The sequence below is a fragment of the Pleurodeles waltl genome, chromosome 11 (genome assembly GCF_031143425.1).
Source record: "Pleurodeles waltl isolate 20211129_DDA chromosome 11, aPleWal1.hap1.20221129, whole genome shotgun sequence".
NCBI classification, from domain to species: Eukaryota; Metazoa; Chordata; class Amphibia; order Caudata; family Salamandridae; genus Pleurodeles; species Pleurodeles waltl.
In genome coordinates this window covers 430,314,321-430,602,678 of record NC_090450.1, presented here as the reverse complement: position 1 = coordinate 430,602,678, position 288,358 = coordinate 430,314,321, and the positions used below count along the sequence as shown (strand labels likewise).

The following is a 288,358-nucleotide window of genomic DNA, read 5'->3' as shown; positions in this document are numbered from 1 at the left end:
CCAGAACTCAGGAGAAGTACGCGCCAATACCATTACAGTGACTGATTACTACAACTGACAGGGTCTGCCTGTGCACCACACTCTGCTGTCACCACGCACCAGCACAAAGGGTGGGAGGCACAGCCATCATTTAGGGCAAGTACCTGTTTTTGTCATATTGTTGTCATATTGTCCTATATGTAATTGCGTGCACTATTCACCATTGTTGTATTACCTGTGTGTCACCCGCCACGGATCTGGTCTGGGTTCTAATCCCATACAGCCGCACCCTGCCTCAGGGCAGGAAAACAAGGGTGTGGGATCCTTGCCGTTCTCTCTTGAACTTTCTGTAATCTTTTATTCACTTAAATGACGCCGGTGTACGCCGTCACCAGCACCTTGGCACTGTTTTCATTCCAACTTGTGCATGCTTGCGGTTGACAAGGCTGTGTGTACTGTTGTGTGATTGAAGACAAGCTCTCCGCTTCACTAATAACAAATGCGGTTGGCAGTGCTGATCTGAGTGCGTGAAGGTACCCACTGTTGTCTCCCTGATGTGTCATTGGGTATGAGCGGCAAGGATAGCCTGACAACCCCCTGGTGTTTCCTGGTGTGACCAAATTTTTTGCGTGAAGTGGTAAGGGAAAGCGGTGACCCTTATTTCTCCTCTCTCATTTAGCTATGGGGAACCCCTTTAGCAAGGAACATTTGAACACACACCAACCCACACCCCCGAGGGATAGTCCTGCATACCAGGTTGAAGTACTGGGTTTTTCAGAACCCAGCGGTGCCAGGGAACACACCCTAAGACTTCGAGTCCTTCCTGTTTCAGACTACAGAAACACAGAGTCTTCTTGGTGAAGTCAAAGATCTTGTTTATTGGCTGCAGCCAGTAACAGGTATCCTAGAAGTACAACACTGTGTATATTCTCAGGAGACTGCTCCCTTTGCAAAGCTAACCTTCTCTTTTATACAAAATATTATGCTTTGGACAAACATTCCTTATTTTACAGTTGACCATTCACATATTTTCACTACAAAGAAATAGCAGGTTTATGATGACAAGCCCATATTCCAGTTTGTCCAGCCCTCAATCAATTACCCGGCAAGGCTTAGTACTTTCATCAGATATCGACGGACCCCCAATATAAACGGGCAGCCCTTCCTTGTAAAGCAAGTCATAAAGAAAGAAACAGGGACAGGTGTGTGTAAGATTAGGCATGGTTTGTGTGTGATGAAAGGTTTATGATGTGTTGTGCCTTGATACTAATCTCATTCGGCCACTGGGAAAGAAACTGGCCGAACAGGTTTGGCTTCAGGCAGTGGAGTCAGCTTGCCCAGGTCACAGAGGAGTCAGCAAAGATGTATGTGTCCTTCAGACTCGTTTTCAGCATTAGACATTGGCCTATGTGAGGGCAATCATAAAATGGCTGTCGTTTAAATGGAACACGAGGGTTCAGGACGGAAACTCTGATATTTGGGTGATTTTGTTACCCGAATATGAATACAATGCTTGTGCATACTATTCTAATCATTCCCGGTCTGCTGATACCAAAATCGTTGTGATACGACGACGTTTATAACACGGGTCCAGAATTTTCAGTACCACAGACCCTCCTTTTGCCCTTACATAGGCAATAACCTATACTCACTCTAATCTGAGTCCAGGTCTATATTCATAAAGTCGTTGAGATGTTGCTGTAGCATCATCCTATTACTTAGCTCGTCCCTTGATACAGGTTTCCTTACACACGATGTAGCACAGAGGCCACATATTGCAGGAGCACACTGTACACACAGGCAGGACAGGAAAAGAATGGCTAAGATCATCCCAATGACTATCAGAGTCTTCCATCCCCAGGCCGATATCAGCTCCCAGAACCACCCCATCAATGACCAATCTCCTTTATCCACGTGAATAGACTCGGAGATCTTATGCAGTTTGGAAATGGCCTGGTAGACTGTCGGAGCGTTATCTGGGATGAAAACACAGCAACTTGATTGGATCACTTTACATACCCCACCTCGGTCTGCAAGTATGACGTCTAATGCGACCCTGTTCTGAAGAGTCATAAGGCAATCCGACTGGAGCTCAGCAGTCAAATTACTAAGGGCACCAGCGGTTTCAACTACCGTGGATTCAACCACCCTTGTCAATTGCCTTATGTTCCTGCTGTTAACCATAGGACCCCAAAACGGCAGAAATCCCTTTACGAAATCTCAAAATTCTTGTCCTGTAGTGTCTTCTTTACTTATGACACCTCTAACTATCCTTGTCTTATGGTAATCTGCCGCGGCCGTGTAGGTGGGAGGTAACAGGAACGAAACAAAACATGTGCCTGAGAACTCAACCATGTATAGGCTCTATTATGGCAGATGAAATAGGTTCCCTTAGCTGCTAAGAACGAAGGAGAAGTCTGAGACGCAAAAACATATGTTTCAGTGCAGATACTTTTCCCTAACTGAGCTCTGGGATTCTTGCCATTACCTTGCAGACATAGGTGACCCTGATGGGGTACAATCCAAATCGGGGAGGATCTCTTTGCTCGCTGGTTCCCACTCAGAGTAACTCCATATCCTGTTATGTTCCATCCAATATATGCTAGTGTCTCATCTCTCGGGATAGTCTCATAGGAAATATCTTCCCTAATCATATCTACTATACCCTTAGCTAGAGCACTATTCTTAGGATTATCTTTCACAGAACGTACGGGGTTGGCTTCATACGCGTATATGAACACCGTTCTATATGCCCATACAGAACCATTATGGCTGAAAGGCAGGACCAGATAAGGGATACCTTTATCAGTAGTATGGGGCATAAGACCACACACCCAACAGTTAGTTGTGTTCACTACTAATTGGTGTTGGTGTAGAAGCTGAATGAATGAATTGTTGACAAACTCTAATCTTCTGGCAGACTCGTGTTCAGGCAGGGGGTGAAAAGAATGCGAGGAAACAGTAGAAGGAGGTATGGGCTGAGTAATGGGTGCAAATGTCACTTGAAAAGAGAATAAAACATATCCTACTAAAAACGTCATTACACTAAGCAACATGAAAATACATAATATCAAAAATCGTTTCTTTGTCATTATTATACCCATTCTGGCTTTAAAGTCCATCTGTCTGGCAGGTCTCTCATTCTTGAAAAACTCAATCCTCTCTAATTGCTGCTCGTGGTGGTAGGGTGTTCTATGCTAGGGAATGCTTCTGTCAGTCCAGGGCAACTCCCTTAGACCGACCAGAACTGTCGACCTAACGTCTTCAGCTGCACTCCAAAGACTTGGGCAACCACGACCCTACAGCTGAACCCGGATGGCAGTTCGAAAAGAAAAAAAACAAAAATAAGAAAGTTTCTCAGATGAGAGAGCCGCACTTTTAAAAAAATAGCAAAGGAAATTAAAAAAAAATTATTTGTCCTTAGTTCTTGGTCTCAAATTATAATGGCTTTTTCCAGGTACTGTCTGGTTCTGGAACAAGAGTTCAGGCTCTGTAGTGTTCAATCGAATTGACGGGGGCACAGCGTCTTGCAAATTATTGTCACTTTCTTGTTCAGAAATTGTTCCTTTTACACGTGCATCGCTAAATGGCAAAAAACGAGGCACAGTCTCAGTTTCAGAGTCAGCGATCCCCTCCTGGACCCACCGGTCGTACGGTAGAGGAAAAGGGACCTTCTTGCAGTGTACGCCGTGGATCCAGTTCTTTTTCCCTTCCACTCGAACAGCTGATCTTGTTGAGAGAAGGACAAGGTAGGGGCCGGTCCAACGGGGCTGGTCATTCTTTGTCCGCTGGAAGTTCTTGACCAGTACCCATGATCCAGGATCGATAAGATGTCCTAGAGCTTCAGAGACCTGAGGCAGAGTATCGTGAACCTGTTGGTGTAGAACACGCAATTTAGCCGTCAATTCATACAAATAATCAAGCAGTACAGGGTGTTCGATCTCACTGAATTTTGTTGGTCTTGGCACTCCCCATATGTTGGCCGGGCGGCCGAACACAATTTCATAGGGACTAAGTTCCACTCGCGAATGCACAGTCATTCTTGTTGATAGGAGTGCTAAGGGCAGAGCGTCAGGCCATTTAAGACCAGAGCTCGCTTGTATCTTTGCCAACTTCAGTTTTAGCTTGCCATTATAGCACTCTACTAGTCCAGCTGATTGGGGGTGATTTGCAGCGTGGAATTTTTGCTGGATACCTAGCCCTTCACATACTTTTTTCATCACTCGACCCACAAATTCACTCCCATTATCACTCCAGACCATTCTCGGCATTCCAAACCTAGGAAAGAATTCTTTGACAAGGGCTTTAGCTGTGGATAAGGCAGTGTTGTCTTTTAAGGGATATGCTTCTACCCATCTTGAAAAAGCACAAACAACAACGAGTACGTATTTCAGATTGTTGCACCTTTCCATGTGGATGAAATCTAGCTGCAAAACCTCGAACGGATACGTTGGAGGTGCAAAATGACCAGCTGGAGTTGGGGTTCCCCTACCAGGATTGTATTTCAGACACACCATGCAATTCTTGACCACATTCTCTGCACATTTAGGAATTCCAGCATTTTGCCATACTGGAGCCAACAACTTACAAATCCCTTTCACACTGATATGGGCCATTCATGAAGCCATTGTCACCACTGCAAGCACATACGCATTGGGTAACAACCATCGCTGATGTTCTGACAAGTCAACCCAACAACCATTTTCATCCAATTTACCCGTACTTTCTTTCCACACACTCAACTCTTTCTCTGTAGCTTCAGCTTGAATAGACTTCACACACTCTATCGTATCTTCACATATTCCAACGTCACCAACCCATCTTGCGGAGCCTGCAACATACATTCGATTCATCACATCTTTTGCTGTTTCTTTTGCGATTTCGTCAGCAAATGCATTGCCACGACCGACATCATCAGTAACCTTCTTGTGTGCACTGCATTTCACAATCGCAACTTGTAATGGCAAGGTCAGTGACTCAAGAAGCTCATTCACCAACTGACCATGCTGAATTTTAGTTCCATGCGAAGTCAGGAACCCACGTTCTTTCCACAATCGTCCAAAACTATGGGCCACACCAAACGCATACTGGCTGTCGGTATATATGGTCACTTTCATTCCTTTCGATAACACACATGCTCTCGTAAGTGCAATCAGCTCTGCTGCTTGAGCTGAATTATGTGGTATACGTGCAGCTTCAACAATCGTATGCAAAGTTGTGACAGCATATGCTGCAGTCGTATCACCATTCGGAAGCTTGAAGCATGAACCATCCACCATAATGTACCATCACATTTTACAAGAGGAGTATCTTTAAGATCTACTCTTCCTTTTGTTTCTTCTTCTGTCCTAAGAAAACAATCATGTTGTTCAACATCATCTGTTTCTACTGAAATTGGCAATAACGTGGCTGGATTCAACGTATTGCACCTCTTTATGGGCACATGACTCGCTAACAGTGTCATCTCGTAACCTGACAATCGAGCACTAGTTAAATGCTGTGTATTGGTCCTGTTTAACAACGTGTCCACTGCATGTGGAACCATCACAATCAACATATTATTCATCACTAACCCAGCAGACTGTCGAATAGAAACAGCTGCTGCCGCTGTGGCTCTCAAGCAACTCGGCAATGCTTTAGCTACCGGATCCAAAGTCGACGAAAAATATGCGCATGGGCGCTGCTTGTCTCCAAAAGACTGTGTCAGCACTGACAATGCACAACCCTCTTTCTCATGGACATACAGTGTAAAGGGCTTACTGTAGTCGGGGGTACCCAACACAGGAGCCGAACACAATGCATTACGCAATTCGGAAAAACTTTTCTGACAATCTTCAGACCACGGAACGGGGTTTGGTGTATCTTTATAGGTCAATGCTACCAAAGGTTTGGCCAGCAAAGAAAAATTTGGTATCCATTGTCTGCAGTATGATGTAATGCCCAAGAAAGCACGTACTTCTCTCTGTGTCCTTGGCACACTCAATTTTGCAATTGCCTGAATTCTTTCTGAGGTCAGTTTCCTTCCCTCCTTCGATAAGAGATGACCTAAGTAGGTCACTTCTTGTCAACAATATTGCAGTTTTGAAAGGGACACTTTGTGATGTAAATCAGACAAATGACGCAACAACAACAAGGTGGCTTCTTTACAAATCTCTTTAGTAACTGTAGCGACTAGCAAATCATCAATGTACTGAATAAGGGTAGCGCCGTCAGGTAAAACAATTGCATCAAGCTGTGTTTTTAAAGCCTGACTACATATTGATGGACTTTCACAGTAGCCTTGTGGAGCGCGTTTGAAGCGGAAACTTCGGCCTCCTAAACTGAATCCAAAAATATCCCTGCTCTCCTCTGCAATCGGGATGCTGAAGAAAGCATTCTTTAAGTCAATCACCGAGAACCAGGTGGCGGAAGCTGGAATCATAGTCAATATGGCAGTGATATCAGGAACAACTGGAAACTGTGGCACAACTATTTTATTTACCTCTCTAAGATCAATCACAAGCCTGTAAACAGGTGGCTTAGAGGGGACAGTACGTTTCAAAACAGGCAGAACAGGACTATTACAAACGTTGCCTCTTGTCTCTTCAATTACATCTTTTTCAATTAAATCATAAATGATCGCTAGCAACGCCTTTTCACCTTCACTAGAGATCTTGTATTGTTGAATGCGTGGTAATTTAACATTGGCTTTCAATGTCACAACATAAGGCGGTATTTCCAAAAGATCCACATCATTAGGACCAGTAGCCCAAATGATATCAGGAAGAAACGACAATTCGGTCGGAAGTTTATCCTTTGACAAATACATTGGAGAGACCACTTTCCTACCCAGTGTAAGTTGTACTCCTGAAGGAGAACAATATAATGTTGCATACAATCTTTTCAACAAATCCAATCCTAACAAGTTTTCACCACAACCTGTCGTCAGAATAAGGGGTGCTTCCAATTCACAAGGTCCAACAGAAAGGGACATAGGACTAGAAATCGGGTTCCTAACCGGGGCGCCAGAAAAACCTACTGAAACATTCATCTCGCCAGACAAAGGTGCGCCAGGGAGTTTTGAGTGCATAATAGAACTCTTTGTAGCACCAGTATCCAACAGAAAAGGCTCCGACACACCTGAGGTAATTACCTTAACATAAGGTCCATTCTGATCCACTGGAACTAAAAAAACTCCCTCTCTTCGTCTATGGCTGTCCTAGCAATTATTACCTTCCAAGTTCTCATCTTCTCCATAGTAGTCGTCAGCATAGTACTGAGCCGTCCTACCAGACGCGTTATGTTGCTGGTCAAAACTATTCATTGAGTTTCGAGACGGAAAGGAACGCGTGTTCTTGGGAAAACTTCCACGTCCTCTACCTCTAGGAGCTTGTTGAACACCTCGACCTCTTGCGCCAGAAGCACCATTCGTACGCTGTAACAAAATAGGACAACTATACTTGAAATGACCCTCTTCTTTACAATATGAACACTGATTGGGACCTACAGGAACACGTGGTTGAGAAAACTCCAACCTTTGCGAGTTTCTCTGGAACTGTTGAGGTTGCTGATAGTTACTCTGACCACCACGTGGCGGATACGCCTGTTGTAAAAGAACCTTCGTCTTTAATTCTTTAGTTTTCTTGTCTGCTCTATCCTTCTCATCTTTATCCCTATTTTCGTAGTACTGTGCAGTAGCCAATATTTGTGCTGAAGAGGAAACGGCCCAAGAACTCTCTGAATCCTTCAATTTCTTACACAGCTCTGCAAGCAAATTGTGCACAAACTTGTCAACGAACAACCGTTGACCACCTTCTGTACTCATATCTTGACCACTGTGGTCGATAAACGTTTCCTCAAACCTGGTGAAGAAACCAGACACTGTTTCATCTTTCTTCTGCTTACACGCAGATAGTTTATCCCAATTCACACGCATCGCAGGCATTAAAGTCTTCATGTAAGTAATGATCCTAGCAGGCAGTTCTGCTACCAAAGGCTTGGCACCACCAACTTGTCTATCATTTGCAGCACTAATATTAGCCCATGAGTCACCTAACTCTTGCGCATGATCTGTATGGCGAATCAATCCCCACAAAGGCTGTGGAACAACATTCCCAAATAACATGTCTATGTCGGCTAAATTCATAATGCATGAGTCTGCAGTCTGTGATAATTCCTTATAATACCCTGCAGGGTTTTTACGGGGATCAGGCAAAGTCTGCTTAAGGGCTAAAACTTCAGCTCGCTTCAACGGAACATGTACCCAAACACGCTGAAAATGAGCTGGGACAGCATCAATTTGATTAGCAACATCAGCCTCAACGGCGTCCTTCCATACCGGAGGGACTTCTCTCATTGGGTACTGTTGCACCTTTTTTTAACAGAAGAGTCATGTTGGAACAATGACTGAGAAGGATCCTTATTCCTAAAGGACAACAACGTCGCAACTGCTGTCTCAACATCGGGACCCACAATCGTGCCCTTTGCAAACTCAAACCGTACACGGCACAAATCAGGCGGATTTGTTTCCAAATCATTATCTTCCAATTCCTCACAAAGGAAAGCACACATTTTCTCAAAAACGTATCTTTGTTTTGGTGCTCCCCATTGACGGAAGACATCCATAACAGACTCTACATCGTATCTTAAAGGGTAAACAACCCATTTACGTGCCATACGGTCAAACATTTCTCTCTCATGAGAATTAGGCAGTTGACTACGCGACTGCTTACGCTCCGAATCTGGGGTCACACCAGACGACCCAAAGAGAGGAAATATAAGGCTGGCAACAGTATCTGTCATTCTCTGTCGGACAGAAGGAAAAGTTGATGAAAGAACAGGAGGAAAAACAGAGGGAGGCAAGGCAGACGCAGAAGCAGACGCAGAGGCAGTATCAGGAAGAACACCAGAAGAGGCAGTCGATGTAGTACATAAAGTCATAGGAGGTACAGATGGAGCAGGTAGCGAAGTCGGCGGCCCTTGAAGGGGCTGCGCCATAGTAGTAGGAGCCAACTGAAAAGGAGCTGGCGGCTGTGGAAGAACCTGAGGCACAATAACCGGAGGTTGCACAGCTAAAGGTTGCGGAGGTGCTGTAGCATTCTGCGCATAAGGGGGTGGCGACCCCAACAAGTGCGACATTAAAGGATCTTTCTCAAGTTCTTTTGCTGCATCTTGCTGAAGAAGCGGAAGAACTGGATAACATTTATCGGTCACCAATTTACGTTGCCTGTGCAACTGCTCATTCATCTGTTCTTCTTCATCATCTTTAAACTGCATAGCAGCTTGCATTATCGAGATACCCTCTTCCCTCTTATTTCTCTTTGCTAATTTAATTTCCTTCTGTTTGGCTTCCTTACGCCATAGGCGGAAAGAGTCAAACATCGCCGGCCGGGCTTTCTTCTTAAAAAGTTTAACCTCCAGATTATTCAGAATCTCTGTGTCAAAACTACCATATTGGGGCCATTTTAAAACTCCATCTTTCCTGGTGTATCGGATCCATACTTCATTATATGTGAGGGGTCCTATGTCATGTTTCACATATAGTTCATAGGTTGGAGTTCCAATCGGAGGAACCAGACACGAGTCCTCCAATCGGGAATCCCTATTATAACCAAGACAAAACAAATTTCCATATCTGCTAAGACCAGGCATCTTCGCTCTCTAGTCTAGCTTCAAACTTCAAAGGATTATCGAATACGATAGTCTCGTGAATACACGAATCCCTCGGCTTTGGTACTTGCAAGTTCCAAATCAAAGATCCCAAGGGGATACCAAACTAAGAACCAAACTAAGGACTGGGAGACGCTCCACTTATACTTAACTGAGGTATCGATGACGTCACCAGAAGACTTGTTTATCGTTTCGCTCTACCAAATCATCAAGGGTCCAAAACAGGGCGATAGTCAGGGCAGCAGTCCTTCGTAGCCGTCGGGAAGCGGGGAACCTCGCAGCAAAGACTTTCGGACCATGTCGACATATAGGGGTCGATGAAGTGGCGGCCTTCCTCCAGAATTTTCACACGAAGCTCCTCACGAACCTCTGGCTTGGACCGGTACCGCTGAAATCGCCCCACGTTGGGCGCCAACTGAAGTACTGGGTTTTTCAGAACCCAGCGGTGCCAGGGAACACACCCTAAGACTTCGAGTCCTTCCTGTTTCAGACTACAGAAACACAGAGTCTTCTTGGTGAAGTCAAAGATCTTGTTTATTGGCTGCAGCCAGTAACAGGTATCCTAGAAGTACAACACGGTGTATATTCTCAGGAGACTGCTCCCTTTGCAAAGCTAACCTTCTCTTTTATACAAAATATTATGCTTTGGGCAAACATTCCTTATTTTACAGTTGACCATTCACATATTTTCACTACAAAGAAATAGCAGGTTTATGATGACAAGCCCACATTCCAGTTTGTCCAGCCCTCAATCAATTACCCGGCAAGGCTTAGTACTTTCATCAGATATCGACGGACCCCCAATATAAACGGGCACCTCCTCCTTGTAAAGCAAGTCATAAAGAAAGAAACAGGGACAGGTGTGTGTAAGATTAGGCATGGTTTGTGTGTGATGAAAGGTTTATGATGTGTTGTGCCTTGATACTAATCTCATTCGGCCACTGGGAAAGAAACTGGCCAAACAGGTTTGGCTTCAGGCAGTGGAGTCAGCTTGCCCAGGTCACAGAGGAGTCAGCAAAGATGTACGTGTCCTTCAGACTCGTTTTCAGCATTAGACATTGGCCTATGTGAGGGCAATCATAAAATGGCTGTCGTTTAAAGGGAACACGAGGGTTCAGGACAGAAACTCTGATATTCGGGTGATTTTGTTACCCGAATATGAATACAATGCTTGTGCATACTATTCTAATCATTCCCGGTCTGCTGATACCAAAATCGTTGTGATACGACGACGTTTATAACACGGGTCCAGAATTTTCAGTACCACAAGGTAGCTGTTAAGCAAGGACTACATGCATTAATGTTTCTTGACAAATGGCATGGACTGACTGCCAGGCGACCTGACTTACAGTTTCCAAGAAATGGCACATATGACATGAACAAGTTGTCATACTTGAGACAAATGCTGATTCTAAAGGGACAGAAAATCCGGAACTTAGAATGGGACGCCTTCTATTTCTGGGATTTTTGCCTAAGGGAGCTCAGAGCAACCAACAACGTCAAAGCTAAGGTGTGCAAGGAATTGGTCGTGCTGAAAGACGGATTTTATTCTGAAAGACAGAGGAATGACAAAAGGGAGAACCGGAGGGATAAAATGCTCGAAGTGGTAGGGACATTCCCCTGTCTTCCTGTGGTAGGTGCACCATCACAGGAACACAGTATGCAAGGAACAACAAAGGAAGAGGCCGAGGACGCACTCATTGAAGACATACTGATGGGGAGATTAGGTGATAAAAAGTGAGGTCGGGGGAAAAAGTGCATGTTGAGCAGCCCGTGAACTCGCACATGGTTTAATAAAAGATGAACTAGCAAAAATGAACCTTGAACAAGTAACAGACTTTCAAATGCTGCAAAAAATAAGAGAGGAAGCAGCCCACATTGCTCAGAAAACGAGCAAGGAAAGTGACAGTTTGTTCGCGCAGGCTACAAAGAAAGGCAGTGGACCAAAATTGTTGAATACACATTGGAAACAGAAGTTCCAAGATGCCTCCAGGGACAGTAGTGTAGGAACAAAGGAATTGCATGAGATAATATGGGAGATATGTGTTTTCACACACCACAGGAAGCATAACATTGATATTATGACAAGGTTTTTAGAAGGAGGCTTGTCAGGGAATAGGAAGAGCAGCCTCACGGGGGCACAGGCGAAGGGGTATTCACCATACAGTACACCGAGTGGTTCCCCCAGCACACTAAGAAAGACTAAGTTCCTGAAATCAGATGGGAAAAATTGTTGTGCCATACTTACCGATCTCATTGATAAAAAACAGACATTTTCAGAGGTAGAATGAGATAACAATAGGGAATACAGGGAGGAACTACTGGCCATGGAGCGATGAGAACTGATGGCCCTAGGCCCTGAGGTACACCAGATATATGCACAATACACCAACGGGCACGAGTCCCCTGCCAACAGAATACAGTTGAGACACTTCTCAAATGAGTTTCACAGATGCAGATGTGCCATCCTGGGGTAACGATAAATTGTCTGAAAAACTGGAATACGCCATATTAAAATTACAGAAATGGAAGGAATTGAATGAAGGGTTAAAAACAGCTCAGGTCCTGCAGAGCCTAGAGAAAAACAAGGAAGGGACAGAACAGGTACAGACAAAGATGATGCCTCTGAGAGAAGTACCTTTGTCCTCCATAGGAGAGGATGGCCATACACCAACATATGTCTATGTACCTTGGCACAGAGCTGACCTGTTTTCCTTCACCAAAGACTTCCCAAAATTATGCGATGAGCCACACAAATGGAACACAGAATTGAATAGAATAGTGGCAATGGGAGAAATGCTCTGGATGGATTTGAACATGTTATTCAGTATAATAATACCACAAGATTTAAGGGAGGATTGCAAGAAAGTGGTAGGATGGCCAACAGAGGAGCCAGTGAGGGGGAAGGAGGAGCACCAGGAGACGAGGTAGAGGCAGCAAGAGACAAGGTGATAAAATACATACGAGAAAAAGTACCAGAGGAAAAGGTAGATTGGTCTAAAATAATTCATACAAAACAGGACAAGAATGAGAATGTAACATATTACTATGACCGCCTTCTACAGGTCTACCAGCAGAGTAGTGGAATGAAGAACCCACTGGGTGAGGAAATGCCTGTGTTTGTGACCAACTTTGTATACGGATTACAGCAGCCCATACAAACTCATTTACAGACGTCTTTTGTGTGCTGGCAACAAGAACCTATTGACAAAGTGTTAGCAGCGGCAAGGTATTGCGCGGACTATCAAACAAATATCCAAAAGGCAGACAATGAGAAATTGAAAAAGGATAAGGTAAAGCTAATGGTGGCACAAGAACGGTTTTACAGCAATAGTCAAAGCAGGGGTAGGGGAAGGGGCAGGGGACAGAGTGAACAGGTACCTTTCACGCCCCCACCAGGTACCACCTGTTTCTACTGTAACCAACAGGGACACTGGAAGGCAGATTGCCCCCTTTTAGCTAGGGGACAAAGAGGTAGGGGTCAGCAGAGACAGCAACAGGGCAATATACAACACAGGACACAACAGTTGCCCCCACCTTATACTAACAATACATATGACGCCGCCCCGGTAAATTACCATGCTTGTGCGGGTTGGGGTACATATCAAGACGTACCACAGGCACCTCAGGGGCAGCATGGGTTTCCATATCCACCTCCTGTTGAGGCGCATTTCACAGGCCCAGTACTGTCAGTTGATCAAGAAGGCCCATATGTAGATGGAACAGTGCTAAGCAAAACTGTGCCATTCTTAGTTGACACTGGGGCCACTAGGTCAATGCTGAAGGCCTCTGATGTATCCAACGCACCATTATCAGGAACACAAATAACAGCCATAGGTTTGACAGGACAACCTATGAATGAATACTTAACACAACCATTGAAATTCAAAGTAGGCCCTATTATTGTAAATCGCCAATTCATTTTTGGGAGACACTGTCCAGTAAATTTGCTAGGAAGGGATCTCCTATGTAAATTACAGTGCACCATCAGCTGCTCACCTGAAGAGATCTTCCTGGAAAGCAAGTAGAATGGGATAGCATTGCAGGCTTTCATGAGATGTGACCCCTGAGGCAAGGGGTAAGAGCAAAGTCTCCCACAAGAGTTACAAGACTCGGTCCCCAGTGAAGTGTGGGCAAGGGGGCCAAATGATGTGGGAAGAATATTAGATTGTTCCCCAGTGCGAGTGACACTGCGCCCTGGAGCCCCTCTACCACAGGTGCCACAATACAAAATAGCCAAAGAGGGAGAGGAGGGGATACCTCCAGTAATAGAAGAGCTTCTAAAGAAGGGAATACTGCAGGAGGTACGACACAGCCCGTGCAACACCCCTATTCTCCCTGTGAAAAAGGCAATGAAAGGGCCAGATGGATCCCTGGAATACCGATTTACTCAAGATCTTAGGGAGCTGAACAAGGCAGTCATACCATCATTCCCTGTGGTTCCCAACCCGGCCACCATTATATCAAACATTCCCAGTACAGCTACACAATTCACAGTCCTGGATCTCAGTAATGCATTTTTCTCACTGCCTCTTCATAGGGAATCTCAGGGTCTATTCTATTTCACATTCAAAAATAGAAAACTAACATACACTTGTCTTCCACAGGGGTACATAGACAGCCCGACATTATTCTCTGACGCTTTAAGAGCAGACTTGGCATCATTGCACTTTTCAGGAGGATCAACTTTGATACAATATATTGATGATTTGTTGCTAGCCTCACCATCACGGGAAGTGTGTGTCCAGGACACCGTGGCCCTGCTCTGTCACCTTGCCAGAAAAGGACATAAGTTCTCCCCAAAGAAGTTGCAGTTTTGCCAATCAAGGGTGAGGTACCTAGGGCACGAACTATAACCAGGGTCCAGGAGATTGCTACCAGATAGGATAGCAACAATAACTCAGTACCCCAGGCCACAAACACAGAAGGAGGTGAGAGCTTTCCTTGGGGTGGCAGGTTACTGCAGGCATTGGATACCGAATTTCTCCCAGGTTGCGTAACCACTTTTAAATTTAACACACAAGGATGTGTCAAAGTACCATGGTCAGAAAACTGTGAGGAGGCTTTTCAGAAATTAAAGTTCGAATTGTGTGCGGCACCAGCGTTAGGCCTCCCAGATTACACCAAAGATTTCCACTTATTTTGCCATGAAAAGGGGGGTTGCTCCCTATGGGTTTTGGCACAAAAACACGGCACCTTCTACTGCCCAGTGGCTTACTATTCGGCCAACCTGGACCCAGTAGCAGAAGGTCTTCCCCCGTGTCTGAGGGAGGTAGCAGCGTCCGCCTTAGCAGTGGAACAATCAGAGACCATTGTCCTGGCTCATACTTTGGTGTTACATGTCCCACACGCAATTGACACATTACTAACTACCACTAAGACCATGCACCTAACAAATGCTCGCCCCTCACGCTATGAGTTGACACTATTGGCACCACATATAAGGATAAAGAGATGCACAACATTGAATTCCTCCTGCCTACCGAAAAGGATCACGATGATCCCACCATAGATAATTCTTTACACAATTGTATTATGGCAGCCGACACACACACCAAGGTGAGGCCGGATCTCAGAGACACCCCATTCCCAGAGGCCGAGGGCGATTTGTTTGTGGATGGTTCAAGCATTAGGGACCACACTGGGATGCTACAAGCAGCCTATGCCGTGGGGACGGCCAAAAGACTACTTGAAGGAGGAAGGCTACCAAACATTAAAAGTGCCCAGGCAGCAGAATTAGTAGCACTAATCAGAGCATGCAAATTGGCAGCAGGAAATACAACGAACATTTACACAGACAGCCAATATGCTTTTGGGGTCCCTCATGATTTCGGTCAACTGTGGGCGATGAGGGGATTCCTCACTTCAGCAGGCCAACACATACAACATGCGTCATTGATTGTTGCCTTGTTGCAAGCTCTACTACTGCCAAGAAAAGTTGCAATTGTAAATGTGCAGCCCACACCTCTGCTAAAGACTATGGGCCTGATTCTGACCCCGGCCAGGGTCGGCGGGAGCACCGCCAACAGGCTGGCGGTGCTCCTCAGGACATTCTGACCGCAGCGGTTCAGCCGCGGTCAGAACAGGAAAACCGGCGGTCTCCCGCCGGTTTTCCGCTGTCCTGCAGAATCCTCCATGGCGGCGCAGCTTGCTGCGCCGCCATGGGGATTCTGACACCCCATACCGCCATCCTGTTCCTGGCGGGTCGCCCGCCAGGAACAGGATGGCGGTATGGGGTGTTGTGGGGCCCCTGGGGGCCCCTGCAGTGCCCATGCCAATGGCATGGGCACTGCAGGGGCCCCCGTAAGAGGGCCCCACAAAGAATTTCAGTGTCTGCTGAGCAGACACTGAAATTCGCGACGGGTGCAACTGCACCCGTTGCACATCCTCCACTCCGCCGGCTCCATTCGGAGCCGGCATCCTCATGGAGGGGTGTTTCCCACTGGGCTGGCGGGCGGCCTTTTGGCGGTCGCCCGCCAGCCCAGTGGGAAACCCAGAATCACCGCAGCGGTCTTATGACCGCGGAGCGCTGTTCTGGAGGGGGGAACTCTGGCGGGCGGCCTCCGCCGCCCGTCAGAGTTAGAATGACCCCCTATGTTTCTATGGGCAATGCTTTTGTTGATAAAAAGGCACAAAGAATAGCACTCAGTGGGTGTGAATATGTAATGGTCCAGGTCAAACCCACCACAATAGCTAAGGAGGAAAGTACATATTTTGATACAAAAAGTGTTCAACAGCAGGCTGACGAGTCAGAACTAACAGATTGGGAAAAGGGTGGTTGCAAGACAGATGTGGGAGGGTGTGTGGGTGGGACTCAACAGCAAAATATGTCTACCATCCACGTTACTGTCCTCTATGGCACACATTTTCCATGGTACATGTGGGTAGGGATGGAATGATACGACTGTTTTCACAATGTTGGTTTAATACCAAATTTCGGCAATGTGCAGAACATTTATGTAAGAGATGCACCATTTGTGCACAGTACAACACTGGCAAAGGTACACCAACTGCTTCAGGCCACGTCCCACCACCACATGGACCCTTGGAAAGCCTCCAAATGGACTTCTTTGAGATGCCTCCGGTATACAAGCTAAGATATGTTTTGGTAATAGTTTGCATGTTCAGCAAATGGACTGAGGCATACCCCAACAGGAACTGTGATGCACAAACTGTGGCTAAGTGCCTTTTAAAAGAGTTAATACCACGTTTTGGGGTACTGATTCTTTTAAGTTCAGACAATGGACCGGGATTCATTTCACATGTTATTCAGGGCCTTTGCAAAGGGCTGGGATTAACACAAAAGTTGCATTGCGCATACCATCCACCCGCAGCAGGGGCAGTAGAGAGGAAAAATGTGGTGTTGAAAAACAGAATAGGGAAGATATGCGCGGTGACTGAACTATCTTCGATTGATGCATTACCATTAGCGCTCCTTGCTATGAGAAGTACCCCTGATAGAGTCACAAAATTGAGTCCCCATGAGGTGCTATTTGGGCACCCCATGAACATTCCAGGTCACATGTCAGTTGCCCCATTGGCAATAAGAGATGATCTTTTGTTACAATATTGCAGGAAAATAACAGAGACGTTACGCCGTCTTCACCGCCAGGTACTGCAGGCCTTGCCAGAAGGAGGAACGCTACGAGAACACGGACTACAGCCTGGCAACTGGGTTTGGGTCAAGGCCCACACTAGACGCCATTGCCTTCAACCACGGTGGAAAGGGCCTTACCAAGTCCTACTGACAACAGCCACAGCGGTCAAGTGTGAGGGTCTCAAATATTGGATCCACAGCTCGCACACCAAGAGAGCCTTTGGACCTGAGGACATCCAGCCACCACCTGCAGTACCCATGAAGATCACACCCTCACTGCAGGGGTACAACCTTCGATCATCAAGCAACACCAGACGGCACTGACAGGGCTGCTCGTGCTGCACTCCTACAGGAGTCAGGAGGTGCAAGCGGGTCCTGCTGTGAGACTGCTAGGGACTGCTCGTGCTGCGCTCATACAGGAGTCAGGAGATGCAAGCAGGTCCATCAAGGAGTTCTACATAGACTGCTCGTGCTGCACACCTCAGGAGAGGGAAGGGTGCAAGCAGGTCTTATCTGAATATCTACATATATCATGCAAGTGGTTTCAAGTGCTAGTAACCTCTGTCACCACTCTGTGAAGTGCCAACAAGAAGATACAAAGAATAAGAGAGTAACAGACAAGGACTAAACGGTGCAATTTGTGACACCTGGAGTATAATAATGCTTGGAAGAAGAAAAGAGGAAAAAAAGTGGCCTATGGTACTAACTGCCATATGTACCCCAGTTCCAGCAATAATTATCACCATAGTGATTATTATATATCATGATGAAATACAAATCCCATATCTGGACCAAGAACATGATATCAATAACAGTATAAATGAAATAGAGATTACAACTGCTGTGAAGAAAGAACAAGGGGAGAACTCTAGTGTGGTAGAAAGGGTGGGGAACAGGACCCAGTGTTTAAAATATACCAAATGGGAGGAAGATGGGATCAATTACAAGGATAATGCATTTGTGCAAATGGTGAAATGTTATAAGGAATAAGTAAATGTGTTGGATTGCTATATGTGTACACACTTACCCTCCTCCACACAGGGAAGGACAGATTACACTCAGATTCCCCTTTCCCAGTATGTTTCATGTCACATACTAAACAGCATGTTTGCGAAGGAAGTGAATGGGACTATAAAGAGAAGGCCACCTGAAATGAAGAGGAAGGTTGGAAAAGGGAGAATAAAGAAGGGAAAAAGTAGGGGGGAAGAGAAAGTAAAGGAGGGGGTAGGATAGGTGTGTGTGGACAACTAGTACCGGAAAAAGGTGAAACACAGCTGCTGGAAGCATACAACATAGGAAGAGATAAGGGTTATGCACAGGGGGAGAAGAACATAGATATATCAAGAATGTCCCTTTCTATACATATGGAGAAAAAGGGGTCATGGTGTTTTCGATACCTCAAAGGCAGCATCCCAAGGCCAAATACATTTTATGATAAGGTGTGTTGAATGTACACCAGTTATGAAATGCCCTAGCATACACCTCCCCGACTATAACAATAGCAGCATAAAGGTAGGAGATAGCACCTGCTCCAAATACTCTGATTTGGAGAACATATGGAAGGGCCCAGAAGGTTTGTCTATAGGTCTCTCAGCTTCAAGGGGAATATTCATAGTATGCAGGACATCTGCATATTTTAGACTGCCTGCAGGATGGCAGGGCTCCTGCTACCTGGCGTTCGTACTACCCTGAATGTTGCATATAACCAATTTAACCAATGCAACACACGGGGCACCCAGAAGGGTACGAAGAAGAAAGGACACCTACTTGGGTGGATAGGTTCATAGCAGTGGAAGGAATATTTGTGATGCCATTAGGGATAGCGCATTCAGAAAATCAAATACACAAATTGGCAGAATTGGTGGAAACATTAGCAAGTTCTACAGCAGCAGCCCTAGGTAACATTGCTGAACAACTTACAGACTTAAGAGCTGTTGTAATACAGAACAGACTTGCGTTAGACATCATTTTAGCGAGCGCCGGTGGTGTATGTCATGTGATCCACCAGGAATGTTGTGTATATATACCGGTCAACAGTGGGAATGTGAGGAAGGCAATAGGGGCAATAGAGGAGGCAGAAGAGGGAGCAAGGAAAGTGGCGGATGTGACGGACGTAGGAGGAATACTAAATGACATTGCAGCATGGTTCCATGGTTGGGGAGCCTGGCTGACAGAAGTATTGATGGTGGGAATAGTGGGATTATTAACACTGTGTGTGTTGATAAGGGTGTGCCCTTCCTGTTTGAACATGTTAAGAAGAAAATGTGTCATAAGGACACTGAGCACCATCGCAAGAGAAGGCATGAGGATGAGGCCAGGAAAGATGATGCTATTGAAATGACACCTGTCCATCAGGATAATTAGACTGTCAATGAGTGTTTTCATTGGGTATCAGAGGGAGGAATGAGGAATCACATTCTCCTGGATCCATTTTGGGCCTAGTGGGCCATGAGATACACAATGAAAATACAGGCCTGCTTCTGTTGGACAACTTACAATATTGAATTAGCTAGGCCCTGAAGAAATGTCTATTGTGCTTGAAATGCATTATGTTGCAAGGCTTGCTAAACTGACGGCCATCACAAGACACCACCGCATGCTAGCTTGCGAAATCCTCACTGCTAAAAGTAATAACGTATGCACTTATGGTTCCTCTGTCTCCACATATAGATGTATCACAAGACATTTGATTCAAAGGACATTGTGCAAGCTTCTTGTCTATGATTCTAACCCTTATATGGAGCGTTATGAAGAATAAATGATAAATCACGTGTGTTGTATAGCAAAATAAATCATACGTCAATATCAAGAACCAATGAAATGTATTAATGTGTCTGCGATTTAATGCTATAAAAGATCAGGCATTACTTCCTTGTTCAGACTGTTCGAGCATGGTTTGCATGTTCAGTCTCCATGTACACGTATTTTTGTGATTATCATTAAAGCATATATTTCTTTGGAGCTGCAGGTTGGTCTATGGTTTTGTATCCTGATTCCCCGTGGACAGAATTGGCTTCAACACTCTTAGCTAGATGTTTTTCCATATTCATGTTCCAAGTTGTTTTCGCATGAAGTCCTACATGCTAATGCTAATCTGGCTTAGGTAAGGTTCCTTTGGGTGACGTTGACAGTGACTAATGATTGATGAACTGATTGCTGAACTCTGCTATTAATGCTGATATATTAATTAATGCTGGCTTATTCTGAAGCATTAGAGCATATGTTTTCTCAAGTTCTGATTAGAATATGTTATTGTTGGTCACTAATGAGTTAATTCTAAGCGGATTGAATAAAGCTTTATCTAACCTGATGACTTAGTATTGTAACAAATAGGGAAATACAATTGTTAAACTGTATATTGAGTTGTGGATATTCATGAAATATTGATACAATTGTGTAATGATGAATGATTCTCTTAGTGGTTGTTGAGTGGTTATATTGAATATTGATAACATTGGTCACTACATGGCTAGGATACTCCATGCGATCCAAAAGGTTCATCAGCCTATACGCGTCCCCTTGTATGTTTACTTATTAAGGACCAGGCGCGCTAGCAGTTTTTGGAAGTAGCCTGATGGTTAGTTTCCTTGGAGAACTAGTTATGTGGTGATTAATGGTTATGGTGGTAGTTTGAGTTAAGGTTAATTGTTCATTATTATTGTGATTTGGATTTTGTTTTTCGTAATGGCAATTGTGGTAAGCATGATGTCCCCTTAATCCCAGAAATCACATTCCCAGATCCTGGATCCCGCAAGTAAAGTTGGGTATGTTCTCAGCGTTCTAGTGATAGTGTGAAAGTGGTAGGTTGCGCTTGCAAAACCTTATGCAGATCGCAGGTGAATTATGACATATGTGAGGGAAGTAGGGAGTCTGCGTAATCCAGTTGAGGTATAGTAGGAGTGTGTGTACTCCGCAGTATGAGAGTAGGGAAGTCGTCGAACTTCATGTGTGGCGCTTTGTGCTCAAAACAATTGTCCACGTGGTTGTTGGTGATGTACGGACCCTGTGTGGTCTAAGACTCCGTAGTATATTGACAAGTGTAGGAGACACTTGGTTATATGTTGTAATCTGTCTGGTTTAGTAGGTTGATCGGGCGTGGTCAACAAGTCAGTGAGTGAGTTAAGTGAGTAAGAGAAATTTTCGACTGAGATTTGGTGTGTCCTATGTCCACCAGGACATACCCATTGATCAGCTGAGAGTGGAATTGCCAGGTCAAATTTTGCTTGTGAATGTGACTGAGAAAGAGGAATCGCTGCATGAGTGAAAGGGCCATCAGTGAAAATCCATAAGGTCTCTGAAGCGATTGCGTACCTTCCTGTAGTAAACCAGCAGGTTGTTTTTGGTTATTGGTTTTTGGTTAAGTGCTCACAATAATTTTGCATTAGTTTTGTGTGAATTGAAGATTAGGAGGACAAGCAGCAAGACTTTGTCAGCCGCAGTGTGTGAGTGTGACTATGAGTGAGCCGCGCTGGGATAGGTATGTTAGTAAAAAAGAGTTGTGAGCGGATTGGCAGCCGTCTGCAAGAGACAATTGGTTGAGTAAGAGGGTGAAAGAATCTTCGGAGTAAAAGTCATTTCCTTATTGAATCGAACACACAAAAAATAGAAAAGATTAAGTTTTTCAAAGCATTTAGAAGTGCCATGAAGGGTGATTCTTACAATCAGGCAACAGTTGGGGAGCCAGCCCCACTGGAAAATTCTCTGGAATTTATTGTGATGGAGGAGCAAGGTGTTGCGCCATGTCTTTGGTTAAAGCAGTGGTGCAAATTGACAGAGAAACAGGGAGCTTTAGCGTTTCCAGAGCATGGAAAGTTTAATTTGAGAATTTTGGATCAGTTGCGAATGACATTATATGAGACGAAACCACTTCTGAGGTCAGCACAGTTTGAGGCATTAGCAGTTTGGGAGCTCATAGCAAGACAGCAGCAAGAGATGAAATTCCAGAGGAGAATAAGGAAGGTAGATAAGTCTTTAGCAGAGGCGAGATGGGATTGGGAACAGAAAAAGTGGCGAATGGCGACACTGCAGTTTGTTAAGTTGTTTCCTGCAATTACAGAAGAAGAAGAGTCGGAAGAAACAGAGGATACTAGCAGGGGTAAAAAAAGTTCAGGAGGTAAGAAAAAGAAAAAGACACACCTGGAAGAAGAAGATTCAGATGTTGAGGATCTTATTACTCAGGTGTTGAAAGACTGTCCGCCACCTTATGCAACACATGAAGGGGGTCCAAGTACTAGTTCTGCTCCAACTGCCCCACCTCAAGTGTCAGGGACATTGGGACCAGTGCAGATAGAAAATGGACAGCTACAAGGGGTAGTGCAGAGTACTCCTAATGCAGTGACTAATTCGGTGGTCCAAGCGCAGATGCACCCACCACCGATGCAGAGAATTTATCCAGAAGTACCAATTCTTGAGACAACTTCGAACTTAGTGGTTCCTCTGGAGCAAGTGGTTCTGAGGCCAATGTTAGTTCAGACCGAGCCAACTCCAATGTTGTTGTATCTTTTAATCTTTTTGTCTTCTAGGGTGACCTGACTTTGACTTAGCCAGTTTACTTAAATGTAAGTGACCGTTTTTTCTAATCCTAAATTAAGGTTTTTTCTTTATTGGAAAAGAGGTGATTAAATCTTTTGTTTCTGGTCCTGATGAAGCATCAATGGATCCGGTTGGACCGTAAGACGCGAAACATGTCGACCCCGGTTTAGAGGCACTATAATAGTTATAGTCCTCTGAGGTTTGCTGCTCTTTGAGAGTAATTGAGCATCATAACTCAATCTGTTACTTTCATTCCTGTTTTTAATCTTGGTCTTCATCCTTTTGTACTGATTAAAATTATGATGTGTATTGTGAGATGAATAACCAATTTTAAGTATTTTTTCTGTTCTCTCCTACATGTGCTGGTGCCTGAATGCAGGCATCCCTGTCTGTATAGTTTGAACCCACCAGTCACTATCAGAGCAGTACGGCTTAGAGCCCCCTTTCGGGGAGCCCGTCAGGCGTTGCAGTGCCGGCCTGGCGAGGAGCATTTCCCGATGATGATGCCAGTCATCCATTGTGATGCTTTAGGGCTCTTGCTCCTGAGATTTTAGGTCTCCTAGGTCGTAAGAGAAATTTGGAACAGTGTACCTTTTTTTATATTACTATAAATGGGAGATTGTACACTGGACCATATAACCTCCCGGTCCCTCCCCCCCTTGAATTTAGAGTGTTATCAGCAGACAGATAGATTTGTGAAGCTTTCTAACTGTCAGTGGGAAGACTTGAATACTCTGTTGGAGATAGTGGTTCCAGCTGACTTGTGGGTTGAGTGCAAAAGAGTAGTGGATTGGCCAACGAGTGAACTGGAAAGAGATAGAGTTACAGCTGCACCATCACCTGAGGTGATGAAACATTATTATAAGGTGATTGAGTTCCTGAAGATGAGAATTTCGCCTAAAAAATTGATTGACAGAGGACTGATAGGACAGTGCAGGAAGTAAAGGAGTCGGTACATACCTACTATGGGAGATTACTAAAAGCGTTCAAGGAGTACAGTGGCAAGGAAGCGGTCGAGCCGAAAGACATGTTGCACTTTGTATTCAGGTTCATGGAAGGATTGAGACCTGAAGTAGGTCAGACGATTAAGAGTCATTTGATTTGTTGGCAAACGAGCCGATTGATGAGGTGTTACAGTATGCAAAATACTGTAGTGATGAGATCAAACTGAAACAGAAAAAGTTGAAGGAGAAGGCGATGGTGATGCAAATTAAGGCAGCTCAAACTGGAGTGCAAGGAGGTTTAGTGCAACAGATACCGCAGCAGCAGGGAACTGTTATGTTCCAACCTCAGGTGAGAGGTAGGGGTCGTGGAGTCAATATGAATCGTAGTCCAGATTTGAGTACTGTACTGGTCCCGAATGATGTGCAAGGGATGAAAAAGATGTTACCGTGTCATCTTTGCGGAAATGTGGGGCACTGGAAGACGGAGTGTCCGTTAATGGTGCATGATGGTGTTGTTCAGCAAAGTGGTGATGTCACTACATTTCAAACTGTGAAAGTCCCTAGAATGAGAGGACTTAATCCAAGTCCTCAGAATCAAGGGCCGAATTTTCAACCCATGCAGCAGATGCAAATGCCATGTGCACAATTGACACAGTTGCAACCAATGCAGCAGCAGGTTCCTATGGTACCTAGACATCAAATGCACATACCTCGAGCCCTGATGGAACAGCAACAGATGATGCTTACTCAGCAGATCACAGGTCAGAGACAAGGCAGAAGTAATGACACAGTGCACCAATTCCCATTACATAGTGAGAATGAAATAAACGATGAATGGATGAGTATTAGTTCGGATGAAGAGCCATGTATGCTTGCTGCTTCATAAGAAGTAGATCAACGAGGACCCTTTACGAAAGAAAAGGTAATGGTTCACAGGGTCTCATTCTTGGTGGACACAGGAGCTACACGCTCTACAGTAAGGAGTGCTGAAGTGCCAAACTTACTTCTTTCTGGCAGAACAGTTCAGGTTGTGGGAGTAGGAAACAGACAGTTGATAAATCCAATTACAGATCCAGTGCAGGTTGAGATTGGCAACTTCTAGGGACTACATAAGTGTGTAGTTTGTGACTTATTGTGCATGACCAGATGTTCAATAACTTGTTCAACTGCTGGAATAGCGGTTCAGACAAATAGTGATGATGAGGAAGAACAAACTCCTGAAACTGAGAATGAAGGCATTAATGAAGAGTACCCATTGATTTAGTTTTTCCTGATGTTTACTGTGAAGGAATTGCATGCAGACTTACAGGGAACAGTGCAGGAAAATGCATGGGACCTGACAGGTAAAGAAGTGGGTTTGATCAAGGGAGTGGAGCCGATTAAGATCACTCTGAAGCCGAAAGTAGTGTTCACGCAGCTTCCACAGTATAACATGGCACAAGATGTTCTGATGAAAGTGGCGCAAATAATTGGAGATTTTCTGAAACAAGGGGTTTTGAAAGAAGTGTTGAGCAGTCCATGTAATTCACCGATAATGGGCTTAAAGAAGCTGTGTGGGAAAGTGCGCATTGTGCAGGACTTGTGAAAAGTGAATGACATGGTGGTCAAGTGTTGTCCTGTAGTGCCCAACCCAGCAGTAATATTGTTTCAGATTCCATGCGATGCAGAGTGGTTCGGAGTGGTTGACTTGTCACAAGCTTTCTTTTCTGTGCCTCTGCATGAGGATAGTCAGTTTCTTTTTAGTTTCAAATTCCTAGACAGAGTCTACAGCTGGTGCAGGCTTCCTCAAGGGTACACAGAGGCACCGTCTCTGTTCAATCAGATTTTTAAAAAGAATCTGGAGTCATTGGAACTACCGTACCAATCGACTCTAGTGCAGTACAGTGATAATTTGCTGATTGTGCCCACGACAAGGGACAAGTGTAAGTACGACTCAATTGCCCAGTTGAATAATTTGGGAAAATTTGGACGTAAGGTGTCACATTTGAAATTGCAGTACTGTCAGAAGTCAGTAAAATACCTGGGACACCAAATTGAGAAAGGGTCAAGGAGAATTTCCAGAAAAGGATTACAATGATTTTGCAGAGAAGTCCACCGACTACACAGAGAGATGTCAGAATGTTTCTGGGAATGGTAGGTTATTGTCATCAGTGGATTCCAATTTTTTCTGAGATTGCCAAACTATTGCAGCAGCTGACACATAAGGAGATTACAGATCCCAAAACCTCAGATGAATATCAGATGAAAGCATTTACTGAGTTGAGAGAGAGTTTGAGCAGAGTTCTAGCGTTGGGAATACCTGATTACAAGAAACCATTCACATTGTTTTGTCATGAACATGATGCTTGTTCTTTGTCTGTCTTGACACAGGTCCATGGAGGTGCTTATCACCCAGTAGCCTATTTTTCAGCTACCTTGGACCCAGTCGCAGCAGCTTTACCAGGTTGTCTGCATGCAGTTGCCGCAGTTGGTCAAAGTCTTTCTCAATGTGAGGGAGTAGTGATGAGATACCCTCTGACGGTAATGGTTCCTCAATCTGTTAAGATTTTACTGACAAGAATGAAAACCCAGTATTTGACTGGTGCCAGACTGACAAGGTATGAGACAAGCATACTAGGTGCTCCAAATGTAACATTGAAAAGATGTACAATGCTGAACCCGGCAACATTGCTTCCAAGTGATACTTTTGAAATGGAAAAGAGGAACACATTGAGCACGATTGTCTCAAGGTAACTGAACTGTGTACAAAACTAAGACCAGACATCAGAGATACATGATTGGAAGAAAATTACCAAATTGTTTTTGTTGATGGCTCATGTCTCAGAGATGGTACATGGACTTTGAGAGCAGGATATTCTGTATATACAATCACAGGTGCATTAGAAGCTTCCTGGCTACAAGATCTCCAGAAAAGACCGCACCAACCAAGTAGGAGGAGGTGTCGCCATCATCTTCAAAGACTCCATCAGCGTCACCACCTCCACCGAAGACCCCCCCCTCGCCGCTGAACACCTGCATTTTCAGATTCGCACCGACCCAAGGACCACCCTCAGAGGATCCCTCGTCTACCGTCCTCCCGGACCTCGCGCCTCTTTCAGCGACGCCATCGCCGACTTCATCTCCCCGCACGCCCTCGCCTCACCGGACTACATCCTCCTAGGCGACCTCAACTTCCATCTGGAACAAAACAACGACCCCAACACCACCACCCTGCTCGACAACCTCGCCAACCTCGGCCTCAAACAACTGGTGAACACCGCCACCCACATCGCCAGACACACGCTCGACCCTATCTTCTCCGCCAGCAAACACGTCTTCTTCAGCCACACCTCTGCCCTACACTGGACCGACCACAGCTGCGTCCACTTCACATTCCGACGCGAGACCTCCCACCTCCGCACTCAACCCATCCCTCGTCGACAGTGGAACAAGATCCCTGAAGAGCAACTCTTCTCCGCTCTCGCCGCCAACCAACCCACCCTCACCACCGACCCCAACGACGCAGCTCTCAACCTCACAAACTGGATCTCCAACTGCGCTGACAACCTTGCTCCCCTCAAACGCACGCATCGACAGACCAACACCAAAAAACCTCTCTGGTTCTCTGACACCCTCAAAGAATCAAAGAAAACTTGTCGTGCCCTTGAGAAGGCCTGGCGCAAGGACCACACCGCTGACAACATGACCGCCCTCAAGAACGCTACACGCGAACACCACCACCTGATCCGCACTGCCAAAAGGAACTTTTTCACCGACAGACTAGACAAAAACAGCCACAACAGCAGAGAACTCTTCAGCATCGTCAAAGAGTTCTCCAACCCCAGCGCCAGCGCCAACGCCGTCACGCCCTCACAGGATTTGTGCGAATCCCTCGCCACTTTCTTCCATCGCAAGATCAGCGACCTCCTAGACAGCTTCGGACACCAGACCCAACCATACACCACTGAACCCGCTTCCCCGGACATCACCCTCAACAACTGGACCCACATCAACACGGAAGAAACCAAATCCATCATGAACTCTATCCACTCCGGCGCCCCTTCGGACCCCTGCCCGCACTTCATCTTTAACAAAGCCGACGACATCATCGCCCCGCACCTCCAGACCGTCATCAACTCTTCTTTTTCTTCTGCTACCTTCCCCGAATGCTGGAAGCACGCTGAAGTCAACGCCCTACTAAAGAAACCTACGGCTGACCCAAGCGACCTGAAAAACTTCCGCCCCATCTCTCTTCTACCTTTCCCAGCCAAGGTAATACAAAAGACCGTCAACAAACAGCTGACCACCTTCCTGGAAGACAACAACCTGCTCGACCCTTCACAAACCGGATTCCGAACCAACCACAGCACGGAAACCGCCCTCATCTCAGTCACAGACGACATCAGAACCCTGATGGACAACGGTGAAACAGTCGCCCTCATTCTCCTCGACCTCTCGGCTGCCTTTGACACCGTCTGTCACCGCACCCTAATCACCCGCCTACGCTCCACCGGGATCCAAGGCCAGGCCCTGGACTGGATCGCCTCCTTCCTCGCTAACCGCTCCCAAAGAGTTTACCTCCCTCCGTTTCGCTCAGAACCCACCAAGATCATCTGCGGCGTACCTCAAGGCTCATCGCTCAGCCCGACACTCTTCAATGTCTACATGAGCCCCCTCGCCGACATCGTACGTAAGCACGACATCATCATCACCTCCTACGCCGACGACACCCAACTTGTACTCTCCCTCACCAAGGACCCCGCCAGCGCCAAGACCAACCTACAAGAGGGTATGAAGGACGTCGCAGATTGGATGAGGCTCAGCCGCCTAAAGCTGAATTCTGAAAAAACGGAAGTCCTCATCCTCGGCAACACCCCGTCCGCCTGGGACGACTCCTGGTGGCCCACGGCCCTCGGCACCGCACCGACCCCCGCAGACCACGCCCGCAACCTCGGCTTCATCTTGGACCCTCTTCTCACCATGACCAAGCAAGTCAACGCCGTGTCCTCCGCCTGCTTCCTCACTCTCCGCATGCTCCGCAAGATCTTCCGCTGGATCCCCGCCGACACCAGAAAAACCGTGACCCACGCCCTTGTCACGAGTCGCCTGGACTACGGCAACACCCTCTACGCCGGGACCACCGCCAAACTCCAAAACCGCCTGCAACGCATCCAAAACGCCTCGGCCCGCCTCATCCTCGACGTACCCCGCAACAGCCACATCTCCGCACACCTGAGACACCTGCATTGGCTCCCAGTCAGCAAAAGGATCACCTTCCGTCTTCTCACCCACGCACACAAAGCCCTCCACAACAAGGGACCGGAATACCTCAACAGACGCCTCAGCTTCTACGTCCCCACCCGCCCCCTCCGCTCCGCTGGCCTCGCACTTGCTGCCGTCCCTCGCACCCGCCGCTCCACGGCGGGTGGGAGATCTTTCTCCTTCCTGGCGGCCAAGACCTGGAACTCCCTCCCCACCAGCCTCAGGACCACCCAGGACCACTCCGCTTTCCGGAGACTCCTAAAGACTTGGCTGTTCGAGCAGCGATAACCCCCCCTTTCCCCCCTAGCGCCTTGAGACCCGCACGGGTGAGTAGCGCGCTTTATAAATGTTAATGATTTGATTTGATTTGATTTGATTTGATCTGGCTTCGAGGCATATATTCTGCACAAGTAGCAGAATTGGTAGCTCTTACTCGAGCATGCTATGTTTCTGCGAGACTGAGAGTCACTATCTATACTGACAGCCAATATGAATTTGGAATTGTTCAAGATTTTGGTCAATTATTATTGACTTAAAGATTAAGGCCCTCATCCTGACCTTGGCGGGCGGCGGAGGCCGCCCGCCAAAGTCCCGCCGTCAGGTTACCGTTCCGCGGTCGAAAGACCGCGGCGGTAATTCTGACATTCCCGCTGGGCTGGCGGGCGGCCGCCTTCAGGCCGCCCGCCAGCCCAGCGGGAAAGAGGCTTCCACGATGAAGCCGGCTCGGAATCGAGCCGGCGGAGTGGAAGCTGTGCGACGGGTGCAGTTGCACCCGTCGCGTATTTCACTGTCTGCGCAGCAGACAGTGAAATACATTTAGGGGCCCTCTTACGGGGGACCCTGCAGTGCCCATGCCAGTGGCATGGGCACTGCAGGGGCCCCCAGGGGCCCCGCGACCCCCCCTACCGCCATCCGGTTCCCGGCGGGCGGACTGCCGGGAACTGGATGGCGGTAGGGGGGGTCGGAATCCCCTCGGCGGCGCAGCAAGCTGCGCCGCCTTGGAGGATTCCAAGGGGCAGCGGAAAACCGGCGGGAGACCGCCGGTTTTCCTGCACTGACCGCGGCCAAAGCACCGCGGTCAGAATGCCCTGCGGGGCACCGCCGGTCTGTCGGCGGTGCTCCCGCCGACCCTGGCCCCGGCGGTCTAAGACCGCCGGGGTTAGAATCACCCCCTAAGGGTATTGTCAAACCCCTTATGGTAAAAATTGATCAGCTAACCGCGGAGGTTAATAGATTAGGCGATCTCCTCAAAAAAACACTGGTGGAAGCAGATAGTGTGTCAGCCCCAATAACAATAAGCAATCATGATACTCAGGTTGCTCCTCCCGGTGATGTTACAGGTTTAGATATTAGTAGGAGTGTTGTACAGAACTACTCGACAGCACAGTCCTTAGCCTGTAATGATAGCCAGGTTGTTTTAATACCTGATAGAAAAGAGGATTGGACTGAGGTAAGGCGAAGGCGCGCCATTAATCTCCCTCCTGATTGCGCACCATATGTGGTAGTTTTAGCTAATGTTCCCCCTGTTGCAAAGGGGAATCATCAGGAAACCCACGAGTCTTTAAAAAATAAAACCGTTTCCTGGATGCACAGGCATTGTGGATTCCCAACTGAACTCTCAGATCAAGTTCTGACTACCAGAAGGGTAAATTGGATAGGGAGCTCTAAGAAAAGTTTTAGTGGTGACTGTGTCATTATAAACTTTAAACACCCTCAACATGCTGCCACTGTATTATTAAGAGCTGCCTCATTACCAATTACTGATAATAATGTGTGTGCCCGCTCGCTTGCTTTCTTTTACAGCCATCATAATAATGCCCCTTATGGGAGTAGAGGAAGTAGATTATGCCCTGCTACACACAGGCTATACCCTGATATTTCAATGCAAAACCGGTTTCAACCCCTAAGTTCTCTGGATGCAAATGATTGACTTAATGAGGGAGGGCAGTTCTTACCCCAGGTGATTATTATTCCCTGTGTGGATATCGGTATAGACAATACCATGGCCCAAGAGATGCCCAACAACACAGAAATTGAATTGGTGGTGGATATAAGGGCACCGCCCGATTGTGGGGACATAAGCAATTCAAACCAGAATGCGAATTGGGGACGAAACAATGGTATGGTGCCTGATAGTAATTGTGTTAGGGGTAAGGATACTATTACTATTGTTTGTTGGAATGTGGCAGGGCTGAAATCGAAGGAGAGGGATCCGGGATGGTTAACGTTTGTTAATGCCCATGACATTTTATGTCTTCAAGAAACATGGTGTAAAGATGAAGTTAACTATGAGGGATTCGTTTCTTACAATTTACCGGCGTTGGGAGGTGGTATAGGTAGAGCGAAAGGCGGTCTCCTTATACTTGTAACGATCTGTCGTCCTATTGTGGTTAAAAAGTATATACCTGTAGGGGACCTTGTGCAGATCCTCTGGCTTGTGGATGACAAAGATCATAATGTTTTATTGATTAACTATTAAAATAACATTTTTGATGTTACCCGGGTCAAAGTAGTAACAGACTTAGCCGGCGCTGTCGAAAATCTATGTCTGGAACAGAATGTTGTATTTGACTTCATCTGGGTAGGGGACTTCAATACTACTTTGTGCGATTTGTCTACACAAAGGGTTTGTGGGGTTACTAACAGTGCCGGCTGGGATGTCCCGCATTTTGGACATAACAGTTATGGGGAAGCACTGCATAAGTTCATGGGCTGCTATGACCTGGAAATAGTGGAGTGCTGTAAAGATGTTAATGGTTTACCCATTCCCACTTTTAAAAATTGGCACACCAGCTCGGTCATTGACCATGTGATCACATCTTCTAATATTAGTTCTTACTGTGATCCACCAAGAATTGAAGTAACTACCCTAAGTGACCACAACCGTATTATTCTGGACACTACCCTTTGGGCCGGTAGTTCGGTGGATGTGGGAATTATTATTTCTAATGTAGAACCACATAGGACTAACGGTGTAAGGCTAAGATGGATTGGTGAAAGAGCCGATGATTTAACTAGCTCCATAATTAATGAGAGCCTGCTGGACATTGCTTCTATTTTAAAAAATAGTTCTGACTCTGAGGGGGTTTTATATTGTTTTAACCAAATTAATAAAGCTATTGATGCCAAGTTTACCAGTCGCAATAGTAGGCAAAGTAGGAACGGACCGAGATGGTTTAATCACCTTTGCACTTCCGCACTAACTGGCCTCAAGCAGGCTTTAGCAGCGAGGCCCAGGGACAAAAAACTGGTAAATAAATTAAGAATGGAATATAAATGTGCGCTCAAACAGAGGAAGGGTGAACTGCAGCAACAGGCTTGGGATTCCCTCAACCAAGCTGCTGAATTATCAAATTGTACATTATTTTGGGCCACGGTCAACTCGCCTTTTCTAAGGGATGAAAAAACACCACAGTTGACTTCTAATGTTTCTAGAGAGGGTTGGATTGCACATTTCTCCAGCATTTTTGACTCTGATAAAGACAATGATCCTAGTCCCAATAAGTGGCCTACTCTGCCTTTGGATATATCTGTTAGTGAGGTCAAATATGGTATACGGGCTAGCAAAGGAGGGAAAGCTCAGGGCCCGGACGGGGTACCTATAGACGTTTATAAAGCTGCGCCAGATGTCTGGGGCCCCCTTTTAACCATTGTTTTTAATGTTGCCGTGTGTGCCGAGGCCCCTGTAACTTGGGGTGAATCAATCATTGTGCCAATTCATAAAAAGGGAAGTAGATCTGATGCCAAGAATTACCGCCCGATCTCTCTCCTTGACTCTTCAGTCAAGGTTATGAGTAGAGTGATGTTAGTAAGATTAGAGGAATGGGCTGAGCAGGATAGCATACTGGCTGATAGCCAGTATGGTTTTAGGAAGGGACGAGGTACGCTCGACCAGTGCATCAATCTTGATCTACTGATCGGGAAGTATACTGAAGCGAAACCCGGTTCCCTGTATCTTTGTTTTGCTGACCTGAGCAGCGCATTCGATATGGTAGATCATTCCATTTTATGGCCAACTCTGTTAAATTTAGGAGCCCCAGAAGGCATAATCTTTTTCCTCGCTAGGTTATACGAGAAATTGAAAACCAACGTACGTTTTGGAACCAGAGGAGAATGTACTCCAAAAATCTGTGTTACACGAGGAATTAGACAGGGTTGTGTTTTGGCACCTCTCTTATTTATTTTATTTATTAATGGAATTGATGATATTTTAAAAAAGGTTAATGCTGATGCTCCTCAGATCAACGGTGTTCTGGTGCCGGTGTTACTATATGCCGACGACGCTGTTTTACTCTCTCGAACACCTGTCGGATTACAACGACTAATGGATAGTTTTTCCTCCTTTATTAAAGATAGAAAACTAGTAATTAATAAGGGAAAAACGCATACCATGACCTGCGGAGCTAAAGCCAAAACGTTAAATGCCTTTTTTATAGACGGCGAAAAGGTGCAACAGGTGGATACATTTTGTTACCTAGGTATTACCTTCTCTAACGACAGGAAATGGAACAATGAATTTAATAACATCCGGAATAAAATGGCAAAAAATGCTTATGGTATTTATAGATTTGCTGCAAAAGTTGGGGATCGTCGAACCAGGGATATGCTCAAGATTTACCAAGCTAGATGTGTGACTATTGCTCTGTATGGGGCAGGAGTATGGGGTTATAGCTGTACCTACAACTTACAGTTGGAGGAAAATATGTTTTTAAAAAAGCTCCTGTTTTTGCCCATCTCTGCCTCAACTGAATTAAGCCATCGCGAATTAGCCATTAATTATTTAACTGATCTGATATCACTTAAACCATTGATGATCTGGCGGTCTTTTTGGCTTGGCGATGAGAAGCTACTTAACAGAACTATTGCTGAGGATTGCCTACGTTTGGATAAATATCGAGATATTCCCTGGGTTAAATATGTTGTTGTCTGTTTTTCAGACATTTTTAATTTGAATATTTTAAATAATCCTAGTGCAGCAACCACGATCTCCAAATCAGAAATGAAAAGTATATTTCTAACTTATGCAGAAAGGAAACGAGCAACCATAGCCGGATCACTGTCCTCTGTCATTTTTTATAATAGATACAATCTAATGGAGGGTTTTCCATCTTACCTAACTATGGTGACTAGGAATTCACATAAAGTTGTGCTAACCAGACTAAGATTTGGGATGGCACATTGTTTAGTAGCCCATCCAAACATTAAGAAACACCCGATTGGGCCATGTAGGTGCGATAATGTATCTACACAGAGCACTGTGCACCTTCTGCTGTTCTGTAAACTGTATACATGTTTTCGTATAGTATTTTTGAAACCTCTGTTTGTTAAATACGGAACACGTACAGTTAAACATGCCATGGCTTTAATTTTTAATCTGCAATCGGCAGATATTTGTTTTTATACTGCCACCTTTTTAAATCAGTGCATCAATTCCAGGAAAAGTATGAGTTTTTAATGTATTTTATTATTCATTTTATATATTTATGAATGACCATATGTATTACTCAATGAGCCATTAGCTATAATTAATAACTGTAAGTTTTAATTGCAATGTCTCTGTAAATATGTACTGTTGTCTTTTTTTTCTTCTTTGTTCATGCTTTTATGGTCATTTATATGTGCCGAATAAAGTTTTATGAATTGAATTGGTCAATTGTGGGTGCAAATAGGTTTTCTGACCTCTACTTGTTCACCAGTAAGAACTGGCGACAGAATAAAGGAATTGCTGTATGCAACACAGTTGCCTTAAGAAATTGCCGTGGTGAAATTCAGTGACCATCAAAAGACACAGGACTACATCTCTCTGGGAAATGGATATGCGGGTCAAGTCACAAGGTTTTGCGCATTAAACTGTATAGCATTCAAAGTCAAGTGGGAATTAATGTCAGAAGAAGATAATCCATGTACAAGTTTTGCATTGAAAGTGATCGATAATTTGAAAGAGTTGAAAACATTGCAAAGTAATGTTGACAAGGAAGAGAAAAGACTGTGGTCTAAATTAGAATGTGTCCAACGTCGTGATGAGATTTGGGTTTCTGAGGAAGGTCAGATGGTCCTGCCCAATAGTTTATTGAAACAAATGGCCTGTTATAATCATGGTCAGGCACACATTGGGAGGGATGCCATAGTTTGTTTGTTCAAGATCGACTAGTTTTATCCCAAGTTTAGGCAGGCGGCAGAGGCAGTATGTCATTGCTGTATAATTTGTCAGCAGCTAAATGTGGGAAAAGGGACAGTAGTGTTTTTGAGCCACATTGGAAGAGCAGGCGGTCCATTCAGTAGAATGCAATTGGATTTCATTGAGATGCCTGCATGTGGAGGTTTGAGGTATGTGTTGGTGATTGTGCACGTTTTTAGTCATTGGATTGAAGCATACCCTACAAGAAGGAATGACAGTCTCACAGTAGCAAAGTTGTTGCTCAGGGAGTTGATACCACGTTTCGGGTTTCCGGTCTCTTTAGAATCAGATAGGGGAACCCACTTCAATAATGAGGTGATTAAACTCTTATGTGCAGCACTAAACATCAAGCAAACGTTTCAGTGTAGCTATCGTCCTGAATCATCAGGACTAGTGGAACAGATGAATGGTACCTTGAAATCAAGAACTGCAAAGATGTGCGCAGCTACGAATCTGAAATGGCCAGATGCATTGCCTCTGGTGTTGATGTCGATGAGAAATAAACCTGACAGGAAGACAGGGCTGTCTCCCTATGAGATCCTCATGGGCAGAGCAATGAGATTACCAGCAGTTCCAATGCGCTTGTAAACATTACAGATGATATGGCATTGGCCTACGGCAAGGGTCTGGCTGATGTGGTTCGCTCTTTCTCTCAGCAGGTGCAGGCCACCACTCTGCCACCCATCCACGATCCAGAGCACATTCTCAGAGTTCATGTCTTTTTGTTTCGATAGAAAAGTTCTGAGTCAGTACTTTGATGTAACCTGAAGGTGATCAAGAAGCTGAATTGTTGAGCTAATCTGGAGAAACCATAAAAGGGACTGTTGAAATTAAACTGAAAAAGACATTGATAACCTGATGTGACATTGATAACCGGATGTGACAAGCTGCTAATCGATTTTGACAAGGAAAGGGTTTCCTGAGTGTAGCACTGAACTGGGAGAGAATAATTTTTCTTTTTGATTTTCACTGCACTTTATACAAGAGTTACTTCTGCTTTCTGATTCTTTACAGATCATGGCTGAGTTAAATAATCAAGGTAGAAATGCTAGGCGCTGTAGATATATGAGTGTTGGATTGGCAATTAAGTGTGGAATGTTGTTTATGGTGGTGATTGTGGGAATGTCTGTTCTTGATGTGAAAAGAGCCACTCATACTTCTGCTCTTGAGACTACTACACTAACGGCTTTAGAGAAGTTTAAGTTGGATAAGAACTATTTGCATAACTATACTAATGCTCAGGGAGAGCTTTTTTCTAATGTCTTCTATCGATTGTTGAATGAGTATGTTGAAACGATGGATTCAAGGGATTGTCTTGTATGTACGCAAATTCCTTTGTCAGTAGAGGAAGGCGTTACGTACCACAGCTTACCATTAACCTACGGACTAGGCTGTAGCTTGCTACTAACAAGGCTTTATAATCAAGAGTACATACAGTATTTTTATTCCAATTATGATTTGGTGTTCTCGTTTGTTCCTATTATTAGATATTTGAGTAGAGTAGCTAAAGAGCATGATATAGTATTAGATAGAGGATTCTTTGAGCCCACACTAACATTTGCAGCCGCCTATGCGCTTAAGAACAAACTTGCATGCTTGCTTACACCTTTGGAGAAGAGCTTCCTAGGGCATACTGATGACAGGAGAAAAGCATTAAAAGAAAAATTAGAAAAAGGTTTAGAGAAAAGGACTTATTAGAATGATTATGCTTACACTGCAATTAAAACGCAAGGGAAATTAGCATTAGATGCATTACATGTAGGGAAGCTTTGTATATATAGGCCAAAATCACGCACTGCCACTTTATTTGTGGGAACGAGTGAATGTAGGCATGTGTTTCTGTTTCAGAGTAAGTGGACTTTTATCTTGAATGATCAGGACCCTGCCATTCCTGGTATCTATAATATTTGTGGACTTAATGCATATTACTGTCTTCCAAGAGGATGGTATGGGACATATTATTTGGGGATAGTTTTCCCAAAGATTTATCAGATAGATGACTTAAAGAAGTTTCTGAAATTGACTGAAATACATCATAAGTGACAGGGGAGGGAAGTCTCTTCTGCAGTTGTTGGAAATATCTTTGGTGCAGTGATTCCTTCAGTGGGAGTCATCCTAAATTCGATCAAGATACAAAAGTTGTCTACCATTGTGGATAACATGCTGAAAAACTTTAGAGGGCAATACTCCTAATAGATATTGAATTAGCCACAGATAAAGCTATGATGCTTCAGAATCGGCATGCTTTAGACATTATTTTAGCGAAGGACGGTGGAGTCCGTAAAATGATTAACTCTAAGCATTGTTGTTCTTAAATACCAGATAATAGTAAGGAAATAAGAGACTTAGGGCCCGATGTAGCAAGCCGTTTTGCCCATTCTGTGTCTATGGGAAAATGTGTTGGTACATATGGCCCTTACTCACTAACCTGACTAACTCAAGTAAGGATTTGAAAGAATTGAAGGAACCAGGTTTTTGGGAAAAGGTTGGAAAAGGATTTGCATCAGTGGGAAATTGGCTTAGTAACATTTGGAATGGGGTATTATAAAAAATCATACAGGGAATATTAATTGTGATTGCTTGCAAATTAGGATTATGGGATTTATGTAAATTGTGTCAAAAGATTAAATTATGCGTTTTGCTTAACAAGAAAATGATAGAAAAATTAAATGTAGAAAAATTAATGTGGACGTTTGAAAATGTGCCCACGGAGACTGGTCACCAAGATTCACAGATTATATTAAAATGGCTAAAAATGTGTGAAATAATGAAAATGTGTAATAATAATGTAGTAGTATGCCATATTAGGATGTAAAATCTATGTTTGCATTATATTGTAGAAGTTAAATTAGCCAAAGTTGTGGCCTAATTTTGCTAGGCCTCGTGCAGCAACGGAAAAACCATGTTCTGTAGAGAAGCAAATGTATTGAACTGACCCTGACCACTTGTGTTAATAAAATCTGCTTAGCTAGAATACTCTGCAAAGTACTGAAGGACAGGGGATGATGGACCTAGGAATATGACAACATTGGTGTAAAGCAGACGAAGTGTACTTTCCCAGGGCTTGAACAATAGAGACACTGACTGGAGAAGAAGATGCAACATTTTTGATACCTGATGAGCTGGATGATGAGGACATCGTACAGTGAAGCAATCAACAAACTGAGAAAAGTGTAATATTAGAATTCATAGATTTGCAAAATTAATATTATTGGGTAGAGTCATATCTGGAGACTAATTGACCAATTAGGAATTAGGGGGATGGACTGGGTAAACTTAATAAAATGTCATGACTCAGGGTGAGTTTTTCAGAAATCAGGCAGATGTGAGGGGTGAATTGATGATGTCAGAAGCCGTGATTCAAGATTCTGTCATTGGGCTCATGATCTTGAGAGCCTGATGCGTTGCTGATCGATGGATGACCTGAAGACGAAGACTGACTTTGTTGCTGATCCATTCCGTGGATAGGTAGCTATGACAATGTGACCATTAACTTTTGTGCCTTTCTTTCTAGGTACCAACTGCGCTGTCTAAATAGTTTTCCTCTTAGCTAGATGTTTTTCCAAAGAGAGGACCAGTAGTTGTCTGTAGTCGCTATCTTTTAAGGAAAACTGACAGTGAATATGCCACTAACTTCTCTTAAAGGAGGCATCTCAAGGCAACTAGGGTGACTTCCACCAGGAAATGTACACGACTGACTGGAGGTGGCCTGAGGGATATCAGCATCAATCGGCTAAATAATGGCAAATGAAAAACAAGCATTGGCAACACCAATAGGTCTTTCCAATGGGTGAGCTACTGGCTTTGGCAATTGGGTGGGGGTGGCTAACGGGGATAGAGGAGAAACAGAGGCAAGGTAGGTGGGAGGGGGAAGAAGACACAGGGCGGGGAGAAGACAGGAACAGAAAGAAGACACAGGGAGGTGGTGACAATATGTTTAAAATAAAAAGAGACAGGGCGGAGGAAGCATGAGAAGAAACATGGGAGGGAGATGAGAAAGAGGGACAAACAAATAAACAAGGAAGACGTGGTGATAGTTAAAAAAAAAGAGCTATGATGTGGCCAGCGTTGACCACGTCACAGCACAGAAATAGTACCTGAATCACAGCGCAAGAATCAGATGGCCAGTGGAGAGCCACTAATCAAAACAAATTATTCTGATGCAATGTGTTTAACCTTTTGCAAAATTCAAAAAAATAAGGTCATACTTTCCCTGGGAGGCATTACTTGTGCCCTCCTTTAAAACTCACCCTTAGCCAGAAGATTGACTGTCATGTGATGCAGATGAGAATGGAGGAACCTTGTTTGCAGCAGCAGAGAAGCAGTATTTTAGGGTCGAGTGCACACCAGCGCTCTGGACCATGTAGTAATCTCTTTGTGGCCTTCTAACCATGCCCATGTCACGCCCGTCACTTTCATTAGTTTGTGGGCTTGCCTTTTAAAAATCGATTGATTCCATTTGTGAAAGGCATGCATACGTCATGCCTTTTCCGGTGTTTAGCCCTTCTCGAGCACACCGGTAAACTACTGAAAACAAACAAGGCTCCTTGTTTTCCACTGGTTTCTGGAATACTTTATTGTTTAATTTCCTGCGCAGCGCGATCTTGCTCGGCAGAAGTCGAGCGCTTTGTATGACATCAACCCTGTTACATGGATAATTGCACTTTTTCTGGTTACATGGATAACTGCACTTTTGCCGGTAACATGGATAATTGCACTTTTGCCGATAAGTTTCACTGCGAGCTAACTTCTCTTTACTTTTCTGTGTCTCCTTCACACTAATGGCGACCATCGGCTTGCATATGTTAAACTGTTTTACTTTTCATTATTAGTGTATGTGGCAAGCAAAGTCCGGTCAGGAGTTAACAACGCTAATAGCTCTAACACGAACAAACCCGAGACCCGTTGTATTCGCAAATGCTTGTTTAATGAAGCTGCCAGAAGAGTGCCAACTTGGAAAGTCCTACTTGCACTGCGAAGTAATTTGGCAGTGGATCACGAATATAGAGAAACATGTTCTAAATTTCACAGTAAAGTTGTGTAGTCTCAGAGTTGAACTGGGAAATACAATTCCAAACGTTAGGCGTTGAAACACAAGTTTCCCAAATTTACCATAACACAAATTGGCAGATTTATTTTCTACAGTCACAGTGGAAATTAGTGTGCTTCAACATAGCAGATCAGCGTGATTTTACGGAAGCAGATGCGATGCTGTGGTGTACAGATACATGAACGACATATCAGGAATAGAATTCCTCATATATAATTTTCCAGGTGTCAACCTTTCAGCTCCATGTTGCTAACATTTGTCACTGTAAACCCCCTGCATGCGGCCTATTCCCACAAAAACGTAACACAGAGGCTTTTTTAGGTTGGAAGATAATGGCCAATGGTAATTTTTAACAGGTGCGTCATCAATCATCTCAACATTTTTATGACCCTTGGGTGGTCATAAATCGTTTTGACTGACCTTCATGAACTAGTTTGACATTTTAAGATGGACCAACGTCTTCAAAACCATAGATCACTTTCTGCATTATGGCCATGCTATTACCTGTCAATCACAAATCAATTTGCCATAAATCATCCAAACGTTTTGTGAGGAATAAGAGTCTTTACTCTGGTGTTTGTCCTTTGGTGTGTGGGGTTACTCCTTTTAACTCTTTTAGGATCAACTCTCTACCTTTGCTGGTTTGATGCGACCCGGGGTGCGAGCGTCGTGTTTTATGTACCCCTCTCCACTGACTGTCCTACCCTGCTGTAAGGCGTCCCAAGGTAAGTAGTCCTGGCACCCACAGATTTGGGTGTGGCCTCCCCCTCAATCTTGAGTTCCTTTCCTGCCATGTCTGCGAAAATCCAGGACTCTCGTCCCCTAAGTATATGTAGGATTTTTTTCTTCTTGCTGCTCAGCTGCCCAGTCGAATATGGGTGTCCAGCTGTGGCATCTCCTTTGAATTTGTTAACACCCCCTCAGGGTGCATCTTTAAAATTTGAAAGTACACCAGGCCTGCCTTTGGTACTTGGTGTTTCGTGCCTTTGGCCACCCTTTTGGCGCTTCTTGTCACTTTCTGCCCCTCATCTCAGTCGAGGGGCCAGGGGTGCCATTTCCTGGGCCCCCTTTGTTCTATTTTGCGCACTTCTTCTACTGCATATACTTTTCAGGCCTTAGTGGGGTTTCCACTCTGGTCTCTAGCCCCCTTCATGGGTAGCCTTCGCCCCATCTTCAGGCCCCTGCAGACATAAAACTGTTGGTATCTGGCTGCAAACAGCTTGCCCTAATGGTATGCCAGTGGTCTGAGAGGAGAATGCACAATGCGTCCCTTACATCTCAGAAGTGACACAGATTAAAAGACGTTCATAGCTCGAAAGGCCTACGTGAGCCCAGGTGAACTCGAACTCTGGCATGTTGCCATTGCGCTCATCTGGGACTGCTGGAAATATTGGATCCTGTTTGTGAACTGTGAACGTAACTCACAAAATCACAAGACAGTACAAGAAAAGGGAGACCCCCCTCACCCACCACATCTCCCCTCCATGTAGAGGCCTTCTTGATCATTATGTTGTACCTGTAAACAGAGCTTGATATTAGCAAGTCCACTTGCACAGAAAGTTCTCCCCAACGGGGGACAACTGGCTCAAAAATTGTTCCAGGCTCCAAAAGGAAACATGGATGGATTTTTCTACACTCCACATCTGCTTCGTTTTCCCTCCTGCTTGCTGGCGGTGTTGGTGGTGTTATCATGGAAGTACATGAAGTCTATTTTTTGCATTCATGTTCATGGTGTGACATCTGGCTAGCAGGATGGCATCTCTCAGTCTCCCATTCCTTCAGCCTCGTTGCCCTGTGCCCTCGTGAAGGAGCAAGTAATCCTTCAGAGACCCTGCTTTTTTGATGCGTCCCAGAAATATGACCTGCTGCAGAATCTGCTTTCCAGCAGACTTTGTGACAATGTGTCTGGGGCTGGCCTGCAGGGAAGGGGCTCCTGGAGCTCAGCATGAGGGGCGCAGGAAGAGGCGTTTTTAAACCTAAGCACTACTACTGGGATTGCTAAATATATGCCTTTCCCTGACAGTGAAACAAGAGACTACAAATGCACAGCAATGCTTATCAGTGAGGAAATCAGACCACAGCCTAAAGGTGCTAGAAACCACAGGGGAGCAGCAGGTGGCCAGAGAGGGGCACTAATAAAAACAAATGACTCTATACTTCGTTGGTGCACCACAGAATGAAAAGTGAGTGGTGTATGCCAAGCACTGCCCTATGAGAGGGTAGCAAAGAAGAGGGACAATGTTGACAACAAATGGTCAACTACCGGTGGGTTTCAAACCCATTACTGAATACAAGAATCTCACTCAGGCGAAACCTAATACCAGAAAACTTTAAGAAGATGCAGTCGGCAAATTGGCTGGGGCCAGAGATGGTGGCCTCTGAGTTGGTAATACAGGACTCTGCCTTTCAGTTAATGGAAGCCATTGGACCCCCTGAAGCTGGGCTCAATACTGGCAAGATTAGTGGCCCTCTGCTTGGGAGAAGAGTGAAAAGTAGGAACAGTGGGGGAGGAGCAGCTGCCTGCTGCAGTTCATAGGGGGAATGGTGCATACTGTGGCTAAGAATGGAGACACTGGTTTAGCATCCTATTAGAGAGGAGAAGGGCATTCTTACATTGCACTCTGCTGGGTCACTAACTTAAACGGAGATGCCTCTGAACAGCAGGGCTGCAGAATTCTTCCCACTCTTTCAGACCAAATCGAGGACCTTAAGCAGCATAAACATCTCGGGCCTGGGGACAGGTACGGAGACAGCTCCCTTCACCCCCTTGAACTCTGCTAGGCCATCAGGGTGAGTAGAGTTCAATGGACAGTCCTCTAAGGGAGATCAGCATTTGACAACTGCAGAGGGCCCAGTACATCCAAGATTTAGGTGGAATATCATTCCAGCAGAACTGTTAAAAGTGATTGAAGTTTCTGGCATCCTACAAGGGGTTATATGTGAGATTTTGGAGGAAATGAAATAAATGAAAGCTACACAACAAATAATGGCTAAGCAGGTAGAAAACCTGAGTAGCCAGTCTATAGGGGAACATTTTTCAAACTCTTGATATATTGGAAGAGATGGAACAAAGTAGTGGTGAGGATACGCTGTTGTTGGCCTCTGTGACTATATTGCAAATTGAAAAACAGTTAGAGATACTTAGGATAAAGCAGGATTTGATCCATTATTGTCTCAGGTAATTTGCCCAGTCACATCAAAGGGGTTCTGTTTGTATCCAAAGAAGTGTGGGAACACTGGGTGGTATACATTTTGTGGATCTCTGCAGATTCAGGAACTTGCTCTCATAGAAATGTGAGGAGAATGTGTGGTTTTACCCAAGGTTTATTGTTTGCATGGCATTCTTGGAAAGAAAATGTAGTGAAATCCAAACAAGCCACACGCCCTGGATTTGCCTGTGCCTCTAGGATTCATAAATGCCCAGGGTGTGTAGAGTTCTCTGGTTGCTGACTGATCCAGTGCCCAAATACTGCAGTCATTTACTATGGCAGGTGAAATAAAATTGGGATTTGCCCCATTTATGATTGTCCAGATGTCATCACTAAACCCAAAAGTATCCAAATTTCCTCTTGCTTATGATGGAGATTGGTATGCTGCAGGTACCAGTGGGGCAGACAGACTGTTGGGGTTTTAGGGATGTGGTTGTAACCTGATATTAAGATGGGTCACTCCCACCACATTTTTTAGATCCCTGCCATCCAGTATGCTTTCTGCTCCCCCAGGGACAGATTGGTGTTAAGTCTTTTGAGGGACAGGTGGGGCAGAAAAACTGTTGCAGCTTTTTAGGTGTGAGTATGGTCTGGCACAGGCCAGCTCCCAGCTGTTCTTTTTTCTAAAACAAAATCTATGGGTGTAATGGGTAAACCAATTTGTTCTCCCAGTGTGGTAGAAAGGCTGTAGGGTCCATTATGGGGTAGGTTTCACAGCCCAATGCCAGGCAGGCTCCCCACCACCTTTTCTTCACTGTTTTCTCTGGTGGCTAGTGGACATTCTGCATCTGGGAGGTAGATTAGGGGGTATTTCACACCCTTAATACTATAGAAATACTATTGGGCCCTGTAGGAGGTGAGGTATGGCCAGATGCCTGGATGGGATGACTCCATACCTTTTGATTTAACTGGGGGCAGAAAGACTGCGTGGTCCACTATGGGTTGGTGGCATGGCAAATGCCCAGACAGGCTGCACTCACCCCTTCTTTTTTGCTTTCTGCTCTCCCTTATCTCTCACAGACAGGGGGGATTGTGGATAAAACCCCCAATCTACCCCCCATTTGGACAGTATGACTATTGAGCATAATATGGTGTCTAATGTGCTTTCTGCTGGGGGGAGGATTAAGGTGTGTCCCCAATTGCCACCCCATAAGGGCAGAAAGACTGGTTCTTTTTTGTAATGGAGAGCACTTGCCCATCCCTGGGGAGTTGCTCCTCGATTCCCTAGTGTCTCGAGGGTGGATCTCCGCTTGGGGGATTGCAGACCTGTAGTGCTATACAAGCATGGATCCACTGGTATGAGGTACAGCTGGAAAGGGGACATAGTTCCCTTTCTAGCAACATTTCTCCCACCTGGATCAGTGCTTAGGGGGCCTAGAAATGCCCCTAAGCACTGATCAAGGTTAAGTGAATCCACACTAATGGCGGTGACTGGTTTCACTTTCTATCAGTGTGATGTCAGCACGTTGTATGCACTGTGAATCACACTGATTTAAAATATATATATAAATTCCTGTGAAACAGGGGAAGCATTGCCCTTACATCCCAACAGTTTTAAAAAGACAATCTTTCAGGTGCAAGCAAGAGAAGGATTTCTCACTGAATGTGGAGGATAAGGCGTTCATGTCCTCTGTATTCCAGAGGAAATAAAGAAGATGTAAATATTCCTCCTCCTCATGGAAGTGGTTAAGGGTAGGATGTTATTGCACAATTTTAAAACTGGCAGACCTGTATTTTGTTACATAAAATCTCAAAGATTTTATTTGTAGGCAGCAATTTTGGTGATGATTACACTCTGACAAATCTGAGAGGTAAATGATTTTTTTGATTGAACCCCCTTCAAAGACCTAACAGGCTTGATATAGAATTTGGTGGACAAGGTGCTCCATCACAAGCATGACAGGACACCCTGCCCTCCAAACCCTTGGTGCCTCACCTCATCTACAGATAAGCAGACCTTAAGTATTCCGTCAACAGAATGCTTCCTAGTCTATTGGGACATAACAGAAAGGGCATTACACTGACAAACCTATTTAGAGTGGACAGTGTAATGCTGTAATTCTACCCTGTCTGTCACCACCTGAAAAAAACTGGCATTAAGGGGCAGGAAAAGTTCTCAGAATGTGGGGACATTACGTTTTTTTTTTTTTTTCAAAAACCTACCCTTGCTTTAGGAGAATGTTTCTAAAAAACAAATACAATTTCAAAGGTTTGGTGGACAGCTGTCAAAACAGATGGTGGCTTTCCACCAAACTCTTAGTTTATTGAAATAAACTGCCAAGGCAATGGTTCCCTTAATAGTATAGAGATGACTGGTAGGCTGGCGGTCATCTCCAAATTTGGCTTGTGGATTATACTGCTTTGATGGTGGAGGTTTTACCTTCCACAATCACAACGGAAACTACTCTTTCTCACAAATGCTAAATCAAGTACTTAGTTGTTTGCCAGGATCCTATAATAAAAACATTTAATTAAAAACACATACATACACATAAAGATGTATATACATAGAGGGCTTTGGGTCAGCCCCCTTCTGCTTTTTGTCTGTATGAGTGTCATTTACAGTCTGGATATATCCATGACAACATAGAGCAGGATGTTGAGAAGCATGGACACAGCTCAGGAAGTGAGTATGCTGATAGGGCAGCAGGGACTTGGCAGACAGCTGCCCAGAATTCAGTGTACATTTGTGGACCAATTGCTTAATTTGTGCAGCTTGTGGCAGGTAGTGGGCCCTGGCACTCATCTTCGGGGACTCAAATTTGCTCATCATCAAACTTTGACTTAGACCAACAGAGAGACATGCAGAAAAGAAATGATGATGAATCGATAATAAGAAAATACAGATAAAGAAAGAAAGCATGGATGAAATAGATTCTGCAGGAGTAATAAAATGTGGCAGACAGTGTTGGGTGGTGGAAGGAAGAGGCATGAAGTGGAATCAAAACTAAGCAGCCTTGGTATTCAACACTCTGCAATTGTAGCAGACTTAACCTGATTCAAGCCCCTTTGCACTGTGACAGCAGAAGCATGTGGCCTTTTTCATTTCTGCAGAACATAAAATTGTATTCTGTCAATTCACACTGGAAAAGGCAGAGATTGGGGTTATTTATTTTAGGCAGGGCTGAGGGGAGGACTGCTGATAGGCAGCCTAATTATCTCAAGAATAATGGTTACGAAGTACTGCAGATCAGGGCCAGCTTTAGGGCTGGTATCACCCAGTGCAACAATCTTCGTTGTGGCCCCTCTAGTGGCCTCCTTCTCCACTGAATCCCTCTCTGTCACCCACCATGGGTGTCCCTCATCTCTCCATATCCCCTCTCTCACATGTATTTAATTTGTTTTATAGTGCTACTCACACCATTGTAGGGAGTCAGAGGACTTTACATCTCATATACACATTATACAGAGACTGAATCATACAGCAGGTAAATCAATGTATAGGACTTGTTACATAAGATAATAAGAACTACAAGGTGTAGGAATCACATGTTTTCCATACTGGTAGTAGTATGTATTAAGAGTCCTTGGTCTGGAGAAGCACAAACTCAAGGTTTATAACGTAACACAAAGGATTGGATTGGCTTTACTAATGAGAATTAATTTCTCCCCAAACAACATCAGTGTATTGGTGTCAGTGTCTCCTATCTGTATTCATGTGCAAGTCTTGGTGTCTCAGTGCATGTATTCAATTGGTAAGTGCCTCAAAGCTTGTGTCCTTTTTGGCAGGCATGTCTCAGTTTTAATGTCAGAATCCAGGTGTTGTAGCCTCCCTGTGTCAGTCTCCCAAATACTGACACCCTTGGGTCAATATCTCAGCATTAATGTTTGTGTACTCGTCACTGTTCCTGGGTCAGTGTCCCCATGTCAATGTTAGTGTTTATGTATAAAGGCCCCTCTGTTTCCCATCATTAGTGTTGCAATAACTGTGTCAGTGTACCCATTTCTACATCTAACCGGGTACCATTATCAATACATGGTGTCATTATTCTAGTGTCAAAGATCCCATATCAGTTCTTCTCTGCCATTGTCCATGTTCCAATGTCAGTATCCCAATGTCAATGTCCCTTGTTAGTTTCAGTGTCTCTGCATCATTTTCTGCTGATCCCAGTGTTTATTTTTGCACACAAGCAGATATGTTGTGGCAGTAACCTTAGGCAGTATTGCAGTGCAAAACGTCCACGTCAGTGTCCCTCTGTCAATTACCATGCCTATGACCCTATGTCAGTGTCTACAGGTCAGTGTCCTCAAGTCAGTATCCCAGTGTCAGTGACCCATGCCAGCAACCACAGATCAGTACCTGAGTACTGTGTTTACCCATATAAGTGACCCTTGTGTTATTGTGTTTGTCTAGCCTGTTGTATTCAATCACCGGTATATGTGTCAATACCCTACCGTCACTCTATAAGGCTTGCAATGTCACTGTTCTTGCCATTTTCCTGGTATCAATGTTTGAATCACTCTCCGTCCCAAAGTCAATATCTATAAGTTAGTGCGAGTTCCATTATCTGTGTCCCAGTGGAAGTGCCTGTGTGTTGGCATCACTGTGTGATTGCTGGTGTTGCTGTATTAGTGCCCTAATCTCACTGATGGCACCCCTTAGTCAGTGTCCCAGCGTCAATGTTTGTGACACAATTAAAAGATCAAATGAGACTATCCACATAAGAACACCCTCATGCCAGTGTTGGTGTCCCTCCGTCACAGCTCTAGTGTCTGTGTGCTAGTGGCAATGTGGCTCCATGTCAGTGTTCTTCAGTTAGTACCCTCTGTGAGTTTCGACGTGTACAATAGTGATATGTCCCCAGTCGGTGTCCTTGTGCTGGTATACCATGTCACAGTTCTGACATTTTGTCCTGGCGTCATTAATTTAGTGTCAGCATCCTTGTGTTCATCTTATGTTCTAGCATCCCTGTGACAGTGTCACGATGAAACTCTAAATGACGGTGTCTCAGCATTACTGTATGTGTCCCATACCACTGCTCCCAAATTAGTACTGATGATCCTGTTTCACTGATCCCTGTGTCAGTGACCTAGTGTCAGTGTTGCTACGCCTGCATCAGTGTTCTTGTAACAGCACCCATTTCCCAGTGCACCTACACTAGTGTTCTTTTGTCAGTGTCCCTGTGTTAGTGCCTCTTTGTCACTATGCGCTTGTCAATAGCCCCATGTCACTGTTGGTACTCCATGACAGTGTGCCAGTGCTGGAGCCCCTTTCATTGTTAGTACAGCTGTGTCAGTTTCCTAATGTCTGTGAGAACCCCACTACTTGAGTGTACCAGCCTTTGTGTCTCACACGATGCTCAAGTTCGCTAATCAAGTGCGTATTTCATCCTAGGTACACTTCAAAGCACTAAGGGGATGGAGGAGCGCTGAGGGCTGGGGTAGAGGTGGACAAGGAATCTCTGTTATCTGAAAAGTGAATCAGGGAAGGTAATCTGTTTACCTAAGGATGACTTAAAAAAATATGTGAAATAACATTTAAGCAACAGGGATATGCACTTCAAAAAAGGAGAGTTGAAAAGCTAAAAAAAAACATTTAATTAACGGATACCTTAAAGTGACTCATGCAGTACTGCAATTATCCCCACAGAAGAGCGATGCTAATTTGTGAAGCGGTCCAGACGGGGCCAGTTGCGCGGATCATTTGAAAATTAAAGAAACACTTGTTTCATAACGCAGTGCAGCAGTGCAGTCGTCCACAATGTTTATTAGGATGTTGCCGCCCAACTCTGTTCATCTCTGGCGCAGCCCACTTCTACCATTACTGCAGCCCACTTTCAATACTGCATAAACACTGCTCAAAACCAGATTGCTGTAAGCGAGTCCACGTTCTTCAAGAGGGTCAGATAGTGAATATTACAGCCCTTGACAAATTTTCAGTTACATTTGATAGAAAGTCAGTTCTTCAAAATAGCCCTCAAATAATAGTTCACTGCTTTGATGGATAGGATTGGTTGGGTGGTGAGTGCAATTCATGTACACCACTAATGATTCAACTAATATGTCTATTATTATTTGGGCTCTTGGTTGTATGGGATTTATTTTTTATACATTCGAATCTGTAATTATTCATATTTAATTTTTGCTCTTTTATCTGTATTTATTTGTATTGGGGAGAGGGTGTGGCAGTACAGCCAGAGCTGCTGCCTTTCGGAACTGGAGAATCAGGTTCAAATCTCGGCGTTGGTGTAACATCATGTGATTCTGGGCAAATCACTTAGGCCCATATTTATACTTCAATTGCGCAAAATTCGCATATTTTTTTGTTTTACGCAAATTCGGTGCAAACCTAACTCCATATTTATATTTTGCCATTAGACATGTGTAGCATCAAAATATAGGCGTTTGCACCATTTTTTGAATGCGTGCACCTACCTTGCGTCAGTGAGATGCAAGGTCGGCAGTCCCATCTAAAAAATGGTGCTATCCCCATAGCCCCATATTTATCCCCCATGCTAAAATGATGCACGGGTGGGAGGAAGGGCTAAATGGTGCAAAGCTTGGGTCAGACCAGGTGTTAGGGTACCTGTGGACCCATTTAAATGGTTAAACACCATGTAATGGGTCCACAGGTGCCCTCACCAAGCCCTAGGAACACCCCCACCCACACTAGAGGGACAACAGAGGATGGAGGACCTCATCCCAGGCGAGTAGGGTAAGTGTAGATAAGTATTTTTTTTATTTTTTTTAAAGTGCCATTGGGGGTCCCTAACTTGAGGCCACCTACATAGGCACAGTGTGCAAAGGCCATGCCCAGAGGAGACTTGTCCCCTGTGCTGGCCATTGGGGTGGTGGGCATGACTCCTGTCTTTCCTAAGACAGGAGTCATGTTTTTGGTGGTTGTGCGCAAGAAAATGGCGCTAGTCTGGTTAGAGAATTTATTTTCCTGCAACCAGGATAGCATCATTTTTAATGCACAACCTCCTCCTTCCCTACTGCCACCCCCACCCTGCTAGCGTCTTTTTTTAAGATGCTAGCCCAAGTTTAGCTCCGGCTTGCACCATTCCTATAATATGGTGCCCAGCTGGTGCTGTGGAATGGAGCAAGCCGGCACTATACTTTTCACTTCAAAACTGCAGTTGTGCAGTTTTGTGGCAAAATGTATAATTCTGGACCTTAATCTCCCAGTGCCTAAAAATACAATAAATAAAACGAATCTGACCTTGTATATTGAAACTGATGCTCATGTAAAGTGCACTAATGAGCTAGGGCAGACTTTGTATACAATTCCAATAATAAATAACTGAAAGCATCCATTATTATTTAGAGTATTTTTGAAAATGAAGTGGAAATAGTGTATTTCCACATTTATTTAACCACTAAAAGTACCCTTATGTTTGGATGCCTCATGGTTTTTAGTGCAATAAAAAGTCATACATAATGCATCGTTATTGTGCAATACACTTTATGACAATAGCATTTTAGTAGAGATGCACATATGCAACAGCTGTTTAAAGTTTCATTAGAAAACTTGTCGTTTTTAATTTCCTTGTGTGTAAGTCCGCACACCTATTTGGCTAGCAGTCATGATATGCAGCATCATAGATCATCCAAAAGAACCCTTATTTTCAGGTTTTTTTTAATATATTTTGTAAAAAATACAGGGGGTCATTACAACCCTGGCGGACGGTGTTAAAGCGGCGGTAAGACCGCCACAGGCTGGCAGTCTTTTTTTGAGGATTATGACCATGGCGGTTACCGCCATGGTCATCCGCCGCTTCTCCGTTCCGCCCGCCAGGGCGGAGACGACCGCTGGGCTGGAGACCTGGGTCTCCAGCCCGGCAGCCGTCACAATACCGCTGCCGGTATTTTGACCTGGCTTACCGCCGTGAATTTCCAGCGGTAGGAACCGCCATGAAATCCATGGTGGTAAGCACTATCACTGCCAGGGAATTAATTCCCTGGCACTGATAGGGGTCTCCCCCACCCTCCACCCCCACCCGACTCCCTCCCCTACACCCCCACCACCCCTGCCACCCCCCAAAGGTGGCAGGGCCCCCCTCCCCACCCCGACCCCCGACATTACCTTACACATACACACCCGACACGCACGCAGGCACCACCAACACACATACACACACACACACCGACATACATCCACTCACACAGTCAGACACGTACACCCACATTCACACATCTGCGCACACATCCACACAGACATACCTACAGACATACACGCACTCATTCCCAAAACACGCAACACCCCTGCAAGCATTCACGCACTCACACCCCCCTACATACACACACCCCCCCGCCCCATGCACCCACACAACACATCCCCACCCCCCTCCCCTAACGGACGATCGACTTACCTGTTCCGTCGATCCGCCGAGAGGGGACAGGAGCCATGGGGGCAGCTCCGCTGAAACCACACCGCCAACAAAACACCGCTGCGCAGAATCACTGGACGTGATTAGCTGGGCGGTGTTCTGTTGGCGTGGCGGTGGAGGTGGAGCAACCTCCACTTCTCCGCCCGCAAGTATGGCTGTTGGCGGCTCTCCGTCGGAAAACGACGGAGGGCAGCCAACGGTCATAATACGCCGAGTGGCAAACTGCCACTATTGGTGGTCTTCCGCACTGCGTTCCCTCGGCGGTCTTGTTAAAAGACCGCCGAGGTTGTAATGACCCCCACAGACCTCTGGGGAATATTCTGTCTGTAATTATCTGTAAAAATCATAAAAACTGAAAACTGGGACCCTTACTTAATATTGAGAGTAGACTAGACATACAAATTCTAAAGAAGCTTTGGCCACTGTGTGTACTGCATGACATGAGTGGAAGAGATATTTGCGCTGGCCTGTAAAAGAGAGGGAGGGGCATTGTCAGGAGTGATGCCTTGTGGGCAGAGGTACTAGCCAGACAGGTCCTGAGGGCTATGGAAATTGTGAGCTATGTATTTTTCAAAGCTCATACATTATTCTATAGACTGTATAATGCTCACCTACTAACTAGGTTTACTAATACACCCCCAATGACAGTGAAGATTCAAAATGAGACAGGTGTGTAAATTAGAGCAATTAAAAGTGATACACACGTTTCAATGAAGTGTTAGCTGATTCTATGGAGGAGCTGTCTTTACACATGAATTAATTAGGGAGAGAAATAAAGTGCAGCTGATAATATACTGTGCTTGATGCATGTGTGTAATGCTGTGTTGCAGTCTGTTTGCTATATGTTTAGTATACGCGTCCTCTGTCTATGTGCTGCAATAGCCATCACCCATATGTGTGTCTGTGGTTTGCTTTGCGTAACATATGTGCTGTGCTTTGTGTTGTGTTATAATTTGAAATCTGTGTACACTGCATTTAGGTTGGTACATGAACGTTGGATGACATGAGTAGTCATGAAACCTTCAACAGTAGCTGGTCAAGCAAGAAGCACTGTGTGTGTTCTGCTTCTTTTGAGTCTGATGAGCTGGACGTGAAACATGCATGCCCATATTTATACTTTTTGGCGCAAAACTGCGCAAACGCAGTTTTGCTTCAAAAAGTATTTCTCCGGCTTGCGTCATTCTAGAGCGCAAACCAGGCACCAAATTTATGGAATCCTGAAAGCTGCCGCAAAGGGTGGGCTAGCGTAAAATAAAAAATGACGTTAGCTGGGTGGGGGTATGGGAGAAGGGGGTTTTGCACCAAAAAATGACGTTAGGCTAGTTAGAGGCAAAAAAAAATGCCTTTAACCATCCTAGCGTCATTTTCTGAGGCAAAACCATCCATACCACATAGCTCCTGTCTTATAAAAGAGATGAGTCATGCCCACCACTTGAATGGCCAGCGCAGTGGACAAGGGTCCCCTGGGCATGGCTGTTGCACCCTGTTGCGTCTGGGCATACTGGACCCACTTAGGGGCATATTTATATTCTGTCTGCGCCGTATGTGCGTCAAAAAGTTTGACGCACATTTGGCGCAAACCTTGCCCCATATTTAAACTTTGACGCCTGAGCCCCAGACATCAAAATCCCACCGTGTGCGTCATTCTCTGGATGCGGGAAACCGCCTTGCATTAATCACAGCAAGGTAGGCGTTCCCGTCCAAAAAATGACTTAAACGCCCATGCGTCGTATTTATGCTTCTGTGCAAAAATCCTGCATGGCAGGGAGGCAGAGTCGGAAAATGACGCACAGCCCAATTTGCATCAAAATTTAAAGCCTGGGTCAGGGCAGGCGTTAAAATGCGGCAAACACACCTGTATTTAATCAGAACACACAGAAGCAACAGCAGAGCAGCAAAAGGGAGACATGGAGGTGCTTCTCATCCAGCATGCACGCAGAAGCAGAGCACAGCAACAACAACAGCAGCTACCACAACACCAGCAGGGACCCCAAAGGCAAAGCAGAAGGCAGGAGAGGATATTCCGCACCAGGACAACCCTTCATGGCCTCAGAGAACATGACATCATGCAGAGGTACAGGTTGAACTGGCAAGCCATTCAGCAGCTGCTGCGCAACATTGAGCCACAGTTGGCACCCAGCTTGCTGACACCCACACCATCCCAACAGTAACCAAGCTGGTAGCTGTACTACACATGTTGGCAAGTGGCTCCTTTCAAACCACTGGCGCCCTGGTTGCTGGGATGTCACAGCCATCATTCTCTGCCTTCTTGCCCAAAATACTGGATGCCATCATTGGACTCACACCGCGCCACATCTACTTCCCAAACACACAGCAGAAGCAGCAGGAGAGAAAACAGGGGTTTTACCTCATTAATGGATTCCCACACGTCCTTGGTGCCATTGACTGCACACATGTACGCCTTGTGTCACCTGCTGCAACTGAACACCTATACCGCAACAGGAAGCACACACACTCCATCAATGTGCAGGCCATTGTGGATCACCAAGGATTGATCACCAATATCGTGGCAAAGTATCCTGGGAGTGTCCATGACTCATTCGTCTTCCGTCACTGTACCATCAATCAACACTTCCAGGATGGACGATATGGCAATGGACTACTTGTTGGTAAGTACAGAAACCTACTTATATACACACTGCACAGCAACCCTCTAGGACAAACAACAAATACACCACAACATCGACATGTGGACAGGAACACACTGAGGTTATGACACTGCTAGGCATGTTTGATAGGTCTGCAGTGAATGTGTCACACATCTGAAATTAGTGTACAGTCTAATGTCAAGACATCAATGATCACAAAGTATGGAGAGGTTTGGCTAATTGTCACCTTGCAAAATGTAAACATCTGACTGATGTTTAAATGAATCCATTGCATATGTCTAAAGGTATGGGATGTCCAGGGTACATAGATGCTAACGGGTTACCACCATTGTCAAATTGAATCTGTGTATGGAACTATCATCTCACCCCCAGTGAAGACTCAGGAACACCTGTATCACAAGTCACAATGCTAGGGAGTGCACACTGTACTCCAAAACCCAAAACATACTGCTGACAACCGGTCAGCAGGCAAACACTTGTTCAGCCAAGGAAACAACCCAATGCAGATGGTACATCCTAGAAGCCTAGGAATCAACACAATAACACAAAAGAGTCACTGAGAACACAAGACAACTACTGCCATGCAAGGTGATATTAATGGGGCAACCTACATCAGCAGGATCCCAATCATTTTCTTTTTCAGCTGATCAGGGGTATGGGATCCAGCCATGGATTATGACACCATTTGGCAACCCAAGCACTGCAGCAGAGCGTGCCTACAATGAGTGACATAGGAGGACACGCACCATAGTCGAGAGGACCTTTGGCATCCTCAAGTCAAGATTCAGATGCCTTGACATCACTGGTGGCAGCCTCCTATATTCACCAGAAATGGTCTGCAAGATCATTTTAACATGTGCCATTTGTGTATGAAGGAACATTCCCCTATTAGAACCAGAACCAAAAATGCCTGAAGAGGAGTAAGAGGAGGATGCTGGCCTGCAACATGAGGGGGAACAACAAAACACAGCTGCTGGATTGCGTAGGTGCCAACATATTGTGGAACAATTTATTTTGAAACAACTCACCATCACCACTGTATCAACATTTGTAAATAAACACTGATAATAATCACCATATCATGGTCTGGCTAATAATTTTTGTTCACCTTTATCTCTAACTATCAGAATAAGAGTGTAGCCTCATGGAGCATTGCTGACATACCGATCAGGACACAGAAATTTCCAAAGCAATTTTGATGCGTATTATACAACAGTCACATTCACACACACTGTAAATGACATATGTCCTGTACATTTCACCTTTGAAGGGCAATAGCAGAGGACCACACCTATTTCACACATACATGTTGGCAACATGGTTCATCGTAGCATATGGCACACAACTAAGACACCATCAGTCAATAAGGGAATAAAATGTCTCATACATGAGGCAGTGGATGTGCTATTGCATTGGTAACAGGAATGTATGACCAGACCCTTGACAGCAGTAAGTCGTAAAGCACCTATCTTTGCAAGGACTATCTGTGACTAGAGTTCCATATAAGCAGAACATAGACAGCACAAGTGTTACACCTATGACAAGCATTGCGCACATGACATTCCATGTACATGTCAGCCCATGTCCTAACTCCTGACACACCCATGCTCCTGTCACCCCACCTGTCTTAAGAGGGCCCTGGAAAGGTAATATGTGTACCCAGATATTCCCTCCTCTACACACACACAGACTAACAATAGTAATCCAGTGTGCTTCACCCTTTCGTATGGCATGCCATAGTCATAGTACGTCTGTCTGCATGGACGTCAGGTCAAATAATGCACTGGCTTGTAGTTTCTAAGCCCTGTTATCACCTGTAGATTGCTTCCCATGTGAAATGTACTGTTGTCCATTTGAACTCAAATCTCACCTACAAGACTTGTGAGAAACTGATGCAGCACACACCTGTTAGCACCTCCATGCAGACCACCCATTTGAACATGCACTGCCCTTGCAGATGCTTGGAACAGCATAGAACCTGCCATTTTGTCGATTACACTGTTATGCATTGCTAGAAAAATAAGCTGTGTAACACAGCCCTTGGGTTTATGTGTCACCTTCCAAAACACAGGACAAACACAGTGTTCCATGTCAACTGTCTTGTTCTTCCTCCGACCAGTCTTAGTCAAACCACTGAGTATGTACCTTGTGAAATTGCTGGATCCTGATTGACCCTGCATCCTGTCAGCCTGACTGGCACCTGTCTGTGCGTTACCCTAAAGGTTCCTTGTGGCTACATATGTAGCATACTTGCTTTCCCAACCCTCACATTCCTCCGGGGTTATTTTGTCAGGTGCTTCCTCAATGCATACTCAAATACATTGTATAGCATAATATGCTTTTTTATTGTACCATAATTGTGAACTTGTCTCCAAATACCCAAATCACGGCCTATCCCTTGTCTGGGTCACATGTATGCATGAGCAACAAAGTGTGACAGTGTACCTGGGCCATATGCAGGGATTGGGTACGGTGCCTCCAGCAGAACCAGCAACCTCTGATAGTGTGCATGAAAAGGCCACACATGTTAGGACCCTGACAGTTCACACGCTGAATCACATTGCTCACAACATATTGATGGTCTGTGCGTGCTGAATAGCTGCAAGATTAATCAACACAGAGGCTATGATGTTCCCAGATGCAGTGGGAACTTTACGGGTCAACCTGTGTACAAATGTTGTAATGACACCTGCTGGAACATGACTCCTGAGATATGATCTCACTCAGCACACCAAGGTTGCCCTGTTGACAGTCTCATAACACGTCTGCAGTGACAGGGTGGGATCATCCCCATGTAGGTCCTTATGTTCTCATTGGCTTTACTTCCATTGATCTCCGAAGGATACTCAGTAGATACAGGAATAACCGCCACTGACTCATGATGAGACCTGGACGTAACTGTGACAACAAAGACCCCTAAAAATATACAGGATCAACATTGGACCACACACATGAACCAGACACCTCTGTGCAATTGATAATTGGAAATATGTGGCCACGTGCTGTCTTGTTTGCTGGTCCACCACTGCCACAGAAGAGTTGTGGCTCAGTCATATGACCACAATTGTGGGGTGATATTAAATTTGTGGTTCACCTTTGGCTTTCCGTGTCAATAACATGGTACCCACATAGGTGGTCATTACAACCCTGGCGGTCAGTGTTAAAGCGGCGGTAAAACCGGCAACAGGCCGGTGGAAAAAAAACTGGAATCACGACAGTGACGGAAACCGCCAACATAGACAGCCACTTTAACACTTCGACCGCCAAGGCAGTACAAACAAACACCGCGGCAGTAACCGCCAACAGACAGGCGGAGGACAATGTACCGCCCACAGAATTACAACAGTCCAATCCACCACCTTTTGCGGGGTGGATTCACCGCGAACAAAAACACAGCGGAAACAGGACTTGGAAGGGAAAACGCTCACCTCTACACACCCCACAAGGAACCAGGACGGCATGGAACCCCAGCTCCAGATTCTTCCAGCCTTTATCTTCCTGCTCCTCTACCAGGAGCACGAACGCCGGCGGCGAAGACCACGGTGAGTACTGCACCTACGACAAAGGGGAGGGTGGAGGGAAAAGAGAGTGACACACACACGCAACACCCCCACCCCCACCCTCACCCACTACAACACACACACAAATACATCTTGACACAGTACATTTACACCCCCCAAGCTCCGCGGAAGAATGCAAGGACAAAAGGGACTAAGTCGAATGATTGTAATATATTCAAATACATGAATCAAAAATATATACATATATAAAGATATTCACACTATAAACAAATATATACACCAAGAATACAAGTCCAAGGGATTCCACCATCATAGTCCGTTGACCACTGGGCCCAAAATGCATGGGCGAGGCCCACACAAGATACCCGAACAAGACGGAAAGAACACTGATGGGGGCATCAGATAGAAATAAAACAGGCACCTCAGGGGGAAGGGAAGGGGGGGCACCGCAGCCGGATGAGTGCACAATGCCAGATCCACGAGGGGGCTCCATGCCCATTGATGTATCCTGGGGAGTGCAAAGCCACAGTCTCTCAAGTCTCTACAGTGGGTGGTTTGCCCACTGCTTTATCCTGGGGAGTGCAAAGCCACAGTCTCTGAAGTCTCTCCAGTGGGTGGTTTGCCCACTGCTTTATCCTGGAGAGTGCAAAGCCACAGTCTCCTGAGTCTCTCCAGTGGATGGTTTGCCCACTGCTTTATCCTGGGGAGTGCAAAGCCACAGTCTCTCAAGTCTTTCCAGTGGGTGGTTTGCCCACTGCTTTATCCTGGGGAGTGCAAAGCCACAGTCTCTCAAGTCTCTCCAGTGGGTGGGTTTCCTACTGCTTTATCCTGGGGTGTGGAAAGCCACAGTCTCTCAAGTCTCTCCAGTGGGTGGTTTGCCCACTGCTTAATCATGGGGAGTGCAAAGTCTCTCAAGTGGATACCACTGGTTCTGGATGGGGCTTTGTGCCCAGAGTGGTTCATCCTGCCAAGGACTGAGATAGTGGATGTCATTCTCCACTGGTTCTGGAGGGGGCATTGTGCCCAGAGTGCTTCATCCTGCCAAGGACTGAGATAGTGGATGTCATTCTCCACTGGTTCTGGAGGGGGCTTTGTGCCCAGAGTGCTTCATCCTGCCAAGGACAGAGGTAGTGGATGTATCTCTCCACTGGTTCTGGAGGGGGCTTTGTGCCCAAAGTGCTTCATCCCTCCTAGGACAGAGGTAGTGGATGTCATTCTCCACTGGTTCTGGAGGGGGCTTTGTGCTCACAGTGCTTCATCCTGCTTGTGGTGGCCTCAGTAGCGTCGGAAGCTTTGGTGCTCAGTGGCCTGCGGTGCTGGTGGCGGCAGTGTCCTGTTCAGCGGTGCTGGTGGCGGTGGTGTCCTGTTCAGCAGTGCTGGTGGCGGCGGTGTCCTTGGCAGCGGTGCTGGTGGCGGCGGTGTCCTGTTCAGCGGTGCTTGTGGCAGCGGTGTCCTTGGCAGCAGTGCTGGTGGCGGCGGTGTCCTTGGCAGTGGTGCTGGTGGTGGCGGTGTCCTGTTCAGCGGTGCTTGTGGCGGCGGTGTCCTTGGCAGCGGTGCCTGTGGTGGTCTTGTCCGCCGTGCAGGTTTTCCCAGACTTGCCAGTTTTAGTGTGCCCCTTCCCCACCTTGGATGGTGGTGCAGCTGGATCCACACTCCCACCTGTACCCCTGGGAGTGGCTTTGTTTGAAGATTTTTTTCCTCTCTCCTGCTGGGCACTGGCCAACGTTTTGTGTTTTTGAGGTGGGGGACTGTCCGTGCTCTGGCTCCTTGGCACATTGGCTGCCCTGCTGCCTGGCGCACTCTAGAAGCCGTTCACTACTGGCACCATTGCTCCGCTGATGTTGTGGCTGAGGCGCTGGGTTGGGACCTGGAGAAGCGGGCCCTAAGAGACTGAAGGGGTGGGGGAGGTGAGGGGAAGAGGTCAAGGTTGGACAGGAAAAGTTTTTGGGACACACTGGGACGGGTAGATGGAGGGGGTTTGGGAGTGGAGGAAGAGGTAGTGGTTGTAGGAGGTGTACGTTTGCTGACTTTGGGTGAAGGTGCATGGGCTGGAGGCTGTTGAGAGGTGGATGGTGGGTGTGTGGCTGCGTTTGTGTACCTTGGGAGGTGGGCTCACAGACACACTGGGAGAGGACACAGGGGATGTGTGAATGGTAGTGGGGGTGGTGACTGCACGTGAGTGGGGTGTCGTGGTGGGTGTGCTGGTTATGGAGGTAGTGGCTGAGGATGTAGTGCATGCAGGTGTGAGTGGAGACGAGACAGGGAGGGAGAGGGAGACAAGGAGGAGGGGGACACAGTGGAGGCAGTGGCTGTTGGTATGTCTGTATTGGTATGATGCTTGCCTGAGTGCCTGTGGGATGTGTGATGCTTATGTTTGCCTGAGCTTTCCTTGTGTGTTGAGGTGTGTGCATGGTGGTCTGAGGGTGTGCATGGGATACGCTGAGGTACAGGGGTTTGGGTCTGGGTGGAGGAAGTTGGAGGGGGGAGGCTAGAGACAGGGACAATGGCTGCCATCAGTGCAGAGGCCAGAGTCTGAAAAGCTCGCTGATGGGCTGCCTGACCAGAATTAATGCCCTACAGGTATGCATTGGTTTGTTGCAACTGCCTCTCTACACCCTGGATGGCATTCAAAATGGTAGACTTCCCAACAGTGAGGGACCTGAGGAGGTCAATATCCTCCTCACTGAGGGCAGCAGGGGTGACAGGGGCAGGGGCTGAGGTGCCTGGGGCGAAGGAGATGCCCACCCTCCTCGGTGAGTGGCCACGGGGCAAACAATGAGGGGCTGCTGGGAGGGCGGTGCAGGTGGCGGGGTGGCGGCTGTACCTGTAGATGCGGGGGGCAAAGAGGGGCCCTCCACCGCAAGGGAGCTCCCATCAGAGGAGGAGTCCGTGTCGCTGGTCTCAGCTCCTGTCCATGACGTGACGCTCCCCTCGCCCTCCGTCCCACTGGTGAATTCTGACTCCATTGTCTGGCCCTCCAGGGCCATGTGGGATGCAGCTCCCTCCTGCTCCGGTGGCACAGCTCTTCCGCCTGATGATGCTAATGCACACAAGCACAGGGAGACCACAAAAAGGGGGGGGAAACAGAAGAAAGACATGTTGAGTGCATGCAATACCGCTACCGTTGGCAGACACTGCAGACACAGAGGCCCCCTGCACTACGCCGTGCACTTGGTGTTCCCTAATCAATCCCAGGGACATGGTTTACAAGGCTATGCCCGATTGCTGCACACATGGATGTCACAGGAGCCTGACTAGGTGTAATTGGCTCTGTACACAGGTGTGGTGGGGTGCCACAGGACCTGCCTTAAGAAGGGACCCTGCCTACTAAACTCGCCCTGGCCTAGGGGAACCCACAGCCCACCTCCCCCACCCAGACACCTCCACTGCACACTGAATCAGCTGAATGAGAGTGTACTCACCCCCTTGTGGTGGCTGTGATGCCCTCAAGCGCCCATCCAACTCTGGGTACTCTACCGCCAGGATCCGGAACATCAGGGGGGTCATGGTGCGACCGGCACCCCTCCCACATTGGGAGGCCATCCCCAGCTGGGCTTCCGCCATACTCTTGCTCCAGCTGCGAATGTCCTCCCATCATTTTCGGCAGTGGGTGCTCCGTCTGTGGTAGACCCCCAGGGTCCGGACTTCCTTGGTGATGGCACGCCGAATATCCTTCTTCTGGTGGGCGCTGACCTACACGAATAGTACAGGGGAAAAGGAGAAGATATAAGCGCCCGCAACATCACAGCCATTGGCCCGCATCCCTACCCTTGCCATGTTGCACATGCACTCAGCGTCGTTTCAAGCACGCCTCATTCTCCCCCCCATTTTTCATCCACACCACTCCAAACAGCCATTGCCCATACAGCATGCTCAGAGTGTACTCACCTGTTTGTCTGGAGGACTGTAGAGTACGGTGTACTGGGGGAGGACCCCATCCACTAGTTTCTCCAACTCCTCTGTGCTGAAGGCAGGGGCCCTTTCCCCAGACACACGAGCCAGACTGAGGTCACAGCAGCACTTGCAGTGTAGGTCCTCTCCTGTCGAAGATCAGGTATCAAGTGATTGAACAGAGAGAAAGTGGCGGTCACGTCTGCGGCGGTGCGTACCGTCACCGCCGGCGTACATCGTCATTGGCTCCTGGGACCAATAGGGTCCAATGTTAACAAATGCAGGTTTGCGCTGCAGTCTTCGACCGCCTACCGCAACAGTGTACAACGCCAGCGCAATTACCTCATATCCCCTTGTCCCACCTTACAGGTCAGGTAGCCGCCATTTCAGGGGTCCACATGGCATTAATTTGAAATGTGTCACACATATGTAGGCCTTCATTATACACTAAGACAGCCATATGTCGATTTAAAAAAAGTTCCTATAAAGTTGTGTTTACGTACCTCAGTGTTGGTTGACTCTCTGCTAGCTGTTCTCCTCCATAGAGCACGTCCTCTGGGGCAGGTGAGGAGATGGCGGCATCCTCCGGTGTACAGACCGCTGGTGGACCTGCTGACAATGAAAGAGCGACATGTGATCATCAACTACAGACTTGATCGTGCCACAATCCAGGAACTGTGTGCCCAGTTGGAGCCAGACCTGATGTCAGCTATCCGCCATCCCACAGGGATCCCTCCTCTAGTGCTGGTGCTGTCAGTACTCCATTTCCTAGCAAGTGGGTTTTTTCAAACAACAGTAGCCATAGCATTAGGGATGTCCCAGCCTACGTTTTCCAATGTGTTGTCCAGAGTGTTGTCTGCCCTGCTGAAACACATGCGGAGCTACATCGTTTTCCCTCAGGTGGAGGATTTGCCTACAGTGAAAGGTGACTTCTATGCCCTGGGACATATCCCCAACGCCATTGATGGGACACATGTGGCCTTGGTCCCCCACGCAGGAGTGAACAGGTGTACAGAAACCGGAAGAGTTTCCATTCTATGAATGTGCAGATGGCGTGTTTGGCAGACCAGTACATCTCCCATGTGAATGCCAAATTTCCTGGCTCAGTGCATGACGCTTACATTCTGAGGAATAGCAGCATCCCTTATGTGATGGGGCAACTCCAGAGGCACTGTGTGTGGCTATTAGGTGAGGACATGGACCCAATACAGTGTGACTAGGTGTCTGGGTCTGGGGATGTCCCTAAGAGTTAGTGTGTGTCTAACAGTTGTCCCTCGATATTTGCAGGTGACTCTGGTTACCCCAACCAGTCATGGCTACTGACCCCAGTGAGGAATCCCAGGACAAGGGCAGACGAATGCTACAATGAGGCACATGGTCGAACTAGGAGGATTATAGAGAGGACCTTCGGCCTCCTGAAGGCCAGATTCAGATGCCTTCATATGACAGGTGGTTCCCTATTCTACTCACCAAAGAAGGTGTGCCAGATCATCGTGGCCTGCTGTATGCTTCACAACTTGGCTTTGCGACGACAGGTGCCTTTTCTGCAGGAGGATGGTCCAGATGGAGGTGTTGTGGCAGCTGTGGAGCCTGTTGACAGTGAAGACGAGGAAGCAGAAGAAGAGGACATGGACAACAGGAACTCGGTGATCCTGCAATATTTCCAGTGAGACACAGGTAAGAATGCAGACCTACCTACTATATGTACTTTAACACTACTACCTCTCTACTGTCTGTCTTTTCCACCCAGTGTATGGTCACTGAGTTGTCACTTTCCCTTACGATTTCACAGATGTGGGTCCCACTGTGTGACATCTGCTTTGTTTCCTCATGGACTAGAGCTGTGTGACATAGGTATGTTGACATTACAATTGAAAGAGCATTTTGTCACTGTAATTGCTTATACACTATTTCGAAATCACAGACTGACTCCAGATTGTTTTGTGCTTCAAGGGTGTTTATTTAAGTGCTCAATATTGGAGGGGGTTGTAAAATGGCGAGGGGTGATGGTGGAGGAATGTCCATGGCAGAGTCCAGTCTATTAGACTCACAGGTGCATTGCCCAAATGGGCATAAGAAGTGGAGCTGGGGCAGTTTGAGGATGGACAGGGTGACAAAGTGGGACAGAAAGATGACATTCAGGGTGGTCTCATTTCTTGGCGGGGGTCTTGGCATTGTTCTCTGTCTTTGTCCTGGATGTCAGGGACCGTTTGCAGGGTGGTTCTCCCTCTGCAGGGGGTGGGGTGCTGGAGTGGTGGTCCTGTGGCAGGGCGTCCTGTCCACTGGCACCGGCGGAGGTGGTGGGCAGTTCATCGTCCATGCTAGTGTCAGGGGCCCCTTGTTGTGCCACAGTGTCCCTCCTGGTGTTGAGTACTTCCTTCAGCATCCCTACGATGGTGCCCAGGGTGGAATTGATGGTTCTGAGTTCCTCCCTGAAGCCCAAATACTGTTACTCCTGCAGGCGCTGGGTCTCCTGAAACCTGGCCAGTACCGTTGCCATCATCTCCTGGGAGTGGTGGTAGGCTCCCATGATGGAGGAGAGGGCCTCGTGGAGAGTGGGTTCCCTGGGCCTGTCCTCCCCCTGTCGCACAGCAGCCCTCACAGTTCCCCTGTGTTCCTGGGCCTCTGTCCCCTGGACCGTGTGCCCACTACCACTGCCCCTAGGTCCCTGTTGTTGTTGGGGTGGTGGGTTAGCCTGGGTTCCCTGTAATGGTGGACACACTGCTGCTTGACGTGTCCTGGGGACAGAGGTATGGGCCCGTGGGTGGGTGCTGTGCTGGTGTTTCCAGAGGGGGGAAGGTCTGTAGTGGCCTGTGACTGTGTGAGGGGAACCAACTGACCTAAGGTCCCCGATGGGCCAGGCTGGTCATCTAGATCCAGTTGGACAGAGCTGCTGTCATCTCTGTGGACCTCTTCTGTTGGTGGTGTGGACATGTGTGGAGCCTCCTGTCCGGTGACGTTGGGTAGGGGTCCTGCGGGGGTATAAAAGGATGTTTATTACATCTATGTGTGCCATGGTGTGCAATGGGTGGGTGACCGTGTACCCCAGTGCTTGCATTCCTGTGTTTGACCTTGTGTGATGGTGGTTTAGGGGGGTGTATGGGTATGTGCAGTGGCCATGCTTTGGTGATGGGTGTCCATGCTTTGTTGTTGCATGCAGGGCTTGGTGTTGGGATGGGTGGGTTGTGATAGTGGGACATTTGTGAGGAGTAGGAGTGATGGGGTGAGGGCGAGGGTGGGGGTATGTGATGGCATGCAGGTAGGGTGGGGGATGTAATTGTAAAGCTTTGACTTACCAGAGTCCATTCCTCCATCTACTCCTGCGAGGCCCTCAGAATGCAGAATCGTCAAGACTTGCTCCTCCCATGTTGTTAGTTGTGGGGAGGAGGTGGGGGTCCGCCGCCAGTCTGCTGAACCGCAAGGTGGTGTCTTGATACCACAGAACGCACCTTCCCCCGTAGGTTGTTCCACCTCTTCCTGATGTCATCCCTATTTCTTGGGTGCTGTCCCACTGTGTTTACCCTGTCAACTATTCTTTGCCATAGCTCCATCTTCCTAGCTATGGAGGTGTGCTGCACCTGTGATCCGAATAGCTGTGGCTCTACCCGGACTATTTCCTCCACCATGACCCTGAGCTCCTCCTCAGAGAACCTGGGGTGTCTTTGCCGTGCCATGGGGTGGTGTGGGTGATGTGTGGGGTGGTGTGTATAGTGATACGTGTGGTGATATTTAGTGGTGTGTAGTGTGAGGTGCGTGGAAGTTCTGTGGGTGATGGTATTGTGTGCCTGTGGATGCTTGGTAGTTGTTTGTGGTGTCTCTCTCTGGCCTTCTCTATGTAATTGTGGACGTAGGGGTTTGTGGGTGTGTGTTTTATATTGTAATGGGTGTGTGGGAGTGGTGTGTGTATGTGTATCAGGTGTGTGTATTTGGAATTGTCCAATGTGGCTGTGTTTTGTAAATGTGTGTGTATTTTGAGCGTGGCGGTGTGTACCGCCAATGGAATACTACGGTTGAAAGACCGCCGCGTGGATTCGTGGGTCGTGATAGTGTGAGCGTATTTCTGTTGGCGTGACGATAGAGGATTTGTTTACGCCAGTTTATCACTGACCTTTGGTGTGGCGGACTTGTGTAGGTGTCTGAATTTTGGCGGATTCCATGCTGTGGGTCATAATAGCTGTGGCGGAATTCCGTGGCCGCGGCGGTGTGTTGGCAGTCTTCTGCACGGCGGTAAGCGGCTTTTACTGTCAATGTTGTAAAGACCGCCTTAATCTTTAAAAATTCATACCCTTGCTTGTGTACATTGGATTTTCATAGTTTCAACAGTATTTTGTTCAAATAAATATTATCTATTTTTCTAAACCTGTGTGGTGTATTCTGTGGTGTTTTCACTGTGTTAATGTATCATTTATTACACTAATACTTTACACATTGCCTTCTAAGTTAAGCCTGACTGCTCAGTGCCAAGCTACCAGAGGGTGGGGACAGGATAATTTGGATTGTAGTGTGACTTACCCTGACTAGGACTGTGGTACCTCCTTGGACAAGGGTGTATACCTCTGCCAACTAGAGACCCAATTTCTAACATCCGACAATTAATAAGAGGTGCCTTCTGTGCAAATAAATTAGGCCATTTTCAAAGTGTATTGTTAGACCTGACAGCCTTAGGGTGGTCTCCCCTAACTTTTTTGCCTGCCTCCCTTCACTTTTTGGATACTGTTTTTGCTGATTTTAGGACTCTGCACACTTTACCACTTCTAACCAGTGCTAAAGTGCATATGCTCTCTCCTTTTAAACATGATGACATTGGATCATACCCAATTGGATTATTTAATTTACTTAAAAGTCCCTAGTAAAGTGCACTATGGGGGTCATTCTGACCCTGGCGGTCATCGACCGCCAGGGCCAACGACCACGGAAACACCGCCAACAGGCTGGCGGTGCTTCCTGGGCCATTCTGACCGCGGCGGTAAAGCCGCGGTCAGAAAAGGGGAACCGGAGGTTTCCCGCCGGTTTACCCCTGGCCCACGGAATCCTCCATGGCGGCGCTGCTTGCAGCGCCACCATGGGGATTCCGACCCCCTTCCCGCCAGCCTTTTTCTGGCGGTTTTCACCGCCAGAACCAGGCTGGCGGGAACGGGTGTCGTGGGGCCCCCTAACAGGGCCCCACAAAGATTTTCAGTGTCTGCTTTGCAGACACTGAAAATCGCGACGGGTGCCACTGCACCCGTCGCACCCCTGCAAATCCGCCGGCTCCATTCGGAGCTGGCTTCCTCTTTGCAGGGGCTTTCCCGCTGGGCCGGCGGGAGCGATCTTTTGGAGATCACCCGCCGGCCCAGCGGGAAAGTTAGAATGACCCCCGCGGTCATTTGACCGCGGTGCGGTCTTTGGGCGGTTTCGCCCGCCGGGGTCGGAATGACCCCCTATATGTGCCCAGGGCATGTAGATGCTACTAGTGGGCCTGCGGCACTGATTGTGCCATACACTTAAGTAGCTCCTTAACCATGTCTCAGGCCTGCCTTTGCAAGGCCTGGGTGCAGTTTCACTGCCAATTCGACTTGGCATTTAAAAGTACTTGCCAAGCCTAAAAACTTCCCTTTTTCTACATATAATTCACCCCTAAGGTAGGCCCTACGTAACCCGTAGGGCAGGGTGCTGTGTAAGCAAAAGGCAAGACATGTACCTGTGTAGTTTACATGTCCTGGTAGTGTAAAACTCCTAAATTAGTTTTTACACTGCTGTGAGGCCTGCTCCTTTCATTGGCTAACATTGGGGCTACCCTCATATTATGTTTGAGTGGTAGCTGCTGATCTAAAAGAAGTAGGAAGGTCATATTTAGTATGGCCAAAATGGTGATACAAAATCCTGCTGACTGGCGAAGTTGGATTTAACATTACTATTTTAGAAATGCCACTTTTAGAAAGTGAGCATTCCTCTGCACTTAAATCCTTCTGTGCCTTACAATCCATGTCTGGCTGGGTTCAGTTGACAGGTCCCATGTGCATTCACTCAGACAAGCCCCAAACACAGGATGCTCAGCCTCACTTGCATACATCTACAGTTTAAATGGGTCTTCCTGGGCTGGGAGGGTGGAGGGCCTGACACTTACATGTCAAAGGGCAGTAGCCTGTCCTCACACAAAGGACTGCCACACCCCCTACTGAGACCCTGGCAGACAGGTTTGAACTGAAAGGAACCGCAGTAAACCATTGGCAGTACACACCCCTGCACTCAAAATACACACACACTAACAAAACACCATCACATTGGACAATTCTAAATACACATACCTGACACACATACACCACACCTACACACTCAGACCACTATAAAACACACACCCACATTACCTACAAACCTTTCAACGATAAAAAAAACTTGCCAACAGAGAGAGACAAGCCAGGAGCACCCACTCAATTTGAAACACAGAACTCCATCACCCATACACCATCCATTCACCTCGCAGCACACACCACAACACATCACCCCACACATCCTCACACATATCACTCACACCACATCCATGGCACCCCAAAGACACCCCAGGTTTTCAGAGGAGGAGCTAAGGGTCATGGTGGAGGAAATCATCCGGGTAGAGCCGCAGCTATTCGTATTACAGGTGCAGCAGACGTCCATTGCTAGAAAGATGTACCTATGGCGGAGATTCGTGGACAGGGTCAACGCCATGGGACAGCACCCAAGAACAAGGGATGACATCAGGAAGAGGTGGAACAATCTACGGGGGAAGGTGCGTTCCGTGGTTGCAAGACACTAGGTAGCTGTACAGAGGACTGGGGGTGGACCCCCACCTCCTCCCACACAACTAACAACATGGGTTGAGCAAGACTTGCCAATAATGCATGGCCTCACAGGAGTAGCAGGAGGACTGGACTCTAGTAAGTCAAATCTTTACTACTATATCCCCCACCCTACCTGCATGCCATCACAAACTCCTACCCCTACCCTCAACCCCATCACTCCACCACCTCACATATACCCCACTATCACAACCCACCCATCCCAAAACCAAGCCCTGCATGTAACACCAATCCATAGACCCCCATCACAGACCTGCATGGACACCCATCAGCACAGCATGCCCATTAGAGAGAATCACCTAGCCCACAAAATCACCACGCACACATGGCAAAGCTGACAGGGCAATCACAACCATACAGGGAAACACACCCATGCACAAGATGGCACACGCAGATACAATAGCACTGCATTTTCATCCCCACAGGACCCCTACTCAACGTCACCGGAGAGGAGTTGCCAGCAACAGTGATGACAGCAGCTCTGCACGCCTGGATCAGGATGACCAACCTGGCCCATCAGGGACCTCTGGACAGTCGGTTCCCCTGCCACAGTCCCAACCCACCACAGAGCCTCCCTCCTCAGGAAACACTAGTACAGCACCGAACCAGCGGGCCCATGCCACTGTCCCCAGGACATGTCAATGAGCAGTGTGTCCACCACTACATGGACCCCAGGCAACCCCACAAACACAGGACGATCAGGGACCTGGAGTCAGTGGCAGTGGGCACACGGTTCAGGGGACAGAGGCACAGGACAACAGGGAAACTGGGAGGACTGCTGTGCGACAGGGGGAGGACAGGCCCAGGGAACCCACTCTCCAGGAGGCACTCACCAATATCCTGGGAGTATTCCACCATTCCCAGGAGACCATGGGCCAGATACTGTACAAGTTGCAGGAGACCCAGCGGCTGCAGGAGGGACAGTACCTGGGGATCAGGGAGGACCTAAAAAAACATCTACACAATCCTGGTCACCATTGCAGGGGTGCTGGCTGACATGATCAACACCATGAGGGAGGCAGTGGAACACCAACGGGCCCCTGACACTAGCCACACCGAAGGACAGCCCTCCACCTCCACCAGCGCTAGTGGGCAGGAGGCCCCGTCACAGGAACAACTGGCCACCAGCACCCCACCCCCTGCAGAAGGAGAACCACCCCGCAAACGGTCCCTGCGATTCAGGCAGAAGCCAAAGAACATTGCCAAGACCCCCGCCAGGAAATAAGACTCTCCTGATTGTCACCCTTCTGTCCCACTCTGTAACCCTGTCCACCTTGAACTGCCATTACTCCCCTTCCTATGCCACATTGGACAATGCACCTGTGATGCCAAGAGACTGGACGCTAACTGGACATTCCTCCACCATCACCCCAGCCCATTGCACATCCTCCTCTACGTATGAGCACTTAAATAAACACCTTTAGAACAAATACAAATCTGAAGTCTGTCAAATGATTGAAATATGTATTAGTACAACATTTTGAAAACATTGCAAGTCATATGTACAGTTATATATACATTGGTATGACCTTTAGTGGGTAGCAGTAAACATACCAGGAGCCAGAGTGGGCCACAGAGACCTGAAAATAGAGATGCCAAAGAGTACAGAAAGTGGCCATAGACATAGGGAAATCAGGCTGCTATGTACAATGTCCAACTGAAAACTGAAATGTAAAGTGAAGTTACAGTGTCTTACCTGTGTGTCACTGGAAGTACTGCTATATTATATTGCTTCTGTTGTCCACATCTTCTTCCTCTGCCTCCTCTTCCTCACTGTCCACAGGCTCCACCACTGCCACAAGACCATCTCGAGGCTCATCCTCCTGCAGAAAAGGCACCTGGTGTCTCAAGGCCAGGTTGCGCAACATTCAACATGCAAAAATGATCTGGCACACCTTCTTGGGTGAGTAGTACAAGGATCCACCTTTCAGATGGAGGCACCGGAACCTGGCCTTCAGGAGGGCAAAGGTCCTTTCAATTATCCTCCTTGTTCGCCCATGGTCTCATTGTAACATTCCTCTGCCCTTGTCCTGGCATTCCTCACCTGGGGTCAGTAGCCATGAGAGTTTGGGGTAACCTGAGTCACCTGCAAATATCAAGGGATCCCTCTTAGACACACACTAACCCTTAGGGACAACCCCATACTCAGACACCAACTTATACTGGGTGGGGGCCTTGGGCTCACCTATTAGCCACACCGAGGCCTCTGGAGTAGGCTCATCACATATGGGATGCTGCTATTCCTCAAGATAAATGCAGCATAAAAGTCAGCTTTCACTGTGGCCAAATCGTCCACCTGGGGGAATACGATGTAGCTGTGCATGTGTTTCAGCAGGTCTGACAACACTCTGGTCAGCACGTTGGAGAACATTGGCTGAGACATCCCTGATGTCATGGCCACTGTTGTTTTGGTAGGAACCACTTGCCAGGAAATGGAGCACTGACAGGACTTGCACTAGAGGGGGATACTTGTGGGCTGGCGGATAGCTGACATCAGGTCTAGCGCCAATTGGGCACACAGTTCTTGGATTGTGGCCCGATGAAGTCTGTATGTTAGTATAATGTGTCTGTCCTCCATTGATGCAAGGTCCACCAGGGGTCTGTACACCGGAGGATGTCGCCATCTCATATTCATTCTCAGCGGTTGAAGCCTATGGAGGAAAACGGTGAGCAGAAGGTCAGATTCACACATCAATTGAAATAATGTTGCATCTTTTCCTTTACAGAACCTGTATGTGAATCTGAGAGTCAGTTGCTGTGCCAATGTCTGCTGTAACGCAGCTAGGTGACATGGCCTGTGCCCCCCTGAAATGGCGGTTGCCTGACCTGTAAGGAGGGACAAGTAGAAATTAGGTAATTCCGCTGGCGTTGTGCACCGTTGCTGTAGGCGGTCGATGACCGCTGCGCAACTTTGCATTGGTTATCATTGGGCCCTATGGGTTCCAGGGCCCAATGGCGATGTACACCGGCGGTGATGGTACATACCGCCGCAGACGTGACCACCATTTTCTATCTATTAACTCACTTGCTACCTGACCTTCAACAGGAGAGGACCTACACTGCAAGTGCTGCTGTGACCTGTGTCTGGAAGCGACAATGGCTCATGTGTCTGGGGAAAGGGCCCCTGCCTTCACTGGGGAGGTGTTGGAGAAACTGGTGGATGGGTTCCTACCCCAATACACGTTACTCTACGGTCCTCCAGACAGGTGAGCACACTGTGAGAATGATGCGTGAGCCATGAATGTATGGATTGCTGTGTGTGTAAGTCACATGTATGCGCGTCAGGGGATGGGAGGGATCTGGTGGGCCAAGAGTGCGACGGTCTGGATGGTTAACTAATTCCCTTTTCTGCTGTCTTTTCCATGCAGGTCAGCGCCCATCAGAAAAAGGGTATTTGGCGTGCCATCACCAAGGAGGTGCGGACCCTGGGGTTCTTTGACAGGCGGAGCACCCACTTCCGCAAACGGTGGGAGGACCTGGGCTGCTGGGCAAGGAAGACGGCGGAGGCCCAGCTGGGGCTAGCCTCCCAACGAGGAAGGGGTGCCCGTCGTACCCTGACCCCCCTGATGTTCCGCATCTTGGCGGTGGCCTATCCGGAGTTGAATGGGTGCTTGAAGGCATCACAGCAGCCACAAGGGGGTTAGTACAGATTCAGAATCATGACTGTGCGCGCTTTAAGTTTTATCTCGGTGGGGGATGTGGGCTGTGGGTGCCCCTAGGCCAGGGCGAACATGGCAGTGTAGGTCTCTTGTTGGGCGGGCTCTGAAGCACTCCAACCCCAATAGTGTTAGTGGGGATCTACTACTGGGCAGGGTCCTGTGGGTTTCAGGTGTGCAGCTAATGGCGTTAGGCATTGTATCCCATGGGCTGGTGACTATCTTAGTAACTGGTAGTGCATGGCCTAGTGAATAGAGCTGCTCCCTGTGTGTTGTGTACGTCAATGGTAGTGTTGTTGCTGGAATTGACCAAGTGTATCCTCTGTCTCTCCCCTACATTTTTGTTTTGTCACCCTGTCCTTGTTTGCATTAGCATCATCTGGCGGAGGAGCAGAGGCACCAGCGACGGAGGGAGCTGCATCCCACATGGGCCTGGAAGCCGAATCCACAGACGGTGAGGGCACCAGTGGGATGGTGGGCGAGGGGAGCACCACGACAGGGACAGGAGGGGCATCACAGACATCGACTCCTCCTCCGATGGAAGCTCCCTGGTGGTGGCGGACACCTCTGTGCCCACCCCGACAACAGGTACAGCCGCCACCCCACCTACCAGCACCACCCTCCCAGCAGCCCCTCAGCGTGTTTCCAGTGCCTGCTCACACAGGAGGGTGGGCATCTCCTTCGCCCCAGACAGCCCTGCTGCCCTCAGTGAGGAGGCTACTGACCTCCTGAGATCCCTCATTGTTGGGCAGTCAACCATTCTGAATGCCATCCAGGGTGTCGAGAGGAATTTGCAACAAACAAATGCATTCCTGGAGGGCATTCACTCTGGCGTGGCGGCCCAACAGAGAGTATTTCAGGCTCTGGCCTTCTCACTGATGGCAGCCATTGTCCCTGTGTCCAGCCTCCCCACTCCAACTTCCTATACCCAGTCCCAACCCCCTCAACCCCAGCCTATCACAAGCACACCTTCAGACCAGCATTCACCCAAATCAACAAACAAAAGTGGCTCAGGCAAACACAAGGACCACACTTCATCTCACAGGCACTCAAACAAGCACCATCCCCATGCAGGCACACCAACATCCACTGCCTCCACTGTGTCCCCCTCCTCCTGGTCATCCACCTCCTTCCCAGTAGCGTCTCCACTCACACCTGCATGCACTACATCCTCATCCACTACCTCCATCACCAGCACGCCCATCCCAACACACCCTTCACTGGCAGTCACCACCCCCACATCCATGCACACGTTCCCTGTTTGCTCTCCCAGTATGTCTGTGACCCCTCCTCCCAGAGTACACAAACGCAAGCACCCACCCACCCAACAGCCATCTACCTCACAATGGCATAAAGCCCATGCACCCAAACTCAGCAGACAGACACCTCCTACAACCACTCCCTCTTACTCCACTTCCAAACCCTCTCCCTCTTCCTGCCCCAGTGTCCCTAAGAAGCTTTTCCTGGCAAACATTGACCTGTTCCTTACCCCCCCCATCCTTCCTCTCAGGCCAGGGTAGCCAGAACCCAGCCCAGCACCTCAGCCACCAAGTCGACGACCGCTGTGGTTCCTGCAGCTATCAGAGGCTCAAAGGGGGCACCCGTCAGCCCAGCCAGTGTGCCACCAACCCCTGACAAGGCCAAAGCCATTCCACCACCTGGCAAGGTGAAGAGGGGGACAGCATCCAGCAAGGGGAAGAAGCCACAACCACCCAGCAAGGCCACCTCAAAGACTACAGCTGCCAGACCCAAGGTCACACCATCATCTGCCAAGGTGAGGAAGGGGAACAAAACACCAGGCAAGGCACTTCAGCCATACGAGGCTGCAGGTGAAGGCCTGGTGGCTACAAGCACAACCACCAGCACCGCTACCTGCACCGCGGTCAGCACCGCCAGCAGCCCCGCTGCTAGCACCGCTGCAAGCACCACCACCTGCACTGTCACCTGCACCGCCGCAAGCACCACTACTGTCAGCAGCAGCAGCCCCAGTTGGCAGCAGTCCGAGGATGCAGGAGAAGGGCTGGAGCCTCCCTCCACCACTGGCAGCACCGGCACTTGCAGCACAGCCAGCACCGCCACCTTCACCGCCGCTAGCACCGCTGCAGCCACCGCCGCAAGCACTGCCACCTGCACCACTGACAATAGCACCACTACCAGCAGCAGCAGCCCCAGTGGGCAGCTGTCCGAGGCTGCAGGAGAAGGGCTGGAGCCTCCCTCCACCACTGGCAGCACCCCTACCAGCACCTGCACTACCACCAGTTTGCAGCCGTAGCCGCCGGCGGATGGAGTCCAACCCTGCCTCCATGGAACCATGCAACCTGGACCCTGCAAATCTTGTGCCTCAGACACCCAGGTGAGGTACTGTGAACTGCCACACCCCAAGTGTTGCATCACTGGCCACAAAGCCCCCTCCAGAACGAGTGGAGAAAGGCATCCACTCACCCTATACTTGGAAGGATGAAGCACACTGGGCACAAAGCCCCATCCAGAACCAGTGGAGAAAGGCATCCACTCACCCTATCCTTGGCAGGATGAAGCACACTGGGCACAAAGCCCCCTCCAGAACCAGTGGAGAAGCCATCCACTTGAGGGACTGTGGCGTTGAACTCCCTAGGATCAAGCAGTGGGCAAACCACCCACTTGAGAGACTGTGACCTTGCACTCCCCAGGACCAAGCAGTAGGCAAACCACCCACTAGGGAGACTGCGGCTTTGCACTCCCCAGGACAAAGCAGTGGGCAAACCACCCACTTGAGAGACTGTGGCCTTGCACTCCCCAGGACATCGCTGTGGAAATGGAGCCCCCTCCAGGAGCAGTGGCGTTATGCCATCTTCCGACCTAGGTGCTCTCCCTTCCCCGTCCCCCTGAGGTGCCTGTGTGTTTTCGACCTGATGTCCCTGCAGTGTTCTCTCCGTATTGAGGCAGGAGTTAAGTGTGGGCTTGGCCTATGAGTTTTGGCCCAGTGGCCCACAGACATTTTGAGTGGACAACGTACTGCCTTATGTACATATTGTATATTTTTGTAAATACTGTTTTTAACATTATTACGTATATCTGACTATTTATAAAATATCACTGATTCCTTTTGTCCTTGCGTTCTTCCAGGGGGTTACGGGGTATAAATGTAATGTTGATGCATGTGTTTGTGTGTATGGTGTTGTGGGTGAGGGTGGGGGTGGAGGTGTTGCGTGTTGCCTGTGTGTGTCACTCTCTTTTTCCTCCCCCCTCCCCCGTGTACTAGGTGCAGTACTCACTGTGGTGGTCGCCGCTGACGTTCGTACTCCTGGTAGATGAGGAGGTAGACCTGCATGGGGAGGACCTGCAGCTCTGGCTCTATGGCGTCCTGGTTCTTTGTTGAGTGTCGAGAGGTGAGTGGTTCCCCTTCTGGGTACTGTTTCTGCCGTGCTTTTGATGGTGTTGGTACCGCCCCGGAAAAGCTGGCGGATGGGCGGGTTGTGATGGAGTGGGCGGTACATTGACTTCCGCCTGTCTGTTGGCGGTTACCGCCGCGGTGTTTGTTGCTACCGCCGTTGTGGTCGGAGTGTTAAAGTGGCTGTACGTGTTGGCGGGTCCGCCGTGGTCGTGATCCCATTTTTTTCCCGCTGTCCTGTTGGCGGTATTACCGCCGCTTTAACACTGACCGCCAAGGTTGCAATGAGGGCCAATATGATTTGATTCTGAGAGAGGATATGCTCAGTATTTGTTTTACAGAGTTGTGCCAGCACTTAGTAGCAGTAAGCAGACTGATCATAGAAAGCTTGCTGAGGAGGCGGACCTCTGAGTTAGCACCAGAGTATCCAAAAAGGTATCTGGGGGGACACCCATAAAGGCGTCAGGGTTCCCAACAGAAGAAAGAGGGGGGGAGAAAAACTTAAAAATAAGGAACTCTCAAAAGGCCCCCAAAACAATTCCCAAGGTGGGGGTGTGGTAACCATTCCTTATCTAAATTTGGGAAGAAGCCAGTGTACTTTGATAAGAAGTTAGAGAAGCTCATCCCCAAATGCTTAGAGTGCTACCAGCATGGACACTCTTAGGGCGACTCCCAGTGTCCCAAGAGGGCACAGCCCATCACTGGAGGGCATACACCTGAGTTTGCTAGTGTAGCGCTCTGGGGGAGACAGTCACAGTTGATTTTGGGGGGCAGATAGAGTTGTCCCTAATATTCATGGGAGATAAGGAGATGGTGCCATAAGCCCACATGCCTGCCAATACTTCCAATTATAGGCAGTGGGTCCAAATGGATGGGCAAAGTGTGGAAGCTCTGCGTGACACAGGACCCAGTATGACTACTGTCAAGAGTCAGCTGGTGTCAGCAGACCAGATAGTTCCTAATACATTCCACGAGGTCATAGTCGCTGACAATCGAGAGTCACCTACTGGTGGCTCTGGTTTCCTTTGAGTGGGGGGGTCTCTGGTACTCTAAAGGTATATGTGAGTCCTGCCATGCCTATAGATGGTCTGTTAGGCAATGATCTTGAGCATACTGCCTGGAAAGAGGTAGAGCTCAGATCCCACCTGGAGATGTTAGGTTTGCCTGAGTGGGTCCGCATGATCACAAGGTCCATGGATGCCCGGGAAGGGAGTCAAGGGCGTCTGGAGCCTGGAACAATGGCCCAGACAGCAGCACAGAGGAAGGACAAGAGGCGCGGGAAACCCACCTCAGATATTGTCCCAGTGGTGGACGGGGTCCCAGAGGAGGAGGCCCTTGATCCAACTGGAGAGGATATTGCTGACCTGGGCATCCTGCCTGAACTTGCTGGCTGGCAAGTAGATGGTGGGACAACCGGGGACGAATTCTGCAAGGCGTTGTAGAAGTGCCCCACCCTAGAGGGTCTGAGACAACTGGCCGAAGCACAAGCAGCAGGTGAAGCCGCTGGTGATCACCATATCTATTGGGAGAATGATCTCCTTTACAGTGAGCCTAAGGCTCTGGCCATTGGGGCAGCACATGTCCTGGTGGTCACCCAGTGTTATTGGGCCTTCCTACGGGGCCTGGCTCACGACATCCCCCTGGAAGGACATTTGGGCCAAGACAAGACCTTTATCAGGCTTGTCACCCACTTCCATTTGCCTAGAATGCAGGTAGCCTCATATAGTTTCTGCAGGGCCTGCTCCACCTGCCAGGCTAGGAGGACGACAGGGAAAAGGCTTAAGGCCCCCCTGATCCCACTCCCCATCGTTGGCACCCCCTTTGAAAGGGTGGGCCTCAACGTCATTGGTGCCTTGGACTCCAAAACTGCCTTGGGCAACAGGTTTATCCTGGTTTTGGTAGACCATGCCACCCGCTATCCAGAGGCAATCCCTTGGAGAACAGTGACCACACAGGTGGTGACCAGAGCCCTGATGGGAATATTTACCCGTGTGGGGTTCCTAAAGGAGGTGGTGTCTGACAGAGGCACAAACTTTATGTCGGAGTACATGAAGTCCATGTGGGATGAGTGTGGGGTAACCTACCGGTTTACCACCCCTTACCATCCTCAATCCAACGGGCTTGTTGAGAGATTCAACAAGACCCTAAAAGGCATGATCACTGGCCTACCTGAGGTCATGAGGCTTAAGTAGGACATCGTTTGCAATGCCTTCTCTTTGCTTATAGGGAGGTGCCACAGAAAGGGGTGGGGTTCAGCCCCTTTGAGCATCACTATGGTCACCCTGTCAGGGGACCACTAAGCATAGTGAAAGCGGGCTGGGAGAAAGCTCCCAAGACACCTCCCCAGGATGTGGTCAGTTACATGCTGGCCCTCCGCAACTAATCGCAATGCTTCTGGAAGCAGACCAAAAGTAACCTTGAGGCCAGTCAAGAGGTGATGAAGGAATGGTATCACTGGAAGGCCACTCTGGTTAAATTCTCACCTGGAGACAAAGTTTGGGTAATGGAGCCATTAGAGCCTAGAGCTCTCCAGGACCGCTGGTCTGGCCCATTTGAGATCAAGGAGCGGAAGGGGAAGGCCACTTACCTAGTGGACCTCAAGACCCCTAGGCACCCTCTAAGGGTTCTCCACCATAACCAACTCAAGCCTCATTTTGAGAGGTTTGAAATCAGTATGCTCCATGTGACAGATGAGGGCATGGAAGAGGAGAGTGAACCTCTCCCAGACCTCCTCTCTGCCAAAGAAGGTGATGGGTCAGTGGAGGGTGTCAATCTCGCTGACTTCCTGACTCTAGATCAGAGAGGAGACTGCTACGAGTTATTGGAGCAGTTCTCTTCCATGTTTTCCCTTACTCCTGGACTCACCCATTTGTGCATCCACGATATTGACACAGGAGACAGTCCCCCAGCAAAGAATAAAATGTACAGGTTGTCAGATAAGGTGAAGGTCAGTATCAAGGAGGAAGTCGCCAAGATGCTGTCCCTAGGGGTTATTCAGAGGTCCAGCAGTCCCTGGGCCAGCCCTGTAGTGCTGGTACCCAAGGCTGCTGCACTGGGTGTCAAGACAGAATTCCGGTTATGTGTGGACTACTGGGGTCTCAACTCAATCACACGGACGGATGCTCACCCCATCCCCTGAGCTGATGAGCTCAAAGACAAACTAGGCGCTACCAAATTCCTCAGTACTTTTGATCTCACATCAGTGTACTAGCAGATCGTCTTGACTGAGGGGGCTAAAGAGAGATCTGCATTTTCCACACCTGAGGGCCATTACCAATTCTGGGTGATGCTCTTTGGGTTGAAAAATTCCCCCGCTACCAACAGTTGGTCAACTGGGTCCTAGCTGGCAAGGATGCCTTCTGCGCAGCCTACTTAGATGACATAGCCATCTATAGTTCCAGCTGAGAGGAACACCTGCCCCACCTCAAGGAAGGGCTTCAGGCTCTGCAACAGGCAGGCCTGACCATCAACAATAGTAAGGGACAGATTGGGCAGGGTTCCATGGTGTACTTTGTGCACCTAGTAGGTGGTGGCAAGGTGCAGCCACTCCAGGCCAAGATGGAAACTATCAAGGCCTGACAACCACCTAGAACACAGACAGAGGTGAGAGCCTTCTTAGGCCTCATGGATACTACCGTAGGTTTGTCAAGGGCTATGGATCCATTTTGACACACTTGACAGAACTTACTTCCAAAACGCAACCTAGGTTGGTGAATTGGTCAGAGGCTTGTCAGAAAGCCTTTGACTCCCTGAAGGAAGCCATGTGCATGGCCCCCATGCTCAAGGCCCCTGACTACTCCCAGGAATTTATTGTGCAAACAGACGCTTCAGAGCATGGCATAGGGGATGTTCTAGCACAGCTAAATGAGGAGGGCCTTGACCAACCAGTAGTCTTTATTAGAAGAAGACTATTATAACGGGAACAGAGGTTGAGTGCTATTGAGAGAGAAGCACTTACTGTGCTCTGGGCACTGAAGAAGCTGAGACCATACCTGTTTGGGACTCACTTCCGGGTTCAGACAGACCACAGGCCCCTAAGATGGCTCATGCAGATAAGGGGTGAGAATCCTAAACTATTGAAGTAGTCCATTTCCCTACAGGGCATGGACTTTACGGTGGAGCATCACCCCAGGATTGACCACGCCAACGCTGATGGTCTCTTCAGATACTTCCACCTTAGTGATGAGAGCTCCCAGGAGGTTGGGTAGCTCTCCCCACTTTCAGCTGGGGGGGACACATGTTAGACCTGACAGCCTTAGGTTGGTCACCTCTAACTTTGTGCCTGCCTCCCTCCACTTTTTGGATACTGTTTTTGGTGGTTTTAGGAGTCTGCACACTTTACCACTCTAACCAGTGCTAGAGTGCATATGCTCTCTCCCTTTAAACATGATGACATTGGATAATACCCAATTGGATTATTTAATTTACTTATAAGTCCCTAATAAAGTGCACTATATGTGCCCAGGGCCTGTAGATTGAATGCTACTAGTGGGCCTGCGGCACTGATTGTACCACCCACTTAAGTAACTCCTTAACCATGTCTCAGGCCTGCCATTGCAAGGCCTGTGTATGCAGTTTTACTGCCAATTCGATTTGGCATTTAAAACTACTTGCCAAGCCTAAAACCTCCCCTTTTTCTACATATGTCACCCCTAAGGTAGGCCCTAGGTAACCCATAAGGCAGGGTGCTGTGTAAGAAAATGGCAGGACATGTACCTGTGTAGTTTATATGTCCTGGTAGTGTAAAACTCCTAAATTCATTGTTACACTGCTGTGAGGCCTGCTCCTTTCATAGGCTAACATTGGGGCTACCCTCATAGACTGTTTGAGTGGTAGCTGCCTATCTGAAAGCAGTAGGAAGGTCATATTTAGTATGGCCAGAATAATACAAAATCCTGCTGACTGGTAAAGTTTTATTTAATATTACTATTTTAGAAATGCCACTTTTAGAAAGTGAGCATTTCACTGCACTTAAATCCTTCTGTGCCTTACAATCCACGTCTGGCTGGGTTCAGTTGACAAGTCCCTTCTGCATTCACTCAGTGTAAAGAAATGGCTCCCTGTTGCAGTTACCCCCCACTTTTTGCCTGATACTGATGCTGACTTGACTGAGAAGTGTGCTGGGACCCTGCTAACCAGGCCCCAGCACCAGTGTTCTTTCACCTAAAATGTACCATTGTATCCACAATTGGCAGACCCTGGCATCCAGATAAGTCCCTTGTAACTGGTACTTCTAGTACCAAGGGCCCTGATGCCAAGGAAGGTCTCTAAGGGCTGCAGCATGTCTTATGCCACCCTGGAGACCTCTCACTCAGCACAGACACACTGCTTGCCAGCTTGTGTGTGCTAGTGAGAACAAAACGAGTAAGTCGACATGGCACTCCCCTCAGGGTGCCATGCCAGCCTCTCACTGCCTATGCAAGTATAGGTCAGTCACCCCTCTAGCAGGCCTTACAGCCCTAAGGCAGGGTGCACTATACCATAGGTGAGGGTACCAGTGCATGAGCACTGTACCCCTACAGTGTCTAAGCAAAACCTTAGACATTGTAAGTGCAGGGTAGCCATAAGAGTATATGGTCTGGGAGTCTGTTTTACACGAACTCCACAGCACCATAATGGCTACACTGAAAACTGGGAAGTTTGGTATCAAACTTCTCAGCACAATAAAAGCACACTGATGCCAGTGTACATTTTATTGTAAAATACACCACAGAGGGCACCTTACAGGTGCCCCCTGAAACTTAACCAACTATCTGTGTAGGCTGACTGGTTCCAGCAGCCTGCCACACTAGAGACATGTTGCTGGCCCCATGGGGAGAGTGCCTTTGTCACTCTGAGGCCAGTAACAAAGCCTGCACTGGGTGGAGATGCTAACACCTCCCCCAGGCAGGAGCTGTAACACCTGGCGGTGAGCCTCAAAGGCTCACCCCTTTGTCACAGCCCAGCAGGGCACTCCAGCTTAGTGGAGTTGCCCGCCCCCTCCGGCCACGGCCCCCACTTTTGGCGGCAAGGCTGGAGGGAACAAAGAAAGCAACAAGGAGGAGTCACTGGCCAGTCAGGACAGCCCCTAAGGTGTCCTGAGCTGAGGTGACTCTAACTTTTAGAAATCCTCCATCTTGCAGATGGAGGATTCCCCCAATAGGGTTAGGATTGTGACCCCCTCCCCTTGGGAGGAGGCACAAAGAGGGTGTACCCACCCTCAGGGCTAGTAGCCATTGGCTACTAACCCCCCAGACCTAAACACGCCCTTAAATTTAGTATTTAAGGGCTACCCTGAACCCTAGAAAATTAGATTCCTGCAACAACAAGAAGAAGGACTGCCTAGCTGAAAACCCCTGCAGAGGAAGACCAGAAGACAACAACTGCCTTGGCTCCAGAAACTCACCGGCCTGCCTCCTGCCTTCCAAAGAACTCTGCTCCAGCGACGCCTTACAAGGGACCAGCGACCTCTGAATCCTCTGAGGACTGCCCTGCTTCGAAAAAGACAAGAAACTCCCGAGGACAGCGGACCTGCTCCAAAAAGACTGCAACTTTGTTTCAAGGAGCAGCTTTAAAGACCCTGCAATCTCCCCGCAAGAAGCGTGAGACTTGCAACACTGCACCCGGCGACCCCGACTCGGCTGGTGGAGAACCAACACCTCAGGGAGGACCCCCGGACTACTCTACGACTGTGAGTACCAAAACCTGTCCCCCCTGAGCCCCCACAGCGCCGCCTGCAGAGGGAATCCCGAGGCTTCCCCTGACCGCGACTCTCTGAAACCTAAGTCCCGACGCCTGGAAAAGACCCTGCACCCGCAGCCCCCAGGACCTGAAGGACCGGACTTTCACTGGAGAAGTGACCCCCAGGAGTCCCTCTCCCTTGCCCAAGTGGAGGTTTCCCCGAGGAAGCCCCCCCTTGCCTGCCTGCAGCGCTGAAGAGATCCGTTGATCTCTCATAGACTAACATTGAAAACCCGACGCTTGTTTCTACACTGCACCCGGCCGCCCCCGCGCTGCTGAGGGTGAAATTTCTGTGTGGGCTTGTGTCCCCCCCGGTGCCCTACAAAACCCCCCTGGTCTGCCCTCCGAAGACGCGGGTACTTACCTGCAAGCAGACCGGAACCGGGGCACCCCCTTCTCTCCATTCTAGCCTATGCGTTTTGGGCACCACTTTGAACTCTGCACCTGACCGGCCCTGAGCTGCTGGTGTGGTGACTTTGGGGTTGCTCTGAACCCCCAACGGTGGGCTACCTTGGACCAAGAACTGAACCCTGTAAGTGTCTTACTTACCTGGTAAAACTAACAAAAACTTACCTCCCCCAGGAACTGTGAAAATTGCACTGTGTCCACTTTTAAAGTAGCTATTTGTCAATAACTTGAAAAGTATACATGCAATTGAAATGATTCAAAGTTCCTAATGTACTTACCTGCAATACCTTTCAAACAAGATATTACATGTTAAATTTGAACCTGTGGTTCTTAAAATAAACTAAGAAAATATATTTTTCTATAACAAAACCTATTGGCTGGATTTGTCTCTGAGTGTGTGTACCTCATTTATTGTCTATGTGTATGTACAACAAATGCTTAACACTACTCCTTGGATAAGCCTACTGCTCGACCACACTACCACAAAATAGAGCATTAGTATTATCTATTTTTACCACTATTTTACCTCTAAGGGGAACCCTTGGACTCTGTGCATGCTATTCCTTACTTTGAAATAGCACATACAGAGCCAACTTCCTACATTGGTGGATCAGCGGTGGGGTACAAGACTTTGCATTTGCTGGACTACTCAGCCAATACCTGATCACACGACAAATTCCAAAATTGTCATTAGAAATTGATTTTTGCAATTTGAAAAGTTTTCTAAATTCTTTAAAGTCCTGCTAGGGCCTTGTGTTAGATCCTGTTTAGCATTTCTTTTAGAGTTAAAAAGTTTGGTAAAAGTTTGAATTAGATACTAGAACTAGTTTTTAGATTCTAAAAAAGTATTCCAACTTTTAGAAGCATAATGTCTAGTACAGATGTGACTGTGGTGGAACTCGACACCACACCTTACCTCCATCTTAAGATGAGGGAGCTAAGGTCACTCTGTAAAATAAAGAAAATAACAATGGGCCCCAGACCTTCCAAACTACAGCTCCAGGAGCTGTTGGCAGAGTTTGCAAAGGCCAACCCCTCTGAGGATGGCAACACAGAGGATGAAGATAGTGACTTGGAGGAAAATTCCCCCCTACCAGTCCTATTTAGGGAGAACAGGGTCTCTCAAACCCTGACTCCAAAAATAGTAGTCAGAAATGCTAGCTCCCTCACAGGAGGGTCCAGCCTCTCTGAAATCACTGAAGGTAACTCCAGTGAAGAGGACATCCAGTTAGCCAGGATGGCCAAAAGATTGGCTTTGGAAAAACAGATCCTAGCCATAGAAAGGGAAAGACAAGAGATGGGCCTAGGACCCATCAATGGTGGCAGCAACATAAATAGGGTCAGAGATTCTCCTGACATGTTGAAAATCCCCAAAGGGATTGTAACTAAATATGAAGATGGTGATGACATCACCAAATGGTTCACAGCTTTTGAGAGGGCTTGTGTAACCAGAAAAGTGAACAAATCTCACTGGGGTGCTCTCCTTTGGGAAATGTTCACAGGAAAGTGTAGGGATAGACTCCTCACACTCTCTAAAAAAGATGCAGAATCTTATGACCTCATGAAGGGTACCCTGATTGAGGGCTTTGGATTCTCCACTGAGGAGTATAGAATTAGATTCAGGGGGGCTCAAAAATCCTCGAGCCAGACCTGGGTTGATTATGTTGACTACTCAGTGAAAACACTGGATGGTTGGGTAACTGGAAATGAAGTGTATGACTATGTTGGGCTTTATAATTTGTTTATGAAAGAACACATTTTAAGTAACTGCTTCAATGAAAAGTTGCATCAGTATCTGGTAGACCTAGGTCCAATTTCTCCCCAAGAATTGGGAAAGAAGGCAGACCACTGGGTCAAGACTAGGGTAACCAAAACTTCCACTGGGGGTGACCAAAAGAAAGGGGTTACAAAGCCTCCCCAGGAGAAAGTGGGTGACACTAGAAACAAAGAAAAAGAGTCCCCTGTAGGCCCCCAAAAACCAGACCAGGTGGGTGGGCCCAGAGACACAACCCAAAACAAAGGTGGGTACCAGGGTAAGAGCTGGGATGCCACTAAGGCATGGTGCCATAACTGTAAACAGACAGGGCACCACACCAAGGACACTTCTTGTCCCAAAAACAAACCCCCTAGCAAAATCCCAGGGGTGACCAGTGTAGCCATTGGGGATGACTCCTCAGATGAGGAGGTCTTCATAGCCTTAAACTGGAAAAAGGGCCCAACAGGTGAGTTGGAGATTCCAGAGGGAAGTAGACACTTCCACCACCTACAGGTGAATGGAATCCCAGCCACTGCCCTGAGAGACACTTGTGCCAGTCACACTATTGTGCATGACAGGCTGGTGTTCTCAAACCAGTACATCTCAGGTGAGATGGCCAGAGTAAGAGTTAGCCCAGACAGGGTCACTAATAGGCCTGTGGCTTTTGTGCCCATAGAAGTGGGTGGAACTTTTAGCTGGAGAAGGGTGGTAGTCAGTACAGACCTCCCCCTTGATTGTCTCCTTGGAAATGACTACCCAGAGGTTAGTCAGAGCCTAAGAGAAGAACTGGTCCAGGGCCAGACCTCTCCCAAGGATTCTGGAGTGCCTACCTCTGCAGTAAATGCAAGTAGGCCCCAGAAGAAAAAGAAAAGGAAACAGAGTAGGAAAGGTGGACAACCTTTAGCCAAGGTTCCAGCAAGCCAAGGAGATTCTGCTCCAGTAGGGTAGAACTCCAAAAGTGGCTCTGATAAAGTCCAACCTGACCCACAAGAAGTCCTGACTAGTCAGGCAACTGTTAAGCCTGAGTGGGTGGCTCCTCAGCTAACAGAAGAAAGAGTGGAAGAAGGGTGTTTACTACAAGATGTGGTAACCCCCCACTCTAATACAGCAGACAGGCACCCTGAACCCAAAGAAGCCTGTAACTTAGCCCCTTCCCTTGTAGGTGAAGAGCTAAAGGTGTGGTTCTGGGCACTGACAGCTGTCAGTGGCCTCTGCTGGGTGTTAGCCTTTATGGCTGCACTATCCTTGGCATGGTGGTCTGACCCCATGCCAAATAGCAAGTTAGGCCCCCTGACCCTGTTGGTCATGGTGGGGTTACTCCAGCTCTGGGTAACCTCTTTGGGTAAGCTAGGGGTGACCCTGGCTAAGATAAGATTAGCAGAGGTGGATACCTCTAACCCCAAAATAGAGAGAATGGGTGAAGACATAAAAAGCACAGACAAGAGGCAGTTCAGACTAGGTCCTATCACTGTGGAAGTGGGTCAGTTCCCCAGAGGGAATGACCTGAACAGGAGGATGTAAGGCAGAGTAGGCCCTGCAACAAACCAGCCCATTTCCTCTACTCTTCCTCGCCTGACAGACTAGGAAGACTCTCCCAGCTTTGGCTGAGTCTCCTGGCCTGTGGGCTGGGGGGGGCTTGTGTAAAGAAATGGCTCCCTGTTGCAGTTACCCCCCACTTTTTGCCTGATACTGATGCTGACTTGACTGAGAAGTGTGCTGGGACCCTGCTAACCAGGCCCCAGCACCAGTGTTCTTTCACCTAAAATGTACCATTGTATCCACAATTGGCAGACCCTGGCATCCAGATAAGTCCCTTGTAACTGGTACTTCTAGTACCAAGGGCCCTGATGCCAAGGAAGGTCTCTAAGGGCTGCAGCATGTCTTATGCCACCCTGGAGACCTCTCACTCAGCACAGACACACTGCTTGCCAGCTTGTGTGTGCTAGTGAGAACAAAACGAGTAAGTCGACATGGCACTCCCCTCAGGGTGCCATGCCAGCCTCTCACTGCCTATGCAAGTATAGGTCAGTCACCCCTCTAGCAGGCCTTACAGCCCTAAGGCAGGGTGCACTATACCATAGGTGAGGGTACCAGTGCATGAGCACTGTACCCCTACAGTGTCTAAGCAAAAACTTAGACATTGTAAGTGCAGGGTAGCCATAAGAGTATATGGTCTGGGAGTCTGTTTTACACGAACTCCACAGCACCATAATGGCTACACTGAAAACTGGGAAGTTTGGTATCAAACTTCTCAGCACAATAAAAGCACACTGATGCCAGTGTACATTTTATTGTAAAATACACCACAGAGGGCACCTTAGAGGTGCCCCCTGAAACTTAACCAACTATCTGTGTAGGCTGACTGGTTCCAGCAGCCTGCCACACTAGAGACATGTTGCTGGCCCCATGGGGAGAGTGCCTTTGTCACTCTGAGGCCAGTAACAAAGCCTGCACTGGGTGGAGATGCTAACACCTCCCCCAGGCAGGAGCTGTAACACCTGGCGGTGAGCCTCAAAGGCTCACCCCTTTGTCACAGCCCAGCAGGGCACTCCAGCTTAGTGGAGTTGCCCGCCCCCTCCGGCCACGGCCCCCACTTTTGGCGGCAAGGCTGGAGGGAACAAAGAAAGCAACAAGGAGGAGTCACTGGCCAGTCAGGACAGCCCCTAAGGTGTCCTGAGCTGAGGTGACTCTAACTTTTAGAAATCCTCCATCTTGCAGATGGAGGATTCCCCCAATAGGGTTAGGATTGTGACCCCCTCCCCTTGGGAGGAGGCACAAAGAGGGTGTACCCACCCTCAGGGCTAGTAGCCATTGGCTACTAACCCCCCAGACCTAAACAAGCCCTTAAATTTAGTATTTAAGGGCTACCCTGAACCCTAGAAAATTAGATTCCTGCAACAACAAGAAGAAGGACTGCCTAGCTGAAAACCCCTGCAGAGGAAGACCAGAAGACAACAACTGCCTTGGCTCCAGAAACTCACCGGCCTGCCTCCTGCCTTCCAAGGAACTCTGCTCCAGCGACTCCTTCCAAGGGACCAGCGACCTCTGAATCCTCTGAGGACTGCCCTGCTTCGAAAAAGACAAGAAACTCCAGAGGACAGCGGACCTGCTCCAAAAAGACTGCAACTTTGTTTCAAGGAGCAGCTTTAAAGACCCTGCAATCTCCCCGCAAGAAGCGTGAGACTTGCAACACTGCACCCGGCGACCCCGACTCGGCTGGTGGAGAACCAACACCTCAGGGAGGACCCCCGGACTACTCTACGACTGTGAGTACCAAAACCTGTCCCCCCTGAGCCCCCACAGCGCCGCCTGCAGAGGGAATCCCGAGGCTTCCCCTGACCGCGACTCTCTGAAACCTAAGTCCCGACGCCTGGAAAAGACCCTGCACCCGCAGCCCCCAGGACCTGAAGGACCGGACTTTCACTGGAGAAGTGACCCCCAGGAGTCCCTCTCCCTTGCCCAAGTGGAGGTTTCCCCGAGGAAGCCCCCCTTGCCTGCCTGCAGCGCTGAAGAGATCCGTTGATCTCTCATAGACTAACATTGAAAACCCGACGCTTGTTTCTACACTGCACCCGGCCACCCCCGCGCTGCTGAGGGTGAAATTTCTGTGTGGGCTTGTGTCCCCCCCAGTGCCCTACAAAACCCCCCTGGTCTGCCCTCCGAAGACGCGGGTACTTACCTGCAAGCAGACCGGAACCGGGGCACCCCCTTCTCTCCATTCTAGCCTATGCGTTTTGGGCACCACTTTGAACTCTGCACCTGACCGCCCTGAGCTGCTGGTGTGGTGACTTTGGGGTTGCTCTGAACCCCCAACGGTGGGCTACCTTGGACCAAGAACTGAACCCTGTAAGTGTCTTACTTACCTGGTAAAACTAACAAAAACTTACCTCCCCCAGGAACTGTGAAAATTGCACTGTGTCCACTTTTAAAGTAGCTATTTGTCAATAACTTGAAAAGTATACATGCAATTGAAATGATTCAAAGTTCCTAATGTACTTACCTGCAATACCTTTCAAACAAGATATTACATGTTAAATTTGAACCTGTGGTTCTTAAAATAAACTAAGAAAATATATTTTTCTATAACAAAACCTATTGGCTGGATTTGTCTCTGAGTGTGTGTACCTCATTTATTGTCTATGTGTATGTACAACAAATGCTTAACACTACTCCTTGGATAAGCCTACTGCTCGACCACACTACCACAAAATAGAGCATTAGTATTATCTATTTTTACCACTATTTTACCTCTAAGGGGAACCCTTGGACTCTGTGCATGCTATTCCTTACTTTGAAATAGCACATACAGAGCCAACTTCCTACACTCAGACAAACCATAAACACAGGATGCTCAGCCTCACTTTCATACATTTGCATTTTGAATGGTTCTTCCTGGGCTGGGAGGGTGGAGGGCCTGACACTTACATGTCAAAAGACAGTACCCTGCCCTCACACAAAGGACTGCCACAACCCCTACTGGGACCCTGGCAGACAGGATTGAACTGAAAGGGGACCTTGTGCACTTCTAAGCCACTCTTTGAAGTCTCCCCACTCCAAAGGCACAATTGGGTATTTAAACAGGGCCTCTGCCCCTACCAACTCAGACACTTACTGGAGAAATGAACTTGAACCAGAACCTGCAACCTGTCAAGAAGAACTGCCTGGCTGCCCAAAGGACTCACCTGACTGTTTTATGTGAAGGACTGCTGCCTCGCTGTTGCCCTGCTGCCTTGATACTCTCTGGCTGTGCTGAGAAGTGCTCTCCAAGGGCTTGGATAGAGCTTGCCTCCTGTTTCCTGAAGTCTCAGAACCAAAAAGACTTCATCTCTGCAAGAAGAACTCCTTGTGCAGCATAAATCGACAGATATCCTTTCGAAACTACGCACAGCCTGCATCTCAGTGAACCGGAACGACGTAGACCGACTGCACAAGAGAAGATCGATGCAGTGCCAGTGCAGTGACTGGAAATTTGAAGCACAGCCCACTGCATCGAGGCACAGCTGAGCCGGAATGACGCAGCGCGACTTCCAGAGAGGAATCGACGCAGTGCCTCCCGTGCGTTAGAAACTTCCACGCAGCGCCCACCGGATTGACGCAGCCCCTGTAACTTTGTACTGTCAGCGCAGGATTTCAATGTATCGTCCCGGGGGTGTCTGAAAACCCCGTAACCCGAAGAAGATCCTAGATCGAGCACTGGAAATTGACGCAAAGCCCTCCCTGTGTGAAAAAATAAACAACGCATCATTGTGTGCGGCCCGAGAAATCGACGCACACCTCCCTCTTTTCCACACATCTCCTCCTCTGCAGTTCTTTGCGGAGATTTTGAGCACAAACCAGGTACTTTGTGCTTTCAAGAGACATTTATTGCTTTTAAGAGACTAAAGGCACTTTATATCATTTTTACAGTGATATCTCAACATATACTTATTGCATTTTTATAGTTTTGACCTGCATCTTATCAGATAAATATTATATATTTTTCTAAACACTGTGTGGTGTATTTTTGTGGTGCTATACTGTGTTATTGCATGATTTATTGTACAAATACTTTACACATTGCCTTCTAAGTTAAGCCTGACTGCTCAGTGCCAAGCTACCAGAGGGTGGGCACAGGATAATTTGGATTGTGTCTGATTTACCCTGACTAGAGTGAGGGTCCTTACTTGGACAGGGGGTAACCTGACTGCCAATGGAAGACCCAATTCCTAACATGTATGTAACAGTAATAGACAATCCATGAAAATTAGTAATGTAGATGTTGATTCATGTAAGGAATCTTGTCACAATGTGGTGCTGATTTTAGAATGCACTGAGCAACCCTAGTGTGTTAAAGTTCCCTTGTGTGTAGCTCAAATTGATGATGTTTCATTAACAATTATGGCAGATTCTGGTTTACCAATTACATTCTAAAAGATACTACATTTTTTGAGAAATGGGGCACTAATTGCATGTAAATATCATAAATGATAAATATCAATCCTAAAGCGTTTGGCAAAAGTGATATTGACATGCTTGGTTAGTTTACAGCTAATGTCACATGTCTAGGCAGAAGAACACATACTAAAGTAAATGAAGTTGTAAAAGGTAGAAATATTATTGGTTGGCAAGATCTGGCCAGAATGGGTTTGTAGCAAATCCCAGGTTCTGACAACCCTGTAGTGGTTGAGAGTGCCCATGTGTCACTCGTGGAACAAACAAAAAAGTCAGTCAATGATTTACTGAAGGAATTCAAACCTCTTTTTGGTACACGTGTTTGCAAAGTTATAGGATTTGAGCATCATATAACGTTAGCACCAAATGCTCAGCCTATTGCTCACAAGGTATGCCCTGTACCATTAAGTATAAGGGAAGAACTCAAGAAACCCCTTGATGATGTACATGGCATAATTCAATCTACTAACTTCTCCCAATGGTTGGCACCCATTGTGGTGGCACGTAAAAAATCTGATGAGGTCAGGCTACGACTTGTGTGCCCTCAACAAAAAAATCATGGTGGATTTCCATCCACTTCCAAAAATTCAGGATTTGTTTGCTAGATTGGGTGGTGCATCATGGTTCTCTGATATTGGTCTCAGAGCTCCTTACCACCAGGTCATGTTGTGTAAGGAGTCACAGGAGTTAACAACTTTTGTGACCCCTTATGGGGCATACAAATTTCTCAGGTTACCATTTGGGCAAACAACTGCTGCCAGTGTGTTAAAAAAGATTATTGATAATTTATTTGGAAACATCTCTGGCATGCAGGCGTACCAGGCTGACATTTTAATCTTTGCCAAAAATTTGGAGGTGCTCAACAAGGTTTTGAAAAAAGTTTGAACAATTTAAAAGAACATGGTATGACAATAAAGTTGGACAAGTGTATGTTTGCAACTAATGGATTGAAGTATCTTGGCCATATTGTTTCAAAGGACGGTAAAAACCTAAATCTTCACTTGTTAGGGCACGAGTTATAGTTACTTGCGGTAACTCTAACTATAAATGGTAAATTACTATGGTTTTGTATGTTTAAAATGTGAGCCTAACTATAACGTCCCTGTAGCCTTTGGTATTTTAAGTGAATTTCTAATATTTGTTAAATTTTATTTCCTAACTATAACATCCCTGTAACCTTTGTTTTTTTCAGTAATTTCTATGAATTTTTTAACGTATAGTAATTTTCATTGCTATACGTTAATCTAACCACCGCCATTGGGACTGGCCTGCGGCGAGGCCCTGAGGCCAACCCCTATAAGCACCCGACCTTGCATCAATCACGGCCTTCACCTGTGGGCAGCAGAGGTTGCCTGCAGGACCTGGCCCGCAGCCAGACCCTGCGGCCAACTACCTTAACCCCCCAACCCCATGTTGTGCACAGCACTTTGGCCATGCACAGTGAAAGTTGGCCGCAGCCTTTCTGGGTGTCAGAATAGATATGAAAGGGTGTATTTGGGGGTGTGAGATGCTGTGAGATTGTCTGCCTGGGTGTAAGAGTGCGTACATCATGTTCTAGTGGGTATGTCAGTGTGTGCACGGGTCTGTGAGTGGGTGCATGAGGCTGTTAGTGGGTCTGTGATTTGGGTGTGTGAGAGTCTGAGTGGGTGTGTGAGTGGGTGTGCAACTATCTGAGTGGGTCTGTGAGTAGGTGTTTGAGTGTCTGAGTGAATCTGTGAGTAGGTGCCTAAGGGTCTGAGTGAGTGAGTGCGAGAAAAAGATTGAAAGAGAGAGAGAAAAAGAGCAAGAGGGAGAGAGATAGAGTTTTTTTAGGTTTTGATGTATGATCTACTTAGAATTAAATATTTCTGTACAATTTAAAAAGGAAAATATATCTGTAATTGTTACAAAATAAAATAATTTTTAATTAAAAAAAAAAAAGCGAGTCCAGCTGGACTCAAACCCTAACTGCTCAGTGGGAAGGTTTAGCGACCTTCACACTGAGCTATTGCTGTTTATTTTTTCTTTCTTAGTCCTCTAAGTGCTATCTGGGACTCTGAGGCAGCCCTCATGGGCTCCCTCGAAGCCCCTCCATATTTCATTTTTGTTTATATTTTATGAAAATGCCCTTACCGGCATCCTGGCACCGCTGGGAAAGACTTGAGGCTTCCCTTGTGGTGCCATTGCTACTGCAAGCACAGAGCTGCTTTTACAATAGCTCCATGCTTGCTGAAGCATTTCTTCTCTGTAGATGGAAGCTTCCGTTTTTGACATCGGGAACTGCTTTACAGGTCCCACTATTAAAAATTAAAGTGTTTTTTGTGGCTTGGCTGCAGCTGCCAGGGTTTTTTTTATATAGAAACTAAGTCCTAACTATAACTACTTAGTGGCGACAATAAATACATTTAGTTACACAATAAATAAAGTATTAAAAAAATAAAACCCCAAAAACACATTTACTAAAAACACTATCAATATTAAAATAAAAAAATAATAAAGGCAAATAATATAAAATATAACAGATGAATGCTATGAAATCTATTTTAGCAATATTATGAAAACAATAGCATTTTATGCATATTAAATATACTATTCCCACTCTACTGTATGCAACAGTGGGTAAAGTGTTGGCCTTCAGAGGAGTTAGATTTACTAATCCCACTCCAAACAGTGAAACAGTAGGGAACGTGTTGGACTTTGGAAGAGCAAAATGTACTATTCCCACTACATCCTGTGAAAAGGTAGTGAAAGTAAAGGATTTCTGAGAAGTGACATTTACTATTCCCATTACAAACAGCACAACCGTACGGAATGTGTTGAACAGAAAAGAGGCTCATTTTACTAATTATATTTCAGTCTAAAGAAAAGATCTTAACTTCAAATACATTCCATATATAAGTAACACCATGAGTGTAGAAAAAAATCGAACCCTCAATATAAAAAATATTAATTAACATGACATATATATGTAATAAAAAAAACTAATAACAATCAATTTACATAATTACTATTCAATAAAATAATCAATTACCAATTCATTAATATTAGTTATTCAAGTTGTTAATTAGCTTCCTACTCGATACCCCCTACAAACCTAGCAGCCTGCACCTAAAATATAACTGCAAAAATATGTATTCCCAAATTTACATATTTTAAATTAATTAAATAATTCAATAATAATTCAGAATGAACTGGTAATTCATTATTACTAAATTAACATCCCAGCCTAGACACTTACAACCTAGCAGCCACAACTGAAATATAACTAAAATAAATAAGTATCCTATCATTTACATATTTAAAATTCAATTATACATTTAATATACAAATAATAATTAATAGTTAATTATTACCTAATTTACTTTGAATCCTATACCCCTACCAAACTATCAGCTGACAATTAACATATAACGAAAATAAATCAGTACTACTTCATTTACATAATAAATATCAATCATCTAATTGATTAAAGTTCAACATTGAATTACAATGTTCCCAAGGGTCAGACCGGCCGGAACAGTGCTATGGTATTGGCCAATACCTTAAGGGAGCGGAGGCTAATACCCCACCACATCATCACCCTTGGAATGTGCAATGTGTGCAAAGCAGACACTGCTCATCCTGAGGGTGCTGGGCAGGGGCGGGGGCCTGCACTGCCCAGGACAGATGTGCCATTTTCTTGTAAATATACCCCAAAGTTTCCCCAGATCACCTGCACCTCTGGGGACCACCCTGGGGGGATGTAAACATTCACAGTGTCAAATCCCCTCTGTCCCATTGGGCCCCATATGCCAAATTCTCACATGTAGCATATTAGGGGACCTTATAGCTGTTCCCAATTACTCAATCCTGCATCTCAGCTTACACGACACCCATATAGTAAGCCCTCTCGAAGGGCGACCCCTCTGACGGTGTGAGGCCTGAATGTTGAAATCTAGGAACCCATGTACACCTTTCCTCTCAAGGGCCCAGGTTTCTTGGAAACAGCATATATTGTATTGCGCAATATATTTCAGCCAATCCTCATCCTCTATTTGACTGCACAGGCCTGCAATACACCATGATAAAACATACAAATAATCATCACTAAACTTGTCCATAATACTAGTCGTGGATAACCCAAGTGGAGAGAAAAGCAGTAGACACAGAGGGCAGGCTCTCCCATATTCAATCAGAGCTCCATCTGGGAAGGTCTCCAGATTTAATTGCCAGTGCTACTAGACCAGTTTTGGTGGTCTGCCTTGGCTACTTTGGTCCCTGCATTAAGGAGCATGACTGTCCAGTGTTATTACTAGAAGTGATACACAAATTCTCATGGGGCACTCCATACATGTTTGAAGGATCACTCTTGAGAAACCCTTCCAACAAGTTGCAGTTGGGGGAGCGCACAGTGCCAGAGGGGGCTGCTTGGCCCTAATGATGTGATATCTTCTTGGTCAAATCTTGGGCTTAGCAGAACATCGACCCCAATGATATGGAAATCATCTGAATTGCTAAGGACCAGCCTAGCGATAATAGGTGATGTAAATTCAACCTTGGAACCATAAACACTATCCCCTCTTGAGCCTGGCCAACATTGCTGGTTGATTAATTTCACTGTCCCCATATTGCTTGACAGGATCACTCTTAATTTGGTAATAGAATAAAAAACGCCTAGCAATTGCGATCTATTTAAAGCCCACATCCTGGAAGTGATTAATGAATTCCAAGCAACAGTCATCTGCTTCCCAGTTGACTATGAGGTGACAATCTGTCCGATGGTTATTTATTCCTTCACCAATATGACGTTCCCTAGTCCCTCCTGACCCTACGAAAAGCAGGCCCAGAGGGTTAAAGCTTAGAGCTGGCCTGAGTTTCCCCCGGCGACCATTAGTCCTCAGTACCAGTTGGTCGGCACCCAGACTTGGCGCAGGGGATGTCAGAGTCCCCGTGGTTGAAACCCTGCCTGGTTGAGACACCTCTAGCAACACAAAAGGATGATGGACAGAGTGCTGAACAATGCAAACACTCACCCCAGTCACAGATCTGGGTTTAATCCATCGTTCTTTTGCTCACCATGCCACCTCAGTTTGGACCCAGCCATATGCAAATCAGTCTTGATCCTGTTCCACATGGGAACAGTCCAGCCCGAACTGCCAGGCCAGGTCCTTCCTGGACCGGAAACAAGCATCCTGGAACGGGTTTCAGGGTATCACCCTTCATCAGCCAGGCTAGCTTGAATCCAGTAGCACAGTGAGCAAGGGACCCATGTCTGGGCATTCCCTTCCCCCTTAGGGCAACTTTAGCAACACAAAAGGATGATGGATGGAATGCTGAACAATGCAAACACTCACCCCCAGTCACAGTTCTGGGCTTAATCCATCATTCTTTTGCTCACCATGCCACCCCCGTTTGGACCCAGCCATATGCAAATCAGTCTTGACCCTGTTCCACATGGGAACAGTCCAGCCCGAACTGCCAGACCAGGTCCTCCCTGGACTGGAAACAAGCATCCTGGGACCGGTTTCAGGGTATCACCCTTCGTCAGCCAGGCTAGCTTGAATCCAGTGGCACAGTGAACAAGGGACGACGTCTGGGCATAGCCCTCCCACTTAGGGCAACTTTAGCAACACAAAAGCATGCTGGACGGAATACTGAACAATGCAAACACTCACCCCCAGTCACAGATCTGGGTTTAATCCATTGTTCTTTTGCTCACCATGCCACCCCAGTTTGGGCCTAGACATATGCAAATCAGTCTTGACCCTGTTCTACATGGGAACAGTCCACCCCGAACTGCCAGGCCAGGCCCTCCCTGAAACGGAACCAAGCATTCTGGGACCGGTTTCAGGGTATCGCCCTTCATCAGCCAGGCTAGCTTGAATCCAGTGGCATAGTGAGCAAGGAACCCAGGTCGGGGCATATCCCTCCCACTTAGGGCAACTTTAGCAACACAAACGGATGATGGACAGAATGCTAAACAATGCAAACACTCACTCCCAGTCACAGATCTGTGTTTAATCCATCACTCTTTTGCTCACCATGCCACCCCAGTTTTGACCCAGCAATATGCAAATCAGTCTTGACCCTGTTCCACATGGGAACAGTCCAGCCCGAACTGCCAGACCAGGTCCTCCCTGGACTGGAAACAAGCATCCTGGGACCGGTTTCCTTGATCAGCCAGGCTAGCTTGAATCCATTGGTACAGTGAGCAAGGGACACACATCTGGGCATACCCCTCCCACTTAGGGCAACTTTAGCAACACAAAATAATAAAGGACGGAGTGCTGAACAATGCAAACACTCACCCCCAGTCACATATTTGGGCTTAATCCATCATTCTGTTGCTCACCATGCCACCCCAGTTTAGACCCAGCCATATGCAAATCAGTCTTGACCCTGTTCCACATGGGAACAGTCCAGCCTGAACTGCCAGGCCAGGTCCTCCCTGGACCGGAAACAAGCATCCTGGGACCGGTTTCAGGGTATCACCCTTCATTAGCCAGGCTAACTTGAATCCAGTGCCACAGTGAGCAAGGGACCCACATCCGGGCATACCCCTCCCACTTATGGCAACTTTAGCAACACAAAAGGATGATGGACGGAGTGCTGAACAATGCAAACACTCACCCCCAGTCACAGATCTAGGTTTAATCCATCGTTCTTTTGCTCACCATGCCACCCCAGTTTGGACCCAGCCATATGCAAATCAGTCTTGAGCCTGTTCCACATGGGAACAGTTCAGCCCAAACTGCCAGGCCAGGTCCTCCCTGGACTGGAAACAAGCATCCTGGGACTGGTTTCAGGACATCACCCTTCATCAGCCAGGCTAGCTTGAATCCAGTGGTACAGTGAGCAAGGGGCCCACGTCTGGGCATACCCCTCCTACTTAGGGCAACTTTAGCAACAGAAAAGGGTGATGGACGGAATACTGAACAATGGAAACACTCACTCCCAGTCACAGATCTGGGTTTAATCCATCGTTCTGTTGCTCATCATGCCACCCCAGTTTGGACCCAGCCATATGCAGCACCCTTGGCGCATCAGCTTCTCCTCATAAGTCTCTTTTCCTTTTGGGTTATGAAGAGCCCTTTTTTACTCGTGTCACGGAGGTGGCTCCTTGGCCACCATCATTCCATGCAGGCACACCTGCAACTGCTTCCAGGCAAGTAGAACTATTTGTTGTACTTATATTGTACTCTACTCCAAGCGAACAGGTAGAGTTTCGGTCTTGGAGGATCGCACTCTCAGTTATTTCAGTACTTTGCAGATTTTTGCTTCTGACCAGGACCCTGTGGTGCCCTTTGGGGTTGGAAGAGAGCCAGAATCTGGATGGATCCTTTTCTCTCTTTTAAAGTTACCATTCTTCTTATTTCTTGCCAATTTTGTGACAGTGCTCACACATTTATCCTTAACAGAAGGTACTACAGGACTCCTTTGAGTACTCTCTTGAGTATGCGTCGCAAGACCAGAGTGGCCCACTGAGTTTCCTCTTGGCCCAGGCTCCTAGACTTTCATGTTTGAGATGGTAATAGATTCTGTCTTTTTACTCCTAGAGGCTTTGTTAGAGCAGCTGAGAGTGGTACTAGTTTCAATTTCCTTGTTATTTTTTTCTGAAGTGCCAACAAGCGACTTAGGGGTATCTTGGCACACTGAACTAGTTTCAACCCACCTGAAAGGTTGAGTAACTGAAGATTCCTTTTGGGCCATCACATTTTTTGTGATATTTTGAGACTCCGTCAGGGAGACCGTCTGCAGGACTTCACCATGTTTCCTGTTCACTGGCACAAGTGCACAAAGGATCCGAGTCAATAATGATTCAATATGATCGGATCCGTCTGAGGTTTCCTCCAAAGGAAAGAGAATTGAGGCAAAAATTCCAGATTAGCGGCAATACTCTGAAAGATGTAGTCATCCAGGAGCGGGTTCCCCATAGAGATGCTACTACTTTTATCGGGAGGATCTTCAATCTCCACCTGTGCCTCCATGGTAATATCTAAAATGATGACAGAGTCAGCTGGGTTTCCATCCCCACTTTGCTTGCCTTTGCACATACTGTGTCACTCCTTGAAACATCGGGCAGAGTGTAGTTCGGAAACATTAATGTGCTGGAGCTCAAGGAGTGACTGTCTGAGCATTTGTATTCATGCCAGTCATGCAGCATTGCAGGATTTGAGATACTTCCTCCCAAGAGAGGCATTTGGTCAAATAAAATGATGGAAACTTGCTGTCTTTGCTGGGCTTCTCTGCCAGTACCCCGCTCTCACACTGTGGTGAGACTCTGAAACTTTGCAGAACAGACACCGCACCATGTAGACTTAGGTATATTTGTTCCTAACATTGCATTTTTTGAGCAACTCACAAGCTCACAAATTTCTGCCCATGCCCCCAACTTTTATGATTTTCTCTGCCAGATTTATCTTCACTGAGGACAGCTGGCTCCATCGGTATTTCACTCTGACTAATCTGATTAGCCTTTGTGGACCCTGAAAAGGTGAGGCATACACCGAAAGAGTTTCCAAATTATCTTCTTTATTTTTAAGTTCGAATATTACAGCCTCAACTCCCGGCCCGTCCGCCTACACCGGCTGCCAACACCAACTGCCCCAACACATTCAAACCAACACACACCATTCCAAGTTCGATCATTCTGATCTTACGCATAGTTGCGCGGAAGAGCGCGTCGCTTGCACAATCCAACACATCTCCTTCCTTATAACGACACTTACAAAATAACCATAAACAACATTGATAAATCATTTACATGTTACAACAAATATGGTAAATATAACACTTATGCACACTAATTATAGTGCGGTTATATCGGTACATAATCATTGAATTTCTTAGGCGGTTTAACGTTCCTAGAAGATCGCCTACAATGTTCTGCAGAAGGATTACATGTTCTAGAAGAACGCATGCTAACGCGTTCAACCTGTTTATCGTCACACGCATCAGTTTTATTCGCAGTACTAGACAAGGATAGATTGCCCTTGTTCCACCATTTACCATCCTCCAACTTAACGGCACTGTTTCCTACACGAATTATCTTCCTGCAGTCGCTAAACCTGGATTGACCCTTCACCATGACCCTCGGATACTTCACCCTCACTAGATCCCCCACCTTCCAATCAATCATGCGGTTGTGACACCTTTTGGTTGACTTAACAGCAAGTTCAGAGTCCACCTTAGTTATATATTTATGTTGTGCCGGTATGCGTTTCTCCAAAACACCGTCAAATTTATGCTATGGCACACCGAAACAACCCATCCATTCCCTAGTTAACTTTGAAGATGGAATACGGCCCTGTAGCAGGACAAAGGGCAAAACTTGAGTGTCAGAACTGTTCGTGGTACGTACCGCCCACAACAATTTAGCTAACTCCGACTTGCAGTGTAGTCCACTAGACTTGGACAACTGAATATTATCCTTGAGCACCCTGTTGAACCTTTCCACAAGCCCATTGCTACGAGGATGATACAATGATGTCTTTCAATGTCTGATGCCCAAAAACGTCATAAACTTCTCAAATTGAGCAGAAATAACCTGGGGTCCATTATCCGTCAAAATCTCATCCGGAATACCTTCTCTAGCAAAAATGCATTCCAACCACTGGATTACATTGTTAGAATCGGGAACCTTAACAAATTTGACTTCTGGCCATCTGCTATAGTAATCAATAAGCACCAATCCATATTCTTGGGACCCATAAGACAAACTTACCGGACCTATAATATCTATCGCAAGTTTACTCCAAGGTTTATCCGGAACCTTGACGGCTTCTATTGGGCTTGGCACAGTAACTTGGGACTTATCGCTGACAGCGCAATGCACGCAATCCCTCACAAAATGCTCTATGCATTTATCAACACCAGGCCACCAAAACCCCTCTCTGACCCTTCTTTTCATCGCTCGCATTCCAATGTGGCCTTTGTGCGCTAAACACAAGACTCTCTTTCTCATGCTATCCGGTACTACCATCTACCTTGACCTAAATAACAACCCATTGATTACTGATAGTTCATCAAAAACATGTTTGTACTTGTCTTTTAGTTCATCATTAGAGGACCACAAAGACCATCCTGTGGATACAGCGCGCACAACAGATTTCAAGTCGTGGTCTGTCTCACACGCCTCCCTCCACTCCTGTTCATTCAGCGCACCGTCCAACAGTTCACTCACTGAACACACCACTACATCATTATCATCTTCTTTGGAACCAAAATCAGTTGACAATTCTGCAGAAGAGTCGGAGCCGGATAGTCTAGACAAACAATCCGCAAAAATGAGTTTTTTTTTCCTGGTACCTATTCTAACTTAAAATTGTGCTCACGCAATTTGTACTGCCACTTGGTGATCCTTGGAGTGGCTTTCTCAGAACCTTTGGCAGTGAAAAGTTGAACTAGAGGCTTGTGGTCCGTCCTAACAGTAAATCTAGTACCCCAAACAAACTGTTTGAAATAACTGACGCCCCACCAACATGCCATAGCCTCCCGTTCAATCACAGAGTACGTTGACTCAGCACCCTTCAAATTCTCGACACAAATGCTACAACTTTGTCCTTACAATCTCTCCTTTGTAATAACACGGCCCCAACCCTTTCTGGTTGGCATCTGTCATTATAATAGAGTGATCCCGGGTGTCAAAGGGCTTTAAGGGAATCGCATGAGCAATCTCTTGCTTCATACCTTCAAATTCATGGTTACAATTAGAGTCCCATAAGAATTTTACATTCTTCTTCAATAGATTTCGCAGGTTATAGGTCTTTTCTGAGCAATTTGGTACAAATCTGGCATAAAATTCTATAAGTCCCATGAAAGACCTCAATTGGTCTTTATTCTCTGGACACACAAAATCCAGGATGGCTTTCACCAAACTTACTTTAGGTTTGATGCCTTCAGCTGATAATTCAAATCCCAAATAATTCACAGAAGACTCACCGAATCGGCATTTAGCGGAACTGAGCGTTACGCCTTTCAATTTCAGTACATCTAGCACACAACTTAGTCTCTCGTCATGCTCAGACTTGTCTCTGCCATAAACCAAAATATCATCCTGGAACGCCTTCACACCACTTAACTTATTGAACATGCTTTCCACTGTTCTCTGAAACACGGCTGACGCGGATGCCAACCCAAAAGACATACGCTTGAACTGAAATAAACCAAAAGGTGTAATGAAGGCTGTGTAATGTCTTGAGCTAGGATGTAGACTAATCTGATGGTAGGCAGATGTCATGTCGAGTATCGAAAATACTTTACCATCTTTGATAGAGGATAGCATTTCCGAGATGTTGGGTAGAGGGTATTGATCTACCCAAATTTGGTTGTTCAAATCACGCAAATCCACACACATTCTTAACGATCCATTCGCCTTGCGGGCTAATACTACAGGTGCAACCCAATTCGAAGACTCAATAGGTTCAATAATGTCTAGAGTACACGATTTGTTTAGTTCTTCCTTAAAATCGTCTCTTAATGTGAGGGGAACCTTCCGTACCTTGTGTACTTTTGGTTGTGCATCCTTATTGATTTTAATTTTGTGAGCAAAACTCTTGAACAGACCCACATTACTATTGAAAATCTCAGGATAACGTGATTCCCATTCATTACACATGATAGAAGACACTCGCAAATATTTATTTTTCATTACAACTTGCTCAGGATTATTTGGATCTAACACCAGCATTAATTTACCCTGATCACACAATCCTAAAAGGCAAGTGTCATCCTTGGCCACGTAAATAGTAGCAGGCGAGATGTTATTTTTAAATTTGAGTGTCGCTTGAAATTCCCCAACTACATCAATTGCTTTCCCTCCATACCCTATAAGATGGATTGGTGAAGGTTTTAAGGTGACTCCTCGGGCTCTAAACAAGTCATTCCACTTGGTTTCGCTCAAAAGGGTGAATGGTGAACCCGAATCAGCCATCATGTGAACCTGAACACCATCTATTTCAACCAAACAAAATGGTCTTCTCATACTAGAGTTCCTTACTTCACCAATCAGGGGTTCATTGTCATACACCATGAATATTTCCCCTTTCTCACTACTAGAAGAAGAGTAATTACATACAACGACACTATTAACCTTGTGGTTGAGTTTGTCTGAACTATTGGGTCCGCTCGATCTACATACTCTCGCAAAATGTCCTTTCTTGTAACATTTAGCACACATCTTTTCCAGAGCTGGGCAACATTTAGCATTACCTAAATGAGTAGTACTACCACATCTGTAACAATCTAAAGGTTTGGATACATTTTTCCCAGTCTTGCTTCCTAAAGGTTGCGGTGCATTTCCACTTTTCACATTCCTATTTTTGTATTTAGACTTAACTGCTAACACCTCTGATCACAGCGACTGATTTTTATTGTCAGCGATTTACGTTTGTTTGATAAACGATACAGTGCTTTCAATTCTGGTAGCAATCTCTAAGGCTTTCTGTAAAGTTAAGTTGGGGGTGGATAATAATGCTTCTTGTATTTTCTTATTATTAGTTTTTTCCACCAGTTGGTCTTTTATCATTTCTTCCTCAAATTCTTTGAAATCACATGAGACAGCCAAAAGTCTTAAAGCCCCAACATAACTGGATGCAGATTCGCCTTCAGATTGAACCCTTTTGTAGAATTTATGTCTTTCTAAAGTGACATTTCTGCATTTTTTAAACCTCAAATTAAGCGAATTGATTGCAGTTTGATACTCATCTTCTACACCATCACCTTCCCCTTCAATTGCTAATACAGGCACTTTGGGAATATAATTTAAAGTTTTACGCCCTTCACTGCCCAAACACTGTCTTAAAATTTCAAATTTCCTCTTGTGGGTGAAGGTTTCACCTTCCAAGGCATCCAAATACACCTCAAATGCCTCTTTCCATTGTTCCCAATCTGCATCTGATAAAGCTGGATTGGGAACGAAATGAGGAGGAGGAGCGATGGACTGCTGCATAGTGATAATTACAGAAAGCAGGAATGTCACACACCAAGATAAAAACGAGCGTAAGTAATGGAAACTACAGAATAGCTATTCACAATGGATATAAATGTAAAAATCAGATTTAGGTGTACAGAGGATTGTCTGTAGTGTATATAAAAATGGCAGCCGAATATGTCCACAATTCGGTTAACAAGCTGTGTTGGTTAACATGGCCGTCAAGGTGTGCGTGTCACCGTAACACGCAAGCAGAATACACTGTGCAATGATGCGATGTGCCTCCAAAATGGCCACCGAGGTGTCCAGCAGAGTGTGGAAGCAGTAGACTAGTTGAAGAATACACAGTGCAATGATGAGATGTGCCCTTAAAATGGCCGCCGAAGTGTTCAACAAAACGTGGAAACTGTAGTCTAGGTGCCGAAAAGTGTACTTACAGCGTGACTAGAAATGTTCAATTTCAGCCGTACAATAGAAATTTAGTAGGAAAAAGAAATAATAATTATAACAACAGTCGGGTGTGCGTGTCACCGTGACACGCAGCCAGAACTTGTACGTGACACACAATGGGAAATAGAAATGAAATACACTCTCAAAATGGCCACTGGGGTGTGCGTGTCACCGTAACACGCAAGCTGAATACACTGTGCAATGATCTCAAAATGGCCGCCGGGGTGTGCGTGTCACCGTGACATGCAGTCGGCCTCGAAATACGGTGTGCTTCAAAATGCCCACTGGAGTGTCCCACAATATGGAAGCTGCGATCTAGATGCTAAAAATTTACTTACAGTGCATCAGGGACGCGTTCAGTTCAGTTTCAGCTTACGCTGAAAATTCCCCAAAGCGCAAAACAGCATAGATGCTTCTTTGGGCACAGAGCGGAGCGGTTCTCAGCCGTCAGATGGAAGGTAGAAATGGTAGACTGCAGAACTGGAATCCAACAGCAGAGACTGTAAATACAGGAGAAGAGGCTGGGATGAGAAGACCCTCGTCGCCACTGAAAAGGTGAGGCGTACACCGGAAGAGTTTCCAAATTATCTTCTTTATTTTTACGTTCGAATATTACAGCCTCAACTCCTGTCCCGTCCGCCCACACCGGCTGCCAACACCAACTGCCCCAACACATTCAAACCAACACACACCATTCCAAGTTCGATCATTTTGATCGCACGCATAGTTGCGCGGAAGAGCGTGTTGCGTGCACAACCCAACAGACCCCAAGCTCCCTGCTACACCATAGGCTGGTGCAGATTCTGGCTCTTTATTGATCCTTTGGTAGAAGCTTGTAATCAGCTTAGAAGATGGCCTGCCCACATTTTTGGCACTGCAACCGCTACTGTCATTGTGTGGGGAGGAAGACTGTGCCTCTATGGGCTCCATATGTGTGGTTACGTTTGCAGTCTCTGGTATGCTTAGAAGCCCTTTCCACATACCATCCTTTCCTTTCAGGTAGATTGAGAGCAATTTATTAAAGACTCTTAGGGACAGATTTTTTTTTTTTAATTGAAGGTGCGTGGTGGTGCGCCAAATTTGGCAGTGTCATGCAACATCATTTTCAAAATGCAGGGATGTGCCATATTTCAAAGAATATGGTGCACCCCTGTGTTTCCCCCTGCACCGGTGCTATATTTGCTGCCGTGGGCCAAAGCAGCAACCCTTGCACCATTGTGCAAGGATGGCTGCGTTGAGGGGGAGATTGTTCTTGTGCAGGAAGTAACACATTCTTGCACAAAAACAATCTTAAATGGTGATGTGCTCTTTCCATGTGTGCTGCAGAATGCAGCACACATGGAAAGAGCAAAGTACTGGAGAACTGAAGGCATTCCTCCTTGTTGCACCCTTCTAATACCACCCCTGGGTTGGCGTTAGATTTTGGTGCTGCCTCAGGTTGACGAAAACTCATAAATCTGGGGCAGCATCAAAATGCAATGGGTGTTGCTGTGGCATGCCCACAACAACAACCATAGCATGCCCCTTCCAAACAAAGTGCTGCATGTGAAGGGGCTGTATTTACAAGGTGGTGTTAGGCCACAAAATGTGGCTTAACGTCACCTTGTAAATACGGTGCAGTGCTTAGCGCCACTGGAGCGTCAACAAAGGTGACGCTCCGGTGGCGCTAGTGGTCTCTTAAATATGCCCCTTAGTAAGGGCCTCAAGGCCTATTGTTTAGTGTGTATGTTGGTCAGGGTCAGGGCGTTTTTTTGACATAAAAAAAAGACACAAAAACACAAAATTCTTAGTGTTGGCGGGGAGGACCCACGTCTTGCCCTCCACTAGGGGTTCTGACAGCCGTGACTACATATACTCTTCTCTGTGGTGATTATTCACTCCTCAGATGTCTTCTCGTATGTGGCGTAGAAGGGCCGGAGTACACCCTTACTTCAAGTCACACCCTGTCCTAAATGGGCCGCTTCTGCAGTTTGGGAGCTAAACCTAACAAAGTAGATCTATAGCCTTTACACCCTCTACTGCTCCTGGGTGCAGCCACAAAAACAATGACTCAGCTACTTCCACACCACAGCAATCAACAACCAGGCTCACCTGGCTGTGATGAGTTAAAGGGGTCTCACTGGCAGCACAAAGTCCTCTGTTAGCCCCCTGCTGGTATTCTCCTAGGTTACCGGCTCCTGATTCCCTTACTTTTCTTGGGCTTACTTATGACCTAGTAGCCCGATAGCCCAGCAGCACCAGCAACATCAGCAGCAACCTACATCACCCCCACCTGAGAACCCGAGCCCCGGCAGCAGTCTAGTCAGTAGAGGGGTGCCCAAAAGGAGGGGGAAGAAAAAGCCTGGAGCAGGTGTAGTGGGCCGTGGGGGGGAACACATGACCCAGCTCTACAGTCTTCTTTCCCCTAGAGCGAAATACGGCCAGCCGCCCGGGGGGCATCCCACACACTGAACACCAGTGCTCCGAACACTGAGCTCCTCCTGTACTTCACCTGTGCACTCCTATGTCAACTTTCCGCTCGTTTGCAAATCTGCAGCAGCCGCCAGAGTGCGTCACCTGATGAAGTAACAGTCAATAACAGTGTAGCACATAGACCAACCAACCAATACCAGTGAGGCACTTGATGACGTGGCCTACACCTTGAAGCGGCTTTCCCTACTTTACAATTTCTTTCTGCAAACAGGTTTTTTACAGAAACACAGAAGCAAGAACAATTAACTAATATCTCTTATCTGCTCTACTAAAGAAGCTTAAAGTAATCATTCATTCAAGAAAATAACCGGGAATAATGCTTTTCAACGTTAGCGCACACACACACACACAAGAGAAATCTCAGCCACTGGGAAAATCTCCCTAATTAATGCAGTATTCTCCTCTGCGCAATAGGATCTACAACACCAATCACTATTAGCACACTCACAACAGCGAGTATACATGTCCCTATCTCAATTGTGTGGTCGATTGTACCTCACAAACAGACATTAAAGGCTCCACTAAGAAAAAATGTGACAGCCTGATTTACAGCCTTATTTGAAGCGAATCAAATGTAAACTGAAGGTTCACTGAACACAAGCAGGCAACAAAGAAATAAAAACATTTGGAATGCAATAGCCTCGTGTTTGCTGGAATTAGAGCTCATAGTGTTCTAAGTTACTGACTGGACTTTTATTGCCACACAGACTGAAAATAACTAAAGGAAGAGAGCAAGGGTGAGCTGGCCCTGGAAAAGACCCCCTCTGCTGTTGGTTTATGTTTACAGAGGGAGCTGGTGGGGAGGAGAAACTGAACAAGCACCCACACTGTTGAGGTGAAACAGGCAAATGCCCCAAAAAAGTCCCTTACAGAAGAGATAGACTTGATCTCGAAAATGATTCACACACTGGCCCGTCAGATACGCCCGCCGGGCAGTGCCGGACTGCTTTACAGTGAACTCCGATCCCTATAGCTACCCCAGTCTGTCAGGACACATTCCATGATGCCGGTTTTCAAAACATGGGTTTGTACGGGGATCGAACCCGTGACCTTAATGAAAACAGCACCACGCTCTAAGCAACTGAGCTAACAGCCATATCCCTTTTTTCTGTAATGCACGTACTAAACACTTGCTTTCTGACCGCTGCACTGAAACTGGCAGTTCACCATCTATTCATTACAATCCAAAACAAAGGACTCCGGAATGCGAAGCCTCGGGCCCGGGAGCCTATGCGCCTCTGCCTCAGCGCTGTTCCATCCAGGCACACGTGCTGGGTCAGGCTGCACCCAAATTCATCGCGGCAGGCTGGTGTTCTCTGCACCAATGATGGACACCTGGCGGCACACTCGGTAGTGGGTAGCAAGCGCGGGCCTCGCCATGTGCTACGGCGGTCGAGTCAGGAGACGACCCCTCTCCATTCGCCAGATAAATGAGATGTGACGGTCTGCTCGCCGTTCGCACAAAGAGGCCCAGCCCTGCGAGGTCACCCCTTAAAAGACCTCCTGGCCTCAATCCTCACACCTTGGGGGCCATAAAGAGAGGTGGACCACCCTCCCTAAGTAGGGAGGCCCCTCATGGCCATTTGCCTCCCTAACAGGGGAGTGACGCTAGGGAGCTGTCCCCCCTATTGTTGACCTCTGACCTGTTTTTGGTCTGGAGCTCGCCACCCACGTCCGCAGCACCACCCTGCTGTCTCCGTGTCCCTGACCCCCGCCCACGCTGCTGCTAGTGTGTTCGAGGCCCTCCTCCACCCGCAGGCCTCCTCCTGCGCCTCATCCCTGGTGTCTAGTGGGCTTCTGGTAAGCGTCGCTAGACTTGTGTGCAATGTGCCGTTTTCGCCGTATCTTTTAACTGTATCTTTTAACTGTATTCTGTATTCTGCTTTCTGCGCCTTGCTCCCAGCGCTTCTGCCCCATTTGTGCCATTTTTAACTGCTGTATTCCGCTTGTGTTGTGCTGTTTAGCGTATTTGTGACTGTACTGTGTATCTTGTGATTGCCTTGTGCCTTTTTTCACTTTTTGTGCTTTCTCCGCTTGTTTTCGCCCCTTGGGTGCTCCCCCTTGCCACTTTCCCCTGCCGCTGCCTCCCTGTGGCCCCGCCCCCCTCGCGCCCTCATTCGCCGCTCCGCCCCGCCTCCCGCCTCACAGCTGCTCCTCCCTCCCCTCATAATGGCTGGCGCTGCGCGTCGAGGGTGAGCGACCTCTGAACTGTTTTTGGTCTGGAGCTCACCCCCCACGTCCGCAGCATCACCCTGCTGTCTCTGTGTCCCTGACCCCCGCCCACACTGCTGCTAGCGCGTTCGAGGCCCTCCTCCACCCGCAGGCCTCCTCCTACGCCTCATCCCTGGTGTCTAGTGGGCTTCTGGTAAGCGTTGCTAGACTTGTGTGCATTGTGCCGTTTTCGCCGTATCTTTTAACTGTATCTTTTAACTGTATTCTGTATTCTGCTTTCTGCGCCTTGCTCCCAGCGCTTCTGCCCCATTTGTGCCATTTTTAACTGCTGTATTCCGCTTGTGTTGTGCCGTTTAGCGTATTTGTGACTGTACTGTGTATCTTGTGATTGCCTTGTGCCTTTTTTCACTTTTTGTGCTTTCTCCACTTGTTTTCGCCCCTTGGGTGCTCCCCCTTGCCACTTTCCCCTGCCGCTGCCTCCCTGAGGCCCCGCCCCCCTCGCGCCCCCATTCGCCGCTCCCTCCCATCTCCCGCCTCCCAGCTGCTCCTCCCTCCCCCCTCCCTTCTTAATGGATGGCGCTGCGCGTCGAGGGTGAGCGACCTCTGACCTGTTTTTGGTCTGGAGCTCACCCCCCACGTCCGCAGCACCACCCTGCTGTCTCCATGTCCCTGACCCCCACCCACGCTGCTGCTAGCGTGTTCGAGGCCCTCCGCAACCTGGTGGAACGACTCCTCTGCCCCAGACATCGCCATCCGTGGCGGCTACAAGATCACCAGAAGAGATCGCACCAACGGAATCGGAGGAGGAATAGCCATCGTCCACAAATCCACCCTCAAGATCCACACCCACACGGACGACACCCTCAAGACAGCTGAACATCTTCATTTCCGGATCCACACGGACCCCAACACAACCCTCAGAGGAACTCTCATCTACCGTCCACCAGGACCAAGAGCCCTCTTCAGTGACACCATCGCCGACCTCGCAAGCACCCACGCCCTCGCCTCTACGGACTACATCCTCCTTGGAGACCTCAACTTCCACCTGGAGAACAACAACGACGCCAACACCGCATCACTGACCACCAACCTCTCCAACCTCAGACTCAGACAACTGGTCAACACACCCACCCACATCGCCGGCCACACGCTCGACCCAGTCTTCACCGCAAGCAACCACATCTCCTTCAGCCACACCACCGAACTCCATTGGACCGACCACCACTGCGTCCACTTCACATTAAAAAAACACACCAAGCACCACCGCACCCCACTACCTCCTCACCACCGCCGCTGGAGCAAAGTCACCGAAGACCAACTAACCAACACCCTCGCCCAGAACCCACCTACTGACCCTACTGACCCGGACACCGCCGCATTCAACCTCCAACAGTGGATCCTCAACTGTGCCAACACCCTCGCACCACTCAAGAGGCCCACCGTCAACCAAGAAAAGAAGAAAGCAGCCTGGTTCACAGACTAACTCATCACCTCCAAACGCACCAGCCAGAAACTCAAGAAAAAATGGCTTCTCGAACGCACACCCGACAGCCTGTCAAACCACAAGGAAGCCACCCGCAAGCACCACCAACTAATCCGACTCGCCAAACGCTCCCACTTCACAGAACGCCTAAACAACAACGCACACGACAGCAAGGAGCTCTTCTGCATCGTGAAGGAGCTCTCCAACCCCAGCGCCAACGTCAACGACGTCCCATCATCCCAGGAACTCTGCGACGCACTCTCCACCTTCTTCTACCAGAAGATCGCCGCCATCCACGACAGCCTTAACACCACACCTCCGCCAGACCCCACCCCCGACAACTCCTCCCACGCCGACCGCCTTACCACCTGGACCCACGTAGGCGACGCCGAAACTCGAAAGATCATGAACTCCATCCATTCAGGATCCCCCTCAGACCCCGGCCCACACCACGTCTACAACAAAGACGACTCCATCATCGCCCCCCAACTTCGAAAGATCATCAACCTGTCCTTCGATAACGCGACTTTCCCGGACAGCTGGAAGCACGCCGACATCCAAGCCCTCCTCAAGAAACCCAAGGCTGACCTCAACGACCTTAAAAACTTCTGCCCGATCTCCCTCCTCCCCTTCCCAGCAAAGGTCATCGAGAAGATCGTCAACGCCCAGCTCACCCACTACCTCGAGGACAACTCCATCCTGGACCCCTCCCAATCCGGCTTCAGACACAATCACAGCACCGAGACTGCGCTCCTCGCCGCCACAGATGACATCAGACAGCAAATGGACAACGCCGAAACTTCAGCCCTCATCCTCCTAGACCTCTCCGCTGCCTTTGATATGGTCTGCCACCGCACCTACTAACATGCCTCCACGAAGCCGGAATACAAGACAAAGCCCTCAACTGGATCGCCTCATTCCTCTCCGGCAGAACCCAGAGAGTCTGTCTCCCACCCTTCCGCTCCGAAGCCACTAACCTCACCTGCGGCATCCCCCAAGGCTCCTCGCTAAGCCCGACACTGTTCAACGTCTACATGGCACCCCTCGCACAACTGGCCCGTCAGCACAACCTCAGCTTTCTCTCCTACGCCGACGACACCCAGCTCATCCTCTCCCTCACCAAAGACCCACACACCGCCAAAGCCAACCTCCATGAGGGACTGAAATCCATCACCGAGTGGATGAGAAACAGCCGCCTGAAATTAAACTCCGACAAGACGGAGGTCCTCATCCTCGGACGCACCCCCTCGGCCTGGGACGACTCCTGGTGGCCCACCGCACTGGGACCCCCCCTACACCAGCCAACCACGCACGCAACCTCGGCTTCATCCTCGACTCTGCTCTCACCATGTCCAAACAGGTCAACGCAGTCTCCTCCTCCTGCTTCAACACCCTCCGCATGCTCCGTAGAATCTACAAGTGGATCCCGACAGAAACCAGAAAAACAGTGACCCAGGCCCTCGTCAGTAGCAGACTTGACTACGGCAACGCACTCTACACAGGCATCCCAGCAAAAGACATCCAACGATTCCAGAACGCCTCCACCCGCCTGATCCTCGACGTACCCCGCCGATGCCACATCTCCCACCACCTGAAGGACCTCCACTGGCTCCCCGTGGACAAGAGGATCACCTTTAAACTCCTCACCCACGCGCTCAAAGCACTCCACAACTCCGGACCTGCCTACCTGAACAACAGACTCAACTTCTACGTCCCCTCCCGCCAACTCCGCTCTGCCAACCTCTCCCTCGCCATCGTTCCCCGATTCCAGCGCAAGACCTCCGGCGACAGATCCTTCTCCTACCTCGCCGCCAAGACCTGGAACTCCCTCCCGACCCCCCTGCGCCAGACCCAGGACCTCCTCACCTTCAGGAGACTACTCAAGACCTGGCTCTTCGACCAATAGCAGCTACCCCTCCCCTCAGCACCTTGAAACCCTCACGGGTACGTAGCGCGCTTTAGAAATTTACTGATTGATTGTCGCCCTGCGTGCTACGTGGCCAGCTACATTTTCAGGGGCCTGCAAGTCAGTTAGGAAATTATTATTATACCACTGACACTGTTGACATTCAGTTATTTCCTCGCTAAATACAAGAATGTACATGGATATCTATTGAGTGCCAGTACTGGCACGTACAGACAAAAAGTCTGACTGGCTGCAGCTTTATTTTTCTCCAGCTATACACCTCAATCTCGGCAGAAGTGAGAGACAATAGTGTATTAAATTTGTTAATAAATCTCCAGAACGTTGTCTCAATTACAACAGTAAACGTGGTAACATTTTAAATACTGAAGTGCTTCGGTTTATGTAAGCTGTATGTTCACCTTTCAAACATCACACCAGAGGCTTTGTTTTGTCCTGCTTTCCAAGAGCGAAACACAATTGAAAGAAAACGGAGAAAATAGTATTCCTCAGCTGTGCTTATTCGTTCGATCCTATTGGTGTTGTATATAACCAGTTGCAAAGCATGATGGGAAAAGTACCAGTGCATAATAATACACCACTTGCAGTCACACCTATGCATGGCACGAATTGTGTGCTTTTAAATTAAGTACAATCTAGTTGGGAGACTGTTTCACAAGGTCATTTGTTGAAGGTGTCTACGAGAGGTATTCATGCGCAGCCGTTATGTGGAAAGAAAAGTCTAGTTATGAATTTACAACGCCAAGAGCTCTAACTCAAGCAAATGCGAGGCCTGTTGCATTGCAAATGCTTGTTTTGTTTCTGTTAACGTACAGAGAGAGTAAGTGGTTTGCCTCAAATGACAGGATGCTTACAACGAGAATCGAACCTTTGTGCCTCAATTCCAGAGTCGGTCCCTCTCTGGCCGTAACACCACATCCCAAGGACGTCAGACAAGAAACAGTTAAATCCCACTTTTTTTAGGCTGGTTGCCTAGCGCTATCTCTGAGAGGCCAAGTATTCAGTTTAGTCAGCGAACAGGAATAAACAAAGCCAAGCGGGTCGGATTAGGGGGGCACACATATAAGAAGCCAGATAGCTGCCTGCAAGGAGCGGCAGAGCTGAGCACCGAGCAGAAGAATCCTGAGCTCGCCTTGCTTTCTACTTCCGCTTCTAATTAGACCGCTACCCGCCGCCAACCTAGGCTCCACTCAGGAGCCTGACATTTTGTACTTCGAACACCCCTGTGATCAGTATTTTTGATCCGTGATTCCGCATCCAGGGTTTCTTACTCCCCGGCGAGCCTGCGTCCCCTACTTAGCCTCTTACTCTCCCACGAGTTTATCTATACACTACGAACTCCCGGTGCCTGGCCCCCTGCAGTTCTACGTTCCCGTTGGCCTGGGCTCCGATATCCTAACCCCTCGGGTTTTGAGTGTTTGCGAACCTGCTTCACAATTTACCTCATCCGTTAAACATAATTTGCCTGTGACTGCGGCCATTTCGCTCCAGCCCTCAACGATGCCTACAGACTTCAATGGCTACTGGAAGATGGTTAGCAATGACAACTTCGAGGAGTATCTGAAAGCACTAGGTAAGGCGGGGTGGTCTGCGCTAACAACAATACCGCGAGCGCCTAGGGTGCTGAACACAGCTACAACGTCTGTTTCTTGCAACTTCAAAGATAAAGCTTCATTGTATTTCATTTTGTAGTATTAGAAGGTCTATAACGTCTAGATGTACCCCCTAAGAATTTATGAAAACAAAAATTATTTGGATACAACCTTACGTTTTTGGAGTTCAACAGTAGAGATGCTGTGCTGGGCGTATAGTTTCCCCCTAAATACATAAATGTAGCCACGATACGTTGAAATAGCATTTGGCTGCTTGGTTTAGAAAGTGAACCTCTATTAAAACTAAGGACGAAATGGTTTCGTCTTCTACCAACTCAGCCTAAATAATGCTGAGGACGCTATCATCTCAACGGCAGTGCTCAAAATAATCTGTCTCTAAATTTAAAAATATAGAAGTTACAGGCACCCTTCTAAAAACTTTAGACAGGTTCTTCGACGCCAGTAGGCGTACTAAACACTGGTGCAGTAGACGCTACCCTACGACCCATATTCTAATGTAGCATGTGTTACCTATGTAGTGTTATAAAACATTAGTGTAGCGAGCACTTGTCATTATTGTGACTTTTAATGCGCGCTGACTGACAGACAGATCTGTATATTTGGTTGGAGACGTGTTTTTTGTCCGTGTCGCAGTGAACTTGATGCTGCTGGTTTGCTCACCTATCTTTAACATGGGTATGTCAGCGCTTCGTGCAGCATTTATTATTCACACCTGATTGCAAAGAGTAGCAGGTGGGATGTGCTATCGCTTCCTTGTTTGGTTGATAATGCAACCAGGTGAGTAAAACAGCAAACATACGTGCCAACAGACCCGATTCAGGTGGGAGACTCAATATTTTTAAGCCAAAAAATTGCTACATTGCAGATATCTCCTGCCTAAAATTGTCTTTACTTCCATGTGTGGCAATGTAGAAAATAAAGTACCCTGATAAAAATTTTAGAATTCAAAATCTTTCTCTTTCCAGTGTTAAAATGTGGGCATGTATGGGCCTATGAACCCCCCCATCTTGTGACTGTGGTATAAGGTGGCACTCAAGGAAGTCTGCATGCACCTTAGAAAACTATCTATTGGGTCCCACCCTGAGATGGTGAATGGAGCAGCTCAGGATGTGCACTGGAACTGCAGTCAATAAAAAGATCTATGGTATCCACCCAGAAGCTATGCAGTGCCACTGAAGGAAATCCACAGACTCCCACGGCATATAGGCCCACCAAGGTGGTGAGAGTTGGACTGGATGAGATTCAGGAAGCCAAGAATTGGCGCAGGTGTTCATCAGCAGAATCTGTTGAAGGAATGTAGTTTGTCTAGAAATAAGGGCTTTGGCAAGGGAGAGGGTGAAGGGAGGGATCAGAGAGCCCAAGAAGGGCATAGCTTCTGGCCTAGGCCCCTCCTGGCCCCAAAACAGCCCAACCATTACCCTCTTTGCCATGAGATCAACATTATAGTTATAGTACTTAATGTGCAAGAGTCAAGTGAGTCCAGATCAGACAACAGGTTACAAGCTGCAATGGTCTCTAGGAAGAAAGGCAGACCTGAAAGGAAAAACAGCCATACACAACAGATGCAGTAGAGCTATCTACATTCGGTGTTAGCGCTTGGGTTAGCGTCCAGGCTCTACAGCTAGTATTTTCAAGTAAATGTTGTATGTATATGGTGAAACATTCCACACAGACTTCCGCAGTCCATGCTGGCAGAGGGGTACCCTATGTACACTAACTAGAAATGTGCTTTTAATTGACGTCGGTTGAAGGTAGAGGACACGCTTTATCTCAGCTTCTCTTATCCTTGGCCCAGCAATTACTTTAAGAGATTTCTCCATCTCTTGCAGGAGAAACAAGCAGTAAATACTTTCAAACTCTGCCCACTCTGTGGGTGCAATAAAGAGATTCCTCTCCAGAAGTTCTTCCTGTTTCTTTGTCTTTCCTCATGACAGGGACAGGAAGTAGGGTGCCTATTGGGCCTAGACCTGCATGGGGCATACACAGGATCTTTCTGTGCTGGCATCAAGGAGAGACAGGTTGTGCTACCTGTTTGAACATTCATTGAGAAGAGGAAGTTGCCTTGCAGTATGAAGGATGTTTCCTTTTGTGGGAGTTTATCTATGGAGGAAGTTGAAAAGAATCCTAAGAACCTACATTTGCCCCTGAAGTGGTTGTTTGGGATAATTTGATGTCCAATCGGCAAAAGTCAGGCATGCGTGGATTATTCAGTGGTGTGGTCTCACAAGAACCAATTACGACCTGTGGTTCACACCTGTATTGCAGAGGAGAGCTTGCAGCACATGGTTGAGCGTTCATTTTCTTTATTTAATGTGGACTTACCCGTTGGTATAGTGTGTTTTCACGGAATGTGCTCAGCTGGCTGGGATAATTATAAACGTACTATTCAGGATGGGCAAACATGATAGAAAGAGGAGCACTATCTGGGAAATACCTCCTCTACTTCGTCCCTTTCTCCTACCAGGAAAAAGCAAAATGAGCAAGTGGGCTCAGCGAAGGATGATTTTGAAGGAAAGATCAGGAAGATTGTGTTGCAAACCTCTGCCCGACTGCAGCGATCTCCTAACACATATTTATATGTTACTTTAGTAAATGTGGGAGGGACGGTGATAGTGGCTGCAAAAATGGGGCAAAATTATGTCTAAATAGCTAGGATTTGGGGGGGGTAAGAAGTGGTTCAGGGAGGTTTTGAGAGGGGATTAGGCAGGGACATGCACCGACCCATAACAGAGAGCCTATTCTTATTAACAAACTGCACTTCTAAAATGACTACAGGGAACAAAAATCTCAAAACAGTTGTAAACAATCTCCAACTCTGGCCTGGAGTAAGTCCAACACCATACAGTGCGAGCCACTGGTACTGAAACATTATCCCATATAAATATATTACATTTAATTTTTTTAAAAAAGGGTATTAAAATATGTTTTAATAAAATACTTTTTTTTTTTATACACACATTTAATTAATTTTGAGTTATTGTTTTTTAAAAAATAAATGAAATTTAACAACTTTTTATTTTAACATTTTTTGCTATGGGTTTCTATTTTAAGTCTGTGACACCATTATTTTCTATTTGATTGCGTTGCAGGTCCTGTTTGACTTTATTAACTTTGAAAATGTAGTTTGGCAATATTAATGGGCTTCTTCTTTTGTGGGTGGGTGTTTGTTATCATGTCCCTCTTTAAACACCTCCTTATGCTTTCTTAAACCCTATCATACTCCTCCCTATAATCGTCCATTTTGTAGAAGACGTTACCCATTTTTCCACTACTTCCCCTGTTTCCTCCCACATTTACTTCTAAGTTGCAACTTACATGTGGCGATATCCTCATAAAAAATTGTAGTAAGTGAGTAGCACTACAGTAGTACTTCTTTATGTATTACAAAATGAATTGTGTGAATCAGGCCCAAAGTTTAAGAGTAAAATTACACATGTAGATTTCCTCATATCTAAATTTACCTTAGTAAATAGGCCCGTAAGCCATCTCTGTCAAAGTGATAACAGAAATGCAATGTGAAGTCTCTTCTTTAGGATGATTTTTGACATTTGTATTAATCTGTTTTTATTAAGGGTGAGGTAATAATCATTGCATTTTGTGTGCGAGTTATTGTGCAAATGACTGATGTGCTCCTAACCATAGCTTGTGAATTTCAGTGCTTTCTCAGTTTTAATTTGTAACTGTAACAGTACTTCAACTGTTTTCTTTGTTTTAAATGAATAAAAAAAAAATATATATATATAATCTAACCTAGTGGTGGGTGCCACTCAGCTTTTTTTGGAAAGCCACGTCCCCCCAAAAAATAAAGAAAAGGGTCCATGGTACGAACACCCTGACCCCTTAGCCTAGGACTAAAAAGCATTTATTTTTTATTTTAAGAACGGCGTCGCGGTGGATCCGCAGATTTGTGGTAAAAATGTTTAAACAAAAAAAAAAAAAGTGTTGTATCTGCCCTTCGTTACTATAATGCCCTTGGGTGGGCCATGTCACAGGGGCTTTTGTATAAAATTAAAAAAAGCGGGGGGTCTCCTGGTCCTCTCCTGCTGTCCTGGAGACCGCTACCTCCCAGGGGCTTATGAGTTATTTGCATGGGGCCCCGTGCCCCGAGTTGCCCTGGGGACCACCACCTCCCCATTGCAAATATGCATGAAGGGTCTTTGTGCCCCAGGACCACCACATTCCTGAGACGAAGTGCACAGTTGGAGGGGGGCTGCGCAGCCCCCCTCTTGGAGCCACTGATGGCCCTGGGGACCGCCACCCCCAGGGCTGGCTCCTGTTATGTCCCGGGATGCCCACCCTGGGACATACCTGTTTGCTGTGGCTTGGCTTCAGTCACGGCAAACACTTTGGGTTTTGACAGCGGGACCAGCAAAGCAGGTTCCACTGTCAAAATCAGAATCTTTTATCTCTGTTCCCTGCACAAGTGCAGGGGACAGAGACGAAATGCTTGAGCAAGCACGGAGCTGTTGTCATAGCATCTGCTTGCTTGCTAACGCAATGGCAATGCGAGGGAAGCCATTAAAAAAAAAAAAAAAAACATAACGAAATAAATATACAGGGACCATGTGGGAGCCCTTGAAGGCTCCCACGCAGTTCCCTATAGCCTATAAAGGGCCTAAAAACAAAACAACCAAAAAACCTAGCACTGCGCTTTGGGGGTTCGAGCCAGCTGGACTCGTTTCCCTCTTAATTTTTTTTTTTACTAAAAAAAAAAAAAAAAACATAAAAAAAAAAAAAAAAAAAAAAATATTTTTATTTTAAATCAAACACAAATATCTCATTCTAGGTATATGAGACATTAAAGTCTAAAAACATCTTTTCCTCTCACTTTCTTTCTGTCTTTCTTTCAGTTTATTTCCCACACTCCTACTCACACTTGTGCACCCACTCAAAGACCTACTCAGACACCTACCCACCACCTCACAGACCCACTGACACCCTCATTCACTCACTCTCACACTGGCACACCCACTAAAACTCTGATGTACACACTCATACCTAGACAGACAATCTGACAGCCACCCTCACCCCCAGATTCACCCTCTCACACCACATTCTCTCTCCCAGAGAAGCCGTGGCTAACTCCCGCCGTGCACAACCAAAGGGCTGTGCACAGCATGGGTTTGGGTGGTTAGGGGATATTGGTCGCAGGGTCTGGCTGCCTGCCATGTTTTGCGAGCAACCTCCTCTGCGCATGGGTGAAGGTCGTGCAGGGTGCAAGGTTGGGAGGTTATAGGGGTTGGCCTTCGGCCAGGCCCCGTGGCCAACCAATGCCGTGCCCGGCCAAAGGCTGTGCGCAGAGGTGGTTGGATTAATATAGAGTAATTAAAATTACTATACATAAAAAAAAAAAAAATCTCCAAAGGCTACAGGGACGTTAAAGTCAGGAAATTGAATAAAAAAAAAACCCATAGAAATTCACTTACAAAACCAAAGGTTGCAGGGACGTTATAGTTAGGCTCTCATTTTAAATGTACAAAACTATAGAAATTCACTAGTCACAGTTGGCTACCTCAAGTAACTATAACTCATGCCCTCGCCATGCACTGCTAACTACCCCAAAAATTAAGGGATCCACACCACCTTTATAACATCATTTATAATATCAATGTAATATTTGCAGTAACATTTTTGACAAAAAAACTGTGCATGGGGAGGGCACAAGTTACAGTTACTTGAGGTAACTCTAACTATACCTGGTGAATTTCTGTGGTTTTATAGGTTTTTTGTGTGTGTGTGTATATATATATATATATATATATAACACCTACTGGTGGTCCTCAGTAGGTCATTATAGTTAGTATGTTTCCATAGGAAAACCGTTTTTTGAGTTGCCTATATCTATGGCATTGTTTGATAGATCTTCACAAAATGTTTAAAAATAAGTGTGCCCGTAATTCTTGTTGCTCGTAGAAAGTTTTGGGTCCAAAAAAGTGCATTTCCCATGTTAATTCCCATAGCAGTTTGAATTTGACTACAGCCCGAAACCACTGGAAAGAATTGCACCACATTTGGCAGTAAGGTATATATTGGTCCGCTGATTGTGCTTTTTGTTTTTTGGTGTAAATCTGTTCAGTAGTTGTTGATAAATTTAAGGAAATCCATATTTGTATATCTGGAGCTGCGGATCCTCCCTGCTGACTTCGCGAAGAATAACAGGCTCATCCAGGGGAATACAGAGCTGTGATTGGCTGCTAACACTTCAACCAGGAAGTGTTGACAGCCATTTTGAGACACAGCTTCAGCAGAGTCTGAAAAATAAACGTGTAATGCATGAAAAGGGGGTATGGTACCTTACCCTACCCCACTAGCCTTGGTGCAGGGGTCTCACAGGGACCCCCTGAAGACTAACAAGGCATTAAAAAAACACAGAGAATCACAAATATTCCTGAATTTTGCCACATTAAAAAAAAAAAAAAAGCACTTGCTTTCATTTTTGGCCTGGGTGGACAGCAGCTATAGTTACCTTAGGCTGCAAGTTATAGTTACGTGAAATAACTCTAACTATAAATGCTGATTTATCTATGATTTTGTGCGAGTAAATTCAGAAACTAACTATAACGTCTCTGTAGCCTTTGTTTTTTTTTTCCCCCAGTGTGTGTATATATTTAGATAGGTAGATAGATATGTGGATATGATGAGGCATTCAATGTTTGCTACAGGGTCTGAGAAAAACACGTCACGTCAGGTTGTTTGAACCATCTTTATAGTATATTCAGGAAATGTTTGATACAGATACAACTGTTCTATTATGTATATGTTAACAGCTAGTATGTATAAACACATTCAGTCACTAACAACAAAACATGGACCTTTTAGCCATTAACCACCGCAGTGGGTACACATCGCATTGTGTGACCAGAAGGAACACTTGCACCTGTACAGTCTGCTGTCCTGCTACATAAATATGGGTTGTATGCTGAGTATAGTAAGGAAACTCAGTGCCCAAGAACCGGTTTTGCAGAAACATGGTTTTTGAATAAAAATACCATCCAGACAAAGGTCAATCTTTGCAAAAAGCGCTGCATTTGCTGTCTCTACGTAGACCAATTCCTCATTCCCATATAAGTGGTTTAATAGAAAGCTGCTGTAGGTCTATGCTTTAGACAACTGTAGCTGTATGTTGGAGACTTCAAATTACAAATAAATGTACACATGCATAGCTACAATACAGTACGGAAAAGTGGGTTATAGTTCAGTTCTCTTCAGCTGTTGGCTATTGATTTTTTTTTTTTTTTTAAATGTTGCCCTTGCCTTTAGACTATAATTTTGAGCATACTCGGAGCACGCTTTTCTGGGCTAGAAATTTACCGGAATTAATCCCCAACACAAAGGGTTGATAAGATTTGGTATTATGGATTAATGAAGTGGTTAATACAGCTTGGGTAGTAAAATGCAAATCTCTATTTTCCAAATCACCGACTGTCAGTTTCTTGATTCCTATACATTTCAAGATTTTCATCAAACAGCCCTGATGAAGTCTATGGGTTACATCCCAATAGATGAAACACATGTTGGCTGGAGTTTGAGCTGAAGAGAAGGCTATACGAATGTGAAGTAAAACACGGATATCATATAACAATGTGTAATATTATAAGACATGTGCCTTAATTTGTGCTCATGGTTTGACAATCATTGAATGTTAATGTATAGGGTTTTTGGGTGTGCTCCCTATTAAGAGCACCGGCTTGCAAATATTTTTGCAACTATTTAGCTTAACAAATAACTGTACGATTGTGAGTGCCAAATTATTACCTCAAAACCACCGATTATTGTGATTTTAGCATTTGTCTGGATAACCTTTCCACTGTGCTGCATTACGCTTCTAGCATTGCCAGTGCAGGATGTTACTCCTGTTGCCCCCTCTTCCCCGAGGCCTACCTCAAACTCTGCACCCTACGTGGCACAGGCTTGATTGTAATTTGGCTCTGTGAATGCTTGCTGAATTGCAATTGTTGTATACGAGCAAGACAATACTTGTATCTGTATGTTTTCTTATTTACTATCTCGCCACCCTTTTCACCATCATGTTTTGTTCTCACTCCCGGTACCTTATGCACCCCCGCTCAAGGATCCCTTTTATCTCATTCCTTCTGTTTTTCCTGCTTTTCAAATCTTTCTCCATATTTCCTGGCCTCACCTTGTCATTGCCCCTCTAAATTTTTATAGTTATTTTCATCCCTCCCGGTCTCATATTTCTTCTGTGCTCCAACCCTACTCTGTCTGCTGTTTCATGGAGTTTCTCCTCCTTGCCCTCCCTTTAACTCCTGCATTGTCGCTTTCCTTCAGTCTCTCACTGTTTAAATGATGCTGCACTGTAGTCCTGACTGTCCACTCCACTTCCTTCTGTTGTCAACAGGGAGAAACAGTAAACACAGGATGGTGTTTGGATGTGAGGGAGAGGCACACCACAATGTGCAACCTCACTGGAACAAATTGTGGTGTACCTGAGAGCCTACAGTTTGTCGTTCTCAATCTTCAGGAATTTGCGGTCTTTCTACAGCCATCTTTACCTGTTCAAACACAATGTTGCTGGTATTTAACATATATTTAGATCGGCTTTGGGTCTGCTCAAGGCTGAATGGCTTTTCTGTCTCTTTTAGTTTCTGCTCCTGATATGAACGTTCCTACCATTTTTAGAAATTAGTCCCACCTCTGGAGCATTTTGAAATCTCCTTGTTTTGATTGGATTAGTTGTATCCTTTCACAGCTGACATCAGAGGACTATTTTTTATTTTGCATGTTGTATTGTGCTTCACTTTTAGCACTCTTAGGAGCACATGCCTCACTCCTTTCTCTTACCCAACCTATTTGTGCCTGCATTGTGTTGCTACCTTCTGCCCCTTCATCTTCTACTTCTGTCATTTATCATTGCTCCTGTCCGCTCCTTGCTCTCTTTCCTTCCTCCATTTCTTCTTTTAGCAATTCTTTGTACATTAGTCCCACATAGCCTTCATAATCCCAATTTTTTTTAAAAGCCAGAACGATTCCCGCTGTCAGTGCTTGTTGAAGTTGGTGTGTATGACATGCTTGTCATGTGATATTGTAGTTCCTTCAGATAATGGCTTAGTCACAACTAGCCCCGTTTCTCAGGTAGGTTTGCCAGCCCCCTGCTCCCAGTCTTCTGCTTCTGATGTGATGCTTTGCAGGCACAGGTTTAGGAAGTGCTGGAGCATTTCAGGCATGCTCTAAATGAGGTCAATTAATCTTTTCACCAAACATAAGGGGTAGAAGGGTTAGGCATCAAAATGTAAACAACAATTTAGAATTACAGTATGACCCATTTGCCCACACAAGGAAACCTCCAGTTGGGAAATAAAGTTAAAGGATTTTATTACAGACTGATGCTCACATTTATGTAAATGATTCTCAAAACAGGAGTATAAATGTACAGAATCACCATGGGTTGACCCAGTCATTGAAAGAAGTTTAGGAGAACTAACATAAACAGGACTAAGCACTCTAAAACAAAACAGAAGAGCACTAAAAATAGTTGGTGCTCGGTAAACAAATGCTGTCCAATTCTTTCAAGTTTGAGGACAATTTTAAGAATCATCTAAATTTTCTCTAACCTAGGTAAGAGAAATCCCTGCAAAGTGGCAAGTCTCAAGTGCCCATGTGCTGGGCTAAAACAAATAAGGGTAACAAGGAAAAAGAGGACAAACAGAGTTTGAAAAAATGACATCTGGGGCAAAAGGTGACTAATCAAATTTGGCAAAAATTAAGTTAGAAGGGAAGGCATCAGCATTTCAGAAGCTTGGTCAAGAGTCTTCGTCTTGTGTCAAGGGAAAAGTTCAAAGTCTCAGCAAAGCATTGGAAATGTGGGCTAAGGATAAAGAGTTTGGTACTTCTCCAAGTCTAAGCAAGGGTGCTAAAGGGATATGCAAGAAGAATGCTACTAATCCAACTGGGGCACTGTAAATTAAAGTCCAAAGTGCACAATGAGTTGTACATCCATCACACCGCACAAATCGGAAGGTTGATTGTCCTATCTTAATCCATCATATGACAATCTCTTAAAACATCCCCATTACCAACATGGGGAAAGGCATCCACCTTAGCTCATCTCTATGATTTGAAACAAAATTGTAGGCTCAGGCACTTTTCACATCCTCTCGTAGCGTTATGTACCATTAGCAAGGATACTTTCTCAAGCTCTCTATGCATAAAACAGTAGGACGTCTACATCCAAGACAACATTTCATGGGAATGAAGTCTGGAAGCAATGACTCATTAGAAAGAATGGCTACGCATTTTTCCACACATTTTATGAAACAGAACTTTGCAGGTCTCACTTGGACTAACTAAAGCAAATTAAAATGGCACATTCATTTATGCTAAGTAGTGCACATATAACATTTAAAAATAGGAATTCACTAGCAATAAACCTTTTCAATGTTTGTTACAGTACATTAAAAATGAAATATCTTTGTTAATACACTCAAGTTAGGTACAACAGGCAACTACATTTTCAACAGTAACAGGTCTCAGTACATTGCCAACAATCCTTTTCACTAGACTTTCAAGCCACTTTCCTACTGCAGAGAAACCACTCCCTATTGTTTCCCAGGCTCCTACCACTTCTAACTCCTTCACATCCTTTTTCAGGTCACACATTTGCGATGTACTTCTTCAGCTGCTTACTATTGTGTGGTATATAGGTACAACATTGTTTAACCTGCAACATCTTACACACATTGCCCTGTCAGGCTTTGAGCATTCTACTCGCCCACTTGGTATGGCGAGTCATATTTTATGAAGTTGAGCTATTTTTTAGGACTTGCTCCTTCTGGCGAGTTGACATAGAACAGGTGTTCTATTCAGTCAGAAAGTGAAGAAGGCCTTTAAATCTTATTATTGTCACACTTGACCTGAGTATAGAGACATAGGTCAAAAGACAGTTTGTCTTACAATTAATTTTCCTTCTGACTGCAGGGTTCCAGGATTCTGTCAGTTTCTTTCCTAGCACACAACATTTAAATAGCTAAGTCATCTGTACAAACATTTCAACATTTATTTCAGTGGTTGTGAAAGCCCATTGTTTGAACTTCTGTGTGATGAAAACATATTTTAATAGGGTGAAAACAGATCAGAACACCTTACTTGGTGAAGTGCAAAGAATAAATATGATCTCTGAGTTTCATAGATTTGGTAATACATTATATAGTTCTAACAGTAAAGCTGCAAGTTAGTTGGAGAGATTTTGGGTTTGGAAATTGTCTGTAAATGACAGTGAGACAACATCATCCTTTAGTAACATATTTATTAAAAGTGAGTGTTTAAACATAAATCCTCCTGCCCTGGTAGCAATGTTATTAGTAAACTAAGAGTCAAGTAATGGTTAATGTGTCCCCTATATGTGGGCTAGATTCTTTTTATACATGGTGCAAACATTTAGTTTATTTAATGAAACAGAGACGTTTTTTTCGTACAGCAGAAATGCTCCACTCACATATTTAAAGGTACACTCATATGTGAGAATGAAGAAAAAGGTGACTCTGTAAACTACAATATTTGCCCAGGATCACACAATTTAAGACCGTTTGTGGGTCAAGTACATTACGTTTATGGCCGAGTAGATTATTCAAGATACTCGACCTGCAGGTCTAGTAACATTTTAACGATTTTTCAAGGCTGGCCTCTTTTGCAAGAAGGATGTCTAATGCAAGTCTATTTTTAGAACCATTCAACCATTTCAGTGTCCACTAACAAGAAGGCACTGCTGGAGCTGCAGATAGCTTATCTACAATTGTTGACAACTTCCTTATGTTGTGCTCTTTCAGGATCATTCCCACAGATGGAATTATGACACCAAAAAAATCTCCTACTATCTCTGAAGCACTTTCACCTCCCTTGGCTTGGGCATCTGGCTTCTTATCCTAAATAGGATCATCAAAATGCTCCACATGATAAATCTTTGGCAAGATTACTCCTAGATAACATGTACCATGCCATCTTTTAGGTAACCTATAATATACATTCCTTCTACAGATGAAACAAACTCCTGGCATGGTGGTGTCTTGTCCAGCTAACGCGTAATGTCCAAACACTCTAAACAAAAACAAATGTCTGCATTCACTAGTCCCTACAAATTTTGTATCAGTTTTCAATTTAGGCCTATATAGTCACAGCATCCTTACATGTTGCCAATCTAAGGCAAGTGATCTGTGACTCCCTGCTAGTGCATCTTCTCTACCCCAACAATGTAGAACTACTCCTTTCTCTACTTTTGCTCTCATTGCTTTTCTTCTGTGTTTGAATTGTCCTATAAACTCCATTTTACTGAGGTAAGAATACTGGTCAGATTGTTTCTGTGGGCATAGACTGTACCAAATGTCAGTGTAGGTTCGAAGAAAACTCACACAGTGTCAATGTTTTCAGCTTTAGCAATGTTGCTCAAATGTTTCATGGTGGGAACAATTGAGAAAACCAAATAATAATTAGTGGAATTATACTGAAATTACTTTTTCTGATACAAAATCGTCAGCAGTAAACTACAAGAAAACCCATACGTCCAGGGCAAGGTTCTGCAAAATCGGTCCTGGAGAGCCGTGTCCATGCCAGGTTTTTAGCAAATCCACATTGAGAAAAAAGATGTTTCAGAATTCTACATTTTTCTAAATGTGGATAAGCTAAAAATCTGGCATGGACCCGACTCTCCAGGACCGACTTTGCAGAACCCTGGTCTAGGGGATACTAGAAGTAATTCCCTTACTAACTGATGTAGGCAATTGGGTGCAGATATAGCAGTTTTTAACTTCCATGACATCAACATATTCATTTAATAATTTATAATATACATTTACATACAACTCGGCTCTGGAACCATCTCCATGTACATCTTTCTCATTAAATAAAGACTTTTTATTTGCTGTGGGACTTGTAGAACTCAGGGTACTTGTGGATTTAACCCTTTCCAACTCAATATTTATGGGTAAACTCAATCCAATAAGTAGCTAATTAACAATATAACTGACACAACTAACTCTCCTACACATAATTACTTAAGCTTCCTACTCTTGTTTTTATGAGGCCCCATGAGTTCTCTAATTTCAGACCAAAGTTCAAAAATCAAAAGATGAAAAATGCATACAGTGGCACAACTGTCTCTCTCAGTTCTGTTTCATTTGTAAGCAAAGCAAATATCAAGAAAACAATTTTTTTTTTTTTTTAAGTTCAGGCGTTAAATTCCCCCAAAACATCTTCTGTAAATTGCTACACGAACCATCAAATGCCTCTAAAAAAAGTTCAAATGATCAGATCAAAATCACTAATAATCAAATCCTAGGTGTAATGTCTCAGTCTGTGAAGTAGCAATGAAAAGTCAAATTTCAGCTCCGCTCCAAAAAAAATTCAAGAATGGTTCAACTGGATACGTTTTAATAAGGCAAAAGATTGTAAATTCCTTCTGCCAGGCTTTTTGCTGCAAAGCATTTTTGTTTAGGTGCTGCGTACATTTGACAAGGAACTCTACTTCTCTTTGATCTGTGAGTTACTAGTTCATCTGTATCACTGTCACTCTGACTAGACTCTTCAGTTTTGTTGCTTGTATGCAAAATTACTTTGAAGAAAATGAAGGACCAGAGGTGTTTGGCAAAGCAGGAACAGTTTAATTAAACATTACTACTGGGAGAACAGTTGCAGATATGGTGTTTGAGGACTGTCCCAAGGTACAGTTGGTCTAAGCGGTGTTTAATTCATTTCTTTGAGTACCATAACACATTTACAGTATTCAGTTTGGGGTAAAGAATGTGAACAGTTGTCCTAAAGTCATAAATAAGGTCCTGATAACAAATGCAGGTGGGCCTCGACCTTGGGTGAACGCAATGAGAGCCAGGGGACAACGTGTCCAGATGTGCGGTCTGAGGGGTGCGTGATCCCGGTGTGTTCCTTACTACATGTGGCATCTAACTTTATGCCTATCTGTGGGACTGATTTTGAGTTTTCTGTTTGCTGGCTATGTGCTGCCTATATGTGATCTGTCAGTCAGTAACCTCAGGCTTAGGTCTCGGAGCCTGCCTGACCACGTACTTTGGAGTCGGGTTGATGGAGATGTCACGACGGTTGAATTTGCTAATAGAGATGCAATTCTGTTGTTATATGTGAACATATCATTGTGCACATAGACTTTTTCAATATTAACATTCCCCAAATCTAGTTGAATTTTGAACTAGGCCATCCAACCCATACTTCATGACAGTCTCCTTATTGGGGTCTTGTTCTTCAGATTTGCTTGCTACCACTTCTCTAGTTACTTGCATTCTACCCAATTTGAGGACTGCGTTTTACAGCAGGAAACCCCCATTTGTAGGAAATCACACAAAAACAATAATATTAAAATGGGCAGCAGTGACATGCACAGATTGGTCCGCCACTGGGGAGTCAGGAGAACCAGCTCATGAACCACTCCTGGTCAGGGGTATCTTCCTCTTCACGTATGTCTTTTTGTAATCTGTCCAGTGCTAGGATGGCAAGAGTCAGAGTTCCATTATCCATGTTGCTACCTGGTATAAACATGCAGCAGGAGGCACCGATCTTGGTACACACCCCTCCATCCTTTGCGGTCATTAAGTCCAACACATACTGATGTTACATCACTATGTGGCGGATGGCTTTCAGTTCTTCCTTGATTGCTTCGAGACCAAGTTCAGTGCTGTTTATCATCTTGAGCATTTCTCACCTGATTATCTGTAACCAGCGGGCGTTCAATTTTGTCTGCACGAAGAAGAAGGGTATTGACCCTCCTGCTGGTACTTGTGCATCAGAAAGCAGTCTGAATTCTTCTGGGAGGTCCTTGTACTGAGTCCAGCCAAAATTATAGGCAGTTTTTTTTTTTTCTCGAGACTGATGCAACAATGTTGCTTTCTTCCTTAGCAGGTATTGGTACAGCACAACAGATCTTCATCGGGAATGACCAGGGTCAGGGTGTGTATGGTGATAAGGGAACAGAGGCCACACCATCCAGAGACAAGCTGAGTGTAGGCGAACTTGCGGCATTGTCACTAAGTGTACATCAATGCGGAGGTGCCCCATTGAATGTCTGGAATGTGCAGGATTGTGCCACAGTTTTCATTCATACCCAGCAGAATTGTTCCTTTGCCTTTGAAACATAAGCGAGTTTCAGTACAATTAGGGGTTGCCCCTTCCTTCCTATCCACATGTACCTATCTATCTCAGAATCTCATATTTCCTGACATGGGGGTCTCTATGCTGTCACTGAACCCTCCCCTACAAGACTCATTTCCCTTTGTATCATTGAGGTAGATGACACCGCACTGGAACTCCTTATTTGGGGTCCATTTGTTATTAATGAAGGTAGACCCAGATATGTTAAGGGCCATTCTGGCACCACAGATGGAAGCGATCACAACGTGCCCTAAGGTACTGTGTATACCCCTCTAGTCCCAGCATGCAGCTTGCAAAGTTACCCTTTCTAGTGGCAGAAGAAGTCTTGACTACACCCTTTTCTGGAGGCTTCTTTTGGGCTAGCTTTGGTCTTCTTTTTATTGGTCATTAGGTGCTTCCCTAGATCGTCACATTCTGTTATTTTAAATTGTTGTGAACCGGAGGGCGTAGGGGAGTTGTTCCCCCGGCCCCCATGTGTTTTTGTTGCAGTGTCTAAGATTGGTATTCTGGCTTCCTCCAGACTGGGTGTGTAAGGTCTTGCATGTTGGCTGATTGCCAGGTTTGACACAGGAATGAGCATATTTCTGCACTCTATTCTGCTCGGAGCTGTGATAGATCTTTTCAGAGTCCCCTTTTCCCCAGCACCTCCCTCTCCCATGGACCACATCTTTCTCAGGATATTTGGACCTGCGGCTCCCAGCTGTTAATTGGAAGACTTTGAGGGAGAGGAGGAGGCAAAGATATTGCTACATGGAGAGTCTGGTGCAAGGCCAAGAACTTGTCAACTTTGCCCAAATGATGGTAATGGACTGTGACCTCTGGTTGTTCTGGTGAAAACCCCCTCCCCTCTCTACTGGCTTAGTGCCATGTGGTGCTTTACAATCTGTCGGAACTTGTCCGTGTGCTGTGGCGGTTTAGGGGTTCTTTCCTATCCCAAGGGTACAGGAAACCTGTCCCCAGACATTGGAGAACGGCTTATTTTTTGGGAACTAAAGGGAGGCCTATACTTGGCCGAAGGCTGTTTAGATTTCTCAGGATACAGTTGGGATCATGCCCTATAAAGGAATTTTGGTCCCAGGCTGAATGCTTGAGAATGGTGACCTTTCGACTTGATGTTTGGAACCCGCCCCAATCGACTTGTGGGTGCAATGACCTGGGTGCCTGTGTTTAGGCACTGGTCTGGGAACTGCCCTGCCCCCTTGTCAGGCTGCCCTCCCCCTGGGGTGTGTCCAGTCAGCCCTGCCCTGGGGGATCAGCAACAGTGTGGGGCCTATGCTCCTGCTGGCATCCTGAATGGCATCCTCTAGTGAGGATTCCTGATCGACAGAACATGTAAAGCAGCCCTGAGTTTCCTGAACCAATGTAAAGGCTTGAAACCCTAATGTTGTATTGTTTTGCCTTTTTTAGGTCGAGCGTTAGCGTTCAGCCTACTGTATACTTTTAAGTATACTATACAGTGAGTTCCAGCTTTTTCATTTGTTAGTTGCAGTGTCCTTCAAAAATCCTTGCTTGCTAGTGGTCAGTTCTGCCTCTTTGTCCTGCCTTTTTTCACTTTGGGAGCAGCACAAAGTACTGTGTAATTATGCTATGTCCTGTTTATCTCTTCTGAAGGAGAGTTTTTCATTCAGTATTGGCCTGTTTGTTTTACACTGTGGGTGTATAATCAGACCCTCATCCCCACCAACTCCCTCTGTAAACAGAAACCAACAGCAGTGGGGGGCTTTTCCAGGGCCAGCTCACTTTTGCTCTCTTCCTCTTGTTATTTCTAGTCTGTGTGGCAAGAAAAGTCCAGTCAGTAATTTACAACGCTAAGAGCTCTAACTCGTTTTTCTTGGAGTTCATAACCCGTTTAAAAAGGGTGCATGTAGGTGTGCCTAAAATGTATGCATTGCCCGTTTTTCTATTACTCTGTACTACCTTTTTCAGTGCCCACACTTTCTTTAAAGAGGGCTCTAATTCCTATGGTAAAATGTGAGACATTTGGAGGTGGAGCACTTTTTATTTTTTTTCAGCACGGCACCCGCTTCACGGCCACCCCGCTCCAAGTTTCAGCTGTGTGCCTAACTTTTATCTACAAGGCACACACTTATTGCTATGCCTGGTTTTCTTTTTCATTTTCACCAGGGAGCCGGACCTCGCTTTCCTGTGCATGCTCAGTATTCTCCTTGCTTTTTTTTATGTAATCAGACCTCCACCTCCCTGTAAAATACAGGCTGCTGCTCTTTCATCCATGTGACTAACTTTTATCTACACGGTGAGAGAAAGGTAAAAAATAGCCATCAAATAAATGGATACATCCGTCTGTCAGCTTTTTTTGTATTTCCGTATGCCAGCAGCAGTTTGTCTTCCCTTTCCACGCTTGTTTTAGTCATCGGCTGATATGTAAAGCCTGGGGCCATAATCCTACGCACATTTACCTCTTCTTTACATTTGGTCGGTTTATTTTCATGATGGGTGCAGAGGCTAAAAGCACCTCAGATTACCGCAGTGGTATGGATCCCAATGCGCTACCCGACCTTGGCCACTAGCGTCTGACTCGAGTGACAGTGTGGCCAGTCCTGACCAAGTCGCAGTAATTCAGTGACAGTCACGTTTAGCAACATGTATCTTTCAGTGATGCATTCAGGAGTATACTGAGGTTAGTGGTGATTTCTTAAAAGTCTGCTTTCCACGAAAGATTAAAGCTTTTTAACTTTAGGTCTTGCTGTTAACTTGATAATTTTTTACTTAATCATTTACACCAGCGTCTGATTTAAAAGGTGCTTTCCGCTGAGAAATCTGTCTAGGCATTCGTGGTGGCAGTTCTGTATTAGCTCGTACAGCCCTCTATACACTGCCTCCACTTGAAAGTTTCTCATGCGATGTCCTGAAGTCACTCCTGTAACATATGTTAATGAACTGGCAGCTACATTCACACCTTATTTGGACTACAAAGTAAATCTGTTGTTAGCTCCCTTGCTCCAGCTGTCTTTTGTATTCAGTCAACAACATTCTGGCTAGAACGTTACTTCCGGCAGGCACAATTTTCGACTCACCTTGGGAAGATGTATATTTTAATCTGATTATTTAAGTACCTCTAGTTGGTGAAATGAAATGATGCTGTCAGAGTCACCAGATCCTCGGGGTCTGTGCACGTTCCCAACACGTCCACCACAAGACCGCTTTAATACTCTGATTAGAATGTCACAGATTCTAAGAGAGTCCAAATGGGGAAACATGATTAGGTGGGGAACAGCTGGGAAGGAGACCTGTAGGAAGCAAAAAGGTTAAAACACACAATATTAAGATGATATCATATTAATCATTACTAGGCTATGACTCTAAGCATTGTCCTACTGGAAACATGGATAACTTAAGCATGGACTCAAATAACTAGGCCTCAAGATGTCTGGATACCTGTGAAGGAATCAAGAAAGATTAATACAACTTTCCAATGAACCACTCAATGAAATGTTACACATGGATTAGAAACATCAGAACCTTCTAGAATTATGCTTTCAAATTCAAGCATAGTCATTTGCATGAGGACCAGGAAATAATCTGAATGATTTCTATAACACCATATGAACTGTGCTTGAGGGACTTATTATGCACATACAATATAACCTCTAGAATTCTAACACTTTAGTTTTCTTAAAATGCCGGAACCTGAATTGCGCATATTGCAGATTTCCACAAAAGTTTGTAAATGCCATGAAATGATTGTGCACAAGGAATAACATGAGTTACACACGAGAAATGAATCTCGCATTTTGCCAATTCGAAGGCCACCAAGTAAATGCCATGAAGTGGTAGCGCACAATGAACATCGTGATTTAAGCGCAAGAAATGAATCGCGCATCTTGCTGATTCGAATACCACCAAGTGAATGCCATGAAATGATAGCGCACGATGCGTAACATGAGTTTAGCACAAGAAATGAATTGCACGTTCTGCCGATTCGAATGTCACCATGTAAATGCCATGAAATGGTAACACACAATCAATATCATGAGTTAAACACAAGAAATAAATTGCGCGTCTTGCCGATTCGAAGGCCACCATGTGAATGCCAAGAAATGGTAGCGCACACTGAATATCATGAATTAAGCACAGGAAATGAATCGCGCGTCTTGCCGATTCGAATGCTACCTTGTAAATGCCATAACATGGTAGGGCACAATGAATATCAAGATTTGTACACGAGTAAAGAATCACGTGTTTTGCCGATTCGAGTGTCAGCAAGCAAATGCCATAAAACATCAAGTGCACATTCACACGCACAAGAGCAAAATTGTTTTATCATGCTAATTAGGCCCAAGAACTCAAACCTCTGAGAACGGGATCGGGGGCCCAGCCCGACCTCCGTCTTACCGCCCTGATCAAGAATCACCGACAAAGTGAAAGGGCAAAGTCTGGAAGATCAAAGTAGGCCTCCGGAACAGGAGCTCAGGAAGTTGCTGCTGCTCTGCACCAGGACCTCTGCATAGTGAGCATGTGGACCTGGGCTGGCTCCCTCATATAGAGTCTTGGCCCAGCCCACAAACCACACCCAGGCATGCTGCAGGGAAAGCTTCTAGAAGGCCCTGGAAAGGAACCACACCCTGACACACTCTGAAAGCCTGCAGCAGTACATTGCAAATGAACAGTATTTATAAGCATGTTGAACATAAGTCTTCAGGATTACATTCTGCAATGCAAAAGTTTAAACAGCATATCAGCACAATGCATAAGTTACGTTATCTTGAAAGTGCTGGGTTTTTGCATTCTAGTCGCCCGTAGAGCGTGCACTGCCCTGATGTTGACAGATGGATCCGTCATGAGACTGCATCCTGAAGGATTGGTTGCCCAGCTCTGGACTTGTAGCAAGTAGAGTCTTAAACATGAAATGGAGTGGTAGTTCCTAAATACGGGCTCTGTGATAGGAAACCCAGTGTCTCCCTGTATAGCTGGCCATTGAAAGCACCCCAGCATGCGTAGGTGCAGTGGTGATTCATCTTATCGAAATAAAGAGGGCTCGTATCTGCCAGTTTTTGTGAACAGTCTGGAACTATGGTAGGAAGATCAGGGTATTGGGTAAATGGACTTGCATGAACCAACGGAGGTCTGGGCTCATGTTAATTTAAACTGTCTGATCACAGTGACTTGTGTAGTGCTGGCTGGAAAACTGACTGTCAAGCTTTTATTTTTTTTATTGTATATTTTATTAATCTCTATTCATAGAAATTACGACCATGATTCAGGCCAACGTAACATCCTTATTACACTGTGACTGTTTGAACACTCTTGGTATGTTTGAGTGTCTCTTCCAGTTTATTTCTCCTCTGTGGCTGTCTTGTGTCTTATTTTGAGCAATTGTGTTAGCCAGCCAGCAACTCTGATGGTGGGGTGGTGAAAGTGGTATATTATTGGAATTAGCATGGCAGATTTAATTTAGGATGCTAAATGGCAACATTTTCATTTTTGCTGCAAATGTAGGTAGAAGGTAAATGGAGGTGCTTTAGTTATATGCAGAGCCACTGGAATTATGTGGTGGAAAAAGACCAAATTATGAGGCAGGATTGACCAATTTATGTGGCAAGAATAGTCCAACTAAGCATTTACAACGTCAATAGCTGTAACTTTCGCTAATGCGCGACCTATTGCTTTTTCTCTTTCTTTTCACACTTCTTTCATTTTATCCTCTTTATCTTTCGTCCGCTAGCTTTCTTCCCTTTTTTTCTTTTGCCTCACACGTTTGCTCTATTGCTTCCCTTTGTAGTGTTTCATTTTCTTGATCTTTCTTTTATTTCTTTGTGACCCCTTCTCTTTCTTCCTTTTGTCTGTTGTATTCCTTTCACTTCTCTTTTTCTGCCCAATCCGCTTTCACTCCTGAGGCCTAGTTATCAACGGAGCAACAAGTACAATGGCACTGGGTCCAAGAGACCTATGGACCTCACTAAACTCTAATTACTGCTGTATTTTCCTACTGAAATTGCAGTGAACTATTTTCCTTTCTTATTCCATGGCCCATCTGTTACTAGGCCACTTGTCCTCTTCATCTTTACTCCCGATTCCCTCTTTCCTTTCATCCTCCCATCCGTACCAAATGATATTTTTGTTCTAGTGTTTTGAACATTACACTCCAATGCCAAAAGTTTATTTCTGATAAAGGTTTCTATGATAATTTTAGATGTTTTAAGATGGATGATGGATGAAGAAGGTAAATGGAAGTGCTTTAGTTAAATGCTGGGCCACTGGAATTATATTACAAGAAAAGACGAATTTATGAAGCAGGGTTGACCAGTTTATGTGGCAAGAAAAGTCAAGTTATGAATTTACAATGCCAATAGCTCGAACTCAAAAAATGCAAGACCTATTGCATTTCAAATGCTTGTTTTTTTTTTTTTTTTTTTTTTTAATTTTCGTACAGTGAATTATAAGGTGTGTATAAAATGGTTGCTTTACATTAGGGGTATCAGGATTTACTGAACATTTGGGTTCTGCTGGTGCGTGAAGGCATTGCTTCCCCAAACAGTTACCCCTCTTTGCTGTGGTTGTGGCCTCCATCCTTTTTGGGAGGGGTTGCTTGTCTGTGGTTGCTATTGCCATGTGTTTGTGAAACTTCCTGCCCCCTGTTGTGGTGGTGCGGCAGTGGACTGACTTCCTTGCAGCTGAGAGTAAGTTGCATTTAGGTTTTCTTGGGCTTGGTTTAGTGGATGGAAATTTTGCAGTGCCTGGCCCAGCTCATCGACCTTGTTTAAGATATGCCTTTAGCCAGCATATATCAGTCACATGTCCCATTCTGTGGTAATAGTAACATTTTAAAAGGGCTGGCTGCTGCCCACCTCCACGATTTTGGCCATTGTAGCTACGTTGAAACCCTCTGGGGGTTTTACAGTGGAGCTCCCTTCATAACTGGCATCATTTGCACACTAGCGGCCAACGCAGCCACCTCAAGGGCGGTCTTTTTCAATTGTGTTGGATCAACTTTGCAGTGTTTCTCTGGGCTTGCTCATGATTTTCCCTGTCCTTTTCTTGTTTCTTTTTTGTGATAGTGTGATATGTGAGCTAGTATTTCCTGCCAGGGTTTGGTGTCTAGCACCACTATGTTGTCCAATCCACTTTGTATTTCAGTGGGCAACCTCTTTTTGAGGATATTGTAAAAGAATGTGACCTGGGGACCCATATTTGTCCATGGCAGTCTTGTCTCATGCACCCATCATACTCCCATCCTATCCAGAGAATCGGTTATGGTCTCCCCAGGTTGCATGGTTTCTGCTATTTACCATCCTGCATCTGGTCAGTCAGGGAACATTTCCTTCAGGGCAGTTCCTACTTTATGCCTGTACTAATTGAATGTGGCTCCTTCATGCTCGGTGTTTGTCAGAGTGATTGCTGGGATGCAAGTTTGGGCAAACACAATGTTAGTCTGTTCTCCAATAAGGCTACTTAACAGACTTTTGTCATCGCCTGCCATTAGGTTTATTCCCACGGTGTTCTTCTCAAAGCATGAGAACCATTTCCCCCCATTCAACAAGGGTGGAAACTCGGTCCTTAGGCCTTCTTTTATCCATCTGAGCCCATGGCACATAGATGGTCCCTGACGTGCCCTTTTGCAGTAGCGGGCCATGTTGGCTTCGGATAGTTCCACTGGCTTCTCACAAACATAACTTTCACATCTTAAACAATCCTGCATTTAGGGGAAGTTCCATTTAAGATCTCCACCTCCGTGCCGGATGCAGTTTTCTGCAACAGCTATGTTGTCTGGTTCGAAGGATCCCTGCTCCGGCCAGGGTCTATCACACTGGTCGCTTCCTTAGGCCCAGCAGGCTACCAAGTAACAAAATGATTGCATAAAGATCTCGCCTTCCTTTTGGGTCATTATCTCTTGGGGTTAGTTTTTATCCTGAGCGTCAGGAGGAGCAGCAGCAGACACCTTCGTCGCTGCTCCCCTCGTTCACACTCAAAGGCGCCATCTTGGTTCTCCTGCCTCCAATTTGAGTTTGTACCAAGCTTCCATGAACTCTTTTTTTCCTGGTCAGCCCTTCTCCTACATTGGTGGTCTGGTGAGGCTCAGGCCCCAGTCAAAAGCCTCTCCTCTAGTAATACCTCCAACTCTTCCTCAAACCGGGCTCTGTACCTACCCCTGCTCTCCTCAGGTGTAGGCCGCCCTGCTCTACTCTCTTATTGTGCTTCCAGGGTGCGAGCTTTCTCTCCCTCTCTCTCCTTAGTTTGAGGCGTTCCTATAAATCCCACCTAGATTAGCTTCTTCGTTCTGAGCTATGCATTGTTCTTCTTGGTCGGGACCTACCCTCAAGGTCGCTTTCTGTTTCTTCGGCTACCTGAGCAAGCCCTATGGCTCCCCCTCGTCATTGGATCCCGGAGGACTGGAACACCTTTTCTCTCTCCGCTAATTGTCTCTCTGTCCAACAGCTGTGAATCTCCCTGTCACTTGAGTGTGTTCACCGTAACCAGTGGGAGTGTGTGTTCCCTGTGCAGCTGAAGTTTGATGGGCTGAACACGAGAGACAGGGAGTTGTACTTCCGGGAGCACTGGTGTTGGCCTGGGGTGGCCCCTAGGTTGGCTGGGCCTGCTGGCCTGTTAGTCTGTCATGCCTAACATGTCATTGTTTGGTAGGGGCCCCTCTGGCTCCCCCGACTGGCAGAATGGTATAATCTTGTGCTGGATAGCAGTCAAAGGGAAGAGCACCTCCATTCTTGCATATGGTGGGGGAGGTGCGAACGCCTTGCTTTCTGACTGTGGATTAGGTTTATCGGTCCGGCCTCCTTGAAGACGGCCCATAATTCTAGTAGTGCTTCTCTCTTGTCCCTCTTTTGCCCTACATATTTAGTCAATACGTAGGTCCTCCTATGTTTAATTCTGTTAATGTCAAAGGTTCCCTTTTTGGCTAGGGAAGTGTGTGTGTGTGTTTTTTTTGTAATTCGTGGCACAACTTGTTCACTTATTTTTTTTAGCCTGTGTGGGAAACCAGGTTTGCATGTACCTTAGTGGGGATTCCATGATAAGCTTGGGCAGTTTTTGAGGGGACCGATACACTTCTAGCTTTTCTGTTTTTTAGGGAATCTCAAGTCTTACTCTGGTCATGGGGAAATGTATACATACAGGGGTTGATCGTTCTAACTGCTTACAATGAGCTCATTGTAATTTAAGGATGCATCAACATGAATGTTTCACAAACAACAAAGCCTATGAAGGGTCACAACCTATAAGAAAGTGCAACAGTTAATTCAAACTCTGTGAAATTTGTCATTATAATAGCAAACTTACTCTCATATCAAATAGCAGTTTGTGAGAATTAGCAATGCCTTCATATAGCACATTGTCATCAACAAAACACAATATTCAAGGTTAAACAGTTGCATTAATTTACCGGCATCACAGCAAGTTGACATAATTTTGAATTGGAATAGACAAAGTGACAAAGCACAAAAAACTGATGATTTTGTAAAAAATCCCTTAGCCCACTCCTAGCTATGCTATCCTCTGACTAGGAAAAGCTCTGTCCGGTACACAGGACTAAGCAAGTCCAATAGATTTGTCATTTTCAGCTCTGGCGCAGAGAGGGCCCTTTTTTCTACAGATAAATTGCTATCTCAACAACTATAGGCCTTTCTTGGTCAAACAAGCCACGCCTAATCTCCTAGATCCCAGTCTTTTTCTCCCCTAACATCCGAACCACACACAGGGGTCATGCATACTATTTGTGTCGCACCCAGCGGTCCATGCTTCTGCCATCAGTCTGAATCGGGCGTTGAGCCAAGTGTGCATAAACATCCTAACTATAGCATCACGACCAACATGAGCTAGTCCATAGCAATGCTTAGCAATGGATGGTAACAATAAGGCATCAAACTCATCCATCTCTTGAAACCCAAAAATCTTCTCTTTTGACACAACCTGCTCTAATTGAACTCTGCTGTTCTTCCTCTGACACTTCTTCCTGCAATCTTTGAACTTTCTCCCACGGAGCTGCAGCAGTTAACAGATGATTGTGACTTGTTTCATCATTTACCTCATTGGTAAATTCACTGTTAAAAGCAGTAACATTTAAGGCATAGTATCTTGCCACTTCATTGGCATAGCTGTTGCCCAGAGCTACACAATCAGTGGCTTTGCAGTGTGCAGAGCTCTTCACAACTGCAATTTGGGCAGGTAATTGCAATGCATTCAATTAATCATACATTTGGTCTGCTTCAGATGGGTGATCCAGAAGAGGTCATAAAACCTCTGGGACCACAACTGTCCAAAGTCATTAATGACACCAAAGCTATACTGACTACTGGTAAAAATAGTCCCCTTCTGCTGTTCAGAAACACACCATGTTCTTGCAAGAGCAACAAATTTGGTTGCTTCGGCAGATAAGACTTCAGGAGGCTTTGACCACTCCTGAGACTGGACAGACTGCATAACCAGCTTTCCGGTTTTCATCATGGTCTCTCAAACAGGAGCTATCAACGAATATCACATAATCCGATTCGGGAATTGGAATCTCTTGGATATCAGGTCTCTGCTTAATGCATAGTGCAGTGACATCTAGACAGTCATGTTCAATTTCATTAGTACAGTCATTTACATATTTCTCATTTACAGGCAAGGACAACAAATCTGCTGGGTTCAAATTGGTACATCACTTAAGGGTGACATTCTGTGCAGCCAATATGACCTTTTCATAACAGGTTAAATGAACACTAGTCATAATCTGGGTTTTGTGTGCATGTTAACAAAATTGTACTGCAGGGCTGTTGACATTTCCATACATTTGAGTCAAAACTGAGAGAGCATCCCTCCCTCTCATAGCAGTACAAAGTAAAACATTTGTAATCAGTCATTCCCAGAGCAGGGGCACAACAGAGATTTTCTCGCAGCTATGTGAAGACACATTTGCAGTTGTCATCCAATGGTAACGGATCAGACACATCCTTGTGTGTCGACCTCTGTAAAGATTTGGCCAAAAGTAAAACGTTTGGAATCCACTGGTGACAGTAGCCAGCCATTCCCTAGAACATCCTTACTTCCTTCTGAGTGGTAGGGGGATTCATTTTCAAAATTGCTGAGATTCTTTCTTGTGACACCTTCCTTGCACTTTTCTCAGTGTTGTGACCTAAGTACAAGTCCTCTTTCTTACAGTACTGAAATTTTGCTGGGGAAGCTTTGTCTAATCTCACCTCGGAGATTCAACAGGACAATCATCTCTCTCCTGCACGCTTCCTGAGTATTTGATGCCACTAGTAGGTCATCAATATGCTGAACGAAACTGAGTAGTAGGACATTTTAAGTGACTTCAGATTCTTTTTCAAGAACTGGTTAAAGATTGAGGGGCTCTTAGTATACCTTTGTGGGACTCGGCACCATGCCAGAACATGACTGACAAACCGAAACGCAGGGAGAAACTAGCTGTCCACGTGCTACGGTATGGAGAGAAACACTTGGTGCAAGTCAATCACTGTGAACCCTTCTGCTTCACATGAATTTGAAATAAAATCTCTGCTGGATTTGGTACCACGTGACAACAAGGAAAGGAACAACAATCTCATTCACCTTTCTAAGGTCCCAGATTATGCTGTATTTTCCACTGGGCTTCCGCAGTCCCATAACGGGAGAGTTAACTTGACTCCCCATTATCTCTCTTAAAATTCCCTGTTTTATCAAAGACTCAATTATCAGGGTAATTCCTGCAATGGTTTCAGGTAACATGTTGTATGGGGGAAATTCGTGGGTATACAGCATTTGGTTTCACATTTTTCTTAAAAGGCTCAACTCCTTTAAGTCCTGTTTCCTTTCCTGAAAAATCCCACACTTCAAGGGACACCGTACCTTTTAAATCTTTGGGCAAATCATTACAGGTCAACATTGGATGCAGTGTGACACTCCGGGTTTGATTCACAATTTTAAATGCTGCGTCCTCATCTTTCTTATGTATCTCAATACCACGTGGAGTACATCTGATGAAACAGTTTAACTTGCATTGCAACTCGTGTCCAAGCAGACTCACAAGACTTGAATCACACCATAAATTGGTGCTCATCCTCAAAGAAACCTATCTTCATGAGAACCGCTTCTGTTACTCAGTTAGACAATTGCTTATGCGCAATGCCTACAACTTGAATTCTCTTTCCTGAAAGGGACCGGTTTAATACCTCTACCTTTCTTATAGTAGAGCGTGTAGGTCCTGTATCGACGAGAAATGACACGTGGTGATCATGTACATCACCATCCACATATGGACCATGCTGATCTACCTCTAGAGAAGCATCAGGCATGCACTCCTCTTCCTGTTTGGGGCATCTTAACTGAAAAATGTCTGAAAAGTCCTGATCACCTAAATCAATCAGGGGAAACTGAGTTGTCAGCTCACTTGCACCTACATTTGTGACCTGATTTAAATTCTGTCGGGAAACATTTGTCTGTTGCTGGGATATCGGGGATTGTGGAACTTGCATCTGTCGACTCTGGGACACATTTGAATTTTGCATTTGAGGTCTCTGCATTCTCTGTATCTGAACCTAATTATGTCCCCCCATATGAACAAATCCATGACTCTGCATCTGATTATTATTCACATTAAAGGGGCAATTCCTCTTCGAATGGTCCAACTTGTCACACGTGACACATTAGCTCTCTTTAAAGTCCTCATATCCACAACTCCATTCTCATCTGAAGAAACACCACATCCTCTACCTTCCTGCTGATAACCATTACTTCCCTGTTGACCCACTCCTTGCATTCCACCAGTATTCCCTGCAAAACTATGAATTCTGACTAAGTTCCCTGTGCAGCTTTCAACTGCATTACCACTAACTTCTCCTTCAACTTTGTTCTGCTTTAATTCCAATCCATTACTGCAGTAGTTTCCATATCTCAGTATTTCATCAATTGGTATGTTCTTCCAGCAAATCAAATGCTGCTGAATCATGTTATTTATGTCTGGCTTTAATCCCTGTATAAATCTGAACTCAAAATTACCCATGTCTTTCACATCTTTGGTCTCCGTACCACTGAAATGTTTGAAAGCCTCCAGCAGTCTCTCATAATTGGAATGTGTTTCTTAGACTCTTGAGTCTTTGTGTTAATCCTTAGCCAATCAATGTCTTTAGGGGACACCTTGTCTCTAAAAAAGACAATTACCTTATAATGCTTTTTCATCACCTCTTCAGGTGACACATTTATCACTGGATCTCTTGGAAGCTCACTGTCAGGCCAATCAACAGCAACCTTAAACTCAGTTCAAGAATCACTTGGAACAACCGTGTGAAACAGTGTGTTCAAATCTTCCCACAGGCATTTTGAAAGGTTCATAAACCACTCTCTATGCTTATAACACTTCACTGGTTTCTCTCTCAATTTTGGGTAATTATTTGTGAGTGACAGAATATCAGGCCTACTTTAAGGAACATGAACATATCCTCCACCAGGAATTTCTCATAGGAAACATCTTGGCAAATGTGCTTTCACTTTCTTTTGGTCTCTTTTCTTTGCCCATTGTCCTTCCCACTTGTCTAAAGCTTCCTATTTTTCGATGTAACAAATTAATTCTCTAATCTACAATCTCATTCCAGTAGGTTTCATGTTCAAAATATCCTTATCATGGAATCCTACTCTGTAAGGGCATTGATTTCTCCAAATCAACATATTTCTCAGCCAGTTCAGCTAATCTCTAATAGACCTGTTCAGCACGTTTTGTAATGTCTTTGCCCATGAACCGCAGTTTGTCTTCAGTGTAAACAGCTATTTGGGCTGTGCTGCAGTTCCCAATATCATCTCATTTAATTTAATTTTTTAATGGTCGCTATCTCTCTGAGATGTTTTCCGCTCTTTCCCAGCAGTTTGTTCCTCTTTTTGCACCTGCAGGACTCAAATTAATCAGCCAATTTAATTGCTGGCCAGTAAAACCTTGCTGACGTATTGGAGTATTCGGTAATACTTCTCCTGTAGAAGGCCCTGAATTTTCCTGATCTAGGGTATTCATAATAGACATGTCTTCTGAAGTGTTAAAGCGCAATCCCTTCTGTAGGGTACTGCACTGATGTCCCAAGAATGTTCTGGGCAGAAAATATGGTCAGGATCTATGAGGAAACCTTGCATCAGGAGTAAATTCTGTCCGACTTGTCAGTGAAGTTGGGTCTGAAAAGCATGTAGGAGTTGGAAGAGGATGAATTATTTCTATCTCTGAACCACTTGGGCTAACAAATCCCTTTGCTCTTGTCGATGCAAAACCATTTTGAACAACTGGCTTATGTAGAGCATTTAGAACGTTTAAAATGTGTGCATTATTCTCAGTCATGCCTAGAGCATACAATGGAACAACTCAACCTATTGTTACTAGAACAGTCAATGCATCTGGATTTTGGTGATTCACTGGGTTCTGAGGAACTGTCATTCCTACATTTTGTCTGGTCAAAGTGGTATTTAAGGTTTGTCCTGTTTGATTTGGGATACAATTCTGCACAGGCTAATTTAGACTGGAATTTTGCATAGGCTGATTCAAATTACAATTCTGTGCTGGCTGATTCGTATATGGACTCTGTACTGGCTGATTCGTGTTAAAACTCTGTCCTCTTTTATTCAAATTTAGGCTCTGCACTGTCTGACTAGAGTTTTGTTAAACAGATGAAGTAGGTACATCAAAGGTCACTTTTTTCGATGCTTTGCCGATCACTCTAATCTGCTCAGAATTAAATGGAGGCGAACGATTTAACACTATCTGATTTAAAAAAATAAAAATAAAAAATCATCCTCCAAATTAATTGCATAGGTTTCAACTTTCCTTTCAGTTCCTGTTGTCTAATCTGAGTTATGTCTTTTTCTTACTCTTTGGTTTAGTACTTTCTCCTTCCTCCTTTTCCATAACAGGATACAATCTAGTTCCTTGATTATCTTTGATGTCCAAGCTTTTTGCTGATTATCTCATCTTGCCTCAGCAACTGTTCCTATTGCTTTAGTCTACACTCATATTTATCTCTGTTTTTGATGAGCCATGTGTTACGAAATATTAAGTGCTTCAAATTGTGCAGGTCTTGGAGATGGTTTCATCTCATAAAGAATGTACCTCAGGTGCTCAATTTATTCTCAGATTAAATGTTCCATAGCGAGGAAATGCTAACGCACCTTCTTTCGTGGTAATCTTGTGCCATTGCTCAAGCCATAAACATGCATGTAGACCTACTTCGGACAACCTATAATGACCTGGAGCACCTTCGGGTGGGGTCTCCATTTTATTTCTAACCGGTCTAAACTCATCTCCTTTCATCAGGCATTTGAATGCTTTAAAGAACTTAATTTTCAATCAATAATGCAATAATTCACAATTTACTTTTCGTTCACAATCTGGAAGTTTTCTATATCCACAAATATATCTTTTCAACGTTAACAACCAATAGCAGCTGCAACACTCTGTGATGTAGTCCACGAATACCAGCATGGCTACTCCACTTCTGCGTTATCCCAGAATCTTTGGCTACGACGGACCGTTAACCAATGCAACTTCTTAGCAGAAAGCCTCACATTCACACAAAAACTTTGAAAACTCTGCAAAACACTGCACAGCATCACTCTTCACTGCGATATTTATCTAAAGCAATGCAAGCGCAAACTCTATAAATACTCACACATCCTCTGCAAAGGAAAAACATTGGAACTCCTTTAATCCATGGAGGAAATAATGGGATGAGAATTTTCACCATGGGTTGACCAAGGCGTGGAAAGAAGTTTAGGCAAACTAATATTAAAAGGACTAAGCACTCTGATAGCAGTACAGAACAGCAACATAATTATTTGGTGCTCAGCAAACCGGGGCAGTCCAACTCTTTTAAGCATTAAGACAATTTAATAATCAGTCTATATATTCTCCAACCAAGGCAAGGTAAATCACTACAAATTGGCAAGCATCAAGTTTGCATGTGTTTGACTAAAACTCTTATGGGCAAAAAGAAAAAAGAGGATAAATAGAGTTTGGGAAAAACATCTGGGGCAAAAGGTGACTAATCAGACTTGGCAAAAAGTAAGTAAAAAGGGACGGCGTCAGCGTTTCAGAAGATCAGTCGAAATTATTTTTCGTGGGTCAAGGGAAAAATTCTAATCTCAGCACAGCCTTGAAAATTGGGGCAAGGGTAAAGAGGTCTGTACCTCTCCAAGTCCAAGCAAGAGTGCTAAAGGGAAGTGCAAGAAGAATGCTGCTAATCCAACTAGGGAACAGTAAATTAAAGTCCAAAGTGCCCGATGATTTGTTCACACATCACACCACACAAATCGGAAGGTGGATTGTCGAAATATGATTCATCAGATGACAGTCACTTGAAATATCAGGAAGGATTACCTTTACCAACATGGGCAAGGCTCCCATCTTAGCTTATCTGTACAATTTGAAACAAAATTGTAGGCTCCGGCAATTTTCACATCTCTGGTTCCTATATGTACCCTCCTCAAGGTTACTTTCTCAGGCTCTGTATGCATAAAGCAGGGCATCTAATTCCAAGCTAACATTTCATCGGAACGAAGTCTGAAAACAATAATGAGTTCGCAAGAATGACTAAACATATTTCCATACATTTTAGGAAACAGGACTTCTCAGGCCTCACTTAGACTAACTAAAGCAAATTAAGATGGCACTCTCATTTATGCTAAGTAATGCACATATACAATTTAAAAATACGATTTCACATTAATACATTTTGTCAGTGTTCACGGTACAGTAGATATGAAATTATTTAATACAGTTAATACACATCAGTAAGTACAAAGGAGATCTATATTTTCAATAGTAACATGCACCATCTAAAACACTTCGCTTTAGAAATTCATTATTGTTTTAGTAAAAACTATTAATTAACATGATGGAGAATCACATGAAGCCTAATTAATTATACTGGAAGTTTTAAGGCTATACCACATCACTTTAAATCACTGTTCTACAGTGAATGCAGTTTAATATATTCTTTCAGTGCTACACTTTACAGTTAACTTGTTTAAAGCTTCAATTAACAAAATGCAAAGTTTGTCACAAACATATCATCACTGTACCATCAGGGGTAACAATAACATTCCTGCTACATCAGTCCCCCCAATGATGGCAAATCGAGCCATCATATCAGATCACATCCCTCATTTTTAGGTGGGTCATGCTGGACTCCTTACATTTTCAATACACAATTATTCCTCCCAGCCTAGTGTCCGCATGAATAGGTTTTAGTATAATTAGTTTGAATGCTTCCACAAGAAGGAGGTGGAAAGTTGACATGGGCTTATGACTTTGTTAGCCTATCTGGCTGGAAGGAAAAAATGGCTAGTTCCAGTTTGTCAGAATTTGGGTGTTAGGCAATATGTAGAGGCCCTCCGTTTTTTAAAAATGGATGTAAGACAGAGCTTACTTAGTCTTTGCCGTCCCTCGTTATTTGTTCTATGTTTGGAGGGTCAGGAAAAAGGAATGTCTGCTATCAAGCGCCCCAGATTCCCTGGATGTACAGGGATTTCCTTGATGTGCATTTCCTGCAGTATTCTGCTGAAAGGTTAAAGAGAAATGTGGGTATTCATTCAATAGATGTGATATTACTTTGCTTATTGAAGCTCAAGATGAATTGTAGCCATTTCTCTTTTCATGCATATTATCTATTTAATGAATTCTGTATTTTGATTATTAACTCTCATCTGAATTTCATAGTGACTGTTTTAATTTATTATGTATTTTTTAATGATTTCCATTGTAACCTTCAAGTTGGTCCTTATTTTATTGCGCTTTTATGGCAGATTGCCGGAATAAATAATTTAGCCAATTATAAGAGATGTGTCTCAACAGCACAGATATCCTCGGTCAGAGTAATTGAGTGTTTTATTTCTGAGCAGAAGTGAGGGCAAAGTTGGATTGAGATATTCACCACCCTGAAGAATGTGCTTCCCCCAATGTTTTCTTTGGAGACTTCTTCCTCTCCGGAATATGAAATAGCCACAATGTCATTCCCTTGGCTAAGCAGTCCCAATTACGCTGTCCCACACATTCCCTTACTTTTCAGAACCATCAGAAAGATTAGAGAGAAGAAATAAAAAATAATCAGTATATCCTTGTTCTGGCAATGCCACCAATGAATGACTCTACTGAAGCAATTATCTCATCAAAACCATCAAAGCCAGCCTCTGACATGATCCTCCGGACCCATGGTGGGAGAGGGTACTGCCTTAAAAGGTTTCTTTAATGAAATCAACAACTGATTGGTACCAGCTTGTCTGACCTCCTCTGTGAGATCTTCATGCGCTTTGATACCCCTAACTACATGAAGCTTAGGATGATCTGGGAAGGATGTTATGGGCTACCGTAGTGCTGGTCTTGGTTGCACATCAAACTATGAAAAAGCATGTCTAGTGTAAAAATCCCTCTTGTTGTGGGTTCTCCCTAGAGCCTTTCCTTTCTAGGGTTAAGTGAGGCACTGTGGGCTAGCCAGGAGGTAGGCTGACCACTTCCAAGGTGGTGTGGGACTGACTCAGTCACCCACACTTTGTGGTGCTGCTGCCCTAAAACATGCAGTCTTAATACCAGAATAGGAACCCACAACACTCTAAGGCTCTTACATCAGAGACCTCTTTATAGGAGATTAAACATAGAAGCATTGCCAACTTACCTGTAAGTTCCTGCTGAGATGAGTAGAAATTGCCCTGCCAAGATTCCAGCAAATGTAATGCCACATTCATGCCCCATAAATGGGTGTATCAGAACTGCAGAGACTTAGAGAGGCTCACCCCTTCTTACCACTTAGACTCCAAAGGATGTTCGATTTGTGACCCGCTGAGGTTGCTGACATGATTGCATTAGTTGTATGATAAGCCAGAAACCATGGGGTAAGTTCAGAAAGCAAATTCAGAATATGCACTAGATCCTCCCCCATGGGATCCAGATTCCTTCCCACGCACCAACTGGGCCATCTTTGCCAAGGCAAGCCATACTATTTGAAATTGGAATCCTCCTAAGCTCATCTGATACGGTCAGAAGTGTGTCTTGAAAGGCCCAGGAGACTCCAGTGTCCCCGTTATTCCTACAAGGCTGAGCGACCCTTTCATCACCAGCTAATGGAAGTTGTTGTCTGAATCGGTCAACATGGACAGACTATGGGGAAGACAGATTCCAAAATCCATAGCAAGTTCCAGAAAGACAGGACACCAAGCATGTAACTGCCACATCAGAGACCTAAATCTGCATGCATAACTGCGGGGTGACCTCGGTGATCATGGGAAAAGGCAGGAAACGAGTACCTGCAGCAAGCTCCAGCCCTGTGTGAAATTGTCCATTGCTATGACCAGGGGGCCCACCCTTCAGCTAAAGAGAGGAGGGAGCTAGTGGTCCCCATTGGATGTGAAAAGATCCCCCTTGCATGAACCCCATTTGTCCATTACCAACCTGAAAATCTCTAGGTTCAACCTCCAAGTGTTGTAGTCCCTCAGAGTTGCAATTCACGATTTGTTTCAACTTGCTGGGGAGATATTCTATCTTGACCCTGATTCTTTCCAGGCAGAAATGCCAGAAACTCCTCACCGGAGCCCTCAACTTTCTAATGCCTAGACGATTGATATAGCCAACTGACAACAAATTGTCCATCTTCAGGAGGATGGAACACAACACCTGGTCTCTTGTGGAAATTGCACTGCGAATGCACCTGCAAACTGTTCTAAGCAGCTGATATGCACCCTTGGGCCCCTTCTGTCTGGAAAGCTTGCCCTGAAGTTTTGTTCCAGGGTGGGTGAAAGCTTGGAGCTTCCACCTCTTCGAGGTTTTGCAGCCAAGAACATCAGCTCATAAAGCCTGTCTCGGTGTTGGTGTTCCTGGTGCTTTGGCAGTTTCACAGATAGTGTTTTCAGCTTGTGAATTGTCTGGTTCAGATGGAGGCTTTTGTCTCCACATTTTGGCAGTTTCATAGCCAGGCTGTTTAGTCCATAAACTTGCCCTGATGGTTTTCTGGGACTGGGGTGAAACTTGACAGTTCCACTTGTTTGCGGTTTTACAGCCAGCCCTTCAGTCTATGAAGCTTGCCCTAGTGTTGGTGTACCAGGGCAGAGGAGATTGGCTGTTCTGCTTTTCTCTGGCTACTCAGCCAGGTCATTTAGTCCATGAAGGTTGCCCTGTTATTGGTGTTCTAGGCCAAAGGGCAGCTTAGCAGTTCCTCCATTGGCTATTTCACAGTGGAGCCTATCTGTCCATGAAGCTTGCACTGGCGTTGGTGTTCTGGGGTTTGGTGGAGCTTTTCAGATCTGCCTTTTATTTATTTTTATTTTTATTTTTTATTTTTTGTCAGCCTGGCCCTTCATTCTGTGGAGCTTGTCATTGCTTTGATGTTCGTAGGATGGGGGATTGACAGTTCCAGCTTTCAAAGGTTACTCAGCCGGCCCCTTCAGTCCTTAAAGCTTGCCCTGGAATTGTTGTTCTGGTGTTGTGGGAGGGGTTGGCAGCTTTGCCTTTCTGCATGAACTCCATTCTGCAGTCTGTCAAACTTGTCCTGGTGCTGGCTTTCCTGTGGAATGGAGGAGCTTGGTCATACTGCCAGCAGTTACATCACTGGGCTGTACTGCTAGTAAACTTCCAATGTTTGGAGGGTTTTTTTCGGATCATGGGGATTGGCTGTTCCACCTTTTAACGGTTTCTGAGCTGGCGCTTCAGTGCAGGAAGCATGTCCTGGTGTTCTTGTTCCAGTGTAGGTGGGGAGCATGGATGTTCTGCCTTTCAGTCGTTTCACTGCTAGGCTCTTCACACTATGAAGAGTCTCATGGTGTTGGTGTTTCTGGAGTGGGGGGGTTGGTGGTTCCCCTTCTTAATGGCTTTACAGAATGCCCTTCAGTTCATGAAGCTTTCTTTGTAGTTGGTGTTTCCAGGGTGGGGGGAAGCTTTGTGTTTCCACCTTTTTAGCGTTTTTGCAGCCACACCATTCAGTCTGTGAAGCTTTCTGTGACTTTTATTCATGGGTGGGTGAGTGCTTGACAGTTCTTTTTTTTTTTTTTTTGGGGTGTTTTTCAGCCAGGCCCTACAGACCACCAAGCTTGTACTGAGGTTCGGGTCAAGTTTGGTGGTTCTGCTTTTAGATCTTGACAGTTTAGTCTTTATTGGTTTCCTAGCCGGCCCTTCAGTCTTCACCCTCTTTTGTACCGGTTTGTGGGTGAGCTTAAAATGTCTGCCTTTTGATGTTTTTGCAGCCAGGCAATTCAGTCAGAGAATCTTGCCTTGGTGCCGGTGTTCTGGAAGGAAAGGATGAGGAGGAGCTTGGAACTTCCACCTTTTAGCGTTTCTCAGATGGGTAGTTCAGTCCATAAACCTTGCCATGACATGGGAGAAAATTGCATTTTTTGCCTTTCAGTGGTTTCACAGCCAGGCCCTTTATTGCATAAAACATTCACTAGCATTGGTATTCTGTAAACTGAGGGAGTGTAGCAGTTTGCCATTTTAGTGGATTCTCTGCCAGGGCCCGCTATCCTTGAAGCCAGCTGTTAGACATGTCGTGATTTTCCCTGTACCTTTTGCGTCTGTCCACCTGTTTTTGATCCTATGCTGAATTTAATTTCTGCTGACGTTACGACTCTGGGCACTTTACCACTGCTGACAAATGCTAATGTGCAAGTGCTCTGTCTAAGTTGGATGTTGTGATTGGTTTCCCCATGATTGGCCTATTTGATTAACTAGTAAGTCCCTAGTAAAGTGCACTATGTGTGCCCAAGGCCTGAAAATCAAATGATACCAGTGGGCTTGCAGCACTGATTGTGTCCCCCACATGGGTAGCCCTGCAAACATGTCTCAGACCTGCCATTGCAGTGTCTGTGTATGCAGTTTTGTACTGTCAATTCCACCTAGCAAGTGTACCCACTGGCCAGGCCCACACCTTCCCTTTTTTTTACATGTAAGCACCCCTAAGAAAGGCCCAAGTCAGCCACGTGGGCAGGGTGCAGTGTGTTTTAAAGGTAGGATTTGCACTGGTATGTTTCATATGTCCTGATAGTAAAATACTGCTAAATTCAGTTTTAACTATTGCAAGGCCTATCTCTCCTCTAGGTAACATGGAGATTGCCTTTAGATGGCTTTTTAGTGCAGTTTCCCATTGGGAGCAGAAACAAATATGGAGTTTGGGGGTCTCTGAACTAACAATTTTGAAAATAAATATTTTGGTGAAATTGTTTTATACACTGCAAGTTAGAAAATGCCACTTTTAGAAAGTGATGCGAATGGAGACCACCACTAGCTGTCCCATACTCAGAAGGTTAAACTCTGCTTGTGTGTAGCTACAGAGTCTGTTTTGTAACCTGTTGTATTATTTTACAACACTGAGTCCTGATGGTGGTCTGAGGGACCTCTGACCGCCACCACAGACTGAAACACCAACATTACCTTCTCATTTGACAAGCTGAATTTAAAGACCATGATATAACTTGAACTGGGACTGAAAACCCGGCAATTATTTTGCAGGACTGTGTCAGGAGGAGGGTTATAACCCCTTTTTGGATCTTCTGTTGTGATACAATTGTGTGATCTAAGGCGTTGTTGTCTATGGGATGGACATTTGTTGTTTTTGTTGTACATCTTTTGAACTTCCTGAATCCTATTGATTAATATATTGGATTTGAACAGCACAGAGTTGTCTTGTTCATTTAACTGATGATTGGATCTTATGTACACATTATATCTAAACAATTGCACTAGGAGCATTTTTAAGTGAGACTTTTAGAAAGTGGGCATTTTCTTGCTTGACCATTCTGTGCCTCTGCCTGGCTGTGGAATACAGGTCTGGATCAGACTGACAATTGGGCTGTTTGTCAAGTCACTCTAGACAGTCGCACAAAGGGAGCTGATGTGTGTCCCGCATATCCTGATGGATCTCCTGGGCAAGACTGGAGGGAGGAGCTGACACTTGCACCTGAATAGGGCTGTACCTGTCCATACACAAAGCATTCTTCAACCCCCTAGAGTGTGTCTGGGGCCAGGACAGGAAAAGGCAGGGTCTTGAACTTTCCTTTGAAGTTTGCCCACTTCAAAGGCATAAATGAGTATAATCATGGGACTGCTGTCCCCACAACTTTAGAACACTTGTGAATCAACAGGAGACTCTGCCAGGGTGATGAGCTGGATGCTTGAGGGGGACCCGCCACTCTGCCTGTTGTTTGCAGTGGTGGCCTGCTCCTGCTGCTGCTTCTGCCCTGGGAGTGAAGGGACTTGACTTTGCTTTCTACATCCTGCTTGTGAAGTTTCTCAAAGGGCTTGTACTGGGTTTGCCTCCTGTTGTGAAGTCTCAGGGACATCAAAGGCTTCATCTACCAATTCCTGGGCTCTTCTGTTGAGAGTCCTGACTTGCTAAGTGGTGCAAATCCAGTCCCTGGCCCCTTTAGAAGAGGAAGCTTGTATGCTGAGTGAAAATCCACACAATGGCGACATTGCAGCAGGAAAATTGATGCAGCAATTGTACCGCAGCTGAAAATAAATCGATTCCGTGCCAGTGTCGTGGCTGCAAAATCGATGCATTCCTTGCTTCAGCGCAGATCCATCATTCTCATGCTGATTTTCCACGCATCATCCCTGGGTGTCAAATGTTCAACATCACTGCATGGACCCGAGGCTGCATGTTCAGAAATAGCTGCATTGTTCTCCTGTGGGAAAAGAATCAACGCATCACCAACCCGATGGAGAAAGAATCGATGCACAGTCTCACTTGCGAGTAAGGAATCAACGCATCACTTGCTTTTCTGACACATCACCTCCCTTGCGGCCTTATTTTTGACGCTTACAGGTGGTTTGTGGTAAAACAACGTAACCATTGACTTTGATGGATTAAGGCCCATATTTATACTTTTTGACGCACAACTGCGCCAACGCAGTTGTGCGTCAAAAATTTTACCGCCGGCTAACGCCATTCCAAAGTGCCATGCGGGCGCCTTATTTATTGAATGACGTTAGTCGGCACCAGGCAGGCAGGCAGCGCCGGCGTAGGGGAAAATGGAGGTTGGGCGTCAAAAAATGGGGCAAGTCAGGTCTGAGGCAAAATTCAGCCCTCAACCCGATTTGCGCCATTTGTTTTTACACCCAACCCCCATTGAAATGACTCCTGTCTTAGCAAAGACAGGAGCCATGCCCCCTTGCCCAATGGCCATGCCCAGGGGACTTCTGTCCCCTGGGCATGGTCATTGGGCATAGTGGCATGTAGGGGGGCCCAAATCAGGCCCCCCTATGCCACAAAAAAAAACTGAAAGAAATACTTACCCCAACTTACCTCTACTTCCCTGGGATGGGTCCCTCCATCCTTGGGTGTCCTCCTGGGGTGGGCAAGGGTGGTAGGGGGTGTCCCTGGGGGCAGGGGAGGGCACCTCTGGGCTCCTTTTGAGCCCACAGGTCCCTTAACGCCTGCCCCAGGCTTTAAAAAACGGCGCCCATCAGGCTGGGTGCCGTTTTTAAGGCCTGCCCCCTCCTGTGCGTCAAAATGACGTCCCAGTATAAATATGGGGCACAGGCCTTAAAGTCATTTTTTGGAAGGGAACGCCTACCTTGCATATCATTAACGCAAGGCTGGTTCCCCCTTCCAAAAAATGACGCACATGGTGGAACTTTGACGCCCGCGGGGTCGGACGTCAAAGTATAAATATGGGGCAGGGTTTGCGCCGATTGTGCTTCAAAAATTTTGATGCACATTCGGCGCAAACAGAGTATAAATATGCCCCTAAGACTCTTAAACTTAAAAAGTGATATCTTTGCTTGTGTATGTTGGATTTTTGTCGTTTTGGGCTTGTTTGATTTAGATGAATATTGGCTATCTTTCTAAACTGGTGTGGAGTCCTTTTCTGATGTTTTCACTGTGTTACTGTGTGTGTATGTACTTGACCTGATGCCAGTGTTCAGGGGTATGAGAGAGCCTTGCCATTTAGCCTTTGTTGGTTTTACAGTCAAGCCTTTCTGTCCCGGAAGCTTACCTTGGCATTTATCTTCCAGGGTTGAGAGAGCTTAGGTTTCTACCTTTGGTGATTTTGCAGCTGGGCCCTTCAGTCCATGAAGTTTGACCTGGCCTTGTAGTTCTCTGCAGTTTCGTAGCCAAGCCCTTTATTACATGAAAGCTGTTCTGGTGTTAGTATTGAGGGATATGAGAAAGATGGGTGGGACTGCCTTTTGACAACTTCACAATTGGCCCTCATGCAATGATGCTTTTCCTGGCATCGGTGTTCCGGGGTCAGGGAGAGCTTGGCAGTTCCGTCTTTGTCTGTTTCACAGCTGCACCCTTCAGTCTGTAAAGCTTGTCCCGGTGTTTGTGTTCTGGGATGGGAGAGGAATTTGTGGTTCCACCTTTCAGCGGTTTCATAGCTGATCTCTTCAGTCCTCGAAGATTACCCAGTTTTTGTTATGGGCCATAGGAGAGTTTTCGGTTGCACTTTTCTGTGTTTTCACAGGCAGGCCCATGAACTGATGATCCGAAGTCTGGGAGAGATTGGCAGTTCCTCATTTCTTTAATTTGTCCAGCTGGCCCCTTTAGTCCATGGAGCTTACCTGGGTGTTGGTGTTTCAAGTTGAGGAGAGAATTTACAGCTCTTCTTTTAGTTCCTCTTTTAGTGCTTTTCACAGGTGGGCCCATCATTTCATGTAGCTTGCCCTTATGTTGATTCTTCTGAGGTAGAGGGAGCTTCACTGTTTGCAGCTGATCCTTTCAGACTGTGAAGCTTGCCCTGGTGCTGGTCTGAAGCAGTGGGGGAGATTGGTGGTTCCATCTGTGGTGCTTTCCCACGTAGGACCTTCAGAATGCTAAGCTTGCTCTGTTGTTGATGTTCCAAGATGGGGAAGAACTTGGTAGCTTCACTTTTTAGTGCTTTCATGTTCATGAAAATTGGTGTCCTGAGGAAGGATTTCACAAGGGCAGCCTTGGAGTCTGTGCAGCTTACCTTTGTATTGGTGTTCTGCTTTGCAGGAGAATTTTGCGGTTTAGCCTTTGCCATTTTCACCACCAGGCCCTTCACTTTGTGAAGCTTGCCCTGGCAGAGGTATATAGTGTTGGGGGAGATCGTGGTGTTTACGCCTTCCAACGAGTTCACAGATGGGTACTTGAGCCCATGAAGTTTGCCTTGGTGTAGTTGTTCTGGGGTCAGGCAGAGATTGGTGGCCCCACCTTTCGGCGCTTTCACAACCAGATCCTTCTGTCCATGAAGCTTTATGGTGTTCTGGGGGTGTGGAAAGATTTCACAGCAGTGTTCCTCAGTCTGAAACGTACCCTGGTGTTGGTCATCTAGTTTGAGGTGTCCTTCGAGGTTAAGCCTTTGGCATTTTCTCAGCCACTACCTTCATTATGTGACCCTTGCCCTGATTTGGGTGTTCCAGGGTGTGGGAAAGGTTGGTAGTTCCACAGCTTGGCCCTGCTGTTCTATAAAACTAGCCCTGGCTTTGATATTCCTGGGTAGGGTAGAGCTTGACTGTTCTGCTTTTGGCAGTTTCTCAGCCTGGCCCTTGCGAGCGGCGTTGGTGTTATGAGGTGCAGGTGAACTGGCAGGATGTCTTTTGGGAATTACACATCCAGGATCTTCAGTCCATGAGGCTTTCCCTGGCGTTGCTGTTCTGGAGTGGAGGATGAGCTTGGCAGCTCCACCTTTCAGCAGTTTAGCAGCCAGTCTTTCAGTCCTTGAACCTTGCCCTGTTGTTAATATTCCGGAATGGGGGATAGAAATGAAAACCTATCTTGTAAGATTTCACAGCTGGGACGTGCAGCCTGTGAAGACTACCCTGTCCTTTGTATTCCAGGTCATACATCTGTGGCATTTCACAGCCGTGACCTCCAATCTGTCAAACTTTCCCTGGTATTGGTGTTTTGGGGTGGGGGAGTGGTGGTGGTAGTGGATGTCTTGGTGGTTTTGCCTTTTAGCAGTTTTGTAGTTTGCCCCTTCAGGCCATAAATCTTTCTGTGAAGCCTGCCCTGTTGCTCATATTCTGGGGAATGGATGAGCTTAGCAGTTCGTATGTGTTGTTTTTGCATGTATTCACAGCTGCGATCTTCAGTCTGTGTAATTTATTTACCTAGCATTGGTCTTCAGGGGTGGGGTAGAGCTTGGCTGTTCTGCCTTTTAAGTGTTTTCACAGCCGGACCCTTTCTATATTTCTCTGGTGTTTGTGTTCCAGGACTGGGCAGAGCTTTCACAGCCTTGCATTGGTTTGGAGTTCCGGTTTGCAGGAGTTCCTGGTGATTCTTCCTCCGGTAGTTCTGATGCCGAACCCTTTGGCACGTACAGGTTGCACTGGTGTTGGTGATCTGAAGTGGAGTATGAGTTTTGAGGTTCTGCCTTTTAACAGTTTTACAGCCGGGGACTTCAATCCATGAAATTTGCCCTGGCCTCGGTGTTCCAGCGTGGGTGAGAGCTTGGCAGTACTACAGCCCGTCTCTTGTTGTCGGTTTAAAAAAATAATCTGCATATTAATTTTGAAAACGTGATGCATTCACAACATACAGTCCAGGACCCAGCCTGTACTCTAGAGTCAAAGTTTTTGTCACGTTCTAATCACTGAACAACCATTATCAACAGTATGATGCAGATCAAGAGTACAGTACCATGATGTGTCAATCATATACACAATTCCTCTTTCTTAGTGCATCCAGCAGGGGAGGAACACCAGCCTGCCCTCTATCAATCCACTCAGACAGGGAAGGACCGGGACCTACTCCAACTGGACATAGGCATGCAATCATCCCAAATAAGGGCCTCGCAGGCAAGGCGCTCGGGTGGGGGGGCGCCGCTATGGCCCCACTACCCATGCACATCAGGGGGCAAGGCAGGCCAGTCCCAGGCCACGCTGGGAGCACCAGCACAGTGACCAGGGTCTACCCGAGGGTTCGACACCCCAGCCTCTTCATGCACCCATGCCCCCACCTTGTGGTCACTGATCAGAAGATATATGCTGGGTCAATCACAAGGGGCACAAGTCCTCCCTTACTTCAAGGTTTCTGATATACATGTCCCAGATCCGTTCACCAGTCCCATCGCCTCCCCGTCTACAGGCCTCTCCGAGGACATCGGCTTTGGAGTGAGCCCATTTCAATAAGGTGTGAAGCCAACACAGCACTTTGGGGACCACCTGCAATTTCCAGGACATGTCAATTTATCAGTTGAACAGCACAAGTGCCAGGCCCACAAATCTATGCAGATATTCATCCTCTTTGGACATAACGCGTATGCCCAAGAGGTAGGATTCATGCGTAGTCTGAACCACTCCATCGACCAGCTCAGAGATGATCCCCACAATCTCCGCCCAAGTGCGGTCCCCCCCCCCCCCAAGTACAGGGCCCCCGCTCATGGGCTGTCTCCCAGCGGGCCTCACCACTCACTAACTGCAGGCCTCCGACTCTTCCGGACCACCCAGCTCCGGCAGGCCTCTGTGGGCCTCTGACTGCAATGTCCCGCTTGGGGAGCCCAGAAGCTGTCCACAGAGCGGGTACTTCATCCTTCACCCGCTGCCTCACTATGGGAGAACACCAGTTGCCTGGGGGGGGGGGGAGGGAGGGAATACCCTGCTTCTCTAAGCAGTCCGGAGGGCCCCACCTGAGGCTGATTGCCACTGCCGTCTTATGCTCCGTGACACAGGCCATTCTGCCGACCACCGCTGCCAGATTGCCTCTGGCTGTCCAGGAAGTCCGCTCCATCAGGTCTTGTGGAAGGATCATTTCCACTCCACAATGGGAAATGAGAGGCCAGCTTGTCCAGGATCCTGCAGGATTAAGGTCGGGTCCAGGCCGGACCTCGTGTTCAAGGGACTGTTCCTGTTGCCATCTTAGCCACGCCACCCCTGTAGTAGGGCCCTCTAGTTGTGCAGGTTGTCCTGGTGTTGGTGATCTGGGGTGGGGGAGAGACTGGTATTTCTGCCTTTCTATGGTTTACCAGGGGAGCCCCTCAGTCGCTGAAGCTGCCTTTTTTTTGGTTTCTGGATGGGAGACAGATTGGCATTTCCGCCTTTTTGCAGTTTTGCAGCCAGGCCCTTCAGCCTGTGAAACTTACGATAGCCTTGGTGTTCCAGGGTGGGTGAGAGCTTGGTCTCTTCAGTCCTTGAAGCTTGCCTACGATTGGTGGTCTGAGGTAGGAGAGGGCTTGACGATTTCCACTTTGGCAGATTTGCAGGAAGATACTTCAATTTGTGTAGATTGCCTCGGAGGTGGTATACCGGTTTGATGGGGAGAGGGACAGTTCAGCTTTTGGGCCCTTCAGCCTTTGCAGGTTGCCCTGTCATTGGTAGGGGAGAGTTGTGGTTCTATCTTTCATTAGTTTCACAGCAGAGTTCTTCAGTCCCTGAAGCTTGCCCTGGTGTTCTAGGAAAGGGCGAGATTGGTATTTCTGCATTTTGGCAGTTTTGCAGCTGGCCCCTTCAGAACGTGATACTTTCCCTTGGATTGGTGTTGCAGATTATAGGAGATATTGGCTGGTCAGCCTTTTTGTAGTTTTGCAGCCATGCATTTCAGTCCATGCCACTTGCCCTGGCTTTGGTGTTCTGGGGTGCGGTAGTGCTTGGCAGTTTCCCTTTGGCAGTTTCCGAGCTGAACTATTCAGTCATGAAGCTTTCCTGGTAGTAGTGTATCCCAGTGGGAAGAAAGCTTAATAGTTCTGACTATGGCGATTTCACTGTCCGGCAGTTCAGTTCTGAAACTTGCCCTTTTATTGGTGTTCCGGGGTACTGGGCCATTTAGTCCATGAAGCTTATATCTGGGTGGTGTAAGCTTGCTGGTTCCAAATTTGGGGTTTGGTGGTTTTGCCTTTGTTGGTTTCACAGCCAAGCCCTTCAGTCTGTGTAGCTTCCCTGGATGTGCAGTATTGGGTTGGGGTAGCTTGAGGGTTCCACTTTTTGCAGTTTTGTAGCCAGGCCCATCAGTCCTTGTAGCTACCCTGGTGGTGGTGAATCGAGGGGAGGGGAAGTGGTTGGTGGTTCTGCTTTTGGCAGTTTCATAGCTAGGCCCATTTGTCCTTAAAGCTTTCCCTTATGGCGGTTTACATGGTTCGGGAGATGTTTGACCGTTCTGCCTTTTATGGTTTGGCTGCCAGAACGTTCAGTTTGTGAAGCTTGCCTTTGAGTTGGAGTTGGAGTTGGTGTTCTGGCACAAAGGAGGGATAGGCGGGTTCACAACCAGGCCTTTCTGTGTATGAAGCTTACCCTGGCGTTGGTGTTCGGGGTGGGGCTGACATTGGCTTTCCCCCCTCTTTCTGCGGTGTTGCATCCGAACCCTACAGTCTGTGAAGTCAAATGTGGCGTTGGTGTTCCTTGGTGGGGTATAAACTAGCAGTTCTGCAATTTTGAACGTTTTGTAGGTGGGCCCTTCAGTTCATTATAGTTGCCATGGAGGTGATATTCCGAGTGGATGGAAGCCTGGCGGTTCCTCCATTTGCCGTTTCGCAGAGTCCGTGACCTTGTCTCGGCGATAGTGTTCCAGAGGGTGGGAGAGAGCTTGTCTCACCTTTGTCCGTTCCACAGGTAAGTAAGCCTTTCAGTTTTGTGAAATATGAAGCTGTAAGTAGGAAATTCGTATTTTTTTTAATTATTTTTTTTTTAATCCATAAATGTAAACTGATGCATACATTTCTGATGAATGTTAAAGCTACATGTACCCAAATATGATACATTACAGGGATGTGGAATTCCTATCGCCCGACGCCCGGGACATCTTGTTTGGGGTCAAGGGCAACAAGTTTTTATGTTTACTTTGTCCTTGGGACAAGTAGGCCCAACCCCCTGCAGCACAAACCCTTTGGCTGCCTGTTTACAGAGAGTTGAACTCTCTGCAGTTGAGGTAATGTGTTTCCAAAGGATAATGCTGTTCGAACTTGTATTTATGGTTCATTATTTGAAAGCCTTCATTATTAGGGTGCGTGCTGTAAATAAATGTTTTAAGGTCACACTTCACTACTGACGTTGGTTCCAGTACAAAAAAAAAAAAACGTGTACACACATGTTTGAAAAGTTTAGGCTAAGAGGCTAAGTATAATGCTCCCAGAATGCTCTCTGATTATATGCAAATTAAGTGTCATTTAGTAAAATGTGTTGACGCATGCTAGTATTTCCCTAAAATATTTCTAATGGAAAATCAGTGTAACCATTTTCAACACAATTATGGGAAGCATGAAAATAAACAAACACTGACAAAGCCAACTGATCTGACATATTTTTATAAGTCTTTTAGTTTCATCAATGAGTGTCTTGTTTTGACATGGCTTTTGTAACACTTTATTGTTGTGGGAGCTACCAGGCCCTCAACATTGTAACAAACATTGGCAAAACCCCCCCAAAAAGTTTTTGAACTCTTAAAGCACATGTTGCCACCAGCGGCATAACAAAGGCCCCGCAGCCGCCCTCCAGGGGGCCCCGTCAGCACAGCACCTGCCCTGAGTGAGTCTGGAGAGGGGGCTCCTCCATGTTCTTTGCAAAGGGGCACCCTCCAGTTTCGTTACGTCACTGATTGCCACTGTAGTTCCTGACACTGAACAAAACTACTTTGTGTGGCAATATGCTCCTTGTGGAAGAGCAGAATGCGATCACTCACAGTAAAGCCAGCCGAAAGAGAGAGAAATAGAAGTTTAATAAAAACAAAATGTCTTTGTTAACACCAGACCTAATTGGGGACCAAGACCCACATGTAGGTAGCTTTTTGCATGTCGCAAACAGCGACTTTCGCTGTTTGCGACGTTCAAAAAGCACATTGCGATGCACAAACCCAGTTTTGCGATTCAGTAACTTGGTTACCGAATCACAAAACGGGTTTGCGACTCGCAATTAGTAAGGGGTGTTCCCTTCCTAATTGCAACTCGCAGTGCAATGTAGGATTGTTTTGTGACCGCGAACGCGGGCGCAAACCAATCGCAGTTTGCACCCATTTCAAATGGGTGCTAACACTTTCGCAAAAGGGAAGGGATCCCCATGGGACCCCTTTCCCATTGTGAATGTCACTGTAAACATTTTTTCAGAGCAAGCAGTGGTCCTGTGGACCACTGCCTGCTCTGAAAGAATGAAACGAAAACGTTTCATTTTTCGTTTTTGTTATGCATCTCTTTTTCCTTTAAGAAAACGGGCTGCATTACAAAAAAAACTGCTTTATTGAAAAGCAGTCACAGACATGGTGGTCTGCTGTCTCCAGCAGGCCACCATTCGTGAGGGGGTCGCAAATTGCGACCCACCTCATGATTATTCATGATGTAGGCATTTGCGAAGCCCTTGCGAATCACAGATGGTGTCAAGGACACCATCCTACATTCGGATTTGCGACTCGCAATTTGCAGGTCACAAATCTGAACCTACCTACTTGTGGCCCCAAATTCTTAAAGAAAGTCACAAAAGTGCACCCATGGTATATGTCGTACCCCTATAAAATATTTGTGAACTGTATTTTAGCGTGGGTAAATACGATGTGTAGATTTGCTCATGTGAAAATCTATTGAGCATTTGCAAGTTCATTTTCCCTCCAGCCACTTTCTTCCCAACCCTGGAAGAAGTTCTAATTCTGCCATTGTCAGGAGTAAATGTCCAACCTTTCTTATTATGGGAAAATATTAGAGAGAAGCTGGTAAAAATCTTTAAAACATGCAGGTTAGTAGGTTTGCAGACTCAAAGGCATCCAGCCCTGGAACTATTGCTTACTGCTTCCTCCAGCCCCAGTATGCAGATCTGCAGAAAGGTGGCAAAATAAGGAAATGTCTACAGTAGGGATTGAAACTCCAAGTATTCAAGCCCTACTATGGTAGTAGCCCTGGCATAATCAGAGAGGCTATTAATTGCTGCCATAATTTGTCGCCACACTACATGGCACCAAAGGGACAAGTAGATCTTTTTACAGGACAAGTAGATTTGAGAAGCAACCTGTCCCCTGGACAAGTAGATATTTTAATAAATTCCACACCCCTGCATTAATATATATGCTCGTATGAAAACATGAGCATTGTAATGCAGTCACGTGCACCATCTATGGCTTTAAATTTTTAGTTGCCCATCTGCTGCTTCAAAGTGTTGTTAGGAATCCTTCCTTCTTTTATTAACTAAGGGACATGGAAATCTGCAAATATTAACCTGGCAGTCATAGCTGACAGTTCAGTGAGGTTCATGGTTCACAAATAGTGTAAGGTGGGATACAGGCACACAGCAAGGACGGACACATAATAGTTTAGGTTGGGACTGTGTTGCCTTTGAATTCGACCACTCTTAGTATCGCATGCATTTAAGAGGTAACTGGTGATAACTGTACCTCAACCTTTAGCAAGCATTCGTTAAGCCAATAGGTCTCGGCCATGAAACCCATTGGCTTTACCAGTGCTTTTTGTTTTGGAACATATGGTTGCAGCGAATGTGTACGCATCGACTGTGGCAATTTTTCAATGGGATTTTAGAAGTAAAATAACATTAATTCAAAGATGGGCACAGCAGATGCATACTGATTCACAGCAGTAATATTTAAAACATATATTTTATTTTTACACTTCCTTTTCAAAGAGGGTCACGTGGATGAATGTGTATCCACAGCTATCATCTTTGAAAGCATTTTATGTTTATGAATCCTGTTAGAAGATGGCAACCGTGGAATGCCAGAACATCCTGTTCGACCATCTTTGAATAGGATTTGAAAAACTATAAAACAATTGAAAAAAGACCCCTGAACATTTTTTCGTATATTATTCTCCAAATAGTCAAAAGACCTTTTAGGATGTCTGACGCTGATAGGATGGTGGTCAGACAAAAATAAATGAATCAGTGGGGTAGGGAGCAAAAGAATGAGCCGGTGGCAAGAAGATGCTGGATAAGAGTGAGAGAAGACAGGTGGGTCTTTAAGAGAGGGGGGAGAGGGAGCATTGAGAGAGGAAACATTGTCACTCACCGCAATGAAAGCTACGCAGTGCACGGTGTGCTGTCAGCAGGGGAAGAACACATCAACCAATCAAAACATGGTGAGACCGAAATGATTCTAGGCAGGACAAACAAAAAATATGAAATAAAGCCATCAAATCAGATGCAAGGAAATGCGATAGGAACAAATCCACCCGTTCAAAAGCAGGGAAGCGACCCAATATACTATACTGTATGTATTGGAAACAGCAGATCCGGTCCACAGACCTCTAAAGCCGTTTGTATGTGAGTTCTAAACGCTAGGGTTATTGTTATCTGCTGAAAGGGTAAACTTGTTTTGTTTTTCCTGCTTTGTTTGAAAGCAGTGTGGTCTGAAAATGTCAGACTTCCTTTCACGTGTGCAGAGGGGCAGACCCTACTGGTAAGGAGTGGGATCATTTCTCAGTGGATTTAAAAAATGGGAAAGTCTGGATCATTATACTTAATGATGAATCTCCACTTACATTGACTCAGTTACAAATGTTATGTATTATATTAGTAATTGTTTTAACGCTGATGCCTTATGTATTGATGTGCACAGCCGTGTGCAATGCACAAATTTCCATAATATTGATACTTAATATCATTTTGTACCATCCCTACTGCTGCTTGAAGCATCAGCCTGTAAGATTGCTGTAATTTGTGTCAATCTATGCACTCATTCACACTTTCACTCATCCTTCCTTCCATCCATCTTTGCACTCATTAATTAAATACTCATGTCCACACATAGCAGTTTCTTAGATCCCTCACCCCACTCAATCCACTTTGTCCCTAACCACTGATGCATTTTTCATCTTCACCAAATCGGTCACGCACACCAAGCTGCCAGTCAATGAAGAAGCACTTTGACTTTTATATCGTTAGACTTAATGGCTTGGCCAATGCTTATTCTTAAGTGTTTTTTTGACTACACTTGTTTATCATACTTGCAGATGTCAATGTAGCTCTTCGAAAAATTGCCACCTTGTTAAGACCAGATAAAGACATTGTCCAGGATGGAGACCACATGATCATAAAAACCCTTAGTACCTTCAGAAACTATATCATGGATTTTCATGTCGGGAAGGAGTTTGACGAGGATTTATCTGGTGTGGATGATCGCACATGCAGAGTAAGTATTGTGACTTTTACTGTAATATGCAGACATTATGGAGCAAAATGAATTTGCTGATCAAGTTCGGAGGATGGAAGTATTTTTGTCTCACTGAAAGAAAATGGAACAGATTCTTATACTAAAGATAGCAGGCCCGATTCACAAAGGTAACTGCACCCTTTTGAATACATTTGCTGTTTTTGGTATTCACAAACTGAGTGTAGATTTGCTTCAAAAGTGTAACATACATGTCTCCACCCCTTTAAGTGAGGGGGTGGAGTCTGAATAGTCATAAATTACGGTTGTAAAGTTATGACATCGAACCTGCAACCACATTTATGACTGGCAGAAAGTCATTGTGGAGACTCCACCCTCTGGGTGGGGAACTGCACCTAAAAAGATAGGACTGGCAGAGGCGTACACTTCAAACATAGTTTGTGAATACCAATATGTAGAAGGTTTTGTAGTAGTACAAAATGTACTGTAAACTAAAGTTTCAGAATGTGGCCCTATGAGTGTTAATCTACATGCAGATGCTACTTTAGTAAGTGCTGGTAGACTCATCCTGTACCACCCAGCTGTACCGAATCCTAAAGAGCTTTTTTGGTGTAGTCAAGATGGTACTGTAGTTGTATTTTGTACTGTATGTAATCGCTCATCACTGTTTATATATGAGCCATCCTCAACCTGTGTGAGATTTCCTCAACCAGTATGTCTCACAGGAGAGCCCTCCTCATCATGCTTCTATGTACTGATCATCCCTCCCCCAACATGGTTATTTATGAGCTCTCCTTATCGTTATTAAACATGAAATCTCTTTGTGATGGTTGTATTTGAGACCACAATGTCCCTTCCCTCCTGTCATGTTTATCTGAGAGCTCTCATCGTGGGTATATGAGCCTTCCTAATCCTGGTCACTTGTGTGTCTTTAAACTGTGGTTAGATATGTTTCCTCCTCATTCCAGTTACTTCTTGGATCCATCATCATTGTTTCTCATCAGGCCTCCACGCCATAATTATGAGTTGTCTCCTTGTCATGGTTACTGTGGTCTCCTTTTAATGGGTCTTTGTGAACACCACTTCTTATGGTCCTTCGTGAGTTCTCCTTAACATGGGTATATATGATCCATCCAAGTCCAGGTTAAATGTCATTCTCCTTTTTGCTTATTCTTATTTCTGAACTCTCTTGTTGATTGTGAGCCATGCTTGTGGCACAAGTTAGCCGGGCGCACTCCAGTTACATTAAATTCATTGCTTCATCCTATACCATCAGCTTATTGTCCATTGCTCGGATATAAATAGCTGACAGCTTTGCACACATTTTCCAATGTGTGTACACAAGTGACACAGTGACTCCATGCATTGAACATTTTATCCGTTTTAAAAGCGCGGTTTTAACTTTTGAGCAATGTCTTTTACTCATACTACATGTTCAGAAGTAGTCCATGAAACATGCGTAAATCATAACTGACTAAGGCAGGTTCTGTTAGTCATATAAAGATTGCCCATGTTTATTCTCTGAGCTTGGGTAGATAGCTTATTTATTATTGCATTTCAATTAAGTGCTTACCCGATGCATTGCTATGCATGGTGGAAAATGTGGGGGTGTCCAGTAGTGTCGTCCTTAGTGTGCCCCGGTCTTGAAAACTAAGAAACAGCAATAGGCTGATAGACTTCAGGCCTCAGCTATGTCTTGTTAAATTCACACACCCACACAAACCTCTGTTTGCACAAGTGTCTGGCTTAGGAAAATGTAAGAAAAGTTTAGAAAAATCTGACAATTCGGAGTTTTCACCGAGTAGGTCAGCCCTGCCGCAATTTATCAGGTGAAAAATAACCCGCAACAGAAATTATCCATGTTTATTCAATCACACAAGTAACAAGCCCCAGGTATCGTTACTTATCACTTACGATCGATAACGATACAGTTATGAAGAACGTGCAATTGAGGCCCTAAAAGTAGAACTAACATTTGATAGCTAACTTAGGCCATAGACGATGAACTGCAGTAGAAAAACATTATCACCAAAAGGGCTACCTACTGTACTAGGGGTGCATCTGGGTATCGAAATTATTATGAAAATGCAGTGGTTAATCTTAAAGCGAATCTAATTTCAAACAAGTTCCATCTATTATGTGTACAACGTTTAAAAACTGCTAGTTGCTTCCTTCTTAAGATACAGAATGTTAAAAAAACAAAAAAAAGAATTTGCAATGCAATAGGTTTTGCATTTTCTTGAGTTAGAGCTATTGGCATTGTAAATTCAGAACTGGACTTTTCTTGCCACATAATTTGGCCAACCCCATCTCATAATTTCGTCTTTTCCTGCCATGTTTTGATGGTCACTAGCGGCTACTGACATCAGAAATCACAATTCCTTCAGGAGAGACAAGAACATGACTCCACTACCTTAAGTAGTGTAAACGTCTGAAGAGAAATTAGAAAATAACAGATTAAGAAATTAACAGAATAAAGGCCCTCATTATGACTTTGGCAGTCACCTGACCGCCAACCCAGAAATGGCGGTAGTACCGCCGCCAGGCTGGCGGTGAAGACTGCCATATTATGACCACAGCGGTGATCCCTCCCGTATACAGCCAATGCACCGCCAGTGTAGTCGGGCCACCAAGCACTGCGGTCCCCATCTTTAGCCCGGAGGAGCACTGTTTACTGCCCACCATATTACGACATGGCAGACTGCCAGGATTTCCAGGGCGGAACCACTGCCACAAAAAGCCTGGCGAAACGACCCATATAAAAGTAGACACTCCCCTCCAGGGACACAGAGGAGTCCACGACTGCCATGGAACCTGAACTGGAAGTCATGCCGATGCTGTACCATTGATGGGAGTCCAGGAGCAGCGACGCCGGCGAAGATGACGACGGTGACTACAGCCGCCTAGCACACAAGGGAAGGAGGGGAGAGTGACACACACAACACACACAACACAACACACAATACACACACACATACCACACACAAGGAGAACAATCTGCTAAAAAGTACAACAATAACATAAGCTAGAAGAAAAAAATGCCAGGACAAATAGCTGTGAGTCAACAACTGTATCCTGGTGAGAATAGCACCCACAACAAAACAAAACCTTCACACAAAGGGCCAATGTCCAGTCCAATTGTCCATGCAAATACACAGGCTACGTCATTGGCCCAACTTGACCCCTGACAGCCCAAGTGACCCCACTGGGCAGGGACATTAATATGGAAGGCAGACACCTCAGGGGGCAAAAGGGGTGGGTGTGGGGGTTTTCTTGGATGCGGGGGTCCTTGGACTTAGGTTTTGGAGGTGGTTGGGGTCTTGGTATGCTGTTTAGGGGGCGTGGAAGTGGGCCTCTAGCGGGGGTGGAAGTTGCTACCCTGTGCTCCATAGTGGGTGTTTCATTTTAGCAGGAAGTGACATTTTCAACTCTAGAGAGGCCTTGGAAGTACTGGGAGCTGGAGGAGCTGGGCTGGGGGAGCAGGACCTTACGTTTAGGCACAACACTGGGTGAGTCCGGAGGAGAGAAGAGGTCAAGGCGGGGAAGGAATTTTTTTTTAGGTACAGTGTGGGAGGTGGTTTGGGAGTGGAGGTAGGTAGAGGGAGTGGTTGTCGGAGGTGTAGGTGTGCTGGACTGGGTTGTAGGTGGATGCAAAGTGGGCATGTGTAAGGTGGATGGCTGTTACTGAGTGGGAGCATTTGTGTTTTGGGACGAGGGTGGCAGAGAGGGAGGGAGAGGGCAAACCGGTCATGTGAATGTATTTTGGGGTGGGGTTTGCAAGTAAGGTGGGTGTGCTGCATGTGGATATGATGGTGGTGGTGACTGCACATGTGGTGAATGGGGTCCTAGCCTGTGTGTCTGCTGTTTTGCTGACTGGGGGCAAGGCTGAACAGGTGTCAGGATCTGGGAGTGAGGATGCAATGCTTTCAGGTGTGAGTGCTGAAGTGACTGTGAGGTTGGAGGGGGGGTCGACAGTGGAAGCAGTGGCTGTTGTGTGTGCTTCTGGGTGTTGGCTGTGGGTATGATTGCGGTGTGATCAGTGGTGCTTGTGCTAGTCTTTGTGACTCCTGTCTGTTATCTTGGGTGCATGCCTGTCTGATTGTGTGCTTGGGATGGGTGGGGGGAGAGGGCTGTGGGTCTGGGTACAGGTAGTTGGAGGGGGGACGGAAAAACTAGGGACACTGGCTGCCGTCAGAGAGGAGGCCAGAGCCTGAAACTCTCTGTAGGCCAGCCAAGCCACCGTGAATTCCCTACATTTAGGCATTGCATTGCTGCATTTGGGATGCCAGCCCCTGGATGGCATTCACTATGGTTGACTGCCCTCGAGAGATGGATCTCAGGAGGTCAATAGCCTCCTCTATGAGGGCAGCAGGGCTAACTAGGGCAGGGGCTGAGGTGCCTGTGGCAAAGGAGACACCCACCCTCCTGGGTGAGCGGGCACGGGCAACTGGGTGAGGGGCTACTGGGAGGGCGGTGCTGGAACGGGGGGTGGTGGAAGATGACGATGCTGGGGTGGACCCATAGGGGTCCTCCACCACCAGGGAGCTCCAATCGGAGGAGGAATTGAAGTCAGTTGTTGTTGCTTCTGTTTCCCCCTGTGGTGCTCCCCTTGCCCTCCAACCCACTGGTCCCCTCTGCATCGGTGGACACTGCCTCCTGGGTCCCGTGGGCTGCAGCTCCCCCACTCGCCGTTGCTCCTGCTCCTTCACCAGATGATGCTAATGCACACAAGGATAGGAGACGAAAAAGAGGGGTGGTGGGGAAAAAGAAAGGGAGCACAGGGTCAATAACAGCAATAGCAACACATGGCATACACATCACAATGACTCATTGGTAATTACACTATGCAGTAACAACAACAATACCACACCATTGCCTGGGAACAACAGCTGAAATGAATACTGAAGACACAACCATCTGCACACTTGCTGAGACTCACTAATCCATGTCTGACTGTCGGAGTAGTGTAGCTCTGCCTTTGTCAACAAAGTGACTGCACAATGTGCAATAGCCAGGTCACACTACCTAGGCAGTGGACATCAGAGCATTACTCCAACACTGGTGAGTCAAGATGTAGGCCCTTACTGAAGCTGGAATAACAGCAAATGACCAATACTAATTGCACATACCACTCACCATAGCTATGCAGAACTTGAAAACTTAACCTACAAGGGCATACTGAGGCATACACTGACTCTTACCTTGCACCCAAAGACCATGCCAGGCATCAGGAAAGAAATGTACACAGTGTGTACTCACCCCCTTGTGGCTGTTGTGCTGCCCTCAATCGCTCATCCAACTCTGAGTTGGTCACCACCAGTATGTGGGCCATTAGTGGGGTTGGGGTTCGACGGACACCCCTCCCTCATTAGGAGGACATCCCCAGCTGGCCTCCATGGTCTTCCAGGCCCAGCGTCGCAGGACCTCCCACCTCTTTCTGCAGAGGGTGCTCCGCTGGCTATGGGCCCCAAGGGGCCGCACGTCCTTGGCGATGGCACGCCATAACCTTTTCTTCTGATGGGTGCTGACCTGCATAGGAAACACAGACCGAAGGACACTATTGACTACACACTACATTCTGTTACAGCAATTGAGTACATACTGCAATGGTCCCACATTCATCTTACACATCACTCCTACCTCTGTGTACATATTACATGCCGCAAACAACACTCCCTAAAGGACACATTGCATGCACACACACATACATCTACATACAGCAATGTCCCATCCAAAATATCTAAAAGGTTCTCACCTGTTGATCTGGAGGCCTTTACAACTGTCCATACAAGAGTAGGACCCCATCCACAAGCTTCTCCAGTTCTTCGAATGCGAAGGCTGGAGACCTATCCCCTGTAGCACAGGCCATTGTGGGTTACTGACACAGGACACAGCAGCTCACGCAGTGACATTCTTGATCGGATGAAGTCAGGAGACAAGTGACATGGGCATCTGAAAATGGCAGTCATGTCCGCGCGGTAATCACTGCCGGCGGTGATCATCATTGGCCCCTGTGCTCCATAGAATGCAGTGTTAACCAATGAGGAGTTGCACTGTGGTTCAGACCGCCCTCCGCCATGACGAAAATTGCCGGTGGAGAGAGGTCCCATCCACCTGTCCTTTGCATACAGGGCAGGCCGGTGCCATTTACTGATGATAATACTAATGTTAGTTAATTAAATGCGCATCATAGGTACACATGGTACACACCAAGGCAATTCCAACACGTCTAGATATTGGGTTTGGTGGGAGACTCTGGTTCTTCAAGGAGAACTCATACCAGTGCACTGCTTGCAGAAGAGTAGTTGACAAAACATATAAAATTTGATGGTACAAATCACGTCTCACAACTTCGACTACATCTGTGATGCAGTATAGCAAATGAGTGACGATGTGTGGTTTCAGAAGTCCGTTTGCATGTAGACTACAGCAGACCAGATTCAAATCATTGGTTGCCTGAAATGTGTGAGATAGCTCTGTTTACTGTGATGCTGTGTGACTATCCTTCCTGCTATCACACACTTGTAATGTTTGGTTTGTTTAGATACTAACCACTGTGGGGGAGGAGGAATGCACCCTGGTGCATACCCCTACTCAACTTGGCTACACTGGATGAAGACCATATAATTCTTAACTATTGTCTGGACAGGACCACAGTCATTTTACTGTGTGCACAATTGGAGCCAGATCTCATTCCTGCTCTTCATAGTCCTACTGCAATACCTCCTACAGTACAGGTGCTGTCAGTGCTCCACTTTCTGGCCAGTGGATCATTTCAGATGACACTGGGCTTGGCTGCAGGTATGTCACAGCCAATATTTTCTAAAGTGCTGAGAAGAGTTTTGACTGCCTTGCTGAAACACATGAGCAGCTATATCCCATTCCCCCAAATTGGTGATTTGCTCACTTGTAAGGCTGCTTTCTACACAATGGGACACATTCCACATGTGATTGGGGCCATTGACGAGACCCATATTGCTTTGGTCCCTCCCAGGATAAATGAGCAGGTGTTCCGAAATAGGAAGAATTACCATTCTGTAAATGTGCAGATGGTGTGCCTTGCTGATCAGTATATTGTACACATGTAATGTGTGTTTCTCACTGTTTCCAGGTGACTCCAGCTACCCAAAACTATCCTGGCTGTTGACACCAGTGAGGAATCCGAGGTCAGGGGCAGAGAATCGATACAATGAGGCACATGGATGAACCAGAGGAGTCCTCAAAAGCACATTTGGACTCCTGAAAGCCTGATTCACGTGCCTTCCTATTTCTGGTGGATCCCTACTCTACTCCCCTGGAAAGGTCTGCCAGATTGTGAAGCATGCAGCAGGCCACTACTATTTGGCCCTCAGACCGCATAGTTCAGTCCTGCATGAGGATGTGAGAGACAGTGCACCTGTGACAGCAGAGGACACTCAAGACAGTGATGAAGATGGGAGGGAGGAAGAGGAGGAGGATGTGGACAACAGGACACATCTCATATACCAGTACTTCAGTGACACTCGAGTAAGACTGAAGTCTGTTCACACCACCATTTCAATGAAGAGCTGTGTGGCAGCTATGATGTACCAAGCACAAATGTGTACATTCTGTAACTTGACACTGTTCCATCTGTGGTCAGTCGTGCCAGTGGTATGATGTTTGTGAAAAAGCTTATTCTGCCCTAGGCAATGTATCAGCTGTTTTGCAGTTTCAAATGCATGCCAAAGTCAGACTGTGTCCTCATTCCATACAGTGTTGTGTAAGCACATTGTAACTCGCACAACCGCTGTGTGACTTCATTGTCCTTAACAGTTTGGCCTGGACTCGGTGTTCCAGAGGAGGGATTGACATATTGACAATATGGCATAGCTAAAACTGTGGTATCTTGTCTGAGGCCAGTACATAAGTTGTTTCCCTACACTTATGGTGTTTGGAGTTAATTGCTGTGCAAATTTTTAGTTGATGTGACCATGTGACTGTAGACTGTTATGTTCTAGAGGCACATGTTGCTTTACTTTCTTTTACTTCTCATTTGAATGTCACTAATGGGTTCCCTTTTTTTCAGATGTTGATGTGGTCACTACTGTGAACTCATGTAATGCCTACAGACTGCTTTCACACGGTTTGGTGGATGGTGACTTGTGGCATGCTCTTACACTGTAATGTGTGCCCGAGCTGACTGTACATTGGATGGATTGGCACTTTATATTATATTTGCATTTGATAATAAAGGTCAAATCATTGCATATTGATGAAATAAAAACACAAATCCTTCAGTTGTGTTTAAGTGTGTTTATTGAAATGGAAAAAGGAAGGGATACTGCAATGGAGTGGGGTGATGGTGGACAAAATCTTCTGTGTAGTGGTCCAGTTAGTTTGTAGCACAGGTCCAGTATCCATAGGGAAAAGGAGCAATGGCAGTCCAAAGTAAACAATGTGTCTCAGTGGCACACAAGGGAGACATGTAGGAGAGGCTCACTTCCTGGCAGTAGTTTGGCTCTTGGCTGCAGTCTCTGGTGGATGTCTGGCTAGCAGGGAACATTCACTGGGTGGTGCTTCTGCTTCAGATGGAGGGGTGCTGGTGGTCTATGAGTCCTGTGGCAGGTCCTCCTGTTTACTAGCTGCAGCAGATGTGGAGGACTGGTCAGTACACTTGCTAGTGGAAGCTGCCCGCTGGTGTGTTGTGTACTCGCTCATGATGGTAGCCATATCACTGAGCGCCCCTTCAATGGAGGCCATAGTGGCATTTAAGGCCTGCAACTGCTGCATGACCTCCTGGTGGTGTTCCCCCTGCAGCCTCTGGTTCTCCTGCAAGATGGTAAGAACCTGGCCCATCCTGCCTGGGATTTCTGGTATGCTCCCAGGACATGTGACAGTTCCTCCTGGGTTGGCCCACCCCTTAGCGCACTGATATCCTCCCACTGGCCCTGGCCCCCTGTGCCTGTGTCCCCTGAACTGTGTGCCCACTCCCACTGACACCAGGACCTCCTTTGTTTTGCCTGTGAGGTGTTGACTAGGGTCCCTGTACAGGTGGGCACACTGTTGATTGACGTGTCCTGGGGACCGATGTTTGGTGGCTCCTGTTGTAGTGGAGTCCAATGTAGGGTGCTCTGGGTGTTACCTGTGGTGTCTGACTGACCAGTGGTACCAGATGGGCCAGGGAGAAGTTCCAGATCCAGACATCAGAGTTGCTGTCATCACCGGGGCCTTCTTCTGGTGGAGGGCTGGGTTGATGTGGCACATGCTGCCAGCTGACATTGACCGGGGTACCTGCGGACATGTATGAAATTATTTAATTTCTTTCTCAAATACATACTCTACATTTATGGGTTTCCCTATGGGATGGGTGTGGTTTTTCCACCTTTGGTTTGTGTATGCTGATGCATTGTGGGATTGGTAGTGCTTAATGCTGAACATGCATTACTCGTGTGTGAATGATGACCTTGGAGAGGTGTGCTTGCAGTAGGTAGGGTATGCAGGGAAAAACTGTTGAGGGTGATTAGGGGGTTGGTTCTCAGTTTGGGGTGGAGTGGGTTGAAGAGAGATAGGGTGATGGGGAGACATGCCATGCAAGTGTACGTGGTGGTGGAGAAGTAATGGTGACTTACCAGTGTCCAGCCCTCTAGTGACTCCACTGAGGTCCTCCGGATGTAGGATAGCCAAGACTTTCTCCTCCCATGTTGTCAACTGTAGGGGAGCAGTGGGGGTTCACCGCCAGTCTTCATAACGGCAATGTGGTGCCTGGATGCCATTGCACACACCTTCCCCTGTAGGTCATTCCACCTCTTTCTAATGTCATTCCTTGTGCGTGAATATGTTCCCACGGAGTTCACCTTGTCCAAAATTCTCTGCTATAGGTCCATCTTTCTGGCAATGGATATCTTCTGGACCTGTGTACCGAACAGCTGTGGCTCTACCCTAACAATTTCGTCTACCATGACCCACAACTCATCCGTGAAAGAGGAGTTCTTTTGTGGGAGACATGATATTTGTGTAGTGGGTGTGTTGTATTGTATTGTAATCATATTTATATAGCGCTTACTACCCCTGACGAGGCGTCGAAGTGCTTTTCGATGAGTAGCACGCTACTCCGGAACCCAACAAGAATTAGTGATGGATTAGTATCATTTAATAATGAGTACAGTTTTAGTATTATTTTGTGTTCATTTGAGCCGCGGATATGAGAGTTTGTTAGTTAGATTGACTGGAGTAATGGAGGGGTGGAGGAGGAAAGAAATCCAGAAGTGTTAATAGGGAGTATATCCTTAATTTACTCAATCCAAAGGCTTGGGATGAATAAAGGGGGGCGGAGGGGGGAAGAGTATGTGGAAGGGTTAGGGAGAGCATAGTAGCAGGGTGAGATGAATGCAGGAGAATTTAGTAGGGTTGTGTGGGAGGTCACAGAGGTAGAGTGAGGTTTGGTGAGTTAGATGTGGAGGTGGAGGGAAGAGCTTAGGCAGAGATATTTAGGAGATGAAAGTGGTCAAAGGGATTTGGGATGAGTCCGAGTGAGAATGGTGGATAGTTTGATAGAGACATGACATAAGAGTGATGAAAAATGAGAGCAGAAATTCATAGATATCTAGTATAACAACCCAAAAACCAGGAGCCATGCAATGATCCACAAACATGCCAAGCACAGAAACAACACACACATACATATATATATATATATATATATATATATATATATATATATATATATATATATATACACACACACATACCCATGAATACACACACATATGCACATACAATACATAATTAGAATCATGGGTAAAAAAATGCTTAGTCAGACAGGTTTAAAAAGAGTGTGTGTGTATTTTATTGTTATGACAGTAGCAATACATATTTTCCAAAGAAACTATAAATAAATAGAAATATACATATAATCTGAAAAAATATTTATCCACATAGGCATATGCAGTTCATAGTTGTTTGAAAAAGGTGGTTATGAAGGAAAGAACCAACTCTTGAGTAGTTTTCTGAAAACAAGAAAGTTATCTGTGGCTCTTATAGTTGGGGGTAAAGAATTCCATAGTTTGGCTGCTTGGACGGAGAAGGATGTACCACCTACAGTCTTTTTCTTGTATGGTGGTGTTCTAAGGCGGGGTGCCAGTCTTGAGCGGAGGGTTCTTTGCTGGATGTATTTGGTAATTTTCTTTCTGATAAAAAGCGGTCCTGTTCCATGTATAGCTTTGTGGGTGATACAAAGCAGTTTGAAAGTGCATCTTCTGGCAACGGGTAACCAGTGTAGTGCTCTCAAGGCAGGGGAGATGTGGGCTTGTGGCTTTATACGTAGTAGTAGCCTGGCTGCGGAATTCTGGATATGTTGTAGTTTTTTCATAACAGATAGAGATAATCCATGGTAGAGGCTATTGGCATAACCAGTTTGGATAATACAAGCGAGATAGTAGCTTGCACCTTGTGTGGAAATCCGAGGTGGGGGAAGATGCGTCGTAAAGTCTTTAAGGTGATGAAGCTTGTGCGTGCTAATTTGTCTACTTGGGCATTCATAGTTAGCTTGGAATCCATGGTGATTCCTAGGTTTTTCACTTCCTTGGATAATTGAGGAGGTGGTCCGAGATCTTCAGGCCAGACGCACAGAGGGTCATAATTTTTCCAGTCACCACATATGAGTATTTCTGTTTTGGCGGTATTTAGTTTGAGATGGCTCCAGGTCATCCACTGATCAACGGCTCTGAGGCAACTGAAGATTTGTGAGTTTTCAATGTTTTTGGGGTCTTCTAATTGAAGTAGTATTTGTGTGTCATCTGCATAGTTGTAGCATGTGAGATGGAAATCATTGATCAGTTCTGGTAAAGATATCATGTAGATGTTAAAAAGCAAAGGTGAGATGATTGACCCTTGGGGGACCCCTGTTTTTGTGAGGTAGGGTTCGGATGAGAAGGGGGGCGAGTGGATGATATTCGCTCTTTTTTAGAGATAGGAGGTAATCCAGTCGAGAGCAATCCCTTGTATGCCGGCTTCGTGGAGTCTTTGAGTTAGGGTGTCATGGTCAGCCGTATCAAAGGCAGCTGAGAGGTCCAAGAGAAGTAGTGCAGCAACTCCATTTTGGTCGACTGTGTTTTTAAGATCGTCCCAGATTGCCATGAGTGCCGATTCAGTGCTTCTTCCTGGGCGGAATCCAGTTTGGAAGTCTGAAAGTATAGAATTGTCTTCAATGAATTGTGACATCTGGGCGAATGCTGCTCTTTCTATCAATTTGCCCAGGAAAGGTCCATTTGTGATAGGTCTGTAGTTGTTGGGGTCTTGCGGGTCTAGGTTTGTTTTCTTTAATAATGGTCGTATGTATGCCTTTTTCAGGTCTACAGGAGAAGTTCCTGAAGTTAAAGAGTTGTTGATGATTCTTCTTACAGGTGTGGCAGCAGAAGTAGATAGCAGGATGTTCTTGAAGATTTGTGGTGGGCAAGGGTCAGAAGGGCAACCAGAAGGTCTGCTTGCTTTGACCAAATCCATAAATTCATCCTGGAATATTTGTTTGAAAGACTGTAGAGGTTGGGATGGTTTATTCTTAAAGGGTATTTTAGTAAAGGGGTTGGTGCTGATGGTTTTCTTCTGTTTTAAATAGGAGTCCAATGTGTCTGCCTTGGTTGTGTAGTGAGTTGCCAATTTGTTTGTGAAATCTTGAGTGGTGGGATGACTTCCTTCCATGCATGTGGGTTTTCGAAATTCATTGAGAATTTTATAAAATTCCTTGGTTGTAGATTGAGCATTTAGAATTCGGTCTGAGTAGTATCTTTTTTTAGCTTTTTTGATTGATGATTTGTATATCCTGTTAAGTTTGTGTAGCTGCAGTTTGTCTTGACTGTTTGTTTTGAGACAGGTCCGCTGCAACTTTCTGATTTGTTGCTTTATCTTTTTAAGTTCTGTGTTTCTCCACGGTGTTGGCTTTCTTTTGTCATGTTTAGTTTTTCTGAGTGGTATTAGGACATCAAAAGCTTCCTGTAGCCACTCAAAGTTTTGGTACAGAATTGATTGTATCTAGATCAGTGTTTGCTGTTAGTTGTGTTTCTAAGTGATCCAAATTGAGTTTGCTCCATGGTCGATAGGTGTATGTATGTAAGTGGTTGTGGGGTGTGTTGATTTGTGGAGTTGTCTGCCGGAAAGTTATCAGATGGTGGTCTGACCAGGTGGTTGGTGTGATGCTATGAATAGTAACGAGTTCAGGCTTAGCAAAAATTACATCTAGGATGTGACCAGCGATGTGTGTGGGATTGTGTACAATCTGATGTAGGTTCAATGCGAGTAGGCCAGTGGTGATAACTTTTGGATGGGGCATATTGGGTTTGTCAAACCAAATGTTTAGATCCCCAAGAATGCATAGATTGGAGTATAGTGTAATAAGGTTTGAGACTGTGTCAAGAAAAGCATCAGGGAAAGTGGAGTTGTTAGGTGGAGGTCTGTAAAGGAGGAGAAAGTTACAGGAGGAAGTTGGAGTAGGGTGGCATCTGGTAAGGAGGGCTTCACAACCTTGTATGGAGATGTTGTCTGTTTTACTGAGGTTTATTGCCTGTTTGAATATAATAGCTAGTCCACCTCCTCTCTTGCCTATACGGTTTTGTGTGATGGTTTGATAGCCCGTAGGAAGGGCTTCGTGCAACACTGGTGCCATGTCATCTCCCAACCAGGATTCCGTAATGAATAGTAAGTCAGGTTGTGTGTCTGTGAGCAGGTCGTAGATGTGGTGCTTGTTTTTTGAGAGTGATCGAGCATTTATGAGCTGGCAGTTTAGATAGGGTGTGTTAGTGGTAGTGTTTTTTTTTTTGTTTAGTAGAAGGGTAAGTAGTATAATGTGAGCTTGAAGCAGGAGTGTTGCTAATTGTGATAACTGTTTGAGGCTCACAATAGTCTTGCTTTTCAACATAGTGTTCCTCTTCCAGCAGGTTAAGGAGGCATTTTGTTGGGTCTGTGTGTGTGGGTGGTGAACTTGAAATGTGCCTTTTGTAAATGAAGCAAATAACTTACAATGTCTTGTATTGACGCTGAAAGAGGGGTAATTTGTTTAGATTGACAGTAATACAAAAACCTTTTCCATTTGTTCGCATAACACTGCCTGGTAGTGGGTTTTCTTGCTTGTTTAATTACTTCCATACACTCAGTTGGTAGTTGTAGATATCCAAACTCTAACTTCAGGAGCCAAATCGCTAGATTGAGTATTTTGGGATCTGGATGCCTGATCAGTTGTTTGTTTCATGTTAACAGATCTGGTCTGTTGGGGAGTTTGATATGTGGTACAACTGACAGATCTAACAGTGTTGTGTACCAGGGTTGACGTGCCCACGCTGGTCTTATAAGTATGAGTTTGAGTTTGTTTTGACGCAGTTTGTTGACTAGAAATGGAATGAGCAGGAGAGGGGGAAAAGCGTAAGCAAATATCCCTGACCAATTCATCCACAGAGCATTGCCTTAGGATAGAGGATATGGGTACCTAGATGCAAAGTTTTGGCATTTTGCGTGTTCGCTGGTGGCGAATAGGTCTACGTCTGGCGTTCCCCTGTGGTGAAAGTATGTTTAAAACATTTCCTACTCGTGTGTTTGTTGATGATCTCGTCTGAGAACATCTGCCAATTGGTTGAGTATCCCTGGCATGTACTGTGCTACCAGGTGAATGTTGTTGTGGATTGCCCATTGCCAAATCTTTTGGGCTAGGAGGGACAGTTAAGATGAAGGGGGTCCCTCCTTGTTTGTTTAGGTAATACATTGTTGTCATGTTGTCTGTTTAGATAAGGATGTTCTTGTGAGTGAGAAGAGGCTGAAAAGCTCATTGCTAGGAATACGGCTAGCAATTCTAGGTGTTTTATGTGAAACTCTGTGTTTAGCGTCCCACTGTCCTTGAATGTTGTGTTTGTTGAGGTGTGCCCCCCATCCAATCATTGATGCATCTGTTATAAGTGTGCAGAGGGTGGAATATTTGGTGGGGGTTCAGGTTACTGAGTATATGCTGTGCTTTGAAGTAGTGATTGAGTGCAGTGTTGTGTGTTTGGTGTAGAAGTATGAAGTGTGGAGTGTGATGGATTATGGGTGTATGATCGTAGTTTGGACTCTTGCTCTGGGCAAGGATGACAGTACTTTTGTTTGTAGGCGGCTACGCCTTTCCTACAACAAGTCGCAACTGTTGTTCCAACCTTACCGGCTCACTAGCAGCACCTCACCAGAAACACAATAGTAAAAGGTGAGTTGTGGCAGCCTTTACGCATGGACTCAAGAATAAGACATCTCAGGGAGTGTTGTGGTTAAACGGAGATTACCCCTTTCTCACAGATATACCATGTCTCATACAAACACAGGAAATGATAAAGATGCAGTAAAGTTTCAATAGTTTTTATTCAACGTAACTGCAATTTGCGATAAGTTGCATGGGCTGCAATGATTAGGATAATGAATAATGCATGAAATTGAATAATGACTCTCGTCTTCACATTTCTAAGACCCCCACCATCTTGTAATGCATAGGAAAGACATATGAGATGTACTATGTCCTAATACCCTAACGTGAAAGGCCTAACCTCCTACCTAAAGGAGAGCTGGGTTTGCTAAACCTAATCTGCCAATGCCATGTCCATGAGAGGAGCCCCCAACCCTCGTTACCTTGGAATGAGGTCTCTATCTCAGACTCCGCAGGGACACATCGACTGGGTCAGCGTTAAGACTGCAGCATCAATATCAACGATGGTGGTGATGCCCTCTGGTCGGAATCCCTCTGATTATCTGTCTAAAGTGTGATGTATGTATACAGATCTACAAGGACACCTGATGTAAGTGTGTTCCCAAACAATAGATAACAGACATGCTTGGGACAGCAATTAATATCAACAATCCCTCGAAAGTATAGAGAGGGAAAATCCCTAAGTGTGAACACCTACTGTTTGTTTGTCTTTGGTGCTTGATCTTGACGCCTTAGCGCGGTGACACTGATAATGTAACTCATAACAGGTGGCCTAGCTATAAACAAGGCAGCCATCTTAGAAGAATTAAATAATTAAATGGGCTAAGACAGAGCAAGCTAAGTAGGTTAAAAGTCACTAGGTGACGGGGGCACGAGTTTGCAAGCCAGAGGCTAAGCTAACTCCTGTTATCCCATTAAAACAAACTAGGATTCACTACAGTATAGGTGGATGTGGTTTGTGTATGCACTTCTGGAGATGTGTGGGCTTGCAACGTGTCACAGAATTTTCAAGTTTGCAAAGAATTGTGGGTTATATGGGGGGGGTGTTTTATAGTGCTGTTGTTGGGTGTGTGCATGTGTGTCAGGTGTGGGTTATTCAACCTGGACAATGTTGGCTTCTTTTGTTGTGGTGTGGCAAAATTGACGGCAGCGGTCTGCACCCCCAATGGGTAACCGCTGTTGAGTGACTGCTGTGGTGATTCATGGATCATAATTTGGAGGGCGGTGGGACCAACTCTCTCCCGCCTTTGTTGGTTCTGGTGGGATTGTAATTTTGGCTACTTTCTGGCAGTTTTGTGTTAGTGACTCATGATATGGTGGGCGGATTGCCACCTCTGCAGTGGTATTTGGTAAAGACCGCCAAAGTCATACTGAGGCTCAAAGTCTTGCAAGCATTCTTGCCTCACATTTCAACGAGCAGAGCCGTGCAAGAAAATTTATGGCTGTAATAAGGGAGATAAGCAATGCCCTGTGTGCATGTCGTTAGTGCTGGCAGGGAGGGTCCCTGGCGAGAGACTCGAGAAGAGATGCGAGGCTAAGCAAGTTTCAAATCATTGCTTTTAGATTTAGCTACATTCTACCAGAAAGGGTATATCTTGGCTTTCGTAGTCCAGTCTGCTGCTGATGAGGGTGTGGGTGACAGTCCTGATTTCGGTGGGGATCCATCTGAAGATCGTGCGAAGCATGCGAAGGGTGTTGAAGCAGGAAGATGAGACAACTTTGACTTGCTGGGACATGGTGTGAGTCTAGGATAAAACCTAGATTGCTTGTGTGGGTGGTGGGTGTTGGTGCAGTTCCTAGAGAGGCTGGCTACCAGAAGTCATCCCATGCGGAGCATTGAAGCTGAGGATGAGGATCTCTGTCTTGTATGAGTTGAGTTTGTGGCGGCTCTTCTCCATCCAGTTGGCGATGTCATGCAGTCCATCGTGGAGGTTGGTTTTGGCGTTGACGGGGTCTTTGGTGAGTGAGAAGATCAGCTGGGTGTCGTCGTCGATGATGTTGACTGTGTGATCGAACAGTGGTGGCGAGCGGTGCCATGTAGATGTTAAAAAGGGTTGGGCTGAGGGAGGATCCTTGGGGAACGCCGCAGATGGTCTTGGTGGCTTCAGACAGGAAGGGAGGGAGGCGGACTCTCCGAGTTCTGCTGGAGAGGAAGGATGTGATCCAATCCAGGGCCTTGTGGCCGATCCAGGCGTCAGAGGCAAGTGCAGAGGGTGTGGTGACAGATGGTGACAAAGGCAGCCCAGAGGCCCAGGAGGATGGCTGCAGCGGTTTTGCCTATGTCGAGCAAGGTTCTGATGTCGTCGGTTGCGGCGATGAGGGCGGTCTCGGTGCTGTGGTTCCTATGGAATCCGGATTGGGAGATCTCCAGCGTGTTATCTTCCAGGAAGCAGGTCAGTTGGCTGTTGACGATCTTTTCGATGTCCTTCGCCAGGAAGGGAAGGAGGGAGATGGGCTGGTAATTCTTGAGGTCTCCGAGGTCTGCTTTGGGTTTCTTTAGCCAGACGTCAACTTTGGTGTGCTTCCAGTTCTCCGGGAAGGTGGCGGTCTCGAAGGAGCTATTGATGATCATACGGAATTGGGGGGCGATGATGGGGCTCACGCTGTTGAAGATATGATGAGGGCAGGGGTCAGAGGGTGATCCGTAGTGGACGGTGCTCATGGTTTTGATGTGTCCTCGTCGTCGATGTGGGTCCAGGCGAGCAAGAGGTTGGCGTGGCTGGGTGCGTTGCGGTTAGTGGTGGTCTTGTTGGGTGAGGCATTGAAGCTGCTGTGGATGTCCGTGATCTTGAGCACTCCCGCTTGGAGGCCTGTAGATCGGTGGTGAACCAGATGGCCTTAGTGCTGGTGCGGTTGTTGGAGGATTTCTTGAGTGGAGCGAGGGTGTTGGCACAGTCGTCTATCCAATGTCTGAGGTTGAGGGCGACTGTGTTGGGGTCGGTGGTGCTGGGTGGCGGGGCACAGGAGTGGGTGGAGATCAGCTGGTCTTCAGAGATCTTAGACAAGGGTTCCTCTGAGGGTGGTGTTGGCGTTGATGTGAATCTGGAAGTGTAAGTGTTTGGTGGCATCGAGGGTGCCATCGGTGTTGGTTGAGATTCTGATGGTGTTCTTGTGGACTAAGGCGATTCCTCCTCCTGGTCTGTTGGTGTGGTCTCTAAGGGTGATCTTGTAGCCTTCAGGGATGGTTATGGCGATGTCTGGTTCCGAGGAGGGGTTCATCCAGGTTTCAGTGAGGACGGCTACATCTGGGGAAGATGAGGTGAGTAGGTCCCAGAGTTCGCCGTGCTTGTGGACAGAGCGGGTGTTGCTGAGGATGCAGCTGAAATGGTTGTGTGTGGTTCTGGCGTGGTGCTTGGCAGCTTGGGGGCAGGTGAAGCTGCAGATCCCACAGGAGAAGGGTCCGTGGATGTGCCTCGGGTGGCTTGGGGGCAGGCAGTGGAGCTGCCTGAGTTGAGGGCGTAGAGTTCGTTGGCACTGTAGCAGCATCTGGCAGCGTGGGGCGCACACGGGCCAGGGGGTCTGGCACTGGTCACGGACGGACGGGCGCAGATGGGCTTGCCTCTGGTGCATCCGCTGAGCGCGGCTGCCATTAAGAAGGGGAGGTGGGAGGGAGGAGCAGCTGGGAGGCGAGAGCGGTGTGCGAATGGGGGCGCGAGGTGGGCGGGGCCGCAGGGACGCAGCAGCGGGACAGAACGGCTCAGAAGAGCCAAAAACGGGCAGGAAGCGAGCAAGGGCACAAAAAGGCAAAAAAACGAGGAAAGGACAGAAAATGGCAAAAAACAGACAGATACCAAACGCACAATACTTACGGAAACCCACTAGACACCAGGGATGAGGCGCAGGTGGGTTCCTGCGGGTGGTGGAGGGCCTCAAACTTGCGGAAGCAGCGAGGGTGGGGTGAAGGGCACGGGCACAGTCTGGTGGAGCTGCGTGGCATGCTCTGACCTTAAAGCAGGTTGGGGGTAAGCACCAAAGAAATAACAAAAATAATCTGTCACAGCAACAGATAAAGAAACTAAAGTGGAATAATACATTAGTTGATCACTGCTCTGAAACAAAAAGAGGAGGGAGAAAAAGGCAGAACTGACCACTAGCACGTAAGAATTTTTAAAGGACACTGCAACCAACAAATGAAATTGCCATAAGAAGTATACTAAAAGAATACACGAAGTCGAACGCTTATGCTCTACCTAAAGTGATGGCGTGGGTTTTAGTTAAATGAGTGCACAAACAATTTTATTTTCAAGAGTTGCGGGAAAAGGTTGTCATTGGATTCAGCCATGGGTTTTGGTTTAGTGAGTTCCATAGTCAAGTTGCCCAAACTACCAAATAACTGGCTCCATATTTTTTTTTTTTGCAACTTAAAGTCTTGTTGGTGGGTAAATTTGTCACTGATTACAGATTTTTGTTGGGCAAACGTAGAATTATTGGTCGATGAAGTAATGACATACATTTCTTTTCCTATAAGGAAAGCCCTGAGGGGTAACAAGGTTGTATGGTATTCTGTGTACTGGAGAATTTAGGATTTGTGGATTGTGTCCCTGTCCCTGACAAGTTACATTTCTTCATCTGCTTATGTGTTGTAAAGTTTTGTTAAGTGTGAACCAGGACAAGCCAGACATTGGAGAATGCTCGAAACCCAAGTCACAAAACACAGCAGTGCTACAGTAGTACTGCCTACTACAAAGTACAGTTCACAAGCCTACAAGTGTAAATGCCCACCTTCACCCCTCCTGTCTTTTCCATGGGGAGATTCATACACATGTAAGTTTATTATTTAGGCCCTGATTCTGAGATTTTCAGAGTAATAGGTGCTGTTTATTCCACCTGATAAATAAACATATACTGAGGTAAGTTATTTATTGGGTGAGATAAGTTGCACCTCTTCTGAGTTTTTGGGGAAGGGAATAACATGCAGATTTTAGTGTTCAACTCCCCAAAATCCACATGATACGATAAATACCACACACTTCCCCCACCTTTTTTTTTTTTCATCAATTTTATTGAATTTCAGGAGTTGTGCTTAAACTTAGTATTTGTATCAGGATTAATGTAACATATGTAGCGTTAGCAATCCCAGCACATATTTTATACCTGCATTTCTGTGCACGATGGCTGGCAGAAATCGGTGGTCCTCTTTCTTTTTTAATGAACATTTTAACACTAAGAAATAACATATCACACATTGGCATTTAATGCATCTTTGGTTACTCTGCGGTCTACAGCAAATGTATCATTATCTACTGAAGTGTCAATTGTTCCTCTTTGTGCGACTACATATTATGGGATGACGTCATACATCATATTGCTAGAACTTTACAGAAATGGCTGCATGCTTACAATGGTGATAGGGGCTGGGTGGAAAGTGCAGGAAAAGAGGACTAGACGTTAGATGTGGAATAGCGGGGGTGTGAACCCTGACTATACCAGTCACCAGGGGAGTGAGTCCAAAAGGGAAACATGACTACAGTCTTAGTTGTGCAGTTCTTCCTGATAAGTTTGTAGTTTGAGGAAAAGCATCTCCCAGTTAGCAGCAATGGGAATCCTGCACAGTCCACAAGTCTCCTCACGCCTCGCCTTTCCCCATTTAAGTGTCGCTGCATACCTGTAAGCAAAACCTTGTAGAGCGTGTGCCTTCCCATGGATGGGAATGAGCCTGCAAGCCGTAAGCAATGCTATATCAATGAAAAGATTTGCAGTTTTCAGACACCTAACAAATTAGCAGCGAGCTCTCTATGGTACACACATTTGTGCAACCTGTCACTGCTATTATTGGATTTGAAACTTCTCGCCATAAGTGCACATCCTTGGACATGTCCAGAACATATGTGCCATGCCTTCCTGTGATCATTGACATCAAGCACAATCTGAGGGTGTCCCAAACATCTGGCAGAGGTTCACTGGCATGAGGTAAATCCTATGCAGGATACTATGTTCTATGTACTGTAACTTGGTGTTCTGTGATAGTTTCCTTGGATATGTAAGTGCCCTCTTGCATCCTTCCTCGCCAGTTTTTGACCTATGTCCCCCTTCCAGCTCCTGCATGTTGCAGACAATGGGTCATGTGAGGTATATGCCAGGGCACAGACAAACCAAGTAATTAGTCGCCAACCACTGCCCATGATATGGTGTGTGTGGTTCAGTGAGTGCTTGGCTGGCTGTTTGTCTGTGATGTGTCACAACTGTCCAAGCTCAGCTAGCAGTCCGCCATTGTGAGAAGGTAGCCTCTTTCTAGCCTTGTTACCCCCACTTTTGGCCTGTTTGTGAGTGTATGTCAGGGTGTTTGTCACTGTTTTCACTGTCTCACTGGGATCCTGATAGCCAGGCCTCAGTGCTCATAGTGAAAACACTATGTTTTCAGTATGGTTGTTATGTGTCACTGGGATCCTGCTAGTCAGGACCCCAGTGCTCATAGGTTTGTGGCCTATATGTATGTGTCACTGGGACCCTGTCACACAGGGCCCCAGTGCTCATAGGTGTGCATGTATATGTTCCCTGTGTGGTGCCTAACTGTCTCACTGAGGCTCTGCTAACCAGAACCTCAGTGGTTATGCTCTCTCATTTCTTTCAAATTGTCACTAACAGGCTAGTGACCAATTTTACCAATTTACATTGGCTTACTGGAACACCCTTATAATTCCCTAGTATATGGTACTAAGGTACCCAGGGTATTGGGGTTCCAGGAGATCCCTATGGGCTGCAGCAATTCTTTTGCCACCCATAGGGAGCTCTGACAATTCTTACACAGGCCTGCCACTGCAGCCTGAGTGAAATAACGTCCACGTTATTTCACAGCCATTTTACACTGCACTTAAGTAACTTATAAGTCACCTATATGTCTAACCTTTACCTGGTAAAGGTTAGGTGCAAAGTTACTTAGTGTGAGGGCACCCTGGCACTAGCCAAGGTACCCCCACATTGTTCAGAGCCAATTCCCTGAACTTTGTGAGTGCGGGGACACCATTACACGCGTGCACTACATATAGGTCACTACCTATATGTAGCTTCACCATGGTAACTCCGAATATGGCCATGTAACATGTCTATGATCATGGAATTGCCCCCTCTATGCCATCCTGGCATTGTTGGTACAATTCCATGATCCCAGTGGTCTGTAGCACAGACCCTGGTACTGCCAGACTGCCCTTCCTGGGGTTTCACTGCAGCTGCTGCTGCTGCCAACCCCTCAGACAGGCAGCTGCCCTCCTGGGGTCCAGCCAGGTCTGGCCCAGGATGGCAGAACAAAGAACTTCCTCTGAGAGAGGGTGTGACACCCTCTCCCTTTGGAAAATGGTGTGAAGGCAGGGGAGGAGTAGCCTCCCCCAGCCTCTGGAAATGCTTTGTTGGGCACAGATGTGCCCAATTCTGCATAAGCCAGTCTACACCGGTTCAGGGACCCCTTAGCCCCTGCTCTGGCGCGAAACTGGACAAAGGAAAGGGGAGTGACCACTCCCCTGACCTGCACCTCCCCTGGGAGGTGTCCAGAGCTCCTCCAGTGTGCTCCAGACCTCTGCCATCTTGGAAACAGAGGTGCTGCTGGCACACTGGACTGCTCTGAGTGGCCAGTGCCACCAGGTGACGTCAGAGACTCCTGCTGATAGGCTCCTTCAGGTGTTAGTAGCCTTTCCTCTCTCCTAGGTAGCCAAACCCTCTTTTCTGGCTATTTAGGGTCTCTGTCTCTGGGGAAACTTTAGATAACGAATGCATGAGCTCAGCCGAGTTCCTCTGCATCTCCCTCTTCACCTTCTGATAAGGAATCGACCGCTGACCGCGCTGGAAGCCTGCAAACCTGCAACATAGTAGCAAAGACGACTACTGCAACTCTGTAACGCTGATCCTGCCGCCTTCTCGACTGTTTTCCTGCTTGTGCATGCTGTGGGGGTAGTCTGCCTCCTCTCTGCACCAGAAGCTCCGAAGAAATCTCCCGTGGGTCGACGGAATCTTCCCCCTGCAACCGCAGGCACCAAAAAGCTGCATTACCGGTCCCTTGGGTCTCCTCTCAGCACGACGAGCGAGGTCCCTCGAATCCAGCGACACCGTCCAAGTGACCCCCACAGTCCAGTGACTCTTCAGCCCAAGTTTGGTGGAGGTAAGTCCTTGCCTCACCTCGCTGGGCTGCATTGCTGGGAACCGCGACTTTGCAAGCTTCTCCGGCCCCTGTGCACTTCCGGCGGAAATCCTTCGTGCACAGCCAAGCCTGGGTCCACGGCACTCTAACCTGCATTGCACGACTTTCTAAGTTGGTCTCCGGCGACGTGGGACTCCTTTGTGCAACTTCGGCGAGCACCGTTTCACGCATCCTCGTAGTGCCTGTTTCTGGCACTTCTCCGGGTGCTACCTGCTTCAGTGAGGGCTGTTTGTCTTGCTCGACGTCCCCTCTCTCTGCAGGTCCAATTTGCGACCTCCTGGTCCCTCCTGGGCCCCAGCAGCGTCCAAAAACGCCAAACGCACGATTTGCGTGTAGCAAGGCTTGTTGGCGTCCATCCGGCGGGAAAACACTTCTGCACGACTCTCCAAGGCGTGGGGGATCCATCCTCCAAAGGGGAAGTCTCTAGCCCTTGTCGTTCCTGCAGTATTCACAGTTCTTCAGCCTAGTAAGAGCTTCTTTGCACCAACCGCTGGCATTTCTTGGGCATCTGCCCATCTCCGAGCTGCTTGTGACTTTTGGACTTGGTCCCCTTGCTCCACAGGTACCTTCAGACAGGAATCCATCGTTGTTGCATTGCTGATTTGTGTTTTCCTTGCATTCTCCCTCTAACACGACTATTTTGTCCTTAGGGGAACTTTGGTGCACTTTGCACTCACTTTTCAGGGTCTTGGGGAGGGTTATTTTGCTAACTCTCACTATTTTCTAATAGTCCCAGCGACCCTCTACAAGGTCACATAGGTTTGGGGTCCATTCGTGGTTCGCATTCCACTTCTGGAGTATATGGTTTGTGTTGCCCCTATCCCTATGTTTCCCCATTGCATCCTATTGTAACTATACATTGTTTGCACTGTTTTCTAAGACTATACTGCATATTTTTGCTATTGTGTATATATATCTTGTGTATATTTCCTATCCTCTCACTGAGGGTACACTCTAAGATACTTTGGCATATTGTCATAAAAATAAAGTACCTTTATTTTTAGTATAACTGTGTATTGTGTTTTCTTATGATATTGTGCATATGACACTAAGTGGTACTGTAGTAGCTTCACACGTCTCCTAGTTCAGCCTAAGCTGCTCTGCTAAGCTACCATTATCTATCAGCCTAAGCTGCTAGACACCCTATACACTAATAAGGGATAACTGGGCCTGGTGCAAGGTGCAAGTACCCCTTGGTACTCACTACAAGCCAGTCCAGCCTCCTACAGCCATGAGCCAGCAAGTGACCAGGTGGCAACTCCCTCTCCTCTTGCAATCTGTCAAAGGATCGAAGCGTGTCGTCTTGGAAAAGAGCCCCCATTGGACCAACACCTGTGGTCTCCCATGTCAGTAGGCCCACCCTTCCTATCGTGTTGCAAAATGATGTGATGGAACATAGTCTAATTTCAGGGAAGTACTGGGGAATGGGCAGCATGAGGCGCATGCTGCAATGAGAACTTTCACAAACTGTCAGCAGCAGTTTATTGGACTCTCACGGGGATCATGCTTGCGGATTAAATGCCCCTGGACCACACACTGCACTTGGTCAAGAAAAGGAAGTCCTAGTTCCTTCACACGGTGCCCCACCAACCCACCAACCAACCAACCAACCAACCAACCAACCAACCAACAAGCAAGCCATTGGAGTTCAAAGTATGTGGTTCCCATGCCCCCTTTGTCTACCGGTAACTGCATCTTGTGCAGCAATACTCAGCGTCTGCCATTAGTCCAGATGAAGCTCCCTAGGCTAGCATGTAGTGTGAGAAACGTGGATCTAGGTATGTGTACCAGAAGGCTGTGAAAAAAATAGAGCAAGAGGGGAAGCATCACCATTTCAACCAAGGGTACTCTGTCCTGCACTGTTAGTGGTAAGGTACTCCAGAACATTATTTGGGGGGGTGCATGGCTTTGGTGAGATTGCCATCCATGAGGTCTTGCGTCTCATGATGAATATTTATACCTAAATAACAGAATGTGTGTGGTGCCCATCGCAGAGGGTGAAACTTTTCCAGTAGCTGCTGCTGGGAAGCATTCAGGGTGTCGCAGGAACAGGCAGGATTCATCCCAGTTCACTCCTAGACTGGATGCACAACAGAATTTCATCAGGATGTCTCTGATAATGGCTATTCCTTCCCAGATGTTACAGATGTAAATTAAGACAGTGTCTGCATATTACGAGACCCGTGTCTTGCCATTTAGCGGAAAACCCCATGTCCGCCATTGCTGCTGAAGCCTCTGTGCTAGTGGCTCCATCGCCAGGGTGAAAAGTAGTGGAGACAAGGGGCAGCATTGTCGTGTTCCTCTACTCACTTAAAAAGGAGGGGAGATGCATTGACTAATCTTCACTCTGGAGGTAGGGTCTGTATATAGTAAACAGGTCAGTCTTTAAAGCCTGCCCATAATGCCCAAGGAAGTAATGTCGAGAACAGATAACTCCAATCTACCATGTCAAATGCTCTCTGCAGGTCCAGGACCATGCAGGCAGCATAGGGACCCTGGGCTGGAGAAAACTCCATCACTCTGTACAGTCGACGAATATTGAGGGTGGTAGACCTTTCTAGAACAAAATTATTTTGATATGGGTAAATTGGCTTTGGCATTTGCTCAAGTGGTCTGTCAGCGATATGTTTTCTCAATACTTTATAGTCTCAGCTGAGCATTGACAATGAGCAATACAAAGGTAGCTCCAGGGGGTTTCTCCCAGGCTTTGGCAGGAATACAGATAGGTACTTGTGGTGAGATGGTGGGAGTTGGCCCTCTGACAGTGCCACTTCATACAGCTCTAGCAGCTTCGAAGCCAGTGAGTGTTCATGCCCTTTATAGAATTCAGTTGGGAACCCATCCAGTACAGGGGTTGTATTAGTGGCCATGCCCCTTAAGGCTCCTTTGTTTTCCTTTAACGTGACATGAGTTGAGTTTGTCTCTATCTAAAGGCTCAATAGAAGGTAGTGTGACTGTGTTGAGGATATGCTGAGTGGCAACTTGACGAGAAAGGAAGGGTCATAAAAGGCTTGGTAATGAGTTACATATGCTCTACATATGCCTACCTGGTTAATAGCTTAATGTCCTAACCATAGTGACAGGTGAGTGTGTGGCGCTGTGCAGGAGCCATGCCAATAGTAGGACTGAATTGTCTCCTTCCAAGTTCATCTTTGCTTGGTATACTCTAAAGTCTAAGCATTGTAACTGCTCTATAAGCTAAATGTGTTGCTCCAGTACCTTGGTCAGTATGCCCTGTTGTGCATGATGAGCCTGAGCCGCGACCTTCGAGCGCCTAGTGTTGATTCAATGCCGCATCAAGTCTCTCTGTAGCTCTGCCCTGCTCCTCACGACTGCGTGAATGCAATAACCCCTAACCACTATCTTCAGTGCCTCCCAGTCTACTAGCTTGAAGGAGGCATACCTCAGTTCTCAAGGTAATGAGATAGTGCCTCACTTGGTGCATCGCGGAAGACCTGGTCTTCTAGCGTTGCCGTCTGCAGTCACCACATGGGGACTGGTGGTTAGGCACTCCCCACTCTTGCTGCAACTTCAAGGGGTTATGGTCCGAAAAGGGCTCCTCAAGTACTCCGCCACCACGACCTGCAGCCTTGTTGGCAGTTTTCAGTCTAGTCGCAGGTGCAGATTGTGTGGAGGCAAGTACTAGGAGTACTCTCTAGTGTCTGGTTGAAGCCAATGCCAGCTGTTAAGCAGGCCCCCGTGCGCAGGCCATTGGGATAAATGGGCTGCTGCATTCAGATCTGGGGAAGTTGGTAATGGTGGATGTGAACAGTCTAGTTGTGGGTCTAACACATAAAGTCCCCCCAATAATCCATGGGATATGTGCCCATCTAGTGAGTATGTAGGAGAGGCAAGACAGGAAGGCTGGTTGTGCTACGTTAGGGGCATAGATGCACCCCAACAGGACAGGTCTACCATCTGATTGTCCTTCAACCAGAGCATGACGGCCTTCCAAATCTATCTCTGCCACTGTGTAGCAGAAGGGAACATCTGTTCAAAGCCGGAGTACGTGGTACAGTAGCATTGACCCCCGCCAGCGCTTTTGTAAGAGGTCATTTTCACCTCCTGCTATGCGAGTCTCCTGCAGCAATGCAGTCTGAGCCCCCTCCTCCTAATATAGTGTTGCACCTCATGCCTTTTACATGCAGTGCCAATTCCACGGACATTCCATGTTAATAGGTTTGTTCTGATCATTCTGCTGTTGTAGCGTGGGTGTTGGTAGAGCAGTGCATAATGTGGCTGTTCATATGTTCCTAGCCTCTTGAAATACACACTGTTTAGGGGGAGTTGATGTTCACTGCATGACTTTATAAACTATAAAAACTAGAACCATCATCTCCCCACCTAGGGCGCCCCAGAAACAGTGGCAGTCGCTCAGACTGTCAGCAAACACTTCCATAGATAAGGTTCTCCTAGATGTGCACTAACCAGCACAATTATTGCCCAGGAGGCGGGCAGGGGAGAGGGGGTGGTAGTCTTAGTGTTAACACTTGCAAGTGGCACGTCTATGCTGGTGACCCATTTCTTTGTAATAAGTGTTGGGATATCATAATGTTGAGGGACAAATCTTGCGCTGTTAGGTACCAGGTACTACTATCTATAGGTGGCTGCCAGAGTGAGCCCCACCTACGATACCTGTGACCTTTTTACACCATGTCACCTTCTGTCTCCAGAGTTACTTCTGGGAGTATCACCAGCGACATGCTATTTGTGGAAGAGCTAGACTAATTTTCTGAAGGTGCATCCTTCGAGGTTGGAGGTGGTGGAGAGCGTCGGTCTGCCCTTAACTTGTTTGTGGTTGATAATATTTGGATCTGTTCCTCCATAACCTTTGCTGGGGTTGGGGCCCCCTGATCCTTGATGCCCCCATTGTCTCGAGCCCTGCTCTTGCCACGGCGTCGAGCCCTGACTTCTCTTGGCTATGGTGTTGTCAAAGGTGAGGCAGAGGACTCATAGCAACACTATTTCATCCATTCCCCAGCATCTGCGAGCTCAGTGAAGATGTAGCTTGTGTTCTTGACCATAATTTTAAGCTGTGCTGCGAATAATAGTATTTCAGTCCAATCTGTCACAATTGTCATTTTACTCCCAGAAAGAGGCCCTGAGGCGTTGTATCGAGAGCACGTAATCCACGAAGATGAATATTCAGGTGTTATCATAATGAATTGGCGTCACTGTCCGGGCTGCTTGTGGTAGAGCTTTCTTGTCCCTGTAATTTATTAATCTGGCTACTACAGGCCTGGGAGGTGCCCCTGCATCAGTGGAACTCTGTGGGTGCGTTCCTTTAAAGTTTGGGGACAAGTTGTTCAGAGGCGTCATCTCCTTCAGCAAGGTTTCGAAGAATTGCACTGGATGTGCCCCTTCAGCACCCTCTGGGAAGCTCACTCTGTGGAGTTTTTCTGGCGGGAACGCCCCTCGGAATCTTCTGCCCTGGCCTCCAGTTTTTGCACTTTGACAGTGAGGGAGCAAGTCTGCCCTGCCAGATCTTTTAATGTTGGTCAAAACTTGTTTATTTTACTTTCAGTGTGTGTAACATGGTCTACCAGTTTCCTCTGGTCATCGTGCAGCAGGCCCAGCCCAACCGCCACAGCGTCATCCCTGTTACATAGATCTTGCCTGGTATCTGTGATGGCTTCAAGTACTTCATCAAGTTTTTAGTCTGTGAGCAGTTTAGATGAGGCATCCGGTATGGATTCCTGCCCTGGAGGATCAGTGGTTTCAGCCTGTTGTCACCCACCCATTCAGGACCTACTCCTCCTCTATGGCCCTTGATCAGACAAGATCAAGGGACTGTCTTCTGGGTAGGTACCACACCAGTGGGTAGTAACAGGCTGGAGTGGAAGTTCCTGGGGACCCGTCCAACCCCAACCTTGTCTATTAAACTCTCTAGTGGGGTGGCACGAGTGGTGCGGACGGTGAAAGATATGATATGCAATATATTCACCCAAGGGTTTTCCACATATACCAAGTGCCCCAGTGTGGTGGTCTGCTAGGGACGTGGATCACATTACTCCTTCATCGTTGTTTGTCTTCCCGCAACCTGGACCTCATTAAAGTTCCACTGGCAGTGTACCAGGACCTGCCTCACCCCTTGGGCCTTGTTGGAGACTTCTGCAGGGGGCATGAGCTGTCCCAGTTTCTTTCCAGGCCACTGCTGCCACAGTTCACAGGGGAAAGGAACAAAGTTATCAGGAGGCTCTCCTTTTTACGCTCAGGTTCTTACAGGCAGACATGTAATAGTGCTAGATTCTAGTGGTTTATGGGCTTGTTCCAATTTATTGGGCTTCATCTGCCTGTTTGGCAGTTACTGCCTGGTGTTTTGGGCGTTAATGCAGGGTGGACGAGTCTCTGGCTCATGTCCAACTTGGTGCTGTGGTACCTCTGTACTCTTCCCTGTCCAAGTGGTTAACTATGTGGCTGTCCCTGTGAGGGGGAGAGGCTCAATGAAGGGGCCGCTGAAGGCCAACTCAGGCCTCAGTCTCATAGGGGCTTCTATCACCATCACCTTGCCAATTATAAGGCTTAATGTTCGTGAATGTAGATTGGCTCTGGGCTCCCACTATTTCCCTATGCTGATTCTAATGTCTGCTGCCCTGCACAATACACTAATCTGGCACTTTGTCACTTGTGTTAATGGCCTGCGGAGTAGATGCATGCAGGGGATTCTACCCTCACTCTGCAGTGTCAGTAGCACCCGCTGATATTGCATGCAACAATAATCTCTCAAGGCCAATATCACATGGCGCTCCTGGACCCAGATGGGGCATCACGTTGATCGGAGCACTCAACGTTGCTCTCAATCTCAGCTCGGCTCCAGTAGCAGTGACTCTTTAATGAGGTGGGATGAGGGACTGAGTATAAAGGCGGTGCAGCTGGTGCCTCAAACGCATCTGCGTTCAAAGTAAAAGGTGGTCTCCTCATCAAAGAACGGGCCTTTCCCGCATGTACTTACTGCGATCTGCTGTGTTCCTGATGTATACAGGGTGACTGGGTCCCGCGGTTCTTCTCGTGGCACTCATCCACGGTTTACAGTCTCAGCCTGTGGTGCGATGGGCAAGTAATTTGTCTGGGCACCCCCGCTGTCTCACGTCACTCATACTAGAAGACCCTCCCATAGAAGATAATTTAAACAGGGACTTAAAATAGAACCTAATAGAAAATAGTATTAAAAATGTAATGAAATTATTTAACATATTGAAAAATATCAATAATTGTAATTTGTGTTAAGCAATCTAAAAATAAAATATTTTATTTTATTTTAACACATTGTAATACCCTTTTGCAATTCAAAAAAACAACTAAACTTTATTTTTTACTGAAATCTTAAAATATTATTAAATGTCTTAATTTTATATCACTTTTAATAGTAATTACTACATAATAAAAAATATAGGGTCTGATTTAGAGTTTGGGCAAGGGTTACTCCTTCACAAAGGGGACAGGTATCTCATCCGCTGTGTTAGGATTCCCACATCGGATATAATGGGATCGTAATATGACGGACGGGATATCTGTCACATTTGGGACGGAGTAACCCCATCTGCTGAATTCTAAATCCGGCACATATTCTTTCTGCTTTACTTGGGATGTGTTATACTTTAAACTTCAGAAAACTAATGTTCATTTATTTATTTGATATAATTAATTATCTCATTCAAGTTAGTGGTGCTGTAGCATTGTTTATTTCCTTATACGTTTAAAAAATATATACAATTAAATTACAAAAATATTTAACATGAACATATTTTTGCTATTTTTTTTTTTTCAAGTTTGGTACACTTTTTAAAAATTTCCGTATCCTTTTCTATAGAAAGATCTCCACCCTGGTGGTCGACATGGTAAAGTAGAGTGAGGAAGGCAAAAAGGTTTATTATAGTTGTTGGTCAGTCTAGCGCTCTCTCGACGGGTTGCAGTTTGCTGCGTACTGCGGAACTGCCATTCCACTTTCAATGTTCTCTTGGTCGTTGTCTCCAGACACCACAATGCACTCCAGAGACTTGTTGGTTGCAATAATTCTTTATTTCAACAAGAGACCCAGTGTGAGTGCCCTAGTTTCCCATGACGCGTTTAGGCGCTTCTGGTCTTGATCACGGAATAGTTAATCGTTGACCTTTCACATTCTTTTCTTTCTCCACAGCGTGCCTGACTATCTTAACCACCTTGTTTATCTAGAAATAATAACTGGAAGGGCCTACACTGGATAATTTGTGTATATGGAGCCAAATGGACAATCTGTGGACGCTGTAATCTGTTGAAAAGTACATTCTGTTATATACTATGGTGAAAATACAAGGATAAATGCAGTACTTACTGATTTGCCGGCAGTGCTTATTACAAGCAGCATTGGTGCAGGGTTTTGATTTTGATTCGGGAAAGAAGATGTGTTTCTACATGACCGTATGCTGACATTATAGACACAAAAATACGGACACAAACATACCAAGATTTTGTGTGGTGGTTACATCTTTTTCTGTCACAGCCCCGATACAAAATATAATTGGGTATTTACAAAGCCATGCAAAGACTGATTTGAGTAGGTTTGTTAAAAAAACAAAAGTTACGCCGGGCAGCTCACAGCGTTGCTTTGTGATAACCTTGCATTCGGAAAGCATTACATTGGTGGAGCATGGGGGTAACCGTGCATCCACCCGTTTTTTTTACTCTACCCCATATTTAATGGTCAGTAAACATAGGGGTTCGCCTACCAGAGGATGGCTTAATGAGAATAAATATATTTATTTCCCTTATATACCCTCTGCATTGTGCTGCATTCTGCATCACATATACTAAGAGGACTATGCCCCTAAGAACATTTATGTGGAGGAAGGTATTTCATCCAGCACAAAAACTATTATGACCACAATGCAGCCACTCTTGCAACATGTCGGAAAAGTGCTTGTGTTGGTGCTAGGCAACCAGATGTGCGCCACTTCTAGGAGAGAGCAGAACCACGCTATTTCTGATTACATATGGCGCAGTTCTGCTTGCTCCTTTTCACGTAGCAGCCCGTTACAGCTTCCCTTGCTGCACTGCTTTGCTTGAAATGTTAGTAAATTCGAGGCACACATTTAGTACTACAGAAGATATGTTAGGATTAATTCTAGAGAGGGATACAAACACAAATAAGTTCTTGTGTGCAGCTTTATGTCACATAACTTCTAATGCCTCGCAGGGCTGTGAAAGGAATTCAAATTGTTAATCTGAAAGTGTTCAGATCGCTCTCATAACCACCTTATAAATTGCAATGAATGGATAGATGTCAAAACGCTCTTAGACCCATGTTGCTGCTTTATTAATAACACACTGCTCTCTTGATGATAAACCACAACAGCACAGTGTCTTCCCTGAAATAAGGTTATTGGAATGCTGCTGGTATTTCAAACAGATCCGTTTGAGCTAGAGCAGAAATTATGAATGAGAGATTCGATATGCTGGTTATAACTAGAGGAACTCCAGTGATGTCAGTAGTATGTTTTATGCGAATCCACCATCCAGCACACTTTATAACTAAAGAACTGCTAGCAGCGAAGCCCGTTTATGCGCTGTCATTATATCTACCTATCTAACTATCCTGCTTTATCGTTATCCAGTTTCCTGTTTTTCTTTTGCAGACCACAGTGAATTGGGTTGGAGATAAACTTGTCTGTGTGCAGAAAGGAGAAAAAGAAGGCCGTGGATGGACCCAGTGGGTGGAAGGCGATGTGATGCACTTGGTATGGTCATGGAATAAAAATAGTCTTATCTGCTTTTTAATTCATGAATGAGCAATTACATTGGCTAATCCAGTCAACTGTAGCACGATCTCCTGTATATACCACCAGTAGATGAGTGATAGTCATTTAAGTCATCAGACTCACTGAGACAGCTGTCAAAAGTGTAGCAGAAAATTCAGAGGTAATATTCAACTGCCTTTGGACAAAGGACTTATCCTTCAGCCACGTTATTCCCTGAGTTACCTTTAGGCTCAGCACCAATTTCCAGAAGCCCTGTTGGACATCTGTGGCCGTGCGAATACACATGACCTTCCAACTGTGTCATATAGCCCTGAATACAGTGCCTGGCCCTAGTTCAATTCATTCACTTAAGACATCTGCCTCAAGGTCACAAAGGGGTATGGCTTCCACAAATGATTTACCTAGTGCACTCTGTGGCTGGGCCAGACTCCAAAGCCAGGATAGTCACTGTGCTGATCACCTATATCACAAAGCTAGCTTCATCACTGATGTCACTGATGATGCCGTCGGTGATGTCACACAGGATATTCTGTGTGACATCCTGAGTAGTGAGTGGCTGATGGAATAATGATTGTGTAGCTCGTCATAAATGTCAAATTCCAGTGATCTTTAAGCTCAGGATTTTAATCATAACGTCCCTTAAGCTGAAGGTTTTAAAGAAAGTTTTATTTTAATAGCAGATGTCATTTTCTGATCCGATAAAGCACCAAAGCTTACCTTTAGCAATGCTTTTGAAATGAACTGTTTTTTCATGATCTGTGTTGGGCCCCAAGCAAAAGAAAGAACCTTCTGTGCATGGACTTTGGTAACGTGCAGCAAGTTTCTTCTGGAGAGTGTGGTGCCCTGCATCCTCTCTCCCCATAACCCATATGCAGTAGCACACCGAGGGATGTGGGTGTACAATATGTTGCATTTGGCCACTGTCTTTTCACATTTCACTTCTACATCAAGTTCCTGTGCGTTCAAAACCCGATGTTTTATGATTCCGGGCAATCAAGAGGCACTGGATGTGGCCTTTTGCCACATTGTCAACCTTGTCCTGTGCCCCCAAAACGCACTCTAATAACCCATCTGCCGGATAGCTCCGCGGCAGGGCATAGTCCTCACTATGTGTCCTTTTCCATGCCTATTGAACTCTTTATCCCTGTGCAGTTTTTTCAGTCTCCTATCCCATAGTTCTATGCCATGCTTTGCATAGCCTCTGCGTGGTAGGGGCCATACTCTACACCTGGTCCATATGTCATTTATGAAATCTCAAATTCTATATATCTTTAAATAAATGTTCCCTGTGGAAACATGGGCACTTTATAGTGTATAATGAAGTTAGAGTGGTAAATTTCTTCTTCATTCAGGTCAATAACAAATGGATGAAAATGAATGGTTTGTGAATGTGGTTGTGATGTATTGGGTTTGCGTTTTTTTCTGTTGCACTGATTTCATTGAACATGTCATGAGTGAAGTAACGTGAGGTTATAAGCGCTGCACGGCAGAGACGCAAGGAGTAGGTAGCTCAGTAAACTATCATTGGTGAATTTTAGTGTTTTTGTGTGTTTAAAATGGCACCATTTACCTGACATTTTCACTTAATAATAACGTCACTTCAACCTTTGTTTTTAAGTGCATTTTTAAAGCTTTGATTTAACGTAAATTAAGATATTATTACCAGACCTAACAATAATGTCACTTTAGCCTTTTGTTTTTCCCTTGAATTTCTAGGGTTTTTAAAATGTAGAATAAGAAATTATTAACATATCTACCAATAACAGCATTTTACTATGCACCTGTGTTGCCTGTGCATTGCGCAAGTTTATTTGCCTCATGTCTGTAGTACTGCATGCCTCAGGTCCTGGGTTGCCTTAACTTCCACTAAACGGAATGTAATGTATGCAAGGTAGGTGTTCTCACACAAATCCTAGTGCAGGGTAAACACATTGGTATTAGTAAAGCACATTTCAGTTGCGGCCCGTCCTTTAGGGCAGAGGGGCCACGCCCCCACCTTTTGCCCCTCATGAAGAGTGTCTTTCGGGCTGAACAAAGGTCAACCTGACCGACACTCTTCATTTTCAGCTCAGACAGTCAGTAGTGAGACATGCGCGATTTGCGCATTCTCCTGGCTGCCTGAGCTGAACTTTGCTGGGCTGAGGAGGTCACAGCTCTTATGGGCGTGACCTCCTCGGCTCAGAAAAGGTGCTGCAAGGCCCTCCCCTGGGTGACGAGGAAAGCGTCACCCATTGACTTCGACCTGGGAGCTTCAGGTTGAAGCCCTGAAGCGCCCAGGGCGGCGAGTGTCAATCAGTGACACTTCATCACAGAGTGGGGTGGGGTGGGGTCAGCAGTCTCACTGACCCCATCCCACTCTGTGACGAGGCTGGGACTGCTGCCTTCCCTCACTGGCTGACCTAAGGTCAGCCAGTGAGGGAAGGCAGCAGTCCCAACCCTCCTGGGACCTCGAGGCTGAAGGTAAGTGTGTGTGTGTGTTATGTTTTAAAATGTATGTTTGGTGCGTGCATGCATGTTTGAATGTTATGTGTATTACTGGATGTGCGTGCATGCCTGCCTTTGTGAAAGAATGAGTGTATGTGTGTGTGATGTTTTAAAATGAATGTTTGATGCATGCATGTTTGAATGGTATGAGTGTTCTTAATGGATGTGCTTGCGTGTGTGAAAGAATGAGTGTGTGATGTTTTAAAATGAATGTTTCGTGTGTGCACCTTTGAATGTTATGAGTATTACTGGATGTGCGTGCGTGCCTGTCTGTGTGAAAGAATGAGTGTATGTGTGTGTGTGTGTGTTTTAAAATGAATGTTTGGTGCATGCATGCATGTTTGAATGGTATGAGTGTTGTTAATGATGTGCGTGCCTGTCGGTGTGTGAAAGAATGAGTATGTGCGTGTGTGGGCTATGTGCCCCCCCCTCCCAGTTCATAATGTGGCCGGGCTGCGAGAGATAGGGTCCCGGGGCCCAAATTGGCCTGGGGAAAGGGGCCATGCGACCTCTCTCCCTAATTAATAATTGAATAGACCCCAGGGATGGGGTCCCAGGGCCAATATTGACCCCTTTCCCCATTTTTAATATGGGCGGTCCCCAGGAGATAGTGGCCCTGGAGCCAGAAATCAGCTGCGTGCCCCACCCCCGTTCCTATTCCCATTTTGGTCCTGCAGCCAGCCGCATGCATCGTGGGGTTGACTGCATGCAGGGGATGGTTGCCAGGCCTGACCAAAGGCCGTTTGTGGCAGCAGTTGGATTAAATATTACTTTACACTAAAAAAAAAAATAAAAAAATAAAAAAAGAAATTCACAGAAAGAAACGAGATTACAGGGACATTGTAGTTAGGAAATAGATTAAAAAAAAAATCTCAAATTCACTGAAAAAGAAACTAAGAATACAGAGACATTATAGTTAGGTTTATATTTTGCACACAAAACCATAGAAATTCAACAGATATAGGTGGTCATTTTGACTTAACCGCCTACCGCCGCAGTGACGGCCACCTAAATACCGCCACTGCGGCTACCTTCCGTCCACCATATTATGAGCACTGCCGGACTTCTGCCACAAGAAGGGCGGAAATCTGGCAGTGTTCATGGTGGCAGATGATAGTAAGGTGGCACTGCTACCACCAGCACCGCCACGCCAGTAGAACAATGCCAGTCGTATCATGACCTGTGATACTGGTGGTAGCAGTGCGCCTTTCCGTCCCTGCCGGAAGACCTCCTCGACAAAGGTAAGTTGGGCTTCCAACAGGGGAGAGGAGTGGGAGGGTGGGGGGTGTTGTGTGTGCATGAATGTGTGAGTGAGTGTGTCAATGCGTCTGTGTGTGTTGTGTTTGCATGGTTGTATGCGTGTGAATGAATGAGTGTAAGAATGGTGAAGTGAGTGCGTGTCTGCATGTCAGTGTGTTTGTGTAAGAATGTGTGCGAGCATGTCTAGAAGTATGCGCGCATGAATGAGTGTATGCCAGTGTGTGTTATAGTTTCTTAACATAAGTATAACTATAACTTCTGAATTTCTATGGTTTTGTGTTTGTAAAATATGAACCTAACTATACCATTGCTGTAACCTTTGTTTTTTCTCCGTGAAACTATATATGTGTGTGTGTGTGTGTGTGTGTATGTATGTATATATTAACATGCTGGACAATAATGATTATATTCTACATGAATGTATTCTCAGTTATTATTTTTCTGAGAAAATACATGATTGCTATCTTGTGTATTTTTATTAAATATATGAAGTAAATAAGTTCTACTCTACATTTCTCTGTATAAGATGCCTAGGTGTCTTATTTGGAGCTAAATTAGGTAAGTTTTACCTCTTCAAATATTCAAACGTTTTCTGTAATTTCTTTATCTTTTCCCTGCTAGGCCTGATTCCCCCACACCCTAGTGCTGAGCCCCTTTTTGGCTATTTGGGGTAGTTTGCGCTTAATCCGCCATAACATTTGGTGCACATGAGTTATCCACGCCAAATGTGTGTCCTTTTTTTTTTTCAACATTATGGAGATTCTAAAGTTTCCCTAGGGTTTGTGGATTCCCCTGGAGAGATCTGAGAAAATAGGCAAAATATAGCAGAATATTGAGTTTTTGTTATATTTTTTTTAGAAAAGTAGAGAAAAAGTGCTCCAGATAAATGGCCTATTTTTTCCCTAAAAATGGCATCCACAAACAATAAAGTCACTATCTTCCCATCTTTCAGGAACATACCAAGCTGAATTAAAACCCATTTTGTACCGCAATTTCAGAATTTTTCTAAGAGGTAGCCTATTTTCCCAATTTTTGGGCTCTCAACCAGCTTCCAGTTTGTGGTGGAAGCCGGTGTGAAACCCATGGGTGATGAAGAAAAGCTATAGGATTCTGAAAAGTAGACAAAATACCGAGTTCAGCAAGGGGTCATATGTGTAGATCCCTCAAGGTTTTCCCAAGGAATATAACTGTTGAAAATAAGAAATATTGAAAATGAGTAGGAAAAAACAGGCATTTGTGACATTTTCATCTGTAACCTTTTGTCACAGTGGCAGAGTGATGAAAGCAATATACCATTATGACCACTAGACCATTCTGGTTCCAAGGCTATATAGGGTTTGTAGATTCTCCAAGAACCCAAGCTACCCAAAACAAACAACTGAACTGCACCGTACGTTGGTTTTCCATTGATTGCCAAGTATAGACCAGTTCTTGTAGCAAAATAGTCAGTGAAAAATGGGTATCAAGGAAACTTATGTATTTCTGAAATCAGGACAAGATATAGAGTTTAGGAGGAGTGGTTATTTCTACATCTCTGAATTGGTGATTACCCACACTTGGGTATTATTTGGAGGGTATTTTTCAAAACTTTATCTTTCTTAAACACTGGCTTACATTTTAAAGCAAAAATGCAGCAATATCCAATAGGTAATAAATGTTCTGCTATTCTGTGCTCCTACGAGTCTCCGGTTGAAAATGGTACCTCACTTGTGTGGGTAGACCTAGTATGTGCAAGAGGAAACGTCCCAAAACGCAACATAGGCGCAGCACAATTTTCCACCGAAAACTGACCCTTCATTTCCGATGTTGGCAGCACTAGATTTTGGACCCCAGCTCAACTGGCACCTAGAGCAACCTAGCCTACCTGTATATTTTTTAAAACTAGATGCCTGGGGGATCCCAAGTGGGCTGGCTTGCATGGCTCTCACCACATTTTCTTACCCAGAATCCCTCGCAAACCTCAAATGTTGACTGAAAAAACACATTTTCTTCCAGTTTCTGTAATGGACAGTTCAGGAACTTATGGGGAGCCACAAGCTTCCTTCCACCGGCATTCACCCACGTCTCCAGATAAAATTGGTACCTCACTTGTATGGGTAGACCTAGTGCTCGTGACAGGAAACAGGCCAAAACACAATTTGAACGCAGCACATTTTTCCACTGAAAACTGACCCTGTTTTTCCGATGTGGGTAGCTCTAGATTTTGAGCCCCAGCTCAGTTGGCACCCTTAGAAACCTAGCCAGCCTGTATATTTTTTAAAACTAGGCACCTAACAACGGAGACAAGGGGCAACCATGCCTGGTGCCCCTAGATATCCCAAAGGACTTTGTAAGACTCCCATTAACCAAATCCTTGCTGAGAGAGCGTGATAAATCTGCCTTGTGGCCCTACAAAATTTATCACCTAACTTGTAATGTCTCAGAATCGTGTTTAAATACTCCCAGTTGACCCTATCAAAGGCCTTTATTGCATCCAAAGTTATAATTGCTAGAGGGACTTTATAAGTAGTTGCTAAGTCTACTGACCAAGTTGAAAGTCAGTTCGTGTAAGAATCTATCTCTGATAAAGCCTTTCTGATCAGCAGGTATCAAACCATTCGCTACTTCGTTCAGTCTATCCACTAGTTTGCATTCTCCTGACCTCTTCTCGCCCTCCACGCCTGACTGACCTGGTGGGCTAAGGTCCCCCACTTCTAAATCACTATTAGCCAGTGTTTGCTTTGGTTGCCTCCTACTATGCCTCATTGAGTCTCCCTCACTCCAGTCCATTTCCTCCACACCCCCTTTCTGACGAATTCCTACCTTTCCACGCCGCTCATCTTCTTCCACACAAGGGGCCGAGCCACGACCCCCCCCTTTCTCAATTCCTTACCGTCCTCTCAGCCAGCTCATCCACTTTCCTTACCAACTTCGCATCTCCTGTCCTCTGCCGAAATTCGCCAGCACTTGGACTTGTGCTTACTCTGCCACAGTTCCCCCAGAGGGGAACGCGCGGCGCTGCTCAGTGTGTCTGTCGGAGCCCCCGCAAAGTGCCTCCGGGCCCGTGCAGTTTGCCAAAAGATCAGCTGGTCATGGGTGGTGTCTTTTCCAGCAGCACCGCCTGAGAAACCAAGGTGAGCGCTCTAGCGCGCTGCAGCTACCTTGCAGCCCGCCATGTCCCCCTCCCCCCCATTACAAGTAAGGGTTATGTCTCCCATTGTGTCTTGCTGTATTTGTTGGTGTGCGTGCTGCTTCTGTTTCAATATCACTTGTGTACCAGTTCTTTGGTAATAGACTCCTGAGTAAGGAAGTAAAAATGGCTGTCTCTCTCAAATGGTCATAATCATCTTTTTACGACCATTTATCTGAAACGAGAGACTTTGCTGGAAGTTTATAGTTTGAGCCCTAGTGTGCTTCTGCTCACTGTTCTGGGGGTGATTTGCTCAGCGCTTTACCACACCTGCCCTCATCCTCCCTCCCTCTCCAAAGCCTGTGGGATACATGAGTGCCCCAGTCATCCTCCACAGATGCCGGACTCCCTGAAAGTCTTTTTCTAGTGGTGGTTTGCCTGTAGTCAGCTGCCTGTACCTGGAAGGCTACTGCTCATATCTCTGTCCTATTAGGGAACCAAACTGCTGGACTTGGAGGGGGCCCTCACACTCTTACCCGTTCAGGTGGACAGAGTGTGGCCTGTTCTTTTCTGTTTTGCCTACCTCAGGGTCAATACTAGTTTGGTGTAGGGCAGTGGTTCCCAAACTGTGCGCCGCGGCTCCCTGGTGCGCTGTCAAAACTAGCCAGGGGCGCCGCACACAGTCTGGAAACCACTCGGAGGTGCTTTGAATCGGTAGCTTTTCATCGTGGTATTGGAAACAAAACCCCCTGCATTAATTATTGTGACCAGCTGAGGGCGCCGAAGTACCATTAATAATATCCCTATGACAAAAGAACAAAAATAGCTTCCAATAAATGGTTTTCAGGAACCTGAACGAGAGAATAAAGAAGACAAACTGTAAATAGTGTAGGTGCAGGTACAGGTACAGGCTGGGATTATGTTCCCCCACTCGCCAAAAAAAAGTAACATAATGGGGAGCCGTGGCCAACACGGCCAATAGGTCAAAGGAGCCGGGGGATCGAAAAAGTTTGGGAACCACTGGTGTAGGGTCAATGACTCCCATAATGCAGTCTTTCAGCATTTTATACAGCTGTAAAACCTCACAGAAATGCCGCCAAACTTCCAACTCCAGGCTCTGGCCACATCATAGGTGTTTAGGTGTCTGTCTATTATTGTCATCCAGGTGTTAGAGGTCAGCCTCCTCTTAGGATTGCCATTGTACCAAGTGGGAGCACATTAATAAATTAGCTCACATGTGCATCTGCTCATGTCTCACTGATACAGAGGCTTGAAAGTCTGCTGATTTCAGACCTGTTTGAGGGGGTTGGAGGTGGGGGCGGGTGGTGGCGACAAGGCAAGACCGTATACTGGGCCTAATTGTGGTGTATGGGTTAATTTGTCACTGGTTTACTGGGATCCGTCCTACTATGGCTCTGCAAACTCAACCAAGTACAACCCTTTCCGTGCTTCCCTGACAGAATAGTGAGTGTGAGCAGGTGAATGTTTCTCAGGGAGATGATGCTAGAACAAAGTGGGATGGTTTGAATCCCATTTTGATACGCATTTTCCAGATATGGGATGTAGATCCACTGTGTAAGGCTTCAGAACCTGTTTGGGTAGTTCTCTTCAAATGTAATTTTCTTGCTGGTCTCCAGGCTCAGCCTTTGTGCAAGAATGATGCCTCTCACAGCATGTAGCAGTGGTTCTGGTTCTAAGCAGGAGTACCAAAAATATGGGTGCAGTGAATTGTGTGTTCCTGAAGTAAGGCTTTACTACTTCAGGAAGGCTGATGACAGCAGTCAGACAGACAAAAGGACAGGCCTACAGTAGAACTTTTCACACCTTGAACAACAGATACTGCAGTCTAAAACCTAATTCCTACAGGGCTCGAAAAAACATAAAAACATTACTAGACCTGCAGGTCGAGTAACTTAAATAATCTACTCGACCTAACTGTAATGAACTTGACCCGTAAGTGGGTATCAAATTGTGTGATCCTAGACAAATAGTTTACAGTCGGCTTTTTCTTAATTCTCACATATGATGGCACCTTCAAATATGGGAGCTCAGCATTTCTACAGTAAAAAAAAAAACATATTTTGTTTAAGTAGACTAAAGTTTGCTGCATGCATCACAACAATCTAGTCTACATACCCATGAGGTCTAGCCCACATAACATAGGACTTCTTTTAGTTTACTAACAACATTGCCATCAGGGCAGGAGTGTTTCTCAGTTTGTTTAACCCCTTCGCTGCCAGGTCTTTTTTTGGCTATTTAGCACAGTTCGCGCTTAGGCCCTCATAACTTTTTGTCCACATAAGCTAGCCAAGCCAAATTTGCGTCCTTTTTTTCCAACATCCTAGGAATTCCAGAGGTACCCAGACTTTGTGGGTTCCCCTGAAGGAGGCCAAGAAATTAGGCAAAATACAGTGAAAATTTCGTTTTTTTTAAAAAAAATGGGAAAAAGTGGCTGCAGAAGAAGGCTTGTGTTTTTTTTTTTCTCTGAAAATGGCATCAACAAAGGGTTTGCGGTGCTAAAATCACCAGCTTCCCAGCTTTCAAGAACAGGCAGACTTGAATCAGAAAACCCAATTTTTCAACACAAATTTGGCATTTTACTGGGACATACCCCATTTTTACAATTTTTTGTGCTTTCAGCCTCCTTCCAGTCAGTGACAGAAATGGCCGTGAAACCAATGCTGGATCCCAGAAACCTAAACATTTCTGAAACGTAGACAAAATTCTGAATTCTTCAAGGGGTCATTTGTGTAGATCTTACAAGGGTTTCCTACAGAAAATAACAACTGAAAAAGAAACATATTGAAATTGAGGTGAAACAAACGGCAATTTTTCTCTACGTTTTACTCTGTAACTTTTTCCTGCGATGTCAGATTTTTTAAAGCAATATACCGTTACGTCTGCTGGACTCTTCTGGTTGCGGGGATATATAGGGCTTGTAGGTTCATCAAGAACCCTAGGTACCCAGAGCCAATAAATGAGCTGCTCCCTGCGGTGCATTTTCATTCTATATACCGGGTATACAGCAAATCATTTGCTGAAATATAAAGAGTGAAAAATAGCTATCAAGAAAACCTTTGTATTTCCAAAATGGGCACAAGATAAGGTGTTGAGGAGCAGTGGTTATTTGCACATCTCTGAATTCGGGGGTGACCATACTAGCATGTGAATTACAGGGCATTTCTAAAATAGACGTCTTTTTTACACACTCTCTTATATTTGGAAGGACAAAATGTAGGGAAAGACAAGGGGCAAAAACACTTGTTTTTCTATTCTATGTTCCCCCAAGTCTCCCGATAAAAATGATACCTCACTTGTGTGGGTAGGCCTAGCGCCCGCAACAGGAAATGCCCCTAAACACACCGTGGACACATCACAACTTTTGACAGAAAACAGAGGTGTTTTTTACAAAGTGCCTACTTGTAGATTTTGGCCTCTAGCTCAGCAGGCACCTAGGGAAACCTACCAAACCTGTACATTTCTGGAAACTAGAGACCTAGGGGGAATCCATGATGGGGTGACTTGTGGGGCTCTGACCAGGTTCTGTTACCCAGAATCCTTTGCAAACCTCAAAATGTGCCTAAAAAAACACGTTTTCCTCACATTTTGGTGACAGAAAGTTCTGGAATCTGAGCGGAGTCTCAAATTTCCTTCCACCCAGCGTTTCCCAAAGTCTCCCAATAAAAATGATACCTCACTTGTGTGGGTAGGCCTAGCGCCCGTGACAGGAAATGCCCCAAAAGACAACGTGGACTCATCACATTTTTTTAAAGAAAACAGAGGTGTTTTTTGCAAAGTGCCTACCTGTAGATTTTGGCCCCTAGCTCAGCTGGCACCTAGGGAAACCTACCAAACCTGTGCATTTTTGAAAACTAGAGACCTGGGAATCCAAGATGGGGTGACTTGTGGGGCTCTGACCAGGTTCAGTTACCCAGAATCCTTTGCAAACCTCAAAATTTGGCAAAAAAACACGTTTTCCTCACATTTCGGTGACAGAAAGTTCTGGAATCTGAGAGGAGCCACCCAGCGTTCCCCCCCAAGTCGCCCGATAAAAATGATACCTCACTTGTGTGGGTAGGCCTAGCGCCCACAAAAGGAAATGGCCCAAAACACAACGTGGACACATCACATTTTTTCACAGAAAACAGGTGTTTTTTGCAAAGTGCCTACCTGTGGATTTTGGCCTCTAGCTCAGCCGGCCCCAGGGGGGCAGAAATGGCCTAAAACAAATTTGATCCCCCACCCCCCAAAACCGCCCCCCGGGAGCGACCCTTGCCTATGGGGTCGCTCCCCCTGCGTGACATTGGCGCCAAAAAAAAAAATCCCCGGTGCCTAGTGGTTTCTGCCCCCTTGGGGGCAGATTGACCTAAAATCGGCCGATCTGCCCTCAAGGGGGGCAGAAATGGTCTAAATACAATTTGCCTCCCAGGGGAGCGACCCTTGCCTAATGGGTCGCTCCCCATCTCTAAAAAAAACAAACAAACAAAAAAAAAACACAAAAAAAAAGTTTGCCCTGGCGTCTAGAGGTTTCTGCCCCCCCCCCTGGGGTGAGGTCAGCCTAATAATAGACCGATCTGCCCTCAGGGGGGCAAAAAAGGCCTAAAATAAATTTGCTCCCCCAGCCCCCTCCCCAGGAGCGAGCCTTGCCTACGGGGTCACTCCTTCTGCGTGACATTGGCGCCAAAAAAAAAATCCCCGGTGCCTAGTTGTTTCTGCCCCCCTTGGGGGCTGATTGGCGTAGCAAAAATAGGCCGATCTGCCTCCAAAGGGGACAGAAATGACCTAAATACAATTTTCCCCTCCAGGGGAGCGACCCTTGTCCAAGGGGTCGCTCCCCATCTGTAAAACAAACAAACAAAACAAAAAAATCCCCAGTGTCTAGTGCATAGGCTGATCTGCCCCCCAAGGGGGCAGAAATGGTCTAAAAAAAAAAATTCCCCCCAGGGGAGCGACCCTTGCGTGAAATTCACGTTAAAAAAAAAAAAACTCCCTGGTGTCTAGTGGTTTCTGTCCCCCTTGGGGGAAGATTGGCCTCATCAAAATAGGCCAATGTGCCCCCAAGGGGGGCGGAAATGGACTAAATATAATTTGCCCCCTAGGGGAGTGACCCTTGCCTAAGGGGTCGCTCCCCACCTCAAAAAAAAAAAAAAAATTATCCCTGGTGCCTAGAGGTTTCTGCCCTCCCTGGGGGCAGAAAAGGCCTTCCAAAAAAATGCCCCCCATTGGGAGCGACCCTTGCCCAAGGGGTCGCTCCCTTATGACAATTTCAACAAAAAATAAAAAATCCCTGGTGTCTAGTGGGCGTTTCAAGAGCCGGAATGCGAGCAATCCGGCTTTTGAAACGCTCAGAGAGACTTCAAAGGGAAGGAAATAAATTTCCTTCCCTTTGAAGCCTCTCTGTGCCTCCCCCACGAGATCGAAAGAGAAATGCAAAGCATTTCTCTTTCGATCGCATTGGAAGCTGAGCTTCCAGCGCGATGGGCGAGGCCCTGAGACAAATCAGCGCGCTGACGTCACAGGGGGGTGGGGGGATTGTGGTGGAAGGGGAAGGGCTTCCCCTTCCATCCCGGCCTTGGGGGGGGTTGGTGAGGAGCACAGGGGGGGGAGCGCTAGCGCTCCCCCCAGTTCCCGGGTGTAGGACGAGGTCACCTCGTCCAAGGCACCCGAAAGGTTAAACAGTGAATTTTAATAAATATATGACTAAACCATGATGTGGTAACATAGTCATCTACACAAAGTAACTTCCATGAAATGTCCAAAAACCTCTCCACTAACTTGCAGCTTTACTGATAAAACAATATAGTGTATTAACAGTCTGTGAACATTGGGTTTCAGAAAACATATCCTTTGCACATCAACATGTAAAGTATTCTGAATTGTTTTCACCCTATCAAAACATTTTTTCATCACACAGAAATATAAAAAGGGCTTTCACAACTACTGAAATATATTTTAAAATGTTTGCACAGTTCACTTAGTCATTTAAATGTTGTGTGTTAGGAAAAACCTGACACCCTATATCCTTTTATTTTACATTCTAAGCAGCAGGGCACACAATTCACCTTACAAAGTCCTAGAACTCTGCAGTCAGGAGGAAAATTAATTGTAAGAAAAACTGACTTTTGACCTCTGTCTGTGAACAAAGAGCAATTGTGACACGAGAACAAGATTTAGGGGTACCTTTTATTGCCCGTCCACTTTTCAACTAAACAGAATACCTGTTCAATGTTAACTCACCAGAAGGGACCAGCAAGTATTAAAAATAGCTCAACCTGATCAAATGGTCGAGTGGATTTTTCGAGACCTGTCCCACCATCTACCAAATTACAGTACCAGGAAGACCTAATCATCAGACCCTTGGTAACAAGAACCTTATGGAATTTCTAAAGGTAGTTGTCTCCATCCTCCTCTCTTCAGTGTTGGGGGTCTCTACCCTCTAGCCAAGGAATGCAGACTATCCACTCACTGTCTGGAGAAGCCAATTTCTCCCCAACAAAACTAATAGCACATCCAGATTATCCGCACAAGATACATGGTGTTACACAATGTGAAACATTTACTTGCAAAGCATCAGTAGAACGCTTTCACATTGACTCAGAGAAAAATGTATGCCACCTATATATTCACAAAACACGATAGGTTACAATGTCACTTTATGTGACATACCCATGGCAATTATGGTTGTCCATTGTCTACTATAAAGGCAGCTTGATGCGCCTCTCCAGTTCACATGACAGGTCCTGTTCCTCACATTACCAGTTACAGGTCTAGGCTTGTGCACACAGATCAGATTAGTGTGACACCAGGGCCAATGGAAAAGTCAGGATAGCAATTTCACAGACAGTCAGGAACTCAGGGAAGGGGTACACCCCCATCTACCATGCCAGGGACATTCTCGCCCTAAAAGGGACTTACATCCAGCCCAATTGAATGAGTGATTAGTGCTGGTGATGCCTTGCATCAGTTGTCTAATGTAGCAGGCAGTGGTAGAGTAAGTGACATGTATTTATAGTGTGAGGCTTCAACCATCGTCAATACTTGTACCCCACCCATAAAGGAGAGTTATTGCTTAGACAAATCGGTGGATTTGGTCTTAGATTTGTCTATTAACAATCATATGAAATCTTACACCATTCAGTGAAGGCCATTGGTAATTAGCATCCCCAAAGAGGTGAGTTTCTGCAACACTCAAGTAAAATGAGAATGTTTTATGGCAGCTGCTGTAGTGCCCTTCAGCACTGGACTGGCTTAACCTTTGTCTTAAATAATTTTTTTACCCTTAAATCTCAGAGAACTTGTCTGTCATTTTCATCAAGGAGCTATAGAAGCAGATAGTCACTAAAATATTGTCTGCCCACAACATGATCTTTAGTTTTCCAGCAGATATCTGTATTCCTTGAGTCAGATATTTTTCTGGAGGTAGCCAGTGGTTCTGATAACAGGAGATACGGTAATGGAGACAGGGAACATTCTTGAATCTTGCCCCCTTTTGATCTCCAGTGATCTAGACAAAAATCCCCCACAGTTTACTTGCGCGAATTGAATAGGAATATCACCATCTGATGATACTTTTACCAATCCCAGGTCTTCCCAGAGCACTAGCAAGTTTCCTCATTTGATTTGGTCAAATGTGTTTCTCGGATCCGTATACAAGCTTATGCATATAGTCTTTGAAGATCTATTATGGATAACTCTGGGCTGAAAGGAGTGTTAGTATGACTGTCTTCTGTAAGTTAGCCAGAATCCTTAAGAATGAGATGGGTCTCTAGTTTGAAGAAAAGAAAAAAAGTTTTTCAGATCTCACTATTCGTGAAGTCATGTCTCTAATGAATTGCTGGTTCAGAGTTCTAAAGCGTCCAGCATCCTTAAAACCCTAGTATTACAGAGAAATAAAATTGTACTATAATTTTGCAGAATTTAATTGTCAATCCTTCCTCTCCTGGGTGCTTCCCAGAGGACATTTCTTTGATGGCTTTTGTACGCTCCTCATTTATGATTTTACTGTCTCATTGCTAGCTGACATCAGCGGCAAAAATTGGAAAAGAGGTTTTGTCAAGTATCTTCAGCCTCCATAGAGTCAAACTGATCACAATGCTAAAGTTCTTTGTGAAGTTCTTCAGAGGCACTTATTATTTTTACTGGGTGGAAAAATAAATTACCCTCCTTACAAAACTGTGATGGCCTGTTTGGATTTTTTTCTCTATTATAGTAGGTGGCTAAAAGACTACCAGCATTATCTGTTCATAGTGGCCCTCATAATGACATTGGCGGTAAATGCCGCTTACCGGCACGCTGACGTCTGCCAACTTAACGCCGTACTGGTGAATATCCGTTCACCAAATTATGACACATACACCAATCCGACAGAATACAGCTACATACACAAATCCACCTGACCAAAGGTCAGTGATAAAGTGCCGGTCCCAAAACCCATAATGTTATGCCAACAGAACAACACCAATCACATTATGACCCACAAATCACCATGACGAACATTCAATGGCGGTAAACCATTGGCGGTACATACCGCCGCGCTCACAATGGACACCCACATACAAAACAACACTACATTGGCCAATACGAAAAACACACACCTGACACTCATACACACACACCCACACCACTATAAAACAGGGCCCCACATTACCCACAACCCTTTACCAACAACTATTACCACCACAAGACTGAGAAGAAGAGCACAGAGACAACTAGACACACACACATACCACTGACACCCATACACCCCTCACGCACTCTGCATCACACACCTCACCACATTACCCAACACATCCTCACCAACACACATCATACAACAACCATGGCACCACAAAGGTACCCCTGTTTCACTGAGGAGGAGTTACGGGTCATGGTGGAGGAAATCATCAAGGTAGAGCCACAGCTCTTTGGAGCACAGGTACAGCAGATATCAATAGCAAGGAAGATGGAGCTATGGCAGAGAATTATGGACAGGGTCAACGCTGTGGGACAGCACCCTAGAACAAGGGACAACATCGAAGGGACTACAGGGGAGGGTACGTTCCATAGCAGCAAGACACCAGCTCGCCATACAGAGGACTGGCGGTGGACCCTCACCCCTCCCCCACAACATGGGAGGAGCAGGTAGTAGCAATACTGCATCCTGAGGGACTCAATGGAGTTGGTGGAGGACTGGACACTGGTAAGTCAACCTTTAACAATTATCTCCCCCATACTTGCATGCCATCACACACCCACACCCTCACCCACACCCCATCACTCCACCACATCCCATGCACTCCAACATCACACCTCACTAATCCCAATGCCAGGCCCTGCATGCTGTACCAATGCATGGACACCCCTCCCAGCCCTGCATGGACACTCATCACTAAAGCATGCACAGCGTAGGGAAACTAACATAACCACAATACACCAGCCAATGTCACTGGAGAGGAGGTGCCACCACTGTCCATTCACTCAACAGAAGAGGCCCACAGTGATGACAATATCTCTGAACTTCAGGATCTGGACGACCTACCTGGCCTATCATGGACCACTGGACAGCCGGTCACCCAAGCACACTCACAGACCACCACAGAGCCTCCCCATCAGGAACCAACACCACAGCACCCACCCAGCGTACCCACACCTCTGTCCCCAGGACATGTCAATCAGCAGTGTGTCCACCTGCACAGGGACCCCAGTCCACACCTCACCCACAAGACAATCAGGGACCTGGGGTCAGTGGGCACACCGTTCAGGGGACAGAGGCACAGCCTAACAGGGACACTGGGAGGACTGCTGTGCGTCAGGGGGAGGACAGGAGCAGGGGATCGACTCTGCAGGAGGCACTTTCCGAGATCCTTGGAGCCTACCAACATTCCCCGGAAACGATTGGCCAGATCCTAAACAACGTGCCAGAGAACAGGTGGCTGCAGGAGGGACAGTAGCAGGGGATCAGGGAGGACTTGCAGGCCATTAACACCCTGATCTCCATAGCAGTGGCTCTGGCAGACATGGCCAACATCATGAAGAAGGCAACAGCACACCCCCGGGCCCCTGCCACTAGCCAGTCCTCTGAAGAGCCCTCCACTTCTGCTGCCGCTAGTGGCTAGGAAGCCCCACCATAGGACCAACAGGCCAACAGCACCCCTCCCCCTGCAGAAGGCGAACCACCCCGCAAATGTTCCCTGCGAACCAGACAGAAGCCGGAGACACTTGCCAAGACCACCGCCAGAAAATGACTCTCCTGATTGTCCCCATTGTGTCCCACTCAGTCACTTTGTCCACCATGAACTACTATTGCTCCCCTTCCTATGTCCCCATGGACAATGCACCTGTGCTACAGACTGGAACAATACCCTGGACTTTCTTCCATCATCATCCCATTCCATTGCACATTCCCCTCTACATTTTAGCACAACAGTAAACATCCTTGGATAAAACACAACTACTAGTATTTTATGCATTGCACATTTGTATTGATTGAAACAGCTACAACCATTGCAAATGAACTGTGAATAGTATGAGCATAGAATTAATGACCTGTAGCTGGCTGTTGTGATCACATCAGGAGAATGTTGTCATATCACCAACATCTGTAAAATGAATATCCATAGGTAACAGTAAGTAGGGGAAAGAAGTGGATTATGCCAATGCCACGCAGAATACACCAATAGTCATAGAAAGTGAAGTAGCACTGTCTCACCATGTGTCATTGAAAGTACTGACGTATCACCAGTGTTCTTATATCCTCATCCTCTGCCTCTTCATCCTCACTGTCCTTCAGGTCCACTGCTGCCACAGGGGTATCTCCAGTCTCCTCCTCCTGCAGAAAAGTTACAATACATCTGAGGGCCAGGTTGTGCAACATGCAGCATGCCACTACTATATGGCAGACCTTCTTGAGTGAGTAGCACAGGGATCCACCTGTCAGATGGAGGTACCTGAACCTGGACTTCAGGAGTCAAAAGGTACTTTCAATGATCCTTTTGGGTTTGCCCATGTGCCTCATTATAACGTTTTTCTGCCCGTGTTCTGGCATTCCTTACAGGGGTCAGCAGCCATGATAGGTTTGGGTAACCAGAGTCACCTGCAAATATTGAGGGACAACATTTAGCCACACACTATCCTATATGACCAACACCATAGGCATACACCAACATATACTGGGTGGGAACCAGGGATCACATATTAGCCACACCCTGTGCCTCTGTAGTTGGCACATCACATTTGGAATGCTGCTATTCCTTAGGACAAAGGCATCTTGCACCGACCCAAGATACTTAGCATTGATGTGGAAGATGTACTGGTCCGCCAGGCACACCATCTGCACATTCATGGAGTGGAAACTCTACCGATTCCTGTACACCTGTTCATTTTGCCAGGGGTACAAATGCAATATGTGTTCCGTCAATCGCCCCAATTATATTGGGGATATGTCCCATTGCATAAAACCCGCCCATCACAGTGGCCAAATCCTCCACCTGGGGCAAAGCAATGTAGCTGCACATGTGTTTTATCAGGGCAGACAAGACTCTTCCTAACACGATTGAGAACATTGGCTGTGACATTCCTGCTGCCAAGGCCACTGTCACTTGGACAGAACCAGTTGCCAGGAAATGAAGCACTGATACAACCTGCACAAGAGGGGGGATCCCAGTGGGCTGACTGATAGCTGATATCAGGTCAGGTTCCAACTGGGCACACAGCTCTGATTGTGGCCCTGTTGAGTCTATAGGTGAGTATTATGTGCCTCTCATCCAGTGTAGCCAAGTCCACCAGGGGTCTGTACACAGGGATATGTCTCCATCTCGTATTCATCCACAGGAGTAGGTATCTAAGGGACACAAGAGTGAGTAGGCTGTCACAATTTGAACAACCATGCCACAACAGCAGTCCACGTCGTGGAAACATGTTTTGGGACAGTGTAATTTATAAAGAATGTGCCTATTTATCCTGTGACGCAGCAATTATCAATAGGCCTGTTCACCCCCCCAAAATGGAGACCGCCTGTCCTGTGTGGAGGTACAGGTGGAAGTGAGGTAATGCCACCGACATTGAGCGCCATGCCAGTAGGCAGCCGTGAGCCGCCGTGCAATTCCTCATTGGTTCATATTGGGCCCTATGGGGTACAGTGGCCAATGGGGAGCAACACCGGGGGTGACTGTAAGCACCGCCGCGGACGTGACCGCCATTTTAATTCACTTTCCTCATTTGTTTCCTGACCTTCTATCGAAGAGGACCTACACTGCATGTGCTGCTGTGACCTCTGTCAGGAACCTAGCATGGCCTGTGTGACCGGGGAAAGAGCCCCAGCCTTCACTTCTGAGGAGTTGGAGCGACTGGTGGATGGAGTCCTACCCTAGTACGGACTGCTGTATGGGTCTCCAGACCGACAGGTGAGTAAACTGTGGGCACGAAGCATGTGGCATGAATGCATGGAGTTGTGTGTGAAGTCATCATCTAAGGGGGGATGTCCTCTTGGCGGTGTACATGTTTTGCGCTGGGCTATGTGTGTGCCAGTGGTGATGCAAACTGGTACGGTGGGCCATTTGTGTAACAGGCTGGACTGTGTGCCCAATGGTGTTTTCCTGTCTGTATTGTCTCTGCAGGTAAGCGCCCATCAAAAGAAGGGAATATGGCATGCCATCGCCCTGGGGGTCTATGGCAGGCAGAGCACCCAAGGTCGCAAACAGTGGGAGTACCTGAGACGCTGGGCACGAAACACCGTGGAGGCCCAGCTGGGGATGGCCTCCCAATGAGGAAACGGCGCCCGTCAGACCCTGCCCCCCCCCGATGGCCCGTATACTGGCGGTGGCCTACCCTGAGCTGGGAGGGTGCTTGAGGGCATCACAGCAGCCACAAGAGGGTGAGTACAGTGGCTATCATTACAACTTACAGCTGGTTCGGAGGTATCCAGGTGGTGGTGGTTGTGTGTTAGTGGGTACCCATAGGCCAGGCCAGGCCAGACGTAGCAGCGTAGGTCCTCTGGAGGCGAAGGGTTTAATGGAAAATACTGCTTACCTAGCTTGTTAGTATTCACTTCTGGGCAGGGCATCGTAGGCCCCAGGTGTGCTGTAGTTGGCGGTGTGTGCCCCTCCTCATGCCTTGGTGACTAGCCATTTCACTGGTAGTGCAATGCATAGTGCTTAGGCCTGTTCCCTGTGTGTGAGGGTGCTGTGTACGACAACGGTGGTGTTGGTGCAGTCACTGACCCTGTGTATCCTTTGTCTCTCCCTCCCCATTTCTTGTTTTGTCACCCTGTCCTTATGTGCATTAGCATTATCTGGTGGAGGAGCAGAGGCACCGGTGACACAGCTTCATCCCACAGGACCCTGAGGCCACTGACGCCGAGGGAACCAGTGGGACAGAGGGTGAGGGGAGCACCATGGCGGAGAGGGGACAACACAGACTCCGATACCTCCTCTCATGGGAGCTTCTTGGTGGTGGCAGACACATCTGTGACCACCCCAGCTGCAGATACAGCTGCCACCCTGTACCAGCACTGCCCTTCCAGTAGCCCCTCGGTGAGTTGCCCGTGCCTGCTCAGCCAGGAGGGTGGGCATCTCCTTCACCCCAGGCACCTCAGGCCCTGCCCCAGTGAGCCCTGCTACCCTGAGTGAGGAGGCTATTGACCTCCTCAGATCCATCTCTGTAGGGCAATCAACCATTGTGAATGCCATCCAGGGGCTGGCATCCCAGGTGCAGCAATGCAGTGCATTCCTGGAGGGCATTCACAGTGGACTGGCGGCCCAACAGAGATCGATTCTGGCTCTGACCTCCTCTCTGATCGCAGGCACTGTCTCTGTTTCTACCATCACCCCTCCAACTTCCATTTCACAGTCCCATTCTCCTTAACCCCAACCCATCTCAAGCACACAGACAGACGAGCATGCACACAAGACAACACACAAGAGTGGCACAGGCAAACACAAACGCCACACTTCATCCTACAGGCACTTACACAAACACCATTCAGTTACAGACATGACAACAGCCATTGTCTTCACTGTCTCCCCCTCTTCTTCTTCCTCCTCCTCCTCCTCCTCCTCTTCCACCTCCACCCCGTTACATCCACACTCACACCTGCATGCACTACATCATCATCCACTACCAAGCAGAACACACATCTCACTGGCAGACACCTCCACAACATCCATGTGCGCATCCCCTGTGTCCTCTCCCAATGTCTGCCCCCCCAAAGGACACAAACGCAAGCATGCGGACACCCAACAACCATCCACTTCACAACAGCATACAGCCCATGCACGTGCACCCAAATCCAGCAGACATACACCTCCCATGACCACTCCCTCATCATCCACTCCCATTACCCCTCCCTCCTCCCACCCCAATGTCCCTAAAAGGTTTTTCTTTTTCCAGATTGACCTATTCCCTACCCCCCCCTCGTCCTGCACATATGGGCAGGGTAGCAAGGACACAGCCCAGCACCTCAGCCAAACAGTCCACGGGGCAGTGGTAGCACCACCTACTCATGGTGGTAGGGATACTAGAACAACAACACCGAAGGGGAAGGAGGCAGCACAACGTGGAATGAAAGGGAAGAGTCCGGCACCAGCTGTGAGGAAGGGGAAGGAGCCTGCGCCAGCTGTGAGGAAGGGGAAGGAGCCTGCACCAGCTGTGAGGAAGGGGGGAAGGAGCCTGCACCAGCTGTGAGGAAGGGGGGAAGGAGCCTGCACCAGCTGTGAGGAAGGGGGGAAGGAGCCTGCACCAGCTGTGAGGAAGGGGGGAAGGAGCCTGCACCAGCTGTGAGGAAGGGGGGGGAAGGAGCCTGCACCAGCTGTGAGGAAGGGGGGAGCCTGCACCAGCTGGGAGGAAGGGGGAAGGAGCCTGCACCAGCTGGGAAGAAGGGGGAAGGAGCCTGCACCAGCAGGCAGAGAGGGCAAGAGCCCATCCACCCTTGCCAGGAAGGGTAAGGGATCCCCAACCAATGAGCAGGAGGAGAAGAGTCAGCCATCACAGAGTGCAGGAGCTGCCCATGGGCCTCCCCCAACCACCACCCGCATGAAGCCATCACAGAGTGCAGGGGCTGACCAGGAGCTTCCCACAACCACCAACAGCATACAGCCATCACCGCCGGCAGACGCCATGTAGTCCACCCTCCAGGGGCTACTGTGCGAGCTGCTCCCTCCAGAACCAGTGGGGTATTCACCCACTCCAGAGACTGTGGCCTTGCACTCCCCAGGACAAAGGACAGGGCATGTTGCCCCCTCCAGAACCAGTGGGGAAGACACCCACTTGAGAGACTGTGGCCTTGCACTTCCCAGGACAAAGCAATGAACATGTTACCCCCTCCAGAACCAGTTGGAAAGACACCCACTTGAGAGACTGTGGTCTTGCACTCCCCAGGACAAAGCAATGGGCATGTTGCTTCCTCCAGAATCAGTGGGCTTGTTCCTGCATCCGGCTGAGGTGCCACCCCTCCTCCCCCCTCAGGTGCCTGCCTATTTGTAAACTGATGCCCCTGCAGTGTTCTATCCGGATGTGGTCCGGTTTCGATTTGGCCCTTGGACTGTGCCCTGTGTCCATGTGGGCCCTTTGAACTATGGACTGGACAGTGTCCCTTTTGTATACAAGTGTACATATCTGTTTCATGGCCAAATCGGATTATTAATTTTGATGTTGAACTAATTACAATCACTTTTTGTCAATTCATGTTGTCCTTGCATTATTCTGCAGATTTTCTGGGTCAAAATGTTTTTGTATTGCAGCTCGTGTGTGTGTGTGTTGTGCGTGTGTGTGTCACTTTCTTTTTCCTCCAACCCTCCCTTGTGTGCTAGGTGGCTATACTCACCGTCGTCGTCTTTGTCGGCGTTGGTGTTCCAGGTGGAACATAAAGTAGAAGATCATCAGGAATACTTGCAGTTCGGATTTCATGGCAGCGTGATTCTTCCCTGTGTCTCCAATGGTGAGTCCCTTGACTTTTGTGCACTGTTTCCACCAGGCTTTTGATGGCATTGGTACCGCCCTGGAAAAGTTGGTGATTTGCAGGGTCCCAATATGGTGGGCGGAACTTTGACTTCCGGCTGGCTGTAGGCGGCTACTGCCATGGTGGCTGTTGTTTCCAACCTGGCGGTTGGTGTGGTACATTGGCTGTCGGAGGTATCACCGCCTTGTCATAATTTGGCGGTATTAACCACCAGCCTGTTGGCTGTACTAACCGCCAGCCTGTTGGTGTTTTTACAGCCACTTTATCACCCACCGCCAGGGTTGTAATGAGGGCCAGTGTCTCGATTTTAACTTATTCAGAACACACTCTGCTTGGGAACTGAAACATGTGTTCAACTCTGATTTTTTTTTTTCTGCAACTCTCAGCAAAAAAATCAGTGGAGCAAACATTATGGACTTGGGACAAGTCCCTAAACCTGTGTTCCAGCAGATGTTTTATATGCACTTGTCTTTTTATTTTATCAGTGTCACTCATCAGTTCACCTAGTTTGGAGGCTTTTTACATTTGACATAAAGTTTATGCTGATCAAAAAGTTATTTAATCTTTTTGAGGTATCATTTGATGTGATTTGTTTAAAATTCAGTTTTCTTCAGATATTTTGCATCTAGTATTGTTCATTCTCCAATTCTTGGATGATGGGGCCAGTGGCCTAAATCCATGTTATGAAACACGTCACATAATCTAACATTCCTACTTTCAGTATCAAGAAAGATGAAGGTTTAAGGCAAATAAAACACTCATGAGGAAGAAGTCAGTTCTGGAACTGGTGCTATTGAGAGAGCGTAGCTTATATAATTTATATTAACACGAAATGTTTATGAATCAGTGTGTGATGATGCCGCATAGAAACTATAATAATCGTAATTTTGCTTAGATGTGCGTTTGAATAGTGACCATGATGAGTGGCCACCAATGTATACATAGACTAATACTAATGACCAAAGTGTTTATATTATGTTTAAATAAGTTTATACTAACATTTGCGTTATTAAATCTGTATTGAAATCCTCATAGGCCTTAAGTTAGTATGAGCCGAAGCTTAGCTGCCCTGGCTCTCATATTAAATGCATTTTTCTATTTTCCAGTGTGCTGACTCACAAGGGGCCATGACCCTGCTTATTGTTTTTCTTCAACTTGGAAGATGAATGTAACCATGTTAGATCAGTTTCCCACCGCTTCTTCTCGTTTGCAAAATAAATATTAAAAGTGAATTGAAACAATGTAGATTAATGTAATGTACAAGGTCATTCAAACCGGTGAAGACAATGGAACTGCTGACCAAAAGATGTGCAAAGAATTACAGAAGGATGAAATCATACCGGACGTACCACCTCTGAAGACGTCAATTACGAAGACCAATCAAAACTTGTAAAATAATATGGGGTGAAGAGTTAGATTACCTAATGTGTTTTATGATAGGTTAAAGATAGTGGGGTATAGCAAGCGTTCAATAGAAGTTTGGGGGAATGTACAACGAAAAAGGGATAAAAACCCATGTCACGGGGAGTCATTTAGAATTAGGTAGGGAATGCTATTGATTTTATCCAGAAACTCTGTCACTCTGTTTGGTGACTTATTGTTTTACTTAGACCATCCTCGCCCTTCGAATTGTCCATTTTTACACTTTACTTCCTTATGAGGAAAGTGCCCTTTTGCTCCGGAGCTAAGTTCTGACTGATGGCGATTTGACTGAAGTCCTGAGGACGAAGACTGAACCTGTGCGCTGACCTAAACTTTGGAGGGTAATTATGGCAATGCAATTGTAATTTGTCTGTTTGCTTTTCCTTTCTAGGTACCAACTGCTGGTTTTGACAGAGGCCTTAGCTAGATGTTTTCCAAATTGGTGTTCTAAATCATTTTGCTAATGCTAATCAGTGGTTAGGACAGGTGTTCATCAAACTGACACAAATAGACAAACGGCCGAGATTATGCTTTGTTGAACTGACGCGTTCTTGATACTCTGCTAAATTGATCTATGTTCACGCCGTGTTATGTACTGATGTTTATGATTCTCGCTTAATGAAAGCTTAACAAAGTTGCCATAGTGTGACTATGCTATTATCTTTCTTGGTGTTGAGATTAACGCATTTGCTTTTAGACTGTAACTAATAGGGAATAAAACTAATAAAATTCTACTAAACAAGGTGTGGTTATTCATGGCTGACAGGTCATGGTAGAATCTTGAATTGATTAATGACTTTGACTAAAGTGAAATGTATTGTTGTGATAAATATTGACATATTGATTGACATATTGATTGACATATTGATTGACATATTGATTGACATATTGATTGACATATTGATTGACATATTGATTGACATATTGATCAGCTGTCTCGTCCTAAAGTGTCTCTCCACTGGGTCAAAAGATTCATTGGCCTAAAAGGAGTCCTGATGTGTAATAAAATATAAAGGGACGCGTTAGCAGTTCTGGTAGCAGAGCGACAGTTTGGCCCTTTGGGGCCCTAGGACGGAGAATTATTGTTTAAATTGTTTTTCTGAGATAATGCAAATTGGAGGTATGATGTGTTTCTAAATTCACCATGACTTTCCCAGGATCTCGAAGCCTGCCTAAGTGAGTTGGGAATGTTCTCGGTGTCATAGTATGTGTGGTGTACGATCTGCGCTTGCTCAGCTTATGCATTTTGCAGGTGAATTGTGAAGTTTGTGTGTATTTAGGCCAGGTAATGTTGTTTTAGTAGGAGTGGGCGTACTCCGCAGTATGAGAGTAGGGAAGTCGGCATACTTCGAGAGTGTGGCGCTTTGTGCTCAAAATTATCCACATGGTTGGTTGTTCATGTACGGACTCGTCGTGGTCTAAGACTCCGGAGTATATTGTGGGAGACACTTGGGTTTATGTTTCTAATTTGTGCGGTTTAATAGGTCAATCGGGCGTGGTTGACAAGTCGTGTTTGAGTCAAATTGTATCTTCGATGGAGATTTGGCAAGTTCTAAAGTGCACTAGGACGAACCATTGACAAGTCGAGAGTAGGTTTGCGGGTCGAATTCTGCTTGCATATGCAAGAATTGAGAAGGAGAGAGTAGCGGCCGAGGCTTCAAGTGAAATCTCTGTAAAGTTCTGAAGCGAATGTGTTACCCTTCCTGTAGTAAACCGGCAAATTTGTGTTGTTGAAGGTGCTCTCAGTAATTTTTGCATTAGTTCGGTGTAAATCCAGTGAGGGGCGGACAAGCCGCAAGACTTTGTCAGCTGCAGTGTGTGAGTGTGACGTCAGTGGTGCCGCGCTGAGATAGGTCAGTTGCCGAGAGGGGTCGCACGCGGATTGGCTGCTGTCCGTGAGAGGCAATAGGTTGAGAAAGGTGGGTGAAGAGTGTCCTTGGAACTAAAGTCACTTTCTGATTAAATACAAATAGGAGAAAATGTAAAAATTTGTATTGTCAAGGCTTTTAAGAGTGCTCTGAAAGGAGATGCATACATTATGGCGAGTGAAGGGGAGCCTACACCGCCTGAGGGAACCCCTGCTTATATAGTAATGGAGGAAAAAGGTGTTGCGTCTTGTTTGTGGATGAAACAGTGGTGCAAATTGACAGAAAAGGAGGGATGTTTGGCGTTCCCAGAACATGGGACTTTCAATACGAGAGTTCTGGAAAATCTAAGGTGGATGTTAAGTGTACAAAAACCACCTCCGAGGCCAGCTCAGTATGAGGCTTTAGCGATTTGGGATTTAATGGCCCTTAAACAGAGACAAGAGAAATTCCAACGAAAAATAAAAAGGGCAGAAAAGACTTAAGCGGAAGCTAGGTGGGATAATGAAAGCAAAATGTTCAGACGGGGAATAGTTGATGGATTAAAATTATTCCCAGCTATTACACAGGGAGATAAGACGCAGGGAAAGAAAGCCACCTGTAAAACAGACAAAGCCTCTGGTAAGCCTAAAGACACTAAGAGACCTTGGAAAGAAGATGATTAAGACGATGAAGAATTTATGGATCGGATATTATATGATCGCCCGCCACCTTATGCGGTAAGCGATAATGTCCCGAGCACTAGTACGGGTCCTGGAAACCAGACGCAGGAGAAGGGAGTTACTGATACAGCACAGACTAGTGATACGGCTTTGATACAGAATAGTGTCAGTGTACCCACTGCGCCAGACATGCAGATAAAGTTGCAACCTCCACCGCAGATACAGAGAATCTATCCAGACGTCCCGTTACTAGAGAGTACTACAAATCTGATAGTGCCGCCAGACCCGATATATACAAAATCGAGGTTAGTGCAGATTGAGTCAACTCCGCAATTGCTGCCGCAGCCACAACTGATACCGGGATATAACCCAGTAGCTGGACCTCCATTAATGCCTGCCCCGGCTTCACTGGATCAGACCTTTGGAGTCGCTGCTCCACGAGGTTTGGGACCAGGTCAGACACCAGCTGCAATATCATTGCCAATTACTGTTGGTCCACCTGTGCCATTGTATGCACAAGGTAAGCTTGGTGTATGTGATCAGGGAGTAATGCCCCAAGATGTGCTAAGATGAGGGTCCATAGGAACCCCTCAGTTAATGGCCCCAGGAGAACAAGCGGTTGAAGAACCAAGGTCTTTGATAGACCTTAGCCCAGTTGAAGCATCGTTGGAAGCAATGAGCCAGGCAGGGCTAGGGGTGTTAACCCCACAAACAATAAGTACGAATGCTTCACATTCACCGATGATGCATGCGAGGAACATTCCACTGCAAGGTTTTACGGTACAACAGTTGAATGAGTGGTTAGAGAAGACCTATGCTTTGCAAGAGACTACAGTGGAACCAGAAAGGTCAGAGAAAGATGATTACTTGAACTTTGTGAGACTGGGCGTGGAAGCTGCTGAATTAGTGGAAGGAACAATGGGGGTAAACAGATTAGAGTCATATACAGAAGCAGAGTTGAGATATCTGTGCCCTAAGATTACTAAAGAAGTAGGCAAGGTACATCAGAAATTAACAAACCTGGCAGACAAGTACAACATTGATATTGAGAATACTAAACATTTGAAAAGAAGTTACAGGTTAGACTTTGATTCAAAAGACTTTGAGCATATGAGGTCTGCCGGAATGAAAGTGCCTCTAAAGGAAATATTGCAAAGTGCGCAAATCTGGGGAGCATTAGAAAAATGGGAAGGCAGATGGGCTAAGAAAAGACAAGGAGAAAGGTGACAGCCTGGGTTCGAGTAAAACTAAAACCACACCAGATTCAGACTCAGCAAAGATACTACCGATGAGAGAAACAGCTGGTGGAGTTTTAATTAATGTGCTGTTGTCCCGAGGAGACATCCTATCTTTTACTAATGATTATATCCCAGGTTGAGGGAGAAACCGATCGAGTGGTACCAACAAACAGATAGGTTTGTGAAGCTTGCAAAGTGTCTCTGGGAAGACTTGAATACCTTGTTTGAGATTATTGTTCCACCCGACTTGTGGCTCGAGTGCAAGAGAGGGTTAGACTGGCCGACGAAGGAGCTGGCAAGGGATAAGGTGACTGGAGGCACCCTCTGAGGAGGTGATGAAGTACTATTATAAAGTGATTGAGTTTTTGAAGCAGACCGTGTCGCCGAAAGTGACTGATTTGCAGAAAATCGACCGGACCTCACAGGAGGTTAAGGAATCAATACATGCTTACTATGAGAGATTGTTAAAGGCATTCAAACATCACATTGGTACTGAGACCATTGAGCCGAAAGACATGAACCATCTCGTGTTCAGGTTTGTTGAAGGGCTGAGACCAGAAGTTAGCCAGATGATCAAGAATCATTTGATCTGTTGGCAAGCGAAGCCGATTGATGAGGTATTGCAGTATGCGAAATACTGTAGTGATGAGATTGAACTGAAGCAGAAAAAGTTGAAGGAGAAAGTGATGGTGATTCAGATAAGGGCAGAACAGGCAGGAATGCAGGGAAATGGAATTCAACAGATGATACAGCAGCAACCGCAAGGGAATGGTGTGTTTCAGGCACAACCAAGAGGTCGAGGTTTTGTGAATCGCGGTCCAGACTTAAATACGGTTGTGGTTCAAAATGACACGCAAGGGATGAAAAAGATGTCACGCGTGCGGGGGCGTGGGGCATTGGAAGCGGGAATGCCCAAATGTGGTGCAGGATGGTGTCGTTCAACAAAGCACTAATGTCGATACATTGCAAAATATGAGAGGTACAAAGTTGAGAAATCAAAACCCGAACCTTCAAAATAACATGGCTCAGATGCAAGGGTTACAGCCCATGCAGCAAATGCAAATGCCACGTGTTTAGCCAGCGCAAATGCAGCAAGTACGACAGCAGGTTCCCATGGTACCTAGACAGCAAATGCAGTTACCAATGGCTCCGATGGGACAGCAACAGGTGATGCTTCCTCAGGAGGTCACAGGTCAGGTGATGAGTCAAAATAATACAGTACAGCAATTCCCATTGCGTGGTGAAGATGGAATGAATGAGGAATGGTCGAATGACCGTTCAGATAGTGAAGAGTGCAGACTTGCAGCGTCCCTAGAAGTAGATCAGAGGGGACCCTATGTAGAGGGAAAGGTAATGGGTCACAAGGTTTCACTTTTGGTTGATACCGGAGCTACACGCTCCACGGTCAGGAGTGCAGAAGTTCTGAAATTACCACTTTTAGGGCGTACCATAAGGGTGGTCGGAGTAGCAAACCAGTACTTGACAAACCAAATTACAGATCCAGTGCAGGTTGAGATTGGCAATTTCCAGGGACTGCATAAGTTTGTAGTCTGCGATTAAAGTCCAGTATCCCTACTGGGAAGAGACTTATTGCGCACGATGAAATGTTCGATTACATGTTCCAATGATGGAATTGAGGTGCAGACAAACAGTGTTGATCAAGGAGATTATGGTCAGTTCGCAGAATTAGAGACAGAAAATACAAATGAAGATTACCCTTTGATTACATTGTTCCCGATGTTTACAGTGATGGACTTACCTGCCGAGTTACAGGGAACGGTGACAGAGAAAGTGTGGGATTTGACAGGAAAAGAAGTGGGTCTGATAAAAGGTGTGGAACCAGTTAAAGTACAAGTGAAGCCAAATGCAGTGTTTCCCCAGGTGCCACAATATCACATGGCACAAGATGTTCTTATCCAAGTGGCACAAATAATTGCGGACTTTTTAAAGCAAGGAGTCCTGAAGGAAGTGTTGAGCAGCCCATGTAATTCACCGATAATGGGTCTGAAAAAGCCCTGTGGAAAGGTTCGAATTGTGCTGGACTTAAGAAAAATAAACGAGATTGTGGTAAAGTGTTGCCCCATAGTGCCCAGTCCAGCAGTGATTATGTTTCTTTTCCCGCGTGATGCCGAATGGTTCACCGTTGTAGACCTGTCACAAGCTTTCTTTTCGATACCTCTTCATGAAGACAGCCAGTTTTTATTCAGATTCAAATTCCTGGACAAAGTGTACAGTTGGTGCAGAATTCCTCAAGGGTATTCTGAATCACCGTCCATCTTCCATCAGATATTGAAAAAGGACTTAGAGTCCCTAGTACTGCCTTTCAGTTCAACTCTAGTACAGTACATTGATGATTTGCTGATTGCGTCCAGGACAAAAGATGACTGTAAATATGATACAATTGCCTTACTGAATCATTTGGGAAAGAACAGACATAAAGTGTCGCCAAAGAAGCTGCAGTACTGTCAGAAAGAGGTGAAATAATTAGGACACTTGATTGAGAAAGGGTCCAGGAGAATATAGAAGGAAAGGGTGACTGCTATTTTGCAAATGAACCCTCCGACAACCAAGAGAGATGTCAGGATGTTTTTGGGAATGGTGGGCTACTGTCGCCAGTGGATACCCAACTTCTCGATTATCTCAAAACCATTGATAAAGCTGACAGGCAAAGAGATTAAGGATGAGCCGTATACCATAGCTTTATCCAAGGAAGAGCTTGAGTCATTCATGGAATTGAGAGAGTGCATGTGCAGAGCACCAACTTTGGGTGTGCCTGATTATACGAAGCTGTTTCTGCTGTTTTGTCATGAACGTGATGCTTGTTCTTTCTGTCCTAACACAGGTCCATGTAGGTGCAAACCGCCATGTAGCATATTTTTCAGCTACCTTGGATCCCGTCGCAGCAGCCTTGCCGGGTTGTTTGCGAGCAGTTGCAGCAGTTGGTCAAAGCCTCACGCAGTGTGAAGGCATAGTGATGGACATCCCTTGACAGTAATGGTTCCTCATTCAGTTGAGATTTTGTTGACTCGAACCAAAACCCAGCACATGACAAATGCCCGTCATACCAGATATGAGACAATTTTATTGGGGTCACCAAATGTTTAATTGAAGCGATGTACTGTATTGAACCCGGCAACTCTACTTCCTGTTGAGAATATGGAGATTAATAACGAAGAGGAGGTGGAACATGATTGTCTTGAGGTAACAGAAATATGTACCAAGCCTCAACCTGATATTCAAGATACGCAGTTAAAAGAAAATGACTGCATTCTGTTTGTTGATGGATCCTGTTTGAGAGACTCAGTCGGAATGCTGAGAGCCGGTTATGCTGTATGTACCATAGCTGGTATCATCGAAGCTTCCTGGCTCGAGAGAGTGTATTCCGCACAAGTGGCAGAGCTAATTGCCCTTACTGAGGCATGCCACACAGCTGAAAATCTGAAAGTCACTATCTATACTGACAGCAGATACGTATTTGGAATTGTACATAATTTTGGCCAATTGTGGTCGCAGAGAGGTTTAATGACCTCCTCTGGTTCCCCTGTGAAAAATGGTGAACAAATTAAGGATTTGTTACATGCAATTCAGTTACCTCTTGAAATTGCCGTGGTGAAATGCAATGCTCACGTTAAGTTACAAGACTTTGTGTCCATGTGAAACGGTTATGCGGATCAAGTCGCAAGGTTTTGCACATCGAACTGTATATCGTTCAAGGATCAGTGGGAATTGTTACCGCAAACTGAAAATGACACATGCCTGAACCTTGCATTAAGGGTGGTCGATACACTAGATGAGCTAAAGACACTACAGGGTCGTGCTAGCAAAGAGGAAAAATGCTCCTGGCAGAGAATGCAATGTGTACAAAGGGCTGATGACTTGTGGGTCTCAGAAGAGGGGAAATTAGTTTTGCCAAACAGTCTTCTGTTACACTTTGCGAGGCTCTATCATGGACAGGCTCATCTTGGGAGAGATGCAATGATCAGGTCATTCAAAATCGATTGGTTTAACCCAAAGTTCAGACATGCCGCAGAGGTTACCTGTCACAGGTGCATCATCTGTCAACAGATGAATGCCGGAAAAGGGACTGTGGTAACTTTGAGCCACATAGGGAGAGCTGGTGGTCCATTTAGCAAGATGCAAATGGATTTCATTGAAATGCCTGTTTTTGGAGGATTGAAGTACGTGTTGGTGATTGTGTGTGTTTTCAGCCACTGGATTGAAGCTTACCCCACACGTATAAATGACAGTCTCCCAGTTGCAAAGCTGCTGCTTACTAATACCTAGGTTCGGGTTTCCGGTCTCCATAGAATCAGATAGGGGCAGACATTTAGACAATGAGGTGATTAAGCTCTTGTGTGCTGCATTAGACATCGAACAGAAGCTGCATTGTAGCTACTGTCCCAAAGCATCAGAATTAGTAGAGCAAATTAATGGTACTTTAAAATCGAGAATGGCGAAGATGTGCGCAGCTACCAATATGAAATGGCCAGATGCATTGCCCTTAGTGCTGATGTCAATGAGGAACACCCCTGATAAGAAGACAGGACTATCACCACACGAGATCCTTATGGGTAGAGCTATGAGGCTGCCCGCAGTACCTGCACATGGTCTTGTGAATATCACGGATGATATGGTGTTGGACTACTGCAAAGGCTTGGCTGATGTGATTCGCTCTTTTTCTCACCAGGTGGAAGCTAACACATTGCCACCGATCGGTGATCCAGGTCACACCCTGCAAGCCGGTGACTGGGTGGTCGTCAAGAAGCACGTGAGAAAGTCGTGTTTGGAGCCGCGCTGGAAGGGGCCATATCAAGTAATCTTGACAACAACCACTGCTGTGAAATGTGCAGGCGTTCCAAACTGGATACATGCCAGCCACACAAAGAAGGTAAAGTGTCCAACTGATGAGGAACTTGAAGTTTCCGACTCAACAGATCCAGCGAGGGAAGTCTTAGGGCCTGAAAATAGCCAAGCGAGAACTGAGACTGCAGGAGAGCCCCCTGAGAACAGCCTTGTCCCTCAAACAGTAAATGAGTTCGGGAGAGGTGACAGTGTGCCTATCTCAGTAGAGGCAGTAGGAGAACTAAGTCATGGAGAAGTTCTCCCAGAAGCAGACGGATACGGGTTAGAACTTGAACCCATTACAGATCCAGAAGAAGAGGAAGAAGAAGGCGAAATAGTAGAAAGAGATCAAAGTACACCGGCATCCCCTGAGCCAGTTGCAGGTCCATCAAGAGAAAACACCATATTACAAGAGGAGGGTGCTGCTCAGCGTCCTGAAAAGACAAGCAGGCAGAAGACGCATAAGGGAGATAACTGGCCAGAGAAACAGGCTGCAAAAGCAAGAAGCATATCAGGTGAAACAATAACAGAAGAAACTGATACATCCCAAATAGAGGACCTGAGTGAAGGAGAATTGCAAGGTGAACGCAGACAGAAAAGAAAAAGAATCGCAAATAGAAGGTACGCAGGTCCTGAGTGGGCATATGCAACAACATCTGAATGGTAACAAGAATTCTTAGCGTTCTGTTTTGATCGAGAAGTACCAGGCCCATACTACGGTACCTCAAGTAACTCAAAGAAAAGACTTTGTTAAAAATCGAAATCCTAAAAACTAAAGAAAAGAGACTTATAAATTACCGGATGCGACACTGATAACCTGATTTGACTTTGAGAACTTGATTATGACAAGCTGCTAACCTGATTTGACAAAGGGGTCCTGGAGTGAGTGAAAGGCTGTAAATACACACAGAGAGAAAGACTTTTGCATCAAGAAAAAAAAGTAAAAGAAAAGAAAAGAGTTTTATATCGTCCTCAAGTTGATTATTGTTCTGCTATCTGATTCTTTACAGACATGGCTTATAATAGAGGTAGTAACAAGAAGGGTAAGGTGTGTGGTTCGTTGAGTCTTATATTAGGTATTGTGTGTGCAATATTAATTGTGGGAGTGATTGTGGATATGCCGTGGTCGGATAAGAAATTGACTAACCATGCTTCAAAACCTGAAAGTACAACATTAACATTGTGGGAAAGGTTTGAGCAGGATGCAAAACACTTGCATGAGGGAACTAAATTCAAAGGGGGAACTTTCTACTAATGTCTTCTATCGCTTGCTGAATGAGTATGTTGAGACCATGGATGCGAAAAACTGTTGTGTGCACAAAGATTTCTTCATCAGTGCAAGAAGGGGTCACTTACCATAGCCTTCACTAACTTATGGGATAAGTTGTAGTTTGCTATTAACAAGATTCTATAATCAAGAGCATGTGCAATACTTATATTCAAATCTGGATGTTGTGTTTTCTTTTGTGCCTGTGATTGAGTTTCTGAACAAGCTAGCTAAGGAGCATAGTATAAAATTAGTGAGAGTTTTCTTTGAACCAACGCTTACATTTGGGACAGCTTATGCACACCGCAACAATCTGACTTGCTTATTGACACCTGTAGAGAAAAGCTTTTTAGATCACACTGATGATAGACGCAAAGCATTAAAAGAAAGATTAGAAAAAGCGTTAGAGAAGCGCACATATGCAAATGATTATGCTTACACTGCAATAAAGACGCAAGGCGAATTAGCTATAGATGCATTACATGTAGGAAGGCTTTGTGTATATATAGGCCAAAATCTGAGCATGACACTTTATTTGTGGGATCGAGTGAATGCAGACATGTGTTTTTGTTTCAGAGTAAATGGACATTTATGTTAAATGGACAGGATCCAGCGATCCCTGGGATTTATTATATCTGTGGACTTAATGCTTATTACCGTCTCCCTAAGGGATGGTATGGGACATGTTATTTGGGAATAGTTTTCCCAAAGATTTACCAGATTGATGATTTAAAGCAAATACCTAAAACATCTGAATTACAACATGTTAGACAAAAACGAGGGACAGCGGCTGCTGTCGGTGGAGACATATTTGGAGCCATAATTCCTTCAGTTGGGGTTATCTTAAACTCCATAAAGATTCAAAAGTTGTCTACTATTGTGGATAACATGCTGACAAATTTTACAGGGGCTATACTCCTTATGGATACTGAACTTGTTGCGGAAAGAGCTATGACTCTTCAAAATCGTCTTGCTTTAGACATTCTTTTAGCAAAGAGTGGGGTGGTCTGCAAGATGCTCAACGAGCGTCATTGCTCCTTTATACCAGATAATAGTAAAAAGATTAGAGGTATGCTTACTAACTTAACTAAGGATAGTGCAGACCTGAAGGATTTGAAGGAACCTGGAGTGTGGGAGAAATTTGGAAAGGGAATTGCCAGAGTAGGGAGCTGGTTTAGCAGTATTTGGAATCGGGTGCTTGCAAAAATTTTAGGGGGGTCTATTAATTGTTCTGGCCTGTCTATTGGGATTATGGGAAGCATGTAAAATAAATGATAAAATCAAAAGAAATTGGACAAAGAGAAGCAAAAGGAATGAGGAAAGTGAAAGGGAGAAAATGTTTAATGAAATCTGGGAGAGCTCACACAAGGGAGAAGATGTTGAAATGCGCATAATGCGTAAAGTGAAAAATTAAAGTTAAAGGAAAGGTGTGATGAAAGTCATCAGAGGAGGGACTGAGAGAGCGTAGCTTATATAATTTACATTAACATAAAATGTTTATGAATCAGTGTGTGATGATGCCGCATAGAAACTATAATAATAGTAATTTTGCTTAGACGTGCATTTGAATAGTGACCACGATGAGTGGCCACCAATGTATACATAGACCAATAATAATGACCAAAGTGTTTATATTATGTTTAAATAAGTTTATACTAACATTTGCGTTATTAAATCTGTATTGAAATCCTCATAGGCCTTAAGTTAGCATGAGCCGAAGCTTAGCTGCCCTGGCTCTCATATTACAGGCATTTTTCTATTTGCCAGTGTGCTGACTCACAAGGGGCCATGACCCTGCTTATTGTTTTTCTTCAACTTGGAAGATGAATGTAACCATGTTAGATCAGTTTCCCACCGCTTCTTCTCGTTTGCAAAATAAATATTAAAAGTGAATTGAAACAATGTAGATTAATGTAATGTACAAGGTCATTCAAACCGGTGAAGACAATGGAACTGCTGACCAAAAGATGTGCAAAGAATTACAGAAGGATGAAATCATACCGGACGTACCACCTCTGAAGACGTCAATTACGAAGACCAATCAAAACTTGTAAAATAATATGGGGTGAAGAGTTAGATTACCTAATGTGTTTTATGATAGGTTAAAGATAGTGGGGTATAGCAAGCGTCCAATAGAAGTTTGGGGGAATGTACAACGAAAAAGGGATAAAAACCCATGTCACGGGGAGTCATTTAGAATTAGGTAGGGAATGCTATTGATTTTATCCAGAAACTCTCTCACTCTGTTTGGTGACTTATTGTTTTACTTAGACCATCCTCGCCCGTAGAATTGTCCATTTTACACTTTCCCTCCTTAAGAGGAAAGTGCCCTTTTGCCCTGGAGCTGAGTTCTGACTGATAGCGATTTGACTGAAGTCCTGAGGACGAAGACTGAACCTGTGCGCTGACCTAAACTTTGGAGGGTAATTATGACAATGCAATTGTAATTTGTCTGTTTGCTTTTCCTTTCTAGGTACCAACTGCTGGTTTTGACAGAGGCCTTAGCTAGATGTTTTTCAAACTGGTGTTCTAAATTGTTTTGCATGAAGCCCAACATGCGAATGCTAATCAGTGGTTAGGACAGGTGTTCATCAAACTGACGCAAATAGACAAACAACGAGATTATGCTTTGTTGAACTGACGGGTTATTGATACTCTGCTAAATTGATCTATGTTCACGCCGTGTTATGTACTGATGTGTATGATTCTCGCTTAATGAAAGCTTAACAAAGTTGCCATAGTGTGACTATGCTATTATGTTTCTTGGTGTTGAGATTAATGCATTTGCTTTTAGACTGTAACTAATAGGGAATACAACTCATAAAATTCTACTAAACAAGGTGTGGTTATTCATGGCTGACAGATCATGGTAGAATCTTGAATTGATTAATGACTTTGACTAAAGTGAAATGTATTGTTGTGATAAATATTGACGAGATTATTGACATATTGATTGACATATTGATCAGCTGTCTCGTCCTAAGGTGTCTCTCAACTGGGTCAAAAGATTCATTGGCCTAAAAACGAGTCCTGATGTGTAATAAAATATCATAAAGGGACGCGTTAACACTATGAACACACAACACATAGAGACAGTATTTGTCGGTGGGGTGTAGCAGCCGTCAGGTATCCAGTAGATTAAAATCTTCCATTAGATTTTTCAGGACAGCCCTGTCTAAGTTGTTAGCCCTGTCTATGCAGCAAGATTTGGCTATCCGAGGATCCGGAACTACGTTTCACCCCTCCCACCCCCTTTCACTACAAGAGTCCTCCTGAGTGATGTGCGTAGTGAGAAATGATTGGCTAGAAGTTGTGACTTTGCACTATTAGATGCAAATATCTAACACAGTGCTGAAGATACCGCAGCCTCCTCATCAGTCTGCATTTTGAGGGCCTCAGTTGTAGGTACTTTCTGAAAAGTATTACCAATACGCATTTCTTTGAGCTGGCTAAAGAGGACGATGATATGTGCAGGTCAGCCACAGAGTGGATGCTGTTCACTACTGTTGCTGCTGCTCACTACTTACTTGCACAGTCCTAACCCAGTTTTCTGATTCAGTGTGTGCCAGGGGTGTTTTATGCAATAGCGCACCATTGTAGTAGACAAGTTAAATAAATATATTTTCCTCTTGGAGCAGTGTGACAAACCATTGACCTTAAGTTAGACTGTGGGTGAGGTTGTGGTTTAAAGTTTAAGAAAGTCAGGCCACGAGTGGCTGTATAAGGGAATGTGTTGGAGGTAAGGTGTCGGGAAAACCATGGAGAAGAATATTGCTAAAAAAAAGCTGGTACATGAGATTACTGATTGAGGCAGCTCTTGTCTCACGGTGAGTCTCAGTATGGAAATGCTTCAAGTGAACATTATGAAATGCAGTTGCATTTCTGACAATACAATGTTGACAGAAGCTGCACACACAGATTGAGGGTGTAGTAAAAAGGTTAACGGATTAGCAACTAAAGTATCTGTGAAGGTTGAGGAAGCAATTAGCTCAAGAATGTGGTAGTTCTTTGCTAATTCACGATCTTGCCCTTCAAAGGGTATTGTGATTTGTCTCTGATTCTTGAGTCTGGGTTATGAGGAGTTTAGTTTTTATCAGTCCTCCTGCTCACAGTCTGGTCTTAATTCAACTTAGAAGGCACTGAAGGGAACTAGTAGCCTTAGGATGCCACAATGGGTGTGCCATCGTGCATTTTGTGGTGAGACTGGTTAGATGTATAAGTGCCATCTACGATGAGGAAATAGAAAATTGTTCACGTTTTTTAGGTTTTGAGAATTCCTTCAACTTCCGATCCATGTAACAAGTATTACTGCAGGATCCAGTGGGACATACTTAATGTTTCAGCATTTAAGGCAAGGCTGTAGAATCAAAAATGTCTTCTTAAGATTTCAGAAGAAAGGTTTTCAGAAATGTGTATTTTATTACCCTCATATTTAAAGGGCCCATAGTCTTTTGCACCCTAATGACTTGTGTGGCTCGTAGGTGACGCAGAAAACAACCAATAATAAGTTGTTGGGTGGCATCATTTGTAGTTGTCTGGAGGCTTATCATCTGGACTGTCTGGAACTCCAAGTGCGAAGTGAAGTCAGATCCAGTAGGTCAGGGACTAAAGCACTCAAAAAATCCCTCATGTCTTTCATGTCAGTATTTCCAGGTACTTTTTGTATTGTATTGTAATCGTATTTATATAGCGCTTACTACCCCTGACGAAGCGATTTTCGATGAGTAGCACGCTACTCCGGAACCCAACAAGAATTAGTGATGGATTAGTATCATTTAATAATGAGTACAGTTTTAGTATTATTATGAGTTAATTTGAGCCGCGGATATGAGAGTTTGTTAGTTAGATTGACTGGAGTAATGGAGGGGTGGAGGAGGAAAGAAATCCAGAAGTGTTAATTGGGAGTATATCCTTCATTTACTCAATCCAAAGGCTTGGGATGAATAAAGGGGGGGCGGAGGGGGGGAAGAGTATGTGGAAGGGTTAGGGAGAGCATAGTAGCAGGGTGAGATGAATGCAGGAGAATTTAGTAGGGTTGTGTGGGAGGTCACAGAGGTAGAGTGAGGTTTGGTGAGTTAGATGTGGAGGTGGAGGGAAGAGCTTAGGCAGAGATATTTAGGAGATGAAAGTGGTCGAAGGGATTTGAGATGAATCAGAGTGAGAATGGAGGATAGTTTGATAGAGACATGACATAAGAGTGATGAAAAATGAGAGCAGAAATTCATAGATATCTAGTATAACAACCCAAAAACCAGGAGCCATGCAATGATCCACAAACATGCCAAGCACAGAAACAACATATACACATACATACACATATATATATTTATAAACACATGAATACACATACATATGCACATACAATACATAATTAGAATCATGGGTAAAAAATACTAAGTCAGACAGCTTTAAAAGAGTGTGTGTGTATTTTATTGTTATGACAGTAGCAATACATATTTTCCAAAGAAACTATAAATAAATAGAAATATACATATAATCTGAAAAAATATTTATCCACATAGGCATATGCAGTTCATAGTTGTTTGAAAAAGGTGGTTATGAAGGAAAGAGCCAACTCTTGAGTAGTTTTCTGAAAACAAGAGAGTTATCTGTGGCTCTTATAGTTGTAGAAGTGCAGATTGTCACACATACCCCTCTTCTCTAGCTAGTCATTGTTCAGATGCCACCGTTGTTGACCCTCGAGTCAAGAGCTGAATGTAGATGTTCCTCCACCTCATCCAACCTCCTGTCTGCTGCATCTAAATGTGAATAAAATGAGGCATATTCCATCCGCATAGACTTGATTTTATGCAAAATCACTGATGTTTTCGTTTTAAGCCATGCCTCCGAGTTTGATTATTTGAATTCTTCAGTCAAATTATATAATTATCTCAGGCATCTTGGCAGCAGCAGGTTGACAAAATGTGGGATTGCTGAGACTTTCCAGCAATGCTTCTGAAACCAATAGCTGTCGAAATGGGCAATTAGAACTTGAACACGACAATAATAGACAAAACATAGTAGAGAATATTGAGAAGCATGTTTTTGTAATAGAACTGATTCTGCAGAGGCCACAGCTGCAGTGGCATTAGTTGCATGCAAGAAACACCCAGCACTACTTTTGCTAATTCGAGTTAAAAGTTCGATGTTAGGCTAGACCTTGTTGAGAACAGAAATATGTTGATGCAATCACATACAACTGAACATTACATCTTTAGGGGCAGTGATGTCCTTTACGCAGCTGAAACCGTACTAAACATCCTGCCATAGTTATCTCACAGGAGGGCAAGCAGCATCATTTGAAAATTGACATATGTTTACCGACCATCATAGCAACCAAGAGTAGACTTCAATGGAATCAGCAATCATTTATTTTTTAGAATTATAACACGTGGTTCATTGAAGTAGCAGTCAATGTGGGCAGTCATGACGGTGTGTCAGAAATTATATTATCAAAATGGGCGTGCTTTGTAAAATGTCTCTTCAGTACAATTTTTTTATTTCAATGTCAACATTGCCTTGAAGCTCTGTTGGAGTGGTGATCTTGCAGCCTCCAGCCCCTGAAGTATCCCAGGAGTGCGAGTGTTTCCCTACCTTCCCTAGGAGGGGTGCTACATAGTACATCATTGCAGGTAGGCATAGTATATCTCTCAGGGCTAGATAAATATAGATGGGAGTATTCAGTGCTTTAAATGGGCCGGTACTCTCCAGTACTCAGTACCAGCACTTTTTTATTTTGAGAGGGAGAGTACCGGCATATCTCAAGAAAAATGTAATACTTTTAATTGGAGAGTAATGGCACTTCTCAGAAACAAGCAGATACTCTGGCACAGAGTACCTGCACTTCTATCTTTCCATTTAAAGCACTGGGAGTATTAAAAAAAGGGGGATACAGAATAGGAGGACTTGGCAAAAAACGGCCCCCAGTTGGCAGATACAGCACAGGACGCATCACAACTTTTCTACTTCCAGCCACAAAATACAACTATCCTGACTTTGAATTGTTAGTCCCACTGGAGCACACACATGGTGAGCACGCACAAAGTACAACACCCTCTCCTGTTCCTCCAGGTATGCAGCAATGATTCAGCATCTGATAACATCCATAATGCAAACTAACCTCTACCAGCTACCTGTAGCATGCGCTTTTTCTACCAGTCTCCCTAGATGTCGTGTCCATAGGTACTGGTGTGAAGGAGGGGATGGGAGTGCCCTCCATCTCAAAAACTCGATGCATAGCCGAGATCCACAGATCCGATAGACCCAGTGGAGTGTTTATATAAGTATATTTTTATATTTAGTATTAAATATTCGTGGAATATATTTAATTTACATGTTGAAATATTTAACATTTAGTACTTTAAACTCTAGTTATACTAAACGAAACTATATTTTTGTCTGTTTTTGGACAATATTATAGTCCACAATATTTTTTTCCTGCTATTTTTGCATTTACCACGATATTGTGTCAGTGAGTGGTTGATGAAACTCCACAGCCGGGGTCGACTGGGTGTGCGCGAGGACCACCCATGGCTGAGACTTGTGTTGTGTGGCTCTGGGCCCCGTGCCACGGCTGCCGGTGGCCGGCATTGAGGAGCAGGAAGAAAACTTTGCACAGTGGCAGGGACTGGCTGCCTTGCCTGGCAAACCACTGTGGGCCAGTGAGAGCCAGCGGGCTGTGTGCTGGGAGGCAGCCAGAGGCCTAGAGGAGCAAACCTGACTGACTGAGATGCAGAGGCTTGCACAGTGAGCCTGGTTTACGGTGAGGCATGCATTCTTGCAGTGAGGGGCACTAGGACTCTGCCAGTTGCCGCTGCAGAGACACGGAGGGAGTAACAAGGCAGGCCTCAGACTAAAGAAGAAGTGGATTGACTCTGTGGCACAGCAGAAATTTGGAGGCCCCCTTTCCCAGTATTGTGACAACATCTGGTGACATTTTTGGATGAGACTAGACCAGCCATGATGTGATTGGATACCTTGACTGTGCTGATTGGAATTCACTGTATATGATGCTGGAACTGATGGTGTTTGCCATGTAAACCAGTAACTGTTATATCTGGTGCAGTAAAGGTAGCAGGACCAGCTGGGGACCAGTGCTTGGTGTGGAGCGCGCCAAAAGGCGTGGAGATTGCTGCATTGTGTGGGGACTCTCCCGGTGTCTGTGGGAGGAGAAACTGTATTGCAGCCCTCCCGCACCCCCAGGGCTGGATGAAAGTAGATAACAGAGTGCCCGCCTGCTTCTGCGGAGGGATGCCAGCTGAGACCTGGATGTGAGTGAAGCCCCCTGAAGCGACTGCCTCAGTGAACTGTAGAGCAAAGAAGGGCTGTGGTGCTTTGGGGGGTTCTGGACTTAGCGTAGTGCAATGAGTTAGAATTCAAATTGAGGGAGCAGTGTACTGTGCTCACCTCCAGCTCCCCCCATATACGGAGATTCCTTCCAATGATCTGGTCAGAGTGATTGGGGCCAGGGAGGTTGACTTACTCTCTACCCTGGGCTTTAACACAACGAGAAAGGACAGGGCATCAAAACCATCTTGGAATAATAAACATAGTAACTTATACTCAGACGGTCTCAATGACTGAACATCCTTAAAATGAGCCTGCGACTGAACTGGGGACTCAGACCAAGGGCAACCTGTCAGCCTCCATCAGATCTGCAAACGAGGAGGTCCTATCACAAGTACCAGAGGAGAGTTAGCCACAAAAATAGATGTGGTTGCCATGGACGTTAACATCCTGAGAGCGGACCTTTGTGGCATTATAGACCATGTCACGGCTACGGCTTGGGAGAACTACAAAAGGAGGTGACTACCCTCCGGGCCATGTTGTCTTCCCTGCGAAAACTGACAATAAGAGTTGAGGAATGTATTGAAGACTCTGAGGGAAGATCCAAAATAAATAAGCTGTGTTTTGTATGTCTTCCTCAGAGGAACAATCAGCAGAACTCTTCTTCGAAGACTGGATTGTCAGGGTTCTGCACCCCCCAAAACTGTCTAAGTTCTTCACGATTGAGTGGATGCACAGGGCATTGATGCCTCTGCCAAGACCTGGCGCACCTCCACGTGCCCTAATAGTCCACCTCTTCAACTTGAGAGACCGCAATACAATTCTCCAACATGTGTATAAAAGGTCTGCCAGTGTTTGAGGGAAGGCAGATATCCATTTTCCCAGAGTACTCCCAAAAGGTCCAAAATCAACGTAAAACTTATCTGAGGGACCTTAACCGGTGATACTGCCTCAGGTTTCTGGCAAAGCTCCCAATAGTGCATGAAGTACATTTCTCAGCATATGAAGCCAGTGAGTGAGTGGATGTGGTACCCGGAGTCTCTCCTCCAGGATCGTCGGCTATGAGGGCAACTGCATCAATGTTGAAGAGTCAATCTGCTTACCTGAAGAAGCAGAGGAAGCATAAAGGAGTGGGGCTGGAATTGCGAGAGGCATTCCAGGCCCTCTTGGGTAGTCCGGATTCAGGCACAAAGAGCACAGATGTTGGTCCGGCCTGAACTACCGTAAATCTATAATATGGTGAGGGTGAACAGGTCCAGTGGCGTGAACTGCTGGACACTGAAAAATATGCAGAGGGCTGGAGACTGTCACAGTACTGAAAGTCAGCAAAATGTATGATTCTGATGAGGGGGACTGTGTGGTCCCATAGCTCCTAGGTAATAGTAGGTTGTGGATCCCAGGAACTTGTAAAATATGGAAAAAACAGTGGGGATGCCTGATTGTTATTAAATATGATACATACTAGCCGGTCGGGAGCCACAGGGACAAGGGACACAGGCCCAGAGGGGCTGTTTCAGGAGTACCGCTTTGCGTCCCCAATGGTGTACTGACCTCTAGCATAGCATATAGTTCATTGGCACCTTGTGTTAATAGTTTTTGAATGGGAGTGGGGTGAGAAATTCCAGTTCATGCACTGCTATGGTTTTGGCAGGGTGGGTTTGCTGTACTGCCCATGGGTTGGGGAGTTGGATAGGGGAGTTATATTGACTTTTACATTGGTTTATGGGGACAGAAGCTACTTGTGTGACTGGGGATGTCGGTGTGTGGTGTTGATGGTCACTTTGGCTGTGTTGTCTGACAGTATTCCTGGATGGCCTGGTGCTAAGATGGATCTGATTGAAGTCTATTATGGAGGACGGGGTGTGTATATTTGACGTGGAATGTCAGGGGACTAGCACAGTTGGAGAAGAGATGCACAGTGTTTGCCTACCTAAAGAGATATTGAATCTCTGTAGCATTCCTACTAGAAACTTGTGGGTTCAGGACTGTATCCCTAGTATCCGTAAGAGATGGAGAGGCCAATTGTGTGCAGCCTCATACTCCTGTTACGCCCGTGGTAGTATTATTTGGGTGGCTCTCTGGGTACCTTTTCACCATAGAGAGCATGTTCTAGATCCATAAGGATGTTACGCGATCCTGTATGGAGACATGGACGATGGTGAGGTATACCTGATGAATGTCTATGCCCCTAATAATGACAGTGAGACCTGTTATGGGGGAGGGGGGGGTGGTGGTGGTAGCTGCTGCTTCGATGTACCTGTCTGGAGAAGAGGTGTAGGCAGCAGATTGTAATTGTTTCTTTGATGGAATGATTGATCAGCAGCTGCTGTGTAGAAACACGGAACCACACATGACAAAGCAATTGGGTGATCTATTGCAGGGCTTACAAATGTTGGAAATTTGGAGAGAAGGGCACCCTGACACAAGAGCATTCTCCTGTTACACGCTTGCCGTGAGAATGCATAGCTGTCTAGATTACTGCTTTGTGGCGGCTGGTCTAGCACAGACGGTAAAGTAGGTTACATACCTCGTGTGCTACCTATCAAATCACTCCCTGTTGTTGATGTGCCTAGAGAAGGGGCGTTCTCACCCTGCAGTTCCCTTGTGGCACCTGCAAGCAGAGGCATTGACAGACCCGCCATTTGTGGCTACAGTGCGGAAGGAACTCATTATTTTCATGAAAATTGGGGCAGCTCAAACACTAGGGCTCCTGATTGGGATGCCATGAAAATAGCACTCAGAGGGGGTCTGCCTCAAGACGACATATGGTGTCTTGAAACAACTAGAGCAAGAGTTGGCCCGACGGGAAGATCCACTGCGTGACATAGATTGGATGCTACCGGCATAACACAGAGGCTTGATGATGGCAGCAAGCACAGAGGAATCTACTGGATGATTGGCACAGACTGTTAAAACACACTTGCACTGCCTATTGACAAAGGCCACGTGTGGAGGGGGACAAAACTGGAGCGATGTTGGCGCGACTGTTAAAACAACAGGCGTCCTGAGATCCAGTGCTGGTGAAGCAGGATTGAACTCAGGCGGCGAATAATGAGGTCTTCTGGGCCCACCTCTGTGAGACCTATACAAGACGTAGTGGGGGGGGGGGGGGGGGGCGGGTGATGGAGGGGGGCAGAATTTCCTGCTGGGATTGAACTCCCTAGACTAAGCAAAGAAGACCGGACAACCCTGGATTGCCCCATCACAAAAGGAGAAACTCCTGGTGGCGTTAATATGGTTGAAAACTGATAAAACTCCAGAAAGTGATGGACTTCTGGCTGAATTTTTCTACAACTATGCCGATGTGGTAGCTGAGAAATTGTTGGAGGTTTATCAAGAGGCACTTAAGTTGGTGCAAATGTCCAATACTATGAGAGAAGCACTAATAGTCTTAGTACCAAAGTCCAGTAATAACACTGAGGAGGCATCCTCTTACTGACCACTGTAGCTCTTAAACATGGTTGTTAAAATATTGAGCGGCATATTGGCTGCACGGTTGCTTCTGCACCTGGCATCACTGATACATGCGAACCAGTGCGGCTTTATACTGCAGAGGAGCATCATGTTTAACATCCGTAGACTGTCTCACATCATTTGCACTCTGCACTTGAAGGAGGGGTCTTATGCTTTAGCCTTCCTGGATAATTAACAAGCATTCGAACTGTTAGCTGAGAATACTTCTGGAGTGTCCTGGAAAAGGTGGGGCTCAGCCCCCAATATATATATGTGTAGCATGGGTGACAGTGTTATACACAGACCCGGGATCGAGGGTGCGAACAGGTATCATTGTGTCCGAACAGTTTGTTACATCAGGGCACCCGACAGGGATGTCCCCCTTTCACCCCTACTATTCGCCCTGGCAGTAGAGCTTATGGCAGAACTCCTGTGTCTCTAAATGGGACTGGGGCCTTAGGGAATCAAGGTGGGGGATACTACGCATGTGGTTTCCTTCTACACTGTTGCTCTCGTATATAATATGTGTGTGTGTGTGTGACCCTGTGGACATAGTCCCTGTGTTGTTGCGCACTCTGCATGACGTCGGGGAAGTGTCAGGACCCTTTGTTTATGCCCAAAAATCCAAGCTGATGCCGAATGGAGGCCTGGTGGAGGTACAGCTGTGCTCGCTCCCGGAGGTGGGACTCCTGTCTGTCTGTCCATTTCTGGATCTCAATATTAGTAGAGTACTCAAAAGACAAAGTATCAACCTGTTTCTGAGTAGACCTCCCTCTATCACTGATTGGTAAAGCACTGATTGTTAATGGTGATGCTTTGCAAGGTACAATGTACGAAATACCCAGAAAATATTTTACAGAGATTGATGACTTAATAATAGACCTTCCATGAGCCAGTACATTATACAGCTGCCCACCTACAACATGCAGTTCATTCACTGAGCGACTGAGATAACTGGGGAAAAAGATCTTCTGAAGGGCACACATGGGGACATGCCACTCCAAGACTCGCTTGTGTGATGTTTGCGGATATTTACGGAGATGCCCTTCCTGATATGACATGTGGGTTAGGTGTTGGTGCAAGCGGTCACAAGAGTGTAACAACACGTGCCATATGCACACAAGATGCTGCTATGGGCTTTGGAGCCCTTTGCCAAGATAACTGAGGTCATGTCCATACAAAGATGGAGGGAGTGGGCTGTGAGCTCCTTGGTGATTTATATTTAGGCAGTCAATTCCTTACATGGGAGGTGCTGGGTACATTTACATTGGGCACTGAGCTGTACCCACAATATGCTAAGTTATCAGAAAGGGAGATATGGCCTTGTTTTCCTGTGGACCCCCTACCCTCCCTGACGTTGGTATAGATGCTCATGTTGTCAGGGGCTTGTAGACCAATCTCCCACCCTTATTGTGCACTGACAGAAGATCTGCTGAGAAATATACCTAAAGCGCAAGAGAAATGGGAGATTGTGCTAGGTGAAGAGCTCCTTACCCAGGATTCATGAGGTTTTCAAACTGTGAGCTCCAGTGCACGCTTTAAGTTGATACAATACAATTACACACACCAGGCATACCTAGCACCCAAAAATGTACATGATAAATATGCCACCTGATCAGCCCAGCGCGCTGGTTGTGGTGCTCCAGTCGCAGACTTTATACTTCTGCTGTGGCAGTGCCCCATGATAACACTCTTTTGAAGAGCAGTATTGGACAACCTGGGCATGGCGACTGGTTGGGAGATGCCGCACTCTCCACAGAAGGTGCTGTTGGGGCTGATTCCGGCTCCGGGCCAGAGGAAACTTAGTCGTAGGTTTCTTTTGCTGTGTATGCTGCTGGCAAAAGATGCATTGCTATCAGATGGAAGAATGCAAGAGTCCCCAAATATACAGAGTGGCTCAGGGACATGCCTGAATGTGCAGTAGCAAAGGAAATCAGAATGAAGCACGTACGAAGCAATGATCGCTTGACTGAGCTTGGGCGATGATGATCACTGAACTGAGTGGAGGGGAAGAAGAGGTGGGTGGGGGCCTGGAGCAAATCGCAGGTGGAGAGTAAGTGTAACCTTCCTTTAGAATCTAGGCCGGAAGAGGTGGTGTATGTTCGGGCGCCAGGTGATTTTGGATATTCGAGGGATATAGGAGTGGTTGCATCCCTTGTAGGCACAGGGACCCGATGTGAAACAGGCGACCTCTACAGGGAAAGAGCACATAGTGAGATGATTTATTCGCTATGAAGAGCAGCTTGAGGGGAGTGGTGGGAGTTGTTTTTTGAAAATATTGAATTGTTGTAACTATCCTGACTACATGATAAGAAATAAGTGGTAAACTGTGATTTTTTTTTTCTTCTTTTTCTAAAAGCTAGAAGTTGGACAAAAATACGCTCCATTTGTAGGTCCTCAGGATCAAAAAGTAGCTGTTCTCTCATCCTTGATGCACCTGATTCAGGCGATCTTAAGAAACGTAAAAACGAATCTTACTGACAATAAATGTACTTTCACGTGTACTCACAAACGAGACATTAGCTGATAAACCACTTATTAGGTTTAAATTATCTTATGCAAATAAATCCCCTAAGTGGTTACTGGCTTAGAAACGGAAATAGTAAAAAAATGGGTATGCACGCCACAACTATACTACATTGCATGGTCAAACTACCAGTAGCTGCAAAGAGACCAGCCTTTTGGCTGTGGATCATAGGCAAACGCCCTTAATAGGTGCTAAGGGTTTGTGATCCGGTTAGACTTAGAAACTTAAAGTTAGACTTTGTACCTTTGAAAAGGCTACATGATATTTTAACCATGGACATTATTTATATTTTGGCATGAACTGAAAACACTAAATCCACTAATACCACAGACATTGGTTAGCTACAGTTTGTGTACAACTCCATTATTGAAGCATCACGTGACATGTAACCAGGAGTTCAGAGCCTACTGTAGAACGTGTTTGCAACAGAGATATACATTTGAAAACATACGTGTCACCATTCAAAATGTAAAAATGAGAAATTATCCGATTATGTCAAAGTTGAGATTAGAAAATGAGATGCATATTTATAAAAAAAATTATGCAACTCAGGGCACCAAGCAGAGTTGCAGCGCTCCGTTTCATGAACAAGAGAGAGACAGAGAGCTGAAAAGCACCACATCTACTAAGATATGGTGCTTTTCAGCTTCCTCCTTGCTTCTGAATGCCTAGCACCAATGGAGGCAACGTTGTGCCATGCTGCAAGGGTGCCTGCGTTATAGGGAGGATTTATTTTGTGCAGGAAGGGATTTCTGAGCACCAGGCCCCCTAACAGTTGGACTCTAATGCCTGATTTATTAAGGAGTTGGGTTGTCATTGTGTCACCTGAGGTGAAGAATGTAGCTCAGTTTTTTTTATTCAGGTTACAAAGCCATACAAGGACCGATTTGCACCACCTTCGGCAGCTTTGTAAAGAAATGTAATGCAGTGGCTTGCACTGGGTTACGTCACTTTCGAGCTAGGAGGCATTCCAGGGGTGCAACATGTGCATTCCTGTGCAGCCACCCATGTATTTGACCCAATTCCAGATGTACCAAGGTTTGAAATTGCGGGATTATGTCAAATCTGTACGATTAGAAAGAGTAAAGTATATATTTGGATTGTTTTGCCCAGGAAGGCATCCCTTCCTACACAAAAAGCAATCTTGCCTTTAATGCAGGCTCACTTGCACTATGGTACAAGGGTGACTGTGTTCGCTTGAGGTAGCATACAGTGTCCCAGTACAGGGAGAGAGCAGAAATGCTCCATATGTTTGTAAATATGGAGCATTTCTGCTCTTTCCCTTTCACGCAATATAGCAATTTCCCTTGCTGCCTTGTAAAAGAATAGTAAATGTCCCTCCCTGTGCGCACTTTGGCTGCTGTTCCAGGATCTTGTGCCAGCCCCACATGAGTCACCTCCAACCTTATCCTTTCAGCTTCAGGACCAGTAAGACCACTGTCAGCCCAACCAGCAGAAAGGGGAAGGTAAACACAAAGTTGCTTTCAGTTCAAGGTGCATATTGGGGAGGGAGTTCTCCCCACTCATGTTTAACAAACTGTGCCTTTGCACGCATATCTGTGGATCCATATTAACCAGAGAAGGAGAGGGTAGTAAAGCCACTGCCCAACAAGTGCAAGTACATGGAAGGGGAGAGCCTAGTGCTCTTCCCTTTGTAGCAATGGACAGTTTTCCTTAGCTGTCTGCAGCAGTCACCATCTTCTTCCGCCCAACATTGCTTCCTTTAGCAGGTTAGATGGAACTATCGTCCAGCTAACTGGAGCCTACTGGTTTTAGGACCTGATCAAGGAATAGGGGGTGGAGCTCAAAAACAGTGCTTCCACATTGCAGTTTACTGCTCACCACCCTCCCCTGAAATTGGAGTGAATTGTGCAAATCTTCAGTGTATTTTATAATACAGGTTGGCTTCAGTTGGAAGAAAGATTGTCATTGGTCAAATACATGGTGGATTTTGTCAAGATTTTTGGGACTCCATGTCCTTGTTAGGGCAGCGAGGGGCAGTACTTGCTTAGTATTGTGGGGAACCGGGTATGTTACTTTATGAGGTGGTACTGCTAGATCGTGAATGCTTACTGAATATTCTTAAGGGCCTCACCAATTCGAGTGTGTAGCATAACAAAGTATATGGACATACTCTTGGATTAAAATCCATTGTGCTCAAACGTATCTCTTTAAGCACTCATTTGCAGAGCCACAATGCCAGTCTGTATTCAGGGCTTTGATAGTTTGTGAGTACCCAAGGCATACACTCTTCAAATTACTTGGGCACAGTTCAGTACACGAGAGAGCTTTAGATGAGTATACCTATATGATTGGACCTCAAGGATGTTCGAACTCTTATAGCCCAGGGCACCTTGGAAGACACCAGCAGGAGCTGGAGAAGATCTGTGTGTCATAGTATAACTTTCTGCAAGTGGTGTGGTTACAGAATCTGATTAAACCGATTATGTATAAACATATTTCTGTTGAAAATAAGCTGTTTTAATTTTTCATACTTGAGGGTTCTGAACTATCCTCATTGTAATTGCTATGTTTTCAGGAAATGCGAGTTGGAGATGTTGTCTGCAAGCAAGTCTTCAAAAAGGTCCAGTGATGACGTTCAACAGTCTGCTGTCCCTGAAAGTGGAAGAAAGGCTGCAAAAGATGACTACCAGGCCATCTGCGACTGGAAGTGTACATCCTTAAAGTGCCAAGGGAAATCAACAATTGCCCATCATCTTATTTGTGATCAAATTTCTTCAACATTGGCTTGTATTTGTGTTTAGTGTGCTTTTTCCCCACAAAAACAAAATGTACAACAGTTGTTTAGAAAGGAAACATAATAACATGGGCTAAAACACCACTAAGCATGGAAGTATGTAATTTTAAACAGAGAATAAAAGAATGCTTGTGAGTGCACAGGAGAGCTAATGTGAAAGTACAAGAGCTGCTAGACGTTTGCGTTTACTTATTTCATTTCCTTCTAGTGGTGTTGAGAAAAAAACTAGAAAACCCTGCCCACATTAATTCAGATAAAAAGGTAAATGGAGGCAATATCACTTGAAAAGCATAAAACATGCTTTTAAAAAAAGCTGTAAACATTGAGTGTTACCATTCCTGGCGTTTTCCAATCTGTTATTCTGTTGTACCTTAACTGCGCCAGCAACACACATTGTTGCATACTTCTGTTGCACACACGCAGGAACCAGGTAGGGATATATTGTACTTGTAATTCAATGTATATTGCACTTATTACCTCAACGAGGCATTGAAGCGATTTCCTGCGATTGTTAGGCTACTCAGGAACCCAAAGTTAGTGTTTAAATCAGTGCTTATTGGCAATTGCTGGTTATGGTTTTTGGGATTAATCATGTGGTTTGAGGAAACCATTCAATGCATTTACTCCTGTTTATTTGTGGTAGATTAAATTAATAGGCGTAAGGTGTCCTCGTTAGTGAGGTCTATGCAGGCTAACGCAAAGGGTTGGTGAGAGTGATAGTCTGGTGAAGACTAGGCATTGTTATGTTGCAGGGGTGAGTTTTTAAAAGGAGAGCTTATGCTCTATGAGAACTGTGTAAACCATTACCAGGAATACAATAACAGAGATTAAGGCAGAATGGTATGCGACTGAGGGAAGGCTAGACCCAAAAAGAGGTTGCATGCAGAGGATGGCAGGTAACTAGAGAGTCACGTTGAGAAAAGGAGGGAGAGTAATCAATAGAGAGTTGTAAGTCGAGGTCAATTGTTTCAAGCGGGATTTGAGGAATGTAGCAGGAGGAGGATTTCTGAGATAACATGAAATCTGAGGATGCAAAGCTATAGAAATACATAATATTAGGTTGAGCTCTGTGTAAAGGGAAGATTGCTTAAACATGTCAGTTTATGTGTGCATATCATTGAAACATTAAGAGACCAAACTAATTGTGTGCCAAACCGAGGGCAGCTTTTTAAACCCAGTCCTTGGTTTTGCATGCCTGGGAAAAGGGTTGAATTCTGCACGAGAGGTGAGACGGGCTCCTTCTTTAGGGAAACAACACCTTTAAATATCTTCCCTTACTGTTCTAACATCACTGCCTTAAAATGTAATTTCAAGCCCTAAAATTGAATTATTTGGCACTAGCGGAGAGTATCTTCCTAACACACTAATCCCATTCTAGGTTGTTTCTACAGCAGAGGAACTGAATATATATATGATGCCTACTGTTAACATCCTAAGTGTATTTTGTTAATATTCGTGCATGTGACCTGTGTGTTACTTAGATTATGTGTATGAGTGACCTAGAGTAATGGAGGTCTCTGGGTTCTGTTTGGGAGTTACTGCTTATTTCTGTGTAGAAGATTTTAGTAAGATGGTGTTCCCAAACAGTGGAGGTGTATTGCTGATATTCCTGAGCTGGAGGGAAGGGACCTGGACATAGACGTGAGGGCAGAGGCGCCTTGAAAATTCAAATGGACCTTTGAATGAGACCAGCTACTGAGGAGTCTTCCTGTAGCAGTTCCATTTTTTAGATGGAGGGAGGGTTCAAGAGTGGGACTGGAATGCCTGTTGTCAGGGTGTGAAGGGTCCTTTAGAGGATGGCTAGCCTTTTTGTCTCTTTCCAGATAAGTGTTACAGGCTGTTGATAGCCGGGTGCAGATTGCTCACTCATCTTTGTGCCTCTGAACCTTGGAGCCTCTCGGTACTTGAGGCTGGAGACTACCACAGTGTGAGGCGCACCACTCTACGCAAAGGCTGCCTCTGAAGAACAACTCTGAGAAGACACATAAAAGAACTACCCCAAACCGGAGTTCTGTGCATCTAAAATTTAATCATCCAAGTCAGCCCAATCAAAATACCCGATTGTAGAGAACTGTAGCTGACCATCCCAGTACAGTACTAAGAGGGAAAGAAGAAAATGGGAATAAAGAAAATCATATGAGGAACCCTATTAACTGTATTGCACAAATCACCATATACATGTCAACCCAACTTGAAAGACTTATCTTTTGAAGGCAAACAATGATTAATTTTAGCTGTCCACTGCCCCCTCCCCAAAGGGTCTCTTCTTCAGTATAAATCAATGTAAACAAAATGTTGGAATATTTGGCATTATAACATAAAAAATATTACTAACAAAAACCATTGGTCTTCAAACTGTGTGGGTGCGTGGAGTTATCAGAAAGGGGATGAAAGTCGACACACCCTTAGGGTCACACAAGTCCCACAACAATGAAAGTCGGTCATAGTTTTTCTCTAGAGATTTTGAAATGTATTTTTGTTTTGTTTTTTTTAAAACTTATTTTGTAAAGGCAGTTTGGGTTTTATTGCAGATCATTTGTTCCCATGGGTATAGAAGCGACCAATTGTGCTGAGACAGGGCTTTGCAATACTTTTTTCAGGTGTCTACAGACTTTTTTTTAAATCTAATTTGAACTGAAAACACAACACAGTGTGGCATCAATGAGATAAGTGTAATACTAAGTAGGGCCTCCTATGCACCCAATGCCACTCTCCGTCTCTCAGGTATTCACAGACCTGAGTAGTTCTAAGACAGGGGGCCAGTTAGAACCAATAAGAGCTGAAGTCCACCTTCTCTTATGTGCCCGCAGGGTTAACAGTCCTGCTTAAGTTCCCCACCAAGCTTAGTGGAGAGACAGTATACAGTGTGGTGACTCTGCTCTCTATATTCCCTCTCTATGGGTACCGGACAGATGAGGGTTTGAACGTTTTTTCTGTGGCTCCTATCCCTTGACGAGTATGTGGCTACAGATTGGAGCCCCCTGTTATGTCCATGACACCTTAGTAACCCCACAGAGAGGGTCTCGGAAAAAAACAAAACAAAAAAAAACAGTTTTATTTAAAAAAATGCATTCCTTAGTGTGGTGTGAGAGAAGTAAGAGCAGTGATGCCAACAGTGGTTGATGCCCTGATGAAAGCTGTTGACCTGTAAGGGCATATGATGAGGCAGAAAAGTAGACAAAATAGGAGTGGATGGATGATTCATTATATATACATCTGACAGATATTTTAATCATATCTTAGGTTCATTAGGTCCTTTCTCTCCCTTCACACCTCACCTTCATCTTCTCTGCCAGGCCTAGCTCAACAACTACTACATTCAATTTCCTTGTGCTAGCTGCCCCCTCCCTCCTTCATCCCTATCCTTCTTTTTAGGTCGAGCATTCGAGACCTCTTGTATATACTTTAGTATATACTTCTATAGTTCTGTGTGGGCTCTCTGCTTTTTCATTGGTTTGTTTCCGTGTCCTTAAAAAATCCTTGCTTGCTAGTGGTCAATCCTTGCTGTTTGTCCCACCTTTTCCAAAGTTGTACACTCCCCTGGATCATGGCCCTAGTACTTGTACCCTTCCACTTGTGCCAATGTAGCATGTGCTTGGGGGCTACTTTTTCTGAGGCTAATAGCATTTGACCAGAGTGCTGAATGTTTCCAGTGGCACCAGTCTGTTTTTACCAGGGCATGCTCTTCTCTGGTTATATGTGCTGTGAATTTAAAGAGCGAGGTCAAATGTTAGAGGCTATTTTATGAGGGCGCCTATTTCTGCCTCCCCGATGCAAAGACAATTGATTTTCTTACGCACTGCCGATGCGTAGAGAAAATCGCTACCCTTACAATAATTAAAGTATATTCCCCCAATTCAAAATGGCTGCCGCATGTCATGCACTATGACGTAATTTACGACATGCCGACGCCATCTCTTTTGTTCGCTGTTGCTTGTTTCTTTTGTCTTGTGTCCTTAAGAGTGCATGTGTTTTCGAACCGTCTTATGTGCTTCTCTCACTTTGTTGCTGTCTGTTACCTTCCTGTTGTGTTTGCTCGTATGCTTCTCCTCATTGCCTCCCCCTCCTGTGCCCTCTGTGTTTTTCCCCATTGCTCCAGGACTCCCATGTGTTGTTTTCACATTTGTTCCCCCTCCAAGTTTGATTTTGCGTCTGTTTTCCTCTTCCTCCGGTGTTACTTTTGCATTTGTTACCCCCCTCACTTGCGTTATTTACGCATCTGTTCCCCTGCTCACCTAGTTGTATTATGTTTTGTTTAGTTACTGATTAAATTTGTAACGGTAACAAATGCTTTGTTTACGTACTCTTGTAATAATAATGCAGTGCGGGGAAATTGGCAGCACAACCATTTAAAGATGTCGGCCACAATCCACTGAACCTGGATTAAGTATTCGCTGAAATGGCTCTCCGTTTTCGTTTTCCATAACACTGCAGATAACGTGGCTGCGAGCATCTCTCCCACACCCCCGACTCCTCAAGACTATATCTGAGTGAGTTCTGTTTACTTTTGTCTCTCTCTCCCTTTCTCTTCTCCTTCCATCATATCTCTTTCTCTCTCTACCTTCATTGCTCTGTCCCTCTCTCCTCATTTTGCCTGCTTGTCATATCGCACCCTCCTTTGTTCGTTATTTATCTGTTCAGTCTCTAACCTTCTTCCCTTCTCTTCCTTCCCTCCCTCTCTCTCTCTCTCTTAATCTCGTTTTTTGCTGAAAAGTTTCCATTGTTTTTTAAGACTCATTTCCAGGCAAATACACACTTTCTGGGCATGCTCCTGATAACGCGTCCCAACCTAGCTAATTTTACTTATACGGGGACTTGTTTTAGGCCAATGAACCCTTTGACCCTGATTGGGGACTCCTTAAGACAAGATAGCTATTTGGCATTTCAATCAATAGATCAATCACTTCTTCAGTATTCACAATAACTAAACGATTCGACTTATCAATACCCTCCAACAAGAATGAAACACCATGACCTTACAACCAATAAATGATCATGCAAAGCTAATAAAGGTTAAGATATTTATTCCCTATTAGTTACAATTTTATGGTAATGTTTATTAGTCTCAATACCAATAAGCACATCAAAAGCATTATAATATGGCAACTTGAATGAGACTTTATCAAAGCAAAAATCAAGAACATCAGAACGAATCACGACGTCAACATGAATCAACTTTAGCAGAGTAACATTAGTACAGTATCCAACAAAGCGAAGATTCAGTCATTTGTCTATTTGTACCCAATATTAGTGAATTCCTAAACTAACCTCTAATTAGCATCAGCATGTTGGGCTTCATGCAAAACAATTTAGCAACATGAATTTAGAAAACATCTAGCTATGGTCTCTGTCAAAAGAGCAGTTGGTACCTAGAAAGAAAAGGCAAACAGGCAATTACAATTTATCATCAGATAGTTACCCCTCCAGATGGGTTGGCAGACAGTATCAGTCTTCGTCCTCAGGACAGCAGTCGATTCGCCATCAGCCAGGATAGAACAGAAAATCTCAGCACGTTAAGGAAAAACTCTTCCCTCATAAGGAGGAGAAGTGCGTTATAGGGCAAGGACAGGATGAGGATGGTTTGAGGTATCAGAACAACAAAGTCTTAAGGCAGAATATCAGAGTAACAGCAAGGGTGTACCTATAATAATGGCTCAGTAAAAGGCATGTAATGGCTATGTAATGGCTGATTTCTTCTTGTGTCACGTTGTTATATTAATCTTGTCGAACAAGTCTCTAATTTCCACTTGGGCATTATTTGGTGCATCGTTATCTCTGTCCAATAATCCATTGATCACCTTACTAGAATCTTCACCTAAGACAGTTCACATGCAGTTTATTGGTTCCTCTGATTGACGTCTTCAACGGGTAGAATGTCAGGTAAGAAAAGTTACACTCGTCACTCCAGTCAGTAGTTCCATTGTCTTTACCAGTTTAGGCGACCTTATACCTGTTGCGAATTACACGGTTACATTCAGCAAGAATGTCTCCTTGAGCAAGTCGGATCTCATGAGAAAGAATTTACTACGGTTACACACACATCTCTAGCTTCTGGAAAAGTACAGCTTCATGTCCTTCAGGGAGACAGCACATTGCACATTAGAAACACAGTTAATATGAGACCAGGCAGCTAGGTCCAGACCCTTGCTAACTAAGGCCTAGTGATTAATTTAGCAAAACCTAAATACAAAATTCATAGTGCTAATACAGAATCCTACATGAGTACATTGTTAACTCATTATTAGTCAGTTTCATTTGTCATCGTATACATTGGTGGCCACTCCCCGTGGGCACATTTCAAACATGTGCATTACACTAAAACATTTTCTATGCAGCTTCATTATACATTATTTTGCAAGCTCTCTATGTTAATATTGATTACAAAAATTACACTCCAACACTCCTTACTGACGTCCTGGGAAATGTACTGGGAGCAGCTTAGCCATACAACCGTTACATAGTGTGTTCGTAAATAGGTTCTTCAGTGTTTCAAAAGACGTGCAGTCTTTATCGGTGAGAGTGCTGTGTACTTTCCCACAACTGCCCCTTGAGTCCTTTTTTGCTTTCTTTGTAGTATTTGGACTAGTTTGATGGTCTTGAGGTGTCTCTCGGCACACGTTAGTATATTTTGCCTCTGGCTGTGGTGCGTTTGTGGAGTCAATCCGATTTAAACTAACTGCTTCTCAGGCGGTTCCTGGCAGATTCATGGAGTCCCTTTATTTGTGGAAATATATTACCAATTATTTTTTCACCAAAGTCTTTTATCCATAATTAGCATTCTTTGTAAAGGGCCCAACACGTCACGGGCGGTACCTGTGACTGTCTGTGAAGGAATACCTTCAGGACCAGCTTTTGGTTTATGTTTACTATGTCTGTAGTTACTACTTTCTGCTCTGTATTTTTAACCTCAGCAGGTTTCCGATTCCCGTTTACTGTATATCTTGCTCCCACCCCCAGGCTGGTGGGGGGGGTGTTTATCTTAAGCTCTATACTAGCTACAGGACTATCAACACCCCTCACACTGAATGTTTGTTTATCTATCCTTCCTTACTCTGTTTTTCTCTCCTCTGTCTCCATTTTGCTCTCTTCCTCATTTACCTCACGCTTCTTTCTCCCACGATTCTCACTCCCTTTCCCTTCTCTTTAACTCTTCCCTCCTACATGTCATCAAACTCACATAACTGGCCATTTCTCACTTTCTCTTAAGCTTTACCTCATTCTCCTCCCTCTTCCTTCGTTTCTTATTCTCTTCTAGTCTGTCTCTCCTTTCTCCTCCTCTTCTCATCATTCCATTCCTCCTCTTCTCATCCTTCCTTTCCTCCTCTCTTCATTCCTTCTCTTCTCATCATTCCATTCCTCCTCTTCTCATCATTCCTCCTCTTCTCATAATTCCTTTCCTCCTCTTCTCATCATTCCTTACCTCCTCTTCTGATCCATCCTTTCCTCCTCCTCTCATCCTTCCTTCCCTCTTCTCAGTATTCCTGCCTTCTTCTCATCATTCATTTCATCTTTCCTTTCCTCCTCTTCTCATTCCTTTCCTCTTCTCATTCCTTTCCTCTTCTCATTCCTTTCCTATTCTCATCCTTCCTTCCCTCTTCTCATCATTCCTTTCGTCGTCTTCTCATAATTCCTTTCCTCCTCTTCTCATCATTCCTTTCCTCCTCCTCTCATCCTTCCTTCCCTCTTCTCAGTATTCCTGCCCTCTTCTCATCATTCATTTCATCTTTCCTTTCCTCTTCTCATCCTTCCTTCCCTTTTCTCACCCTTCCTTCCCTCTTCTCATCATTCCTTTCGTCTTCTTCTCATCATTGCTTTCCTCTTCTTCTCATCATTCCTTTCCTCTTCTTCTCATCATTCCTTTCCTCTTCTTCTCACAATTCCTCTTCTCATCCTGCCTGTCCTCCTGTTCTCCTCTTCTCATCCTTCCTTCCCTCTTCTCATCCTTCCTGTCCTCTTCTCATCATTCCTTTCGTCTTCTTCTCATCATTGCTTTCCTCTTCTTCTCATCATTCCTTTCCTCTTCTTCTCACAATTCCTCTTCTCATCCTGCCTGTCCTCCTGTTCTCCTCTTCTCATCCTTCTTTCCCTCTTCTCATCCTTCCTTTCCTCTTGAGGAAGTGCTTTAGTTATATGCAGGGACACTGGAAGTATATGGCAGGAAAAGACGTAATTATGAGGCAGGGTTGATCTATTCATGTGTCAAAAATAGTCCGGTTATGAATTTACAATGCCAATAGCTCTAACTCAAGCAAATGCGAGACTTATCACATTGCAAATGCTTGTTTCCTTTTGGCTTTGCTGCTAAGGGGTATGACAATCATTACTTCATCAATTCTAGTGGCACCAGGTAATGAGGTGTGCAAAACATGTGCAATTTGCTTTTGGTAATTATATGAAATTATGGCAAACCCGCGCGAAATAACACATACTTTTTTGAAGTGTGAATCCATCATTTTGTGCTATATTTTAGCACGAAATGCGAACTCAAGTCAATTTTTTCCTGAGGATGCATTAAATACAATCACGAGAGAACAGCCACTCCCGTTATTTTGTTCCCGTGCACTCCTGGTACATTTTTACTGCATATACTGCCGTTCGCAGTAAATCGTTGCCCGAAATGGTGCATAATTACGTGAAATGGCCCAATGGCATAATTTTGGGTATTTCGCAAAAAAAGCCTAACAGGAAATTGCCGAAAGTACACTAATTGCACCAGCATGACTTTAATTTCCCCCAGGCATACTAATGTCTCTTTATTTATGATACTTTTAAACTATCAACAATTAACATTGGGTTAATGATCTATGCATTCCTTAGGGCCAATTGCTACTTTTATGCAGCACCGTCAGCTCCAGTCTCCTTACTTCGACCCAGTTCTTTGTCATGATTTTTCACCTCCTGCGCTCCACACAACTTTTCCTTTCATCCCAACACTCTTACTTCACCCCAGGTACTTTTTTTGTCCTACGTTATTTCCCTTCTTCATATTGACACGCCTCCCCCTCTTTCTCTGTCTCAATGTTCTGCGCTGCTGGTGGTCTACAGTGTCTGTGTTAGATGCTAGATACAGAATGTTTTGGGAATGCAGAGCTGGGAAGCCCGTCTTTTTGCAAACATTTACATTGTCAGCCGATCAGCTTTTTATTAGGTCAGTCTCACCTATAAGTAAATGTCCACCTGACATTGCACCGATGCTCATCCTGAACTGGCATATTATGAGGATGCCTTAGCTTTACCTTTACTGGTGATCTAGTGAACTAAGGTGCTCAACAGATTAGGACAATGCAGGCAGACTATCCACCCCGATCCTAGCCAACTTAGTAGTGAGAAGTCCACTGAGAGTCCAATATAACTAAGACACTTTCAAATTGTGGGAGAGATGACAGCTCTGTAAAAGTGTAGGCCTCCACAATCCCAGTGTACCTGTTTACTACTGAGAAGTGCTGGTAATAACCTGTTAAAAATATTGAACCATTGTTTCGAGGTGCTGGTACTCTCCCTTTCAATTTAAATAAGGCATGGTAGTCATTAACAGATAGTTTGAAGCTATGGGCTGGCTATGGCTTTAAAATGTGAACACATTTTTGGGGATTTTTAGTTTGCGCTTTCAATGGGGGGATATGGATGAGGTTTTGAAGACAGGTGCTTTATGAAGGACGTCTGAATGGAGCTCTGTAGAAGGGTTTAAGGAAATTGGTGTATTCTATGGTGTGGTTGTGGGACCTCATCGTATAATACACTTAAAGTATCCTCTTGGGTCTCCAGTCTCATCAGGCTCATTTGTAAAACTTTTAGCTCAGCCATAGGTAGCTGTGACTTCGAGCAGTAAGGCTTAAACAAAAGAACACGTGTATAAAGCATTAGAAGTGCCAAAATAATGGAACTAGAAAGTCACCCAACACAAAAGAAATCCAAACCCAGTTAATTAAGATAGATCCTATTTTCATGAATTTTTAGACACCAGCACAAACAAAATCTACCAGAGAGATCTGGAGACATAATTTTTAAGTAAATCATAAACCACTGTTTTATATGCAAAATACCAACAAGCATTGGCAAGTGGAAAGTTTGGAATCCTTGTAACACTTTTGTAAAGTTGCCTTCGGCTACTACAACCTGCCATGGGTGACCAACTCTGGGAGGGAGTAGGTCAGTAAGGGTGTGTAGAATAGTTACCTTTTCATAAAAAGCAGTCTCAACTCTAGTTCAAGGCTCTATGGGTGAACCACCATAGTCTTTAATGGAGTGGCCCTGATGCAGGGGGATGCAGTATACTGTAAGAAGCTGAGGATGTGGTGCGGTCAACGGGAGCTTCCTGGGGTTACTTTTCGATCTACAATGTTTGTGTCGCACCTTTGGCAACAGGGGTTGAAGTTCACTTTGTCCCAGCAAATGTCCAGTTGTCACTGGACCACTGGTCTCCGGTCCCATCCAAGCCCTTTGGCGAAGGCTATTGTCTGTCTTGGGTGACCAATCTGCACTACAGTGACTCTCTCGGGTCCAGCAGACCCGGTGCAAATTTTGACTTTTGGGATTTGGTCTCCAGGGCGTGATGTCTGGGGTAAGTGGCGATCAAGCGATCGTGGCTACTGAATTGTCATGATGGGCTTCTTCAGCTTTTGCAGCCCTGGTGCTGTAAGAGGAAGTCAGCTAACTGACTCTTGGAGTTCACCTCTTTTGTTTGGAACATGGGAAAGACATTTCCGCATGCCAGACACCACAGACACAGTCCTCTTTGCTAGCTTAAGAATTAGTGGGTGTAGTCCACCAGCTGGTGCAGCTTCTCTTGCCAGGTCTGGGGAATAGCACAGCTCTCCTTCTTTGGTCCTCTCTCCAGTCCAGACAAGATCTGGGGGTCCAGGGTACTGTATTTATGCCCAGAAAGTGCCCTTGAGATGTTGTGGTTACTAGCGAATGGACTACCAGGTCTCCTCCCATCTGATGATGATTTCCTGCATTGTGTGGCATACAGTTATCTCAGAGTGCACTATCCTGCTGACTCCCCAGATGGCTAAACACTCCTCTCAGTGTGTGGTGCTTGATAGCCCACCCTAAAGGTGGTGCGACCTGATGGCTAATAACCCATGGAAAAAATGGTTTGGCAACTGGTTTCCTCTCTCTGGCACCAAAACCAGCCGATCTACCTAAACAAAGGAGCAGCCCCTTTCGTGTGTGTCCACCATTTGCCTTTCATAGGCAGCTTTCCCTTTAAAGCTCACCTTTTGGAATAACACCCAATGTGCCTACCTAACAGGGGGAGGTAACACCTTTTCCAACAGCAAGCCTCTATTGTTCCAGCTCCTTGGCGTTGTTCACACTTATCCTTAGAAGGGAAGAAGACTGTCTTGTGGCCAGCATCTGGGAATAGCTGCTGGAAAACCTGGGCAAGAGAGTAGCAACTTTCTACAAGTTACATTAAATATGACTTGGGCATCAAGATGGGTTTAATACAAGGATTATTTTGGTACCTTAAAGTACCAACCTTAGTTGTCTCAGACAGAAGTTGGTACAGCTACTTGTCAGCGTGTAATCCTGCACTCGCCAATGGGGCTACTTGCCCTACTACAGTAAAAACAATAAGTTGAGTTTTGTTGTTGTTAATACATATACAAATACATGTCCTACTTTTTTTAATATACTGCACTGTGACTTAGGACTCGATAAGTCTGCAGTAGGGGTAACTTATGTATATTAAAAGGGGGGTGGGGGGGTTGGGCTTTGCCATTAGTTTAAATGGCAAAGTTGAGTTAGCAGTTTTGAATTCCCTTGCTAGTTTGCCTTGAAAGGCCATCTGCATTGGCATATTCAGTCACAGGTCTGTTTTATACTATGAAGTCTACAACCTGTAGGTAAACAGAGCCCCTCAGCAAATTTGTGGTTCTCTCATTTGCATAAATAACCTGCGAGGCCTGTGGTTAGTTTGAACAATGACATAAGTCCCAAACAATTAGATTATCAGCTTCTTCAGGAACTAAACACAGCAAAGGCTTCCCTTTTAATGGCAGTCCAATGCTGCTCTTCACTTACTGCTAAAGGCAACTGATTAATCTTGGTACTCATCTTTTATCTGTGACAGCACTGCCCCAATCCCACGTTCAGAGGCATCTTTCCATACAATAAACTCTTTGCTGAAATCAGGTGTGTTCAGGAAAGGTGCTGAGCACAACCCTTTCTTGAGGGTCTGAAAGGGCTTTTGACTGTAATCAGTTCAAAAAACCTTTCTTACTTTTTGGAAGTACGTTCTGTCAGTTATGCCACTATGGTACCAAACCCTTAGACAAATCTTCTATGGTACCCAGCCGGGCCAAGAAAGGCTGTGACAGAAGTTTGTGTCTTAGAAGCCTCCTGGGCCAGAATTGTCTGAATTTGGTGTTAGAGAGGTTGTACAGGGCCTCCACCTACTTGGTGATCCAAGTGGACAACTGGCCCTTGCACTGACTGGTACTTACTTGTCTTGATAGTCAGTCCTGCTTGTTTTAGGGCCTGAAGCACTGCCTTTAGGTGGACTAGATGATCCTCCCAGGTCAAACTAAATACAGTAATTTAATCTAGATATGCTGCACTGAAACTTTCCAAACCTGAAAAAACTCTGTTCACCAACCTTTCAAAGGTGGCAGGTCCACAGTTGTAGAAAAACAGACCTCTTCTTGGCTCCTGGTGCAAGAGCTAACTGCCAATAACCCGCAGTGAGGACACAGGTGATCAGATACTTTGGAGCCCCCAACTTGTTAATGAGTTCATCATTTCTAGGTATGGGGTGGGCATCAGTCTTGGTGACTATATTTAGGCCTTTGTAGTCTACACAGGGCCTCATCTCAAACTTCACCCCCTTTAAAGTTTGGGCACCAATACCACTGGGCTGGCCCAGGGGAGACAAGAGGGTCCAATCACCCCCAATCCTTGCATCTTGCCAGATTCAGCCTTGATACTAACCATCACACATCTGATAGTCTGTAAATCATACTTTTAACAGACAAGCTGTCACCTATGTCCATAGCCTAGGAACACCAGGTTGTCATACCTGGGCAAAATAAGAAAAGACCATCAAACTACCATAACAACTTTTAACAGCCCTTTTGCTGTTGGTCTGTTAGAGCAGAAGAGAAAATTACTCCCTCTACTGATCCATCTGTAGTATTGGTTGACAGAAAATCATGGAGAGGCTCACTCTTCTTTTCTTCCCCCCTCAATCTGTCACCATGAGCACTGTAATGTCTGCTTTGTCATGGTGGAGTTTCAGCCTGTTAACACAGACATGCATATGATCATTTCTTTGGGTTTCAAGTGTACTAGAATCAGATAGGGCCCAGTCCAGTTGTCCTCAAGTTCCCTATGTGCTACAGGCCAAAACCTACAACAACTGGCCTGGCTGGTATTCTGCCATTGAGGACTTATGGTCATGCCAGTGCTTCACAAGCTCCTGGCTGGCTTCCAAATTTGTTTTGTGTTTTTTTGTGCTTTCTTTAATCCTGAAATGAAGGCCTGACACAAAATGCACACTATCCTGCTTGGGCTCCTTGAGGAGTTTCTCAAAACCCTCTCTTACCAAACTCAGTGGATTTCTCACAGGGTGTCCGAAGATTAGCTCAAAGGGACTGAAGCCTACTCCTTTCTGAAGAACCTCTCGGTAGGCAAACAGCAGGAATTGTGGGCAAACATCCCATCTCCTGAGTTTATCAGGCAAACCCATGATCATGCCTTTCAAGGTCTTGTTGAATCTTTCCTCAAAACCATTTCCTCTAGGATGCTGAGTGGGTGGGGGGGGTGAACTTGTAAGTCACACCACCCGTATCCCACATTGCTTTCAGATAGACTGACATGAAGTTATTACCCCTATCGAGATGACCTCCTTAGGAAATCCAACCATGGTGAATATTCTAAGAAGGGCTCTACCTACTACAGGGAAAGAGACTGCACTGAAGGATATAGCTTCTGGATATCTAGTGGCCTGGCAAACTACTACCTAGATGAAACTGTTGGTCATCAAGACACACACACAGGCTCTGGAAACCATATCAATCCGCACTCAAAGGGAATCCCCACCACAGGTAGTGGCATTAGGGAAGACTTTAGCTTGCCCTCTGTCTTGCCACTGGCCTGACTGGTGACACAGGAGCAACATAACTACTACACCTTTTCAGACATCTGAAGCCAGTAGAAATGGTTGACCAACAGTTCCCAAGTCATAGTCTGCCCCAGATACCCAGCTAAGGAGAAGTCATGGGTGAGTTAAGGAGGTATTCTCTGTATTGTTGGGAGACCATCGCTCTTCCTGGTTGCTTTTAGTTTGAGGTCCCTTGCCTCACTTTACAGGATTCACCCTCCAAGCCATCCGTCTCAGGCCTTTAAGAATGTCCAAGTATTTTGTCTCTGACTCAAGACCTCTTTGGAGGGACAGCTGCTCCTGGATGTTCTACCAACGTTCAGGTTTTTAGGGCAGAGGCCTCCTCTTTACGCACCAGGCCTTCCCTCGCAGAGTTAGGTTCCTTCTGGGCCTTAGGTCTATTGGAAGTTGGCCTACCAGTCTTCCTGCACTTTCTCCTGATGCTATTATGGTGCTGGGAAGTTCTTCTAGGCTCCTGGATCCCTCAACTGTCCCCCAAGGCTTCTGGTGGAGACACACACCGACTCCGGGAGACCCAGCATTTCGGCATGAGTCCTTCTCGCCAGTTCTGCCTAGGCAGAAGGTTCAGGGTCATTTTCCAGCAGACACTCCACTGGGTTAGCAGGAAATACAGCTACCTTCTTTGGACCAGTAACCCCTCCAACTCAATGTCCACCACAACTAAAGGCTTGGACTTTGTAACATTATCAGACTTGGCAATCTGGTGCACCTCATTAGGGACTATCCAGTCTGAAGAAACTAGCTTAGCCATGTCCACGGTTATGCTGGCCACTGTATCCCTCAGAGCCTTCTACCCCATTGATTCTTCACCACTGCTTCTACTTTTCTATACTATGCGGCCAGTGGGCCAAGGGTTCAACTTCCTTCCCACCCAAGGATTTTGACTTTGGAAAAAAGAAAAGAAAGATACCAACAGGCCACTATGCAGCCATTCCATCTGACATTCTGGGAAAAGAAAATGGCACATTTCCTAAGATTTGACTCAACGCAGCACAGCAAGACAACAGCGAGAGCAGGAATGCATCATATTTACTAAGATATGGCACATTACTGAGGTCTGCGGTGGTGCACTGTGAGTAGCCTAGCGCCAACAAAGGCATGCTTGTGCCATGGTGCAAGGTTGTCTGCATTACAGGGAGGATTGTTTTGTGACTGGAAGGGACAAAAACTATCTTTAGAGGCGTTTTCCTCTTTCTATGCGTAGAATAAGCATATTTCTCCTTGGTACGCTTCTGTTAGGAAGGCATAGCATTTTGACATATTCCTCAGTTTACTACCTTGTAAACCTGGGAATGCGCCAAAATACATGGGTGGATGCGTAAAAGCATCCATGCTCCACTAATGAAATGCCTTCCCAAACGCACAGTAATGCAAAACAATGATTTGCTCTGCCTAATGCTGACTCATCCACTCTGACTGCACAGAGGCATACCCAATATAATCTCAACTATCCCCTTAGTTTTTTAGGTCTGACTAAAATTTGAATTGTTTGCCAGGGCTTTTGCCCTGAGCAAAGAATATTCTAAGACAGTCTGGAGTCAACTCACATTAATCCTTGCTTAATAAAAGTGTGATTCGTTTTGTAGATCATTTCACTGGAATGTTTCTCTTTCATAGTGAAGCTACTCAGGGTTTGGGCGTTATGTGTATCATGTTTCTAATGGGGAGGACATGCTTTTTACCCTTTGATACAACATTCTTGTCTAATGTTTGCTGTCTCGGATGCCTTTTACCACTCTAGTGGCTGCGTCTGCTACATGCTCTTCCTGTGTGCCATTCTCCCCCCCCCCCCCTACTGTTGAGATGCTGCAGAATCCTCTTACTCCAGCCTGCTCCATCTCCTCTTCTGAACCTATTTGCACAGAATGCAAGGGAGAACAAGGGTACCCAAAATCCGTATTTGCTGCCCAGAGCAGGATCTGTCCACTGGCTGTACTTCTGCATGCGCTGCCAGTTTCTGTATGTATTTGGGTCACTGACCTAAGGTGGACAGGCCAGATAGAGTTCTAGTCAAGTTGGACTGTGAGTGAGAACACAAGCGAACCAGAATCATCTGTGGCCTATTGAGCCTCGTCAACATAATGATGGAGTATGGTCCTTCAGTTTTCTGAAACGTGACTGCGGGCTCTTGTAGTAGGGTTAAGACTGTATTTTGCTTGGATACCATTGGCTGCCGTTGCTCCAGCCTGAAGCAAATAAACACAATTGGATGCAGTGGATCTTAAACTGAACCAACCAAGGTACTTTTCAAACCTCTATCCTTCCTTCTGGGAATAGTTGTTTCTAGTGCAAACAATCTTGTGCCAAGCGCTCTGTGTGCTACTTTGGATGGTGCATCAACAGAGCATTTACCTCTGGTAGAGTAGCTCGGAGAGATTGACAGTCACGTCCAAACTCAAGGATGATCTGCTGTTTACAGGTTATATGCAGAAAGATGGTGCAAGGCCCATCTAAAGATGGGATGCTGCAGATAACTATAAACATAAATAAAGTGGTTCCCTACTTATCATCGATTACAAAGTTATTTTTCAGTGGAAAACAGACTAGTTGTGGTCCCTTTCGAACTTGACAGCAACATTGTTTGTGGAACTTTATTAAAACGTTAAAGAATACAACAATTTGCTTTTCAAACTTCCACAGCGTTTATGCTGCGTTCTTATCTATAAAGAATAATGTCATACATAATATATACAAACACAAAATAATCATTAATGACACAATACTTCATCCCAGTATTTTACAGTTTTACAAAGTCTGTCACGAGTGATCAAGCCAAAGAATTGAAGTAAGAACTCCCAAGCTGTAAAAAGGTAATGGGTTAATTTACAGTCTTTTTTGAAGTACATGGTAAAAATAGTGTGTTTTATTTTTTGGATGTTTGTTAGAAATGGGGTCTTTGGTTGGCAGTCAGGTTACCCTCTGTCCAAGCAAGGACCCTCAGTCTAGGCAGGGTAAAAGAGACTCACCCTCAGCTAACCCATGCTTACCCCCTTGGTAGCTTGGCACTAGCAGTAGTCTTAACTTCAGAGTGCTAGGTGAAAGTATTTGTACCAACACACACAGTAACGTAATGAAAACACTACAAAATGACAAAATACAGGTTTAGAAAAATAGAAAATATTTATCTAAACAAGACCAAAATGACAAAAATCCACAAAACTTGACTTGTGTAATCACTAAAAATGCAAAAAGACTCGTCATGTAATTTTAAACACACACTAACGCTGTTAGCGTGAAAATGTACCTGAGGCACGTCAAAAATAACCCCGCTCGGGCGAGTATGCATCAAACAGGACTTGCGATGCATCAATTTCCCTCACAAGCGAGACCTTGCATTGTTTCTCCTTTTGTTGGGTCGGCGTCCGTCATGTCTTCTCTCAGCAGGAAAGCGATGCATCGTTTCGGTCAGCACTCTCGGGTCCGGGCAGGCCATGCATCGTTTTTACACACCCAGCTGTGTGTGCGTCGGAAATCCAGCAGCACGATGATCTGAAAACCATGCAACGCAGGTTGCGATCTCACCAGCCTCCGTCAGCGATACTGTGCGTCATTTCTCCAGCCCCGTGCATCGATCTTCGGGTCGCATTGCAGGCGAGCGTCAATCTTCAGCCGCAAAGCCGGCAGCGCGTCCATTTTTCAGCCGCAGATCAGAGTTGCGTCGATCCTTTCCCCACACGGCGTTCTGTGCGTGGATATCTCACTATTAGTCTGCCAGCTTCTCCTTTCAGGGTCTCCCAGTAACTGGATGGGCACCACTTGGCAGAGTAGGAGTCTCTCCAGAGTCTCCAGGTGCTGGCAGAGAGAAGTTTTTGCTGTCCCTGAGACTTCAAACAACAGGAGGCAACCTCTAAATCAAGCCTTTGGAGATCTTTACAAGAAGGAAGGCAACACAAAGTCCAGTCTTTGCCCTCTTTCTCTGGCAGAAGCAGCAACTGCACAATATCTCCACAAAGCACAGTCACAGGCAGGGAAGCTCTTCAGCTTTTCTCCAGGCAGAGGTTCCTCTTGGTTTCCAAAAGTGTTCTAAAGTCTGTGGTTTTGGGTGCCCTTCTTATACCCATTTTCTCCTTTGAAGTAGGCCTACTTCAAAGCAAAATCTCTTTTGATTGTAAAATCCTGCCTTGCCCAGGCCAGGCCCCAGACACTCACCAGGGTGTTGGAGACTGCATTGTGTGAGGGCAGGCGCAGGACTTTCAGGTGTGAGTGACCACTCTTCCCCTCCCTTCTAGCACAGATGACTCATCAGGAAATGCAGACTACACCCCAGCTCCCTTTGTGTCACTGTCTAGAGAGAGGTGCAAACAGCCCAACTGTCAAACTGACGCAGACAGGGAATCCACAAACAGGCAGAGTCCCAGAAATGGTTTAAGCAAGAAATTGCTCACTTTCTAAAAGTGGCATTTTCAAACACACAATCTTAAAATCAACTTTACTAAAAGATGTATTTTTAAATTGTGAGCTCAGAAACCCCAAACTCCACTTCTATCCGCTCCCAAAGGGAATCTACACTTTAATCATATTTAAAGGTACCCCCCCCCCCATGTTAACCTATGAGAGGGACAGGCCTTGCAACAGTGAAAACAGAGTTTAGCAAGAATTCACTGTCAAGACATATGAAACACTTTACTGTATGTCCTACCTTAACCATACACTGCACCCTGCCCTTGGGGCTACCTAGGGCCTTTCTTAGGGGTGCCTTACATGTAAGAAAAGGGAAGGTTTAGGCCTGGCAAGTGGATACGCTTGCCAAGTCGAACTTACAGTTAAAAACTGCACACACAGATACTGCAGTGGCAGGTCTGAGACATGATTACAGAGCTACTTATGTCGGTGGCACAACCAGTGCTGCAGGCCCAATAGTAGCGTTTGATTTACAGGCCCTGGCACCTCTAGTGCACTTTCCTAGGGACTCACCAGTAAATCAAATATGCCAATTATGGATAAACCAATTACATACAATTTACACAGAGAGCATATGCACTTTAGCACTGGTTAGCAGTGGTAAAGTGCTCAGAGTTCAAAAGCCAACAGCAATAGGTCAGTAAAAATAGGAGCAGGAGGCAAAAAGATTGGGGATGACCCTGCATAAGTAAAAAAAAGTCCAACAATGTTCAACCCTGGCAGGGGTGCGCGGAAAGTTCTCCAGTCAATTTCTCTTAAATGTCCACCATTGCAATTGGGTACTCTTAAAGAGATTCTGGCAAACTGTTTTTATAGTCCACTTGGTTAACTGGTCAAGTTAACCAAAAGAATATAGGTGGCGTAGGTGTTACAACAAATTGAAAAATGTAAAGCGGAATAGGATTTTTAATGGTCACTTCCACACTTTAACTACCACTACTGGAGGCGAGGCCTGTTTTGAAAAAATAGCCCCTTGAACGATAACACTGCATTCAGCGTGCATTTTGGCAATACAAGGGAAATGCCTCACTCAACCCCAGTAAATTATATATTTTTGAAAGGAACCTTGCAACACCAGTCTTCCACTCTCTGGTTAACACCACAAGGATCTGAGTCACATCTGAGGTGTTTGGATGGAGGATGTCCCTCTCTTGATTGCAGTTCTGTAGGAGCTGCATTGTTAAACATCTCTTGCAGCTTTGTCATGAAGGGACATCAAGAGGAATTCATGATGCAAGTTCCCTCATCCTCTTGGAATGGAGCCTCATTTTCAGAAGGTTCAGTACTCTTGTGCTTAGTGCTGCACTTTCTGGCATCAGTGACTGACATATACCACCACCGGTACAATAATTAGACGCTTTGGGTTTGATGTTGCTTGCATAGCAGCGGAGTCATGTGACCTCATCTATCCTGCGAGAACACTACCAAGGAAACAAGTGTTTGCAATGCAATAGGTTTTGCATTTGCTTGAGTTAGAGCTATTGGCACTGTAGATTCATAACTGGACTTTTCTTGCCACATAAATTGGTCACCCCTGCTGCATAATTTGGTCCTCTGCTACAATTCCAGTGACTCTGCATATCACGGAAGCATTTCCATTTACCTTCTTCCTCTATCTGCAGTAAAAAATGAAAATATTGCCATTATGTATTATATTTTTATATCGTTATTTTGGGGTCCCCCGCAACCTAGTGTGGGGACCAGAGATGACCTAGACAGAAAGAACATGTCAAGCAGTGAATTATAGGTAAAAAAGGTTTGTAAAAGGAATGCCCAACAAAGCATTACAGGGCGACTTTCCGAATTGTAATATCTTGATTGTAATGCTCAGAAAAACCCCTAGAGGGCACCACTAAAAAACAAAGGTTTTAAGAATCATGGTCATGTAACCATATAGTCAGGCCATAGAGAGCATAACCACATGAAAACAGAATGGCAGAATGTTAAGCAGTGTAACCATAAACTTAGCCCCAAGAGGGCATAGGGCATTACACATTTTCACGCCTAGTAGGCCAACTAGGAGTATATTACTAACAAGGCCCTTAAAATACAAACTAGTCCTAGCTATAAAACAAAAGTTCGAGCCATGATAGAACTTAAAAAGACACTGACTGGTGGTAAGATTTATTGTTTTGGGCTCTCCCTCCAACCTGGTCTGGGAACCCAGAGATGCCCTAGCCAGAAATAATAATAATAATATTTCTATACCAAATCTATGAATTCAAATATTTCGCTCTACACATGAAGTTGATTGGTCCACTTTATGATGTCCTCTTCATCCGGCTCATCAGGTAACAAATTTGTTGCATCTTCCTCGCCAGTCAGTGTCTTCATTGTTTGCGTCCTGGGAAAGTACATCTCACACACATTACACACATTTTGTTATATTACTAGAGACCTCATCTCCATTTCGTCGGTTCCCACAGAAAACTCCAGTTAAGCATTTTAACAAGACAATGGTCATTTCACAGTTTAGTTCACTCTGTCAGCATTTTTTATTAACTGCTAAGAAATACAGCTTCTACATGAGGCCTAGCAAAACTAGGCCAATACACTCACTAAGTTAAGGCCTACAATTAAATAAAGCTATAGCATACTTCATAACCCTTAATATGACATATTACTACATTAATCTAATACGTTTATCAGTCTTTCATAAGTATTAATCATTAATTAGTACATTTTGTGAACACTAGTGTCCATTCTCTGAGGTCCCTTTTTCAAACGTGCATTATTTTTCTAAGTTTATTAATTTTTTACAAAATTCATTTTTCAAAATACATAAACACTCTTTAATTATTTCTAGTTAAGACACCTGCTTCAGCAGATGCAGTGCCATTGGCTCCAAGGTGCAATGTGTGAAACAGAACAGGAGTGCTAGATTAAGGTCTTGATTCAGAGTTTGGCAGAGAAGGTACTCCATTGCAACTGTGATGGCATGGCTGTAGCCAAGGAGGGGCAAACCCACCCTTAGATAATTGGCCTCAAATTAACAATTTCTTCTCAGAACGGTGAAAGTGTCAGCAGTGGTGAGGCAAATTGATTGGTAGCCTGCTTTAGCCGTTCTATAAGCTAGGTCTGGTACAGCAGCAAGGGTAGAGTGAAAGGGTGATGAAACCATGGTAGAAGACGGGGAGTGATTTATGTTGTTCAAATGATGGCAGGGGGGAGTTTAGAAGAGAAAGAAAGAATCAAAGTGGGTGAGAGGAAAGATTGAGAGCATAAGGGGAGAAGTGCAGAGAGAAATAAGGTGGGTAGGTGACTGGCATAAGGGAGAGCATCCAGATCAAGTGGATTTGTGAGACCAGAAAGGAAGAGGGGAGGGCTGAGGAATGGTTGAGGAAGACAGGGAGCAGAGTTAAGGCAATGCAAGAGGACAGAGGAAGGCACAGCTCTGCCAATGAACCTCAACCCTGTCCTGCAATGCAGCACACCCTCTAATCTTGCACTGAAACTAACATACCATTCTGACAAAGTGCCTTAATACCACCTTCTGCACCCCCGCTACTCCTATTCTCTGTCATAAACTACTGACAGTGCACCCCGATTAAGACCTCAGCCAAACCAGCTACTCAAGACTGGGAACCACTCGCAGCTCTACAAGTGCACCTCAATCCTGACAAGAATCACACCATGCCACTCCTGGTGTACAATTCACATACAGCTCGACCAATGTACATCGATGCTGTACAGCAGTGCCCACTCCTACTGCTGCATTGTGGCACACACAGCTCTTCCAGGGCACCTCAGCTCTGCCCTACAGCAAACTCTGATAATCTATGGCACAAACGACTACGTCAGTACACTTCAGCCCTGTCTTTTAACACACCTTACTAATCCTGCACTGAGGCTTGAACACGTCTGTTACGTGATGTGACCCCTGGTACTCCTGCTCCAACATAAAGAACTGTGATAGCACCTCCTAATTATGACCTGGAGCACAACTGGCTACTCCTACTACTGCCTGCTATTTCTACTCCTGCACTGCACACCTTCAGTACTCGCACACATCTCGCCATGTGTATGACAGTTCATGGCAGCAGCATCTCCTGCACTTTGAATCCCTCAGCTCATCTAGTGCACTTCAACTCTGTCCTATTGCAAACCCAGATAATCCTACACTGTGGCAAACATGGCTTCGCCAATGCACCTTGGTCCCGCCCTTCAGCACACCTTTCTAAAGCTGCACTGCTACTCCTGCTCTGCAACATACCATGCTGCCTCAATGAACCTCAGTGATGACATGCACCACAACCTTTACTCAAGACTGAGACCTACCAAGAGATGCGGAAGTGCACCTCGGTCCTGTCCTGCAGTGAAATCCGATATTAGAACATTGGAATGCTGGGGGCTCCATTGAAAACAATGGAGTGCTGCGGGCTTTTACTGGCCGGTAAAAGCCCGCAGCACCAACATTCCAATGTTCGCTTTGTTCACAGCAACAGCTGTGAACAAAGCCTCACAGAGCCCGAGGGGATTTTAATCCCCTCGGGCTCCATGAACATTTTTTTTTTTTAATAGAACATTCTGCCCTGAGTGGCAGAATGTTCTAATAGCCTTAGAACCCGCCATAGCGGGCTCTACCGGCTATTAAAGTCCCTCTCCCTTGTTAATTGCCCTCGCCTTCGGCTCGGGCATTTAACGCCGGGAGCGGGCCTTTAATAGCCGGTAGAGCCCGCTACGGCGGGTTCTAAGGCTATATTAAAAACGTGGATTCTCACATACTCGCCTCTGGCAGTGCACCTCAATCCCAACCTGGAGGTGCCTCTGCTATTTGTGCACTGAGATTCACAAACAGCTCTACCAGTGCTCCTCATTCCTGCTCTCCAGCACCTCCTAATATCACCGCAGTGAGACTTTCAGCTCTTCCAGTGTATTGCAGACCTGACCTGGAGCCCTTGTATTATTCCTGCATGGAGAGTCTCACGCCGTTCTGCCTATGCACCGCAATCCTGCCCTGCAGCACAGCATGAAAATCCTACATGAAGACTCACCCAGAGCTGTACCAGTGCCTGGATGCACGTCAGCTGCAGTGCAATTTAGATAAGACTAAAATCCACTTATCTCTGTCCCACGTAGTCCACTGGTGTGAGATGGGTTGGCCAACATCTCTATGTTACACCCGGCAAGTTCAATTGCTAAAAATGTCGGAATTAAGTTTGATCATCAATTTTATTAACAATCTCAGGTACCTGCACTGGCAGCCTCCTATGTTGAATTGCTCGGCGCCCTAAAAAAAACCTTTTCCTACTCCCACTTTACTTTAGGAAGATAGTGGTTCATGTACTAATAACCTCCAGACTGGATCACACCAATGCTCTCTGCATCGGGTTGCCTGAAGGCCTTATTAGACTGCTTTAAGTATTCCAGAATGTCACAGCTCGTCTAATTCTGAAGCTTCCCTGTCGCACCTTATTTTCCACTCATTTTAAGTCTCGTCATGAGCTGTCACTAGATAAGAGATTCCTCTTCAAGTATCTGGGTGGTTCAGCAGGCCCTCTCCTCTTCGGATCCTTGGCATCTTTCCAAAAGGTTTCAGCTCTATTGCTCATTAAGAGATCTGTGCTCGGCCAAAGCCGCCCTGGCCGTAGTGCCGACGGTCAGGGAGACGAGGAAAGGGGCCACTTCTCTTTTCCTGGCAGCCAAGGCCTGCATCAGCTTTGTTTTGAACCTCGGACCCTGGGCGCTCAATCACCATTTCACCGGAAATTTAAAATATGGTTGTTTTCTTCTCTTTAATGGTGATAAGGTTTATTTGTGTTTTGAGGTCTCCTGTGCCAGGACATTCTTAGGAGTAAATGTGCACTTTATAAAACAACCTCATTCATTCATTCTAATACATCTCAGTTCTACACCTTTCAGGAGCTCCTGTTATTTCAACAGAGACACTGCACACAGCTTGACCAGAGCTCCTCAGGTTTAATCTGTAGGCCTCCTGCTCCTCAAGTAGTAACATTCACATTAAGCTCTGCTGGCGAACTCAAGAATGACTTGGAGCACCCTCTGCCACCTCTTGCTATTCCGTCACTGAAACAGTACACCCAACTCTGCAGTAAGACACAGAAGAGTGCTGGCAGTAGAGATGATAAAACCTTGGCCATAGCCTTAATTTGTTTGACTCAGACCTGGACAGATTTATATGATATCGAATTTTCAAGCTTAGAAACCCTTGTTTCTGGTTTGTATCTTGTAGTATGTAAAGCTGTCCACTGCCTCTTGGAGCAATCCACATATCGAAAAATTAAGTAAAATTGAATCACTTTACCCTTGCGAGAGAAGAAATTCTAAAAGGTTCCACCAAATATTGTAAATGTGATTACAAGAATTATGTGTTTACCTCAGAACCTGGCAGCAGTAGTTGACCCTAGTGACAGGGGGTGGGGAAACTACCCTGAGAAAGAAGGCCACTGCAAGTCAAGAAGTTGAACCAAATGTAAGAAGTACTGGGAGAAAGTAGGAAAGAAAGAAGGGGGTCATATTTTTCTCTTTACCATGCACTTCTCTGCCTTCTCACGGGGAGTGGGGGGGGGGGGGGGTGGAGGGGCAAAGAGAGCACGAAGAGGAGAGAAATTAGGAATTATTGGGGGAATTGGGTGTGGTATGCTACAGTAATTCCCCACTTAAAATGGACCTTCAGTGTCCACCTCGTAATGCAAAGCTTTCTCTTTGCTCCTGGTGATATCAATGCATCCAGTATTGATAACTTCAGAGTAGGGAAAAGTAGAATTACCCTTCACAATGGTGCCCCATTTCTAATTGATCCCATGATGGGAAAAGGTAGGGGTGGACATGCAGGTCTCAAGTACCCTGGGAGTATGTCCCTTTCACGGTCCTGCATACTTTCACCATAAGTTTTGTTGAAGTGTCTGTGAGTGGTAACTGTTTATTTACATGGTTGACTGGGAAGAACTAGATTCAATACCACAGGTATAATGCACAATATAGATGAAGAAATGTGCATCTTTAGTGAAAGTAAAAAGGAGGAATATGGTCACATGTACTAAAGTACCCTAAAACTGCTGGTAGGTTTCCTTTAATGTCTTTAATGTAGCAGACTAAATGGAAATTAACTTGTTAACATTAATGACCAGTTCAACCCATCGTATATGGAACTACATGGACCAGAATGCAAATAATTCTTGGCTACAAAGACAGGACCAGCTATAGGTGTCAGTCACAAAAGACATAGGTCCTATGAAATTGTATTAGTACAACAACCCTCGATCCCAAAAACCCATAAATTTGTTCTGCAACAAATATTTTAAAAGTGTACGGTAATACCACTGCACCCCAGCAGTTTAAACTTTCCTTTAATGTTGTCATTACTGTAGATAATGACCCCTGAAATAAATACTACTGACTACGGCCTTGTGCGACAGTAGTGCCCTTCCACGAAACTGAAGCTCCACTTACCTGATATATAGGCAAGCAGAACATTAAGTACGTCGGTGATGAAGCCGAATCCAGCTCCCTCAATATATTGTTTCTGCTTCGTTACCAGGAAAAACTTAACAGGAATGGACAACAAAAGAACAAAAAAAACCTCACCATAAGGGAGACAACTTCCATGGTGTGGGTGTCATTAGTTTTTGCTTTTTTGTTTTTAAAGATGCAAAAACGTAAAGACATTGACAGTTGACGGTCAATTTAACGGTACCTTCTGCCCAGATTTTAACACAGACAAGAACTTCCATAACAGCGGGTCCTGTCGAGGACTAGAGATGTCCGCAGGGCCGGTGGACATCTCTAAATACTTAGTACAGGTACTCCGTCAAGGTGACAGTATTTCACTTCATTGCTCTAAACATTCTCCGTAACCTAAATCTAAATTCTCGTTTACAGGTGTGAAGATTTCAGTATAAGTGTGCAGAAGAAGTCTGAATATCTGCTGTAAGGTATATGTGGCCTATACACTGCAAGGACTTTCCTTGTGCCACGGTGCCATTGAACGAACTTTGGACCAGCAAATGCCGCTGTTTGATAAAGACTCTTCGCAGATGACATGTGGGAAGCGTGTTAATCCAAAACGTGCAAATGGCATCCCCCACCTCCAGCCCCACTTCTTTGAGGAGCTTTGAATGCCAGCACCAGAGCTTCCCTTTCGTCTAACCTGACATCTGATGTGAGTGTGAGCACATCAAGGACAGTGAAAACTTCCTTATACCTTTGGTGAATGCTCAGCACTGATCCTTCTCACTGCAGCTGTGAGATTTACTAGTTAGCTGACAAACATCTTATCGTCATGCGTTTTCATTCGAAAAAACAAGCATTTGCAATGCACTAGGGCATGGGTACTCGCAAACATTTTCCCAGGGGCCAAAAGTTTGGTCTGTGATGTACCCGGGGGCCGCATTGATGCCAGAGTAGTGGCGGTCAAGTGGGGTGGCTGGGGGGATTGGTGGCAAGGCAGGTGTAGGAGAAGCAAATGATATACATCTAGTGGCTGAAATAAACAAAGGGAAACCAGAAAACCTGGAATGAATCCCAGCTTACGCACTTTTCCAAATTGTGTGATCCTAGGCAATTGTGTAGTCTCACTTTCCCTTCTTTTTCTGCATTATCACATTTAAGATGACCTCGAAAAACATGATTCATGGTGCGCGCTGCACAAAACCTGCTTCTATGTTTATTTAATAAACTATAATGTTAATGTATGATGGGAACCCAGGCCACCCATCAAGTGCTCATACCAAGTGACTTGCCTCTTTAATTTCCTATTGGTGGTGTTCTCAGGGTAAGGGAAATAATTAATGTTTCAAAATGTATGTCTCCAAATGTATGTTTGAAAACTATCACTTTTAAAGGAATACATCTCAATGCACTGACAAAATAAATTGTACTAAGGCAAAAAGGTTCTGCATGTTAACTAAATACACTTTTTTAATTTTGAAGAGACTGTTAGTTTTACACTTGTGCTGCAAGATGTCTTTAAAAATGAAGGCGTTTCTAAAGTTAAGTGGAGGAGGCCCTAGTTACTTCCTTTCTGTAACACCAATTAAGTTTGAAATAAATGATTGAGTGTGTATTTAATATTTTTATTGTTAGCGCAGAGTCAAGCAAACAGCTGCCCAGTGCTCCTGTTGCCCAAGGGGCCGCATGTAAAAATCAGAGGGGCTGCATGAGGCCCGCGGGCCATACTTCGAGTATCCCTGCACTAGGGTCTCGCATTTCTCCGAGTTACAGCTATTAGCAGTTGTAAACTCCCAACCGGAATTCTCTTTCCACGTTGAAAGAAAAAAACAGCGCAATCGCGCTGCTACAGTTCACTTGTAATGAAACCTATGGGCAAAAGTGCAATTAACTATGTAACAGGGTCAATGTTATGCAAAGTGCTCGACTTCTGCCAAGCGAGATCGCGCTGCGAACAAAAGATAAAAAGTAGTCCACAAACCTAATGGGAAACAGCAAGCCTCGCAAGTTTTCAGTACTTAGTCGCTGCGCTCTTGGAGGGCTAACCACCAGAAAAGGCATGCCGTATGCGTGCCTTCCACTAATGAAAGCAAGCAGATTTCAACAGGCAAGCCCACGAACCAATGAAAGACACTGATGAGACGTCAACGGGGCTCCGAGCCCTTTTCTGACTCCTAAAGCGTCTCACAAGTGAAACGCATGCGCAAGCGCATGCGACGCTGGCTGGACCCTAACAATAGCTGTGGCTTATAACTGGAAGGGTTTCTTCATTGTTGTGAGTTTATGGAGTTTGTGTGTGGAATTGTAGATTAGATAATGGATGAATTGTTGCTTCTATCCATGCGGTCACTAATTATTTTAGCCATGTAATTATGCATCTCCTCACCCACCAATTGGCCTATTTTTGAAAGTATCTGCCAAAATGAGGCTATCAGGGCGCATAGCAGTGTACCCATGTGCCTAACGAGAGCCCATCAAGAGTAGCAGTGGTGGCATCTGAAGCTGTGTTCCAGCTTCGGATAGGGCTGTGCATCCAGCAGTTGCTGCTCGTGGAGGCTAAAAGGGGTGGGGCAGCGCATGGCGGGGAGGGGCAATGGAATAATAATAGAATAAAATAAAAATAGTAAAAAAAAACTCACCTGCTGTGCTGCGCCATACGTTTCCTCCGTCCCATCAACAGGCACAGGCTCCTAGCCTGCCTGCAGCTAAACCTAGCGTTGCATGAAAGCAGTGTTAGGATTGGCCGGAATGCTCTGCCAGGGCGCTCCCAGGCAGACTGGGAGCCTGTGCCTGCTCTCTTCAGCTCTGCCACACAGGGTTGTAGCGAGCATGGTGCGCAGGTGTGGTTGGCCGGCCTGAGACGACCGACTAATCACACATGCACACTGAGGGGAGTGTACGTCCCCGTCATCCCCCATGGCCCCGTCCTTTTAACAATGAAATGATAATAAACATAGTTGATAATCGTTTCATTGTTATAGGTTTGCAGCGGCTGCTGCTGGTTGGGGGGCGATGCTCCTCCACTATAGCGAAGAAGCTGCCACTTGCTTCCAACCCAGCAGAACCTGGTAGTGGGCAAAATGGGCTTTCACCTTCTTATTCCCTGCCCTACTTCTCTTCATCATTCCTCATTTACAGCACAGGACTCACGTCTTGTTGGCTCCTATTTGCAATGCTGGATTCCTCTCCTTTTCCTGCCATGGAGGAGCCCCCAGCATGGAAGGTAGGATAAGTAAAATAAAAAAAGTTAAATCAACTATTGATGATCTACTGTCAGTAGAGTGTGAGTGAGTGTCTGTCAGTAAGAGTGTGAGTGAATAAGTGTGTGTGTGTTTGTGAGCGAATGAGACTGTGATCAGTCTGGGTTTGAGTTAAGTGTTTTATTGAGTATGCATGCCTATGAATGGGTGAGCGTGAGTGAGAATCAGTGTCTGTGAGAGTGAGTGAGTGGTAGGGAGTATCAGTGAGAATGAGGGAGTGCGGGTGAGGAGTGTGAGTGAGGAAGAGGGGGAGTAAAGGAGAGTGAGAGAATGTGAAACTGTGGGGCATATTTATACTATATAAAAATTTTGATGCACAGTAGGCGCAAACTGTGCACCATATTTAAACTTTGACACCTGAGCCCGCAGATGTCAAAATTGCTCTGTGTGTCATTTTTTGGATGCATGAAACTGCCTTGCATTAATGACATGCAACGTAGGCGTTCCCACCCAAAAAATGACTTTAAGGCCTGTGTGCCTTATTTACACTCCTGCGTCATTTTGACGCACAGGAGGGGGCGGGCCTTAAAAAACAGCGCACAGCCTGATGTGCGCCATTTTTTAACGCCTGGGTGAGGGCAGGCGTTAAGGGACCTATGGGCTCACTTCCATGATCTCTGTCCATGGAAGCAGTCCAGAGGTGCCCTTCCCTGCCCCCAGGAACACCCCCTGCCCCACCTTGCCCACCCCTGGAGGACACCCATGGAAGGGGGGACCCATCCCAGGTAAGTTGAGGAAAGTATTTTTTTAATTTGTTTAAAGTGGCATGGGAGGCCTAATTTGGGCCCCCCCACATGCCACTGTGCCCAATGACCATGCCCAAGGAACAGAAGTCCCCTGGGCATGGCCATTGGGCAAGGGGGCATGACTCCTGTATTTGCTAAGACAGGAGTCATTTCGATGGGGATTGTGCGTCAAAAAATGGCCAAAGTCTGGTTTGAGGAATGATTTTTGGCTCAAACCTGACTTGCACCATTTTTTGACGCACAACCCCCATTTTCCCCTATGCCACCTAATGTCATTCCTTAAATAAGGCACCCGCATGCCGTGTAGGAATAGCATTAGCCGACTGTAAAATGTTTGACGCAAACCAGCGCCAGTGTTGTATAAATATGGGCCTGTGTGTGTATGGCAGTGAGTCACTGGAGGGAGTGAGAGTGTATGTTGGAATGTGTGTTAGGATGAACTTGCTGCAGTCAATAGTGTACTTATGGGTATACTTGGCTTGTAGGGACACTCAAGGCAGCATTTGTGCACTCACATATTGGAGGTAATTTTTTGGTATAAGTGAAGGCATACACGGCAAAATTGAGGATCAGAAATTCGGGCAGGAATTCTTGATGTATGTGTATGAATCACCCATGACGAAATGATTCCCCCTAGGCCCCTCCTAGAAGATGCGTGGCTCTCTTTGCTAGTTTACTAGAATCAAGGCAAGTGTTATACCCCACCACTCCCAAAGATCACCAACTGCTCTGTGGGGATGTTTGCACAATGTTGCCAGCAAAGAGGTGGGACTCCAGGTTAATTCTGAAATTGATTAGAGAAAGGCATTAGTGAGTGTTAGTGATAAGATTGTTCCAGACTGAGGAAGTTTAGGGGTTGAAAAGAGAATGCTCCATCTCTCTCAATACATGTTGTGATCATGCATGTGATGGACCTGATAAACCTCTTGGCTATTACTCTAACTCATTTGGCTTTGTAGCCAATCTGACTCTACTGACTGATGCATTTGCAGACAAAGTATTTTGCAGTACACACTTGTTATTTAAATTAGAATTACAAGAAATTGTTGTGTTGACAACACTGTGTACAGATTTGTGCGACTCATAATAATTTGCGGGTGGTGTGTAAATAATACATTTAAGGTATAACAGTAACTTTAGAATTTCTAAAGTTTGTGTAGTTTAAGTTTGGTTTGTATAGTAAGAGTAAATAAAGTTAAAGTATTTGAAAGTGTTGCATTAATTCTAAATTTAAGTTTCACCTATAACCTTAGAATTTCTAATCTGGGTGTACTTTAAGCTGGGTTTGTATAGAAAGTATAAAGGTTTCTTAACTATAACTTATCCTTAACCTTAGTTCTTTGAATTTCAGTGGAGATGAGTTTCATCCAGTGGCGTGTTGTTGGGAGGAGCCTCATAGAGTACAGTGAATGAGTGTTGTAGAATGTACTGTTGTAAAGTGGAGTGTCATAGATTTGAGTAGAGTGGAATGGAGTAGATGGAGTGACGTAGCGTACAGTGGAGTAAAGTGTTATGTGGTGGAATGGTGTGGTGTGCTTTACACTGGAGTGGAGTATTGTAGAGTGGAGTGGCGTGTTGTACAGTACACTGGAGTGTCATGCAGTGGAGTGTCGAGGAGTAGCGTGTCATCAAGTAGAGTATTGTAGACTGGAATAGAGTGGAGTAAAGTGATCTAGAGTGGAGTGGCATAGAGTGGAGTACAGTGTCATAGAGAGGAGTGCTGAATGTAGTGCCGTACAGTAGAAAGGCATAGAGTCCCATACAGTGTAGTGTTGTAGAGTGGAGTGTCATACAGTGGTGTGTCATACAGTGGAGTGTGGTAGAGTGCTGCACAGTTGAGTAAAGTGCTATAGAGTGGAAGGGCATACAGTGGAGTAGTGTCTTCTATAGTGTAGTGGTGTACAGTGATGTGGCATGCCGTACAGTAGAGTCTCACAGAGCTGAGTGTTCTACAGTGGAGTAGAGTGGCATTGAGTGGAGGGGTATACAGTGTAGTACCCTCTTCTAGAGTGGGGCAGCACAGAGTGAAGTGGCATGTCGTAGATAGAGTGTCAGAGTGGAGTGAACTGTTGTACAGTGTTGTGCCGTTGAGTGGAGTGTCTTTGAGTGGAGTGTTGTCAAGTAGAGTGTCAGACTGCCATAGGGTGGAATAGAGTGTTGTACAGTGGAGTGGTGTAGAGGGGAGCAAGTTGGAGTAGAGTGTCGTAGAATACATTGTTATCCAGTGGAGTCTCATAGAGTACAGTTGATTAGAGTGTTCTAGAGTGGAATGGCATAGAGTGAAGTGACATGTCGTAGAGTACAGTGGAGGGTCAGAGTGGAGTGGACTGCCGTCGAGTGGAGTTTCATTAAGTGTCGTGTCTTCAAGTGGTGTGTTGTTTAAAGGAGTGTCTTTGAGGGGAGTGTCATTGAGTGAAGTGTTGTTTAGTACAGTGTCGTAGACTGGCACTGTAGGAAAGTGCCCCTTTTTGACATGGTAACCCCCACTTTTTGCCTGGTACCTGATATGGTTTTGACTGAAATTGCACTGGGCTCCTGCCAACCAGGTCCCCAGTGCCAGATCTCTTTCCCAAAACTGTACCATTGTTTCCCCAATTGGCAAACCCTTTATCACTCTCTGTAAATCCATAGTAAACGGTACCCCTGGTACCTAGGGCCTGAGGTACTAATGATGGTCCCCTGCATGACAGGCGGCCTTTGCAGGCTGCATACCTTGGTGCAGACAGAAGTGAAAACACGACATAGCACACAGCCTGTGTGCTATGTCCCCTAACACTGCATGTAATATATGTAAGTGACACTTACAGCCCTAAGGCAGGGTGCATTATATTACATGTGAGGGCATATCTGCAAGAGCAGATAGGCCTCTGCTATGTCTTTATCGATTCCTAGACATAGCAAGGGGGTAGGGAAGCCATGTTAAATGCATGTTCTGGACACTAGTCAGTACTGGTTCCCCGGTTACATGATGGCTTTAGTGAAGATAGGGATGCTTGGTATCAAACATCTTGTATTGATAAATCCACACTGATGCCAGTGATGGATTTATCAGTATATGCACCCAGAAGTCACCTTAGAGGTGCCACATGAAAACCTACCAACCTCTGGTGTGCTTGCTGACTAGTTTGAGCCAGCCGGCCACCACCAGACATAAGTCGGAACCCCTAAGTTGAGAACCTTTGCTCTCAGTGGTCAGCTACAAACCTGCTCTGGAAGGAGTGTTACACACCCTCACCCAACAGGATGACTTACAAATCTACATTCCAAGGCAGGGCACTTCAAAGAAGCCCACCTCTTTTGGTATGCAGATCTGGCTTCCCTCATAAGGAAAATGCCCACCCCACACCAAGACAGACAGGAAATTTAGTGTACAGAGGGGTGTGTCCACCCCTCAGGTCAGTATCACCCCCAAGGTGAGCTGCCTGATGTGGACACCGCATTTCAGAATCTGCCATCTTGGAAACCTGGGGGGACTGCCTGTCTTCAATAAAGACTCAAGACCTCTAGTGAACAGCTGACCTGTTCTCCCTCAAACTCCAAGATAGGACTCCAGTACCTCCAGAACCACCAAAACCTGACACCCGAAGCCACCACTGCACCCGTCACTTCTGGCCTGAGTTGAAGTGGACCACAGGTGGCAACGAGGTTCCCCAGCCCTCCAGAGCTGAGTCCATCGTGGTTTCACCCCTCCTAGACTCCCCGATGATGCCTGCAGCCTCTGCACTCAGCCCCCCTCTACAACAACCACTCCGGTAAGGAAAATCGGACACCTGAAGTCACCTCTGCACCTGTCGCCCCTGAGCAGTGGAGAAGAGGACCAAAGATGCCTACCTGTGCCTGAGCATCTTCAGGCCTGAGCCCTGTTGTTGGTTCAGCCCGACTGGATTCCTGGCCAGAGCCTGCAGCCTTTTTTCACAGTGACCGATTTCCATTGAAACTCCTTGAGCACCCAACGCTGTTTCGCACCCTGCACCCAGTCGCCCCTATGTTGCTGGTAGTGTACTGCTGGTTCTGCCTTGGACCTTACCCACCACTCACTTTAACTCCTGGAGATTAGTCTTGTAAGTTCCTGTTCTCTATCTGTTTGCAGAACGTTTTCTTCCTCCCATAAGTTAACATTGCAGAACTCAGAAACTGCACCATGTCCACCTTTTAAAGTGAAAATAATTTATATTTAAAAACGTACTTACCTGAATTATTTTTCTCTGATGCCTAAACATATATAAAGATGCTTGCTATTTCTATAAATTAGTGTGGTTCTCCTTTTTGAGTCATGTGTCTCATTTATTGACATTTTGTGTATTTGTGGATGCCTTGCACTCCTCTGTATTAAGCCTAAGGCTGCCCGCCCATACTTCCTCCAAAGAGAGCACTTCGGGATTTCATAGCCAAACCCTTTTCACTTATTGGAGAACACCTGGACTCTTTACATCGCATACCTAGATATTGACATACCATATGAAGAGCCAGCTTCCTACAGGCACAGAGTGGAATAATGTGTTATACAGTGGAGCAGCACAGAGTAGATTAGGGTGGAATAGGGTGTCATTGAGTAGAGTGCTGTCAAGAGGAGTCTTGTAGAATGCAATGGATTTCAGTGTTGTAAAGTGTAGTGCTGTCTAGTGGAGTGTCCTACAGTAGAGTGGCATAGAGTCTTGTACACTGTACAGTCTCATGGAGTGGAGTGTCATATAGTGGAGTGCTGCACAGTGAAGTGTGGTAGTTTGTCGTACAGTGGAGTAGAGTGCCATAAACTGTAAGGGTATACAGTGGAGTACTGTTTTCTACACTGGAGTAGCAGAGAAGGAAGTGGCATATCATACAGTACAGTAGAGTGTCAGAGTAGAGTGGAGTGTTGTGGAGTAGAGTGGGGTAAAGTGGAGGGGCATACTGTGGAGTACAGTCTTCTAGAGGAGAGTGGTGTAGGACGAAAACTCATGTCTTAATGTGCAGTGGATTGTCAGAATGCAGTGGACGGGGTAACAGTGGTGTGTCATACAGTGAAATGTCGTACAGTGGTGTGTCATTCAGAGGAGTGTCTTCAAGTGCAGTGTTATTGAGTGGAGTGTTGTCGAGTACACTGTCTTAGACTGGCTTAGGTGTTGTAGAGTGTAATAGAATTGAGTGGAGTGGCGTGTCATTGAGTAGAGTGGCATGGAGTCCTGTAGAGTGGCGTAGCACAGAGATGAGTAAAGTGTTATACTTTAGAGTGGCATGCTGTACAGAAGAGTGGAGTGGCATGTCAGAGTGTTGGAAAGTGAATTGGAATACAGTAGAGTGGTGTGGCAAACAGTGGAGTACAGTGTTGTAAGATTGAGAGGCATAGAGTAAACCGTTGTATAGTGAGGTAGAGTGGAGTAGCGTAGAGTGTCAGAGTTGAATGGAACAGAGAGGAGTGGCATACATGAGTGGTGGAGTAAAGTGACGTAGAGTTGAGTAAAGTGGGGGGAAGTGGCATACAGAAAGAGTGTTTTAGAGTGGAATACAGTATCACAGGGTGGTATAGAGTGGAGTAGAGTATTGAACTGTGGCACAGAGTGGAGTACAGTCACACATTGACCTAAACTGGAGTATATTGTTGTACAGTGGAATGCTATACAGTAGAGTGTAGAGTGGAGTGTCATACATTGGAATGACGTAGATTGGAGTGGCATAGAGTGCAATAGCATACAGTGGAGTGGCACAGAGTGGAGTGGAATTGAATGGAGTGGAGTTGGGTACAGAGGTGTGGGGTGGAGGGTAGTGGGGCAGAGTGGAGTGGCATAAAGTGGAGTGGCATACAGTGGAACAGCATATAGCAGAGTGGGTAAGACTTAAGGGGTATAGAGAGGAGTAGTGTGTTGTACAGTGGAGTGACATAGAGTGGAGTTGGCTACAGTGGAATAGCATAGAGTGGTATGGCATAGAGTGGAGTGTCGTGCAGTGGAGTGGCATAGAGTTGAGTGAAATAAGTGGAACAGTGTGGAGTGGCATAGAGTGGTGTGGAGTGGCATGGAGTAGAGTGGCATTAAGTGGAATAGTGTAGAGCAGAGTGGCATACAGTGGAGTGGCTTAAAGAGGGAATAGCATAGAGTGGAGTGGTGTGACATACAGAAGAGTGGAGTGGCATAGAGTGGAGTCGGGTAGAGTGGAGTAGTGTGTCATACAGTAGAGTGGAGTGGTATTGAGTGGATAAAGTAGAGTGGAGTGGCATAGAGTGAAGTTGCGTAGGGTGGAGTAGCATAGAGTGGAGTGACATACAGTGTAATAGTGTAGAGTGAAGTGGCGTAGAGTGGAGTACTGTTGAGTGGAGTGCCGTTGAGTGGAGTAGCATATAGTGAAGTGCATAAAGTGGAATAATGTCTTGTGGAGTGGCATAGAGTGCAGTGGCATGGAGTGGCATAGAGTGGAGTGGCGCACAGTGGAATAGTATACAGTGAAGTGTATGGAGTGGAATAGCATACATTGGAGTGGCGTAGTAGAATGGAGCAGCATGTGTTATACTGGATTGGCGTGTTAGAGTGGAGTGGCGTGTCATAAAGTGGAGAGCTATGGAGTGTTAAAGAGTGGAGTGGATTGTCTTAGAGTGGAGTGGCATGTTTAAGAGTGGAGTGGCATGCAGTGGAGTGTCGTAGACTACAGAGGAGTGGCACAGAGTAGACTGGAATAGAGTGTGGTGGTGTAGAGCGAATTAGAGAACAGTGGCTTGTGTAGAGTGGAATAGCATACAGTGGAATTATATAAAGTGGAGTGGTATAGAGTTGAGCGGCATGTTTTAGACTGTGTGGCGTGTGGTGGACTGCAGTGGCATCTTGTGGACTGGAGTGGAGTGTCATACAGCAGAGCGGCATAGGCTGTCATACAGTGGAGTGGACTGTCATAGTGTGGAGAGCTCTGTTGTGCAGTGGAGTGGTGTACAGTGGAATAGTATACAGTGGAGTTTATTGAGTAGAATAACAGACAGTGGAATGGCATAGAGTGGAGTGGGATGTCTTAGAGTGTGGTGGCATGTTTTACACTGGTGTGGTGTGTTATAAAGTGGAGTGTAAGTTTGGAGAGCTGTGGAGTGTTGTACAGTGGAGTGAATTGTCGTAGAGTGCAGTGCTTTGTTGTACAGTGCAGTGGCATACAGTGGGATGTCAGACAACAGAGGATTGGCATAGAGTGGAGTGTGGAATAGAGTACAGTGGATTGCGTAGAGTGGAACTGGGTAGAGTGGAACTGGGTAGAGTGGAGTGATATCGAGTGGAGTGGCATGTTGTAGAGTGGCATGGTGTATGGTGGACTGGAATGGCATCTTGTGGAGTGTCACACAGTAGAGTGGTGTGAAGTACCATACAGTACAGTGGACTGTTGTAGTGTGTAGGGGTCTTTTGCACAGTGGAGTGGTGTATCATACAGTACACATTGATCACCAGACTCCCCTGTGCAGGAATCCAAGGACCAGCTTTCCAATGGATGCACTCCTTCTTATTCAGAAGAAAGCAACACTTCATGCTTCCGCGTTTCACCTCTGAACCCAAAAACGTAATCTTCGGAGTCCCAAATGAGTCATCCCTCAGCCCCACCCTCTTCACTGAGCGGCCTATGGAACAGCGTCTTATAGTACAGGGGCATAGAGTGGAGTGGTGTACAGTAAACTGTGAAGTTGCAGAGTGGAGTTTGGTAAAGTGCAGTAGCATATCGTACAGTGGAGTTGTGTGTGGGAGACAGAAGTGGAGTGTCGTAGAGTTGAGTGGCGTGTTATAGAGTGGAGTAGAGTGCGGTGTCTGAGTGGAGTGGCATGTTGTTGAGTGGAGTGGCATGTGGTAGACTAGAGTGGCATATCGTAGATTGGATTTGCGTGTCATAAGATGGAACTGTGTGAAGTGTCATACTGTGAAGTCAATCGTTGTAGAGTGGGGTGGGTTGTCCTAGGGTGGAGTGACATGTCGCAGACCGGAGTGGAGTGTCGTATTGTGTTGAAGAGTATTGTTTAAACAGAGGTAGCTTGAAAATGGTTGAATGGATTCAAATGAAATATGTTGGAAATATTGATTATGGGGTGTAAAGGGTCCTTCTGGTAGTAGATCTACATTGTTTCAGTAGTTTTAAAGTTATAGGGCCTGGTTCACAAAGGTACATTTACACTTTTGTGAAGGTTTTAGATTGTTTGCTATTCACAAATGTATTTTATGAGTAGTATTCTTATGACTGGGGAGTCTCTACACATACATAGATAGGACAGTGCTATGTTTGTACAGTACAGTCCTATGTTTTAATGTGTGAAGACTCCACAGTTTTAAAAATACTACTTTTCCTTTGAGAATTGCAAATAATGTAGGTTTACCATTGTGGTTCAGACCCATAAGGACAAAATAGTTAGTGATAATGTGCTGTGATACAAAGTAGTAATTTTGCATTTTTTTCGTATTGAATATATCATATTCACTGAAAAATACAAAGGTTAAAGTACCATTATAGTTAGTTGTGATATAAAGATCTGTTTTTGTATAACAAAAACCTTAGATATCCACTGAAAAAACAATGGTTATAATTAGGTGAATATGTCAGTGACAACAGCAGTGTTTAACTGGAAAAACTGCAGAAATTCCCCAGTTTTGGTTAGCAGAGCTAACTATAACTTGCACCCCCACCATGCACTGCTTATGACCTCACATATTACAACACTCATGGCATGTGCGTTGACATCATTTATGACATCACTGATGGCATCTCAAATGACATCATTTATGACATCACTGATTACATCATCCAAGTTTCTTTGGTACACATTGCTCTGTAAACTAGACTGGCATTAGAGGCCTAAAGGTAAGTACAAAATAGCACAGAAAAATATGAAGCATCATTAATGCCATCACAGACACAACTTCCCTAGGTGTAGCAAGCTTGTGATGATATCATCCAATAAGTGTGATCATTTGCAATATCTTTCTGAAACAGAAAGGTTTTTACTGAGCTACACCTAGAGCAAATTGTGTATAGCTTCTGAACTGCTTATGAGTGTACGCTTTTTCAACATGGTTGTTCTTGTAAGAGAGCTTGCATGTGTGCAAGGTGGGTGCAGTGCAATTGTCCTCAGTGATAAAAATACCTTTTGGAATGGCATCTGAAAAATGTCATAGGTTGGCATAAAGAAAGTTACATTTACGATATGTCGTACAAAAGCATACTTTGACAGAATGGAAATATTGTATGCAACAACCTTTAAATTTGTGATAAGAATGCATTGCTCAAACAAAAGCATTTCTGTTATGTCATCTTAGATGATTAGTTTATAAAAAATATTTCATTCCAGTCATACACATTAGTAACAGAGGCAACATGGATTATTAGAACAAACTTTATACTGAAAACATGACCGGACAAAACTTTCCAATGTAACCCTATGAGAAGGCAGCACTTGTGAGAAGGAAGCAAGCGTGCATGCAGCCTGAGAAGGAAGCAGTGAGAAACCAAATAGGCTGTTTGTCACTACCAGGACAGGCCACGCAACCAGGCACATGTCCTGCCTTCTTCATACATAGCGCCCTGCCCATAAGACTAGCTAGGGCCTACCTTAGGGGTAACTTACATGTAGTAAAAGGGGAGTTCTGGTCCTAGCAAGTAAATGTAGATGCCAGGTCCCTATGGCAGTAAAAGGTGCACGCAGGTCCTGCACTAGCAGGCCTGAGACAGGTTTAAAAGGCTACTTCGGTGGGTGGCGCAAGGAGCGCTGCAGGCCCACTAGTAGCATTTAATTTACAGGCCCATGGCATAGAGATACTACTGTACAAGGGACTTATAGGTAAATTAAATGAGCCAATTAGGTGTAATCCAATCATACCAACTTTAGAAGGAAGAGCACCTGCACTTTAGCACTGATCACCAGTCATAAAGTGCTCAGAGACTTAAAGAGAACAACAGGAGGTCAGAAAAAATAGGATGAAGGAGGGAATGAGTCTAGGGATGAACCAGCAAATTGGGCCAGGTACAACAGCTTGCAAGATGGAGACGAAATCCTGTAAGACAAAGGGGAAATTTCATTCTATTATGTGCTGGGTGCAATGGTGTGTGTGATGTGTGAGTGAAGTCAAGCATAGGTTTGTACTGGAAGGGTAATTTCTCTGTACTGAACTTCACTTTTCCTATACAGAATATACCTATTTCATACTGTTTAACATTTTCCCACTTTGTGCGTGTATTGCACAGTGCAGCACATATACAAAGTTGGAATATGTAAAAAAAAAAGGAAACTTTTCACCTGCCTAAAGAAGGCATACATTTTTGGCATAGAGTTCTTTTGTAGTAGATAGGGCTTTGCATCAAAATCCAAGGGTGGTTACACAGGAACACACTTTTCCCCGTTGAAATGCCACCTTGCCCCAAAGTAGCAAAATTAATGCAGTGTGTCGGTTAGCGTTAGTTTAGACCTAATTTCTAATGCAAATGGACTTTGCATTGGAAATGAAATTCCAGTATAAAACTTTGCATTAGTTTTGTCACTTTTGTGAAATCCAGAGCAAAGTTTTATTAAATACCCTTCTTAATTTTTAAAGTCCATATGTTAGATAGGTAGCTCTGCACCACTGGCTCAACCCTATAACAGTTTTCAGCCCCACAGACATATAGGTAAATGTTTTTAATGGTTATAAACTTAAATGGTAAGAATGCTTCACTAATGGCAATTTAATTGTGCCTGTATTTTCACTGATGCTTACCATGTTTTAAATTGAATGTATTTTAAAAAAGTGTTAATTTTTACTTTTTCAACTTTCACATATGTACTCGTTTTGGCTACATCTGGGCAACATCAAGGTACAATACAGAATTAATTCAAATGATTTTTATGGAAAAATATAAATGAAAAAAGTTTAGCTAATTAATTAATAT

The 288,358-nt window shown here is 45.6% G+C and overlaps 1 protein-coding gene across 1 annotated transcript; it reads left to right on the top strand.

Annotated features, from left to right (window-relative positions):
• The first annotated feature begins 112,792 nt into the window (after positions 1–112,792).
• On the top strand, positions 112,793–247,730 carry RBP1 (retinol binding protein 1). The gene is made up of 4 exons (XM_069213792.1): positions 112,793–113,369; positions 163,270–163,448; positions 196,339–196,440; positions 247,347–247,730. The coding sequence occupies exons 1-4, from the start codon at positions 113,297–113,299 to the stop codon at positions 247,398–247,400; spliced, it is 408 nt and encodes a 135-aa protein (XP_069069893.1). The 5' UTR covers positions 112,793–113,296; the 3' UTR covers positions 247,401–247,730.
• The last annotated feature ends 40,628 nt before the right edge of the window (positions 247,731–288,358 follow it).

What these genes read in the sequence shown, in the direction of transcription:
- RBP1 (XM_069213792.1), top strand. Translation starts at nt 113,297, where the DNA reads ATGCCTACAGACTTCAATGGCTACTGGAAGATGGTTAGCAATGACAAC. An exon ending in GGAGTATCTGAAAGCACTAG is followed by an intron (nt 113,370 to 163,269) that starts GTAAGGCGGGGT and finishes TCATACTTGCAG; the next exon opens with ATGTCAATGTAGCTCTTCGA. An exon ending in TGGATGATCGCACATGCAGA is followed by an intron (nt 163,449 to 196,338) that starts GTAAGTATTGTG and finishes TTTCTTTTGCAG; the next exon opens with ACCACAGTGAATTGGGTTGG.